At 43.1% G+C, this 206268-nt stretch overlaps 3 protein-coding genes and 1 long non-coding RNA gene across 7 annotated transcripts in view; 2 read left to right on the top strand and 2 right to left on the bottom strand.

Moving 5' to 3' along the window:
- Positions 1-4984: 4984 nt before the first annotated feature.
- Positions 4985-131449, top strand: LOC133503554 (adenylate cyclase type 1-like). Its single transcript, XM_061825265.1, has 21 exons — positions 4985-5004; positions 5091-5745; positions 9782-9931; positions 16170-16288; positions 29076-29187; positions 50930-51057; positions 56611-56769; positions 57437-57578; positions 66673-66828; positions 70361-70555; positions 78339-78436; positions 78551-78635; positions 79411-79500; positions 79750-80024; positions 85506-85632; positions 90518-90634; positions 102837-102983; positions 104469-104567; positions 104948-105062; positions 117637-117761; positions 127765-131449. The coding sequence occupies exons 1-21, from the start codon at positions 4985-4987 to the stop codon at positions 128092-128094; spliced, it is 3444 nt and encodes a 1147-aa protein (XP_061681249.1). The 3' UTR covers positions 128095-131449.
- On the bottom strand, positions 61844-65809 carry LOC133503129 (uncharacterized). 2 transcript variants are annotated; one of them, XR_009795664.1, is made up of 3 exons: positions 65117-65809; positions 63346-63974; positions 61844-62550 (listed from the first exon to the last, which is right to left on the bottom strand). It is a non-coding gene; the product is annotated as an uncharacterized LOC133503129 (long non-coding RNA). The 2 variants fall into 2 exon arrangements; XR_009795663.1 differs by having other exon boundaries at positions 63346-65809.
- Positions 131450-165963: 34514 nt separating the features above from the next.
- On the top strand, positions 165964-168048 carry igfbp1a (insulin-like growth factor binding protein 1a). The gene is made up of 4 exons (XM_061824796.1): positions 165964-166477; positions 166606-166775; positions 166988-167116; positions 167411-168048. Exons 1-4 carry the CDS (start codon positions 166099-166101, stop codon positions 167519-167521), a joined length of 789 nt encoding a protein of 262 aa, XP_061680780.1. The 5' UTR covers positions 165964-166098; the 3' UTR covers positions 167522-168048.
- A 9-nt stretch (positions 168049-168057) lies between these two features.
- The window catches only part of LOC133503301 (insulin-like growth factor-binding protein 3), a 49432-nt gene continuing 11221 nt past the window's right edge, over positions 168058-206268 (bottom strand). Inside the window, exons 2-4 of one of the 3 annotated variants that reach the window (XM_061824793.1) lie at positions 202245-202495; positions 191575-191694; positions 168058-173291 (exon numbers count right to left, since the gene is read on the bottom strand). In XM_061824793.1, the coding sequence (XP_061680777.1) occupies positions 173166-173291; positions 191575-191694; positions 202245-202495 (497 nt within the window). In that variant the 3' untranslated portion in view covers positions 168058-173165. Of the gene's footprint in view, positions 173292-179485; positions 179593-191574; positions 191695-202244; positions 202496-206268 lie in introns of those variants that run through there. The other 2 variants (XM_061824794.1, XM_061824795.1) reach the window with 2 other exon arrangements.

Genomic DNA, 206268 nt, shown 5'->3' with positions numbered 1-206268 from the left:
CTTCCTTGTGACCTGCGTCACCCATGTGTAACGATTATCCTCCATGCCATATTTTATTAGACTCAGATTTTTCTGATTTTGAGGAGGACCTTGACGGATTTGACCGCCTTCCTGATTCTGACTCTGATCTTGATTTTTATTTCCCTCTCTATTTTTAATACAAGTTAATGTGTGTTACCTCTCTCCATTTCTAGCCCCGTGTGCCTAAGCCCAAGTCCTCTTCCCCTAACCTGGGGGACCTTTTTGACCATTTATCCGGGATCCCCACATGGTGGGCAGCAGAGGGATCCAAGTAGAGCATTATGCCTCCCTCACTCCCCCCATGCCATGCCAAGCAAAACTCAACAGTAAGTCAACTCGTTCTGTATCACTCATGTTTTCCAGTTCACCTTCACGAGTCAGTGTGCACTCTGCCACTCTCGTATCCATGCCTACCAAACCTTGATGGCAGTAAGCTGAGGAGGCACCTGCTGTCCCCGAATCGCCTCTTGCTCATGTCTCGGCGGTGCCTGACCCCAAGCCGACTCTTGCTCATGCCTCGGTGGAGCCTGACCCCCAGTCACCTCTTGCTCATTCCTCGGTGGTGCACCAACAACAGTCGCCGCCTCTCGACCACACCTCAGCTGAGCTCGACCTTGACTCACCTCTTGCCCACACCTCAGCAGTGCTCAACCTCCAGCAGCACCAGCTGCTGCCTCTCGTCCTTGCCTTGGCGGTGGTCAACCAGCACCAGCAGCAGCTGCCGCCTCTCAACCATACCTCAGTGGTGCTTGACCAGCAGCAACAACCACCTCTCGACCACCCCTTGGCGCTGCTCAAGCAGCAGCAGCCGCCGCCTCTTGACCACGCCTCGGGAGTGCTTGACCAGCAGCAGCAGCTGCTACTTTTTGACCACGCCTTGCCGATGGTCGATCAGCAGCAACCACTGCCTCTCTTCTGTCCCTCAGCGGTGCTTCGTCCGCAGATGTCACATGCTCCTGTTTGGTTCCTAGTTTGCCATTGGGAACCTTTTCGTGGGCGTGTGCCTGAGGGGCCCCGTAGGGACCCTCATGCTAGGCGTCCTATCCAATCTCCTGAACTACTCAGCCAAGCTCCTCACTTTGGGTGTTCTGGACGGCCACCAGACAGATTGGGGTTGGGGTTTGTGCCCTCCTCCGGGGCCCGTTCCACCCACCCCTGGTCAGTATTGATCTGAGATCCATGCCTTGGGAGGTGGTTCATTCAGGGGCATGGCCAGGCCACTGCCCCTGTGCACGGCTGCCTCCTCACCTGCGGCACATTGTCACTTATTAGGCTGTTTATTCAAGCCTTGTGTGTGCTATTGTTAGCTGCCAGTTCGTCGCATCAGACTGCACTAGTCCGTATGAGTATATGAGTCTCTTGTGTATTCACCTCATTGTCATGCCCACCGTTCCTATATCACTATAGCAAGTCAAGTCTTGTTTTTTGCCCAGTAGTTATATCCAACCTCGTTTTCATGTATTTGAACCTTGCCTTTTACCATGTATTTTTGTGCCTTTGCATTTTTTGGATTGGTTACCTGTGTATGACCTCTGCTTGAAATAATAACCAACCTCAACATCATGTCACCAGTGTTCCATCTAAGGTGTGAAACTGGGCATTTGCCCACTTGTTGCACACTCTCAGCGCAGAGGAAAACAGATCCAACACAGCGAACTAAAGCCTGACGTCTTTTTTTTTTTTTTTTTTTTAACAAGGCAGCACACTACTTCTCACCAAGAGCTCCTGCTCGGCGACACACTCTACTTCCTAGTTTACCTGACACGCCCACCGTCTATTTTAAAGGGGCACACTCATAATTTAAAACACTGGGGTATGTGAATAATTTGGTGAAATGATGATGAAAGGATGATATTTTCTCTTTTTGAGTAAAAAAGGTCTGGTCTGAAGGCAAAGTAGAAAGTGCAGGATGAGATGGTGTGTAATGTTAAAATTCCACCTTGGCACAACCTGATTGAGGATGAAAGCACAGATGATACATTGCCCAAAAAGCTAATTCTGTATTTTAAATATAGGAGACAACATAACATTAACCGTACACCTGATTGGGAGCATCATTTAGTTTTCAACATGCATTGCAAAAGATATTCTGCAAGCAATAATTCAGTTTTACACCAAGAAAAACAGATGGTGATATCAGGGAGAAGCTAGAAAGGCACTGAACAGAATGACAAATGGAAAGACAGTTGTTCCCGATGACATACCAGTGGAGGTATGGAAGCAATTTGGTGAGGTGGCTGTGGAGTTTTTGAGCAACTTATTCAATAGAATACTAGCGGCAGAGAAGATACCAGAAGAATGGAGGAAAAGTGTGCTAGTCCCAATTTTTAAGAACAAAGGCGATGTTCAGAACTGTGAAAACTACAGAAGAACAAAGATGATGAGCCACACAATGAAGTTTATGGGAAAGTGCAGTGGAGGCTAGATTCAGGACAGAAATAAGTATCTGCGAGCAACAGTATGGTTTCATGCCTAGAAAGAGTACCACAGATGCACTATTTGCCTTGAGGGTGTTTGTGGAAAAGTACAGAGAAGGTCAGAAGAAGCTATATTGTATGTCAGTAGATCTAGAGAAAGCCTATGACAGAGTACCAAGAGAGGAATTGTGGTACTGCATGCGCGAGTCTGGTGTGGTGGAGAAATATGTTAGAATAGTACAGGACATGTATGAGGGCAGCAGAACAGTGGTGAGATGTGCCATTGGTGTGTCAGAAGAATTTAAGGTGGAGATGGGAATGCATCAGAGTTCTGCATCACAGCCCCTTCCTGTTTGCGGTAGTAATGGATAGGCTGACAGACGAAGTCAGACTGGATTCCCCTTGGACCATGATGTTCGCAGATGATATTGTGATCTGGAGTGAAAGCAGGGAACAAGCGGAGGAACACTTAGAAAAATGGAGCTACACACTGAAAAGGAGAGGAATGAAGATTAGCTGAAGTAAAACAGAACATATGTGCGTGAATGAGAGGGGCGGAGGGGGAAGAATGAAGCTCCAGGGAGAAGAGATAGTGAAAATGGATAACTTCAAATACTTGAGGTCAACAATACAGAGCATTGGAGAGTGTGGTGAGGAAGTGAAGAAATGTGTCCAAAAGGTATCTGGTGCTCTATTTAACAGAAGAATATCTGCCAGGATGAAGGACAAAGTTTATAAAACAGTGGTGAGGCTGTCTATGATGTACGGATTTGAGACGGTGGCTCTGAAGAAACAACAGGAAGGAGAACTGGAAGTAGCAGAAATGAAGATGCTGAGGTTGTCGCTTGGCGTGAACAGGTTGGATAGGATTAGAAATGAGCTCATAAGAGGGACAACCAAAGTTGGATTTTTTGGAGACAATGTTAGAGAGAGCAGACTTCGATGGTTTGGACATGTTGAGAGGCGAGAGAGTGAGTATGAAGGTTGAAGGGAGCTGAGGATGGAGCTGGCAGGGAAAAGAGCGAGAGGAAGACCAAAGAAAAGGTTGATGGATATTGTGATGGAAGATATGAGGACAGTGGGTGTTAGAGAGGAGGAGGCACGAGATAGGCTTGGATGGAAAAAGATGACACACTGTGGCGACCCCTAACGGGACAAGCCAAAAGAAAAAGAAGAAGTAACTAGAGAAGAGTTTTAGGGGGCAAACTGGTCACATCAGAATACTTAAAATGTAGTAGATATTTGATGTTAAACGTTTAAATTTTCAGTGTAAGTTTGTAAAAACACAAAAAACCCTTTAATGAGCCATGTAACTTCAATGGATGACACTGATCTGACCACAGTGCATACATCTGATGTTGCTCACAGTGATCAAAGGGAGCGCTCAAGGCCTTAGTGTGTTTGCTCAGACACGTAAAAAAAAATCGAGGGAATATTGCATGTCACTGCCTCGGAGTCCTGCATTTGGGTCCAGCCACTTGCTCGTGGCACTTTGTAGTGCATAATGCATTCAATTAAATATAGGTTGCATAGGATTTGCAAGTCATTGAATTCTGTTTTTATTTACACTTTACACAATGTCCCACCTGCAGAAGAATTGGAATTTGGAAAAAGAAAAATGAGAAAAAAAGATGTAGAAAAGTGCTAAACAAGAAATCCCTTGTGTCATTTTTCATTTATTTGGGAAAATCCAAGATCAACCTCCCAATACGTTGGTTACTGCTTTGCATTTTGGATTAAATTATGTCCCATTCAGATCCTGAGAGGCAAATGTATGCAGTGGGAGAATAAAATATGCAAATTTGCACAAAACATGCTCTAAACCATAACTACGGTTTATCGTATTTCCAAGACTCATGGCATCGCATGTCTTACCTATTTGGGAGGAAGCTATTTTTAAACTAAGCACATCAGGTGGTTTTTAAGGGACCCATGCAACATTAGAAACACAAAAATATGTACAGGAAGAACAAACAGAAAAGACTGCATTCTTGCCACGCTTGGTGCAGCTGCAGCTATTTTTAACTGGAAACTACATGTCTGTTGTGACTGCAGTTGCTGAGGGGATATCACCGGCACTGCCTTGCTGCTACCGTTATAGTATTGGAAAAGATGTGCCCCCGAGTCATACGGCTGTCTATCTATCTATCTATATATCTATCTATCTATCTATCTATCTATATCTATCTATCTATCTATCTATCTATCTATCTATTATCTATCTATCTATCTATCTATTATCTATCTATCTATCTATCTATCTATCTATCTATCTATCTATCATCTATCTATCTATCTATCTATCTATCTATCATCTATCTATCTATCTATCTATCTATCTATATCTATCTATCTATCTATCATCTATCTATCTATCTATCTATCTATCTATCTATCTGTCTGTCTGTCTGTCTGTCTGTCTGTCGTGCAGAGAGAGAGAGAGAGGAGAGAGAGAGAGAGAGAGAGAGAGAGAGAGAGAGAGAGAGAGAGAGGAGAGAGAGAGAGAGAGAGAGAGAGGTGTTGACTTTTGTGACGACACGCCAACTATGGTCAACCTGTGGATAAGGCGAGCACGCACACTTTCCACGGAGCCATAAAGTAGAGGGGGTGGAGGCGGGGGGAGGGGTATAATGCGAATTCCGACCGTGGCAGTGCAAGCATAAAGTTGAAGCGTTGTGCGCCATATCCCTGCTTCGTGAATGGCCCCGTTATGGAGATGTCATTTCAAAGAGTTAAGACCCGACGGAGGAAGGGTCACTGCCCGGCCGGTGTCCCCCTGGATGCCATCGTGTGCGAGGACGAGTTCAACAGCCAGGAGCTGGAGGCTCTCTTCCAGAACTACAACCTGAAACTGGAGCAGGCGGCCACGCTAAAGGCACTGGTGGTGCTCATTGTCGCCGCGTCATCTCTGTCTCTCGTGGAGCTGCTGTCCCACCCTCGTCTGACTCTCTCCAAAGGTTCCAACCCCGTGCACTGCGTGGTTTTCCTCTCGCTTTTCATCGTCACTAATGTCAAATACCTGCAAGTGACGCAACTGCAGCAAACGGCCAAACTCGCGCTGCTCTTCAGCTTCACCTTCGCACTGCTGTGCTGCCCGTTCCCGCTGGCACTGGGCCCGTCGGAGCCGGCGGTCGCCCCCGCACCCGATCAAGGCGTGTGGCAGCTCATGCTGGTCACCCTGGTGGCTTACATGCTGCTGCCAGTGCGGACTCTGCTGGCTGTGTTTTTCAGCGGTATGCTGGCTGGATCCCACTTTATTATCATGTCAACGTCGATTCCCAGGAAGTCACAGGAGCTGTGGAGACCGGTGGGTGTTGCACCGGTGGTCCACGCACTCGACCACCATCCACATTTTGCAATTCATTTAATTGTACAGTAACACTAGCAGAATTTCCTCTTCTTTGGAGATTTAACGCTGTGAGGCATAAACATGAAACAGATGAAAACGTGTTTGCGCTAGTTTTTTTTAACAACATAGTGTACACACCCACTAATGCTGAATAGTAGATACGTGTGATTTAACACAAAATTTCGCCATTATAAATGCTGTGCATTAAGTAGTATTGTCATGTAGGCATGGAGCTGTCCTGCTTGTAGTGCTGAATGGATGCAGGGACGTCTCACAGCATCGTTCCCCTCGCACAGCAATATGTTGCTACAGTTCTATAGCATCTCGAGGTCTGGGTAATGAGAATATACAGTATCTAGATAATACTTGTTTTGAATTAAACCTTGATTTTGTCAAGATTAGCATCTTGAGAATTTTTTTTTCATGAACTACGTGTCTAAGAAAAATGTCAATTAATCTTTCCAGGGTGAGTCAGTCTAAAATGCTTCAGCAATATCACAATAAGAATTTTAACTTTTCAGTGACACAACATGTTGATGATGAAGCTGACCATGATGCAATTTCCAGATAGAATAATTTCTTGAGGGAGTTTTGGCTTGCATTCATGAAGATGATAATCATGTGACCTTAATTTTCCATGTTTAAAGACATAAATATATTTACACAAGACGACAGTCTCCCTTGAATGCCCAATAGATGAAAGAAAGCATAGATTCTTCTTCCTTTCTTTTTGGCTTGTCCTGTTTGGGGACGCCACAGTGTGTCATCTTTTTCCGTGTAAGTCTATCCTCTCTAACAGCCAATGTCCTCATGTCCTCCTTCACAACATCCATCAACCTTTTCTTTGGTCTTCCTCTCGCTCTTTTGCCTGGAAGGTCCATCCTCTGCACCCTTCTACCAATATACTCACTCTCTCGCCTCTGAACATGTCCAAACCATCTAAGTCTGCTCTTTCTAACCTTGTCTTCAAAACATCCAACTTTGGCTGTCCCTCTAATGAGCTAATTTGTAATCGTATCCAACCTGCTCACTCCGAGCGAGAACCCCAACATCTTCATTTCTGCCACCTCCAGTTTTGCTTCCTGTTGTTTCTTCAGTGCCACCGTCTCTAATCCGTATATCATCATCATAACTTTGCCCATCATCCTAGCGGAGATTCTTCTGTCACATAGAACACCAGACACCTTTCACCAATTGTTCTACCCTACTTGGACCCGTTTCTTCACTTCCTTACCACACTCTCCACTGCTCTGTATTGTTGACCACAAGTATTCGAAGTCGTCCACCCTCGCTATCTCTTCTCCTTGGAGCTTCACTCTTCCTCCTCTGCCCCTCACATTCATGGAAATATATTCTCTTTTACTTCAGCTAATCTTCATTCCTCTCCTTTCCCTTGCGTGCCTCCATATTTCTAATTCTTCCTCCGCCTGATCCCTGCTTTCACTGCAGATCACAATATCATCTGCGAACATCATAGTCCAAGGGGATTCCAGTCTAATCCAGTCATTTGTCAGCCTATCCGTTACTACTGCAAACAGGAATAGGCTCAGCGCAGATCCCTGATGCAGTCCCGCCTCCACCTTAAATTCTTCTGACACACCTACGGCACATCTCACCGCTGTTCTTCTGCCCTCACACATGTCCTGTACTATTCTAACATATTTCTCCACCACACCAGACTTGCGCATACAGTACCACAGTTCCTCTCTTGCTACTCTGTCATGGGCTTTCTCTAGATCTACAGACATACAATATAGCTTCTTCTGACCTTCTCTGTACTTTTCCATGAGCATCCTCAAGGCAAATAATGCATCGGTGTTACTCTTTCTCGGCATGAAGCCATACTGTTGCTCACAGATACTTAGTTCTGTCCTGAGTCTAGCAGCCACTACTCTTTCCCATGACTTCATTGTGTGGCCCATCATGTTTATTCCTCTCTGGTTTCCACAGCAGAAAGAAAGCATAGATTGATATGACATAAGACAGCCAGTTAGTTTTAATGTGGAGTGTGGGAATAAGGACTTTAAAAAAAAGTGGTTTCAGGATACACTTGTTCGAGAAGCACACCATCAACTAAAAGTAGCAATTGGCATTAGTCCAATAATAAAAACAATATATACTGTAATATATAGATGTTCACAGATGGCACAGTGGAGCATCTGCCTTAATGCATGTACTGCAATTAATTTGTATTTATTTTCATCCATTCAGCGCCCTATTTACTGCAGAAACTTCTGCCTTTGGTTTTAGAATGTTGGAAGAAGAAAACTATTAGGAGTAAAGTGGTAGCTCCAAAGTTTACCGATATTCAATACACTTTTGCACCTAGACACCAAACTTTAAAAAATTGAAAATGTAATACTAATAGAGTAGTTATTTTCATTTGGCAGCACGGTATAGCAACTGGTGAGAGTGTTGGCCTCACAGTTTTGAGGACCTGGGGTTCAAATTTTGGCTCTGCCTATGTGGAGTTTGCATGTTCTCCCCATGGCTCCATGGGTTTTCTCTGGGTGCTCCGCTTTCCTCCCACATCCCAAAAACATGCATGGTAGATTGAGTGAAGCTGCTAAAGTGTAAAGTTGTTTGTTTACATGTGCCCTGCAATTGGCTGGCCTGGTCCCCATGGCTCCATGGGTTTTCTCTGGGTGCTCCGCTTTCCTCCCACATCCCAAAAACATGCATGGTAGATTGAGTGAAGCTGCTAAAGTGTAAAGTTGTTTGTTTACATGTGCCCTGCAATTGGCTGGCGACCAGTTGAGGGTGCAGTCCGCTTCTCGCCGAAAGATAACTGGAATAAGCTCCAGCACTCCCATGACCCTCGTGAGGAGAAGCGTCTCAGAAAATGGATGAAATGATGTGGATATTCACGGTCGGCATTTATGAATTCACCTATTCACAGATGTTTTTTGGAAACCCTTATTCCCGCAACACCCTACTTATTTGCATCCTTTTGGACCAGATCCCCATCTTGTTCTCTCGTTCTTTTTTGTTCATGACAATTATAATCACCGTCACAGTTTCAGCTATTCACAGATTTCCAGAAATAATTTTCAGGTCCAGTCTATATCCCCCCCTGTTTAAACTAAGTGAAATCTGCGCCATACTCAAACCCACCCGGGCAGTAGCCAGGAAATAGAATAGCATCGCCCCATAATCTAGTTGCTATTTATGCCTACAGCACATCTTGATCTTTGATCCCCTCAAAATCACAGACCAACTCAAAACAAATGAGGTACTGCTGGTGAATAATCCTAATGGATTTTATGAGCTATAAATTAAATTTCCCTCACCAACTAAACTGCGATATTTATATTGTTACTACTTTCACGCATAAACTAATTACCTGCACACAGAAAGGGCTTATTCTATTTATTATATATATATATATATATATATATATATATATATATAATAAGAGAATAAGGTCATGATTTACAGTGAGAACTGGGGACTAACAACAACAATACCAAGGCTACTACTACTACTAATGATACTATTAGTTAGGACACACACCGTTTATGAGGCACTTTGTATTCTGCTTGGTGTATAGTTGTGACCAATATTCTCTTTCACTTTTAATCCATGTTTAAAACATTGTTTCCAAAGATTCTTCCTTCATATGAGATTTTCTGCTGCAGAATCAATAGTTAGAACCTAAATAAATGATGTTCTTTGTCTGCCAGTTGTTTTACTATACAGCATTTGTTCTTCAAGCCACTTCATGTTATAATCTGCTGAGCTTCATGTCTGACATTGTGAAGCAAAAACATACACATGGACATTTGAGTTATCTGACTCTTCTCACGCAAAAAAAAATAAAAGGTTACAATAAGGTGGTACCCTTAAACATATGGCTGTTGCACTTTTGATTTTGAAAGACAGATTAATTCCCAAAGTAAATTTCTTTAGAAATAGTTTCCCCTTTTCTAGCTGTGAATATGTACACCTGACCTGTTTTGTTTGCCCTGTCTGCTCTCTTTTGTATGTACTGCAGTTGGCAGCCAATGCGGTGCTTTTCAGTAGCGCCAACCTGTTGGGGGTGTTTGTGAGAATTCTCACTGAGCGTACACAGAGGAAAGCCTTCCTTAAGGCCCACAGCTGCATTGAGGAGCGGCTCAGAATGGAGGACGAGAACGAGAAGCAAGTGAGATGTCCCCACAAACACGTTAAGAGCAGACTGAGTCCAAATCATGCCATGCTTGCAAAGATTGCACTTTATATTTAAGCATGCATGTTCCTGAAATCAGAGAATCAGCTGAATTTCATTTTTAATGCTGTCAGGTGAAAATGCATTCCAATAACCACCTGATATGAAGGCAGTAACTATGGCAGCAGCTATTTAAGGAAAGAACAATTACTGTGGCATATACACTGGTACTGAAAATTCCACACCCTCCTTGCACACCTACTGTACCTGAACAATTTGAAATCAGGAGCAGTCAACTATAGCAGAGGACACTGTTTTGTATGTCCCATTATCTTCACCCACCTTTTTTTCAAAAAACACCCACGCTATCTATTGATAATTAATTAGTGTATTTGTTTCATGATATACTACAACTTACACAACAAAAACAAGCACAAACAGCCATAGTATCTGTGCTGTAGAGCTGAGTTGATGATATGCTGTCTTTTCCCAAGCAGCAACAGGCTCGCTTCTGACAGATAATTACACAAACTGATTGCTTTGACGGCCTTCATACTTCAGTAAAGGTCACAGGTTATCTGGGTGAAAGAAAACACACAGAAATTGATTGAGATCCATCAACAGCAAGCCGACAAATACTGCTGCTCGGCTCACAAACAGGTTCCTTGGATTTGACTATCATCCATCAAACACACCTTTCACTAGGATTGTCATGTAATTTAATGTCCAAGTTTTTTTGGGGGTGATTTCAGATAAATACATGACCTGTATTAATACCTGAAAATGTGTTCCAAGTGTTTTAAAATTCAATTCATGACAATGAAAAAAAGCCGTGCTTTCTCTCATATCATATGAAGGTTTTTGGAACCTTTCCATTCATCTAATGATTTGTGTAGTACATATATTACATGTATTTAGTTCTTATACCTATTGAAAATAAATGCAATTCCAACCCAAACAATCATGATCAGATGGCCAAGTTTACTGAGTTGTCATGGAGATTGCTCTCTTGACTTTCAAGCATAGTGGTGGGTATAATTTATTTTGTGCAATATGGTTTTGTGGTAAATCAGACTACATAATGAAACAACCCACCTCTTTAGCTTGTTTCTACGAGGCAGTATGTCAAGGTTAGATACAGTAGTGCTATCGCATTCCAATTATCAAGGTTTTTTCAGTAAAAAGGAAATTGGATGTTAATTTAAGCCAGTGCAACCCAATAAAAATAAATTCAATGAAGTTGAGGTATTAAGCTTATATACACTCATCATGTACACAAATTTCATGATGCAGACCTATGGGGGCACAAGCCAGTACAATCTCCCAAGCCTGGATAAATCCAGAGGGTTGCGTCAGCAAAGGCAGTCGCCTTAAAACAAATACGAGCGTTCATCAAACGAATTCCATACTGGATTGGTCGTGGCCCAGATTAACAACGCCCGCCCCCGGCACCTGCAGGGCGGGACAAAGAAGAGGAGGAAATTGGATCCGTCGACAGAAGAAGAAGAAGAAGAGAAATGCACAGAGGCTATAAATGAGTGGAGAGACTTTGAATGTTTGTCACGAGCATACGATATGGAACTGGACCCAAATGCAGAACTCCGAGGCTGGGACGTGATCTTGAGGGTGGTTTTATTCTAGGCAGAGGTCATACACAGATAAGCAGTCTAAAATAGGCAAAGGCAGAAAAACACGTGGCAACAAACCTCCACCCCAGTCTGCTGACTGTCCAGGCCACCCAAAGTGTGGAGCTTGGCTGAGTAATTCAGGAGGTCAGTGAGGAAGCCAAGCACCAGGGTCCACATGGGGCAACTCATGCAGTCATCCACGAGGCGCAAAAGGGAAGGTCCAAAAACATGAAAATGAGGTCGGATTGCTACAATGCAAAAACGAGACTTGACTTACAGTGAAGAAAATAGGTACTTGAACACCCTGCTATCTTGCAAGTCGTCCCACTGAGAAATCATAGTAGCGTCTGAAATTTTCATCATAGGTGTCCACTATGACAGAGATAATCTAAAAAGAAAAATCCAGAAATCACCATGTATGTTTTTTTTTAACGATTTATTTGTGTGATACAGCTGCAAATAAGTATTTGAACACCTGAGAAAACCAATGTTAATATTTGGGTCATTGTCCCAAAAGACCCTGCCACAATCCATCTGCAATGCTATGACTGAGGGAAAGAGGTTGTTCCCCAGAATCTCACAATACATGGCCGCGGTCATCCTCTCCTTAATACAGTGCAGTCGTCCTGTCCAATGTGCAGAAAAACACTCCCAAAGCATAATCCTACCACCCCCATGCTTCACAGTAGGGATGGTGTTCTGACCAAAAAGTTCCATTTTGGTCTCATCTGACCATAACACTTTCTCGCATGACTCCTCATTGTCATTCAAATGGTCATCCGCAAACTTAAGACTGGCCTTGACATGTGCTGGTTTAAACAGGGGAAACTTCCATGCGACGCATGATTTCAAACCGTGTCTTATTGTATTATTAACAGTCACCTTGAAAACAGTGGTCCCAGCTCTTTTCGTGTCATTGACCAATAACTGTCATGTAGTCCTAGGCTGATTCCTCACCTTTCTCAGAATCATTGAGACTCCACCAGGTGATATCTTGCATGGGGCTACACTCTGATTGAGATTGACCATCATGTTTAGTTCTTGCATTTTCTAATGATTGGTCCAACAGTGGACCTTTTATCACCAAGCTACTTGACAATTTCTACGTAGCCCTTTCCAGCTGTGTGGAGGTGTACAATTGTGTCTCTGGTGTCTTTGGACAACCCTTTGGTCTTGGCCATGATACAAGTTTGAGTCTTACTGATTGTATGGGGTGGACAGGTGTCTTTATGCAGCTAATGACCTGACACAGGATAATACATGGAGTGGGGGTGGACATTTAAAGGCGGACTAACAGGGCTCTGTAGGTCATAATTCTAGCTGATAGACAGGTGTTCAAATACTTATTTGCAGCTATATGACACAAATAAATCATTAAAAAAAATCACACCTTGTGATATCTGGATTTTTCTTTTTGGATTATCTCTCTCCCAGCGGACATTCACCTACAAGGAAAATTTCAGACCCCTCCATGATTTCTCAGTGGGAGAACTTGCGATATAGCAGAGTATTCAAATACTTATTTTCTCCACTGTAGCTCTGGGGGCTCAGGAACGCTGCCCGTGACAATGAAGCAAATATATAACAAAAGTATCGTATACTCAATCAGACTACTGCAATCTCTCAAACAACGAACTGGCAAGTGAGAGTGACAAACTCAAGGCTGAGATGTCTGGCCTACTTAGTGTCGATACGGTGCAGGTGTGGGGCTGTTGCCGGAGGCATCTCCCCCAAGGGCAGTGGCTTGGCCATGCCCCTGACATTGTTGGGACTATAACAGGAAAAGCTCAGGAGTTGTTTGACATGATGATTAGGAGAAAGGTTGATTTGTTGAGCATCCAAGAGAGCATGTGTAAAGGTCGTAAGGCTAGAAGTTTATGAGCAGGGTTTAAATGATTTTACCATGGAGTAGATGGGAAGAGAAATTGAGTAGGGGTTATTTTAAAGGAAGAGCTGGCTAAGAATGCCTTAGAGGTGAAAAGAGTATCAGATAGAGTTATGAGGTTGACATTTGACATTGAGGGTGTCATGTATAATGTGATTAGTGGCTATGCACCACAGGTAGGATGTTACCTAGATTTTAAAGAGAAATTCTGGAAGTAACTCGATGAAGTAGTTCTGAGCATCCCAGACAAAGAGGCAGTTGTGATAGCTGAAGATTGTAATGGATATGTTGGTGAAGGATTCAGAAAAGTTAGGAACATAGGGTGACCTACAAGAGCGGAGGTACAAACATGCAGGTGGATTACATTTTGTGCAGTTGACATCATGTGACGGAGCTCACTAAATGTACAGTTGTGGTATGGGAGAGTGTAGCTCAACAGCATAGGATGGTGGTGTGTAGGATAACTCTAGTGGTGGGTAAGAAGATTAAGAAGACATGGGTAGAGCAGAGCACAATGTGGAAAAAGCTGAGAAAGGAAGAATGTTGTGCGGCCAGTAGTGTGCTAGCTAAATAGATGGAAAGAATACTTTGAGAAGTTGATAAATGAAGAAAATAATAGAGAAAGAAGAGTAGAAGAGGCAAGTGTGAAAGACCAGGAAGTGGCAATTATGAGTAATGGTGAAGTTAGAAAAGGATTAATGAGGATGAAAAATGGAAACACACTTGGTCCTGATGACATACCTGTGGAGGTATGTAAGGAATTTGCACAGGTGGATGTGGAGTTTTTGACCAACTTATACAACAGAATACCCGCTACTAATTCTAACTACCATACTCGGAATAAAGTTGATGAGCCACATGAAGTTATGGGAAAGAGTAGTGGAGGCTAGACTCAGGACAGAAGAAAGTGTCTGCGAGCAAAAGCATGGTTTCATGCCGAGAAAGAGTAACACGAATGCATTATATGCCTTGAGAATGCTAGTGGAAAAGTACAGAGAAGGTCAGAAGGAGCTACATTGTGTCTTTGTGGATCTAGAGAAAGCCTATGACAGAGTACCAAGAGAGGAACTGTGGTACTGCATGCGCAAGTCTGGTGTGGCGGAGAAATATGTTAGAATAGTAACTGACATGTATGAGGGCAGCAGAACAGTGATGGGGTGTGCCGTAGTTGTGACAGAGGAATTTAAGATGTAGGTGGGACTACATCAGGGATTAGCTCTGAGCCTCTTCCAGTTTGTTGTGGTAATGGCTAGGCAGGCAGATGAGCTTAGACTGGAATCTCCTGAGATCATGATGTTTGAAGATGACATTGTGATCTGTAGTGAAAGCAGGAAGTAGGTGGAGAAACAATTAGAAAGATGGAGGTATGTACTGGAAAGGAGAGAAATGAAGATTAGCCAAAGTAAAACAGAATGTATGTTCGTGAATGAGTGTGGTAGAGGGGAAAGAGTGAGGCTCCAGGGAGAAGAGATAGGGACGGTGGACAACTTCTTATACTTGGGGTTAACAATCCAGAGGAGTGGTGAGTATAATAAGGAAGTGAATAAACGGGTCCAAGCAGGTCGGGACATTTGCCAGAATATGTCTGATGTGTTAAGTAACAGAAAGGTCTTTGTTGGATGAAGGGCAAAGTTTATAAAACAGTGGTGAGTCCGGCCAATGTTGTATGGATTAGAGACGGTAGCACTGAAGAGACAACAGGAACCAGAACTAGAGGTGGCAGAAATGAAGATGTTGAGGTTATCTCTGGGAGTGAACAGGTTGGATCATATTTGAAATTAACTCATTAAAGGAGCAGCTAAAGTTGGATGTTTTGGAAACAATGTTTGAGAGAGCAGATTTGGATGGTTTGGACATGTCCAGAGGTAAGAGAGTGAGTATATTGGTAGAAGGGTGATGAGGATGGAGGTGTCAGGCAAAAAAGCTAGAGGAAGACCAAAGAGAAGGTTGATGGATGTTGTGAGGGAAGATATGCGGGAAGTTGGTGTTAGAGAGGAAGATGCAGGAGATAGGCTTACAAGGAAAAAGATGACAAGCCGAAAGGAAAAGAAGAAGATAGATAGAAGATAGAAGACCCACCCACAACGCACTTTGTTATTCTGTATAATGCAGCCTCTGTATGCAGATGTGTTGACTGTTTTTTCATCCCAGTAAGGACTATTAACCCTCAATCATGGTTCCAAAGAAGGCAAGTGGAAGTAGTAAGACTGCTGGTGCTGAACAAAGGAAAGGTGTCTGCAAATCTGTTGACTTTAAGAAAGAATTCATAGCCATATATGAATCTCCATGTTTCGGAGCTATTGAAGGAGTGTGGCATGGCAAAATCAACGATAAGCACCATTCTGGAATGCAAGAACGCCCTTAAAGCAAGTGATGTTGCTAAAGGAACAACCGTGTTGAGCAAGCCGAGGCCACAGATCTTGGAGGAAGTTGAAAAGTTACTTTTAATTTTCATAAACGAACAACAGTCATGCACTATACACTGTTTAATTATAACCATATACCAAATGTTCTGTGACCACATAATTACCCAGTACAGATATAATATGAGATTGTAATTAGATCGTTAAATATACTGTTTGAACTATGATTTTAAAACTATCAGCACATTTGTAGAGATTTTCCCATTTTTTTCATCACATCACTTTTAATAATTTAACAGAAATAATGTTTTTGATTTGTCTCAACATATTAACAGTATTTATATCTCCTCCCTTCTCAGGAACGCCTGCTCATGAGTCTCCTGCCCAGGAATGTTGCCATGGAGATGAAGGAGGACTTTCTGAAGCCCCCGGAGAGGATCTTTCATAAGATCTACATTCAACGTCATGACAATGTTAGGTATGAGGTGCCATGACAACTGTGGACCCAGGGACATAAAGTGGACTGGGAGTGTTTTGATACAGATGTTGCCTCCTGAGATGCAAAGTTCAAGAATAGAAGTAGACTTATTAAGATTTAAAAAAACAAAGTGGGTTTGGAGACAAAACAAGTGTTGTTCTTTGTCATAACCACAGGCTACACAGTATTACCCCAATTTTTACAAAACCATAGCTCCAGAAATGATCTAAAATATAATTAATTGCATGGTGACCTCGTGGTTAGAATGCCTGCCCCACAGTTCCAGGGTTCGAATGTTGGCCCAGGCCTACATGTATAGAGTTTGCACATTCTCCCTGTGGTTATGTGTTCTCTCCACGTACTCCACCTTCCACTCACATTACCAAGACTTCCATGTCGGATTGAATGAAGTCTCTAAATTGGCAATTTGTGTGAATGTGAGTATGAATGGCTGTCGGTTTATAACGCTATACAGTATGTGTGTTGTGATTGATCGGTAGCCAGTCCAGGATGTAGGCCACCTCTCGCACTCAGATAGGTTCTAGTTTAAATGGATTGCTATAATCATCTAGGTGGCACGGTGGAATTAGCTGTAAAGTGTTAGCCTCACTGTTCTGAAGACAAGGGTTTCAATCCTGGCCCTGGCTAAGTGGAATTTGCATGTTCTCCCCGTGCCTACATGGGTTTTGTCCGGGCATTGTGAGTATGACTGTTTTCTGTCTTCATGTGCTCTGCGATTGGCTGCCAACCAGTTTAGAGTGTACCCTGCCTCCTGTCCAATGACCACTGATATGGGCACCAGCACTCCCACGACCCTTGTGAGGATAAGCAGCTCGGAAAATGGATGGATGGATGTTTGGAGGCAGGAGGTAGAGAACTAAAGTTCAGGGAAGCAAGGAGGCGAAGCGGAAGTTTCAACAAAAAATGATTTTTTTTTTTACAAAAACACGCAATCAAGTCACTTGGAAAAACGGTAATGCAAACATAAATAAGTCCCAAAAATCAACAATCAACATGAGAAAGAAACAGAGTAAACTCAACAGAACAAAACTAGAGATATGATTTACTTCAACAGCAATCAACAATGAACCAACAAGGAGTGAAAGAAACCTCAAAAACCATATCCAAGAAAACTGATGAGATGAGGATCACCTGGAGAAGACACAGGTAGGTGAGGGAATTAATTGGTGGACATAAGAGACTTTCCCGATTAGAACAAGTGGATACATAATGTAAAATAAGACAACATGAAAAATGGGAAAACATGAAACAAAATTATATAATCTAAACTAAAACACAAACCGTGAGACGAATGCTAGTAGGATCTGGTGGAGGCTGCACAACATGCTTTCCTGGAGCAGAGTCGGGTGAAGGCCATACACCGTGCACTGCTGGAGCAGGTTTGGATGATGGTTGCACAGTGTGGATCACCGAAGCAGGGTTGGGAGACAGCCGCTGGATAAGGTCTGCCAGAGTAAGGTCGCGTGTCACGCACTGGACAAGTGCCACCAGTTTGGGGCTAGGTGGTGGCTGCTGGACAAGCACCACCAGAGCAGGATCGGCTGGCGCCTGCTGGATGAGCACCACTGGAGCAAGATCGAGGGGTGACCACATAGAATGTGCTGTCCTGCTGGACAAGCGCCACAAGAAGTGGGTTAGGTGGTGGCCACATAGTTTATGCTGTTGGAGCAGGGTTGGGTAACAATCGCTGGAAGAGCACGGTAGTGCAGGGTCAGGTTGTGCTCGCTCAGCATTTTCCACCGGGTCAGAAGTTTGTGACCACACAGTGTGCGCTGGAGAAGCATGCTGGAGGTCCAGAGTGAGAGACTGGTGTCTAGGGGCAGGCACAGGATATGCATTCTCCATTCCAGCCTGCCGCCAAATAAGTTGGGGAGCACTGGAAAATAGAAGAGCAGAGTGTGCAGGAACTAGATAAGGTGAACTCGGAAAGGTGGGTTGTACAAGATGAGGTGAAAAAGTTTGAACAGAATGACGTGACTTTGGGGCACATTTGGGAGAGTGTAACTGAGTTGGAGGCGTGACAAGATGGGCATTGACATTGGTGAAAGTGGCTCAGGGGCGGAACAATGGGAGGATAATTTACTTGAGGTTGTTATTTAAAAAGTGAAGTCCTGGATAGATGGCAAAAATAAGTGCCCAAATAAAGATCGGAGAGAAAAGAATCATACATTGATACACAGGGGCCTGAAAAGGGGAATGTGAGTCAAACTGAATAGGACAAGAAAAACAAGGAGTGGGAGGGGACAGGATCAAAATAAATATCGGAGTCAGAATCAGAATGGAGGTAAATTAAATTGGGGTCATCATCACAGTCAGAAAAATCTGTTGCAACTGTGGTCAAAGGTGGTCCAGAAAATGGATGGAAACAACATTAAAAAGTAGCCTAATGATGAACATTTTGGAAGAAAGGTACCTTAATCCTCCTCCTGGAAGCTGTCACATTCTGATGGTGGATGGGCGAGGATGTTTCCCGGTGATCCTGGGAGCTAAATTATCGGGGGCATCACGCCTCTGGTAGGGTTACCCAAGGAAAAAAGGTCCTAGGTGAGGGACCAGAGAAAGGATCCCAAAATATTCATGAATTGAGGTTTCCTTTGTCCGGACGTGGGTCACTGCTGGCTGCCCTCTGGACCCAGGCCTTGCAGGTGGGGCTGGAAGGTGAGCGCTTGGTGGCCGGGGTTGCACCTACTTGTACATAATTTTTGAACATTTGTCGAATAAGGAAAAAAGTCAGTGTTGTTGCTATTATTTTTAAGACATTATTTCAGTGTAAAGAAATTAGGCTGGGTAAGTTTAGGTCTCGAATATCCTACCCTATAACCCTTTTCTAGTTAAAGATGACCCAAAGGTTATTATTTTAATCATGCATAGACCTCCAAGATACAAAAGAAACTTAAAAGAGGATTTTTCAGAGCCGCTGTCATTTATTTGTACTGACTGAAACTCTTCTTCTTCTTTTCCTTTCGGCTTGTCCCGTTAGGGGTCGCCACAGCGTGTCATCTTTTGCCATCTTAGCCTATCTCACGCATCTTCCTCTAACCACAACTGCCCTCATGTCTTCCCTCACCATAACCATAAACCTTCTCTTTGGTCTTCCTCTCGCCCTTTTGCCTGGCAGCTCCATCCTCAGCACCCTACCACCAATATACTCACTCTCTCGCCTCTGAACATGTCCAAACCATCGAAGTCTGCTCTCTCGAACCTTGTCAGCAAAACATCCAACTTTGGCTGTCCCTTTAATGAGCTCATTTCTAATCCTACCCAACTTGCTCACTCCGAGCGACAACCTCAACATCTTCATTTCTGCCACCTCCAGTTCTGCTTCCTGTTGTTTCTTCAGTGCCACCGTCTCTAATCCGTACGGCCTCACCACTGTTTTGTAAACTTTGCCCTTCATTCTAGGAGAGACCTTTTGCCAGCTGTTTCAACCTGCTTCGACCCGTTTCTTCACTTCCTTACCACACTCACCATTGCTCTGGATTGTTGACCCTAAATATTTGAAGTCGTGCACCCTCGCTATCTCTTCTCCGTGTAGCCTCACTCTTCCCCCTCCACTTTTCTCATTCACGCGCATATATTCTGTTTTACTTCAGATAATCTTCATTCCTCTTCTTTCCAGTGCATGTCTCCATCTTTCTAATTGTTCCTCTGCATGCTCCCTGCTTTCACTGCATATCACAATATCATCTGCGAACATCATGGTCCAAGGGGATTCCAGTCTAACGTCATCTGTCAGCCTATCCATTACCACTGCAAACAGGAAGGGGCTCAGAGCTGATCCCTGATGCAGTCCCACCTCCACCTTAAATTCCTTTGTCACACCTAAGGCACACCTCACCATTGTTCTGCTTCCATCATACATGTCCTGTACTATTTTAACATATTTCTCTGCCACACCAGACTTACGCATGCAGTACCACAGTTCTTCTCTTGGTACTCTGTCATAGGCTTTCTCGAGATCCACAAAGACACAATGTAGCTCCTTCTGACCTTCTCTGTACTTTTCCAAGAGCATCCTCAAGGCAAATAATGCATCTGTGGTACTCTTTCTCGGCATGAAACCATACTGTTGCTCGCAGATACTTACTTCTGTCCTGAGTCTAGCCTCCACTACTATTTCCCATAACTTCATTCTGTGGCTCATCAACTTTATTCCTCTATAGTTCCCACAGGTCTGAACATCCCCTTTGTTCTTAAAAATGGGAACTATAACACTCTCCCTCCATTCTTCAGGCATCTTCTCACCCGCTAGTATTCTCTTGAATAAGTTGCTCAAAAACTCCACAGCCACCTCACCAAATTGTTTCCATACCTCCACTGGTATGTCATCGGGAACAACTGTCTTTCCATTTGTCATTCTGTTCAGTGCCTTTCTAGCTTCTCCCTGATATCACCATCTGTTTTTCTTGGTGTAAAACTGAATTATTGCTTGCAGAATATCTTTTGCAATGCATGTTGAAAACTAAATGATGCTCCCAAACAGGTGTACGGTTAATGTTATGTTGTCTCCTATATTTAAAATACAGAATTAGCTTTTTGGGCAATGTATCGTCTATGCTTTCATCCTCAATCAGGTTGTGCCAAGGTGGATTTTGAATTTGAATACATTGGTCAAAAACTCCACAGCCTTCTCTCCAAATTGCTTCCATACCTCCACTGGTATGTCATCAGGACCAACTGCCTTTCCGTTTTTCATCCTTTGTAGTGCCTTACTGACTTCCCCTTTACTAATCATTGCCACTTCCTGGTCCTTCACACTTGCCACTTCAACTCTTCCTTCTCTCTTATTTTCTTTTTTCATCAATTTCTCAATGTATTCTTTCCATCTATTTAGCACACTACTGGCACCAGTCAACACATTTCCATCTCCATCCTTAATCACCCTTACCTGCTGCAGATCCTTCCCATCTCTATCCCTCTTTCTGGCCAACCTGTAGAGATCCTTTTCTCCTTCTTTTGTGTCCAACCTGGTGTACATGTCTTCATATGCCTCTTGTTTAGCCTTTGCCACCTCTACCTTTGCCCTGCGTCGCATCTCGATGTACTCCTTTCGCCTCTCCTCAGTCCTCTCAGTATCCCCCTTCTTCTTCGCGAATCTCTTTCCTTGTATGACTCCCTGTATTTTGGGGTTCCACCACCAAGTCTCCTTCTCCCCTTTCCTACCAAAAGACACACCAAGTACTCTCCTGTCTGTCTCTCTGATTACCTTGGCAGTCGTTGTCCAGTGTTCCGGGAGCTTCTGCTGTCCATCGAGACCCTGTCTTACCTCTTTCCGAAAGGCCGCACAACATTCTTCCTTTCTCAGCTTGCACCACACGGTTCTCTGCTCTACCTTTGTCTTCTTAATCTTCCTACCCACCACCAGAGTCATCCTACACACTACCATCCTATGCTGTCGAGCTACACTCTCCCCTACCACTACTTTACAGTCAGTAACCTCCTTCAGATTACATCGTCTGCACAAAATATAATCCACCTGCATGCTTCTACCTCCGCTCTTGTAGGTCACTATATGTTCCTCCCTCTTCTGGAAATAAGTGTTCACTACAGCCATCTATATGCTTTTTGCAACGTCCACCACCATCTGTCCCTCTAAGTTCCTTTCCTGGATGACGTACTTACCCATCATTTCTTCATCGCCCCTGTTTCCTTTACCAATATGTCCATTACAATCTGCACCAATCACAACTCTCTCGCTGTCTGGGATGCTCAGAACTACTTCATGTAGTTCCTTCCAGAATTTCTCTTTCAACTCTCGGTCACATCCTACCTGTGGGGCATAGCCGCTAACCACATTATACAAAACACCCTCAATTTCAAATTTTAGTCTCATCACTCGATCTGATACTCTTTTCACCTCCAAAACATTCTTAGCCAGCTCTTCCTTTAAAATAACCCCCACTCCATTTCTCTTCCCATCTACTCCATGGTAGAATAATTTAAACCCTGCTCCTAAACTTCTAGCCTTACTACCTTTCCACCTGCTCTCTTGGATGCACAGAATATCAACCTTTCTCCTAATCATCATGTCAACCAACTCCTGGGCTTTTCCTGTCATAGTCCCAACATTCAAAGTCCCTACACTCAGTCGTAGGATCTGTGCATTCCTTTTTTTCTTATGACAACGGATCCGGTTTCCCCCTCTTCTTTGTCTTTGACCCACAGTAGCTGAATTTCCACCAACGCCCTGCAGGTTAGCAGTGCCGGGGGCGGGCGTTGTTAACCTGGGCCACGACCGATCCTGTATGGGATTCTTTAGATGAACGCTCATATTTGTTTGGCAGTTTTTACCCCGGATGCCCTTTCTGACGCAACCCTCTGCATTTATCCAGGCTTTGGACCGGCCTACAGATTGCACTGGTTTGTGCCCCCTTTGGGCTCCATTAAAAAAAAAAAAAAAAAACATGTTTGGATGTAAACATGTAACAATACAAAAACATGTATTAATTGGGGACTTTAAATTGCCCTTAGGTGGAATTGTGAGTGTGACTATTGTCTATGTCCATATGCCCTTGGATTGGCAGGCAACTAGTTTAGTTGTGTACCCTGCCTCCTGCTCGATGACAGTTGGGTTAGGTTCCAGCACTCCCACGAATCTTGTGAGGATAAACGGCTCAGAAAATTAATAAATGAGTAAGAGACTTTAACGTTCATGTTGACTTTGAAGGCCTTGTGCAGGACCACCTCAAGAGCGGTCAGGTCTCCAACTGGAGCCACTGCACTTTGCCTATTGAGCAAACAGATCTGCGGATGATGCTATCAACGTGGGTCTGCACATCATCCTTGAACATCTTGACAGTGAGGGTACCTATGCGAGGATTCTGTTCATGGACTTCAGCTCTGCATTTAACACAATCATCCCTGAACTCCTCTCCTTCAAACTTCTTCAGCTCAGCATCTCGCCTGCCTTCTCCCCCTGATCTACAACTTCCTGACGTGCAGGACACATCAGGTTAGGCTAGGGGACACCACCTCATCCATGCACACTATCAACACCGGGGCACCCCAAGGCTGTATCCTCTCCCCTCTGCTCTTCTCGCTCTACATGAACTACTGCACCTCGTGGCATCTGAATGTCAAACTCCTGAAGTTCACAGATAACGCCATGGTCATCGGCCTCATCAAAAAGGCGACGAGTCATTGTATCGAGAGGAAGTGGCGAGACTGAAGCTTTGGTGTGGTCAACACAACCTGGCGTTGAACACTCTAAAGCAGAGGTCTCAAACTCAATTTAACTGGGGGTGCCTGGAGGCAGTCTGGGTGAGGCTGGGCTGCATCAGGACTTCTACAAGAAAAGCGCTGATAAAAACATCCCAAATGTTCTCAAATATCTTTATTTTTTAACATAAAATAAGATGAAAATAAATAAGTAAGTACAAATAAACAGTTCTTTAACCTTTAACTTTCTGAACATGAATGGAACATTGAACATGAACTGTTATGAATATGGCTTCTCTTGCCTACTTCTTGCTGGTAGAAACCTGGCAGCACTTCTTCACACATAGCCGAACCACATTTGGCTTGAGGAAGGAAGCAGTTGAGAGCCTCAGTCGGGCTTGAAGATGTTGATCAGTAAGTCTGGGCCTGTATTTGAACTTATTGAAGTTCAAGGTGGAGAAGAGCTTTTTGCACAACTATGTGCTCCCAAAAAGGAAGTCAATTCTCTCAAAAATTGCCCAAGCTTGTCTGCTTCTTCACTCACCTCTCTGAACTCGGCTTTGAGTTCAGAGTTGCACTGAAGGTCAATGAGTTCCATTTGAAGCACAGGAGGGGAATGTTGGACATCAAAGGAGAAGGGATCTAAAAACAATTGAAATGTGACTCTGTGTGTCTTGAAGTCTGTAAATCTGTAATCAAATTCCTCCTGCAGCTTCAAAATGGCCTCAACATACCCCTCAGCACTGAATGGTGTGCCTGCATCCACGAGTGCCTTGCATGCTGGGAAATGGCAAAGGTTTGTCTGAGAGAGCTGGGCTTTCCATAAGACAAGTTTTGTGCAGAATGCCCTCACGCTGTCATAGGCAGCACTGACAAGTTTCTCCTCCTAGTTAAGGTGGTGGCTTGTGCACCTACGTCACCGAAATCATGTGACTGGCCATATTGCTACTCAAACAAAGCATTGTTCAATACTAAGTCCGTTGAGAGGAAATGAAAATATGTCTTATAGCACGATGCCCAGAGTTTTGTCCAATACCGTTAAACATTTAGAAGGTGATAATAAATGAAGGTAGGTGGAAAAAATTAGAAACATTTGGCAAAGAGGACCCATATCTAATGCAGAAGTCGATGTTTTCGCCGATAAGAAATTGGATATTGTTGGAGGACGCTATTTTTCCTCCACGTTAGTTTAATTTCGGGTAGTGAGAATTTTATAATAAAGGCTGGAGACGATGAACAGTTTCTTCGAAGAATTTAATTACAGAATATTCCGGGAATTTATGAGTTACAGACAATGGCTGTAGAGAGCAGATCACAAGTGTCAATGTACAGAGAAAGCACACATCCTTTATCTTGTCAGAAGGGCAGACCATGAGCCGTATCAAACCTGTGGCATGACATCAGGGGTTTCCACTTAGACAAAGGGTTTCTGTCTCAACCGGTTCTAGCTGGCAATGGATTATTACAAAGTTTCTAGTATATAATTCAGCAAAGTGAGCCTATGTGCAGAGATGCGGGATATCACTCAAGGACACAGCTAACTACAGAGCAGAGCCCCATTGAGGACATGAGGAAATTATGCAATCATGACTAAATATGGGCATAAGACATACTTCAATGTACACATGTATCTGGTGAGTAAGTCGTCGCGATATACATGGAAAAGTTTGAAAGCGTCTTAAAGTCTGGACGCATACAAATATTTCATTGCTGGATCTGTTCTCAATCAAGAAAAAATCCCACGTCGTGATGGACCCACTCGGATTTTTTTCAATAAAAATACCAATTTTTAAATAAATGACCCCTGGTTTTACACAAACCACATTCATTAACTATGATTGGAAGAAAAAAAAGAGGATGGGGAGTTGGCTCCTCCGTACACGGAAGCGTATTGCACCCACATGCACACACACACACTTCTAAACCTCCCTTCGGCAGATGTTTTTTTTTTTTTTTAATATGCATTGTTCTCAAATGAGCCAACTTGGCATTATAAATACTTCTTCATAATTTGAGATTGAAAATAATAATTCCTACCTGAAATGAAGTGATCGCTACACGTGTGTATTTGGTTGGGCACCAGCCATCACTTTTAATTGCCGAAATCCATCGATCTTTTCTGGTCTTTTCAGCTGGTATTCCATAGAATGATCTCTTTGAATATCTGTTTTGCCTGTTGTGACAACCAAAAGCACAACATCTCTCGGATATTGGAAATATTCTCCTCCGGTTCAATGTCTCCCACAATGTCGAGCAGCTCTGTTTGACTGGCAATATGGTGCTGTGAAAATGCTGATGTCACGTGCACGAGCTCGATTGGTCGTACTGAGCGTGCAAGTGATTGAAGTTGGTGAGGCATTGGACTTTTTAATTTTGATTGTGTCTCTCAGCTCTCGTCTAATGTCGCGAGTATCCAATAAGCTCGGCGAATGTCCCGCCCTCGAGAGCCATATTCCTTACAGTGATTGGTTCATTCAGCTCCGCATACAACAAGTTTCATTCATATTAAACTTGTGGGCCACACTAAAATTAATCTTTCATATTACGATATGGGTCTCAGTTGGCCCGGGGCCACAAGTCTGAGACCCCTGCTCTAAAGACAGTGGAGATGATTGTGGACTTCAGGAGGTATCCTCCACCACAGCTGCCCCTGTTGCTGTCCAACTGTCTTCTGTCAACCGTCGAGACTTTCAAGTTCTTGGGAATTAAAGGACCTCCAGTGGAGGACGAACATCAACTCCATCCTCAAAAAATCCCAGAAAAGGATATACTTCTTGCAGATTCTGAGGAAGCACGGACTGTCACAAGAGCTGCTGAGACAGTTCTACACAGCGATTGTCCAATCAGTACTGTGTACCTCCATCACAGTCTGGTTTGGACAGGACAAACTCAGACTGCAACGGACAATCACAACACGGATTGTCAGCACCATGTTACCCACAATCGAGAACTTGCACGCAACACGAAGTAGGTCCTGAGAAGGCTGGATCCTTTCGTACCGTCCACATCCTGGCCACCAGCTCTTCCAGCTCCTTCTGTTGGGAAAGCGCTACAGATCAATGAAAGTCAAAAGTAGCAGGCATTCGAACTGTTTTCCCCCCTGGGAATTAAGTCATTAAATTCTTGATCAGCGGACCTTGTATTTTTCTGCCTTGAGCCATGTTAGGACACTCACTCACACCCTGCTGGTCCAATCAGTACTAGTAATATATTTATATATAAATTTTTTATATTTACTTCTTTAAAATATTTTGTAGACCACACGATTCATCACTTTAAACTGCTCCCTTTGCACAATTGACCTTGTTAACACACATATCAATATAGATTTTACATCTTGCACATCTTATAAGGAATAGTTCCAATAAACAGAAATTTCTCTTGTTCTTGTTGCTATGTTGTTCCTTGTTTGTTCTGCATGTCGTATCAGGGTAGCACCGACTACCGGAGAAAAATTCTTTGTGTGTTTTTACACACTTGGCCATTAAAGCTGATTCTAGTTCTGATTCTGATTCTATCAACAACATGAAAAGAACAATCTAAAGAACTCTTTAGATACTAGACGCATTTGTCCTCTTTCAACATATTAAGACTCCAACCCCTACACAAGGCCACATCTTAGTTGTCTACAGATAAAGTTGATTTAATTTAGTTAGTCAGCATGAGACAGCAACAGTTTTCTGAAATAATCGGTAAGAACTTCAACAACACGCATACTCTGTGGTTGACAAGCTCACCCCACCACTCCGAGTCAGAACTCTTAACACTAGATAAATGCAATGAATTAGCTTTTTTTTACTGGAAAAAATACAACCCTCCCAGATAAATATCAGCAGAAATGAACAAAATGATAAAGGCTACTACATCTGAAGAATCCCAGGAAAAACTCAATTGTCATGTCAGAATTTGAAACAGTTGACCAAAAAAATTTAGAGAAATTGGTTCAACAGCTGAAACCATCAGTGATCTGTCTTAACTCAATAATATCTGACTTTTTTCAAAGCTATTGCAAAGTCTATGCTAGGTGATTTGCAGTAAACAATCAATTGCTCACTTCAGTCATTTCAGTTTCCGAAAGTTCTTAAAGCAACTGCCATTAAGTCAGTTCTAAAAAAAAAAATAATACAATGCTGGATGCTTCCATGTTAGGGAGGTATTGACCCTTCTCAAATCTCCCTATCATAGTCAAGAGTGAATACTGACTCAGGATAAGTGTCAGTTCTGGTCTTGTTAGACCTCAGTGCTATAAAGTTGAAGATTAAGAGGAACTTCATCTTTCAGTATGCCAATCATCCAAACCACACAAACAAACCAACAAAAGAACAGCTTCATCATAAATAGATTAAGGTTTTGGAATAACCCAGCCAGATTCCAGACCTGAATCCAATCAGAGATCTGTGCTGTGATCTAAAGATACTAGCTTAAGATAAAGAGATGCTCTTGCAATGTAAGTATAAATAATAACTAATAATAATAACTAACTAATATAAAAAAATTGAGTGCTGGAATAAAATCCCAAGGTGCTACAACAAAGTATTAATTTGACTTTTTTCCTTTTACAGATATTTTTCAATTGATTAGAGTAAGTTTTGCGTTTGTTAATCTTGGACATTTTTTTCAAATCAGAAAAACCTGCCATTTTAAGTAGGTTGTAGACCTTACATATCCACTGAATGAGTAAATTTCTGGCATCAACCTATTACTGTATCAGCTTGATAAGCAGCCAATTTCTTCTGTTCAAGACAGATGGGAGAACATAACATAATTTACATATACATATTACATAGATATGAACATAATTTTACTTTTCCTGTTAACATTTCCCCTCTTTTTTTTTTACATGCGTATCAATCTAGAGCTTGTTGAAAAGGATTTGTGAGACTATGAACCAGTATTTTCATGGTATTCCCAGCTGCCTTATGAGGCTCAATGAGCTATTGTTGTAAAAAAAATAATAATTATAATAAAAATAAAAAAAAAACAATTTCCATCAGCGTTAATTGGAGACCCTAAATTGCCCCTAGGTGTGATTGTGATCGCAACTGTTTTGTGTCTCCTTGTGCCCTGCGATTGGCTGATAACCAGTTCAGCGTTTAACCTGCTTCCTGCCCGATGACAGCTGGAATAGGCTCTAATACTCCCGTGACTCTTGTGTGCATAAGCGGCTGGATGGATGGATGGATTTCCATCAGCACAAAACAAGTATCACACAAAAATCCCAGTTTTTCACAAAAAATACTCAAGACACTACTTCTACTCCATCGAGAGGACTGTACATTAGTGCATAAGCGCCATGGTGATTTATTTTGTGACCATTTGGCCAATCTGTGAGGAAATTTGGACTAAAGAGCTTTCTTCATCTTTTTCTGTTTCACTCAATCAGGTAGCCAGCAAGCATTGTGTTAAAATCTGTAATTGATTAAGTGTAACTTAGCAATGTGACAACATTGTACATTCACTAAAGTTTTGGTTCAATCTGATCATCCACATTTTTTTTCCAGCAAAGGATTTTTTGTATCATCTTTTGTATGTTTGAAATGTGATGCAAAACATAGAAAAACTGGGTTTTCAGCTGGTGTTTTAACCTTTCTTTTTTCTGTCTTGACAGCATATTGTTCGCAGATATTGTGGGTTTCACCAGCATGGCTTCACAGTGTACTGCGCAGGAATTGGTCAAATTGCTGAATGAGCTCTTTGGGAAGTTTGATGAACTTGCTACAGTGAGTACATAGCTGTTTTTGTCTGCCATAATCAATTCAGTGAAATCATAACAAAAATGTGATGGATGAAGGAAATAATTTAAAGGCACTATTTAAAAGTATTTTGAGATGTGGCTCTTTTTATTAATTACGATTTGACTTAATTTTCATAAGGTCAGTCTGGACAGTTCTTTGCTTCCAGTCAAAAGCAAATTGTTTAGAGATGGCCATTTTTTTGTTCGAACACGGCACGCAAAGCAATATCCATAAGGACATCAATCCATCCATTTTCTTTGCCGTTTATCCTTACGAGGGTCATGGGGAGTGCTGGAGCCTATCCCAGCTGTCAACGGGCTGGAGGCAGGGTACACCCTAAACTGGTTCCCAGCCAATCGCAGGGCACATAGAGACAAACACTCATACTCACAAACACACTTAGGGGCAATTTAGAGTGTCCAATTAATGTTGCATGTTTTTTTTTATGTGGGAGGAAACCGGAGTGCCCAGAGAAAACCCACACAGGCACGGGGAGAACATGCAAACTCCACACAGGCGGGGCCGGGATTGAACCCGGGTCCTCTGAACTGTGAAGCCAACGCTTTACCAGCTGATCCACCGTGCCATAGTTGGATGAATTTAGCATGGAAGAAAATATAAAGCACTTGATATTAACCCCTTCTGTGTTTGGCTAAAATGGAGATAGCAAGCCATCCCCATCATGTCATCCATTGACCTCAAGAATGTTCTTCAGAATAAATAGTGAAAAATTCCCACAGACACAGCACAAAACCTCACACTAAGAACTCCCAGTCCAAAACCTCACACTAAGAACTCCAGCAATCCTGTGACCCTCGTGAGGATAAGCGGCTCAGAAAATGGATGGTGAAAGAAAGAAAATAAGCATACAAAAGTGAAATAAAACATAATGTGATACATTTAATGCATCCAGTGCGGATGACAGAGAGAGAGAGAGAGAGAGAGAAAGATAACAAAATTAAAATTTGGTCTGGACCTAGTAATTACCCTGCTATTATTTTGCACTGACACAGCAAACTCTGGCAAACACTTTCAGTCTACTCACGTACGTAGATCAGCTGGTCTCTGGGTGTGGTCTCTCTGCGCATGTCACAGAAGCACGGAGATGGGTTTGGTGGCAGTAGAAAATAAATGTTGGAAAACAAAACAACAGACAAGAGAACACATCCTTGGGCCAATGGTGCTTGTGGATGAGTTGGTGTTCCCAGCCTCACCTGGTGTGTCCTGCCTATCAGGAAGCTATAAATCCAATGGCAAATGGCTGGCAAAACAGTGAGCTGGAGAATCTTGGAGGAGAGTAGTTTGGGAATGACAGTGCTCCACCCAGAGCTTAAGTAAGATGGCAGCACGTACTAGTGCAGCGGCTTTTTATTCCTCAGTAGAGCAATTTTTTGTGTTTGCTTGCTTGTGTGCTTGAGTTTTGCCAAGCAGAGTTTATATATAGCTGACAGGGGCTCATAACTTATGGACTACAAGCCAAGGTAGATATTACGGATGATTTCCATAACATCCCTCCAGACATCATGAGACCCAAAGGCTCCTCGTAGATTGTTATCAGGAGTACCATGTGGCGCCGTCAGCAGAGAGGATTTAGAAGCTGGCCTGCCGGCCATGCCTGCTTGCCAAGTTGCGAAGACAGTCCCACAAACCACCGCTCCCAAGCATCTTTCTCTCAAACGCCAGATCCATTGTGAACAAAATGGACAATATGAAGCTCCTGCTTGTTGCAAATCACTCTGTTTGCTGTGGTCTCAAATTCACAGAGACATGGCTACAATGGGAAATCCCCAATGCTGCTGTCCAGCTAGTAGGGTGGTGACAGGAACGCAACAGAGGCTTCGGCAAGAGCAGAAGTGGAGGTCTATTTATGTCCATAATGACTCATGCTCACAGAGCCGAATTATTGACAGTTATTACTAACCGGATATAGAGTCTTTGTCAGTCTCACATAAACCCACTTACTTGCTAAGCTAGTTATCAGACTTGATTATTACAGCTCTCTACATCCCACCTGATGCTAAGACTAACATTGCTCTCAGCCACATGTATGACACTGTAAATAAACACTAGAGGGCTGACCCTGAGAGAGTACAGATCATTGCTGGAAAATTTAACCATGTCTGAGAACTTTTCATCCCAATTTCACCCAACATGTCAAATGTTCCACCAGAGGAGGGAATACACTTGACCTTGTGTATTCAAACATCAAGCAGGCCTGCAGAGCAGTACCCCTCCCTAATCTTGTACTGTCTGACCATATATCCCTGTTCATGGTCACAGCCTATGCCACTCTCGTGAGGAAAATAAACCCCACTACAAAATCTATTAACATCTGGGCTGCAGATGCTCTCCCTGAATTGCAGAACTGTTTGGATGAGAAAAGTCGGAGCTAATTTCAAAACTAGTGGCGCATTTTAAAGACAATTCAATGTGTGGCTTAGCATAAAGTGCTGGAGCCAGGGGAGAGAGTTGGTGCCACCCTATGTGTATCAGTAGTTGACATGTGGTTGCCATGGCCCCGCCAAATGAAGGAAACCCATTGTGTGATATTAGTTCTGTTTGTAGATATTCTGTCATAGTCAGCTTAGTGAAGGCGAGGAAGTCAAGGCAAAGATGCAGAGGACCCAAGTGCAGTCACGCAAGAATCAAGGTAGGAGTCCAAGAATCTCGAAAAATATTTAATTTGATAAACAGCAAACTAAACAGTCCAAAAACCAAGTAATCAAACTAACAAAGAAAACCTTATATAAATCTAAACTGCGAACAAAACAGATGTGGCATAGTGAGACAATGCCATGGGCATGAACTGACATGACTTCAACAACCAACCATTGGACCGACAAGAACTGAAAGAAACCAGGGAGTTAAATACACAAAGATAGAAGAGCCCACGAGGGTAACCTGGAAAAGACACGAGTGGCTGGACGGAGCTGATTGGTGAACATCAGGGAGGAGGTTAAACCTTATCAGTTGGACACAGCTAACAAAATGAGCACACGAGATATGGAACACAGGAAATATGAAACAAAACCAACCATACCAAAACATATACCGAATTTATTGTCTAGTCTAGGTATGTTGGAAAGGAATGGATGGAAGCAGTATTTTGTCTGGGTTATCTTTTAATTTAAATGATAGTCTGTACAACAGCCACTTTTCTGCGTCAGATTAAGCCCCATCTGCTTCTTCCTCTGTCATCTTACGCTGCTACACGAGTCCACTCCTTCGTAGGCTGCCGGGTCTTGCTGAGTAATGATCATAACTGCTCATAGTGAGTGTTGTAGTTACAAGCACAAAGTCACAGCATATTCATGATTTGCTGGTGCTTGTGATTAAATGCCAATTTACTTTTGTCCTGTAGGCAAAGAATTTTGGTGAAAATTCAAGGTATGAGCCCTCACCTTTTGTTTTGTGTGAATTAAGAATAAATCATCTTGGTCAAACCAGAAAAATACAAATAATATAAAAATACAAAGCAGTTGTATTGTGTTTAAGACAATATAATCACACACAATACAACACATAACAACAAACTAACACAAAAGTAGAAGTTATGTACAAAGACAGTTTCATCTAGCCAAACAATGCATCGTTGAACGAATGTTCCTAATAGGCGAATGTTCTTTCCAATGAATGTTCCAAGTATGTGAATGTTCCAGAAATGTCCAAAAGATTAAAGGCAGAAGGCAGTGTGGCGCCCATCTACAGTGAAGAAAATAAGCATTTGAACACCATCCTTAACTGCAAGTTCTCCCACTTAGAAATCATGGAGGGGTCAGAAATTTTCATCATAGGTGCATGTCCACTGTGAGAGAGATAATCTAAAAAGAAAAATCCAGAAATCACAATTTATGATTTTTTTTAATGATTTATTTGTGTGATACTGCTGCAAATAAGTATTTGAACAGCTGAGAAAACTTCTTGTTTTCCTTTCGGCTTGTCCCGTTAGGGGTCGCCACAGCGTGTCATCTTTTTCCATCTTAGCCTATCTTCTGCATCTTCCTCTCCAACCCCAACTGCCCTCATGTCTTCCCTCACCACATCCATAAACCTTCTCTTTGGTCTTCCTCTCGCTCTTTTGCCTGGCAGCTCCATCCTCAGCACCCTTCCACCAATATACTCACTCTCTCACCTCTGAACATGTCCAAATCATCGAAGTCTGCTCTCTCGAATCTTGTCTCCAAAACATCCAACTTTGGCTGTCCCTCTAATGATCTTATTTCTAATCCTATCCAACCTGCTCACTCCGAGCGAGAACCTCAACATCTTCATTTCTGCTACCTCCAGTTCTGCTTCCTGTTGTTTCTTCAGTGCCACCGTCTCTAATCCGTACATCATGGCCGGCCTCACCACTGTTTTGTAAACTCTGCCCTTCATCCTAGAAGAGACTCTTCTGTCACATAACACACCAGACACCTTCCACCAGCTGTTCCAACCTGCTTGGACCCGTTTCTTCACATCCTTACCACACTCACCATTGCTCTGGATTGTTGACCCTAAATATTTGAAGTCCTCCACCCTCGCTATCTCTTCTCCCTGCAGCCTCACTCTTCCACCTCCACCTTTCTCATTCACGCACATATATTCTGTTTTACTTCGGCTAATCTTCATTCCGCTCCTTTCCAGTGCATGTCTCCATCTTTCTAATTGTTCCTCTAAATGCTCCCTGCTTTCACTGCATATCACAATATCATCTGTGAACATCATGGTCCAAGTTGATTCCAGTCTAACCTCATCTGTCAGTCTATCCATTTCCACTGCAAACAGGAAGGGGCTCAGAGTTGATCCCTGGTGCAGTCCCACCTCCACCTTAAATTCTTCTGTCACACCTAGGGCACACCTCACAATTGTTCTGCTGCCATCATACATGTCCTGTACTATTTTAACATACTTCTCTGCCACATCAGACTTCCGCATGCAGTACCACAGTTCCTCTCTTGGTACTCTGTCATAGGCTTTCTCTAGATCCACAAAGACACAATGTAGCTCCTTCTGACCTTCTCTGTACTTTTCCACTAGCATCCTCAAGGCAAATAATGCATCTGTGGTACTCTTTCTAGGCATGAAACCATACTGTTGCTTGCAGATACTTACTTTTGTCCTGAGTCTAGCCTCCACTACTCTTTCCCATAAACTTCATTGTGTGGCTCATCAACTTTATTCTTCTATAATTCCCACAGCTCTGAACATCGCCTTTGTTCTTGAACAGCTGAGAAAACCACTGTGAATATTTGGTACAGTAGCCTTTGTTTGCAATTACAGAGGTCAAACATTTCCTGTAGTTGTTCACCAGGTTTGCACACACTGCAGGAGGGATTTTGGCCCACTCCTCCACACAGATATTCTCTAGATCAGATGGGTTTCTCGACTGCCGCTGAAAAACATGGAATTTCAGCTCCCTCCAAAGATTTTCTATTAAGTTTAGGTCTGGAGCGGGGGCGCTGTCGAGCAGCGAAACAAGATGGCAGCATACAATTGAGGCTCCGCTCAACTCCGCATAAAAACATTTTACTACCCGAATAAAAGTGTAAGAGTGACTTTGAAAAATGTCTGAGACCACATCAACGACCAGTGGTAAAAGCTCTGGCCGGACTCGTGGCACACAAAAGCCAAAATCTAATCAGCAGCACAGAGAAGAGCACGAGGAGGCCTGTGAAAGCGTGGCAGACATGGCGGCTGTGCTAACGGAGCCAAAAGCCCTACACTCGGATTTTGTTTCCAAGTTCGACAAAATAAACTGCCATTTCAAAGACATGAACAACTCTATCAACGCTTTGGAGCAAAGCATGGTAGAGGTCAGGAACAACGTAGCCTCCAACACAACGGATATAACTGAAGCCAAGGAGCGTATATCACCCCTGGAAGATGATTTGGAGGTGGATAAAGCGGAGCTAGCTACTGCTGCTAAACATCTTGCTCTTTTGGAAACCAAGGCGGATGATTTAGAGAACCGGGGGCGCCGCAAAAAACCTTAGTCTGTTTGGCCTACGTGAAAATGCTGAAATGAATCGGTCCTTGTTGGAGTTTGTGGAGCATGAGTTACCAACATGGTTGGAACTAGGAGGTGACAGGAGCTTCACTCTTGAGCGTGTACACCGGACTCTGGTGCAGCCAAAACCAGGGCAAAGTAGAGCTATGATCATTCGATTTCTAAAGTTTCAAGACAGAATTTGTTCTACGCACCGCTAGGCAGCTCAACATTACCCATGAAGAAAACAAGCTCACATTTGCACCAGATTTGTCGGTCGAAACCATGCGCCAACACAACGAGTTCAACGTGGTGAGAAAGAAGTTTGTGGAGAAAGGGCTTTACTGTGGATTCCAGATTTACCTCTGCAAGTTGCCAGTCCTACATGAAGGAAGAATACAGCTGTTTACCATGCCTAGAGAAGCTGAGGACTTTTATCAGACAATCACTTGAACGTTATGGTGAGATTCATGATACACTCTTATGTTAGACCTTAATAAGTTGTGCCCCTCTACCGATTTTTGGTTTAGTTTATATAGTTATTGCTCAGTGTGGGCTTGGTCAAAATTTATCATTTTTAGTTCATTTGACCTATTATTTTTTCTTTTGATTTTATTCATTTATTTATTTTTGTGGAGGGGGGAAAAGAGTAAGTTCCGGGTATGCTAGATTTGCTATCGTATTATTATTATTTTTTTTTAGTGGCGGGTTGGGTGGATGCCACCATTTATGTTTCTTTCCATTTTTCGTTTGCTTGAATAGTTTTCCCACTGCTCCTTAAGGTGGATTGGTGTTAGTCCCCATATCTGTTTTACTTAGAGTAAGGGATGGGGATGTTTTATAAATTTTTGTTTATAAAGGTTCATGTTATGTTGTTTAGTTTAAGTTGCACAGACATTATGTTAATCCAAGTCCCTGTTTTGATAAGATTGTATTATGTATGCTTATGGAAAGTACAAGTCATAAAATTTTTGATTTAAAGATTACAAGTTGGAATGTCAGGGGTCTTAAAAACCCTAATAAATTGAAACAGGTTATTAATAGAATTAAATTATTGAATGCTAAAATAGTACTCCTTCAGGAGAGTCATTTGACTGATTTAGAAATCAAAAAGGTTAGAAATAGGTGGAATGGAAATGTACTATATGCATACAATAATTATGCACTGTCACGACCCATCGGAACGGAGGTAGGACCCAAATGTAGGAGGACACGGGAGACGCAGAGGTAATTCGGGAAAAATGTTTATTAATCCAAGGTCGGGGATCGGGCAGGCAGAAGTCGGTACACGGGAGAACGATCAAGGAAGGCAGAAGTGTCAAAGGAGTCAGGCTTATGGGGTCGGTCGGAGAACAGGCGGAGGTCAGTGCACACAGGAATACGATCAGAGATACGGGGGTGCTCGAACGGGGCATGAACCTCAACGATCTACTGGAGGACCAGTCGTCACCGGGTCCTATAAGTACCGGGTGGAATCAGCCTAAACAAGGTGCAGGTGTGTGGCGACTAATTGGCTGGCCACGCCTAGCCTGGGCAGGATGCCAGGAGCATGACAGTACCCCCCCCCCAAGGCGCAGCTCCCAGATGTGCCTAAACAAAAGAAACAGAAAAAAATTAACAAATCCAGGGTCGGGTGGAAGGGGGTCCGGAGGCGGGCAAAACCCCAGTCAGCCCCCCCCCAACCCAGTCTGTTGGCCATCAAGGCCACCAAACGCGAGGCATCCGGGTGGACGGGTCAGGAGGACGACCCAGACGCCAAGCACCAGGATCCCCACGGGGCAATTCGGGTGGACGACCTCGGTAAGGAACCCAACGGCGAAGCAGGAACCACAACAAGGCATGCAACAGCTCCGGATGAAGGCCTCCCAACCTGTGGTAGCGAGGCGGCCAGGGATTGGTCGCTGCCTTGGCGAGGTCCGGAAGCGGCCGAAGCTCGGTGGTCAACGTGGCATGGGTCTCAGACGACCGTGGACCGGTCGCCATTGAAGCAGGAGAGAAAGTTGCCAGCCACCGAGACTGGGGTGCCAGGAGGCCGTATACCTGTCGCTGTTGAGACAGGAGCGTGGAGCGGCCTTGGGCCAGTCGCCGCTGGTACTCCTGGACCGGAACGTGAGGCGGCTGGGGAACCGTCGCTACCTCCCGGACAGCAACGTGAGGCGGCTGCGGCACCATCACCACCTCCTGGATGGCAACATGAGGCGACAGTCCTCCTGGATGGCAACGTGAGGTGGCGGCGACCTCACCCCCTCCTCCTGGACGGCAACGTGAGGCAGCGGCAGCATCACAACCTCCTCCTGGACAGCAACGTGAGGCAGCGGCGGCATCACCGCCCCCTCCTGGATGGCAACGTGAGGCGACGGTGGCACCATCGCCACCTCCTCCTGGACGGGAACGTGAAAAGGCAGCGGCGCTATCACCACCTCTGTGGGCTCGGCTGGGGGAGGAGTCGATGGATGCCGTGACATGAGAATCGGTCACCAGCGCATCTGTCAAAACCGCGAAGTGAGCAAGGCAAGGCGGCGGGTCTGTTCCCACTGTTACGTGAGCTTGCAGTGCATTCGTTGATACAGCAACGTGGCGTGGCACGGTGGCGGATCCATTTCCACGGCGACGTGAACGAGAGTAGACAGAGAGTCAGTTGAAACTGCCACGTGGGTGTGTCTCAGGAGCGGGTCAGTTCCAACTGCCGCGTGAGCATGAGTCAGAAATGAGTCCGTGGAAGCTGCGTGTGGGCATAAGTAATTAACGAGTCCGTCGAAACTGCAAAATGAGCATGTCTCTGCAGCAGATCCATTGCGACAGCGACATGAGCCTTGCTTGGTAGCGGATCCGTTGCCATTGCCGCGTGAGCAAAAGTCGGTGACGAGTCCGTCGCAGTTGCAACGTCAGCGTAGCTCGGCTGGTTCTTTAATCCTTGCCGGACCTAGGCTGTGAGAGCCGCCAATTCGGCGCTCTGCCGCTCTATCTCCACCCGCATTACGCGACAGAACACCTCTTGATTTGGCAGCCCCTCCTCCCTCTGAGCTGGAAACTTCGCCACCAGCTGCGGGTCTTCCGGTTTCACCGTTACCGGCGAGGAGTGGGAGGACAGTGTCTTAGTCGCCGTGCAGCGGGAGGCACAAGGGAGCGCCCTGCCTGGGCATCTCATCTGGCCGCCACGTGAAGGTCCCGGGTCGATGGCCCAGCGGGTTCCCCCAAAAGGATTGGGGAACTAATACAATTCAGGATCCAGCAGGACGGTATGTGATAGTCCAGGGTACTATTTTCTCTCTCGCATTAAATTTGGTATGTGTATATGATCCAAATGAGGACAATTCTAAATTTTTTGAAGACCTTTTTTTCACAATTTGTGCTCTACATGGGTCAGTTATAATTGGCGGTGACTTTAATTGCACATTAAATCCTGTGTTGGATCGTACTACAGGTTTAGATCCAAGTAAAGCAACAACAACGAAAATTTTAAAACAATATAGTCTTGATTTAAATTTAGTTGAAATTCGGAGATATTTTAATCCTTCTAAAATGGAATTTTCATGTTATTCAGGCTCCCAGAAATCTCGATCGCGCATTGATTACTTTTTTGTCTCTCAAAACCTTCTGTCATAGGTTAAAAACTGCTGGTATGACAGTATAGTGATTACCGACCATGCACCAATATCTATGAATATTCAAATAGACAAACTTTGTCACTGTCCCTGCAATTGACCCCTCCGTGGATATTGCGCAATCCGCGTCACTGACCAATCAGAGGCCAGAGATCTGCATAAACCAAAGCCCGTTTTTGCTCCCGCCATTTTCTCAGACAACATTGCATAGTCCAGTATAGGTTTTGTTAGCGTTTTATCGCGTATTTGGGTTATTTAACAAAAAATATGGTTAAGAGGTGTAGTCACGGACTTTGTAATAGTGACAGGTATCCTCAAAGGCTAGTTGGTGGAGTTCGATTCGTATCCTTTCCAAAACCGAAGACCCAGTACGAAAAATGCCTTCGATGGATCAAACTTTGTGGAAGACCGCATCATCAACTAAATCCATCTAATATCAACCGGAACAGATATGTTTGCACGAAGGTATGCCCTATATTTGATTTTCAATACATCTCTCGTATAAATGAATTCGAAGTTCTTCGCTAGCATAACACTGCTGCGTGTGATTGATTGACACACTTATTCTTTGTTGAGCGATATTTAGCGATGATCGGACTGCACAAACGTGTCGCTTTCTTGCCGGCTCGCGGCCGAAGCTTAAACAGACTGTGTTTGCACAAAGATATGCCCTAAATTTGATTTTTAATACACGTCTCGTATAAATGAATGAGACGTTCTTCGCTAGCATGACATTGCTACGTGTGAATGATTGAATGAAATCAGAAGCATGGCGTCTCTCTCAGTTAAGAATGTATTGTATTTAGAATCTATAATATATCGTTGATTTGAATGAAACCAGAAGCATGGAGTCTGTCTCAGTTCAGAATGTATTGTATTGTATTTGCCATTTTTACTGTTTGACTTACGTCAGCGTACGTGGCGTGACGTCACTTCAGGAGGCGTGGTTAAGTGCCCTGTACGGAGGGGTCAATATATGGCTGCAGAATAAGAACTTTGTTTCCTTCATAAAAAGTAAAATTGATTTATTTTTTGAAATTAATACAGATCAAACGGGAGCCTGTACAAGATGGGAAGCATTCAAAGCTTACATTCGAGGAGAAATTATTTGTTATACAAGTTCTAAATCCAAACAACAAAAGTAGAGATGTGTGATTTATAGAAGCAAATAAAGGAGTTAGAAAATGATTTAGATCAGGTAGATGATCCACTTAAACATAAAGAATTGCTATTTTTAAGAAGTTAACATAATAAATTATCTACAGATAAAGCGGCAAAAAGTTCATTATGGCTTAAGCAACGTTATTACGATCAAGGTGAAAAGCGGGTAAACTTTTGGCTTGGAGGATTAGAAAATTACAAACAGAACGGGCAATTAATAGCATAAGGACATCTAATGGAGATTTGACTGTTGACCCTCAAGAAATTAATAGTACTTTCAGGGATTTCTATGAACAATTGTATAAATCCGAGATACAACAGACTCCGTTTGAGTTGGATACATTTCTTGATTCACTTGTATTTCCAGTGCTATCAGAGGAGGCAAACCAAAAGTTAGATAACCATCTGACAGAAGAAGAAATTTCTGCTCCCATTCAAAGTATTAACACTAATTGTGCTCCTGGGCCCGATGGACTGACTATAGAATTTTATAAAGCATTTCAAAAACAATTATTGACTCAATAGATGGACATGTATAAAGAATCATACAATAAAGGAGACTCTTCCTCCTACATTGAGACTTGCGTTGATTACCCGGATCCTCAAACCTAATAAGCCTTCCACAGAATGTTCCTCGTATAGATCAATAAGCTTGATGGGATGCGATACAAAAATACTTTGCAAAGCCCTGGCAATAGCATTGGATCAGTATATTCCAAGTTTAATACATAATGATCAAAACAGTTTTGTTAAAAAACATCAAGGATTTCACAGTATTCGAAGAGTTTTGAATATATTACATGAAAAGGCAGAGTGTAAAGACACAGTACTGCTGTCGTTGGATGCATGTCAGGCCTTTGACAGAATTGAATGGTCATTTTTATTTAATGTTCTACCGCGGTTTGGATTTGGCAATAATTTTCTTAAATGGTTAAAAATTTTATATACAAACCCTACTGCTAATATTATAGCTAACAGTTAACACTATTATGTCTGTGCATAATGTGTTTTTTTTTTGTTTGTTTTTGTTTTACTGTTATTGAGTTGTTTTTGTAAAATTATATATGAAAAATCTAGTAAATATATTGTTTAAAAAAAAAAAACATCTAGGTCTGGAGATTTGATAGGCCACGCCAGAACCTTCATATGCCTCTTACAGAGCCACTCCTTGGTTTTCCTGGCTGTGTGCCTCGGGTCCTTGTCATGTTGAAAGACCCAGCCACGACCAATCTTCAATGCTCTGACTGTGGAAAGAGGTTGTTCCCCAAAATCTCACAACACATGGTTGCCGTCATCATCTCCTTAATATAGTGCAGTCGTCCTGTCCCATGTGCAGAAAAACACCCCAAACCATGATGCTACCAACCCCATGCATCACAGTAGGGATGGTGCTCTTGGGATGGAACTCATCATTTGTCTTCCTTCAAACACACTTAGTGGAATTATGACCAAAAAATTAAATTTTGGTCTCATTTGACCCCAAAACTTCCTCCGATGACTCCTCTGTATCATCCAAATGGTCATTGGCAAACTTAAGACGGGCTAGACATGTGTTGGTTTGAGCAGGGGAACCACTTCAATTGAGATTGACCGTCATGTTTAGCTTCTTCCATTTTCTAATGATTGGTCCAACAGTGGACCTTTTTTCACCAAGCTGATTGGCAATTTCTCTGTAGCCCTTTCCAGCCTTGTGGAGTTGTACAATTTTGTCTCTGGTGTCTTTGGACAGCTCTTTAGTCTTGTTCATGTTACAGGTTTGAGTCTTACTGATTGTATGGGGTGGACAGGTCTCTTTATGCCGCGAACGACCTCACACAGGTGCATCTGATTAAGGATAATACATGGAGTAGAAGTGGACTTTTAAAGGCGGACTTACAGGTCTTTGAGTGTCAGAATTGTAGCTGATAGACAGGTGTTCAAATACTTATTTGCAGCTGTATCACGCAAATAAGTCGTTAAAAAAATCATACATTGTGATTTCTGGATTTTTCTTTTTAGATTCTTTCTGTCACAGTGGATATGCACCTACGATGAAAATTTCAGACCCCTCCATGATTTTTAAGTGGGAGAACTTGCAATATAGCAGGGTGTTGAAATACTTATTATCTTCACTGTATCTCATGCATGTATATTATTATTGGTGAAATCTGTGGAGTATATATGGCTGATATACATAATACTGTAGCACGTGTAAATTTCGAGTCTACACAATATCCTACTCTAATGCTGTATGTGACTCTCTTGACCTCCATCTCTTGTGAGCCACGTGATCTGCACAACAGTTTAGACCTGATCTCTATGTTCAGACACATCCACAAAAGTCACATGATCACAAGGATTATCCCCCTTGACTTAAATCTACATCCTAGCAATCAGCCATGGTTTAATACAAGCAGAGACAGAGAGGGACAACTAACAAGACATGAGGTGATATGTGGTGAGCAATAAGTCCTTCAGCAGTCAATAATCTGTTACATGGTATAAGTGTGATGAGGTTTTATTGTCTTCATGTACTGGTCTGTATGGAACCTATAAAATATTTATAGCATCTCATTGTAGCGTATATAGGTTGAATGAAAACGTAATTTATTTGGGAAATAAATTAAAGTTAAACGCTTGCGTTCCATTTCCGATTTGGTGTAGTTTTAAATTTAAGCATTATAAATCTAGCTTTGTCTCAACAGGGCCCTGTGTCACTTTGTGTAGGTATAAAATGTAATAGAAATAAAGCAAAACAAAATAAGGCAAAGGGAGAGTTGCTGTCCCATTTGGATGTGGTCACAACTTTCCTTCCAAATTAACTGGTGGTTTGGCCTGGAATGCTGATGGAGGCTTGCTCCAGCTGCACCGACCGATCGTGGCTGGGAAAGGCGATCTGTATGGCTAGCTTCTACGACTGAAAAATGTAACCGGCTTAGCTTGTGGCGGGTGCTTACGCACATGGTGGTGCTGGATGTGCCATGGACAACAAACGAAAGGGAAGGGTTTTGGCCAAAGGCAGCTGGCTGGTGGGGTGCCAGCAGGACCAGACGAGAGAAGAAAACCCCAAGAAGCAAACCTGAGAGAAAAGAGAGTCAGCATATCCAGGGCATATCCAAAAGATGGAAGGGCAACTGACCTGATGGCTGATCAGTCTGGATATGGTGTAGAATTTGGACTATGCAGGTTTAAAATCATAAAGTAAATTTTTTCCAACGTTTCTTTCACGGGGGGCACAGTGGTGCAACTGGTTAGAATGTTGGCCTCACAGTTTTGGGGGCCGGGGTTCAAATCCTAGCCCAACCTATGTAGAGTTTGCATATTCTCCTTGTGCCTGCGTTGGTTTTCTCTGGGTATTCCAGTTTGGTCCCACATCTCCAAAACATGGATTAACTGGGAACTCTAAATTGCCATTAGGTGTGATTGTGAGTCTGACTATCTGACCCTATGTGCCCAGCAATTGTCTGTCAACCAGTTCAGGCTGGACCCCACCTCCTGCCTGTTGATAGCTGGGATAGGCTCCAGTACTCCCATGACTCTCGTGAGGATAAGCAGCTGAGAATATAAAAGTAAGTTTCTTTCGGCTTGTCCCTTTCGGGGAATATGAATGAATTAATATTTATTTCACGCAAAGTGTAATTGATTAACTTTGGCTGTGAGTGATTGGTTGATTACCGGTCAAAATCACATTTCTCGCTGCTCTAAGCCATAATTCAGCCAAACAATTCTGTAAAACTGATAGTTATTCAGAAAAAGTTCAAAAACAGAGATCAAGGCATACATTTGGAATGTTTTATTTTCAGTTGACACGGACCACAGGCGAGGTTGCAGTTCCTCACAACACTAGTGGGTGGTGCATTATGTCCATGTTCCATGAATCAAGAATTGACAGGAAGCTGCTAATTAGGTTAAGGTCCATTTAATGTATCTTCACCCTTTTTGTTGATCCGGATTGGTGGGACCTTTGGGAGTCCAGATTTCGAAGATAGATATTAATTAGTTTATGACACATGAAGACTGTCCAATACCATGGTAGCTTTGAAGAATGCACTTTATCAAAGTAGGGGTGTGGCGGGGGGTTGTTCTTGAACCTAGATCAGAGTCACTACATCATATGAGGTAGGGAGATATTTATTTTCAAATTGGATGTGTCAGAGCTGTTGGGGCACTTGGATACTGCATAAAAAAACTAAACTAAACTTGCTCAAAGAAAGATGGGCCATTGCTGCTGCTAACTTGCCTGGGTAACACTGTGTCACACTTCGATGAGGATCCATGATCCAAAATGTAAAAAAAAAAAACCAAAACATTATCTTACCGAAATAAATTCCATGCATTGTTCAGTTTCAAATAAGTTGGTACATTTTGAGGAACGTAAATAAAACCGAAAACAATGATTTGCAAATCTTTTCCTTCCTATGTTCATTTGAATACATGGCAAAGACAAGATAATGTTCAAACTGATGAGTTTTTTTTTTTTGTGTGTGTCCAAATGTTCACTCGTTTTGAATTTAATACCCGCAACACATGCCACAAAGCGAGGATAGGGGAATATCTACTGCTGTGTTACATCACAATTCCTTTTAATAACAATCAATAAGCATTTGGGAATTGAGGAACCTAATTGTAGAAGTTTGGTAAGTAGACTTTTTTTTTTCAGTTGTTGCTTAAAGTGCCACTGGCCCCAAAAACATTACATTTAGTATGTCAATAACCAAAAAAATTCAGCCGGATGGGACCCATCCGTTTGTTTACAGCATGTCAGAATGTTGCTGTGTATGGATTTTTTTCATCTCCCGCCATGAAAATTCTCTCGAGGCATTTGCGTTGAAGAACCAGGAAGGGACGTTTTTTGCAGACTCCTACAGCAGCAGTGTCAAGTGTCTTTACAAATTTTACCAGCTAGAAATTAGCTGTTTTTTCTGCATGTTAGCCAAAATGCCGGCTTGTTGTGTTGCTGGATTCTGCTCAAACACTCGAGAGGATGGATTCACTCGTCACCCGTTTCCAAAAGACCCGGTTCTACGTGAAAAATGGATTGCACAGGTGCAAAGGACAAGAGCTTCCGCACCAGATGGTAAGCGCTGCGCAAGTCCAGCTTGGTGAAGATCCAGCCTCCCTTATCACCTTGACTGTGATGTCGTTCAGTCCTCGGTAGTCGATGCAGGGTCGCAGCGTGGAGTCTTTCTTCTTGATAAAAAAAAAACCCGCAACGGCTGGTGAGGATGAGGGGCGAATGAGTCCGGCTGCCAGCGAGTTCTCGATGTAGTCCCCCATGGCTTGATGCTCTGGTCCTGTTAACGAGAACAGTTTCCCTCTGGGAGGAGAGGTGCCTGGCAGGAGTTCAATCGCGCAGTCGTATGACCGATGTGGCGGCAGAGACTTTGCCTTAGATTCAGAGAAGACCTCCCGGAGGTCATGGTAGCAGGAGGGCACCGCGGTCACCTCCGGGGCGGTACTAGGTTCTGTTAGCCGAACCGGCGCGACTTGGATCCCCTTGTTTTCCTGGACAGCGAAACAGCAACTGCGACAGTCCTCTCCTCAAGTCTTGATCTGACCCGTGGCCCAATCTATGTGCGGGTTATGTTCTTCGAGCCACGAGCTGTCCCAGGATGATGTCGCTTCTACGTGCGCTGAAGACATTAAAGCTAATACGCTCCGAGTGAGCGTCCGGAAAGCTCATACGGAGAGTCTCAGTGCGATGTGTAACCCGACAAAGGAACTTGCCGTTGGCAGCATAGGCGTTACGAAGCCCTTGCGTGGGGAAAGTTTCTGTACCCAGCTCCTCGACCACGCGGGGATTTATCAGGTTTGCGTCTGACCCGGAATCTATGAAAGCAGTCACAGTGCATGAACGGGAGTCTGTTCCCAAGGTGAGGTGAAGAAGTGACCTCCCTGACTCCGCCGCGATATACCGCACACTCACCGGAGTAGAGATCATGATGTCGGGGTGCTTTGGTCGAATCGGGCAGCGGGCAATCAAGTGTCCCAGATGCCCACAGTAAAAACAGCGACCCTCCCATCGCCGGCGCAGACGCTCCTCCGCTGGCCCGTCAAGACCCTCCACCTGAATGGGTTCAGCCGTGGATGACCCGGCAGCGGCCGGACTGGACCCCTCCCTCTGTCCCTCAGTCATCGTGGCTAGTTGACCCTGCATTACAAGTCGCTGGTCAACCTTGAGGGCCAACGCGATGAGCGCGTCCAGCGAAGGAGGGAGATCCACAGCGATGAGGAGACCGCGGATTTGGGAGGAAAGCCCCCTGGAAAAAGACGTCGTGCAGGGCGTCCTCGTTCCATCGACTCTCGGCGGTGCAGATCCGGAACTCGATCACGTAGTCTGAGACGTGATGACGGCCCCGGTGAAGCGTCAAGAGGCAGGCCGCCGCTTTACGCTCCGGCGCCGCATACTGGAACACCTGAGTGAGTGCGCAGATGAATGACGTCCAAGAACGACAAGTTACTGAGTTACGACTCCATTCAGCCGTTGCCCATGCCTCTGCCCTTCTCATCATGTGGGAAATGACAAACGCGATCCTGGAGCGGTCTGTGGGAAAGGCGGACGCCTGCAGTTCAAAATGGAGATCGCACTGAGCGAGGAAAGGCTTGACGTTCCTCGAGTCGCCTGAGAATCGTTCCGGTCGGGAGAGCGGGGTAACACTGCTACAGGGGAGCTCCGTGGCGAGTGGTGCGGGCGGAACCGGTGGTACCGGTGGAGTGGCCACCGTTGGCATGGCAACCACGCTTGCCTGGGAGGCTCGTCACGGCTCCAGCCGCGTGCAGATCTCATGGAGCTTCTTGTTGGTTACCTGGAGAGCAGACTCCTGCTCCACCAGGCGTCTGCCCTGGACTTGCGGGGAGCGACAGATAGCCTCTGAGTCGGCTGGGTCCATGTTTAGGCCAGATCGTTCTGTCATGAACGGGGCTCGAAAGTGGACCCATATGCACGACTCCAGAGACAAGCAGACAGTACAGAGGAAACCTTTATTCAGTCCAAGGTCAGGGATCAGGCAGACAGTCCAAACAAGCAGAAGTAACAGTGCGGCAGGCTTATGAGGGTGGTCAGTGGACAGGCGTGGGTTGGTACACAGAGAGCAGAAGTCAGGCAAACGGGAGTGCGGGAACGAGGCATCAAGGACGACGATCTGGCGGAGGAGAAGTCCTCCCCCGGGTCCTATATATACTGGGAGGTATCAGCCGGGACAAGGTGCAGGTGTGCGCTGACTAATTGGCTGGCCACGCCCAGCCTGGGCAGGAAGCCAGGAGCATGACACAAGTACTCCAATGTAATGGACACTCAGCTATAACGGATGACCCCCGGCCCCTATTAGTCCATTACATCAAAGTTCCACTGGAGTACCATGAAGCGCTAACCCCATTAACTTATAATGTACCGAGTCAAGGTCACCAGCAGACCGTTCCAGCTTTACAGTGTTGATGTTCCACTGCTTCCCCTCCTCTCCCTTCCTCACTGAACTATTATCACGCCTGAGTTTTTGCCTCAATATTTTGCTTGGCTTGGTAGTTCCCAGCAGCTGTCTCCAAAGCCCTCAGCCCCAAAAGGCCTGATAGGACTAATCATTCATCATCATGGAATGGATGTGGTAGAACATTGAAGTACCACGGTATCAATATCAACTTTGTTTTTAGATAGCTCTTAAAACATTGATTGGACCACACATGACCAATTAATCTCTCATGAGTCTTTTAAAATACTTTTGACCCATGATGTCCTGCATAAAACCAATTAAGTACAAAATAATTATAATTCCCAACGAGTAATCTCTTAAATTGGAAAATTTAAAGCTATGAACTCTATACTTCACACTTGGATTTTTTAAAATTCCCAGTTCATTGTAAGGAGAATAATAACGATGTGATGGGCCAAATACTTCTGGACTGAATATGCATAGCTGTTGTCACAACTCGGTTCTACGGTTCTTCTTGGTTTTGTTATGCCACTATATACTGTTCAATTTTAGTCTTACTCAGTAATGTTGAAATCCCATTATTTTAGCTACTGTTCTTTCCTTATTGATGTTTGAGCAAACATCTGTGTTGCATAGTCCCCACGTATTGTAACTTGTCTGCATGTGTATTTAGGTATTTATTCTCGAGTGCGTTACTTCGTGCATCTGGGTTTGTGCAAAATGTGCACCATGGCACATAGCTGCTCCATGTGGGAATGTGTTTATGGGATTCTACTTCAAGAGCATGTCGGCGCAATTACTACAAGCACATGCACAGTTGCACAAGCACACACTGATATTTATGAACACGGATGCTTTTATATGCTGTTTGTGTGCAGTGTCTCAGCTGTGAAATTTAATGTAGCTCGAGATAAAGTTAAATGTCATTACATACAGCGTGCAGTGAAATTTTCCCCACAGACTCACACTATCTTGAGTCGAAGTCACCAGCGCCCCATCTTCACTATACAGTGTTGCTTCCCACTCTGGAGATGCCGGATGATTGACCATAATTTCCTCAAAGTCGTCCAGAAGTCGTTCTCCATCGCCTCTTCAAACTCCTCCCATGCCCATGTTTTTGCCTCAGCGACCAACAAAGCTAAATTCTCCTTGGCCAGCCGGTGTCCATCAGCAGCCTCAGGAGTCTCACAGGCCAAAAAGGCCCTTACCACTGGCGTCTCCCAATGAGTTTGGGGATTGCCACCACAACAGGCATCGACTTATGGTCACAGCTCCAGTTGGCTGCCTTGGCAATAGAGGGGTGGAATATGGTCCACTCAGACTCAATGTCTCCCACCTCCTTCGGAATGTGGGTGAAGTTCATCCAGAGGTGTGACTTTCTTTCTGACAGATCCTCCAATACATCTGGGCCTGTTAGGTCAGACCTGCATCTTCCCCCACCATCGGAGGCAACTCACTAACAGGTGTTGATCAGTGGACAGCTCTGTCCCTCCCTTCATCCAAGTGTCCAAGACATGTAACTGCAAGGCCAATGATATGATCACAAAGTCTCTCATTGAGAGGTGACCTAGGGTGTCTTGGTGCATGTATGGACACCATTATGCTTGAACATGGTGTTTGTGGTGGACAATCCGTGGGAAGCACAGAAGGCCAATAACAGAACACCACTCGGGTTCTGATCGGGGGGCATTCCTCCCAATCACACCCTTCCAGGTCTCACTGTCATTGCGTACATGAGTAATGAAGTCCCCCTGAAAATTTATGGAGTCCCCAGCAGGAGTGATCTCCAGTACTACCTCCAAGGAGTTCAAAAAGGGTGGGTATTCTGAACATAGGTATATAGCATCAAACAACAGTCAGGACCCATCCCCCCACTTGAATGCAGAAGGAGGCTACCCTCTTGTCCACCAGGGAGGACCCCAATGTACAGGCGCTGAGCCGGGGGGCAACAAGTAAACTCACACCTGCCTGGTGCCTCTCACCAGCTCAACTCCAAAGTGGAAAAGTGTACTAACCCCCTCAAGAGGACTGGTACCAGAGCCCAAGCCGTGTGTGGAGGAAATCCTGACTATATCTAGTTGGAACCTCTCGACCTCGCACATCAGCTCTGGCTTCTTCCCTGTTAGAGAGGTGACATTCCACATCCCTTGAGACAGTTTCTGTAGACGGGGATCAGATCGCCAAGGTGCATGCTTTTGGCCTTACCCAGCTCACATGGCACCTGAATCTTCTGGGCGGTGAGCCCATGGGAAGGGGGAGACACGTTACCCTTTCGGGCTATGCCCGCCCAAGCCCCATGGTTGAAAGCCCGGCGACTGGGCACTCACATCCGAGTCCCACCTCCAGGCCTGGCTCCAGAGAGGACCCCGGTGATACGTGTCCAAGCAAAGTAAATCTAGATCCATTACTTTTACTCATCAAAGGGGTTTATGGAGTCATGCTTTGTCTAGTCCCTCAGCTGTTAGGTAACCCTGCAAGCCCCATCTTGAAGGCCCCAGACAACTTAGCTCCTAGCATCATTGGGACACACAAATCCCTCCCCCTCCACCCTAATAATGTCACAGCTCAAGGCGGGGGGTGATGCATCTGCATATTTAAAAGTGGGACATCTGCGATGTTTCTGCTGACTTCGATCCTGTCCAATTTAAGCATTGCCACTCATTCTGCTCAAATGTGGTACAAATAGTCTTATATGGAGAATTCTCCATATGCTCGAAGAGGTCGCTGAAATCCGTGTGTGACTTAAGCATTTACGAGTAACGTTCCCGTTCCCCAGAAAATGTGTTAATGAACTGATTTTGATTCAATTGATTGAATTGATTGATTGAATTACAGTAGTGGCATGATCACTCTTAAAATACATCTGTCATTGAACACCTCTGTGGAGCTTGCGTTTCTGTCTGCCTGCCTGTGCTCTGATCAAATTCACAAAAACCCTATTCGAACAGCTATTCCAAAATTTAAATGTGGTCTCATTAGGCATAAATTTAGATGACCTTTCTGACACTAAATTCTCATTCCACCAAGCATACCTCTAAGATCACAGACTCGCTGGCCCAGTATGCCGAGCACTGTTCAGACAGGTTTACCAAATTGGCAAACAAGCACATCACTTGTTCGAAAATCAAGATAAGTTTGTTATTTTCAACCAAACTTGCACCATTTATGAAAATATGTAATGTAAAAAAAGAACAAAGGTCGTGATATAATTAAATACCTGCTTCTTGCAACCCATGATATCCATCCATCCATTTTCTTAGGAACTTATCCTCATGAGGGTCGTGGGGCGTGCTGGAGCATCTCCCAGCCGTCAACAGGCAGGAGGCAGGGTACACCCTGAACTTGTTGCTAGGCAATCGCAGGGCACATACGGACAAACAACAGTCGCACTCACAGTCACACCTAAGGGCAATTTTGAGTCCCTAATTCATCCATATGTTGAAACCAGAGATCCCGGAGATAACCCATGCAGGCACAGGAAGAACATGGAAACTGAGGATTTAAACCCTGGTCCTCAGAACTGTGAACCCAATGCTTTACAGCTGCTCCACCATGATTATTGATGTGTCATTTCTTTATGTCAATAGGAAAATCACTGCAGGCGAATAAAGATTCTGGGGGACTGTTATTACTGTGTATCAGGGCTGACCCAACCAAAGGCTGACCATGCCCACTGCTGCGTGGAGATGGGCCTTGACATGATTGACACCATAGCGTGAGTCACACAAACATGTATGCTTCCTTTCCCACTTCGAATAACTTCATAATGTACTTGTGATCATACCTCTTGCTCTATCGATCCATTCATCCATACATACATACATCTGTCCAGCCATCCATCGATTCATTTTCTGTATTGCTTATGTTCACTGAGGTCACAGGTCGTACTTCTAACTCATCATTATTGATTAAACTAATTCATTTACGTAAGAATCCTACAAAATGATATACTTATGATGCTGTAAAGACTAGGGGATTACTCTTATGATGATAACTGACATTGTGGATCATTTTCATGTCTCTCATGAAAGACATTTTCAATTGATCAATGAGGGCTTGTTTTGAGGGCTTAATAAATTTGCTTCCTTGGATTTTAGAGGAGTACCAGTAATTTAGATACATATAATTAGTTGTAATCATCACTTGATGACAACACTTCTAATCTAGGCATATTGTTATTTTGTACCCAAAGGTGCCAGAAAAACATGAAAAATACGTGCATATTCCATCCACCAGTGGTCCAATGTCAATATATCAAACTGCAGAAATGAATGATTCATCATTTTTGAAAAAGATGAATACAATCTCTATATTTCTTTTTCACAAATCACACTGGTTTTATGACACAGAGTCCCTGATCGTTCCTTCAAAATTCATACAAATATTTTTTTCATGAATGCAAAACACGAATACTACAGATAACACATTTTACAATGTTAGTCACAAACTACTTGGAAAAAGTGTTAATGCTGATGATTCTAAAACATCTATTAAATTATGTCAGTGCCTTTGATTTATGGTTGCATCGTAAGCCTTTAACTAATTTTCTTGTGTGAGCCCTCACTTGTCATGTTCATTTGCTCCTCCTCTGTCTGATTGGAGCGATGCAGCAAGAAGATTTGTCACAGGAGACAGGGGGTGCCACATACATTTATCCTGTGTGTGAGTTCTGTCATTTGACGCCAATGAGGGGACCAGCACTACTCTCGAACAAAGCCTTAACATGTTCCCCCAACTGTCTGCGGACTTTCTATCCCACATCCCCCTTAAGAAGGGAAAAGCAAAATACACGCAGAAAAAGCTTTTTTCTGGGCGATGATGAAGCCCATGGCAGCTAAAATCATTGTCTCAGCTGCAGGCGGGCATTAGCCTAATTTGGCCGCCTATCATGTGCATGGCCAAGCCACTGCCCCGGGTGGTACCGTCTCTGGCTGCCTGCACACAGCTGTTTTCCATTTGATTCTAATTCGACCATGCCTTCCCAGTCTGCTACACTGTGTATGACCTTGATTTGGAATTAAACCACTCTTAATGCCATGCCCTCATCTTGGAGTCCTACATTTGGGTCCGCCCCCGTGCCACTGGTTCATGCCAGCCGCCACCTCATGACTCTTCATACGGTCCGCCTCACTGTCAAAACGGCCACGTCACTCGAAAGCTTCCTTGCAGTGGCATCAAGAACTAAGGCATCAGATGAGGTGTGGGAGGTATGCGCAGATTTGCCGTGTATTCAAGTGTGAACACAGCAAGCTGGTTCCGCTCAAGTGGCAGCCAGAAGATTGAAAGGAAACTGATTATTTTCAGTGGAAGTTCTGTGTAAGACTTTTTCCAGGAGCTTGCGACATGCCCGACAATGCCTGCTCAAGTCAGTCACGGAGCCATTGTGTCTGGGTCGGAACAGAGTCCAATCAGTCCATGTTTTTGCCATTCATTCCATTGCAGCGATCAATTCTGGGTTATACTTTCCAGGCAGGAGAGTACTTGGGTGTCTTCTGGTAGGAAAGAGGAGAAGGAGACTTGGTGGTGGAACCCCAAAATACAGGAAGATGGAGAAAAGGATCTCTACAGGTTGGCCAGACAGAGGGATAGAGATGGGAAGGATGTGCAGCAAGTAAAGGCGATTAAGGATAGCGATGGAAATATGTTGACTGGTGCAAGTAGTGTGCTAAGTAGATAGAAAGAGCACTTTGAGAAGTTAATGAATGAAGAAAATGGGAGAGAAGGTAGAGTAGAAGAGGCGAGCGTGAATGACCGGGAAGTGGCAATGATTAGTAAGGGAGAAGTTAAAAAGGCATTGAACAGAATGAAAAATGGAAAGACAGTTGGACCCGATTACATACCAGTGGAAGTATGGAAGCAATTTAGTGAGGTGGCTGTGGATTTTTGATCAACTTACTCAATAAATTATTTGTGGGAGAGAAGATGCCAGAAGAATGGAGGAAAAGTGTGCTAGTCACCATTTTAAGGACAAAGGTGATGTTCAGAACTGTGGAAACTACAGAGGAATAAAGATGATGAGCCATACAATGAAGTTAAGTTAAGAGTAGTGGAGGCTAGAGGATGCTTGTGGAAAAGTACAGGGAAGGTCAGAAGGAGCTATATTATATCTTTGTAGACCCAGAGAGAGCCTATGACAGAGTACCAAGAGAGGAACGGTGGTACTGTATGCGTAAGTCTGGTGTGGCGGAGAAATATGTTAGAATAGTACAGGACATGTATGAGGGCAGCAGAACAGTGGTGAGATGTGGAAGGTGTCTGAATGGAAAAAGATGACACGCTGTGGCGACCCCTAACGGGACAAGCCAAAAGAAAAAGAAGAAGAATAATAACCACCATGAACGAAGACAGGATTACCAAATTTTGAAATGATAATGCTAATGGCCCTGGGTAAAACTCAATTTAAATGAGCTGGGAATTCTCACCAAGTTGGGTTCTTGGACATACGAAGTTCTATGAATTGGGGAAATTGGTGGATAATGCACACTAGTCCCCTTCGTTTAGTGACAGATCGACTTGAATCTCACCATGAAATTGGGACATCCTCTTGTAAAAACGGGCCAGCTCATGGAGTCATCTACGTTTATGGAGGGAAGTTATCACCTCACAGACTGTGCCTGGAAGTTTACTGAGGTATACACTCAGTTACCTTTGTGTCATCTGTCTGACTCTGCAAATTAAGGGCGTGATCCTGGAAGACCCAGACCCTTCTCCTAATCACACATAATGTCCACAAACTCCACGCTTACCTAGAACATTCACAGCCTTCCACCGACAGAGAATTGAACCACTCACACCCCCCCCCGCCAAATTATTTTATTCAACTGCAGGTGAGAAGGGGGACTTTCACCATTTCCCCTCTCAACGTTCAGCTACTAGAACTGGGAAAACATCATGCTGAGCTTAGCGGAGCTTTCTCCTTAGTCAAAATGCATCTCTACCGGTACTTTACATTGTCTAGTGGCAAGGGGGAAATGGGGGTGACTGGTCCCAATGCCCTGGCCACCATGAATGATTGCATCGTTCCAGCTACTGGTTGAACAGCGGGGGGCTAGCGGTATTAGGGCTGATTATAACTTTCCATTCGTATGCCTGGCTCGCCTCCCTCACACCAACAGCTGCACCATGTTAAGAGAATATGCCCGGCTTCAAGAGCCAAGAATCCCCTCACTCAAACTTCCACATGGCTTTGGCCACTGGTACGGCAAAAGTATTGAACTTCAACAACCAAAATGAACCAACTAACCATATTTTAGGACATGATATATGGCTACACCACCAATATTACCGACACACACATAAACGATGTAACTGGCCAAGATTACTCGACTGCTCATGGCCTTGGAATTGGAACAGGGACACCTTGGTCAATTCCCGTAACTGCAGCTTGGATCAAATTGAGATCCCTCCCGAAGGTAAGTCCCAGAGGTCTTATTCCATACTGTATTTAGGAGTAATTTGGGGCCTGCCTCTGATCATTTTGTAATTTTTTTTTTTTTTTTGGGGGGGGGTGGGTGGTTGGCAGATCATGTAATACATGACGGTTCGGACAGCAGCCATTAGTTCAAAGGAGCCGCCTTGCCCCCTAAGAGCGAATCTGCGCATTTCAGATGGCCCACCCTGCCTGTGGCAGTGGGTCCATCATGAATGGTCAAATTGGGTGCGCCGCTGGGCACACATCACCAGCACACACTCACCTTGAGAGAGGCCGTATCGATCAAACTATCGTCTGAGAGCAAAGAGGATGCCATGCATTCCAGACCGCCATAGCTGTGGCCGTGCGTCTGTCATTGGTAGACGAGATGGACGTTCCACTGGGTGCACGTTGGCAATGGACAATTGCCATTGAGATCCCTCCTGAGGGTACATCCCAAGGGTCTCATTCCATATTTGGGTTAGGCTTGGTGTCTGCCTCTCATCATTTTGTATTTTTTTTTATTGGCAGATTGACATACAAATATTGGGTGGGACAGTGGACAGGACACACATATTCCAAAACGCCCGTCCTGCCTTTGATTGCGAGTCCATCATGGGTGGCCAAGTTGAGCGTGCTACTGTGCGCACTTCGACCGTAGTCCAATGCAGAACAGGCAGCTGTTCAAGATCAACTCAGTGCTTAAATATCCTCATTGTGGGTCCTAGGGAAGGCTCCTTGTCAAGAGTGTTTTGAGACCTTGGCTGTGCAATCCATTCATGAGACTGAAAAAAACATTAAATATGAGGCTGTGGCCACGTGAGCTCACTGCATCATTCTTCCCACCCACCTCCCATTCACCCATTTTGCATGGAGCGGGTAGGTTGTCCAGCTGTGGGCGAATGAGGTCTCCTAATACCCAGTCGACACATGCATTGCTATCGGTGTGCCCTGACCCTGTTTCCCCTGGGCAGGCACCCACCCATGACCCACCTTCAGATGTCTGTGCCAATGTTGGCAAACTACCTGAACCATCTTGAAACACGGACTGAGTAGTCAAATGCTCTTGCGAGTTGAAGGGTTGGCAGATGACACCCTGTGGTGCAATAAAAAGGAAGGGCCCAGAAACAAATGTTGGAATCCAGGTGCACCTCCAACCTACTCACCCACTGCCCAAGCCTACACTGTGGAAAGCAGGAGGGCTGCCACGGTGTGCACAAAAGTCACAAGTGTGTGCGCTGGTGGAGCTGCTGCAAGTTGCAGATCTTGGTAGTAGTTGGCGATATTGAAAAGAAAGAGCTTTGAAAGCTGAATTGTAGAAATAAATTCCATGTGAATAGCAGTTGAACAACACAGCTCTGATTTCTGAGTCAGGGCTTCATGCATAGCAGAGCATCTCTGTCACTGTGATCAAGGCCAAAGATCCTTAGCCACATCCATAGGCTTTGTGGAAATATGAGAATAATGCGGAAATCCATCTGAACTCAGGGATTCCCTGATTGTCACCATCTTCGCGAGAGGAGACGAGGCACTTTGGACCCATTAAAAAGGCATCTGAGTCTTATTTATAACGGGCAATGTACTGGCCCAAATAGTGGGCAACCATCAATTGCTGCTGTTAGAGATCTTCCTAGAGTCAAAGCTTCTGACTTCCCAAAGGAAGCTAAAACATGATTTTTTACAACTTGCTCACTGCAAGAGCAAAACAAAAATCACACTAGTTCTCTTACATAATGTTCATTGTAACTGCACGGATACTATCTGCAAAAGGTTAACAAGGATAAATATCAGGATCATAACTACAGAAGTAGGATTATGTCTTGACTGACCCTCTCAACACAATCATTTTTCTCATAGGTCAGTGGTAGAGGCAACCGAGGTGGACTTGAACATGCGTGTTGGCCTACACACAGGACGGGTGCTCTGCGGTGTGCTGGGGCTCAGGAAATGGCAGTATGATGTCTGGTCAAACGATGTCACTTTAGCGAATGTGATGGAGGCCGGAGGACTGCCTGGGTCAGTACTCAGTGCCACTACCATGATAACAAGATAAGAAATAGAGCAAATGCAACTAACCCATACTCAGAGATAGTACACATGTCTTCAATTGACATTATGTTTGTGAAAGCAGATATTTCAACAGTTAACTGAAACTCACTGGGGCCATAGAAGATAATGCTTGCTTTAGACACATTGGCAGCTGAGGTAATGATAGAGATACATCTCAAATGAGGTAGAAACATATTAATATTTCATTCAGTGATGCAGACAGTTCGCACAAGTCTTTCAATTTGACATGACCAAGTCTTGGTCACTTCCTAGAACAGCCAACATAGATGACCAAGACATGATGATATGATGTTTTCTTGCAAACATCTTCATGTTTTTTGAGCTATGAGCTTCATGTTTGCAAGCAAAACAACATTGCAAATTTTGTGCATCTTTGGTTGCTGTATTCATTTCCTGATTGTGGACAGAGCTACAGAACACCCCTAAAAATCATGTATGACAGTATTTTCGAGAAGGAATTTTGAAAAACAACAAAATTGACCTTCATGTGATTTTATAGGTGAGATCAGGCTCAATAAACATCATTGTACAATGGTTATTTGGCAGATGGGCTTTTAAAGGAATATTTAGTTTTGAAGTCCTATTTGATCTTTTCCCCTCCTTGTGCTCTCAGAAAGGTTCACATTACAAAGACCACCCTGGAGTGTTTGAATGGTGTCTATGAGGTGGAACCTGGCTTCGGTCACAAGAGACACGTCTTCCTTCAGAAACATCACATTGAGACGTTTTTCATCGTGCCGTCACACAGGCGGAAAGTACACTCAACTCATGTTTTCCTCATTTTCTATTTTCTCTTGCCAGTACATAGCCGGATAGGTAGAACATCTGTCTGTGGTGTAATAGTTAATCCTCTGGCACAGAAAGGGAGGCAGGCCGTGAGTTAAACTGGCACACACATTACTATCTCACTCCAATGGTACATGTGCACAGTACATGCACATTTGATAGATTTTAAAATTCTTCAGTTATAGTGAACATAATTTACAATAAAATTAGAACAGATTTCTGTGCATGAAGGAAATGCATCTATATACTCTAGGTGGTTTACATTTACTTTGTCACGGTGCAAATTCGGATGTGAATTGGATTGGACCGATAAGCAGACTGAGGCGGAGGGACTAGATCTAGAATGGTTTCTTGCTGACTCAGGGTAAGGATATCCAGGATGAGGTGGTGGACCCTTGGGAACAAGGAGCGAGTGAGTGGGAATTGGAGGAAGTGCGGCAGCTTTGCAGTGTGGTGGGTGTTGTCAGTGAGACAAGGAAGGCACGGAAGAAACACTGAAGATGGAGAAGAATACAATCCCGTGAGTGCAGATGCAGGTCCTGGGATAGTTACTTTCATACCACGAAACCTGGAAGTACTGAGAGTTTGCTGGTGAGTCACAAACAAGATTCAATAATCAGCTGAACACCGAAGGAGTTCACAGGTTTTAAATGCAGTCAGTAATGAGTGATGCTTGAAGACAAACGTGCGGCCCAGGAGATACTGATTCCAAGGGAAAGAGAGTGGGGGAGAAAGTGCAAAGTGCCAACCAAGCTCCAAAAGACGAACTGTGGGGCATGAATCATGATAGTCACCCCCTCTCAATGGACGCCTCCAGGCTCCCCACCAGTCTTCCAAGGATGTGTGTCAGAAAAGTCCTTAAAAGGGGAGTTGTCCAAAATTATCTTGCTCAAAATCCAGGATTGTTCCTCAGGACCATATGCTTTCCAGTCCACCAGGAAATGAAATCCTCTGCTCTGGTGCTGCACATCCAGGATGGCCATTGATGACACTGAGGGGTGGAGGGATTACGGCTGGCTGGCTAAGGGCACTGGTGGAGACAGGTTTAAACAGCGACACATGGAATGTAGAATGGATCTTGAAGGATTAGGGAAGTTTTAATTGAACAGAGGTGGCATTAATGAGCTTGGTGATTGGGAATTGAGCAATGTAGTGAGGAGCCAGTTTACAGTATTCTGTTTAGAGTGGGAGGTCACGAGAGGAGAGCCAAACAATCTGACCCACTTTGTATTGCAGAGTAGGAAATTGCCGCGTTAAAGCAGCCCTGACATCATTCCACAAAGATTGGACCTGTCAAATATGCTCCCTCACTGTGGGAAGCATCACTGTATGCTGTAAAAAGCTTTACCTCAGCCACAGACAGAGCAGGACAAGAAAAACGCTCAAGTGTCCTTTGTTAGGCTGGGCCAAGGGTCGGAAACCCCAAATGTCAAAAGAGCCATATTGGACAAAAATACCAAAAAAAATCTGTCTGGAGCCGCAAAAAAAAAATTTAAGACTGATGTAAGCCTTATGATGAAGGCAATACATGCTGTATGTCTATAACAGCTCACTATCCAAATGATATAATCAACATTCATGAGTCAATGTTTATTTTTCCTGCATCGCTTTCTGAAGAGAATGATGCACCATGAGACAACTCTGTTCTACGATGGTGTTTTAAGTTTAACTTCAATTATTGATGCTTTATGTGTTATTGCACTTGTAAAATTGTAGAAATTTAATAACGAATTATTAATGTCATTATTATTTTGAGGATTAAAAAAAAAGAAAATGGAACATGCCTCATGCAAATACAGCCTGCAATTAGAAAAAATAACATCAGCCTTTCAAGAAGGTCTGTCCATTAGCCTCCTTAGTTTTCATCAAATAGTAAATGAGTGGAAGGTAAAATGCAGGACGATCTCTTTTGTCATACATATTACGACACAACCATCCTCGGACCTGAGCAACAAAACAATAATATCAGTGTCATTCCAAATATATATTGAAATAAGAAACCACTGTATTAACACAGACACTATGCTGCTAAATATGTTCTTATGACAGAGTTGTATTCTTAGTCGATGAATGTCACTTATATTTATTGATGTCACTGGACAGCTTCTCAAACTTGGACATGGAAAATGTTAACTTTAATCTTGACACATGACTGCAAGCTCTTGCCTGTGAGGCGATTGCGGTACAGTAGATGACACCACAGTTATCAGCCTCATCAAAGAGGATGATCAGTCTGCATATTGACAGGAAGTGGCAAGACTGGAACTTTGGTGTGGCTAACACAACCTGGCGTTGAACATTAAAGACTGCGGAGGTGATTGTGGACTTCAGGAAGCATCCATTCACCACAGTTGGCACCGATGCCGTCCAACTGACTTGTCTCAATCGTCGAGATCTTCAAGTTCTTGAGAATTACAGTATCACTGGACCTGAAGTGGGAGACGAACATCAACTCCATCCTCAAAAAAGCCCAGCAATGGATGTACTTGCGGCTTCCGAAGGAGCATGGCCTGTAACAAGAGCTGCTGAGACAAATCTACACAGCGATAATCCAATCAGTACTGTGTACCTCCATCACAGTTTAGGTTTGGGGCTGCCGCATAAAAAGAACAAACTCTGACTGCAACTGACAATCAAAACCACTGAACGGATTGTTGGCACTACCATACCCTGCCTTGAAGAATGGAACGCCACTTGGACTAGGTCCAGAGCAGGCAGGATCCTTTTGGACCCTCCACATCCTGGTCACCAGCTATTCCAGCTCCCTGTGTCAGGTAAGCGCTACTGATCAATGCAAATCAAAACTAGCAGGCATTCAAACAGTTTTTTCCCTCTGGTAATTAAGTCATCAGAGAACATACTATTTTCTGCCTTGTGCCATTGTTGGGACACACCCTCACATCTTGCTGGTCCATTCAGTGCGTAATATATTCTGTAGACTATCTCACGATTCGTCACTTAAAACTGCTCCCTTTGCACAATTGTCATTGCACTAGTTTATTACGGGATCCGCGAACACGTAAGGGCACTCTGTACAAGCTTGACATCATGTGGGACGCTGACGCACTCTTACGTTGGCAGCGAAAGCAAATGATTCGGTCCAAGAACTGTTGAATCTGCTTTTCTCCTCAGCTATCGTTTTTCCCTTTGCAATCCATGGACCATCACACAAGCGCGGGTTTATTTTTTTTATTTCAAAGAAGCGCACGTCACAGGCCATGACGCAAATGTTTGTCGACAGAAATGTAGACATCTAATATTTATTCCACACATTTCTACACCAAAAGAAAATGTTAAGAATGTTTGTGTCATGTTTGGCCTCATTCAGAAATCACATTAAAAGAAAAAATATATTTTTCTCTGCTGTAAACTGTTGGCCTCACAGTTCTGAGGACCTGAGTTCAATCCCGGTGCGCCTGTGGGGAATTTGAAATTCTCCCTGTGCCTTCGCGGGTTTTCTCCAGGCACTCTGGTTTCCTCCCCCCCCCAAATAAAACATGCATTAATTGGACACTGTAATTGAACCTAGATGTGATTGTGTGTGCGACTGTTGTCTGTCTCCATGTGCCCTGCGATTGGCTGGCAACCAGTTTAGGGTGTTTCCTGCCTCATGCCCGTGAGCTGGGATTGGCTCCAACACTCCTGTAACCCTTGATATTTTTCTCCCCATTTTCATTCACTTTTTAAAAAGCTCCAGGGTGCTGCTAAGGCGGTGCTAAAGAACCACATGCGGCTTCAGTGCTGCAGGACTGGCGACCCCTGGGATAGCCCAACAGAACTGTTGCTGGATTCAATGGAAGGTGCGGTTAATGCTGGGATGACAGGCGAGCTTGGAGTTGTGGGCCCACTGAAGGATGTCAGAGCGTGCGGAATCGGGTAAAAATAGCCGTTTAGGAGGTCCGGTTTTGGGATCTGGGTCAGTCTTCTGAGCCTCTTTAATTACTCATTCAACCTTCCAAGTGGCTACTCCAATGGAGCATGAGGGAGCTAGAATAGGCTTTGGGCTGGGGAAGGTGGATACATACGGGAGAGCAAATCAGGTTTGCCATTGTGTGAACCAGTGTGGAAGGAGAGGCAAAAATGTAATTGACTGAGAAATAAAGCCCAGCGACCTTGGCAGGTATTAAGACGCTTGGCCCGACGGAGATAGGAGGTTTTTGTGACAGATTTGAGAAATAAAGACATTGAGAAAAACACTTACTGAGCAAGAAAAAGGTTGATAGTTAAATCATAATGTTTGTACAAGTTATTTATTTATTTTTTGACAATTGTGCAAAGGAGATGAAGAGTCCTCTAACAAATAGAGCAAATGGAAAGACTAACAAAGCAATAATCTGGTGCAATAACAATTGTGCAAAGGGTGCAGAGACTTCAGGAAATGCATGCAGTTTAAAATGACTATTATTGCGATAATCTGGGACAATCTCGACTGTGCAACTGTTGCAGATACTCCTCAGTCATGCAAGTGGTGCCAGATCCTACTCAGGGACATGAGCAGCCAGTGTTTGTAAACAAAAGCACGTGTAATGTACAGTATAGTTGGGTCGACAGAAATGTGACAACAAATTTAAGACAAAAATTGGAAGCATGTTGCAATGGAATTGTAAGTTAGCTGTTAATGAATTTAATGGCAAGAGGGAAGCAGCTCTTGTAATGGCTCCGCGTTTTAGTTTGCACTGATCGGTAACGCCTACCCAAGCTGCCTCCGCCTTGAGACGTTTGAATGTTCGTAATGTGGTAGGGGTCCAATGGAAAGGTGAGCTGGTGGGGGTGAGACTGGTGAGAGGGACGGCAATCTTAATATAGTCACAGATGAAACGTCAATAGAAATTGGCAAAACTTGGGAAACGAAGCTCCTTGTGGGTGGAGGAAATGGGCCATTTGATGACTGCTTGGATCTTTGCTTGGTCTGGTTGTAATGTCCTTTGGTGGTAATGTATGCTAAGAAAGGAACAGAGGAAAGGTTGAATTTACATTTTTTATGTTTCACAAAAAGACGGTTCCCAAGGAGGCTTTGGAATACATGGCAGACATGCTGGTGATTTTTTTCGGGAGTGCACGAGATGATGTGTCGTACGTCATCAAAATCAGCTTTAATAACCAGGTATGTATAACAACACAAAGAATTTGTCAGTGCCTCCCTGGGATGACATTTAGAGCAAAGAACAAACAAACAAGGACAAACAACAAGAAACATTTGGTTAAAAGGAACTGTTCCTTATAAGAGTTGCAGTTGAGCAAGATGCAAAGTCTTCTTCATTTGGAGCAGTTGAGAGTGTGTCAACGCCCCACAATAGGTTAACCTTGTAGAAAGTGTCCTTACCCGTTCTTGGTTCATTGTTATAAACCAGTGCAATGGCAATTGGGCATATGGAGCAGTTGGAAGTGACGAATCATGCTATAGTCTACAGTATATATTCTTCTTCTTCTTTTACTTTCAGTTTGACCCATTAATAGTAATACTGATTGGACAACCATGATGTGTCCCAACAACGGCAAGAGGCAGAAAATAGTAGGTTCGTTGAAGAATATAATGAGTCGAAGAATAGTGTCGTAGCTGTCTTTGATGAGGCTGATGAATGTGGTGTCATCTGCGAACTTCAGGAGTTTGACAGCCAGGTGCCTCGAGGTGCAGTCATTTGTGTAGAGCAAGAACAGCAGAGGGGAGAGGACACAACCTTGGGGTGCCCCGGTACTGATAGTGTGTATGGATGAAGTGGTTTTCCCCAGCCTCACCTTCTGTGTCCTGCCCGTCAGGAAGTTTTAGATCCAATTGGAGATAACAGGTGAGATGCTGAGCTGGAGACGTTTGGAGGAGAGGAGCTTGGGGATGATGGTAGAAAACGCAGAACTGAAGTCCACAAACAGGATCCTCTGATAGGTTGCCTTTCTGTCGAGATGTTGAAGGATGAAGTGCAGACCCATGTAGACGGCATCATCCGTAGACCTGTTAGCTCAAGAGGCAAACTACAGTGGATCCAGCTGGGGAAGTGTAATGCTCTTGAGGTTGTCCAGCACAAGATCGTTCAAAGGACTTCATGACCACAGCTGCCAAGGCAACTGGCCTGTAGTCATTAAGACCCGAGACTGCTGCTTTTTTGTGCCTGTTATGATGGTAGAGGTTGGTACTCACAGTTCCTGAGACCTGTTGAAGATCTTTGTGAAGACAGGCATAGAAGGAAGATGAATATGGAAAAACAGCTTGGCGCGCATGATTCCAAATCAGTCTGGCATGGATTGCAATCGCTCACTAATTACAAGTGATGCTCCCTCCTAGTAGAAAGCAATAGCTGACTAGCCGACGACCTCAATAGCTTTTACTGCAGATTTGAAAGGGCACTTTCACTCCACGCCACCAAGCCTTTCTTAATAGATGAAAACAAAGCAGTTCAGCATGTCACAAAGGACATCATTAATAAAGGTTTGAAAAACAGCAGGGGCATAGGTTAATCCAAACACCATGACCACATATTCAAAGTGTCCACGTAGGGTATTTAAAGCCATTTCCATTCATAACTCTCTAAGGTGGATGAGATGATATGCATTGCATAGATACAATTTCGTGAAAATCTGGGCATCACATAGGGGTTCAAAATAGGGGTTAATAAGGGGCAGCGATGCTTTGTTTATTACTGTGATATCATTGAGTCCTCAAAATCAATGCAGTGGTACAGAGTAGTATCTTTTTTTCCACGAAGAAAATGGCAGCTCTGCCATGCAAAAATAAGTGGGCTGGATGAGTCCAGAAGCCAGGGAGTCACGTATATAATTTCCCATAGAATCTTTTTTGGAATGGGAGAGATTAAAGAGAAGGTTGTAGGGGAAAGGGGGTCCCAGCAAGAGGTCAACGGTGCAATTATAGGGTTGGTGAGGGGATGGTGAGGAACACGAAATAAATATTTTAAAATGTAATACTTAACATATGTTAATAATAATAATTATTAGTAGTTATATTGGAGTTGCTTCCGGTCTTCAAACTGGTAGCAGCTTAAACAGAAAGCTCTGACCAGCCCAAACGTAATTCAATAAACCCTGCTGACTTTGGACTGAATGTTGTGAATACTCGACGTGGGACGCTCCTGGCGATGACTTCAGTGCTAAAGTCATCATCTGTGCAATCTCAGTACCCAAATTGGAGCCATATTGTTCACTGCTTAGTAAAAGTTAGCCTAGCTTAGACCGCTAACAACAAAAACTGGTCTGTTTTGTTATATTTACTGAAGAGGAAAACATCAAACACTAGTATCTACACGTCCTGCAAAATATACGTATCGTATACAACGAGGCTAGTGAGTACTCATAAGAAGTTGGGCGAGTGGAAATGTCAACTTAAACTTGCTTATCAGCCGAGTACTCCTTAGCTTAACTTGCTAACAGCGAGACGCGTTTGTGATCAATTTGTGGATGTTGAAGAAACATCAAACGTGAGTAACTTCATAACTTGTACGACAAGAGCTGTGAGGACTTATAGAAATTTAACAAGTCTTATCTTAGTACATCTTAGTACCCAAATTGGTGCCGTATGGATAGGTTTCCGATTACCCATCATGCCTTGCGACGGATGCCATACTGTGTGTCTTAAGAGTTCAGAGACCATAGGTGAATGGTGAAGCGTTAAGTTTTTTTCTATCGTTAATTTTTCCGTTTGGTTTAAAAGTTATGACATCGTTTAAAGCAAATGTAGTGGACAAAAACATGTTTGATGCTTTAAGCAGAGCCATATACTTGGAGAAATTGAAGGATATCGGCGGGAAAGATCCATATGAATTTCAAGCAAGCAACTGGAGTGACAATGTGGAAGGCTACCCTGACGTTACATATCCGATATCGTTAATTATTTCATGAATTCTGTGAGCGCACATACCCTTGATGAACTAAAGGCTTACAAGTCTCTTCAAGCCTACAATGACTTTGTAAGTGAGTTGATTCAAGATGTACGGCAACGGGTGATCGGTACTCAGTGTGTAATGGTGGCTCGAGCAAGACATTCTCAGAGGTCTTACCGGTCCACTACTACCTCCCTGGATCATATCCCAACAAGATGACTGCGTTCTCTCCGGTCATTGTACTTGTATGGTCGGTCTTGGAGAAGTCTGTTCACATGTGGCTGCCCCTTTTTGAAGTCGAGGCTTCAGTAAAATGACGGGATAGCAAGACAGTTATCGAAGAGAGGTCTTACTGGTTATGGCCCTCTCCATTTACAAATGTAAGTCGATTTTTTTCTTTAAATCTTTAAGTCTTTATAATAAAACATTCTCCGTCATACCTTTGTGTAGAACACATTTTATTCATTCCTTCTTTTCTCAAGAATTTAATTGAAAACGTTACGTGTTACGTAATTATCCGAGCAAACTTTACAATGTCTCTTTGTTGGATCAGGAAGAAATCCTGCTCAGTGGTAGACGCTTAGTTTTTCTTAACTGGTTGACAACGACCTTTGGAATATCAAAATACTACCTCTTTGTTTCAATGTGGGTAGTACAGCCCCAAATTAGGCATGTGTGGCCCATTATTATCGGACGAAACGGGCTTGCTTGCTTTGTTGACAGACGCTAACTTGCTTCAGACACTCAAAATGGCGGACAAGGGACTCCCGGGACTGTGGTGACATCATCGGAAACCTATCCATTGTTCGGGTTGAACCTGCTCCCACGTTAGCCTAGCACGCTAACAACATTACCTACGTAGAGTATACAACGAGGACCAAACATCAAATGTGGACTCAACCTTCAACTACTAGAGTGAGGGCCAATATGGTTTGAATCCCTTCCATCCATATATCCTTTAAATCGCCATATTCTTTATATTTTCACACAGGCTGTATGTGATGTATTTATTTATTATTAACATTATATTCACATTTTATTCTATTACTGTAGGCATGACAACACTCGTGATTCACAACAGTTGTATTAAAACACTAAATATTTACAACTGAAAATTTTAAAATATAATGCACAGGAAAGGTAAGAGTTGTTGAAGACAGTTACAGTGCCAAGCATGTGGGAACTTAAGTGAGATTTTGTGGAATTTTATATCTCTAACTGGGGTTTACTTTTGCAGATCTTTCCTGGTTTAATTTTGTCTGACATCAAACCAGCCAAGAGGATGAAGTTCAAGACTATATGCTACCTGCTTGTGCAACTAATGCACTGCAGGAAGATGTTCAAAGCGGAGATCCCTTTCTCAAATGTCATGACCTGTGAGGATGATGACAAGGTGAGTAAAATAAGGTTCATATCTAATGTTGTGCCTGCCTTTCACGCAAAGTTAACTGGGAAGGGCTAAAATCCCAGTTAGGCGCACAGATAGAACCGAGCAGTGTTATTCTGCTGAACACAACACTGTAGGAACGTCACTGATGGTGTAGTGGTACACACGGCTGACTTTGGTGTGGGCAGCGTGGGATCGATTCCCGCTCAGTGATGGTGTTATCTGCCCTGTGACTTACTGGCAACCAGTTCAGGGTGTAGTCCACCTTTCGCCCGAAGGTGCTTGGGGTAGGCTCTGGCTCTCCTGTGACCATTGTGAGGATAAGCGGCTTGGACAATGGATGGATGGGTGGACAACACTGTAGGAGCTTCTCACATTCCTTTTGCAGTAATATTTTAAAAAATACAACCTAATGGTGTGTTTTCTCAAAAATATGTTGAGGAAATATGAAAGCAAATTTCCATCCCTTGTTGATTCAAATTAAATGATATCTTATCAGAGTCTAGCTTGTATAACGAGCTTCATCAAGAATTAGCTTTGTTCAATCGTTCAGTTTTATTGCTACTGGACTTTACTTTTCTGAGAGGCATGGTCTGTCACAAGTCAAGTCATGACATGATACAATTTACCTCGGCTCAATCCTGTTTTTTCTGCCAACCTTTGTTCATCCTTGATAAATACCTTGTATGATGTGATATCCAGTTTAGAGCATTTTGCAGCAAATTTGATTTATTTTATTAATTTTTGTTTTTTACTGTCAAGTCCTGTTCATCCATACTGTTACATACACGTGTGTGTTAGTTTTTAATTTGTCTTTCTGGGCAGTGAGTTTGGTTTTCTATTATGAGGAAGTTGGTCTCAGGGAGGGAAATCCAGTTTGCATGCATAGGTATGCAGTGTATATTGACATTTGGGTAAATTATAATCAATCCATCCATCCATTTTCTTAGCCGCTTATCCCCACAAGGGTCGCAGGGAGTGCTGGAGCCTATCCCAGCTGTCAACGGGCTGAACTGGTTGCCAGCCAATGACAGGGCACATCGAGACAAACAGCCGCTCTCACAATCACACCTTGTCTTGAGCAAGGCTTGCCCACTGCCAAGAGGGGCGTGGCCAGGCCACTGCTCATGACACACCTAAGGGCAATTGACCCCTCCGTAGAAATTGCATCATCCGCGTCGCTGACCAATCAGAGGCCAGAGATCTGCATAAACCACGCCCCTATTTTGCACCCGCCGTTCCCTTTGACAATGTTGTATGGTCCAATATAGCTTTTGTTAGCATTTTATCGCGGATTTGGGTTCTTTAACAATAGATATGGTTAAGAGGTGTAGTCACGGACTTTATAACAGTGACGACAGGTATCCTGAAAGGCTAGTTGGTGGAGTTCAATTCGTACCCTTTCCAAAACCGAAGACACAGTACGAAAAATGTCTTTGATGGATAAAACTTTGTGGAAGACCGCATGATCAACTGAATCCATCAACCGGAACAGATATGTTTGCACGAAGGTAAGCCCTATATTTGATTGTCAATCCATGTCTCATAAATGAATTAGCAGTTATTCGCTTGCATAACATAGCTACGTGTGAATGATTGACACACTTGATCTGTGTTGAGCGATATTTTGCGATGATCTGACTGCACAAACGTGTCTCTTTGTTGGCGGTGAGGTAAGCTAAACCGGACTAGCGAGTCCTAAAAGCCTTCGACGTGCACCGAGACACCAAGACTGAAGGAAGGATGTTTGAGGACACAAAAGTAGTGATTGTCGTACTCGGTCGGGACTTACGTAGGTTCGGCACTAATTCAAGAATAATTATTGAGAGGAGCGCGTGACGTCACACAAAGAAAACGAGAGAAACAACTCGTAAATCAAGCCTTGCCTTCTTTTCCTTCATACGGCGGTTCACAAACGGCTATACAGATTCTGCACACAAGTAAGGTAGGTAACACGAAAATAGGAAACTGTCAATGACGAATTCGTCTTTGGGTTATAATATATTATGTGGCTTCTCGGTCTTCCTCTGACTCCGGAAAGATCTTGCGCTAATATCAATGGTTTCTCTGTCGATATGCATGTAAATACCATTGAAATACCCCTCGCTGAAATACTTGAAGCCCTGCTGTCTGCTTTTCAACGATATTTCACTGTTAGCTAAGAATGCGAGTGAGAAATCAGCTGGTAAATCGGACAGTTTCGCTCTAGTCTTTTCTTGCTGCACCGCCATTTTTGCTAATTGTTTGTCTGAGGTTGCTAACACGTGGGGTGACATAACTTCAGGAGGCATGGTTAAGTGCCCTGTACGGAGGGGTCAATTTAGAGTGTCCAATTAATGTTGCACGTTTTGGGGATGTGGGAGAAAACCGCAGTGCCCAGACAAAACCCATGCAGACACGGGGAGAACATGCAAACTCCACACAGGCGGGTCCGTGATTCAACCCGGAACCTCAGAACTGTGAGGCCAACACTTTCTGGCTTCTCCACCATGCCGCCCAAAATATAATTTATTTAAGAAATTAATTTTGTCTTGCAGAGGGCACCAGATCACTTTTTATATGTACTTTTTATATGTACAGTAGGGTTAGGGTTAGTAAATTCATCAGTCTCGTAACCTAAAGGTTGCTCTATTTTATGAAATACAAATTCTAAATTACTTGATTCCACAGCAAGATGTGGAATTATAATATATTTAATTACCTTTTCAAAGGGTCCATAAGGAAAGACAATCACTATTTACAAGAAAATAACACTAATAATGGTGAAAGAAAGAAAGAAAGCATACGAAAAGGAAATAGAACGCCATGTTCGTGGACTAAAGTTGAAAACGTGAGCTTTTAATGGATTCACTCTGAGCGAGAGAAAGAGAACGAGAGTGAGCAAGATAGAGAGTAAAGTTGACAATGTGTGTGAAGCTAGTTATCTCCCTAAAATCACGAGCACTAATATTGTACATTCTAGCAATGCTTGTTGTGCGGTACTCACAACCATGGATCAGTTGGTCAGTGGAGATGATCTTTCTAAGGAGATCTCAGGAAGAAAATGAAACAGGTTTAGTTGTAAAAAAAAATAAACAAAACAGGCGAAAGAAGAAAAAATGTTGTTTGGTTCGCTTTGATGGGAGGATAGGATCATCTCTCTATCCCTGCTGGTCTCCCTGAAAGTTGAAGGAAGTCACGGTTGGCTGGGAGCATATTTGGTTCCACAACCAAATCTAATGATTGCCACAAATGTGGTGTAAAACCATACCTTGTAATAAAAAAAAAAAACCTCCCAACTTTGTACTCCCATTCATAGATAAACCATATACAATGATTGTTTAAAATTTTGATTTGGCAAAATAGTTCAATCACAGTTCATGCTCTTTGGGCTTCAAATGAAGACAAACTGTGGTAAAAGTCTCGCACCTGTACCTGTAAAGTTGAAACACTGACACACAGACATCAAGGCATACATTCTGACTAAATGTAGGTATAACAAAACGTGTCGCAAGACCACTGCATTAGTGAGATTGTGCATTTGTGTGATGTGTGATAGCGGCGAGCCTTAAGGACTGCATCTGAGAAGTTAAGAAATCGGACATCTTTCTCAGCTGCCACCATCCAGCACTCACCAGGAACACGAGTCAACCGTTATATTGGACGCCTCATCGAAGCTCGGGACACTGAGTCAGGGACATCTAATCTCAATTACCTGACCTTGTTCTTTAGGAGCAGAGACAGAGAGCACAAGGTAAAACCACCCACACCCACTGAGTATGGAGAGAGAAAAAAATTGCATAAATATTACCACCCATTCACAATGCAGTGAAGATATACTAAACTTTCCTCATTCTATGTCTATGACATGTTTGTGACTGAACACTCCAATTTAAATGTCACATACAGACCCAATACAGCTGTAATTATTTTCCATTTTCTCCCTTGTACTCACGCTTGTAGTCGCTGATGATTTTGGTGTTAGTACATATGCATGTGTTTGAGTAATCCACCCAGGGGATTTATCAGGGATTGGGGGTGAGTAGATTAGGTAGTGATTTGGGAACGTCACAGGAGCACATATGAGCTTTCTCCTATGTGCACATGGGTAGAGCCCATAGAGCATTAAATGAAACACAGAACAGGCTTGTTTGTGTTACAAAATTCAAATGTTCTAATGATAAAAATGTAAATTGAAGCATGAATTATTGTTATTCGCACAACAGGTACTTGTTTAAAGTGTATGTAACATAAATTTCCAAACCCAAATTATCTTATCTAGACCAAAATATATGTTCAACTGTACCATAAAATGCATATCTTGTTCTATGGTTTTACTGAAAATAAAAGTATTTATGAATTGAAATCCACAAACTTTGACCTAGTTTCCCGTACCTGAAAACACCTCTATTCCTGTGCCTTAATTCTGACATCACAGCAAGGAGACATGCTGTTGTGGAACTATCTTATAGTTTCTTATTATCTGTTGATGGCAAAGAAAAACCCATTTGTTTTGAGAATTCATCAGTGATTGTAACCTAAAACCAATCCATTAAAATGGTGAAGACATGTGTGGTTCAGTTTTGTAGCAATTCGAATTATTCTCATCACATTTTAATTTATTATTATTATTATTATTATTATTAGACCCAAGCTGCAGAAGACAGTGGGTCAGGTTTGTACAAAGAAAGTGTGCTATATTTTCCAAACCCAGTCAGGAGTCTGTCATATGCAGTGAACATTTCAACCCGGACTTTTTTTACTGGTGGACTCATGTCTGAGATGGGTTTTAAATGTAAAAAACTGATAAAACCGTAAAATCAGTGCCCACCATACAGCCAGTTTTGATACCTGAACAGATCGGTGTTGCTGAAGGGTCCAAATGCGAACTTTGATCAGCCTCTGAACCAGGACACGGCTTGACAAGCTCAGCTCCCCCACTGAAAGTACCAAAACTGCAAAGAGCTTTTGTTAAAAGACAAGTTGTGGAGGTATGTTGCTCATCTTTTATTTCCTGAAAACTTTGAACACTTTTGACATTGTTGAATGAAAGCAACATATGTCGTTTTTAGCAAACAATATTTTATTACTGCAAATTGTTGGACCATTCTCAATTGGAAAAACAGGATAAGTTTGTGTCCATAAGGCGGCATGGTGGAGCGGCTGCAAAGCGTTGGCCTCACAGTGCTGAACACCCGTGTTCAATCCCAGCTCTCCCTGTGTGGCGTTTACATGTTTTCCACGTGCCTGCGTGGGTTTTCTCCGGGCACTCCGGTTTCTTCCCACATCCCAAAAACATGCAACATTAATTGGACACTCTAAATTGCCCTACGTTGTGATTGTGAGTGCAGCTGTTTGTCCCCATCTTCCCTGCGATTGGCTGGCGACCAGTTCAGGGTGTACCGTGCCTCCTGCCCCGTGACAGCTGGCATAGGCTCCAGGACTCCCGTGAACTTTGTGAGGATAAGCAGCTAAGAAAATGGATACAAACCTTTTATTTCTTTTTTTTATTTGTGCAGGATTTTTTATTTTAATAAACTACTACGTAGTATTAAAACAAGCAGCATTAGATACAAGTCACTCACAGAGTAGGAGAGCTGTTTTCAACTTATCAAAAATAATTTGTGCACCATGAAATAGAATGAAATAAACCTGTGCTTTATCCATACATTTTTCTTATTTTATAAACTTTGAACCTTATTTTTCCATATCAATTACAGATGTTGCAGGAAGCATCTTCTGCACAAGAGGTTGACATCGAACCAGCAGATACTGAATCTCCATCTTTCTTGGTACATTTCAAAAGTTGCCAGACTGATGAAGTGGCTTTTCATGAGAAAGGAACACACATCTTTCCGACAGCAGAGAGAATACTGCAAGATGTATTTCAACCTCAGGTGGCTTCAAGATACTCAAATTGACAGAGCAAATAAGCATTCAGTGAAACTGTTATGAGAGAAACGTACAGTATTTATACACAATGTAAGCATACAGTTTAATAAAAATGCAATGATTTTAGTTCTGTGGTGTATGTTTACATCATAAACAAGCATACAGATCAACATTTACAAAAGACAAAATGGAAAAATTCAGGATGTAGATCATTTAAATCCTGTGTACTCTTGGCCATCTGCCACAAATCTTAGACACACAGCAGGATGGAAGTGGCATGTGTTTTTTTGTACCTACAATTCCCCAACATCATCTCACAATCTGTCTATAAGCAGTATAGACTTGAAAATAAGAAAATATACTCATACGTTCAATTTTCCAGAATGGGACTTTGTTTGAAAAAGCATTGATTGGACAAACGCTGCTTTTTGTAGGAACAATAATAATGTAAACAATTCTTGTTAATGGCAAAAAGCTGGTCTGAGTTGGAGAAATATTAATATTAATAATTATTAAAATAGCTCTAACTCGTGTTGTGGAAAATGCAGTCACTGCCGATACTGTGGCCTGAATTGGAGATCGGCAACCACAAGTACTCATGAGTACAGTCAGCTGGCAATAAAAACTGGGTGCACTGCAGCGGATGGTTAATCTGCCATTTTCTGGTGATTATGTTGACTCTCATGGTAACAACAACTTTCTTCTGTTGTTTCCCTGGGCATGCAGCATTTACATGCATACCTTTGGGGGAAAAAAATATGTTCACATTCACAAGCTTCTACAGCTCAAAGACCCATATCAGTCCAGTGCACAGAACCACCCTCCCCATTTACATTTCTATTTTAAGCATTTACTGCAAACCTAACCACAAGATACCAGTTTACAGCTTTCACTCTCAAGTGTAACATTATTGCTCATAACATCTTGGGAAAATTGTGACTAAAATGGGGCTGGGTGGTTCTGGGTACTGTCTGGTTAAGCCAATCAGTTTAACACGTGAAATTATATTTATGGTGAAGCAAGTTATGACTAGCTATTGCTCTCAAATTAACATGACATAGTTTTAAATGGATTTCATTCATTAAAATCCTTATTTGTGAACACATACCATCTTAGACTAAATACACGGCATTTGAATAATTTTAAAACGAGACTGAAAACTTTGTATACACACATTGAAGCCATTACTATTTGTCAGTTCATGGCTAAATAAACAAAACAACAACTTCACAAATGTTTAACAGTCAGTGTTTCCAAGATGAGGCACGTCGTCCTCCCTGGGTCTGAGTGCTTGCTCAGCACCTTCATTGCCAGCTATTTCGTCTGCATTTGAACTTGTGTTCTGTCGAAGTGGTTTAAATTGATAACCTTTATCAAGCTTGTATTCTTCATCGTCTTCATGGGACCCTACAGAATCATGTTCAACACTTATCGGAAAATTCAGCGTTGTTCTTACAATGGAGTCAAATGGCCGTCATGAGGTTTATCTCAACTTCTGACGTCATGTCCCTTGGGTTTTTCTGTTGTGTGGTCATGTATTTCCGCTGAATCCAGCAATGTGCAATCAATTTTTGCCGATAATCAAAAAATAAAAATGTTTCTTTCATAACTGATTTCAGATTCGAATTCAGCATAAAAAAACTGAAAGCAAAAGGTGGATTGAAGACTTTACATACCCTAAGGACGTTCTGTGTTTAGCAACTTTCTATTAATTTTGGAGTACTGAATAATGAGGATGCATTTAGATTCATCTTAATTAATACCTTTGCCAAGTCAAATAACTTCGAGGAAAGGAAGAAGACAAGAGACTGAATGCCAATGCTTGAAAAGACATCAGACAGAAATGTTCTTGCAATCAAAACAGTATTCACAGCAGCTGCTTTAGAGGCAATGCCCCCACAAGTAGGATCTGAAGGACAGGTGAAGAGAAATTCTGGAAGCAGCTAGATTAAGTACTTCTGAGCATCCCAGACAAAGAGAGAGTTGTAATTGTAAGGGAAATGTTGGTGAAGGAAACAAGGGTGAGGAAGAAATGATGGATATGTTCGGCATCCAGGAAGGGAAAGTTTGCAAAAATAATGCAATGAAGACGATGAAGCAGAAACACAGGGTCACCCCCAAGAGTTGAAGTTGAAGGACCCAGGCAGATTACATGACCTGCAGATGTAATCTGATGCAGGTTACTGACTGTAAAGTCGGGGAGGAGTATTGCTAGGCAGCATAGAATGGTGCTGTGTAGGAAGATTAAGAAGAGACAAGAAGAGAAATGGTGGCTCAGTGGGGCAGCTGTAAAGCATTGGCCTCACAGTTCTGAGATCCATGGTTCATGGTTCCCACCTATGTGAATTTTGCATGTTTTCCACGTGCCTGCGTGGGTTTTCGCCAGGCAATGCTGCATCCCCGAAACACACATGAATTGCAGACTCTAAATTGCCCTAGGTGTGATTGTGAGTGCGACTGCAATTGGCTGGCAACCAGTTCAGGATGTACCCCGTCTCCCTGCACGTTGACAGCTGGGATAGGCTCCAGCACTCCTGCGACCCTTGTGAGGATAAGCAGCTAAGAAAATGGATGGATGGATGGATGGATGGACAGACAGACAGAAGTTAGCTGAGAAGAAGTGGGACACTTAGAGGACCTAGTAAAGGTCACAAGAATACATGGGAATATGATGTGGGGTGAAGGTAGCAGTGGTAAAAGCCAAACAAGAGGCATGGTTGGACACTACAGAAGTCTTAAACCAGGGGTGGACAAACCATGGCCGGCAGACCATTTCAATCTGGCCCGCCAAACATTGGTAGAGAATTGCCCAAATCATACCAATATCATGACTACATTCATTTGACCTTATCTGTAATGTTGAGTTGTTCCATCAGGTAGCATGGCAAATACAGAGCTACATTGATTGGATTTTGGGTGTCCTGTATAAACTAATGCAGCCCTATGGGGTCACAAGCCCGTGCAATCTGTACGCCTCTCCCAAGCCCGGATAAATGTAGAGGGTTGTGTCAGCAAGGGCATCCGGCGTAAAACTGTGCCAAACAAACATGAGCATTCATCTAAAGCAGGGGTGCTCAATGCATCGATCACAATTGACTGGTCGATCGCAAGGCAGTTTTGGTTGATCGCGACAGCGTGCCGGAAAAAATAAAAAAGACATCAGCTGTATTTTTAATTTTTTTTTACTTTAGCTCACCGCGCATGTGCAAACAACAGTGCAGGAAAACACGCTGTCAGGGAGTACCCCCCTATTTTAAGCTCTCGCTGAAGAAATCTGATCAAACATGAGTATGGATGCTTGAGAAGTACATCTTGGGGTAAAAACGTCTGGGCACCCCTGATCTAAAGAATACCATACCGGATCGGTCATGACCCAGGTTAACAACGTCTGCCCACGGCACCTTTAACCTGCAGGGCCTCGGTGGAAATTCAGCTACTGTGGATCGAAGACAGAGAAGAGGAAGAAAGCGGATTTGTTGGCAGAAGAAGAAAAGGAATGCACAGATCCTACAACTGAGTGTCAGGACATTGAATGTTGGGACTATGACAGGAAAAGCTCAGGAGTTGGTTGACATGATAATTAGGAGAAAGTTTAATACACTGTATTATCCTTCCAAGAGAGCAGGTGGAAAGATAGTAAGGCTAGAACTTTAGGAGCAGGCTAAACCAGAGGCATATAATGACATGTACACCAGGTTGGGCACGAAAAAAGGAGAAAAGGATCTCTACAGGTTGGCCAGAAAGAGGGATAAATATATAAATATATATAGAGAAGGCCTGGAGGAGGTACATTGTCTTTGCGGATCGAGAGAAAGTCGATGACAGAATACCAAGAGATTAACTGTGATACTGCATGCGTCAGTCTGGTGGGGCGGAGAATTACGTCAGAATAGTACAGGACATATACAAAAGCAGCAGAACAGTAATGAGATGAGCCGTAGGTGTGACAGAAGAATTCAAGGTGGAGGTCGGACTGCATCACAGCCCATTCCTGTTTGCGGTAGTAATGGATAGGCTGACCGTAGAAAAGTCTGGATGCATACAAATACTTCCTTGGACCATGATGTTCGCAGATGATATTGTGATCTGCAGTGAAAGCAGGGAGCAAGCGGAAGAAAAATTAGAAAGATGGAGGTATGCACTGGACTGCATCAGGGATCAGCTCTGAGCCCCTTCCTGTTTGGTGTGGTAATAGGCTGACAAATGAGGTGAGACTGGAATCCCCTTGGACCATGATTATCCTAATTGACATTGTGATCTGCAGAGATAGCAGGGGGAAGAACAGAAAGATGGAGGCATGAATTGGAAAACGGATGAATGAAGATTAGCCAAAGTAAAAAAGAATGTATTTGCTTGAATGAGAAGTGAGGAGGGGGAAGAGTGAGGCTCCATGAAGAAGAAATACCGAGGGTGGATGACTTCAAATACTTGGGGTCAACAATCCAGAGCAACGATGATTATGGTATGGAAGTGAAGAAACGGGTCCAAGCAGGTTGGAGCAGCTGGCGGAAGATGTCTCATTTGCTATGTGACAGAAGAGTCTCTGCTATGATTAAGGGCAAAGTTTATAAAACAGTGGTGAGGCCAGCCATGAAATACAGACTAGAGACGGTGGCACTGAAGAAACAACAGGAAGCAGAGCTGGAGGTAGCAGAAATGAAGATGTTGAGGTTCTCGCTCGGAGTGAGCAGGTTGGTTAGGATTACAAATGAGCTCATTAGAGGGACAAAGTTGGATGTTTTGGAGACAAGGTTCCAGAGAGCAGACTCAGATTGTCTGGACATGTTCAGAGGCGAGAGAGTGAGTATATTGGTGGTTGGGTGCTGAGGATGGAGCTGTTAGGCAAAAGAGTGAGAGGAAGACCAAAGAAAAGGTTGATGGATGGTGTGAGGGAGTACATGAGGACAATGGGTATTAGAGAAGAAGATGCAGGAGATAGGCTTTGATGGAAAAAGATGACACGCTGTGGCGAGCCCTAACGGGACAAGCCGAGAGAAAAAGAAGAATAAGAAGTGGTTGCCACCAGGCCTGCAATGTGTTAAAAAAAAAAAAAGTGAGCAATCATGAAAGAAATTTGAATTTAGTTTGTATATTTAGTTGTGGAGACAGCATTTCATGACCAAGTCACCAAATTAAATGTGAACTAGTGTACATAGAGAACATGCAGCAGACACATTGCCAAACTCAAACACCCTATTCCTGGATGTCAACAACTTACCTTACAATAATGTGACAAGCAAAACGTGAAGGGTAAGGCACAGTGTTTGGAGAAAATTAAAGATTTGAAATGACTCGGCCCATCTCACTGTACACCCCAGCTGCTGTAATCCATCCACCTTCTACATGTTGGATTGTTTACAAGGCTGCTCAAATGCTGAGTTGCACATTCTGACAAAAAAATACAATGGAAAACTTCTATGCATATATAGATCTTTAAATGACTCAATCTGTCATGAATTTGGGATTTGGGATGACACATTAGGTTGAAGTAAATTTCTTGAACATTGTTGTTTAAATAACCAGTCAAGAATAACCAATAGATAAACGTGCATATACCTTGGACATACTTGCACATGAACTGAAAAAAAAAAATGGATGAATAAACATTTCTTGACATCATCTCTCTCCTTGTGTCCTTTTCTCAGTACAACCAGATGAGTGATGATCATTTCATCGGCGCAGTGGTTGTCTCGCTGATCCTGGCTGCATTTTTTGGCCTTATCTATCTGTTAATGATCCCACAGTATGTTTTTTACTTGATACTCTTTTCACAGTCCAGTCAAAAATGCATTTGTTGTACTGGATAAAGTGGAAATGGCGCAAGTTCTTTTCACTTCAATGTTGCTTTCTCTCACAGGGGAATGCTGGTACTGCTTCTGTTGGTGGTATGTGTCTGTTTTCATGTGGCCTGTGTCATGTACCTGCATATTACGAGTGTTCAGGTAGGAACCTCTTGTAACTCTCCATCATATTGCCCCCTCCATATTTTTTAAACTTTCAGAAATGTCTTAATTTAAGGTTGGTGGTTTTTAATACTACAGTGCACTATATGGTTTGTCTTTTTTAAATTGATAATGTATAGTAAGTGTGTAATAATCCATGTGTTTAGTAGAAATGAAGAAATATAGTAATATAGTTAAAAAGTATAGAAACGTGTTGCGATAATTGTGCATAGAATTGTTCTTTCTCCAGATGGCAGCAGTATGTCATATTGGTCAGTGATGTGCAGATTATGTAAAGAAGATAGTTAAGACACACCTGCTAAACAGATAGATATGTTAAGAGTAGGGAACAATTGAGACCAATGTGACGCTGTCGTGTTTTTTGAAGAAAGATGATAAAAGTAGGGAAATAAAAGCAACTTGTGGATAGTACCCATTTTGTATTTAGAAACAACTATTTAACAAGTATCAATGAAAGCCATACATTAAATTATATATCTTTTAATGTCAAAATATTTTTTCATATACTCGATTTTTATTGAAACAATGAATATTAAGATCAAGTGTCGTTAATGTAGCCTCAATGGCTGAACTCTCATTTTAAATAATACCGCTCAATTAAGTCATTGTTAATTAATTACCCCCAAGGAATATCTGCTCTTAGATTTGCACAAGCAACAAAAAAATCACATTACACAATCATGTCAGCATCACTCTTTGGTTTAGATTTTTCAACATTATTCTCATCAAACCTTTTCTTTCTTTTGCTGTCAAGTGTCAACCGGGCTGCCTCACCATCCAGATCCAAACAGTTGTCTGTGTCTTCCTTGTTTTGCTCTCTTATTCTGTTGCACAAGCCTGCATGGTAAGTCCTAAATTCTCCTTGAGTTGATACAGAAGTTAAACGTCAGTTCAGTAGTCCTTTTATGGAAAGAATCCTTCATCTTCTACAAAATGTTTTGTATGACTAATGTCATCAAGCTTTAAATTCTAAAAAAAATCCATTACATTAACATAAACACAATAAATTGTAAAGAGGTGAACATTTTTGAGAATTTTGTGTTTCCTATATCTATTTTTCTGTTGTCCCTGATTTTTCCTTTCATTTTTATAGGTGGGATTTATTCCTTGGGGTCGAGCTATAATCAGATCAAACAACTCTGTGCAGCGTTCTCCTGCAGACATGTTTGGTGTAGAATCACCCAACAACACAGCTGCAGATAGAACTGGTCCGAACGTGGCGTATGCGCTGTTGTCCTGTTTAGCTGGTACGCTCACCATTGTTCCCTACCTCAGAGTGTCCTCATTCCCAAAGATCCTCCTGCTTCTCCTTCTGTCCGTCACCTACACAGTCATGATGGAGACCAGTGGGTATCGCCAAGCTGTCAGGTAAGACATGTTAGGACATATTTTTTTTCTTTTAATGCGGGACCTGTACATTGGCGTTTACCCCGGTGGATGAGAGTGTAGCCTCCCTCCGCCTTCGAATACGTGGACGGGTCTTGACTGTTGTTTGTGCTTATGAACCAAACAGCAGTTCAGATTACCCACCCTTTTTGGAGTCCTTAGAGGTAGTGCTGGAGAGCGCCCCATCAGGGGACTCCATCATTCTACTGCGGTACTTCAATGCCCATGTGGGCAATGACAGTGAGCGCCTGGAAGGGCGTGATTGGGAAGAATGTCCCACCTCCTGATCAGAACCAGAGTGGTGTTCGGTTACCGGACTTCTTTGCTCATCACGGATTGTCCATACCGAAATGAGCTCATGCACCTACATCATCAAATCACGTCACTGGCTGGAACTGCCGGTCAAACACACCATTCTTCAATGCTAAGTCGGTTGGAGACAATGAGAAAATGTCTTACAGCACGACGCCCAGAGTTTTGTCAGATACCGTTAATCATTTAGTAGGTGATAATAAACGAAGGGACATGGAAAAATGAGACACTTGTGTTACATGTGAATTTAGACTAAAAATCCGCTTGCTCAAACCAGCAAAATATGACAAAGCAGAAGTTAAGCCAATTTAATCACACACACAACAATACAACACAACACAAAAACGATAAAACAACTCACACAAAATAGAAGTTCAAAGACCAAGTAGTTGAATAGAGCTACGAATAGTCACCAGAGTTAAACAACCAGCCCAATGTTCTTTCCAGCGAATATTCTGAGTCAACAAATGTCCAGAAATGTCTAGAGATGAAAGGCAGAATGCAGTGTGGCGTGTACTTGTATACTTGTTCATAGAGTGGTGGTAAGAACCTCCATTGACAGTCCTTCTCAGTCTTCTCATATAGGCACTCCTCGGAACATTCCAGAATCCCGCATCACAAAAGAACCGCATCATAATCACATAAAAGTATGAAAGGAAAATAAAGAATAAAAATACACACGCACATAACACTTGGCATAGAAGACCCATATTTAATGCCGAAGTCGATGTTCTCGCCCATAAGAAATTGGACTATTAACCCCCTTCTGCTCATCTTGGACAACTGGATCTACACATGTATCTGCCGAGTAAGTCGTCAAGATTTACACGGAAGAGTTTGAAACCGTAGAAAAGTCTGGATGCATACAAATACTTCCTTGCTGGATCTGTTCTCAATTAGGAATAAATCCCACATGGTGATGAACCGACTCAAATTTTGGTCAGTTTTTTTCAATCCAAATACCAATATTTAAATAAATGACACCTGGTTTTACACAAACCCACATTCATTAACTAAAGTTGGAAGGAAAAAAATTACACCTCATCCGTACACGAAGCGTGTTGCGGCCACACGTGAAACTTTGGTAAATTTCTCCGTGACAGACATTTTTTTTTAAAATATGCATTTTTCTCAAATGAGTTCAATGCGTATTTAAAAAAAGAAAATAAACTGCTGGGATAGGCTTCAGCCCCCGTACACGGAAGCACTTTGCGGCCATACATTGAATTTCGGTCAACCTCTGTGTGACCGACGGTTTATTTTCTTTTTTGCAATTCGCATTGGACTCATTCGAGAACAATGAGAGGAGAGGGGAGAGGTTTACCGAAGATTAACGTGTGGCCACAACACGCTTTGTGTACTGGAGACGACTCCCTAAGTGCACTGTTCTCAAATGAGCCAACTTGGCATTGTAAATACTTTTTGGGAATTTGAGATTGAGAAGAATAGTTCTTATCTGAAGTGAAGTGATCGGTACACAGTCGTGTGTATTTGGTTAGGCACCAGCCATCATGTTTAATTGCCGAAATCCATCGATCTTTTCTTGTCTTTTCAGTTGGTATTCCATAGAATGAGCTCTTTGAATATCTGTCTCGTCTGTTGTAACAAACAAAAGCACAAGAGGTCTCGGGCATTGTTAATATTCTGCTCCAGTTCAATGTCCCCGACACTGTCGAGCCGCTCTTTTTGACCGGAAATATAGCGCAGTAAAAATGGTGACGTCGCGTGCACAAACTCTATACCATGTTCAGGCATAATGGTGTCCACATATGCACGTGGCACCAGAACACTTTAAATCGCAGTTCGATCATCGACTTTGAATACTTCGAAGACCTCCTCAACACCCAACTGTGAAATCTGTCATTATACACACAGGGGCCCTGGATGTTCTCAAGCAGCAATCAGAGGTACTGAAGCGAGATTTCATAGAGCTAACAAAAGTGCAAGGGATGGATGCTGAGGTTTTCATAAGCGGACCTTCCTCCACTTGTACGATCTGGAGATGAACATTTCTCGAGGCTCCGTCAATTGAATAGGTGTTAGGCAAGGTGTGCACTGCACTATTCGTGAGTTTCATTGGCAATTTCTGCCTTTGGGAGCGTAAAAATCTTTACAAAGTAGACAGTTTCTGTCTAAATAGACAAGGGGTAATGTTATAGCTGCCATCATTTTCCACTGTGTGCGTCATTCACCGCCCTGTGAAGAAATTTTTTCCAAAAACCAAGGACAAAAGGATCCAGTTGTTCCCAAACAATCAGAGGAACAAGAGATAAGGCGAGACAAGGTGCACACAGATTCATTTTTGTCATCCAAACAATCTGATGAGCAAATGACAAACTGAATGTTCCAGCACTTTAAATCTCCCTCACCTCTTCCTGCTCCATTGGAGCCATCCATACCTCAGAATCTCCCCTGTATGAATACAACAACCACACAATCTGCAGTAGATGTTGGCTCCCCCTCTTCCAGCCTGAATGCAATATTAGGTATGAGAGATAGGATAAAGACTATTGTCAATGATGGAGTCCAGCCCATACCACTCCAAGATCTTCCTCCCATCCCCACTCGCATGAAACCACCGTCCACGAAGCGAAAGATCCCTCCTCCACCCATGAAGACTATCTATAGATGTGACTGATATTTACCAGGTCTTTTCCAGAATAACTCAGACCCCTATGGAGATCAGGCATTTTTCATCCCTGTAATTACAAGGGATAAAAAAATTGGTCAAAGAGATATGTCACCAAAAAATTAGAACTTCCAATTTAGTGAGGATAAAATGTGAGTGTATCAAACCATTCTCTTCAGCCATCTAAGCCAAATAATCATTTTCTCACTTCAGTCTGGCAAGTTTCCTAAAGCTCTCAAAGTAGCTGCTGTTAAGCCTCTTCTAAAAAACAGAGCACTGGACGATTCCATGTTAGCAAGCTACAGATCAATCTCAAATCTTCTGTTCATAGCTAAGATTCTTAAGAAAGTTAATCAACTAAGCAATTTTTTGAATTTAAATGAACTTTGACAAATTTCAATCAGGTTTCCGAACTCATCACAGTACAGAATCTGCTCTTATCAAAGTGCTAAATGATATAAAGTTGAATACTGACACAAGAAAGGTGTCAATTTTGGTCTTGTTGGATCTCAGCGGTCTTTTGATATGGTATATCACAATACACTGCTAAACAGGTTGGAAACGTGGGTAGGACTAAATGGAACAGTCCTTAAATGGTTTAGGTCCTACCTGGAGGAAAGGAGCTATTTTGTGATCATTGGAAGTGCTCAGTCTCAGCGAATGGCAATGACCTATGGGGTCCCTCAAGGGTCAGTTCTTGGACCTCTCCTGTTCAGCCTGTATATGCTACCCTTGGCTCAAATTCTTCAAAACTTTAATTTTGATTACCATAGCTGTGCAGATGATACAGTTATATTTAGCAGTGTTTCCAGATGACTAGAGTTCAATTGAAGTATTGTCCCACTGTCTAAATCAGATAACTGGATGAGCCAAATTTTCTTCAACTAAATCAGAACAAAACTGAGACAATTGTTTTTGGCAATTACGAAAAGAGAATTGCTGTTAGTAAACACCTGGACTCTCTATCTTTGAAAACCAAAGACCACGTCCGAAACCTTGGCGTTCTGATTGGTTTCCTACCTGACTTTCAACAATCATATCAAATCAATCACAAAAGCTGGCTTCTACCATCTGAAAAACATATATTGAGTGAAGTCTTGTCTGGTCAAGCAGACCAGGAAAAGCTCATCCTTGGTTTTATCTCAAGTAGACTTGACTACTGTTTTGGTCTTCTGACTGGACTCCCCAAAAAGAGTATTAAACAGCTGCAGCTCGAGTTCTGACCAAAACAAAGCGGTCAGAGCATATAACTTCCATCCTAAAGTCCTTGCACTGGCTTCCAGTCAGCTTTAGAATACATTTTAACGTTCTGCTACTGGTCTATAAATCACTAAATGATTTAGGTCCTGAATACATAAAACAAATGCTTACGGAATACAAACCTAGTAGAGCTCTGAGATCGACTGACTCGGGTCAAATAGTGGTGCGCCGAGTCCAAAGCAAACATGGTGATCCAGTATTTAGCTGTTATGCTGCTCACAAATGAAACATGTTGCCAACGGAAGTGAGGTCAGCCCCAAGTGTGAAAGTTTTTAAATCCAGGTTGAAAAGTCTTATTTCTCATGCTTTTTAGAATATATTAACTTTTTGGTCATATTACTTGCACTGTATGCGGTTTTAATTCTTTTTTTTTTTAATATTGTGTTTGCCATTTTTATTATTTTTATCCCGTTTTAAATGTTTTATCTCTTTATTTTCAAATGCCTTCAATCATTTAAAGCACATTGAGTTACCTCATGTATGAAATGCGCTATACAAATAAATTTGATTTGCTTTGCTTACTGGGTTGAGGTCACCAAGGTGGTTAAAAAGCTCCTTTGGTGGCAGGGCTCCAGGGGTGGATGAGATTCGATGAGGTCCTAAAGGTGCTGGATTTTGTGGGGCTGTCCTGGTTGACACGCCTTTGCAACACCATGTGGACATTGGGAACAATGCCTCTGGATTGGCAGACTGGGGTGGTGGTCGCCATTTTTAAGAAGGTGGACCGGAGGGTGTGTTCCAACTCTAAGTGGATCACACTCCTCAGCCTCCCTGGTAAGGTCTATTCAGGGGTGCTGGAGAGGAGAGTCCGTCGGGAAATCGAATCTCGGATTCAGGAGGAGGAATGTGTTTTTCGTCCTGGCCATTGACCAGCTCTACCCCCTCGGCAGGGTCCTCGAGGGTGCATGGGAGTTCGCCCAACCAGTCTTCATGTGTTTTGTGAACTTGGAGGAGGTGTTTGACTGGGCCCCCGGGGAGTCTTGTGTGGGTTCTTCCAAGAGTATGGGGTACCGGACCCCTGATACGAGCTGTTCGGTCCCTGCATGACCACTGTCAGAGTTTGGGGGCCGGGAATTGAACGGCAATCCTCAGAACTATGAGGCCAATGCTCTACAGCTGCTCACCGTGCCTCAGACTTTAGATACTGTTTATTTTATTTAACACTGTAGCTGTTTCAACATCATGTGACATTTGAAGCATTTTACCCCTGGCAGATTAGATCCATATTTTATGAGAATTTGATGTTCTGCTTTGTCTTTCAGTGGTGGGTTTCTACACACTCGGGGATATGATCCTGTGTTGGCTGTCTTGCTGTTCTCTGGAGCTCTTGCTCTCCACTCAAGACAGCTCGACCGAAAGCTGCGACTTGACTACTTGTGGGCAACACAGGTATTGCTATCTGTTGAAGGACCTAGCTAATGATGACAAGATGGGTACTTATTCCATAGCTCTGGACTTATAAATGATGTCTACAGAAAAACTCAGTGGTATTTTTTCCATCTCGTTTTCTGATGAAATAGTTGATTTTGGCCTTCCCACATTTTCAGCCTGTCACAACTTGTCACATAATGAGCGGGAGGGGATGCAGTTTTCTCATTGAACTATTATGTTTTATCTGTGGTGCAATTTAGGCCTTTGTTGAAAGTCTGGATATCTATTTTAGACAACAACAAATAAAAGTAGTGATGGGGAAACATGTTGGAAGTCATTAAAAAAAATTCCATTTGTTGAAATGCCTCTTTGAGGAAATATTACAGCCATGTGATAGCACATAAAGGGATTGTTGCAGAAAAATTTCCACACATATAAATGGGTTTAGTTAGCTCTACTTTGTATTAATTGCATCACAAAGGCTTTTAAAATGTTTGAAAAAAGTTTCTCTGGATGACAAAGCCGTGTCTGTAGGGTTCATGTTAATATGTGACAAATGTGGACTTTGATTGGTGCTACTGGCTGTCTTAACAGGGTTTCCTGATCAAAAACTGCCTGGCTATTGTTGGAGGACGCTTTTTCCTCCGCGTGTTCGTTTAATTTCGGGTAGTGAGAATGTTGGTTATCCAAATACAGGCTGGAGACGAACAGTTTCTTCGAAGCTTTTACTTACAGAATATTCTGGGCACATTGTAGCCAAGTGCAGGTTGATTGCCTCTACCTCTCCATCCGGACGCTTGAGGTCGCTGTCTGCAAGCGTGGCCCCAATGACCAGGCCGTCCACAATTGAAGCACATCTCATGGCCACCAGGGGGCGCACCTTGACCAATGAATGAACCTGCTTAATACATCATGCACTCGGAACCAACAGAGGGAGATGAGATCACAGCATGAGTGGTTTCTTCCTGATTTTTTTCAGATATTCCAACTGCAACATAGCAAGTTCAAATGACACATTCAGGGAGGGGAAACAAAGCATCCAACGCTGTAAACAAGGTCAAATAATTTTCCCTGGTAAGAGTCCGATGATCGGGGAGAGAAGAAAAACCTGAATTTTGCATCAGAGTATTCAACTGTGAAAGCAGGCATGATTGTGTAAGAAGGACACTGATATCACCTGCTGTTAACATTTGTCCTGTAACCGCTCTCTGCACTGCTTGAAGCCACTTGATACTACCAGATTGCATTGGTGGAAGTTTCTGCATCAGCAAAGTCACATCAGTGGGAGAGAAAGGTAAAACATTGCAGAGTTACTAGAGCCTGTAAGAATTGGGAACGAGTCACAGGCCGATGAGGAGGAGAAGCTAGACCTCTGGATGATTCCTTCGGTCAAGAACACAGTGAGGGTGGGCACCAGCATAGACAGCAAATTCCTGTTCTTGTCTTCCGTCGGGCTGCTTCATGTTCAGTGCGGAGGGCATGTCAGGTGACGGTACACGTGGGTTATTTGGAGAAAATGCCGAAAGATGTTTCTCCTCCAAGTAAGGAGGCGGCGCGGAGGGCACTTTGGGCGTTGACGGTACCAGACCATTGCTCTCTTTATTAATGCCCCAAAACACGCAGTTGAAGACATTGGAGGAAACCGTCCATTCTCACAGTTTTTCCTCATCCATTCTTTCAATTGGTCTTTCTCATTCTCTCGTTCTTTTTCAGGCATGCTTTGATGCCACAATATGCCACGTATGCCATCAAAACTATATACAAAAGAAAACAAATACTCATTAAATTCATATTACACAAACACACATAACATACATTCCTCATGTGTTCACTTAGCACCACTTGTTCAGAATGGTTTGGTATTTGCTGCATATCGAACCTTTCACTTTCCCTATCAAACTCTCTCTGCATTTTGGTTTGGATCACCTTTTATCAAAAGTGCTCGAACCTCTTTATTTTCTCAAAAGTACTCGATACCACACAATCAAACCCTAATTTACCATAATCGCTTGACCCCCCCCCTTCAAAAGTCCTCTTAAAATCTTATTTTATTTGAGGAATTCTAGTTTCTAGGATTCTTGAAAGAACGAAACAACCTCTCCTAAAATAAAATTACAATTGCGCATTTCGCTGTTCATCCGGGTTTTTCTTCTCAACTTCTGTTCATCCGGGTTATTCTTCTCAACTTTTTATAGTGCACACTTCGTCCTTTGATTTTGGATGAGGAATTCTCGTCTCTAGGATTCTCTGAAAAGAACGAGACAACCTCTCGGTTCAGAAAGTTTTGGACTGGCTTCAACCCATTGGTCTGTCAGCCAGTCATGGGATTTACAACCTTTTTGTGTCGGCACAACCTCCGATCACAGGGCACTTCTAAACCCTTTTTAGAGTGGTACGCCCACACACTCTACGGCTTTCCAACCATTTAGGTGGGATGCGACGGAGTCCCACCAGGGCCTCTAACCCAGGACTATACCACCCACAATTTCCCCACTGTTCAACCAACCAGAAACTAATTTCACACTGTCACAAATTCAAACGTGACACGGACCTCAAAACCAGTTAACAAACAGAAGATCACTTTTGGAGGATAAATGTCCTCTCACCTTGTCAATTGTTGGCCGGCCGATGTTCTGTCTGTCAACCAACACCTCAGTCCGAAATCATGTCGGGTTTCACCAATTGTTGGAGGACGCTTTTTCCTCCGCGCGTTCGTTTAATTTTGTGTAGTGAGAATGTTTGTTATCCAAATACAGGCTGGAGACGAACAGTTTCTTCAAAGGTTTTACTTACAGAATATTCTGGGCACAAATGAGTGACAGACAATGGCTGTAGCAAATCACAAGTGCCAAGATACAGGACTTACAGCATTCCCCTACTATCAGCAGGGTCCGCATCACAAACGTATGAAAGGAAAATAAAGAGCATCACAAAGAGCATCACAAGAGAACCCCATCATAAAATAAGAGCATCACAAACTATCTTTATCCTAATGATTATGCTGGCACTAACTGGCACATTCCTTTCCCCTGGTCTCTCCAGTAAGGTTAACTGATGATTTGGCATGCGTGAGCAAAAGATACGCATCAATAAAGGGATACACATCAATAAAGATACACTTCAATACATATTGCTAAACTGTGATCAATCCTCAGCAAAAGTTGTGAAGGCATCGATATTTATGCCCACTTACACGTCTGATAATATCACAAAAATCTATATTTTTTTATTTTATGGATGCTAAGCAAGGCGACGGTGGAGCAGCTGTAAAGCGTTCACTCACAGTTATGAGGACCAGGGTTCAATCCCAGCCCTCCTTGTGTGGAGTTTGCATGTTCTCCCTGTGCCTGCGTGGGTTTTGTCCAGGCACTCCGGTTTCCTCCCACAACCCTAAAAACATGCATTAATTGGACACTTTAAATTGCCCCTTGGTGTGATTGTGAGTGTGGCTGTTTGTATCTATGTGCCCTACATATGACGGGCAACCAGTTGAGGGTGTACCCTGCCTCCTGCTTGATAACAGGAATTGCTTGCAGATTCATTAATGCACATAGAAAAGTGTTTTTTTTTCCCAGCTCAATTTTTTTTTTATTGATGGTAGCAAAAATCCCTCAGAGATTTTTTCAAGAGTTCCTGTGGATGACAATTTTTTTCTTTAATTGGCATTGCGTGTCAGACGTGGTCTTTGGCTGACTGTCCTTATGTGGGACAATAAAGCCAAAAGCTCAACATCCCTCAATGTCACTCAACCCTCATCAATCATCATTTATACGGCCTTACACCACTGAAAATATCAGAACAGTCTGCCCAATATTTTATATTTCATGGACGCTAAGCATTTTCCTCTCCAAAGATGCTCACTGGAGAATAATGAATACGCTTTACATCAACAAACTATTGGGCTAGTTAACTATTGGGGAGATCATTCTGATATTTTCAGTGGGCATACTGTAAGTAGAGATGGTCACATTAACTTTGGTGATAATTGATCACAGTCAGCAACAAATATATGCCCCTGCTTTTTGAGAATTTGTTGAAGGCATTCAATTCAAAATGATTGAATATTTTTAAAAATACAATAACATTTTTCAATCTGAACATTACGTTTGTTGTCTATTCAACTGAATACAGGTTGAAAATGATTTCCAAATCAGTTTTGTATTTTTATTTACAACTATAAAAATGATCCTTCATAATTAGACTTGCAGTTCAGCTATAATGTTGTCATTTTGGTCACTGTAATGTGAAAGTTTCATCCCGTTCACCTCTAATTGCTCTAATCAGAAATATTCATGAAATGTACCTGATCATTAATATTGGCGCAAGTCTTTATTTGTAGGAAAAGTTTCATGCTTGGTTATGTAATGTGATTATGTTCTGGAGCATGACATCAGATGTAGTGGAAATATTTTACATTTCAAATAATCCAAAAGATGTCAGATATATTCATTTAAAAACACATTAAAAAAACTTGTGTTTTACTTTATTTCCCACCCCTTCATATTGATATCAAAGATATATGCCGTTGACATTTTCAGTGGCATTTGTGAGGGGTGGATAGTTTGCCTAGTAAAATTGTTGTTTTCCAGTCATTTCTCATATTTTTTTTCAGTTTGTTAGAGAAAAATAAAACCTCATCCACACATTTATAAAAAGGCACTGTGCAATAATACAATGCTTTCTGTGTTCACATGCACAATTGTGTGATAAACTAAATGGATTTGTACAGTATTTGCATTTTTAGACTGTTTCAATGTGTACTTAAAAAGTCCTCATTATCTCCTCTTACTGAAACTACAACTGTATTACTACCTAAATTCAATTACAACCAACGAGACATGATTAAAAAAAAAGATTCACACCTCTTTTCTTGTGTCCTGTGTGATGGTTAACACTGCCTCAGGCAGAAGAAGAGAGAGACGACATGGAGAAAGTGAAACTGGACAACAAGAGGATCCTGTTCAACCTGCTGCCAGCACATGTGGCTCAACACTTCCTAATGTCGAACCCCAGAAACATGGTGAGCAGCCACAGATGTGTTCAGACAGGATCAATAGTCTGAAGCTGTTAACACCTTATTTACACTCACTAAAGGTTGCCTGATATAGAAGTGCAAAAATGTAGTGATTAAATAGTCACCAAAATAAAGACAGTAAGTGAATTTCATGTTAAGTAGTATACAACCACCATCTGACAATCCTGTGCACCTGTATCCATAGACTGATGAACAGAGATCCTTCAGGATAAGTACACAATATAGTACTTCATTTGCACTTGAATACTCACACATCAGGGGCCTCAAAAGGTACAAATAACCGTGGAAATGTGGGCTGCCTCACAACTCCATGGCTGGCGTACGCATGTTTCTACAGCATTTAGTGCTTTGGTGACACCTGAATGTGATGCTGGGAAACTTATATTAGATAAATGCCCAATGGACACACATGAACAATTAGCACAGATGAACAATTAAAAAAAACATGTCTTCAATTATGGATATAAAAGAATGCGCAAAGAGATGCTGAAATACCAGAAACGATGGCTGCTTTAGCTCGATTTGAAGAGAACGTCAGTTCAAAGACGGAAGATTTATGATCAAATGATAGCAGGTGGCTCATCAGTCCATTTAGGTTCCCAAGGGTGGTCCTTAATGACCACCAGCCCAGCACTTAGTCAGTTTTTGAGAGGACAATCAGCATGGTGAAGAGGCATTGTGCAGCCTGGACAAGACTGGAGGTATCCAGCTCTACAGTCCGGACAAGGTTTACTGGGTTATAATGCCGTGCAGCATCCTCCACAAATACAAGCCAGAAGATGGACCTCTCATTACAAATCCAACCAGGGAGTCCATTCAGACCCGGCAACATTTGATTTCAACAATTTAAAAGAAGCAAGGACTCAGAATTCACTTGTTAACAAGTGTACTTAATAAATCACTTATGTTTGAGAGGATACCTATTATGATTAAGGCGATCACTTATGCCACCTGTTTCCATCATAATCTGTTGTTATGACTCCAGAACAGCACGGGTGAAGACACGACCATTTGGGCGGGCAGCACGCTTAATCGGGCCAGATATGCCACTTATTGTGGCCCAATTATCCGCATCTGTGACACCAGAGAAGGAGAGGAATGCCCCGAACATGTAGCACCCAGCGAATGCGTGTCCTCTCCTGTATATTAAAGTAGTAAGTTTAGTAATTAAACATGAGTCACATCCGCTTTGATAGAATGACATGCTTTGATTTGAATTTGAAAGATTTATTACAAACCATATACCATACATAAAACATGTACGCATTAACCTTTATCTCATAGGGGTAAGGGTAGGTTACTGTATGAAAACATTTTTTGTGAGTAGTAAAAAAATAAATGGTATTTACCTTTGGGGTAATCAGAGTCACCCACATTCTACCCAAAACCCCCGAGAAAGGAGTGTCACCACAGCAGGTTGCAACTAGACCCTCTGTGCGGGTTCTTCCATCTGCTTTGTCGATGGGAAGTTGTCCTCCGTTTCACATCCACCTTCATGTCAGAGTACTTCTTTTTGACTTCAGCATGTTGGTACTCTTCCAAACTCAACCAATTAACAGCTGCGCACACGCTGTCCCATTCACTCCGCTTTCGCGTGTCGTTCACACCGGAGGACAACGTGCCAAACAATATTTCTTCCGTGCCTGCACTTCGTTTAACAGCATCTCCACGTCACAGTCAGAACATTTATTTTACTTCCCTCCCTTGCTCACTTTCTATTTCTCGTGATCATGCAGAGATGGGGATCGCAAGTGCTGGCTTAATTTGACTGATTTGCACATTTAAATATGGGCAAGGACAGCGAGTAGTCACCTATTCCAACGTGTGCTCAAACCCACATTGATTGGGATGTATGAAGAAAACGTGCTTGGATTTATGGGTACCCACAGAAACATATGTCTGCATATGAGCAGCACGTGAAATATCCGACAAGGGCATATAACACCCTAGGCCATTGTTACAGTTTCATAAAAAACGCGTAATTCCTCGCGCTCCAATTGGCTCCTCTGATCACTGGTTGTTGTACTTAATACCGGCATACAGGCAAGCACTTAAATGTGTGAAGCCTTTAGTAAAATCAGTTAAAAAGTGGACCAACAACGACAAATTAAAGCGTCAAGGCTGCTTCGAGTGTACAGACTGGAGTGTCTTTGAAAATTAAATGCGAAGCCTCGATAAATACACGGATATTGTTACCGATTATGTCAGTTTCTGTGAGGAGGAGTGTGTTGCAACAAAATCCTTTCGCATGTTCACTAACAACAAGCCAAGGTTTTCAGCCAGACTGAGGCAACTCCGCCAGGCTGAAGAGATTGCATAACGCAGTGGGGACAGGGCCCTCTACAATCACACTAGAAATCAGCTGACTAATGAAATTAACATTCCAAAGAAGGACTCTGCAGTTAAACTGGAAAAATATCTTGGCGCTAATGACCCCAAATCAGTTTGGCACGGATTAGAATCGCTCACTCATTAAAAGCAACGTTCACCTCCGGTAGAAAACAAGAGCGGGCTAGCCGACGATCTAAATAGCCTTTACTGCAGATTTGAAATAAACACTTCCACACTATGCAGACACCAAGCCGCATCACAAGCTGCACCACCTTCCACTCCACTTTCCACCGTTTAGCATCCATGAAGGGGACGTTAGACAGATCTTCAAACAACAAAAGATTACAAAGCACTGAGCCCAGACCTTGTCTCCCCATCCTGCCTGTGCATACCAACTTGCTCCTGTCTTTGCAAAGAACTTCAACAGGTCTCTAGAACTGTGTGAAGTGCCAGCCTGCTTCAAATGCTCCACCATTATACCGGTCCCCAAAAAAGCAGCAGTCTCAGGTCTTAATGACTAAAGGCCTGTTGCCTTGACATCTGTGGTCATGAAGTCCTTTGAACGCCTTGTGCTGGACCACCTCAAGAGCAAGAGTCTGCACTTCATCCTTGACTATCTCGACAGCAAGGGTACCGATGCAAGGATCCTGTTCGTGGACGTCAGCTCTGCGTTCAACACCATCATCCCTGAACTCCTCTCCTCCAAACTTCTCCAGCTTGGCGTCTCGCCTGCCATCTCCCGGTGGATCTACAACTTCCTGACGGATAGGGCACAACAGGTGAGGCTGGGGGACACCACCTCATCAACACGGACCATCAGCACCAGAGCACCCCAAAGATGTGTTCTCTCACCTCTGCTCTTCTCGCTCTACATTAACAACTGCACCGCGTGGCATCCGACTGTCAAACTCCTGAAGTTTGCAGATGACACCACGGTCATCGGCCTTATCAAAAATGGCGATGAGTCTGCATATCGACGGGAAGTGGCAAGACTGGAGCTTTACTGTGGCCAACACAACCAGGTGTTAAACACGCTAAAACCTGTAGAGAGATGAACATCAACTCCATCTTCAAAAAAGCCCAGCAAAGGATGCACTTCTTGCAGCTTCTGAGGAAGCACGGTCTGTCACGCAAGCTGATGAGTCAGTTTTGCACAGTGGTCATCCAATCAGTACTGTGTACCTCCATCACAGTCTGGTTTGGGGCCGCCACAATAAAAGAACAAATTCCGACTGCAACGGACAATCAAAACAGCTGAACAAATTATCAGCACCACTCTACCCACTATTGAGGACTTGCACTCAACGCGAACTCGGTCCAGAGCAGCCACATCCTCCACAGCCTGGCCATCAGCTCTTCCAGCTCCTTCCGTCGGGAAAACGCTACAGATCAATGAAAGTCAAAGTAGCAGGGATTTGAACTGTTTTTTCCCTCTGGCAATTAAGTCATTCAATTCTTGATCAGCGAACCTACTATTTTTCTGCCTTGTGCTATGTTAGGACACTCACTCACATCCTGCTGGTCCATTCAGTATGAGTAATATTTTTTCATTATGTTTTGTAGACCGCACAATTCGTCACTTTAAACTGCTCCCTTTGCACAATTGACATTAACACACGTCATATAAGGAATAGTTCCTATAAACAGAAATGTCTCTTGTTCTTTGATCTTGTTGTGATGTTGTTCCTTGTTCTTTGTTCTGTATGCTGTACCAGGGCAGCATCAACTACCGGAAAAAAAAAACCTTGTTTTTACACACTTGTCCATTAAAGCTGATTCTGATTCGGATATTTTTGTGCTTATCAGGTTTTCAGGATTTTAGCATAAACCATGTTTCAGTAAGAAATTCATGTAACTCTTTGTACACGCAGGGTAAATAACTGCAGTATACATATTAACATTATATCATATTTTGACCGAATACAGCTGACAGCCGCTTTATCCACTACACTTTCACAATCTTATGAAATCATATAGAAGAGCTGGATTAAAAATTCGATCTTTACAAATGTATAGTGTACTGTATAGTGCCCAATTTTGACTGGTACTATCACAGAAGTGTTCATTTACCGTTTTATATTTGTGGCTGCTGTTTCAGTTGATAAATGAACACCTCTGCGAAAATCTACTTAAATTCAAGATGAAAATCAAATTAATCTTATATATATATATATATGTGTGTGTAAATATATATATATATATATATATATATATATATAATATATATATACGTACGTATGTATGTATGTATGTATACGTACGTATGTATGTATGTATGTATGTAAGGTTGAGGTTTAAAATGCAACTCTTGTATTGTCTCTATATTTGTTGCTATATTTTAAATATAACAGCAGCAGGTGCGGGCCAACATGGTGGCCCAGACAGCCATTCAACTGGTATGCCATGGAGCAAAGAATCCGCTAGAGCTCAATGCTGACCAACGACTCATATAAAAAGCTGTGTAGGAAGTATGCTATCCTGTGCACTATGCAGTACGTAATTCGACTCATGTTACCTAAATACTGCATCCTTAACTACAATTCAAACTCAACTCACCTTTCTACAAAAGATAATCATTGTGTGGAATCCGACTGAGTCTGTTTTTAAGTTTAGGGACAGTTACACGAAAACTACAGCACACTTAAAAGTAAAACACTACAATCATGAGGATCAGGACTGAGACAAAAAAGTTCAAAGTAATGCTTGCCAGAACCAAGACAACTAATTCCAATAGTGAACCAGCATGCAGTTTCATCTGTGGAGACCCCTAGGACAGAAAATAGTTTACTTCTGTAGGAGATTCAAGACCCTAAAAGCTGAAGGGAAAAGGTAGGCAGTGAGGTACCTACACAACATGTCTCGAACTCCAAGAAGGTGAACACTCCAGCAAGAAAACCTACCTGTGTAAATACACATAACCCGTATTAGAACCTCTATCCACGTTCTGAAACCCAAACCTGCCCCAAAGAGCATCGAAGAATGGACAAGGTAGAGCCAAGAGGTCAAAACTCCCACCAGGAATTTCTATCTTGACTTTCATCCGAATTTCCACATTCAAAAGTTGAAATGCTCTAAAAAATAAGAGTTTTTAAACTGGAAGGATGAACATTCCAATACTGAATGTTTTACCAATCGCTCTCAGATCAATCACATGAGAGCACCCGAAGTCTCATCAAATAGTGGGCTTGGCCAAGACAAGATTGCAGGGATCTAAAAAGCATGCTTCAGCCAACCAACTACAGAAAATCTTAATGAACATTCCTCTCCAAGAATAGCAAAACAGAATTGAGCCCTTCCTGGCAACCAGTCCAGGGTGTACCCCACTTCCTCTCCGTTGACAGCTAGGATAGGCTCCAGCACTCCCCGCGACCCTTGTGAGGATAAGCGGAAAATAGATGAATGGATGAATTCAGCCCTTCTTTAGTCACAAACAAGGGGGAGTAAGGAACGCAGAAAGTCCACTCTGTTGGTGATCTGGGCTCTGAAATGGACCCTACAGAGAGATTGTTTGAAGCAGTCACTCAGATCTGTTTAAGGTACTTACCTTAACAACCCTATGTCAAAACTATCCAGCCATTTTTTGAGCCGCTCATCCTTACAAGGGGCGTGGGAGTTCCAGAGCCTATCCCAGCTATCATGGGGCCGGAGGCGGGATTATGCCTGAACTGGTTGCCAGCCGATCGCAGGGCGCATAGAGACAGACAACAGTTGCACTCACGATCACACATAAGAGGAATTTAGAGTGCCCGGAAGACCTAATAAAAAACTGGGTGAGAGTCAGCTTTATGATGGATCATTTCACTCACAGAACCTCAATATTGAAATACTGCTGACTGCCTCCCTCCGCTTGCAGGTTAGGTGGGCGGGTCCTTACTGTTGTTTGTCCTTATGCACCAAACAAACCTACCCTTTTTAGTCCTTAGAGGGAGTGCTGGAGAGTGCCCCCTCTAGCGACTCCATCTTTCTGCTGGGAGACTTCAATGCCCGCGTGGGCAATGACAGTGAGACCTGGAAGGGCGTGATTCGGAAGAACGGCCCCCCTGATCAGAACCAGAGTGGTGTTCTGTTACTGGACTTCTGTGCTCATCACAGATTGTCCACAACAAACATAATGTTCAGGCATAAGGGTGTTCACATGTCCACCTGGCACCAGGACACCCTAGGTCGCAGTTCGATGATCAACTTTGTGGTCATGTCATCGGACGTAGAATCGTATGTCTTGGACACGCGGGTGAAGAGAGGGGCACAGCTGTCAACTGATCACCACCTGCTGGTAAGTTAGCTCCAATCGTGGGGAAGATGCCAGTCCAATGTGGCAGGCCCAAACGTATTGTTAGGGTCTGTAGGGAACGGCTGGCAGATTCCCGTGTCGGAAGGAATTTCCACTCCCACCTCCGAAAAAACTTTGCTCACATCCCGGAGGAGGCGGGGGACATTGAGTCCGAGTGGACGATGTTCTGTGTCTCCATTGCTTCGAGCAAATTCTGGTCCACAGTCCGGCGTCTCAGGAGGGCGAAGCAGTGCACCGTCAGCACTGTATATAGTGGGGACAGGGCGCTGTTAACCTCAACTTAGGATTTTGTGAGTTCGTGGGGAGAATACTTCAAAGACCTCCTCAATTCCACAAACTCTCCTTTCCCCGAGGAAGTTGAGTCTGGGAGCTCTGGTCTCTCTTCTATCTCTCAGGTTGAGGTCACTGAAGTGGTTAAAAAGTTCCTTGGTAGCAGGGCCCCAGGGGTGGATGAGATTTGGCCGGAGTTCCTAAAGGCTCTGGATGTTGTGGGGCTGTCCTGGTTGACACGCCTCTGCAACGTCGCGTGAACATCGGGGACAGTGCCTCTGGATTGGCAGACTTTTCAAGAAGGGTGACCAGAGGTTGTGTTACAACTATAGCGTTATAACTCCTCAGCCTCCCTGGTAAGGTTTACTCAGGGGTACTGGAGAGGAGGGTCTGTCGGGAAGTCGGGTCTCGAATTCAGGAGGAGCAATGGGGTTTTCGTCCTGCCCATTGAACAGTGGACCAGCTCTACACCCACACTTCGGCAGGATGCTCGAGGGTGTATGGGAGTTCGCCCAACTAGCCTACATGTGTTAAGTGGACTTGGAGAAGGCATTCGACTGTGTGCCTCGGGGAGTCCTGTGGGGAGTCCTATGGGGGGTTCTTCCGGAGTATTGGGTACCCAATCCCCTGATACGAGTTGTTCGACATCTGTCAGAGTATGGTCCGCATTGCCGGCAATAATTCAGACTCGTTTCCGGCAAGAGTTGGACTCCGCCAAGGCTGCTTTTTGACACTGATTTTGTAACTTTTATGAACAGAACCAGAACAACCAAAAAATACGTACATACGTAAACAAACAAGATGAGAGAGGACTGAAAAGAACAGGCCAGAATGTGGGAAATGGTCTTGCTGCTGATGAGTGGTGTACGCAGTACGCGATGAACACTATCAAGAAATTGTTGGCTGGGCGATGCGCACATCGACACATTTCATATGCGGATCTTTTGTTACGTTATGAGAGAGACAGATTACGTGGTCCGCCCCAAACAATTTTTTTTTTTTTTTTTGGAGCTGTATGCGCACATCAACACATTTCATACACGGATCTTTTGATACGTTATGAGAGAGACTGATTGCGTGGTCCGCCCCAAACTATTTTTTTTTTTTTTTTTTTTTTTGGAGCTGTATAAACACCTACCTGTTATTTGGAACCCACGAAGCTCTTGTCCTCTGCACCCGTGCAATCCATTTTTCATAACGAACAGGGTCTCTTTCAAACTTATGAAGGGTAATTCCATTCTCCCGAGTGTTCAAGCAATGTCCAGCAATGCAACGAGCCGGCATTTTGGCTAACACGAAGGAACAACGAGCTACCTTCCCGGAGACCAAACTAATGAAAACAAACGAGTACACGAGGGGGCGCCACTGTCCTTTACGACACTTCCTGCTTTTTCTCGAAAACAAATCACTGAGAAGATTTTCATGGCGGGAGTTACAAAAAGCTGTATATGTCAAAATCATGTTTTGTGGTGAAAAAACACATGGCACCATATTGGCTGTGGGTTTTTCATTAATAATATACCAAAAATCATCCGTTTGATGACACTTGACCTTTAAGTGCAGCATTTTTTTGGTGTGTGTGTAACCTGGGCAGGTCTGTGCTGTGCCACAAATTTGTCTCTGAGCTTTTCTGGTAGTTTCTTTGACCAAAAGATACTAATTTGCTCTGACATGTACTGTGAGCTATATGGTCTTATTTTGACTGCTGTGTGGCTTTCCTAAGAAAGTCCAATCAATATAATCAAACACAGCTGTAATCCAATGAAGGTGAAAAACCATCTGTACTATATATCAGGCTGGCCATGATGTACGGATTAGAGATGGCGGCTCCGAAGAAACAACAGGAACCAGAACTTAAGGTAGCAGAAATGAAGAACAGGTGTGAACAGGTTGGATAGGATTAGAAATGAGCTAATTAGAGGGTCAGCCAAAGTTAAATGTTTTGGAGACAAGGTGAGAGAGAGCAGACTTCCATGCTTTGGATATGTTCAGAGTTAAAAAAGTGATTATGTTGGTAGAAGGGTGCTGAGGATGGAGCTGGCAGGGAAAAGAGCGAGAGGAAGACAAAAGAAAAGGTTGATGGATGTTGTGAGGGAGGACATGGGGACAGTGGGTGTTAGAGAGGAGGATGCACGAGATAGGCTTAGATGGAAAAGATGACACACTGTGGCGACCCCTAACGGGACAAGCAGAAAAAAAAGAAGTGTCACAGCAAAGGGTGTGAATACTTATGGCAGTGTGTTCTTTCAGTTTTTGTTTTTTAATAAACGTGAAAACATTTCAACATTTATTTTTTTTGTCAATATGGGATGCTGTGTGTAGATTTATGAGGAAAAGATTAACTTAAATGATTCTAGCAAATGGCTGTAATTTAACAAGTGAAAAACTCGAGAGATTCTGAATACTTTCTGTACCCACTGTATGATGCATCAAAACTGCGGGACTGGCAAGGGGGGCGACCAGACCACAGACAAGCACAGACTTCCAACTATCCAGCCCGAGTACACTACATCATGCCTCATGCCAGCCCCCCAGGGGAATCTGAATCTGAATCACAATCAGAATCAGCTTTGTTGGCCAAGTATGTGAACAGCACACAAGTAAAATGTGAAAAATCAAAGAAAAAGTGGTAAAACTGAATGAGATTTTCTCTTTTTTGAGTGAGAAAGGTCTGGTCAGAAGCCAAAGTAGAAAGTGCAGGAGGAGATGGTGTCTAATGTCAAAATTCCACTTTGGCACAGGCTGATCCAGGATGAAAGCACAGACAATAAAGTGCACAAAAAGCTAATTCTGTATTTAAATTTTTTTTTATAGGAGGCAACGTAACATGAACCTTAAATCTGTTTGTTAGCATCATTCAGCTCCCCGCCGTCGGTACCTTGCGAGAGGCTGGCTGCCTAAAAAGTAGATCTCGGGGTAACAAAGGTCTGGACACCCCTCCCGTAAGGGGACACGAGGCGGAATGCAAGTTAAACTCTACAGATAGACGGTCCCATCAATTCATCTTGCAATTTTAGGCTTCCCTCCCAACTAAATGGATGAACTTTATCCTCTGAAAAAGAACTGCAAAGACTTGGGATGTTCTGCCCCCCTTAGATTCACGCAGACTTGACTTTGTAGAGACATTCCCGACAGAGCCATAATGCTACCTTGCTTTCACCTTTGCTGGTCAAGATCCGGTGGGATATGTTTCTATATCAATGAGAAATAGTGCACGGACATGCTTTTGGAGTTTCTGTTCTTGAACTGTAAGCCATTTTACTCTCCGTGTAAGTTTCCTTCTTTCATCCTTGCCGGTGTCTATATTCTGCTCCAAGATAGCATAAACGCAGCATTGCTAACACTCGCCAAACAAATAAACAAGAAAACACCCAGATTCGCCCGTCATTATCCGAGGGTAAAACTAAACTCCATGAACTCCCTAAATACAAGCAGCATGTAGAATGCCTGACGATTGAAAATAAAAGTTTGGATCACTGCTATACCACCATAATAAATGCATATTGTGGTAAAATCAGTGAAAAAGTGAACCAACTAGGCAAAATTGGAACTTCAAAGCTCTATCAGATGACTGGAGACAAACTGGAGTGTCTTTGAAAATTCAGCGAGCAGCCTAGATGAATACATGGATATTGTTACAGCGTATGTCAGTTTCTATGAGGAGGTGTGTCCACCAACAAAAACATTTTGCATGTTCAATAGCAACGAGCCAAAGTCTACAGCCAGATTTATGGAACTCCTCCAGGCTAAAGAGGTTGCATATCGTAGCGAGGATAGGATTCTGTACAGTCACATGAAAAACAAAGCTAATGACTGTAAATCAGTCTGGCATAGATTACAATCGTTAACTCATTACAAGCGATCATCCCCTCTGAGCAGACAAAAATTGTGGGCTAGCTGATGACCTGAACAGCCTTTAATGCAGATTTGAAAGGACACATTGACTTCAGGTCTCTAGAACTGTATGAAGCACCAACCTGCTTCAAACGCTCCACCATCATCCCAGTCCCCAAGAAACCAGCAATATCGGGTCTAAATTATTACAGGTGTGTTACCTTAACATCTGTGGTCATGAAGTCCCTTGAACGTCTTGAGCTGGACCACCTCAATAGTCCAGTTCGCCAGCTGGACCCACTGCAGCTTGCCTACCACACTAACAGGTCTGAGGATAATGCAGTCAACATGAGTCTTTATTTAATTCTTTAACACCTCGAAAGGGGGCGAACCTATGCGAGGACCCTGTTCGTGAACTTCAACTTTGAGTTCCACACAATCATCCCCGGAATCCTCTCCTCCAAACTTCTCCAGCTCAGCTTCTCGCCTGCCATCTCCCAGTGGATCTTCAACTTCCTGATGGGCCGGACACAACAGGTGAGGCTGGGGGACATCACCTCATCCACATGTATAATCATCACCGTGGCACCCAAAGGTTGTGTCCACTTCCCGCTGCTCTTTTCTCTTGACATGAACGACTACACCTCAAGGTAATCCATTGTCAAACTCCTGAAGTTTGCAGATGACACACGGTCATTGGGCTCATCAAAGATGGAGACGAGTCTGTGTATTGACAGAAAATGGAGAGGCTGGAGATTTAGTTTGGCCAGCACAACCTGGAGTTGAACAAACTAAAACTGTAGAGATGTTTGCAGACGTCAGGAGGCTCGTCCAGCTCCTTCCATTTGGTAGAGGCTATCAATCAATGGAAATCAAAACTAGCAGGCATTCCATCATCTTCTTCCCTCTTAAACAATGCAGTTATTAAATTCTTGAACAGCTAACCTAAAATTCCACAGCAACATGCTGCCAGATTTCTGCCATGATTAGTCGTTGTCACGACCTGCTTGGCCCATCAGTATTTGTATTATATATGATAAACTATCACATGACTCATCATCTTAAACTGCATACACTCCTTGACACCCTTTTCATTGCACTGGACTATCACTCTAATTGGCGCTGTAAATGGTCTAAATGCCAGAAGACTCTGCTTTCCCTGCACAACTTTGGACAACTGTGAGTTCCCTGTCATTTGACTGTATTGTTCTTCGTACTTAACAAGTATGTCTTACTACCAGAGGCAAATTCTTTGTGTGTTGTTTCATATTTGGCCAATAAATATGATTCAGATCTACAGTAAATTATGTCTGTCACAAAATTAAAATGTAATGTCACACACCAAATGTGTAAAATCGGGCATTGGTTTCTCAATTTTTTCTTTTTTCTTTTCTGACTACGTTAAATATCTGACCATATCACAAGCACAAAAATCACTCTCCTAATCCTTGTCCCCATCAGGACTTATACTACCAGTCCTATGCTCAGGTTGGTGTCCTCTTTGCTTCAATTGCCAACTTCAATGACTTCTACATCGAGTTGGATGGAAATAACATGGGTGTCGAGTGTCTGAGGCTGCTCAATGAGATCATTGCTGACTTTGATGAGGTGAAAGCATTAATTTAACTTTGATTAATGTTGTTAATCAAATTCAGAGTTGTAAAAAAAGCATTTTCAATGACTTACTTTTATGTGATACATTTTGTTCCATAAAACTGTTTAGATGTACGTTTCTGTCACAGCATCTCATAAACAATGGTTGAATTAATAATTAAGAAAGTACGTTTGTGCCTGTGTGCATATGTGCATATGTACATTATGTATGTTGACCTGTTTTGCCTGCTGGTGCATGTTGCAAACTTCTTGTTCACAGTAAAATATTTTGCAAATAGCATATATCAATTTAGGCGGTTGTCTGCTGAGCACATCTGCCTCGCAGTTATGAGGACCCTAGTTCAAATTCAGCCTGGCTGTGTGGAGTTTACATGTTGTCCCCATGCCTGCGTTGTTTTTTGTTTTTTTGGGTTTTTTTCAGACACCGGTTTCCTCCCACAATTCAAAAACATGCATGGTAGGTTAATCGGACAACTGTACATAAGTGTAAATGTGTGCGCAAATGTTTGTCTATTTGTGCCCTGCGAATGACTGGCAACTAGTTCATGGTGTATCACGCCTCCCACGCGCAGTTTAGCTTGGTTGGGCGCCAGCAGACCCATAACCTTAGTGAGGATAAGCGTTCCAGAGATCGGTTGCATGTCTGGAGTCATGTCAGTCTACATAACATACTATAGGAGTGTCATGTTCTTCCGCCTCCAAAAATGATCACAACAGTGCTACTAGCGCAAAAGAGCCCTGATACATGTGACCGTATCAAATAGTAAGTAAGTAAGTAATTAGTAATAAAGTAATAAATACAAATATTTATAGTTATATCACTTTACCCTAAAATCTGAAACCTGAGGAAAATAGATCAGGTGACATGGCAGGTATAATACCTGTAAACAAGAGTACCCAGAGAAAACCCACGCAGGCACAAGAAGGACATCCAAGCTCCACATAGTCAAAGACGAGACTGAAACTTGGTTCTCATAACTGTGAGGTATATGTGCTAAGCAGTCATCCACAATGCCACCCAGATGAGTTTTCACTTCCATCATATTATTCCATCCATCCTTTTTCTGAACTGCTTATCCTCACAAAGTTTACAAGATTGCTGGACTATCCCATTTTACTTTGGCCAGGAGGCGGGGTTCACTCTGAACTGGTTGCCAGGCAATCACAGGCCACAGAGAGAGACAGTCACACTCACAATCACACCTAAGGGCAATTTGGAGTCAATAATTAATGCATGTTTTTGGGATGTGGCAAGAAACCGGAGGGCCCGAAGAAAACCTACGCAGGCATGGGGAAAATATGCAAACTACACATAGGTGGGACCGGGATTTTAACCCCGGTCCACAGAACTGTGAGGCCAGTTGCCCCACCGTTCCCCTAACATATTATTGTAAAAAATAAAAACTGACATTTTTAATTTTAATATGATGCATATTTTGTCTTAGAGTGCCATCAATTATTCCCCATCTTTGTTTCTAGCTGATGGATAAAGAATGCTACCGGGATATTGAGAAAATCAAGACTATTGGCAGTACATACATGGCTGCTGTGGGGCTTGTTCCTACAACTGGCTCAAAGGTACACATTCTGAATTCATGTTTTAATCTTGAAATGTCATAAAAGTATATTTAGGGTTGTTGTGTTCTTTTTGTTCTATATTTATATGTTTCACTCCACAAATCCTGTGTTGGGGATTACTGGTCTTTGTAGCATCAGTTCCTTCTCCATTCAAGTCCTGCAGGGTTGACAAACAAACAAACGAAAACCCATCCCCCCACAAAGCAGTAGATATTAAAATATATCCCCACAACAGCAGTTATGCTGGATTTAACTGACCAACCCCTTGTAATGTTAATTCGCGTAATTATTCATGTTCATAGCAGACATGTTTGTGTTAAGTGTGGGTTTTATGTGTGACCTTGTGTGTGTTTCCTATTTGTGCATATCATGTTTTTCAGGCAAAGAATTCCCTCACTTCACATCTATGCACAGTAGCAGATTTTGCTATTGAGATGTTTGATGTCCTGGATGCAATTAACTACCAGTCTTATAATGACTTTGTCCTTAGAGTTGGTGAGTGAAATATACTGAAACACTCTGTACAATTTTATTGGACACTATTGACACCAACTACTAGTGGGTTTGCTAGGAAATGCATCAGAGAGAGAGTGTTCCATCCAGGAAACTCATCATAATAAGACCTGTGGTTCTGGATTCCATTGTGCTGAGTATCCTGTGCGTGGCTTGCGATAGGGTTCTTGTTCAGTCACAGCATAGTACGGTGTACACAGTGCCATCCTGTTTCCAGACTATACAGCTCCTGTAGAGAGACCTTGTGTGTGTGAACCTACTTTGCAGAAACACATTATTGTTTGCTGTTTTTGTTTTTCGCGGATGACTGGATTTCCTGAACATACAGAAAAACACATTTTAGAATTGCCAAGGTAAAAATTAGGCTGAAGCCAACTAGACCAAAATATACCACCAGAGATCCAGAGCAGGAATCAGAAACCTGCAATGCAAAAGTGCAGCTTGCACACAGGAAGATAAGTATGTTTTTAGCGCTATAATGGCATGTGTAGAAAACTAATCTCATCCTACAGGCATACAGTTAGACCGAGAGTCTGTGGTTTTAATACTGCTTGCAATGTCTCGTATTTCTATTTCCATTTTTAACAGACTCATACAGTCAAGAAAAGTATTTGAACACCCTGCTATATTGCAAGTTCTCCAATTTAGAAATCATAGAGGGGTCTGAAATTTTCATCGTAGGTGCATGTCCGCTGCGAGAGAGATAATCTAAAAAGAAAAATCCAGAAATCACAATGTATGAATTTTTAATTATTTATTTGTGTGATACAGCTGCAAATAAGTATTTGAACACCTGTTTATCAGATAGAATTCTGACCTTCAAAGACGTGTTAGTCCATCATTAAAAGTCCACCTCCACTCCATGTATTATCCTGAATCAGATGGACCTGTGTGGGGTCGTTAGCTGCATAAAGACACCTGTAAAAACCTGTAACAAATATTAACATTGTTTTTCTCAGGTGTTGAAATACTTATTTGCAGATGTATTAATTGTTAAAAAAAATCATACATTGTGATTTCTGGATTTTTCTTTTTAGATTATCTCTCACACAGCGGACATGCTCCTACGATGACAATTTCAGACCCCTCCATGATTTCTAAGTGGGAGAACTTGCAATATAGCAGTGTGTTCAAATACTTATTTTCTTCACTGTATTTGACACAGGGTGACTAGTCAAATCAATGCCTTGTCAATCTAATTAATTCAATTATTTAAATGGAGGGCGGTAGGGTGGCCCAGCTGGAAAGTGTTGGCCTCACAATTCTGAGAACCCGGGTTCAATCCCGGCCCTGCCTATGTGGAGTTTGCATGTTCTCCCCGTTCCTGCATGTTTTTTTTTCCGGGGACTCCGGTTTCCTCACAAATCCCAAAAACATGCAACATTAACTGGACACTCTAAATTGCCCTTAGGTGTGATTGTGAGTACGGCGGTCGTCTGTCTCGATGTGCCCTGCGATTGACTGGCAACCAGTTCAGGGTGTACCCCGCCTCCTAGCCGTTGACAGTTGGGATAGACTCCAGCACTCCACGTGACCCTTGTGAGGATAAGCAGATAAGAAAATGGATGTATGGATGGATGGATGGATGGATGTATGGATGGATGGACTTGTGCCTATATCACAGCATAGTTAGTAAGTAAGTAAGTAAGTTTCTTTCAGCTTGTCCCTTTAGGGGTCGTCACACCGTAACATCTCAGATGAACACGCATATTTGTTTGGCACAGTTTTTACGCCGGATGCCCTTCGTGATGCAACCCCTCTTTGGGATATCACAGCATAGTTACTGAGCGCTATTTACACCATTCTCCCATTAACTGAAACCACTGAAGTCAATTTCTTGAAGTGTTGCAGTTGAATAGACTTGAATTGTTTCATCCAACTTATTCCCAGCCTTGTTTTCAGTCTTTTGCCATCTTCCTTAACACACAGCCAAGCTTTTCAAAACCCGTTGGTGATAGTAGACTTCTTGACACTGCACCGTCAGGGTCCACTGTTAGACTTCAGCAAAAGGTGTTCTTTGGAGTCGAACACTTTTTGTGAATGATTTCTCAGAGCTCGTCATCTAAGGCAGCTTGCTACTCAACATGGAGTGCCACTTTAAATAAATGATTTACACTGATGCAGAATGGCTGTAAATACTTTGTTTTGCCCCGAGGAATCACAGCTGGAATCGAGATTGTCCTATTGATGGTTGCTTTCATGGAATTACTTACATAGACACTCATGCTATTGCTTTACATGGTAGAGTTTTAACTGTGTGAAGTTGACAATTATCTGAAGTATTCCTGGGCAATATCTTATAGAGTAATATACTTTACACAAGGATGGCAGTATTTAATGCAGTGACATATCTGAAGGTGTTAAGGCCTAGTTGCAGAAATTTCATCAGATTTTCTTAATCCTTTAATGACATTTTGGACTGTAAATTATGAAATCCCTGCATTCCTTGCACTTGTGTGTTGATAAATGATGTTCAACAGTTGGACCATTTATTATTCCAGTTGTTCAAAAAGTGGTTAACCTCACCAGATCCTTGCTCGTGAACAATTGAGACATTTGGGGGTGCTCGTTCTAAACCAGTTATGTAAAACATCAGGCCCATTGGATGATTTAATCCGGCCCGGCATAAATATCTGAGTATGTAAAAAAAAATAAATAAATAAAAATAAAATAAAATAAAATAGAAAAAAAAAGAAGCAAATCTCTAGCTCATTTCTATCAAAAGTTGTGATTGTTTAATATAAATACAAAATAAATGCTCCCTCTGGCCGCTAGAAGACAGTAAATGTGTAAAAGGACTCACATCAGGCATGCGGCACTGAGTTAGTCACAGGAAATAAACATTTGCAACGTAATTTGTCCAAGTAAAAATAAACTGGCAATCTGGCTTCACTACACACCACTACCAAAGTTATCGTTTGAGATACTTTTCCCTGAGTGCAGAGATGTCCAGGAAAAATGAACTGAGCAGTATTTATTCACAGAAGTGAATGCAAAATCAGTGTGCTTGGTATGTAATCAGCAAGTTGCAGTGTTCAAAGAGTTCAATATTTGGTGCCACTATGAGACTCAACATAAAGCAAAGTATGACCACTTGAAAGGACAAAAAAGGAAAGACAAGATAAACAAATTCGTCGCTGATCTGAAGAAACAGCAGTCTATTTTTACGCGCAGCCGCGATATGGATAGATTTCCAATGACGTTACTACAGTCCTTAGACCAATTGACCCCTCCGTACAGGACACTTAACCACGCCTCCTGAAGTGACGTCACGCCACATGCACCTACGTCAGACAAACAATTAGCAAAAAGGGCGGCGCAGCAAGAAAAGAATAGAGCGAAACTGTCCGATTTACCGGCTGATTTGTCACTCGCATTCTTAGCTAACAGTGAAATATCGTTGAAAAGCAGACAGCAGGGCTTCAAGTATTTCAGTGAGGGGTATTTCAATGGTATTTACATGCATATCGACGGAGAAACCATTGATATTAGCGTGAGATCTTTCCAGAGTCAGAGGAAGACCGAGAAGCCACATAATATATTATAACCCAAAGACGAATTCGTCATTGACAGTTTCCTATTTTCGTGTTACATATCACACTTGTGTGCAGAATCAGTATATAATCTGTATAGCCGTTTGTGAACCGCCGTGTGAAGGAAAAGAAGGCGAGGCTTGATTTACGAGTTGTTTCTCTCGTTTTCTTTGTGTAACGTCACGCGCTCCCCTCAATAATTATTCTTGAATTAGTGCCGAGCCTTTGTAAGTTCCGACCGAGTACGACAATCACTACTTGAGTGTCCTCAAACATCCTTCCTTCAGTCTTGGTGTCTCGGTGCACGTCGAAGGCTTTTAGAACTGCTAATCCGGTTTAGCTTAGCTCACCGCCGAACAGAGACACGTTTGTGCAGTCAGAGCATCACAAAATATCGCTCAACACAGATCAAGTGTGTCAATCATTCACACGTAGCTATATTATGCAGGCAAAGAACTGCTAATTCATTTATATGAGACATGAATTGAAAATCAAATATAGGGCATACCTTCGTGCTAACAAAGTCCGGTTTAGCTTAGCTTGGGAGCCGCCCAACACAGACACTTTATTTTGCATCAGCAGGCGTTATGTTGCAAAACACTGCAAATGGACCATGTTATGAGGTGGAGTACTCAAGCACTTCTTTGAGCTACGAGGGGAAATTGGACAGTTTATGGAGAAGAAGAAACGCCCAGCAAAGGAACTTAAATGCAAGGAATGGGTGCAGGATCTTTTGTTTATGGTTGATATTACACAGACAGACAGAGTTGTCACTCAATATTAAAACATCATAAGTGCGATCAAGACGAAACTGTCACTGTGGGAGTCGTAGTTATCCAACGATGACACCGCGCATTTCTCTTGTCTCACAGCTGTGCGTACAAAGGCATAAAAAGACAATATAACAGATTTGCTGCAAGAGTTTGAGCAGAGGTTTCAAGTATTCAGTGAACTTGAGAACAAATTTGGCTTTTTTTCACTTGTCATTTACAGTGATGCCTTCTGATATGCCAGCTGACGTTCAACTCGCTTGTTGACTCGCAGTGCGATTCCGCTATGAAGGATGAATTTGGATCAGTGGGATTGGATACGTTTCATCAATACCTCGTGCCAGGTTACTCCAAATTAACACCCATGGCTGCAAAGGGGCTATCCATGTTTGTGACAATTTATCTTTGAGAACAGGTGTTCTCCGTAATGAACAATGATAAAACAAAGCAGCGCTCAAGGTTAACAAATAAACATTTGAATGACATTGTTAAATGTGCTGCTACTCAGGATTTCACACCTAATATCGATACACTTGTGAAGGTAGAAAGATGCCAAGTTTCAGGAGCCAGTATCAGCAAGTAGACTGCAGGAGTTGCAATGAGAGAGAATGTGATGACACGAAATTTGTTTGCACTCATGAATACAGATCATTAAAAATAAAATTAATCTGGTTTCATATTAAGGATAATTATTATTGTTCAGTATATTCTCAGCTTCAGTAGGCCCAGCCTAGTAGTTTGTTTGATGTAGTCTAATCTTATTGCCCATGCACTGCTATAACTTTATTTTATTTATTTTATTTTGTATTTCTTTATTTATTTCAAAGCAGTATGACAATTAAGGTGAAAATATTTTTTTCATAGCTCCCACTTGAGTTTATTTAGTGTGGTGAGTTGGTTCAGGTGTAAAACTGCATTCACTCAACTGTTAAAATAAACCAGTTGTAAACATATTCACCGCCAAACATGAAAATCATTTTCTTCCATTGTTTGTGAATAAATATGTTGTGCTTAGAAATGATCCCTTGTCATACGTGATTATAATATGTATGGTAGGCTACAAATGTAGACTGAATGATGAAGCATAGTACTAAAAGAACAACGCTAAATATTTGGAGTTGACGTTCTTTTACTGATCCGGCCCACCTGAGAACAGAAAGTCTGGATCTGGCCCCACAGCTCAACTGAGTTTGACATGCCTGTTCTAAACCCAATCATACCCTTACTTTACCCACCTTTTTCCGTTAACCCATTCTCCTGTGGAATGTTCCAAATAGATGTTTGGGTTTTTTTGTATTTCTTAACTTTTCCAGTCTTTTGTTGCACCTGTCCCAGCTTTTTTTGCAACATGTCCAATGCGCTTTACATAATTAAAAGCATTTGAATACAAAGAAATAAAACATTTAAAATGGGGAAGAAATAATAAAATACATTTTAAAAAATGAAAACAAAAGTACAATTTAAAGAGCATACAGTGCAAGAAATATAATTAAAAAGTGGAAATACTTTAAAAAGCATGAGAAAAATAAGTTTTCAACCTGGATTTAAAAACATTCACAATTGGGTCTGACGACACCTCTGTTGGAATTTTATACCATGTGTGGGCAGCATAATCGCTAAATGCTGCTTCACCATGTTTACTTTGGACTCTACGCTTCATTGTTTGACCTCAGTGTGTCAATCTGAGAATGCTACTGAGTTTGTAGTCCATCAGCATTTCTTTCATGTATTCAGGACCTAAACCATTTAGTGATTTATAGACCAGTAGCAGAACTTTAAAATATATTCTAGAGCTAACTGGAAACTGACTTTAGAATTGAAGTTACATGCTCTGACCTCTTTGTTCTGGTCAGAACCTGTGATACAGCATGCTGAATGACCGCCAGGTGTTTAATGCTCCCTTTGTGGAATCCAATCAAAAGATCATGATTACAATAGTCAAGACTATTTGAGATCGAAGCATGGATGAGCTTTTCCTGGTCTGCTTGACACATACACATACATTCTGTTCTTCCGATGGTAAAAGGCAATGTTTTGTGATTGATTTGATAGCACTGTTGAATGTCAGGTCAGAATCCATCAGAACACCATAGTCAAAATTAAAGTTCTGAACAATTTGATCCAAGGGTAGCATATACAGGCTGAACAGGAGGGGTCCAATAACTTACCCTTGTGGGAACCCATAAGTCAATGCCATTTGTTGAGATTCAGCACTTCCAATGGTTACAAGGTAGCTACTTTCCTCCAAGTTGGAGCTGAACCATATAAGGGCTGTTCCATTTAGTCCTACCTACGTTTCAAACCTGTTTAGCAGTATATTATCATCTACTGTACTAAATGCTGCACTGACATCCAACAAGACCTTTCCTGACTCAGTATTCAACCTTACGTATATCATTTAGCATTTTTATAAGAGCAGCTTCTGTAATGTGAATCTGAAACCTTCTCTAAATTTGTCAAAAAGTCCATTTTAATTCAGGAAATTGCTAAATTGATTAAAAGTAACTTTCTCAACAATCTTGGATATGAAAGGGAGATTCGAGATGGGTCTATAGCTCGTTAACATGTAATCGTTTAGTGCTGTGTTTTCTAGAAGAGGCTTAACTGCGGCTACTTTAAGAGGTTGAGGAAACTCACCAGGCAGAAGTGAATAATTGATTTGCTACAAATCAGCTAGCCCTGACTTCACAATAGTTCTGAATTAGACATGATATTGAGTCAAGAAAACTCGTTGATGGTTTGAACTGCTGAACAGTATTCTCAACAGTTTTTTGGTCAACTGTATCAAATTCTGACATGGTAATAGTGTTTTCGCTGGGTGGCTTCAGATGTACATACTATCATTTTGTCATTTTGTTGATTTGTGCTGACATTTGAACTGATGGATTATATTCTTTCACCAAAATAACAGGCAAACTCAGCTTACTGCGATTCAGGGCCGTTGTGAGCTTGGCAACCACAGCAAACAGACTCCCAGTATTGCTGAGGTTCTTACTGATGATTTCAGAAAAGTGTTGCTCTCCAGCCCTGATTAATTTCTGGTTAAAATTACAAAGAGGCTGTCTGTAGAGAGTCATTTGGGAGTTTAGTATTTCTCCACAAACGCTTGGCTTTTATACACTTTTATTAAGAGGTGTTAACCATAATTGTGTTCCTCCACGGTGTTATAGGTCACCTCAAGATGGTCTTTGTTTCAACAGGAGCGACAGCATTCAAGGCATTTGAGATTTTTGAGGTGAAAATGTCCAAAAGGTCATCAACTGTCCAGCATTCACAGTTAGAATCAGAATCAGCTTTTTGGGCCAAGTGTATAAAAACACACAAGGAAATTTTCTCTGGCAGTCAGTGCTGCCCTGGTACCACATTCAGAACAAAGAACAACAGGTTAACAAGAACAAAGAACTAGAGACATTCTGTTCATAGGAACTATTCCTTATAAGAGTCACAGATGCAAAGTCTTCTTCATTTAGAACAGGTAAGAGATAAGAGTATGTCAAAACCACACATTGTGTTAAGCTTGTACAGCAGGTTAAAGGCACAGCTACATTCTCAATAAACTTAGTGGCAGTACTTTCATTTGTCTACCTTTTCTTAATAGATGTAGAGCTTGTCAGAACTTTTGGAAGAATCTGTAATTCGAAAAATACACAAAAATGGTTAGAAATAGCCATATCCTTATTGATAGAATTTCAACATCCTGAGAGATGAGCAGGTCTATGATGTGACCTTGTGTGTAAGTTGGACTCATAGTATGTTGAGAGATGTCTAGTACGGCAGAGTCTTTGGATGTTTTTTCTATGTTATTGTCAACATGAATGTTAAAGCCTCCAATTACAACAAAATGGTTGTAGTAAGTACAAAAAAGACAGAAGTTGTGAAAAATCTTCCATAAATCTTTTTTTGTGTACAGACATTTATTAAAACAATAACCATTGGGTAACCTTTAACTTAAAAAAAGAGATATTCAAAAGAACTAAACTCACTAAGTATAATTCCTTTAAACTGAAATCATGACTTAAAAATAACAGCAATACAACTCCATTTTCCCCTATTTGACACTTGTTCATAAAATTAAAATTTGCTGGTGTTGCCTCATTTAAAATCCCATTTAGTTTCATTCAATAACAAAAAATCCAGATCATAGGTTGTAACGATGTCATTAATCAACATTGATTTATTACCCAGTGACCTAATATTAAAAAAACCTAGTCTTGCAGAGATAACTGAAGATAATGGTTTAATGGATTTACATTTTATCCTCGCTAAATTGGTAGTTCTACGTTTTTTTTTATGTCATATCTCTTTGACTTACTTGCGGTCTCTTGTAATTACAGGGAGGAAAAAATGCCTGATCTCCATAGGCGTCTTGAGTTATTCTGGAAAAGACCCATCAGATAGCAGTCAGATTTACAGAAAAGATTCTTCATGGGTGGAGTAGGGGCCTTTCACATCTTAGTGGACGGTGGTTTCAGGCGAAGAGGGATCAGAGGAAGATCTTGGCATGGTGCAGGCTGGACTCCAACATTAACAATTGTCTTCATTCTATTCGTCAGACCTACTAATGCATTTAGGTTGGTAGAGAGTGAATTTCCATTTGGGTTTGGCTCCAATGGGGCAGAGGAGGTGTAAGCGAATCCAAGTGCTGGCTCATCTCATTTGTCATTTGCTCCTCCGATTATTTGGATGACCCATATGAGTCCGTCTGCACCTTGTGTCACCTTATCTCTTGTTCCTCCAACAGTTTGGGAACAACTACATACTTCCGTCCTTCACCCGTGCACAGTTTTCTTTTCAGGATGGTGCATGACGTGCACAAAAAAGATATTGTCAGCCAACATCTTACTTTGTCCATTTTAGACAAACCATCTATCTTGTAAAGATGTCTGCGCTCACAAAAAAAAAAAAGAAATTTTCAATGTAACTCACGGATAATGCTGTCCTCACTTTGCTTCACCGCTTATTTATTTTACAAAGCTTCGAGGAATGTTCATCTCCAAATTGTACAAGTGGGAGAGGTCTGCTTACATAAACCTCAGCATCTGAACATTGCACTTTTGTTAGGAAATCAATTAAATTTTGCTTCAGTACCTCTGATTGCTGCTTGAGAAGACCCAGGGACTCTGTGTGTATGATGACAGATTTCACAATTGGGTGCTGATTAGTGATCTCCAGGATTTTTTCTTACAGATATCAGTCATGGTGTCATTAGTAAGACACAGTAGTTTGGTTGTGCTTCTCACTGCAAAAGTGTTTCACATTCTTGATGGCGTAATCACCAACTATTAACATTTGGGGTCACAATTTTTTTTAAAATTGTGATTTAATTTCACATCGTTCAGTAGTTTTGGGGAATGAGTATTCTTGGCCAGGTTATTGTAAAAGTGGCTCAAATCTATTTCTAAGTCTGATGTCAGTGTTTTGCATTGACTCATGTTCTATTTTTTTTGCTCTTCACGATAGCTACTGTCCCTGGGCGAGTCCATGGACAAGGCAGCTCGCAATGCAGGCCATCCAGAATCCTCGATCATCTGTTGGTGTTGTGTCCTCCCTTTTAGATGTTTCATATCTTCGGTTTTGCTCCCAGTAAATTCCACATAATTGCTGTAGGATCCGTGATGGTTTCCACAGTCCACACACTGTCCACATTATTGAACTAAGTGGCTGTCTGTTAGCACACTTCTGCTCACCATTTTGAGACATCGGTAGATTGGTTTCATCCACGCCTGACAATAAACATCCACATACACTTCAAGAGGACGGGTTTTTATTTCCAGGATTGACATCTTCTTCAGTAGTCCGTGATAGTCCTCAGTGGAAAAGGGAGGCATCTTGAGGGGTGGTCTTGTTGCTAACACCTGGCTTGTGCTAATTAGTAGGCAACACTCACGTAATGATGAGAGGGTATAAGAAAATATTGGAACAATGCAACAACTGACTATCCACTAAAAAGAAAAGTACAGTCCACTAGGTTTAAAAGTATCCAGTATGTTTCTAATTTTTCTACAAGAAAAAGAAGTTTATCAGGAAGAAATCAGAAATAAGAAGAGCAAGGGTGTGTGTCTGTGGCTGTGGAGTTTTTGACCAACTTATTAAACAGAATACTAGCGGGCGAAAAGATGACTGAAGAATGGAGGAAAAGTTTTCTAGTTCCCATTTTTAAGAACAAAGGTGATGTTCAGAGCTGTGGGAATTATAGAGGAATAAAGTTGATGAGCCACACAATGAAGTTATGGGAAAGAGTAGTGGAGGCAAGACTCAGGACAGAAGTAAGTATCTGGGTGCAACAGTATGGTTTAATGCTTAGAAAGAGTACCACAGATGCATTATTTGCCTTGAGGATGCTAGTGGAAAACTACAGAGAAGGGCAGAAGGAGCTACATTGTGTCTTTGTGGATCTAGAGAAAGCCTATGACAGAGTACCAAGGGAGGAACTGTGGTACTGCAAGTCTGGTGTGGCAGAGAAGTATATTAAAATAGTACAGAACATGTATGATGGCAGCAGAACAATGGTGAGGTGTGCCTTAGGTGTGACAGAAAAATTTAAGGTGGAGGTGGGACTGCATCAGGGATCAGCTCTGAGCCCCTTCCTGTTTGCAGTGGTAATCGATAGGCTGACAGATGAGGTTAGACTGGAATCCCCTTGCACCATGATGTTCACAGATGATATTGTGATATGCAGTGAAAGCAGGGAGCATGCAGAGGAACAATTACAAAGATGGAGACATGGACTGGAAAGGAGAGGGATGAAGATTAGCCGAGGTAAAACAGAATATATGTGCCTGAATGAGAAAGGTGGAGGGGGAAGAGTGAGGCTACGCGGAGAAGAGATAGCGAGGGTGGAGGACTTCAAATATTTAGGGTCAACAATCCAGAGCAATGGTGAATGTGGTAAGGAAGTGAAGAAACGGGTCCAAGCAGGTTGGAACAGCTGGCGGAAGGTGTCTGGTGTGTTATGTGACAGAACAGTCTCTGCTAGGATGAAGGGCAAAGTTTACAAAACAGTGGTGAGCCCGGCCACGATGTACGGATTAGAGACGGTGGCACTGAAGAAACAACAGGAAGCAGAACTGGAGGTAGCAGAAATGAAGATGTTGAGGTTCTCGCTCGGAGTGAGCTGGTTGGATAGGATTAGAAATGAGCTCATTAGAGGGACAGCCAAAGTTGGATGTTTTGGAGACAAGATTCGAGAGAGCAGACTTCAATGGTTTGGACATGTTCAGAGGCAAGAGAGTGAGTATATTGGTAGAAGTGTGCTGAGGAGGAGCTGCCAGGCAAAAGAGCGAGAGGAAGACCAAAGAGAAGGTTTATGGATGTGGTGAGAGAAGACATGAGAGCAGTTGGGGTTGGAGAGGAAGATGCAGGAGATAGGCTAAGATGGAAAAAGATGACACGCTGTGGCGACCCCTAACGGGACAAGCCGAAAGGAAAAGAAGAAGAATAAGATAAATACATATTACATAATCTTAATATAACAATATATACATATATATCATCATATATTCACAAACTATCGTCAGGCATAAACTATGCAATTCAATCTAAAGTTATGAGTTTGTCTGCAAAATAGAGGTCTGACTTTTACTTGACTTTTGCGATCTGATTAATCTAATTTAATAGACTTGCTTTTCTGTTTTTTAACCAAGGTTGAAATGAAAAGAGTGGCGGCCTGGTATAGCAACTAGTTATAGCTTTAGCCTCACAGTTCTGAGGACCAGGGTTCAAATTCCAGCCCTGACTGTTTTGCAGATTGCATGTTCTCCCTGTGCCTGCATTTTTCTCCGGGCACTCCGGTTTCCTCCCACATTCCAAAAACATACATTAATTGGAGACTCCAAATTGGCCTACGGTGTGATTGTGAGTGCGACTGTGGTCTGTCTCCATGTGGTCTATGATTGGCTGGCAATCCCGCAACCCTTGTGAGGATAAGCGACTAAGAAAATGGATGGATGGATGGATGGATGGATGGATGGATGGATGGATGGATGGATGGATGGGTGGATGAATGGAATAATTGTTTCATTGACTTTAATGTTTTTCTAAATTAAATTTTTGACCAAGATTTCAAATTCCGCCCCCAAAAATGAATGGCAATAAGTAAAATCTGAAATACAACTACTTCTTCTTCATCATTTTGTGGTTGAACACATGAACACTCTGATTTGTAAATGCGTTTTAATTCTGATTTGGTTTCTGTAAACGTTAGCTTAGAGAGGGAAATTCATTACATATTGGTGGTTTTTCATTTATACTCAGGAATCAATGTGGGCCCAGTGGTAGCAGGAGTCATAGGGGCCAGAAGGCCTCAATATGACATATGGGGAAACACAGTGAATGTAGCAAGCCGAATGGACAGTACTGGAGTACAAGGGAAAATACAGGTATGTGTTGCACGCAATCTCTACATCATTTCTTTCTTTGTTCTACACCATCATTATACATATTTAGACTATTTTGGAAAATGCAATACATTTTATAATTTTGGTAAACTGAGTATTGTCCACAAGACTGTAGGGGTGGCCAAGAAGTCAAAGATCAAGAGCCACATTTTTACTGGGTTACGGCAAAGAGCCACATCATACATATGAAAGAGCCAAAGAGCCATATCATACACATGAGCATCATTTCCTCCTCTCACACATACCTTTGCTAAGACAGATTTATCGTAAATTTCACACACCAACATGATAACAAGAAAAATCGACTTTAACGTAGTACAAAGACGACAAGACAGTAATTTATATAAAAAAATAAAATAGGTTTGCTCTTCACACAGACAAATTACCAGTTAAACCAAGTCTTGTCTTGTCACAGCTCTCATCTAATGCAACACTAAAACGCCCACATCATTTGAGGTATGAATGCAACTGTGAAACAGTAATGATATTGAGTGTCTATGTCATGATGACAGTTGACATGTCATGGGACAGTTGAAGGGCTGATAACATTGGTTTAAGATTTTTGTTTTAGGACACAAGATTTCAGTGACTTCGCTGAGACATTTTTTAATAAATTACCCTTCACTGTATGGCTTTTGGCGCCACGGGGGAGCAACTTGTTAGAGCATTGGCCTCACAGTTCTGAGGACCGGTGTACAAATCCCGGTGCCACCAGTGTGGAATTTGCATTTTCTTTCCCTGCCTGTGGGTTTTCTCAGAGCACTCCAGTTTCCTCTCACATCATACAAACGTGCATTAATTGGAGACATTAACATTGCCCCTAGGTGTTATTGTGAGTGCGACTATTGTCTGTTTCTGTGTGCCATGTGACTGGCTAGCAACCAGTTCAGGGTGTACAGTACCTTGCCTACTGCTTGACGATAGCTGGGATAGACTCCCACGATTTTTGTGAGGATAAGCCCTAACATTCCCCTCATTCTAGCAATGGCTTGTGCCCTCCGACTGACTGGCGACCACTTCTGGGTGTCGTCCGCCTTTCGCCCCAATGTTGGCTGGGATGGGCTCCAGCGGACTACGGCCCAGAACAGGATAAGCGATGTTGAAAATAGATGGATAGCAGAGACTCATCTGTTACATAACACACCTGACACTTTGTACCACCCATTGCAAGCTGCTTGGACCCATTTCCTAACTTCCTGACAACACTCATCATTGCTCTGGACTGTTGACCCCAAGTATTTAAAGTCATCCACACACACTAGTTCTTCTCCCTGTGTTCCCCTTCCACCACTCTAATTCTATCTATTAATTCTATCTAAATGTATTCCTTTCACCCCTCCTCAGTCCGCTCATTGTCCCACTTCTTCTGAGCTAATCTCTTTCCTTGTATGATTTCCTGTAATGTGAGATTCCACACCAAGTCTCCTTTTCTTTCTTGCCAGAAAATATATCAAGTACACTCCTGCATGTCTCTGATTACCTTGGCTTTATTGGTTCAGTCTTCTGGAAGATCCTCCTGTCTCCCCTCTTCCCGAAAAGCTGCACAACATTCTTCCTGTCTGTTTCCACCATATGGTTTGCTTCTCTGGCTTTGTCTTCTTAATCCTCGTCCCACACCACAATCCTATGTTCTCTAGATACACTCTGACCTACTACTCCCTTATAGTCTGTAACTTTCAGATTACATTGTCTACACAAAATGTAATCCACCTGCATGATTCTCCCAGTGCTCCTGTAGGTCACCCTATGTTCCTGCCTCTTCTGAGAAAAAAAGTGTTCACTACCGCTATTTCCATCCTTTTTCCAAACTCTAGGCTGTGAGATTTGGACCTCTCCTTCGTCTTTGACCTCCAGTAACTGAATTCCCACCGGTGTGGGTGGGCGGACGTTGTTAGCCTGGGCCACGACTGATCCAGTACAGAATTCTTTCGATGAGTACTCATACTTGTTTAGCACAGTTTTAAGACGGATGCCCTTCCTGATGCAAGCCTCTCCATTTTTGCGGACTTGGGAGTGGTCAACAGTTTTCACTAGCTTGTGCTCAACATAAGGCGGCAAATAAATGCAGAATGCAAATAAAGTTTTTAAACACAAGCTCAACCATCATAATTCGTGCGAGCTTTGATAAATCACATTGCATTTTCTAAATTAATCTACAGTGTATATGAACACCGCTGGAGTCTGGGAGAAACCTCGCATTTCAAAAACCATCTAGTTTCAGGAAACATGGCATGTTTTTTGAGCAATTACATTGCATCATCAAAGAGACCCTTTTTTGGTCAATAATTTGTAAGGGGCGGCACGATGGATTAGCTGGTAAAGCATCAGCCTCACAGTTCTGAGCACCCGGGTTCGATCCCGGACGCACCTGTGTGGAGTTTGCATGTTTTCCTCGTGCCTGTATGGGTTTTCAACAGGCACTCAGGTTTCCTCTCACATCCCAAAAACATGCAACATTAATTGGCCACTTTAAATTTGTCAGGTTCAAACAAAAAGGAAGCAAAGACACCAGTTCAAGTCTCGTGAGGAGAGAGGAGAGGAACTGTCTCGTACAATTCACTACTGCACTCTCTGATTATCCTCTCCTCAGCACCTCTATTTATTTAGTTTTAAGACGCCCCTTATTTACATGGATGTTACAAAAAGGAGACGGCATGCAAAATAGTTGGAAACAAAGTGTACTTGTTTGTTCATGTGTGTGTGCATGTGTGTGGAAGATTGCTGACTACATGTGTGGTCATCATTTCTTTGACAGGCAACAGTTCTAACAGTTCTGATAATTAGATGTTTTTGTTCTTGCTATCTCCTGCTAGGTGGCTGCCACGTTATCTAAAGCAGAGCAAAATTTCTTTCCAGGAAGCAGATGTATGATAATTATATTCACAATTATTCCTATAAAATTGCGCCTAGTGTCATGATCCTGGATTCCAGCCAGGGCTGGGCGTGGCCGTCTAATCGGAAGGGTCACCCCTGCGCCTCATGACCTCCGATTAGACCCAGTACATATAGGACCCGGGGGACGACAGAGACTCTGCTAGATCGTTGCCTCTCATGCCTCGTTCCTGCACTACCGTACTCCTGACGTCTACCTCCCGTGTACCGACCAACGCCTGTCTCCCGACCTACCCCGTAAGCCTGCCGTTACTGATCTTGCTGCTTGTTTGGACTGACTCCCTGGTAACCGACATTGGAACGAATAAAGGCTTATTCCGCACTGCTGACCTCTCACCTGAGTCGTGCATTTGGGTCCACCCCCGAGTCTCGTCCGTGACACCTAGGTGTGATTGTGAGTGCGACTGTTGTCTGTCTCCTTGTCCCCTGAGATTGGCTGGCAACCAATTCAGGGTGTACCGTGCATCTTGCCCATTGACAGCACTCCCGCGATCCTCGTGAGGATAAGCGGCAAAGAAAATGGATGGATGGCTGATTTGTAAGGTTTCTCCCCAATGGCAGCGAAATACGGGCTTCGTCTGCGCGCTCACCCAGGTGTTCCAGTATGCGGCCAGGGGCGTTGCCGCGTGTCCGACTACGCCATTGAGTTCCGGATTCGGGCTGCCGAGAGCCGCTGGAATGAGGAAGCCCTCCATGACGCGTTTTACGAGGGACTGTCCCCACAGATCCGTGGTCACCTCGTGGCCATGGATCTTCCGCCTTCACTCAACTCCCTCATCGCATTGGCCCTCAAGGTGGACCAGCGCCTCACCGTGCAGAGACAGATGGAGGGCCTGAGGGAGGAGGAGAGGGAGAGTTGCAGTCCGGTTGTTTCCGCTTCCCGGCCACCCGTGTTGTCAGCTTCACCGGAAGCCATGCAAGTGGAGGGGCTTGGCCGCTCAGCGGAGGAGCGCTTACGTCGGCGACGAGAGGGACGCTGTTTTTACTGCGGGCGTTTGGGACACTTGATCGCCCGTTGCCCGACTCGACCAGGGCATTCTGACATCAGGATCGCTACTCCGGTGAGGGTGCGGTACACCGCGACGGGGTCAGGGAGGTCCCTTCTTCACCTCACCTTGGGAACGGACTCCCGATCATGCTCTGTGACGGCTTTCATAGATTCTTCAGACGCTACGTATGAGCTTTCCGGACGCTCACTTGGAGCGAATTAGCTTTCATGTCTTCGACGCACGTAGTAGCGACATCATCTTGGGCAGTCCGTGGCTCAAAGAACATAATCCGCACATAGATTGGACCACGGGTCAGATCAAGACTTGGTATGAGGACTGTCTCAGTCGTTGTTTCGCTGTCCGGAGAGACAGGGGTATTCAAGTCGCGCCGGTTCGGCTAACAGAACCTGGTACCGCCCTGGACATGACCGCAGTGCCCTCCTGCTATCATGACCTACGGGAGGTCTTCTCTGAATCTAAGGCAAAGTCTCTACCGCCACATCGGTCATACGACTGCGCGATTGAACTCCTGCCAGGCACCTTTCCTACCAGAGGGAAACTGTTCTCTTTAACAGGACCAGAGCATCAAGCCATGAGGGACTACATCGAGGACTCGCTGGCAGCCGGACTCATTCGCCCCTCATCTTCAACAGCCGGTGCGGGGTTTTTTTTTTGTCAAGAAGAAGGACTCCACGCTGCGACCCTGCATCGACTACCGAGGACTGAACGACATCACAGTCAAGAACAGGTACCCTTTGTCGCTTATCTCTACAGCATTCGAACTCCTCCAGGGAGCCCGGATCTTCACCAAGCTCGACTTGCGCAGCGCTTACCATCTGGTGCGGATTCGGGAAGGGGATGAGTGGAAGACGGCGTTCAACACCCCCACAGGGCACTATGAGTATCTTGTGATGCCCTTTGGACTGACAAACGCTCCGGCCGTCTTTCAGAACTTCATTAACGACGTGCTCCGGGAGTTCCTGAACAGATCTGTCTTTGTTTACCTGGATGACATTCTCATCTTTTCAGCAGACCTAGCCTCTCACATTCAACAAGTCCGAGAGGTGCTCCGGCGTCTGCAGCAGCACCAATTATACGTGAATATGGATAAGTGTGCGTTCCATCAGGCATCCGTGTCCTTCCTGGGCTTCGTCCTGGCTGAGGGAGAGATACGGATGGACCCCGGGAAGGTCGACGCGGTGCTGCGGTGGCCTACCCCCACCAACAGGAGGGACGTGCAGAGGTTCTTGGGATTTGCCAATTTCTATAGGAAATTCATAAGGAACTTCAGTTCCGTGGCCGCTCCTCTGCATTCGCTCACTTCGCCAAATACCACCTTCGACTGGTCCGGGACCTGCCAGGAGGCCTTCGGCAGGCTCAAGGCAAGTTTCACGACTGCGCCCGTTCTCATTATTCCGGATCCCGATAACCAGTTTGTGGTGGAGGTGGATGCATCGAATTCAGGAATCGGAGCAGTCTTGTCGCAGAGGAGTCCCAGGGATGGAAGGATTCACCCGTGCGCGTTCCTGTCTAGAAAGTTGACCCCGGCAAAGAGGAACTACGACGTGGGAGATAAGGAACTGCTGGCGGTCAAGAGCGCGTTGGAGGAGTGGCGGCACTGGCTGGAGGGCTCGCAAGTACCGTTCGTTGTCTTCACGGACCATAAGAACCTTGAATACTTGAAGTCCGCGAAGAGGTTGAACGCCCGACAGGCCAGGTGGGCTCTATTTTTCACCCGCTTCCACTTTAAGGTGTTTTACCGCCCAGGCTCCAAAAACGGCAAGCCGGATGCACTCTCGCGGATCCACGAGGGAGGGCGCACTGATTCAGACGCCGCTACTATCCTGCCAGCGGGGTGCTTTGTGTCCGGGTTCACCTGGTCCATCGAGTCGCGGGTGAAGGAGGCCCTGGAAGAGACACCGCCACCCGCGGATTGTCCGTCGGGCCTTCTTTTCGTCATCCCATCTCTGCGGGGAGACGTCATCAACTGGGCCCATACCAACAAGACGGTCTGCCACCCGGGTATGGCGAAGACACGGTCAGTGGTCGAACAAAGGTTCAGGTGGCCTAACCTCAGGAAGGATGTAAGGGAGTTCGTCAACGCCTGCCCGGTGTGTGCTGCCAATAAAACTTCCCGCCTACGGGCCCGTTGGTGAGTTGCAACCCCTGTCCATCCCCTTTCGTCCGTGGTCACACATCGCGATGGACTTCGTTACCGGCCTGCCGCCTTCACAAGGGAACACAGTGGTGCTGTCCATAGTGGACCGTTTCTCCAAGATGGTCCACTTCGTGCCGCTCCCGAAGATCCCGTCGGCCAAGCAGACAGCCCAGTTGGTATTAGACGAGGTCGTCCTTTACCACAGTCTACCCCAGGACATCGTTTCGGACAGGGGTCCGCAATTCAGCGCCCGTTTCTGGAAGGAGTTCTGCAACCTCATCGGCGCTTCAGCAAGTCGGACATCGGGTCATCACCCAGAGTCTAATGGCCAAACTGAGAGGATTAACCAGGAATTAGAGACCGGTCTTCGATGTCTGGTATCCAGGGACCAGAGCACGTGGAGCCAGCACATCAAGTGGGTGGAGTATGCCCACAATTCCCTACCCTCCGCTTCAACAGGTATGGCTCCACTCCATGTCGTGCATGGGTATCCTCCGTCCCTGTTTCCTCCACTGGTCACAGAATCCACAGTTCCGTCGGCCCTGGCCGTGGTGCGACGCTGCAAACGGACCTGGGAAGCAGCTCGGAGGACACTGCTGCGCATGAGCAGCGCCTACAAGGCCGCAGCAGACCGCAAGAGGAGGGCCGCACCAGAGCTCAGAGTGTGACAGCGAGTGTGGCTCTCCACCAAAGATCTCCCGCTGCGGACGGAATCCCGCAAACTTGCTCCCAGGTTCGTTGGCCCGTTCCCTGTTTCCAAGGTTATTAACCCGGTCGCCGTCTCGTTGAAACTGCCCAGGTCGATGAGGGTGCACCCTACGTTCCACGTCAGCAGACTTCGCCCGAATCGCACGTCGTCGCTGGCTCCTCCGCTCAAGTCCCCCCCGCCCCCCCGCATGGTCGACGGTGGGTTGGTGTACACCGTGCGCCAGTTGCTGTCTTCCCGCCGCAGAGGGAGGGGGGTCCAGTACCTGGTGGACTGGGAGGGATATGGCCCGGAGGAGCGCTCTTGGATCCCCTCCCGCTTCGTCGTGGACCGCTCCCTCATCAGGGACTTTCACGCGGCTCACCCTGATGTGCCTGGGCCATCCAGAGCCGGCCGTTGGGGGGGGGGGTACTGTCATGATCCTGGATTCCAGCCAGGGTTGGGCGTGGCCGTCTAATCGGAAGGGTCACCCCTGCGCCTCATGACCTCCGATTAGACCCAGTACATATAGGACCCGGGGGACGACAGAGACTCTGCTAGATCGTTGCCTCGTTCCCGCACTACCGTACTCCTGACGTCTACCTCCCGTGTACCGACCAACGCCTGTCTCCCGAGCTACCCCGTAAGCCTGCCGTTACTGATCTTGCTGCTTGTTTGGACTGGCTCCCTGGTAACCGACATTGGAACGAATAAAGGCTTATTCCGCACTGCTGACCTCTCACCTGAGTCGTGCATTTGGGTCCACCCCCGAGTCTCGTCCGTGACACCTAGGTGTGATTGTGAGTGCGACTGTTGTCTGTCTCCTTGTCCCCTGAGATTGGCTGGCAACCAATTCAGGGTGTACCGTGCATCTTGCCCATTGACAGCACTCCCGCGATCCTCGTGAGGATAAGCGGCAAAGAAAATGGATGGATGGCTGATTTGTAAGGTTTCTCCCCAACGGCAGCGAAATACAGTGTTCCCTTGTTTAACACGGGGGTTACGGGCCTCAGAAAACCCGCTTAAGTGAAATCTGTGGAGTAAAAATACTTTTTTTTTTCTTTTTTTTTCATTCATTATTGATTTCTTTCATTTACAGTGCATATTTTGCACTGAAGAGGAAGTAGTGGACACAAGTATTGAGAAAGAGGAGAAGGATGCATTAACACTTGACAACCATGGCCAAAGAACTTCAGCTAACAGCAGGTGCGGTCTCTGGCACCGGGCTTTAAGGGTCGCCGTGGGATCGCTCATCTTAAGTACCGGGAATGCCACCACGTCACAACGTGGGCACAACCCATTGCGGCTCAACTGAGACAGCGTGGGGCCCAGCGACAGTCCCCGCGGTAGTAGTCCTGGTACTTAGGGCAGTCTTCTCTACAGTCCCTTAGCCAATAGGGACACAGAACTCAATGTGGGGAGAGGGGTTCCCTGAGCAAATCCTGATACAGAACATAAAGCGCATTCATACGCCGTAAAAAAGAAAAAAAAATAGCCTGCTCCATTGTGAAAAATTACACGCACACATTCGCCAAAAAAAATCTGTGTAATAGCAAAGTAAAGTAAACTATGTTGTGGCGAGAGGGGCACATCAACTTTTAAAGTTTGGCAGGCACAATCCTAGGTGCAACCAGTTGGTAGATCAGCTTCCCCTCTGTCATGACCAGAACACGAAGCTGAACCCTATATGCATGACTCACAAGACCAGGTACAGTTTGGGGAGCGTATTTATTCAGTCCAATGACGCTACGCAGCCAGGCAGTCCAAACAGGAAGCAGTGTCAGAATCACGAGGCGGAGAGGCAAGGTCATCAACAAGGCAGGGTTCGGTACACAGAGCATCAAGGACAAGGACATGGAGTTGCGGGAACGGGACATGAAAGTACAACGATCTGATGAAGGACCAGACCGCATGCATGGCAAGATATCTAGTCTGTAATCAGTGCAACAAGAAGCAGGTGTGCGCATCTGCTCACCGGAGAAGGTGCGCACTGGGTCGAGGAAGGACATGCCCATGACACACGCATGAGCATGTATGCATGAGCAATCTAGTTTGAGCTCATTTTTTGCATGCAAAAACATATTTATAGTAAAGTAAGTACAAAGTGTGTTATTCTAACATTTTGAAAGTCTGTATATAACGATTTTGACGCCAAGGTGTTATGGCACGGGACAGTGGTTCAGCTGGTAAAGCGTTGGCCTCATAGTTCTGAGGTCCTGGGTTCAATCCTGGACCCGCCTGTGTGGAGTTTACATGTTCTCCCCGTGCCTGCATGGGTTTCTTCCGGGCACTCCGGTTTCCTCCCACATTCCAAAAACATGCAACATTAATTGGACACTCTAATTGCCCCTAGATATGATTGTGAGTGCGACTGTTTGTCTCGATGTGCACTCCGATTGGCTGGCAACCAGTTCAGGGTGTACCACGGCTCCTGCCTGTTAACAGCTGGGGTGTCCTCCAGCGTTCTCCGCGACCCTCGTGAGGATAAGTGGAGAATAAAATGGATGGATGGATGGATGGATGCATATATTATTAATACGTGACATTGAGTGTCATCTAAGAGTGGTGACTGTCAAATTTGTCAGCGTAAGACTTAAATCTGTTGACCTCAAAGACAGAAATGACATTTCATCATATTATCCATCCATTTTTTTCTTTTAATCCTGCTTCTCCTCATCGGGGTTCCAGGTGATCTGGAGCCTATTTCAGCTGATTTAGGGGATAATGGGCATGTACTCAACACTCTAGACTGGTTGTAAATTAAAAAAAAATAAAATTGCATGTTATCCACGAATTTCGTGGATAACAAAACACAAGCAGCTGTCATTTGAACTTTGGACATTGACTGAAAGGCAAACTCTTATGTTTTCCATCATTGATGGTCAAATAGATGGTGTTATAAAAAAATGTCTGGCACTTCTGAAAATATTTCATTTTTGTGAGTGACCCATTCCATCAAAAAATCTCTGATCTTGTTGATGTTTCTTCATTGACTTTTTTTCCTCAGGTTTTCCTTGTGATGCTGACTTGTTTTTTTCTTTTTTATGAAGATTATGGTTCTAAGACAAGCTTCCAAATTAAAGTACCCTGAGATAACTTTTGATGTGAATTACAATTTTGAAAGGAAAGTAAAAGTAATTTTACTCCATCTTTCAGATTTCTTGCATAACCTCTTTAATCACCTCTATCAGATACACTATGTGAAAGCTTTGAAAGACCACTTTAAGAAAAATCTGCATTATCCTGTATTTTTTTTTTCAGGTGACAGAAGATGTCTATCGTGTGATTGCAAACCAGTATAAATTTGTTTGTCGGGGACAAGTCAGTGTAAAGGGCAAAGGCCAGATGCTCACTTACTTCCTGGAAGAGCCGAGGCTAAGCTGTAGTCTATCTCACTCCCTTCAGCAGCCCCGCAATTCGGAGCAGCGCTTAAGCGCCTTTGACCAAGCAAGTGTTTGCACCAGGTTAAGCCCAGCCCCTACAGTGACCACCTATCCTACAGTGAGGACCCCAATCCCATCCTTTGCTAAACCAATGCTTTCCACCAGCACCACTAGGTACCTGCCATCTGTCCCAACAGAACTAGTTTGATGTCCACTCTCTCCGAAGTAGTAGTTTAAAAAATGGTTGAAAAAAAAAAAAAAGAAAAAAAGATGGCAGCAACAACAAAGCACAAAGAAGCAGGGAAGGATGTTATCTGACTTATTGATAGCTATCCAGTGGGTATTCTGGATTTGGCACTCAAGTGCATCCACAACGGATCATATGTGGCCTCAATCAGAGTCTCCCACCACACTCGAACACTGTTTGTTGTTTGACGCTAAGGGCGTCATGAGCAGGATACAGGATGCTATGGTCTCTTTGCTCTGTAGTCAAAAGCCAAGGATGTGTCCAGGATTTCAGAGCAAACTCCTGGCTGTATCCGCAACTATAATAAACAAAGTCAGCCAAACAACATCCACAGTCAATAGTGTAGCACGCAAAACTCTTTCCAAGAAACGGAACATTCCTTTAACTACATTAGACGACCCCTTTTTTTACAGAATCCAAACAAATCCGTGCTATTGCCTTGACTTCTCAGAATGAGCAGAATGAGTTCATCGCTACTTTATTTGGGCTTTTACGATGTTATTGATATTACACAGCAGATGAATTTATTACTGGTGCATTGTTGACAATGACATATTTATTTAAAAGTAGATGGAGCCAAATGTATAATTATGCTATTAACTTGCCAAAATACAACAAGGCATGGCCTTTAATCATTGTTGCGTCAGTGTACGCTTAAGGCCTCATCATCGTAAACCTCTGACGGCAAGTGAGGTCGACTTATTTTTTTTTGGACCAAGCTGCCCAGATAAGTGCATGAAGCCACTGCTGCATTTCAGTCATGTTGCTATTTGTTTGCCTGCAATGCTTGACTTTCAGATTGTTCCTTGTCGAAGTGTAGCAATAAAAGAGTTTGTATCCTACCACAGCATAATCACCTTTGCATGCTAAAGCCTGCTGGACCTTTGTTCGATCTGATGGTTGATTTCGCGATTAGAATGTGCATAGTTAACTACACAAATCTGTATCTCTGTGAAGTTGAAGAATGACCTAGAAAGCCTATTTTCTACATCTCGTGAGTGTAACTCGTTCCAAACGGAATTGCAGCAAAAAGGAGAGAAAAAAAATCCATTTACTTATTGAGTAATGTTTTTATTGTTAAAATGGTCTAATAGTCTACTATTTTTACTACCTAAAATATGCTTTCATTTGTCAAATAAAACTGCCGTTTCTGAGGAGTCACAAAAACCTGTATGTCTTCCTCAAGTAAAAAATCTATTTAATGGTATAGCATGCTACACACTAACAGTTAACTGTCCTCAAATCCAATGGAGCATGCAGTACTTGGAAGCCGCTGGCTATCACATACATGCAATGATGGAACCTGAAAACAACTTGGGCGGCAGACAAAACTGGTTCTATATAGTATGCATGTGTGTATGCATATACCAGTGCTTTCTTGACCTGTCTTCTTCAAAAGCTTGGTGTACAAACCTTTTGACAATATTTCAGGATAGTTGGACATTAAAGGCGCTATTCTCCCATTTGTGTATGTTTTTTTAAAATAAATTTGATTGTTTCTATGACATCACTGCCCCATAATAACAACTGAGCACCTAATGTGTGCGTAAACACCAATAAGTCATGGCTTGTTGAAGTCTGAGGATGGTTGTGATTGCAGGAAGATGGAGTTTATTATGAGACTTGTCGACGCCATACAAATACATTTGGAAAATAATGGACACTTTAAATTCGAAATTACCTTCTTTAGCAGAAATATCATTGCCTTTGAGACGCTTGCACCCCTAGTCTAACGGGCTACTTTAAAAAAGCACGGTATTCTGTATTGATGTAAATTGAGTAAAAATCGTGTAATTCGAATATTCTCCTAATAATGTTTGAAGGTCATTCAATTAAAAAAGTGGGTGTACTTGCTGCTCTATGCAACAGTACTTTCCATACCAGTGCCGTTGCTGGGCCTGTTTAAGGGAGGGCTACAGTTCAGTTGTTAATGGTGAAGGTAAATTGTCTTACCTCCCCTGAAACCGCTTTCCAGCCACCCAAAAAATATTGGTCTCTAGCTGCTTGCCTTTTTTAAATACTCTGACATAAACGGAACAATATGACCATTAAGTCTTGGGGTTCCTCTCACTTCTTCCTGCCGTTGTTGGCGATCAATAGGTTACAAATGTGCCAATATATTTTTATAAACAAACTTTTTGTGTTACACCGTAGCAAAATTAATGTGTGACTGGAGGAAAACTGGATTTTCTTTGTTGAATGCCTGAATTTCTCTTCTTTCAACTGTTACTGAGCATTGTTTTTGTATTGTCCCAAATGGGGAAAATGTTGGTACTTGTTTGGAAATATTACCGGAGTGAAAAGATGCTATACAACTTATGGTATTAAAATTATTTGACTGGCTACATTATAGCTCATATCCTTGCTTTATGTTTCTAAACATGGATCATACTTGATGCAATTGTTGTATGTAGCTATTTCTCACTATTGTACATTGTAGTTTTTTTTCCCCCAGAACTATATAATTTATTTTTTTCTTCTTTTTTGTTGAAAATGTATCGTATTGAGATGTTTTATGTGAATTGAAAGAGAATACAGTATTTTTACAAGTGTTTGCACTCATCTGATATTGACATATTGTTAATATGAAAATAAAGTAAGAGGGGATTGTGTCACCGGGGGAACTCTAATTTCTCTACCAAACATGAACTACCAAGTTGTATAACAGGAGGAAAAAAAAGTAGCTGAACTATGGCACAACACTTAGTGTCAGTAAGATTCCAGCAGTGTTTTTCAGAAGTAGTCATTCTTCTCTCATTGCAAAACATGACCACTGAGAGGGTAAATGCAGACTACACACATATTGTACACGCACACCCATCCGCACGAACATGGATTTCAAGCATTTCCTCAGAAAGTGCATTTGACAAGTTTAATTTGTGTGTGTATGTGTGTTGAACAAGCAAAATACAATTGTCAGCAAATGCATGATGTAAAAATGTAGTATCAGGCTATTTTTTGTTGACAGTACATGAAAATGAGTATTTTCTGAGCCGCTTATCCTCACAAAGGTCGTGAGAGTGCCGGAGGCTGTCCCAGCGGTCATGGGGCAGGAGGCGGGTTGCACCCTGACTGTCTCCCAGCCAATCGCAGACCACATAGTCACAGACAACAGATGCACTCACAATCATACCTATTGTTAACTTGGAAGGGCCGGGATTCGATACCTGGTCCTCAGAACTGTGAGCCCAATGCTGCTCCAGTTCCAGCTCCAGTTGCCTCACCGTGCCGCCAGATGAAAATAACCACAGCACTACACTTCCATTATTTAATCTTTGGTGTCAAGCTGGAAAAGTGTCTTGAATATTGGAAAACCTTGGAGCTACTGCATTACTTCTAATAGTCTATTATTAATATATATACTATATATATATAGTATATAATACTATATACCATTCTAAACCCAAAAGCAGAAGATTCTACTGGAAAAAGGGAGCTGCAGGGATAAAAATGAATACAAATTGATACATGCATTAAGGCATTGTACAGTTCTTATTGTATAGTTGAATGTTTTTGACAGCATAAAACATTTTTAATCTCTACAAATATTCATCTACTTTTTGTGTTATGACCCAAATAGATAAATAAAACCGAACACAAATCACACAGTGTGACACATCTAAACAAATTGTGTTTTAGAAAAAGAAGGAAAGCCAGACAATGATTGTGTACTTATGTGTTAAGATGAGTACAAGTCCCCCCCACCAAGTCCTGTCACAGGAATGCCCAGCTTCCAAACATTCATCAGTGTTTGTGTGTGTGTGCGCACCCATTTGTGTGAGCTGAAAGTGAAAATGACATGCGGAACATCCTGAGTGTGTGACATGTCCTGGCAACAAAAGATAAGTCATGATGCTAAGGGAACAAGCTTATGTTTTTCAATAAATAAGTGACAAATCAAACACACGCATATGAAAACTTTGTGGATTTAATTTGTTTAATTTTTTTCACCATCTTCTTGTTCTTTTCCTTTCGGCTCGTCCTGTTATTAGTCTCCACAGCGTGTCATCTTTTCCCATCAAAGCCTATCGTGCATCTCTCTCTCTAACATGCCTCCCCTCACAACATCCATCAAGCTTCTCTTTGGACTTCCTCGCTCTCTTTGGCCTGGTAGCTCCATCCTCAGCACGCTTCTACCAATATACTCACTCTCAAGGGCAGAGCACAGGATAGGATGCAAATTTCAAGACTCCAACAACAAGGGGCAGTTGAAGAAGTTTCATTTCAACCAGCGATCCATATATGGGTAGGCAGTCCAATAAGAGAGATACACCCACCCAGAGATACCCACCAGGGTCAGTCTGTTTAGACCACCCAAAGTGAGGTGCTCGATTTTGCACTTCAGGAGAATGGCAAGGACACAGAGCACCAGAGTCTTACCGGGCCAATACGGTCGGATGTCCGTGAAGACAAAACCAAAGGAAAAGCAAAAGCCGGGCAACAGGGATAGGTGGTGGCTGTTGGTCTCGCACCATCGGAGTAGGAGTAAGATGTGGCTGTTGCAGACCGAGCATTGCCAGTGCAGGAGCCACGTGGTGGATGCCGCCGGTACAGGAGCAAGCATGGGGGCCTGCCACAGCTGAGGAGAAGAATTTTAATATCTTTAATATCATGATAACAGGTGGGCACTCGAAACAAGTCAGGATTCACTGATGGGGTTTACGGAATCTCCTTAGCGACACATCTATTGATAATATGTACAGTTCTGAGCATAGTTGCCTCCATAAGCCCAGAGGACCAGTCAATATGGGGTTTATGTAATCTCAACTAAGGGTTTCCCAAAATCAAGCCATAATTCATTGCGTCAAAAACGTGAAAACTAATACAGTCCGAGTAGGAATCAGGAAGTATTAGTGTGAGTGGTTGGGTGCAATGAGTAATTCCCCCCCCCCCCCCAAAAAAAAATCGTCTGCAGCATAGACATTGCGATAACATTTGATCTCAAAGGTTCTAAAACAGATTCGCCTAACAAGGAGTGATTCGTAAGACAGCATCAGAACTAGAGTCGATAAAAACTGCCATATGAATTTCTTGGGCCGGAGAGGATAACACAACTTGAGGAAAAGCACAGATAGTATCTTTCTGATTGGGATTCAGACTCACCATTGTTATGTTAAGGGTACTGGTAGCTTTGACATGACAGTTACTCATGGAATGACACACGGATCTTTTGTTATGTTTTGAGAGAAGGGCTCTATTACGTCATCGGACATGGTTTTCTAGAATGTTTCTATAAGGATGAGGATGTATCGACAGAGCTTTTTATTAATACTGCTACTTTCGGACAAGTACACAAAGACACGGATGCCACACTGCTTTCCGTCTTCAATCACATTTCTGGAACATTCGCTGGAAATAACATTCGCCTATTTGGAACATTTGTTCAACTCTGGTGACTATACGTTTGGCTAGTTGGCTGATGTTACACGGTACTAAACTGTCTTTGTACTTCAATTTTGTTATTATTTTGTGTTGTATTGTATTGTATTGTGTGTGATTAAATTGTCTTAAATGCAATACAAGCGCTTTGTTATATTTTGCTGGTTTGACCAAGGAGATTTATTCTAAATTCACACGTAACATGTTTTATAAACTGCGAGACAAATTAGTTCCCCCACCCGTTTATTTTTTTTCCATACCTCTATACACATCTACCATTTGGAACCCCCAGAGCTCTTGTCCTTTGCACCTGTGCAATTCATTTTTCACAACAAATCGTGTCTTTTGGAAACATGTGAAGAGTGAATCCATCCTCCAAAGTGTTCGAGCAAAATCCAGCAATACAATGAGCCACCATTTAAGCAAAAACGCAGTAGAAAACAGTTAATTTCTCACCTGTACAAATAGTAAATACACTTGATCCTGCAGCTGAAGTTGTTTGCAAAATATGTCACGTCCAGCTTCTTCTTCAACCTCACACAGTCCACATAATTTTCATGCCGCGAGAATAAAAAATCATTATCGAGCAACAATTCTGACGTGCTTTGAGCAAACAGATGATTCCATGTTTTTGGTGTCATTGGGACTTTCAGGTTTTTGTTTTCAGGACACAAGATTCCAGCAACCTCACGAAAGCATTTTTTTATGTGTATGGATGCTTGCCCTTTCAATGTTCCAAGCCACTTGATTTAATGCAAGCATTTGTCTCTGGATGCCTCTTTAAATTTTATTTGTTTTAAATGCATTATGCTTTTCCATGTGATTTTTCAATGTGACTAACTTGTGATTGGGAAGTTTAATCCCTTTTGGAAATTCCAAGTCGATGTTAGCATGGTCTGAGCTGAAGTGAAGATTTGAAGCTGTGAAATGCGATAGACTTCTGATACAAAAGGCAGAGAGTGGGTTGGTGTTGCGGTGTAGGAAAAAAAAACAGCTCTCCTGGTCTGGTAAAATCGTCCTGTATTCATCCACATATTTTCATTTAACTGTGTATTTTTCCTGGCATTTTGTGAGCGAAATTGACAATTTATTTTCTATAAGTTTACCATCTAGCTGGGAAAGTTCAAGATATTTCATTCAATGCAAAAGCCAGTTTTGTGAAAATAGAGTGCTCACCTTTCCTGCTGCGGTCAGGTGACCGTGGTTGGGAGACGCGGTAGAGAAGTCTTCACCATGCCAAGGTCGTCTTGCTTGGGGTTAACTCATTCCTCTCTCGTTGCTTAGCTGAGCTGGTTGGCGGGAAGAATAAAGTCACTCTTCCCCAGTTGCCATCACACTTTTTTTTCCTTCTCATCCTCCCGCTCCACACACTGCGGAGTCCCGTCTGTTGGACAACAATAATGAACTCAAGCAAAGCATGCGCCCATGGGCACACACATAAACAGAACTATGATAAGCTTTCGTGCCTTCTCGAGATCCACACATAAGGAGGCAAAGAGCACAGCTCAAGACCCCCGTGTTGCCCACCCCTGGTGTAGGCCTTTATTCCAAGCATAGCCTCAGGTCAGGCCAGGTGAGTGGATTTAGGACTTGTTTGTCCATAACTACGGATTAAAGACAAATCCTGGATGCCGTTGTTGATGCTCCACAAACACATCCATTGCCTAAAAATTCATAACATACCTGACAGTACCACTAACCAGCAAAACGTAAACAATGTAAGTCATGATTGTTGTATGTATACTTTCATTTTTTTTAAACTCTTAACAAGTTAACAAAAAGACACTGGATGCAATCAGGAATTAACTACAGTGACAGAATGTCATGGGCATGAACCAATTTTCTGATACTATATGTAAAATTAACATGCACAAAAGACGTGTACCGTGATTTAGTTTTCTTCATGTCCCTTTCAGGTCCCCATTATAAATTAAATGTTACATAATTTGTTTATTAGATTTGTTTATCTAGGTTAAATGTTATGACAATTAATCAATCGTAGTTAGTCCGAGAGAAAGAGATGTTTTGTTGTTTGGCAATAGTTTACAGTTTACTCATCTGTAAGCGTCACTTATTTGTGTCAGTTTTAACATGGACTGATTTTTTTTTTTTTTTTACCATTTTGAACAGGAATTACTCTTTAAATGAACAGATATTTTTAATACCCAAATTTGACTCTTACTTGGCTTCTCTGAGAATTTAGAAATTAATCAAACACAACAGTAAACCATTAAACGTGATTATTTTACTTTGAAAAATGCAAGTAAGTTATCCAGCCATCCATTTACTTAGCTGCTTATCCTCACAAGGGTCACGGGGAGTGCTGGAGCCTATCCCAGCTGTCAACGGGCAGGAGGCGGGGTACACCCTGAACTGGTTGCCGGCCAATCGCAGGGCACATAGAGACAAACAGCACCACAGCCAATCATAGCCAGGAGTAATTGAGAGTGTGCAATTAATGTTGCATGTTGTTGGAATGTGAGAGGAAACCGGAGTGCCCGGTGAAAACCCACGCAGGCATGGGAAGAACATGCAAACTCCACACAGGCGGGTCCGGGATTGACCTCAGAACTGTGAGGCCAATGCTGTCCAGCTGAGCCACCGTGCCGCCGCAAGTAAATTATGTGACATCTTAATCCAAAAATAATAGCATGCTTTACTATTTTTTTTTTCGTGTGTGTGTGTTTTGCTATGTATGGACTGTTTACCCCCTACTAGATTTTGCGAAAATCATACACAGGCATGGAAACATAAATATAAAGGACTTTGAAATGGGCTCTTCAGGTCTCATGTACAGCTATGCAGGAGTGAGCAGCTTCTGCATCAGACGTGAAAGCTGTTGTGTGTGACCAGGATACTGTGCAGGGTAAATGACAGTCATACTACTTCCACTCTTCCCTCCCGCCGTTTTCCCAATGCACCTCCTGTGTCATAACATCCTTTACTGGAATTGATACTGGAATTTGGACATAAAGTGTGGGAGGGAAAACAAGTGCCCACAGAGTGCTGACGTCTTTTCAAACTGTTGCTTGTTTTACGTTACCGATATTTTACAACATAGTGCGTGTTTTTACACTTTTACAGCATTATGTCAATATAATAAAATGTTTGCAATACAGTGTCTAGTTACACTAAATTACTGATGGTAGTTATATGTTTGTAAAAATGTGAATTCCAAAAGGTTTAGCTTTTGTACTTAGTGTACCTTAGTTGTTCTCAGATTTTCATGTACCAGTAATAAAAATATTTTTTTCTTTACGCAATGTCTCTGTGGCTGACTAGACTGAATGCTGACTCACAATGTCAGGGGTCACCCAATACTTTTGAAATTGACGGAAACTTCTTGGCTAAAGATTAATACAAAGAGCCACCAGTTTGTTTCAAATTACCTTTAGTTATGATAGGAGTTTATAAGAACTTAATTTTGATTCCAATATCAATACTACATATCAATCAGATTCTTTATCGACTCACATTGAGGGAATGAAACAATAAGAATCAAATAAGATATTACTGAATTCCTTTTTATTATTATAATAATCATAATGGGAAAACGACAGGAAAAATGTGTTGATCACAGTAACTGATATTGATTTAATACTTTCTACAAAAGCCTTTGTTTCCAAGGTACAGGTGCCTTTGCCCATTGGCGGTTCACCTTGCGCAGCCCCGCATATTCGATGATTTTTATCTCCAATAGTTTTTTTTTCCATTTACCATATTTTCACAATCATAAAGGTCTTAAATTCTCTTCTAAATAGATGAGGTGCTACATGAGACATGGCACCTTACAATGTGGTGCTTTTTATGTGCACACTGAGTGCCAACATTTGCAAATGTTGTTGTATGACTTGTCCAACAAAATACACTTAAAAACACTGGTTACACTGTTAGCATGTATGCAAAGTGTTTTAGCGTGTATATAACCTACTATATGATGGCGCTCACGAGCCGAGCAGTTCCTCAAAGCATGCTGGGAAGAGGGAAATAGTGATTAAAGTGCATGTTTTGTGTCAATTATTTCTGACTCATTCTTTTATTTATTTTATTGTTTGCTAGTTATGCTACTTTGTGTGCTGTGGTGTGATAGTTTAAGTTTCGATGTAACACCATGAGTGTGTACAACAACATCAATAATGTCCTGCATACAAATATGAAATGCAATTGTTCTTCATTGCTATCATGTGAAAGCTTACATACATGCTAAAACACATTCTAGCATGAATGCTGTCAGTGTAAGTCGTGTGTTTCAATACTGCACCCATAACTTGAAAAATTTTGTAATTTTGGGGGGGTTTAAGGAACTTAAATGCCATACGCATTTCTTTGGGCGTCTTCTGTGGACATTGATTTTCAGTTCTTTCCATAGATTTTCGATAGCCATTCTAGGCACTTTATTTATTTATTTGTTTATTTTTGTTTGAAAACTGTTTTTTTGTTGGCAGTCTGTTTTGGATCATTATCCTGCTGAACTATCCATCCTTGTTTCATTTTCATAATCCTCAAAGATTTTTTTCAAGAATGTCTTCAATTACCAACACCATTTGTTCAAAGGCAGCCCCATACCTTCATGATCCAACCGCCAAATTTTGATGTTGGTATGCTGTTTTTAGGGGGATGTACAGTACCATTTCTCCTTCAAATGTGGTTTCCATTATGGGATCCAAGCAGTTCAGATCTGTTATCATCTGACCAGACAATATTCTCCCAGAATTATCTTCTTCTTTTCCTTTCGGCTTGTCCCGTTAGGGGTCGCGACAGTGTGACATCTTTTTCCATCTAAACCTATCTTATGCATCTTCCTCTCTAACACCCGCAGTCATCATATCTTCCCTCACAACATCCATCAATCTTTTCTTTGGTCTTCCTGTCGCTCGTTTGCCTGGCAGCTCCATCCTCAGCACACTTCTACCAATATTCTCACTCTCTTGCCTCTGGACAGGTCCAAACCTTTGAAGTCTGCTCTCTTGAACCTTGTCTCCCAAACATCCAATTTTGGATGTCCCTCTAATTAGCTAATTTCTAATCCTATCCAACCTGCTCACTCCGAGCGAGAACCTCAACATCTTCATTTAAGCCACCTCCAGTTCTGCTTCCTCTTGTCTCTTCAGTGCCACCTTCTCTAATCCGTACATCATCACCAATGTTTTATAAACTTTGCCCTTCATCCTAACAGAGATTCACACTCATCATTGCTCTGTTGACCCCAAGTATTTGAAGTCGTCCATCGTATCTCTTCTCCCTGTCGCCTCACTGTTCCCCCTCCACCCCTCTCATTCATGCACATATATTCAGTTTTACTCCAGCTAATCTTCAATCCTCTCCTTTCCAGTGCATGCCTCTATCTTTCTCATTGTTCCTCCACCTGATCCCTGCTTTCACTACATATGACAATATCATGTGCGAAGATCATGGTTCAAGGAGATTCCAATCAAACCTCATCTGTCAGCCTAAACACACAGCGAACAGGGAGGGGCTCAGACCTGATCCCTGATTCAATCCCACCTTCACCTTAAATTCTTCTGTTATGCCTACGGCACACCTTACCACTGTTCTGCTGCCCTCATACATGTCCTGTACTATTATAATATATTTCTCCGCCACTCCAGACTTCCGCATCCAGTACCACAGTTCCTCTCTTGGTACTCTGTAATAGGCTTTCTCTAGATCGACAAAGACACAATGTAGCTCCTTCTGACCTGTGGTACTCTTTCTAGGTATGAAACCATACTGTTGCTCGCAGATATTGACTTCTGACCTTAGTCTACCCTACACTATTTTTCCCCATAGCTTCATTGTGTGGCTCATCAACTTTATTCCTCTATAATTGCCACAGCTCTACAAGTCCCTTTTGTTCTTAAAAATGGGAACTAGCACACTTTTCCTCCATACTTCAAGCATCACCCGCTAGTATTCTGTTGAATAAGTTGTTCAAAAACTCCACAGACACCTCTCCAAATTGCTTCCATACCTTCACCGGGATGTCATTAGGACCAACTGCCTTTCCATTTTTCATCCTTTGTAGTGCCTTTCGAACTTTGCTAATCATTGCCACTTCCCTTTTTTACTCTTCCTTTTCTCTCATTCTCTGCATTCATCAACTTCTCAAAATATTCTTTCCATCTATTCAGCCCATTACTACTATCTTTAATCAGCCTTATCTGCTGCACATGCTTCCCATCTCTATCCCTCTGTGTGGCCAACCTGTGGAGATCGTTTTCTCTTTCTTTCATGTCCAACTTGGTGTACATGTCGTCATATGCCTCTTGTTTAGCCTTCGCCACATCTATCTTTGCCCTACGTTGCATCTCGACGTATTCCTTTCGCCTCTCCTCAGTCCTCTCACTGTTCCCACTTCTTCTTTGCTAATTTCTTTCCTTGTATGATTTCCTGTATTTTGGGGTTCCACCACCAAGTCTCCTTCTCCCCTTTCCTACCAGAAGAGTACTCTCCTGCCTGTCTCTCCGATCACCTCGGGTTTAGTAGTCCAGTCTTCCAGGAGCTCCTCCTGTCCATTGAGAGCCTGTCTCACCTCTTCTCCGGAAGGCCGCACAGCATTCTTCCTTTCTCAGCTTCCACCACCTGGTTCTCTGCTCTGCCTTTGTTTTCTTTATTTTCCTACCCACCACCAGAGTTGTCCTACACACCACCATCCTGTGTTGTCAAGCTACACTCTCTTCTACCACTAATTTGCAGTCTGTGCAGCCTGCACAGAACATAATCCACCTGCGTGCTTCTACCTCTGATCTTGTTGGTCACTCTATGTTCCTGCCTCTTCTGGAAAAAAAATGTTTACTACTGCCATTGCCATCCTTTTTGCAAAGTCCACTACCATCTGTCCCTCAAAGTTCCTTTCCTGGATGCCGTGCTCATCACTTCTTCATTGCCCCTGTTTCCTTCACCAACATGTCCATTACAATCTGCACCAATCACAACTCTCTCGCTGTCTGAGATGCTCAGAACTACTTCATCTAGTTCCTTCCAGAATTTCTCTTTCAACTCTAGGTCACATCCTACCTGTGGGGCATAGCCGCTAATCACACGATACATAACACCCTCAATTTCAATTTTCAGTCTCATCACTCTATCTGATACTCTTTTCACCTCCAAGACATTCTTAGCCAGTTCCTCCTTTAAAATGAGTTCCTGCCACAATCCTCTGCAGTTATCCGCGCTTGGGATCAGCCTACAGATTGTACTGGCTTGTGCCACACATAGGGCTGCAGATAGTCAAATAAAGACAATCAAATAATTCTCCCAGTATTTAATTGCCTTGTCCAAATGTTGTTCAGCAAACTTCAAACAAGCTTAGACATGTCCCCCTGACTCCCGAAATTATTCTTTGCAATCCTTGGTAAGACATCTTCTGAGGTGCACCTGATCAAGGCAAATTTATGGTTTATGATTGGCTTTCCACTTCCATATTATGGCCCCAGCCAAGAGGAAGGTCAGAAGGAACTAAATTGTGTCTTTGTGCATCTAGAGAAAGCAAATGGTAGAGTACTAAGAGAGGAACTGTGGAACTGCATGTGTTAGTTTGGTGTGGCAGAGATTTGTGTTAGAATAGTCCAGGTCACGTCTGAGGACAGCAGAACAGTGGTGACGTGCCATAGGTGAGACTGAAGAATTTAAGGCGGAGGTGGGACTGCATCAGGGATCATCTCTGAGCCCCATCCTATTTACAGTGGTAATGGATAGGCTAACAGATGAGGTTAGATTGGAATCCCCTTGGACCATGATGTTCACAGACGACATTGTGATCTGCTGTGAAAGCAGGGAGCAGGTGGAGGAAGAATTAGAAAGATGGAGGCATGCGCTGTCAAAGAGAGGAATGAAAACTAGCCCAAGTAAAACAGATGTGTGTGAATGAGAGGGGGTGGAGGGGGAAGAGAGCGCCTCCAGGGATAAGAGATAGCGAGGGTGGACGACTTCAAATGCTTGGGATCAACAATCCAGAACAATGGTGAGTGCGGTCTGGAAGTGAATGAATGGGTCTAATAACCCCGTCACACCATGACGTTCTGGTCAGCGTTCTATAGCGTTTGAGGAAACCTTGGTAGTCGCCAATGGTCGTCGGGATAGCTCCAGAAGAGCGTTGTTTGAATGCTAGTGAACGTCAATGATGGCTGGGAATCGGCAGAGAACGCCGGTCCGGAAAAAAAAGTTTTGAACATGCACAAAAGTTCTCACCGAGACCAGCGTTCATCAACGTTTAATTTTAAACGCTGCAGAACGTTCAAGAACGTCCGTGGAACGTTTTACTAAGGTTCGCCGAGCGTTCCACGTGTTTGTCTATCGTTAGTCAGTCGTAACTCTAGCTTTACTTGGTTGTTACTTAATCATTTGCTTTGCAGTGAACGACTCACTGGCAACCGGTCAACGACCACTGAACACTCCCCTAGCGCACACAGCATGTAACCAAAGTGAAACAAACATCGTTTGGCGTCCATTGAGCGTCATTCCAGCGTTTCCCGAACTTCCATGCATATGAGTATATAAACTGATGGTTTATAAGCAGGGTCCATTTAATGTTAAGCTACAGTAGAGAGCCCTACTATGGAAGATCCAGAGAGCAGCAGTTCGTTTTCGCGGAAAAACTCCACCAGACTATCTTCAACAGCCCGGTCCAGGATCCTGCAATCCTTTTTCTGCTTCTTTCGTCTCTTTGTCGGACCATCCTCACTGGGGTTTGCAAGGTGTTTTGGGTCCCCAGGGGGTGTCACATGATGCGTGACTTCACCGCCGTGCTCTTCCTCCTGCTGTTGTTTTTCCTCCAAACACATTGCTCGTGATGAAAGAGGCTTAGCTTTCTCACTAGCAGAGCTAGTTGCTGATGTCCGCGGCTTAACTTTTTTTTCTTCTCGGCGGCATGATGCTCACTGTTCTAACTCACGTAAAAATTACACGCCAGCAAAACGCTTTTCTGTCGTTATTCACCCATTGGTCACACGCTCAACACGCTCGTCTTGCGTTGACAAATCGCTCGTCGCGCCCCAATGACACGTTTGCACACGCTAATGGTTTTTAGGGGTATCTTATTTGGTCACTCTTACACGCTTTTCGTGCGTTAGACACGCTTTTCGTGCGTTAGACACACGTTAAGTCATGCGTTAGACACACGTTAATCACACGGCAGATGTGTCTGTTGTAAATTGGGTAAAATTCAACGCAATATTAGATAGTGCCTGTGTGGTTGCGCTAATTGGGAGGCACACACCTGCGTCTCATGCAGGCTGCTTATCTTATCTCCTGTGTATATATAGGACTCCGATGACGACTGCTCTCGGCCAGATCGTTGTGGTTCATGCCCTGTTCGAGCACTCCCGTATCCCTGATCGTCAACCCGTGTGTAACGACCTTTGTCTGTTCTCCGACGGACCCCATAAGCCTGACTCCCTTGATACTCCTGCCTGCTTTGATCGTTCTCCCATGGACCGACTTCTGCCTGCCCGCTAACCTGCTCTCTACGCCAGACGTCCCAACTACCGCCGCTGCACCTGACTGCCTGCCCGATCCTTGACTATTGAATAATAAACGTTTTTCCCGAATTACCTCTGTGTCTCCCGACTCCTGCATTTGGGTCCTACCTTTGTTCTGATGGGTCGTGAGAGAATGATCTGCCCAAAACAGGATCCAGCAGGAAAGACCGACTGCTGGAGGACCAAGCCTATCTGATCCGGGTAGGCTCCACGATGTCCTTCGCTTCCGTGTCACACACTCCCCTGGCAAGCTATGATTACGTCCCGACAACGACCCCTCCAGCACGGCATATTCTTCTGGACTCTGATTTTTCGGACTATGAGGAGGACCTTGATTTGTATGACCGGCTGCCTGAGACCGTCTCAGATTATTTCGATTATGAATCTCCTCGCCCGATATTTCATCCCAGTCAGTTCGGTTCACCTCGCATCTTCACCCGGTAGGTCTGAGTACACCAATCCGTTTGTGGGAACCCGGGACCTCCGCGTGGTGGCCAGAGGAGATGCCCAGGCCGGGCGCTCCCTTGTGCCCAAAATATAACGCCAAATCTACAATGGAATGGTTCACAAATAAACGTATCCAGATGTTAGAATGGCCAAGTCAAACACCGGACCTGAATCCAATCAAGAATCTGTGGGCAGAGCTGAAGACTGGTGTACGCAAACACTCTTCATCCAACCTCACTGAGCTCGAGCTGTTTTGCATGGAAGAATGGGCTACAATTCTCTCTCCTTGTGCAAAACTGATCGAGACATACCCCAAGTGACTTGCAGCTGTAATTGCAGCAAAAGGTGGCACAACAAAGTATTAATGCAAGGGGGCCAAATAATATTGCACACCCCACTTTTTAGATTTTTATTTGTTAAAAAAGTTTAAAATATCCAATAAATTTCGTTCCACTTTACGATTGTGTCCCACTTGTTCTTGATTTTTGACAAAAAAAAAATAATTGGATATCTTTATCTTTGAAGTCTGAAATGTGGCAAAAGGTTGAGAATCTGAAGGGGGTCGAATACTTTCACAAGGCACTAGATAGATAGATAGATAGATAGATAGATAGATAGATAGATAGATAGATAGATAGATAGATAGATAGATAGATAGATAGATAGATAGATAGATATAGATAGATAGATAGATAGATAGATAGATAGATAGATAGATAGATAGATAGATAGATAGATAGATAGATAGATAGATAGATAGATAGATAGATAGATAGATAGATAGATAGATAGAGAACGGTACGGTGTCGCAGCTCAAGTGTTGGCCTCACAGTTCTGAGGACCAAATCATTTGCATTTTCTCCCCGTGCCTGCGTCATTTTCCTCCAGCCACTCTGGTCTCCTCCCACATCCTAAAAAACAGGGTGAACCCTGCCTCCTGCTCGATGATGGCTAGTATTGGCTCCAACATTTGTGAGGATAAGCGGCTCAGAAAATAGATGGATGGATAGAGCACCTGCGATGAACATTGTAAAATTGAATCTACATGCTAATTTTAAAACACACAGTACTGCCTAGAAATTGTTTCGGGATCAAAATTTGTAGAGCTTGAATATGTATGGAAAAAACAAACGCTGGTTCTTTGATTAGCAGAGAAAAACATCCTGCTCCTAAATGGTTTCTAATCAAGGATTTCCCCAGTGCGGGCCTGTTGTTCTCTGTGCTATATGTTGTTTTCCCTGCAAGCCTATCAGCGCAAAACATTAGGTCAATGAACTCTGTTGTGTAAGAACATAGCTGAGTGTTTTCTTCTCCTGCATGTTTGGCCTCTTCAGAATGTCCTCACAGATGCAATTTGACATGCTTATCAAAACATCATAAAGCACATAAAAAATGTTGTAATACTTTTCAATGCAGAGCAGACCAATATTACTCGTGGACGTATGAAAAATAAAACCAAAACAACAACAGCACTACTCGACTGACCGCATCACCACATAAACACAGCAGAGGTCAATCTTGCATGTTCCATTCTGCTGCTGTTGTGTCATCTTGATGTAAACAATATTTGGACCGCAGTATTGGGAAACTTGGTTATTACACAGCTTGACAAAAGGAACACAACTACTGCAACGATCATAAGTAACATTTGTGGACCAATAGGGAATCAGACAGCCAAAACACTTTGGAAGGAATAGTTTCGCAGGCTGTGGCCTCTGACTGTCCTCTTCGTTTCTAGCTGATTTTATAGTTCCATCACCACACATAAAGCAGCCCACAGAATTTGTGTAGGTAGTCCATTTCATCATGGGTGTCATTCTGGAGGATCCACAGGCATTGGGGCCAGAAGTTTCGTTCCATTTCCCAAGACACTTTCAAGGAGAGTCACATTGATATTCATGTGGCTTCAGTTTGATGAGATCGTTATTCCCATTATAAGATGATATTCTCCTGCAGTGGGTCCCGCAAGACAATGCCCTGTGTTCTGTGGCTGCAATGTCAGGCATCAATGCATTGTTGTCTGGTCCTCCCATTTCCCAGACCTTAATCCAATCGACCAACTTTTGCACGTCATGCTTCATTACATTAAGCACTATAACATCACACCACCAATTACCCGGAAACTGGCTCATGCACTGACCAACAGGATAACATTCGTCATCTCAATGGTGCATTCTCAGACATTGCAGAGGGTCACATGGAAGCAAATCACACTACTTAGCCACATTAGGAGTTGTCTTTAGGATATTCACATCGGACATATCAGTCTGTCTATCATTCCTCTTTTTTTCCATGAATTTGATTTCACTCTTCAATGATAAGGGTTTTGATGATTCTTGTGCTATCTATATATTTATGACTTATACCAGGTAGGTAATCAAGAAGAATTTTCAACTAAAATATTCATTTGATCAACTCCTGAGAATGGATTAAGTGTTATTTTTATTTTTCAAATGTTGGTGGGGGAGCAAGTGAAGAAAACCACAATTATCAGGTTGAGCAAGAATCACGCAAACACCTCAGCACACCTTTTGTGGCAATCTTTTATTGACTTAGTGTACTTTACTGATGTACTGTGAACACATCTTTTCTGACTCACTCATGAAAATCCAGTTGAATTTTTCCAAATGCAACCGTCTGGCACAGACTTCCTCTCACTTCTCATTAGAGACACTTTGAGAGAAGGAAACACTGCAATCTAAACATAAAGTCCCTCAAATAAAGACTGAGTGAAGGAAGCAAAACACAATGGATCCTGGCACATGGGAGCGCTGATTTCCTGGGTTTCCCACACAAAGGTGTGCAATCACACACTCACAAACACATGGATATATATATATATATATAGTTTAACCACTCACGTACACAGCCGCACAAACACACGTCCACGCAGGCACATCTGCACACATGGACACACGCATGCACACAAACACACACACATATATATAAATACACATCTTGGGGGAAGATGCTAACACGTTAGATGACCTCTTTCATGAATGAATGCCATTTATTGTCATTGTGCAACTACAACATAATTGGAGAGCCTTTCCTGAGACACTGCATACATAAAAGTAATATAAAACTACCGGTAATAATAAAATTACAAATAAATAAAATGCATGTGTAAAACAGAATGCATAAAAAGTATTGCTCAAGATTTCAAAATTAAGTATGCGTTTGCTTTAATAGCGCAACGAGAGAAAAGATAAGAGTTTGGGGTGGTAATTGCGCCCAGAAAAAAAAACGGTTGGTCCTTGCTTTTGTGCATCTGTACCACCTTCCAGATGGCAGGAGCTCAAACAGTTGATAACCAGGTCTGTCGTGTCCTTAATAATGTTCTGAGCTCTACTGAGGCACTAAGAGAAATAAGAGTCAGCCATGGTGGGGAGAGAGCAGCCAACAATCTGCGCTGTTTTGATTGTTCTCTGTAGCTAATACTGCAAACACCGTCAGATCATCCATATTTCTTAACTTAAAAATGTCTTTGGGTGAAAAAAACAACCCCGCCACAATCCCCTCCTCTCAAAACATTCTGTTATTTTAGATTTTTATTATGAAATTTTGGTCAGCCCACAATTAAGGCAAAACCTGCCAAAGTGACACATCAGAATGCCGAAATCAGCTAAAGAATGACCATCCATCCATATTGTGCACCGCTGATCCTCACTAGGTTCATGGGTATGCTGCAGGCTAAGCCCAGCTAACTGCAGATGAGAGGAGGGGTATACGCTGGTCGCCAGCCAATCGCAGGCCACATATAAACAATCATTCAAACCTTGGGACAATTTAAAGACTTCAGTTAACCTACCATGCATGTTTTTGGGATGTGGGAGGAAACTGGGGAAGACACACACAGGCACGCACTGACATGTATTGTATACACAAAAACAGCATCTATTGACTAATAGTTGTCAAGGCAAAACAATGAGGATCCTTGGTGAGTAAAGACAATTTTTGGAGTCATCCATAGTGAGAGGTTCCACACAGCCTGCAACAGGAGAAAAACTTAAGGATTATGAAAGATAAATGTCATGTCATGTCATTATCCAAGCCACTTATTCTCACAAGGGTTGCAGGAAAGCTGGAGCCTAACTCAGCTAGCTTCGGGCGAAAGACAGGCTACACGCTGAACTGCTTGTCAGTCAGTCGCGGGGCAGAAAGAGACCATCACTGAGCGGGAATCGACCCCACGTTGCCCGCACCAAAGGCTGGCGTGTGTACCACTACACTATCAGTGGGTCCATAAGATAAATTAATAGATACAATTATTAACATAAAATCTTAATGGGAAACTCAACTAAACAAACCAAACAGGTGAGTCCTCTGCCTCCTTTTAAAAGCCTCAGCAGTCTCTCCATTTCTGATGCACTCTGACACGCTGTTCCAGAGATACAGGACATAAAGACCCCTTTCCGCAGGTTTTTGGAATAATTAAAAGAGAAGCGCCAGAGGATGTCAGGACCAGCGAGGCACTTTTTGATAAAGGGATATCAGATGGCCCAACATTTAAAAACTAGTCAAACAATCTTAATGTCACAAGCATAGGACATGGGGTAGGACCCAAAAGCAGGACTCCGAGACAGTGACATCATTTTTGAGGGAGGTTTAATACCAAGCAGAGGTCGTATACAAATATGTAGTCCAACAAGGCAAAGTCACAAAACACGTGGCAAAAGGCAAGGTCCAAAAACATGAAAAAAAAAAAAGGTTGGATAACTACGAGGCAAAAACATGGAAAAACAAGACTTGACTAGAAAAGAATGCTGGGATGTGGTAACGAGGCAAATACACCAACAAGAAGCTCGTATACTCATGCAACGAATTGGCCACAAGTGACACCACACACAAGGCTTAAATACATGGCATGATTAGTACTAATGAGGGACAGGTTAGAAGCTACTGCCAAAAGCAGCCTATCCCCAACCCAGTCAGTCTGGTGGCCTTCCCTGCCACTCAAAGCGAGGTACTTGGCTGTGGAGTTCAGGAGGTCACCTAGGACATGAAGCACCAGAGTCCTTATGGGGTCACTCGGGCGTACATCCGTGAGGAGGATCACAATGGCAAAGTAGGATCCAAACAACAGAAACAGATGATGGCCACACATTGAGTGCAACCTCAGGAGCACGAGCGAGAAGATGCGGCCGCAGTAGAAGCATCACCTCAGGACCATGAGCATGAAGATGCAGCCTCAGTTGAAGCAATGCCAGGACAGGAGCAAGAGGCAGCTGCTGCTGGCTGAGCACCACGGAGGCAGGGGTGATATGTGGCCACTTCAAGCTGAGAAGTGGCTGCTGCAGGTCCAAGGCAAGAGCAAGAGGTTGCTGCTGCGGTCTCCGTAGGAGCAAGCACATGAGAAGGAGGCTGCTCCCAGAGTGCACAAGTGAGAGGTAGTCACTGCGGGCCGGGCGCTGACAAGACAGGTGCACGTGGTGGATACTGGGTGCCAGGTCCCAATGAAACAGAAGGACACTGTTGACACCGCAGGGCGGGCGCCGACGAAACAGGAACATGAGGCATAACCCATGGACCGAGTTCAGACGAAACAAAGACATGGTGGAGGCCGATGAGACAGGAGCACATTCCGGAAGCCGCGGGCCGGGCACCAATGGGACAGGAGCATGAGGCGGATGCCACAGACTGGACACAGATGAGATGTGAACATAAGGCAGACGCCTTGGACTGGGCACTGACAAGACAGGAATATGAGGTGGACACCATGGGCTGGGAGCCGCGGGAACATTAGCCGCAGTCGGACGCTCTGGGTCGACTGATCCCCTCCTACAGGACGGAGTGGAACACTTCTCATACCACATCAAAAAATAATGTCCTTCTCCGGCAGAAGGTGGTGAAAGAGATCAGCAAGAAACTGTCTGATGGCTTTATTCTCTGGGTCAGAGTCCGCTGCGTTCATGTCTGGCCAATTCGTTCTGTCACGAGCACGAGACATGAGGTAGGACCCAAATACAGGACTCCAAGGTAGAAACATGGTTTTAACGTGAGGTTTAATACCAGGCAGAGGTTATACAAAAGTAAGCAGTCCAACACGGGCAAAGGCACAAAAACACCTGGCAGAAGGCAAGGTCCAAAAACATGAAAACAAGATTCGATGACTACAAGGCAAAAACATGTAAAAAACAAGACTTCACAAGACATGTCCATGGTAGCAGAGGAATGGTGGGACGTGGTAACGAGGAAAACACACCAAGAAGCTTGTATACTCACGCAATGATCAGGCCATTAGGGATACCACACACAAGGCTTAAATACATGGCATAATTAGTACCAATGAGGCGCAGGTGAGGAGCTGCTGTCAGAGGCAGTGGCAGTGGCATGACCTTGCACCTGACACTCAAACTCTATAACTGGTATTAGTATGTGTTCTTGGTTGCCCCATAAAGTGATACTATTCATCTGTCCTCTCTTTTTTTTACTTTTACACCAATTAAAAGTGGTGAAAATAGCTTCATAACAAATCTATTAATGTTCTTGAAATATAATATATATATATTTATATATATAATAGTCCAGGGAGTGTTGTACAACATCTATTTTCTCATTCTGCATAAGCAAGCCTGGTGGCAAATTGTCACCTACAGTGAAAATCTGGCCATTTTTTAAAAGACAATATTAAGTTTACAAACATTTCGATTGACTTGCTTTGTCAAATATCAATTGATGTAATGCTTTGTTTCAGAAAGAAGAACCCCACAAAAGGTAAGTTTCTGCTGATTCATTTCTGCCGATATACAGGGGCTTAGTTAGGTCATTGCTGTATCGTTGCATTGCTCATGGTTCGAAAAAGAGTTTGCGAATATGATGTAACACAGGTGTTTGTTTTTATGACGTAAAAGTCTTTTTGTACGGTCGGTGACGTTGTGTGACCATGGTGGACTTTGAGGCGGACAGCATGTCAACATGGCAGACACTAGCAAGCACGGCACCGTGTTCGTGCTGTTTTAACTATTTATTTATTTTCTGAGCCACTTAACCTCACGCGGGTCGATGAGACTAAAATAGTGAATGATTTTGTAGCATAGTGTATTAACGCTAGTATATAATTTTAGGGTGCTATTGGTTTGTGGCAACAAGGTGGTGAGAATGGTTAAAACGTCTGCGTCACTGTTCTGAGGACCGGGTTCAAATCCAGGCCTCTCCTGTGTGAAGTTTACATGTTCTCCCCGTGCCTGCGCGGGTTTTCTCCAGGCACTCTGGATTCCTCCCACATCCCGAAAATGCATTAAATGGATATTTCAAATTGCCCTCAGGTGTGATGGTGAGTGCAAATGATTATTTGTTTCTGTGTGCCCTGGGATTGCCTGGCAACTAGTTCAGGCTGTACTCTGACAACTGGAATTGACTCCAGCACTCCTGCGACCATTGTTAGGATAAGCAGCTCTGATAATGGCTGGATGGTTGGATGTTGGGTTGTTGGGTGTGTGCAGTGGTATGTGGCAGCAATATAAGGTATTATCCCACTTTGAACAGAGTTTGGAAATTCAAGCAAGATGTTGCTTCCTTAAATGTCGTTTTTGAAGTGAAGTGATTCCCCCTGACAGCAACAATATATAAAATATGAGTAAAATGGCAAAACGGCAAGACCCCTGGAACCTTTTCAGGGGAAGGACAGTGTGTGGGGGCCCTGATCTCTGGGCCAGGAAAGCAACAGTCCTCGGAGAAGTAGGTCCTAGATCATCATCCAGAGAGACCAATAAAACCAGAATAATCTATGAACAGTTGCATGATTTACAATGTTACTATGTTGTTGACATTTATTTTGGGTAAAGGCGCTGGTTATTTGTTAACATTAATATAGTATTCTTGTTTAAAAAAGCTAAGGCTTAATAATTATTTTGATTTAATATTGGTGATTTTTGAGTGTTACACAAGTATATTAGGATTCATGGAATTGCTGAAGTTTGTAAAGTTGAGGTTTATGTTATACCCTCCTGTTTAGAAGGGGTATGTGGTGATAAGTACAGTGGTACCTCGACTTATGAAATGAATTTGTTCCAGAAGTAATTTCGTAATGTGAAATTTTCGTAAATAAGAGCACTTTTTAAATGTATAGAGCCTAATCCATTCCAAGCCCCCCGAAACTCCCCACCCCACCTCAACCCAAAATAAGCATTCAAACCACAGAATATAAAAAATAATAAAAATTATGTTCATTTACCTTTGCCCTTGGTCGGCTACGTGGAGAGAAGGATGAGTGACAAGCAAAAGGCATCGTGGGGGACAGAGGAGGAGGCAAACATTTGACTACTGAGAGACTTCTCCAGCTCATCATCTCACCTGCCATCTCACGGTGGATCTACAAGTTCCTGACGGGCAGGACACTGCAGCTGAGGCTGGGGGATGCCACGTCATCCACGGTGGCACCCCAAGGTTGTGTCATCTCCCCTCTGGTCTTCTTGCTCTACACGAACCAATTGCACCTTTTCGCATTCGACTGTCAAACTCCTGCAGTTGGCAGATGACACCACAGTCATCGGCGTCATCAAAGACGGCGACGAGTCTGGTATCCACAGGAAGTGGCAAGAATGGAGCTTTGGTGTGGTCTACACAACCTGGCGTTGAACATTCTAAAGACTGTAAAGATGATTGTGGACTTCAGGAGGCATCCTTCGCCACAGCTGCCCCTGATCCTGTCCAACTGTATTGTGTCAACCGTCAACACCACTTGAACTTGATTCTTGGGAATTACAGTCTTAGGGGAACTGAAATGGGAGACAAACATCACCTCCACCCTCAAAAAAGCCCAGCAAAGGATGTACTTCCTGCGGCTTCTGAGGAAGCACGGCCTGTCACAAGAGCTGCTGAGACAATTTTACACAGCGGGCATCCAATCAGTTGTGTACCTTCATCATAATCTGGTTTGGGGCTGCCACAAAAAAAGACAAACTCCGACTGTAACGGACACTCAAAACCGCTGAACAGATTGTCGGTACCACTCTACAAACTAGTGAAGACTTGCATGCAACGCGAACTAGGTCCAGAATGGGCAGGATCCTTTCGGACCCTCCACATCCTGGCCACCAGCTCTTCCAGCTCCTTCCGTCAGGAAAGAGCTACAGGTGTATTATGTAGGACTAGATGTTAATATCCCTATATTCATGCATATTTCGACTCCAATGAGGCTCTGTGGGATGTCCAAATAAGTGATCCCTTCCGTCCTCAAGTGTTTCGCTGATAGGCCCACGGCACTCTCAAGAGGGTTCAGCAGTGAATCCCAGTATCCCAGGTTCACCGCCTAGGTGCCATCAATTCTCCTGAAGGCCCAATTGGGGCCACTAGCTGGCCTTTTCCACCACCCTGGAGAGATCTCTGACTGCCTGCCGATGGGCCTTCCCTCAGACTCCCAACTCTCTGAGGAGACTGGATGTTGAGGAGGCTATAAACCCTCTCCAGCCAACTTCCACCAGGCGTACCTCTGGTCTCCACCCTTGCTGTTGCACTTCGGCCATAAGTCCTGCATAGCTCAGCCGCTTCTGCTCATACGCCTCCTCGACTGCCCCCTCCCAGGGCACTGTGAGTTTGATAAAGTTGACGAGGTTAAGTGAGGCAGACCAAAGCAATAGATCTGGTCATAGTTTGGTAGTTGCAATCTCAGATGGAAAGCAGAGCTTCTTGTCCAGGTCTGCCAGCAGCTTCCAGTCTCGTGCACTGCCCTGGTGTCCGTTGTCTGGTGGCTTGTTGGTGTGGCTGGTTTGACTCCCCCTCACAAACAAACAGCCTTGGTTGCCAGTTGGCTGACAAGGGTAGGAGGGCGTTCACCCTCATCCGGTGGTTTTCCAGAACATCAGCGATACACTTTGGCACTTGGTTGTGCCGCCAGGTGTAACGGTCTTGAGTAAGGCTGGTCTTGCAATGAACCAGGATTTGCATCAGTGTTGCAGGACTTGGGCAAAACAGGTACTTGGGATCTTTTGCATACCACTGCTTTAGGTTCGTGGGAGAAGGCAAGACGTCATACACAGCTCTGATGGTAAAGTTTGCCCTGAATGCCTCCATCTCCTAAAGCTCTTTCCAGGTGATCTTCCTTGCCTCCACTCCTTCCCAGGCCAACCCTTGTCCTTGCTTGGCCTTGGACCAATACCTTGCGTCGCTTAGCAGTAGTGGCCTTGCTCCACACTAGTCTACTGGCCCCGAGCCCAAGGCCACTCCTCCCCTCCTGCACTCGGCCAATGATGTCCTTGTGTCTGAACGCTGCCTTTGCCTGTTCAGTTGCGGCCAGCGGTGTCCACTTCCTCCAAGTGGCCAGAATGGGGGCAGTCTGGGCTACCAACGGATCACTGGAATCCAGTAGCATCATTTCCAGTCTTTGGTGCACTTATACTCCTTTACAGGCTGGAGATGGGCAGGTGTAACATCCCTTTACCGTAGAGCACAATGCCGCTGAGGCACTTGGGAAGGCCAAGCCACTTCCTCACAAACGAGCTGATCAGTCTCTCCATCTTTTCTACCTTTGAGAGTGGGATCTCATAGAGCGTTAGTAGCCAAAGGAGTCGAGGAAGTAACCCATATTGCAAGCACCAAGCCACCGGCCACCTCCTTTCTGAGCTTCTCTACTTGCTCTTTGTCTTTATTTGATCAAAGCAAGTTAAAACTAGCAGGCGTTTGAACAGTTTTTTCCCTCTGACAATAAAGTAATTACATTTTTGGTCAGCGAACTTACTATTTTCTGCCAAGTGCCATTGTTGGGACACACACTCACATCCTGCTGGTCTAATCAGTATTAGTAAGATATTTTGCGGACTATTGCATCATTTGTCTCTTTGAACTGCTCCCTTTGCACTGTTGTCACTGCGCTGGTCTAGGGAACCGTGAAGACAAATTCCTTGTGTGTTGTTACCCACTTGGCCAATAATGTTGTTTCACACTTGGCCAATAAAGCTGATTCTGGTTCTGATACAGGATGTTTACGTTTGGTGGATTTTGGAAAATCCAGCACCTATTGTTTCCTTTTATATCCTGAATTTTCCTTGTGTGTTGTTACCCACTTGGCCAATAATGTTGTTGCACACTTGGCCAATAAAGCTGATTCTGGTTCTGATACAGGATGTTTACGTTTGGTGGATTTTGGAAAATCCAGCACCTATTGTTTCCTTTTATATCCTGAATTTTCCTTGATATCTAGAGACAGTATTTTTCAGAGGAGGCATTTTGTAACCTGAGTTTTTTGTTATTAAAAATGTTTGTAAGTAGAGGTAACACTGTATCATAGAAAGGAACCACCACACGGGGACAGTGTGACAATTTACAGAGTGTGATGTAATTGTGAGGAAATAAAGTAAAGAAGCTTAGCACGGCACGAGAGCTGATCAAATGGAAATAGAGTTGTCTTATGCTACCCAAGTTCAGTCAATGTTCTTAATGATCAAACCAGAATATTAGAAATACTGCTGCCGCTGCCTGGTATTTACAAGTGAAAGGGACCAGGCCGGAGCTTGAATACCAAAAATCTGTGAATAAGTGACTCCCATTATAATTGGGAAATAAAACGAGAATTTTAAATTTAAAACAATTCCTGATTAAGTGGGGATAAACCACTGATAAGTGTTTTTGACGTTGGTCCACCCTGCCCCCCAAAAAATAAAAAAATGCTGAAAAAGAAAGTAGAAAAGGAAAAAAATACAATGTAATTTATGCCGAACCATGAAAATGTGTGGGTCTACTAAAGTACCCAGCTTTGTTCGCACACAAACTGCGTAGCAAATTTACTACTTCTGTCGCTGCTGTCACATCAAGAATTGGTGGTGTATCGTTTTTGGTGACATAAAAGTTCCCACAGCAACTGTTTGTTTACCGATTCCTCCAAAATTAATTGATAAATTATATTGCCAAAAGTATTCGCTGACCTCCCTTGACTCACTTGTGATTTTAAGCGGTATCCTGTTCTAAATCAATATGGTTTAATACAGAGTTGGTCTACCCTTTGCAGCAAGAACAGCTTCGTCTCTTATGGGAAAATTTCAAACAAGGTTTAGGAATGCCTTCATGGGAAATTTTACCCATTCAAACAGAAGCGTAATTGTGAGGTCACATACTGATGTTGGACGAAAAGGTCTGGCTCACTGTCCGCTCGAAATTAACCGAAAGGTGTTGTATCAGGTTGAGGGGAGAACTCAGTGTAGGCCAGTCAAGCTTATCAATACCAAATTTGCAGCCATGTCTTGATGGACCTTGCTTTGTGTACTGGTGCACAGACATGGTGGAACAAACTCATCCCTGACGCGCAGAGGGGACGCCACCCTTTTGGGACTGAGGACCGTGGTATCAGATTTTTAAGTGCTGATTCTTATCCCAGCCACTTCACACTCAGCTGTGAACCGCTCCAGTGAGCGTTGGAGATCACGGCTTCATTAAGCCAAAAGAATCACATCATCTCCAAAGAGCAGAGATGCAATGCTGAGGGCACTAAAATGGAAACCCTCTATGCCTCGACTGTAACTCGAAATTCTATCCATTAAAGTTGTGAACAAAATCAGTGACAAAGGGCAGCCTTGGCTGAGTCCAACTCTCACTGGAAACGAGTCTGACCAACTGCTGGCAAGGTGGACCAAACTCTGACACCGGTCGTACAGAGACCGAACACCCCGTATCAGATGGTTCCCCTGTACAGGTTCCCCCGTACTCTTGAAGAAACCCACATGGGACTCCCCAAGCGACACTGTCGAACACCTTCTCCAAGACCACAAAACACATGTAGACTGGTTGGGCAAACTCCCATGCTCCTTCAAGGATCCTGCCGAGTGTGTAGAGCTGGTCCACTATTCTACAGCCAGGGTGAAAACCACATTGCTCCTCTTGAATTTGAGATTCAACATCCCGATGGACCCTTCTCTCCAGCACTTCTGAATGGCCCTTACCAGGGAGGCTGAGGAGTGTGATCCCCCTGTAGTTGGACCAACCCCTTTGGTCCCCCTTCTTAAAAAGGGGGTCCATGACCCCAGACTGAAAATCTAGAAGCACTGACCCCAATTTCCACGCGATGTTGCAGAGTCGTGTCAACCAGGACAGCTCCACAACATTCAGAGCCTTTAGGAACTCCAGCCGAAATACCCGATCAGACTCCTTCTTCAGCTTGACAACATACCTCACTGTTGGTGTCCACCAACACGGTCGGGTTGCAGCCACTACAGGCACCGACCACCTTACAAATACAGCTCCAGTCAGCCCCCTCAGCAATGGAAGTGCGGAACATCATCTACTCGAACTCAATGTCCCCCGCCGCCCCCGGAACATGAACAAAGTTCTTTCGGAGGTGGGAGCTGAAATCCCTTCTGACAGGGGATTCTGCCAGCCCAGTAACCATCACAATATGTTTGGCCCTGCCACGTCATACTAGCATCTTCCCAAACCAACTCACCACTCCAGGTGGTGATCAGCTGACAGCTCCACCCCTCTCTTCATCTGAGTATCCAAGACATGCTGTCGCAAGTCCGATGACACGACCACAAAGTCAATCATCAAACTGCAACCTAGGATGTTCTGGTGCCAAGTGCAAATGTGGACACCCTTATGCCTGAACATGTTCTTCATTATGGACATTCGTGCAAATGTGGACACCCTTATGCCTGAACATGTTCTTCATTATGGACATTCTGTGATGACCACGGAAGTCCAGTAACAGAACACCTTTCGGGTTCTGATCGGGGGTTGGTTCTTCCCTATCACGCCCTTCTTAGTCTCACTGTCATTGCCAACATGGGCATTGAAATTCCCCAGCAGAATGATGGAGTCTCCAGAGGGAGTGCTCTCCCCTGTCAAGGGCATGGCCAAGCCTCTGTCCTGGGTGGAGCATCCTCTGGCAGTAGCTCCACACCTGCGCCTAATGGACGCTAATTAGACCAGGCATTTTAGCCTTGAGTTTTTCTCTTGCATTTGCCAGTTCGGTGTGTTATCTTTGTGTTTGACTACATCATCGTGTGTGAGTACGCAATCATTTTGTCGTGCTTCCCTTTGTGACAGCGTTTCTGTGCCATCCTAGTCAAGTCTTGGTTTTGTTCATGTTTCTAAGTTTTGCCTCATAGTCATCGGACCACGTTTCAGGTTTTTGGATCTTGTCCGTAGCCTTGCGTTTTTGTGCTTCCACCTTTTTTGGACTGCTTAATTGTGTATGACCTTAGCCTAGAATAAAACCACCATAAACATAATGTCCTTTCCTCTGAGTCCTGCATTTGGGTCCAGTCCCTTGCTGCGTGCCCATGGCACTCCCTCTAAGGACTCCAAAAAGGGTGGGCAATTTGAACTGTTGTTTGGTGCATAAGCACAAACAACAGTCAGGAATCATCCCCCGACCCGAAGGTGGAGGGAGGCTACCTTCTCATTCACCGTGGTAGACCCCAACGTACAGGCGCCAAGCCGTGGTGGAATAAGTATACCCACACCTGCTCGGTGCCTCTCGCTATGGGCAACTCCAGAATGGAACAGAGTCCAACCCCTCTCAAGAGGACTGGTACCAGAGCCCAAATGGTGCATTGATGCGAGTTATATCTCGTTGGAACATCTCAACATCACACACGGGCTCCTTCCCTTCCCTTGATTTACTATATGTCTCTAAAAATTTTGTTGTCAGGCGACTGGTTAGACTGTCTGCTTCACAGTTCTGAGAACCACGTGTGTGGAGCTTGCATATACTCCCCGTTTCTGCGTGGGTTTTCTCCAGGCACTCCGGTTTCCTCCCACATCCCAAAAACATACATTAAATGGAGACTCTGAATTACCCTTATATGTGACTGTCAGTGCAAATGGTTGTTTGTTTCTATTTGTATTCTGTGATTGGCTGACAACCAGTTTAGGATATACTTCTCCTGCCCAAAGATAGCTGGAATAGGCTCCAACACTCCCGTGACCCTCGTGAGAATAAGTGGATCAGAAAATGGATTGATAGATGTTACACCAGGAGTACATCAATCATTAGCATGAAAAGGATTCTAGTCTACTGCGATTGTGTGTGTGGCTTCACAATTAAAGCCATCTACTTTATTGTTCTTGTTAGGGGACAGAAATTGCATTTTTCCCCTTCCTTTCCTTCTTAAATGTTGAACAAGAACTGACCAATACTGAAACATATTTTAGTTTCCAATTTAATTATATATAGGGTCAAATTAAATAAAACTAAAATAAAGAGTTGGTGAACACTTGCAAATTAGACAACAATAGTGTCTCCACTGTTGCCATAGAAACCTATGTTGGACAAGGCTCGGCACCAAATACTATTAGTTTACTGTAAGGCGTGAAGCTACATACATGTACTTAAATGGGCAAATGATGTTTAATGGCATTAAGCTTTAAGGGCATCCAGGTTTGTTCCATTTCATTACAGTACTTACATTCACTGTAGTTTCTGTTTGTATTGTCAAATATATGAATATTCGGTCCAACTTTCCATATTTTGTCTTCAAAGATGGTAATAACTTTAGTTATAAAGTGACAAAATGAACATATCCAGAGTTTCTGTGTGAGCTCAAGTGGTATGATTAAATCCTCCAGAATATGCACTGGAAGCACTTTATGGTTAAACATGAAAAGAAGGCTTTGATCCATTCAAATTCCATATATATTTCTTACATTCTCTTTTCCATGAAATAAGCCCCCAATAATTATATTTCTTACAATGAACATGTCATTCAGAATAGAACCATCACACGTTAACCTTAAAAACAAAGTGTCATCCCTATAAACATTCTAAAATAGATATTGTAATGAAAAATACAATAACATTATTCACTTCAATGTCTATACGAAAAAATAAATATGAGCGGAGACCGCATCATCCATGCGAAAAGTTGCGGAAGTGTCATTCGCCATCCAAGTGGACAACGTATTGGCTGTATCTACTGCCCGTGACGTCACCCCGGACATTCGCCATTGAAAACACGCAGTGGCCCCTACTATGGGAGATGAACACGCCCCTTCTGACACGGAAGCTCTTTTCGAAGAAGAGAACATCTCACAACCGAGTGAAGTGACCGGGGCAATAATGCCCTATCGTTTCGAGCCATATTTAGATCATATGCGGATCACGGTCAAACCACCTCTCACCTCCACGTGGCAGGGATAAAAACTACGCCGCCCGCGAGCGACGATGACGCCGCGGCCAAACCCCCTCGCCGTCCAGTCCACTTCCGCGGCGGAGATGAGCCACCACGGCCCGGTGGTGCGACAAGCCACCCCGCCCGAAGCCGTGTTGACCAGGCCGGCGGCCGGCTCGGCCTTGTTGACAAGGCCGGTGACGATTCACAAGGCCGACTTGCCCTAGTCGACAAGGCCGGTGGCGAGCCACAAGGCCTGCGGAGGCCGTCCTTCAGATGCTGCTGCAGGGAAGATATATTTTATATTTACCACCCCTGATTTACGGATTATGCCGCCCCCAACTATTGTGCTTTTTTTTTTAATGGCTGTACACACACCTACCTGTCATTTGGAACCCACGAAGCGCTCGTCCTTTGGACCAGTGCAATCCATTTTTCACGACGAACTGGATCTTTTGGAAAAGTATGAAGAGCGAATCCATCCTCCCGAGTGTTCCAGCAATATCCAGCAACATAACAAGCTGGCATTTAGGCTAACACGAGGGAACAACGAGCTACCTTCCAGCAGGTAAAACTAGTATAAACAGATGAGAATGCTTGAGTGCGCTACTGCCCTGTACATCACTTCCTGCTTTTCATGGCGGGAGTTACAAAGTCATATACGTCAAAATCATGTTTTGTGGTGAAAAAAACAGCTGGATCCATACCGGCTGCCGTGTTTTTTATTCAGAACAAACTAAAAATCATGCATTTCATGACAGTGTACCTTGAAAGAGCTGGCTTGTGTAGTATTCATGCAGGTGTGCATTTTTTCTTTGGGTGTGAGTTCAAACAACTGTGTTTTTCTGAGCTCATACGTCATAGACACCCGCTTTGGACACACAGCAAAGCCCAAGGTCTGAATCCCTGTGAATGCAATTGAGAGGTGTGCGTCAGTGTGTGTATGTACTCAGATGTGAGGAGCTCCTGAGACAACAAAGACTGTTTCCAGGTGCTCTTGACGAAAGTAAACATTCCAGTCATGGGATGTTTAATGCCAAATGGTGTGTGATCAACCACATGATGCATGTAACATGTGGAAGCACTGGAAACATCTCTCATCATTGTGTTCCCCGGCATACAGCCTGCAGCAACGATACACAGGCTTGACTTTGTGGTTTCGGTTGGGCGTGGATCCAACACTGTACATAAAAAGGAGGTCTGTCCCTGACCTGTGATTACTAAACTTTGCATAACTATTCTTTCTTCCTTGTCTGACAGCACAGAAAAAAGCAAACATGAAAATGCTTCCAATATGATGAAGTTATAATCCCTAAGCCCCCAGTAAGGTCTGAATTCAATGCTGTTTTAAAGTCATCTGGCTGGAAAAAGCCATATCAAACAGCCCAAGTTTTACAAATGGTGAGTCAAGCACAAGCTTGTTTGAGAACTTTTAAGTTTGGTCACTGTGCATGTATGCATGCATCCATCATCTAGTTCATGTACCAGCACCCAGCAGCGCATAAACTCACACAAAGCATACTGGAGAGGGAGGAGCATCCTATAATCACAGGTCATCTGAGGACGGACTGAAAAAAATATTCCATTGATAGAAGAAAGGACACAAATTCAAGGTCTTTAACATAATGTATGTGTGTGAACCTAAATACAGTGAAGAAAATAAGTATTTGAACACCCTGCTGTATTGCAAGTTCTCCCACTTTGAAATCATGGAGTGGTCTGAAATTTTCATCGTAGGTGCATGTCCACTGTGAGAGAGATAATCTAAAAAGAAAAATCCAGAAATCACAATGTATGATTTTTTTTTATGATTTATTTGTATTATACAGCTGCAAAATACGTATTTGAACACCTGAGAAAACCAATGTAAATATTTGGTACAGTAGCCTTTGTTTGCAATAGCAGATGTCAAACGTTTCCTGTAGTTGTTCACCAGGTTTGCACACACTGGAGGAGGGATTTTGGCCGACTCCTCCACACAGATTTTCTCTAGATCAGACAGGTTTAGGGGCTGTTGCTGAGAAACACTGAGTTTCAGCTCCCTCCAAAGATTTTGTATTTGGTTTAGGTCTGGAGACTGGCTAGGCCACGCCAGAACCTTGATATGTTTTCTTATGGAACCACTCCTTGGTTTTCCTGTCCGTGTGCTTCGAGTCATTGTCATGTTGAAAGACCCAGCCATGACCCATCTTCATTGTTCTGACTGAGAGGTTGTTCCCTAAAATCTCACAATACATGGCTGGGGTCATCTTCTGCTTAATACAGTGCAGTCGTCCTGTCCAGAAATACACCCCTAAAGCATGATGGTACCACCCCCATGCTTCACAGTAGGGATGGTTTTCTTGGGATGGAACTCATCATTCGTCTTCCTCCAGACACGGTTAGTCAAATTATGACCAAAAAGTTTGATTTCCGTCACATCTGACCACAAAACTTTCTCCCACAACTCCTCTGTATCATCCCAATGGTCATTGGCAAACATAAGACGGTCCTTGACGTGCTGATTTAAGCAGGGGAACCTTCCGTGCCATGCATGATTTCAAACCACGACGTGTTAGTGTATTACCAACAGTCATCTTGGAAACGGTGGTCCCAGCTCTTTTTAGGTCATTGACCAAGTCCTGTCGGGTAGGCCTGGGCTGATTCCTCACCTTTCTAAGGATCATTAAGACTCCACAAGGTGATATCTTGCATGGGGCTCCACTCCGATTGAGATTGGCCGTCATGTTTAGCTGGACAATGATGCAAAACGTAAAGCCAAATCTACAATGGAATGGTTCACAAATAAACGTATCCAGATGTTAGAATGGCCAAATCAAAGTCCAGACGTGAATCCAATTGAGAATCTGTGGACAAAGCTGAAGACTGCTGTTCTCAAACACTCTTCATCCAACCTCACTGACCTCGAGCTGGTTTGCAAGGAAGAATGGGCAAGAATTTCAGTCTCTCGATGTGAAAAACTGATAGAGACATATCCCAAGCAACTTGAAGCTGTAATTGCAGCAAAACGTGGCACTACAAAGTATTAATGAAGGCGGCCAAATAAAATTAAACGCTGCACTTTTCAAGTTTTTATTTGTTAAAAAAGTTTAAAATATCCAATAAATTCCATTCCACTTCACGAATGTGTCCCACTTGTTGATTCTTGACAAAAAAAAAATACATTTTATATCTTTATCTTTGAAGCCTGAAATGTGCCAAAAGGTTGAAAAGTTCAAGGTGGCTGAATACATTCACAAGGCTTTATATGTATCCACCCATTTTCTTAGCCGCTCATCCTCACAAGGGTCGCAGGAGTGCTGGAGCGTATCCCAGCTACCAACAGGGAGGAGGTGGGGTACATCCCGAACTGGTTGCCAGCCAATCGCAGGGCACATGGAGAAAGACAACAGTCACACTGACAATGACACCACGGGTCAATTTTGAGTTCTAATTAATGCATGTTTTTGGGTTGTGGGAGGAAACCGGAGTGCTCGCAGAAAACCCACGCAAGCATGGGACAACATGCAAACTCGACACATGGGATTGAACCCTAGTCCTCAGAACTGTGAGGCCAACGCTTTACAGCCATGCCGTCATGGACATAGAGCCAAACAACAGTCACAATTTAGAGAGAGAGAGAAAGAGAAAGAGAAAGAGAGAGAGAGAGAGAGATTTTTGTGTTTTGTTGAGACACATTTCGCAAATCTGATGGTCAAGAAGTGAGCCACCCCCTGCCCAGATAAGATTATTTCATTGAAAAATACGAAATTTACATGCGGGTCCTCGGTTGTCAGCAGCACCATGTTATGACATTTGGAACTTACAACCAGCACGCGGTATTAGAAAGGTTATCACTTCCTCCTGTACTTACTGTTTTTCTGTTTGAATGTTTTAGATTTTTGGACTATAAGTATTGTTTTTATATACAATTTGGTTTGTGTTATAAGTTTACTACTGTGATGTGTTTCATATGTTAATTAAAAACTTTTGTGTCTCCTGACTTCCATACAAGTTACGTTCCCAATGTTGCAATGGACCTCTGTTGTAAATCGAGAACCTCTTTTCAGTACTAGTTCCTCTTTGCAAAGGCAGAGTGGTGCAACGCAATGCAGTCATTTTTCTAATATAGTCCTACTTAAACTTAAAGTGACCCTACTTATGACTTTTTTTAAATTATAATCAATCGCTAAGATGACTTATTTTCCTTTGTGATGTGAGACAAAATCCAAGTTACAAGCAGCTTCAGGCTATGCCCCCGTTCAAGTGTAGTGAGGGGGGAAAAAGCAGAGCCACAATGCTTCTTTTGCTTTGTGATATGAGACAAAATCCGAGTTACAAGCAGTTTCTGGGTATGCCCCCGTTCAAGTGTAGTGGGGTGGGGGGGGGCAGAGCCACGATGCACTTTTAGCCATTTCTTGAACAATACATAAACATATCAAATTTAAAAACTCACAATAAAAAGGTAAATGCTCAATCTGACTGTTGCAGCTCCTGGCATCGCTTACTTTGCCACACCTCTTAAAGGCACACATCAACATGGCTTGATTAAAGTCGGCTCTCAGATATTGTCACCTTACTGTTAGATTTCTGTTATTTTTTTCTGTTTTTTTAATTCAACAATATTTGGGGTTCTTTTTTTTTTTTAATGCATTTCTAACAACCAGCAATTGTTTACGTCCAAGTGCAACGGTGGAACAGATGTAAAGCGGGGGCCTCACAGTCCTGAGGACCGGGGTTCAAATCCTGGCCCCGCCTGTGTGGAGTTTGCGTGTTCTCCCCATGCCTGTGTGGGTTTTCTCCAGGCACTCGGGTTTCCTCCCACATCCCCAAAACATGCATCAATTGGATACTCTAAATTGCCCCTAGGTGAGATTGTGTGTGTGACTGTTGTCTGTCTCCATGTGCCCTGCGATTGGCTGGCATCCAGTTCGGGGTGAACTATGCCTCCTGCCCGTTGACAACTGGGATTGGCTCCAGCACGTGTGACCCTTGTGAGGATAAGCAGCTCAGAAAATACATATCTATATATCCATCCATCATCTTCACGAGGGTCGAGGGGAGTGCAGGAGCCTATTCCAGCTGTCAATGGGCAGGACGCGGGGTACACCCTGAACTGGTTGCCAGCCAATCGCAGGGCACATTGAGACAAACAGCCGCACTCACAATCACACCAAGGGGCAATTTAGAGTGCCCAATTAATGTTGCATGTTTGTGGGGATGTGGGAGGAAACCGGAGCGCCCAGAGGAAACCCCACACAAGCGGATCTATCTATCTATCTATCTATCTATCTATCTATCTATCTATCTATCTATCTATCTATCTATCTATCTATCTATCTATTATCTATCTATCTATCTATCTATCTATCTATCTATCTATCTATCTATCTATCTATCTATCTATCTATCTATCTATCTATCTATCTATCTATCTATCTATCTATCTATCTATCTATCTATCTATCTAAATAATATGAACTATAAAATGAATTAAATGTTAAATGATGCAACATATTTCGGGATTTCAGATAAAATGAGTAAAAGGCGGTTGTCATCAAAAGGTAAAGGGGCGTGTCATAAGATTTTCACAAGCGGTACTGGGTGTGAAATGTCTTAGTCCCTCTTGGGATTTGGGGGACTTGGAAATTTTATTTATCCGGGGAGAACCAACTTGTGAGCTCACATGAGCACGACCGTTCGCAGCATTTGACAGATGATGCAATACCATAAAGCAGTTGCATGGGCAGGCTCGTTCCATCAGAAGTCACCATGAAAAAGCCCATTTATAGTATAATGCGCTTGCATTGATTAGACAGAAGAATGACGATGACATTACGAGCAGGAAGTTGTAGAAACGCGATTCGCTGTGGGAGTGAGAAGAGCGGTGAAGTACGTGTCTCTGGACACGTCAGGTCTGAGCGGCCCGGCCCTGGTCCAAGCTCTTTTCTATTAATAAGGAACTGGTTAGTTGAACGGGACGTATCTTGATGTGAGCAAATTTCCGATCTGTTCTTTCCATTGTGAGCTGACGTCCACGACCTCATTATTGTAGCGAGTTTCCCAAAGTTTGTGGTGCACAAAATGAATGGGGGGAGCTGAAACAAAGGAGGCTCATTCATCCGTGCACAGAAAGGACTCACGCCGCATTTTCTAAGGGATGAAATCAATGATGAATCTGCATGTGAATAAATTGCAAAAAAAAAAAAAAGAGAAACACAAAGGATCGCTAAAATGCCGAAGTATTTAATTGTCGTGGGAGATTTGGAAAAGATGTCTGATGTTTGAGAAAATGGTGTGTCTTGATTGTTACTTGCAATATCGAGGACAAAACGTGCAAGTAGGGCCTGTTGCAAAATCAACGTTGAAGTGACTGTTATATTCAAATGAGCCGCGGAGCCGGACGCTGACGGGCCAATGAGAGCCCGGCCTATCAGTACACCTTCTTTTCTGAAATCATTCATAACGACGATGCGTCAAACACACACATACACGAGGCGGCTATAAATAGGGCTCCGCGCAACACACACTTCCACATTTTTACAAAATCAAAGGAAACAACTGCGCAAGATACCGTGGCTCACTTTTGAATATTCACACTATCTTGCAGTAATTGTGCACTGGAGTGTCAAGGCTTGAATATGGCTTTGGGTGGATTTTACGTCCAACATGTCGTGGTGGCGGTGGTGTGCACAGTGCTGGCCACGGGGACGCTGGGCTCCCCGCTCTTGGTGCCGGAGCCCATTCGATGCTCGCCGTGCACTCCGGAGAGGGTTAGCCAGTGTCCGCCGGTGGATCCCGGGTGCGCCGAGGTACTGCGGGAGCCCGGCTGCGGATGCTGTCCCGCCTGCGCCCTGGCGGCCGACCAGCTGTGCGGCATCTACACCGCGCCTTGCGGTTCTGGACTCAGTTGCACCCCGAAAACCGGGGACCCCAGACCACTGCACTCGCTCACCCGGGGACAAGCTGTCTGCACGCAGATCTCCAAACCTCAAGCGACTCCGGAGCCTCAGACACAAGGTAGCCCCCCCCCCTTTTTATTTTTTTTGTACTCCAGCAGCCACAATATGGGATTCGTCCCGGTGACCGTTTCCCTCTGCGTCGCTCGATGCGGAGGACATTACATTCAACGTCTTTCCTTCCTCCAGATCAGGGCGAGCTCGAGGCCGAGATGGAGAACGTCGCCGTGGTCTCGGACCCCGGCTTCAGCTACTACCTCCCCGGCCAGATCAAGCCGTACGACCCGAGGGCGGCTTCCGACGCCCAGGAGAGCATGAAAGCCAAATTGGTCGCTATCCGCAAGAAATTAGTCGAGCAGGTGAGGGGAACACTCTTTAGTCAAAGCAAATACCACTGGCGATTCATCAATTGGAATTATGTTGCGAAAAGTTTCAGAGGCTATTTGGCACAATGACTTGGAAGCCACTAGGGGGAGCCCGCATACTATTCGCACAACGTCCCATGCGCAGCCTCAAATGGGAAAAGGCTTTTATTGAACCCTGTGGTCACCTGCTTGCTCCATCCACGCAGGGGCCTTGTCATATCGAGCTGCAAAGAGCCTTGGAGAAGATTGCCAAATCCCAACAGAAACTGGGAGACAGATTGACCAGATTTTACATCCCCAATTGTGACAAACATGGACTTTACAAACCCAAGCAGGTTGGTACCACTATGTGTGTGTGTGTGAATATCACCCTGGATTGTTTTTTTAATGATCCTGTGTACCAGTGTAGGCCAATGAAGTTTTTCCAATCATCTCTTATCTTAGCAGCACTTTTCAGTAGTTACACTTTTTGACTGATTCAGTGACTGCAGTGTGAATGGGGTTAGCAGTGATGTAAAACCTTAGAGCTTCATAGTGAGAGGTGCTACTAAATTTATAAAGGTGGTTTTTAATACAAGAAACGCTGTCAATACGAAAAAAGAGGTGAAAAATGAACTACTTGTCTGCAGTGTGAATCATCGCTGGATGGCCAAAGGGGACAATGCTGGTGTGTCAACTGCTGGAACGGCAAGCGGATTTTAGGTTTCACTGATCTGACGGCAGATTCCGAGTGCTCTTAAAAAAGAAGCGTATCTCCCAAAGAAAAAGAAGCAAGCCACTGACTTTCCATTTTGATAGCTGTTTATTTATTGACCTGGTCTTTGGTGGTGTTTTAATCAGGTACACTGTCATTATGGGACTGCCATCACCCCATTCCGTCTTAAATGTGTCCCAAAGAGAAGAGGAAAATGATCTATTTTTGTTTTTCTGAATAGATTTTAATACTGATGCATTTACTTTTCACTCTATTTATTTCACTTGGGTTCATTTTTGTTGTCTTTGTTGTGTGTAATTATTATTATTGGTATTTATATTATTTTCACATTACTGTTTTTTTCATGTGTTTAATGTATATATTTATCTTGGCCCTGACTTACTCCATTGGTGAGTTGAGTTCACTCTACTGTTCAAGTGGTCTGGAGGTTTGGTTTCTGACAAACAAAGCGAGAATGAAAGCACTGAGTGTCCAAAAGTCAATTATTGGTAATTTTTTTCTTTTATATCCTTTTTTTACATTGCTGCCATGTAAATGTCTGTCATTACCTGATGTGAATCACCATCAGCTCGTTTGAGTGACTGCAAAACTGTCAGATTTGAACGACGACATAATCTCAGAAAAAAAAAAACATGGTTTGATGTGGTGCAGAGTAGGGTGTCCTGTAATGCACCTCCACTCAGACGGGTATTTCAACATTTACCTACCTCCAGTGTTTATGTGTCTTCTCAATTGTTTCTGTGTGTCAACAATACTTGCTATTCTACCTTGTAGCTTGCTGTTCTCTCTGATGAAGAACACATGACCACATGGAAGGAGTCTCACAGATGAACCATGACTTGGTTCACAAGTGGCGCCTCTGTTCTGATCTACATGCTGCTGTTGGAGAGTATTGTTTTTATCCATTCCAAAGAGACTAACTGCTTGCTCACTTTTGTAATTGAGATGTAATGTAAGAAAAAGGTGATATATTTAATAAAAACATTACTTAACCCCAGTTTCTATTTTGAGTGCGTTTTTATGTAGTGTTATCGGGTGAGATCTTGAGTGGAGGTCCTAACTTTAGAAAGCTTGCCAAGGACATTCAGGTACATGCTACCTTTTGACCTGCTCTGTTTGCCTTGGTCGGGCACAGGAATTTGCTTCGAGCTCTTGTGCCCACTGCCAGCCAGCCTGGCACCAACAGATTTATTTTTATTCTTTACAAATTGAACCCTTGCTTTATCCTTATTGACACATTCTGAGACTGAGGGGTGCCTGATTGCATTCACAGAAAATAGCAGCAGATTTGTTCCTTGGTTGCCTATAGATTTTAAGGTGCTGTGCAAATGAAAAAGAAAAAAAACACACACTGGAGTGGAGACATGAAAAAATATTACAAATGGCATCTTAAAATATGTTCATTTTTATTAAAAAAAAAAACATTAAATAGAATTTATATTTCAAAGCAAACCAGTTCGTTTCTTGGATTATGTGATACCTGTGAGCTTTCTGGTTTTGTATCATGAAATGTTTGAACCCCCTCAAAAAATAAAATAAACTCTGCACAGAGATTCTTAGCATGGCTAGTGGGCAAAAAAATTGCCAAAATAAAAAAAAGTGAGTGAGGAGAAACTTGAATCTGGCTTTGAGGCTAGACTGCATGGTCAGAAGTGACACACTTAAAAAGCAGTAAAGATCATGAGTAACAGAAGAAATTGCAGATTACAAATACAACATTAAATAGTGATTATATTCCCCAAAATACATAGACTGTTTCCGCTTCTCTGTGCAATTGGTGAGTCACAGACATTATCACGGGAAATCTAGTTTGGATCATCTTATAATTCTGTTTGAGATAAATAATTCATATTTGTCATTACTGTACATGAAGTGGCCAACAAATATATGCATATAAAAACACACACACATAATGGACAGGAAACAACCTAATCAGTTGGTTTTTTTCTTTTTAATTCCTTTCCCTCCCTTACATCAAGGCTTTGAATAGATGGGACATAGCACCAACAGGCTGGGTGTAAGTTGCTGCTTTGTCTGTTCGAGGGAGTGTTCAGCCAAGATTGTGCTCCCAATCTACTGGGTACCATTCTTTATCGGCAGGCTGTCTACTGTTCTTCAAGTCTTTACACAGAATGGAGGAGGGCATCGGGACGGAAGTGCTTTAGAGATGATCAGGCCTCCTCCCTCAGACCCCCAACCACTTGTATCAATGGAAGAATATTTGGTGCTGTGTCCACCTTAATACAGATCTGGTGGCATATGATCATCCAAGCTTTTTATCAAAGGAAGAAAACCAACAATCAAAATGAATAGTTGCATTGAACTAAATATTTCCGAGGGACCTTCACTGAGTTCACTGAAGTTCTGCTGTGTCCTTCTTTTATACCCCCACCCCACCCAGGGTTCTTACTTACAGTACAATATAATTGCACTGATTTACCTTATACTACATAGAAAGGAGAAGTTTGCAGATGCAAAAAGGCCCAATTTTCTTTTGCACAGGTGCAGCTAAAGTGCTTTAAGTGCTTGTGCTTGTGGCATAGAGGCATCTGGCACCAGGGGTGGGGCAACCCAGTCACACCAGGCTCGCACAGTTAAATAAGCCTCTACCAGGTTAACTTTTTCACTGAGAGGAAGAAAAGAAGGTGGTGTAAAAATCAAGTCCTACATTGTGGAACAGGATGGGAACAGGATTAGGCATAAATACAGTACAAGGTCCGTGTAGGATGGCACTCTTTAGACACGAGGGACATCAGAACCGCGCGAGTATGACGGACAAGGAAAAGAAGCCTTGTGAGCTTGGATAAACAGGTGGGAAGGATCATGGACGGAATGGAACAGGTGGTGGCAACAAACAACAGGAGGGGATACTGAACCCTTTAACTACAGTGTGGCCTGAAGATCATTTTGAACAGACTGCCCATGATAAAATCCGGTAATGGAATTAGCGATCTATCTACTTTAACAATGGTCAGACAAAGTATATAGAACAAAGTCCATTTCATTTTTTTTTTTGGTTGCCACCAATGATCACACTATTCCACTGTTAATGTTTAGTTGTAGTACAATCATTAACTCCAAGATCAGAAGGTCTCATGCAATTCACCAATACTAATGAAAAAAAAAAATGTTGTGTAAAGATGCAACAAAGTAATCTAATCTAATTTTGATGAACTGACAACAACTCAATTGTTGAATTACTTGATAACTATTTTAATAATCAGTCATTCAGACCTTGTTTGATTTAAAATGTACAAATACTGGGGATTTCAGCCTCTCAACAGTAAATATTCAATTTCTACAGTCCTGCATGAAATCCGCCTGATTATCTTGGTGCTGAATCAAAATAAGACATTTGCAAACAGTAGTTTTCCCTTTGTGAAACAAAGATCAGGATTTTTACCTCATTTCCGACACTAAACCAAGAATGGAATCACATTTTATTTTTGTGGATTGCACAGCCAATTTGAAATAAAGTCCTGTTCTTGAATGAAGGGAAAATTTAAATCTAATGTATCGGAAAAAAAATCTTTGACTGATGAATTGATTATAATACAGTGGTGCTTTGGTTCTCGAACACAATCCGTTCCAGAAGGCTGGTTAAAAATCAAAACATTCAAAAACCGAAGCATTTTTACTCATTACAATGAATGGAAAATGAAATAATGCGTTCCAAGCCTAAAAAATAGTTTAAGTGCTTTTTTTTTTAGCTTTTCCTGAAATAAACTGCATAGTAGAGATACATATACAGTTTAAAATACTTCATAAAATTAAATAATTTAAGAAATATATTTATTTGATGCTTAAAATGTAGCCTAGTAGAGTATGCTAGGCTGGGAGTGCATTGCCGTATTTGTAGCGAATCGGCCCCCAGCCTTGTAAACTTTTTTTTTTATTAACAAAAATGCAGAATAACTTTAAACAAGCAATAATCAGGGGGAAAAAATCAACTTGTTTTTTTATTTGCACAGAAAGTACGTAACGTAAAAAAAAATATACTTGCAGCCAGAGGTAGGGTTCATGGAACAAAAAAAAAAAAAGCAATCCAAAACATCAGTTTCAGGTGTCTCCGGTGGAAGCGACTCGCCTCTTTTTCACAAAGAACGAATCTAATTTTTGTTTCTGCTGTCTTTTAAGCACTTTTCTGAAGTGGCTCACAACAACATCATTAAAGTTTTGCAGTGCTCTGCAACATTCAGCTTTATTCAGGTGTTGAAGTTCTACAAAATTATCGATGTCCTTCCATTTAGCGCAGATAGCTTTAATATCGGCACTTGAGACATCCTTCCTACCTTCAGCCTCATCAGACATCTCCTCCCTTCCTCGCCAACACTATCCCCAGCTAACTGCTGCTCGTTCACGAAAATAAGAAGCAACTTTTCGACTTTCTCCAAGATCTGTAGCCTCTGCTTGGTCAACACGGTTGCTCCTTTAGCAAAATCTCTTGCTTTGAGGGCATCCTTGTGTTTCAGGATGGCGATGATTGTCGATTTCGCCATGCCATACTTCTTTGATAGCTCATAAACATGGACACCAGATTCATGCTTGGCTATCAAATCCTTCTTGAAGCCGACAGTTTTACGCACCACTTTCCTTTTTTCAGCACCAGCAGTTCCACTTGCCTTCCTTGAAGCCATGAGTAAGGGTTAATGTTGCTCACTTTGAAGAAAACAAGTCACTGTACTGTACTGGGAAACGTCCACGAAGAGAGGAGTTGTGTGAGTCAACTGGTTACGTGTTTTCCGTTTTTTTCGGGGGTGCGTTCGAAAGCACAACAACAAGTCATCGTGCGTCAGCTGGTCGGGTTGTTTGAATACCGATTTTCGTTCAAAAACTGAAGCAAAAAACAATCTCGGAATTTTCATTCTAAAACCGTTTTGTACCAAAACCAAGACGTTCGAAAACCAAGGTACCACTGTAATTGTTATTTACAACCCCAATATTGACCCAACGGTACTTTTACTTAAAGAAACACATTTTCTTGTTGTTGTTGCGAATTACATCTGCTGTCTGTTTTGAAGGTGCAAGCTGTGTACATATAAACAACGTGAGGAGTGTATTTGATACTCGATTGCTAGATATAATATGGAGGGTGCCTGGCCAGGGAGCGTGCCAGCATGTAAAGGGCAGGTGTAAGGCACTGTAACTGCATGGTTTGCATCTGTTCCTTTACTGGTACAAGCTAGACTCAGTGATGAAATCCAATGTGCTAAATATCAAGACAAAGCCCTGCTTTGCCATCATCATTCTCTTCTAAAAGGACCCTGAGACAGTTTTGTTGTATTGTTGAATGGTACAGGGCCTGAGTTTGGTTGCTCTTACCTTAATGATGCACTTTTGTGTTTACAGAAAACACTTTTTGGGAAAACAAACTCTCACACCTCTTGCACAAACATGCAGCTGTGCTCACATACATGTAATGCAAGACATCACACTTCAAGACAAGAGCTGACACACTCACGGTGCCAGCCACGTTCACAGACAGACACACATTGATATAGAGGCGCTTGCATTTTTGGGGTCACAGTCACAAAGAAGTTCTTTAAAAGTGAGTGGAAAATTCCCTCCTTTCTCTCTCTCCCTAGCAAAATAGTGCAGATGATATATTTCTCGCTATTCCAAGTTTTCATAGCTTGAACCTTTTCTCGAACACAAACAGTTCTGTCCTCTCACTGGCTTTCACGGTTGTGACACTGTTTCTCATTGCGATCATTGCCGTCATAGCCAGGAAGCGCCTGTCCGTATTTGTCCACACACCAGCAGTATCCCCGCCTTCTGCCTTTGGATGGACGGCACTGCAAAGAGATGTGGTAGAGGTTCAATCTTTGTCATGTCATCAATGACCACAGGAAACAAAGTCTTGCATGTGGCTACCTTATTAACACAGCCAGCACTTACTTTCATCTTTAGTCTAGGCAGGGTGGCCAACTAGTCAGAGACTAAGAGCCACTTTTTTTCTGTTACTGCAAAGAGCCACATCATACACATGGGTACACATGAACATCATCTTTTAATCATGCATGCACGCATACCAGATCCATAATCCACTCGAGGTCAGAGAGCTCGGGATAGTCCTTGTACTTCTCTTCCATGAACGGTTTCACAGCATCCAAAAGCTCAAAGAAGCGAGAGAGTACCTTGCTTTTTGACAGCCACCTCACATTGCAGTGCAGTGGCAGGTCACCTGGAACCCTTGGTCCAGCTCAGCGATGAGATTCCTGAATTGCTTGTGGTTAAGCGCATGTGTGCGGATGTAGTTGACGATTTCCATCACAGGCTTCATGACATTGTCTAAATTCAATGATTTAGACACGAGTTGTTCCCTGTGGATGATGCAGTGGAAATTCCAAAAGTCGGGAACTGTTTGATCAGCTTTGCACAGGCCCACAAGTCCGTTCATGGATTCGATCATGGCTGGCGCTCCATCCGTGGCTATTGCAGTTAGTTTCGATATGGACAGATTTGCTTTTGCAAACGCAGCCATCATTGCTTCTTTCATATCTATGCCACAGGTTCTTTTAATGGCACAATATCAAGGAGTTCTTCTTTGATCATACATTCATTTGACACAGACCGTGCAAATATTGACAACTGAGGCTTGTCTTGTATGTCACAACGCTCATCCAATGCCACACTAAAATACTCACATGCTTGAAGGTCAGAGTGCAACTGTGATTCAACAGCTGTATTAATATTCAATAATCTGTGTTCAACACTATGGCGGGACAGTTGAACATCTGATACGCTCCGTTTTAGTTTGTCGTCTCCAGGAGCCAAGATTTCAAAGGCGTTAATGATGCATTTTTTCATGAAGTCCCCTTCGTTGTATGGATTTTTAGCCCGTGCTATGTTCCAAGCCAGCTGATATGATGCAAGCGTTACGGTCTCCAAGTGTTTCGTAAATTTTTGGAAAAACTGCACGTGCTTTTCTGCCTGGCTTTTCAAAGCGGCCAACTTCTTCTTGCGAAGTTCAGTCCCTTTTGGAAATTCCTGTTCGATGTTAGGGTGGAGTGAGCTGAAGTGACGCTGAAGATTTGAAGCTTTGAAATGCGCTAATACTGCATGACATATAAGGCAGATCGGCTTGCCATTACGTTCAACAAAAAAATATAAACTCTCCCAGTCTGGCAAAAACGTCTTGTGTTCTTTCTTGTTCATATTTTCGATTGGCTGTGCTTTTCCCCCCTGCCATTTCAAGAGGTAACTTGACAGAAATTGTTTACAACACAAATGATGTCACACCAAAGATTCTCCCGTTGTTCGTTTGAGGTCACACAAACAGGCTTACATGGTCAGTGTGCCATCTAGCTGTAGGGGAGTGAATGAAAGCTCCTGAAGAACCACATGAAACTAGTTAAAGAGCCGCATGAGGGTCGCGACCCACGGGTTGGCCAGGCCAAGTTAGAGAAAGGAAGTATTTCGGGAAATATTTTTAAAACAGATTGGTGTTTCCACAGTGAGGAATTACTAGGCTAGTACAGATATCAATCTTAAAATGTGGATAGGTGCATTCTAAAAAAGATTTCAATACACCTCTTTGGACAGGACATATGTAGACATTTTTGTGGGAAGGCGCTCAAGCCTAAAAATCTGGACCCATCCATTGGCAAAATTATTCACATTAACAAAAAAAAAAAACCCAAAACACTATACAATGTGGTGTGTGGTTTGTTTCCACTTACGTTGTGCTTTCCTACACTTTGATTTAGAGGTATTTGCCAACATTGTGCTCCTCCACACTGTTCTAGGTCACATAAAGATTGTCATAGTTTTAGTTTTAGTTTAGGAGCGACAGCATTCATGTTATTTGAGATTTTACAAGTGAACTTGTCTAAACATTCAACCGTATCAGCATTCACAGTTTGTGGCACAGCTATGGTCTCTATAAACTTAGTGGTTGTACTCTCATTGATGTACCTTTTCTTAGTAGAGACAGGTTTTCGGAAGAAAACATAAAAATGGTCGGAGATGGAAAAGAATACACATTCTTAATGTCAGTTGAAAGAATTTCAACATCCTGACCAGGATGACCAGGTCTCTAAGTTTATGTGACCTCGAGTGTGCTTAGAATTCTTTATATCTTGGGAGAGGTCAATGTGTCCAGTATACAGAGAGTTTGTTAGATTTTAGAAATGCACAAATCTCATAAGAATTTATATAAATACCTCTCAAACACGAAATACTTTGGGTGGAAAGGATGAGATTTTCATTAATGTTTTTTTTAGGATTGAAGAAGGAAAAAAATTGTGCAACTGGAAGCTGAATGAGTAAGATTCGGGAGGCTAATAGATAAAGTGAACACGAACTAATGAATTAATTACTTGACTAAGTGCTAAAGCCCAAGACTTTTGCTCAGGTAGAGCAAATGGACATTTGAAAGTAATGCAGCTGTTGGCTTGTGAAATATGACGTGTATAAAGCTCATAGTGACAGTATCCAACTCGGGGCTTTACCAACATGAGCAACATGCAAATCTCTTTTGATATTTTTTACATTGAGGAATGACAAATTCCCTGGGGGCGAAAGAGCGAAGGAGTGTGAAGGTAAACACAGCGTAACTAAAATATTTGCCAAGGCCAGTTGTAATGATGTAGGCAAACCAATGATGCTATTCTGGGAGTCCGGCAGACACTCAAAATCATCTGAAAATTATTATGGCCTGAAAGTGCACAAGGGCGTGTGCATGTGCGCCTCTAAACAACAAAAAACATGTTGCACAAAAGTTCCATATACAGCAAGTACGCACGCATCATTTGATTGCACAGAAATAGTTTTGGTGCTGTCATTAACAACATTACAAACACTTATTTCTTATAAGATCAAATCATAATCTGAACATAGTTTTGTTGAACAATTCAAATGCTAAATCTTATCAAAATATAATGCTCACTAAGAAATAGGTCTTCCAGAAACTAGATGACCACGTTTCATCCCACCGGGCATCCTGCATTTCCTGTAATTTGAGGAACATGAATGCAAATGGACACATGCCATATAGTCTATACAGATTGTACTATACTATAATGCATTTGTACAAACAAAAGACAAGCACATGCTTATGCACCTTGGGAAGAATGTAAAATGGCCCATGTAGACCCAGAGTTTGTGGTGTGGCAACTTTATGAACTCAGTATGATGTCCAAAGGGATTTACACAATTATTTGGGCCTGGCTAAACTCCATCCATCCATCCATCCATCCATCTTCTTAACCGGTTATCCTCACAGGGGTTACGGAAGTGCTGGAGCCTATCCCAGCTGTCAATGGGCAGGAGCCAGGGTACACCCTGGACTGGTGACCAGCTAGTCGCAGGGCACACGGAAACAGTCACACTTAGAATCGCACCTTGGGGTAATTCGGAGTATCCAAATAATGTTGCAAGTTTTTTGGATGTGGGTGGAAAACAGAGTGCCCGTGCCTGCCCGGGGAGAACATGCAAACTCAACACGGACGGGGCCGGCATTGAACCCGAGTTGTCAGAACTGTGAGGCCAATGCTCTACAGCTGCACCACCGTGCCGCCTCACTATAATCCTTGTGGTCAATAGCTGCCATAAATTAGTGACAGCTGAGGACCATCTGTTTATCCCTCTTTAAACTGTAAAACATGAAAACAATGACTAATGTGGGCAATTATGGCATAAAAAAGGAAAAAAAAAATCAAACATTTATGATTTGGCAAATCGTTTTTTTTCTTTCTTTCTTCAATGTGAGCATATAGAGTTATTTTAAAACTCTTTGAAAACAAATACGAGAATAGATTTTCTGAACGTAGGGTTCCTGGGAGAGTTCATTGAGCATCCCAGAGTGCACAACCTTGTTGTACACTTTTATGCACACATTAAAGCAGCAGACAAGCAAGCACAACGCCAATGTCCCTGTAAAACACCTGGACCAGTAGCAATGAAAACGGCACTCAACGCAAACCTCGACAAGGTCTCCCAGAGAAATAAGGTTTCAGTGCAGTCAAAAGTCTTTTCTAAAGAACCCATCACACCCTGATGTTCTGGTCAGCGCTCTATCGCGTTTGAGGAAACGTTAGTAGTCGCCCATGGTCGCCGGGATAGCGCCAGAAGAGCGTTGTTTGAACGCTAGGTCCGGAAAAAGTTTTGAACATGCACAAAAGTTCTCACCGAGACCAGCATTCATCAACGTTTAATTTTAAATGCTGCAGAACGTTCAAGAACGTCCATGGAACGTTTTACTAAGGTGCGCCGAGCGTTGCACGCGTTTGGCTATCGTTAGTCAGTCGTAACTCGAGCTTTACTTAGTTGTTACTTAATGGTTAGCTTTGGAGTGAACGACTCACTGGCGACCTGTCAACGACCACTGAACAATCCCCTAGCGCACACAGCGTGTAACTAAAGTGAAACGAATGTCCTGAGGCATCTATTGAGCGTCATTTGTGTGTTTCCCGAACGTCCGTGCATATGGGTATATAAATCGATGTTTTGCATTCTTACTTGCAGTGCTACTTGAAGTCCGCACCCCAACTTTTTTTCGTCGAGGCGGCATGATGCTGACTGTTCAAACTCACGAGAACAACTGAAGTGAGTATGAAATTTCCGACGTTTTCGTTCCTGTTCCACTGTAAAAATTACACGCCTGCAAAACGCTATTCCGTCATTATTCACCCGTGAGTCACACACTCAACACGCTCATCTAACATTGACAAATCGCTCGTCGCGCGCCAGTGACACGTTAGCACACGCTAATGGTTTTTAGGGGTATCTTATTTGGTCGCTGTTACATGCTTCTCGTGCGTTAGACACGCGTTAGTCATGCGTTAGACACACGTTAATCACACGCCAGATGTGTTATCCTCATTTGAGAACGCTGAAAAATAGAACGATTGAAATGTTCAGAGAACGTTGACCAGAACGTCATGGTGTGACGGAGGCTTTAATCTAATCCAATATAGCCAGCGTTCTAAACCACTGAACAGGAAACTTCCAAAACAGCTCAAATTAGGTAGTTTTCCACCATTGACCTGCTCAACACACAGTACCCGTATGATCTCAGCGGACGACTTTCACCACAGCTACTCTCTAGGAGATGCCCAAGGATTTAGAAAGGATCTTGAAGCCGTACAATGCAGGATGCCATTTTAAACAAAATGTTCTCTTGCAATGTCCCTTTTTTTGGGGGAAGAGTGTGTTGACAGCTCTCCTGCAGGACCGTGGCAGTCAACCAGTGGACACTTTCTTGTGCTTGTATATTGTAGAGCTGTAAAATCAGTGTTTGATTAGTGTTAATTAATGGATCCTGAAGTTGAGTGGCAGAAAATTGTTAGGGGTAAAAAACATCAGGAAAGAACAGTGAAATTCAAACCTTTCTTACATTTGACTTGATTTAAGTAGCTCCAAATCACTGCAATTTGGTAGTTGCCTTGAAAAGTTGGCATGCGTGTGTGACGAGATGTTGCTGTTGTCAGAGCAGTTACTTTCACCCTCACTGCTCTGTGACACTGTAGCTACTCCTGTATTAGGCTTGGTAGCTTTTACCACAATCTTGAGTTTAATTCCTTCTTTGCTCAGGCTAAGGATTCTCCATAGAGTCTTTCTCTGTTCCATTTTGCCACCTGGCATCTTAGCTGTAATATCCCAATTAAACATGCATGTGCTTCACGTGTTCCTGTCTCACCTTACAGGCCCCTCTGCATTAGCTGTCGTATTAACAATATAAACAACACGATTATGACTTTGACTGTCCTCATTAGCCTCAACTACCATTTCTATAGGTGCCTAACCTTTTTCCTCTCCCTTCTCTCCACACCCCTCACCACTCAGCTGTGCATGATCATGCCCTCCAGTGACCGCCAAAGCTTGCCGCTTCGCTTTTGGGTTGGCAAATTGGAAGATGAAATTAATGGAATCGGATCAACACCAATAAAATCTTCTACTTCACTGGAGCCAAAGCACAAAATATTAGCAGAGGCTACAAATAAACTATAATCAAACCCATCAACCCTAGGTCGCGGTTATTAAGTATCATAAGCAGCAGTCTCCGGTACGAGATGACTTGCATCAATAGGGGAGACTTCCACCTTGAAGGAATTTTTGGGGATTCTTGACAAATTCTTGTGTCTGGACTGTTCCCTGCAAAAAAAAAAATAATCTATGTTGAACTGAGGGATATTGGACAAAGTAATCCTTGAAGCTAACTGAGTCACTGACACCACCTGCAAAAAATATCATTTAGGGAGATATCTGTCTCATCCATATTCTATATGATTGATTTAATTTAGCTTAATCTATCATAATCTTTGAAAACGGTTTTAGGGATTCAGAAACTATCAGATGCAGACAAGACCCCCAAATCAAACCTAAATCATTTTTCACACATCTTACTTTCTATGTCAATTCCGTCTCAGTTTTTACAGTACTTTTTGGAAACACGGTAAATGGCTGTGCAGGCACATTGAGTCACAGTCAAGCTTTAGTGTGACCAGGTGTCTGTTTCCTGTGTAGTCAGCATGCACATGCAGACTAAGTGCACGATCAAAGGCATCTTTATAGACACAGCCCTATTAAAGTACCTAACCAACAACTACCGCAGCAGTCTGTAGGCAAGTACGCAGCTCAACGTGTCCTATTCTCATACACTAACATTGTTAAGGATTTTTGTTTAGGTTAACTCAGTTTACAGCCACGTTCGGTGTTTATTCCTTTTCTCTCGAACTATTTTTTCTGCTCCCATCCCCTTTCTCTATAACCTCTCGAGGTGCCCTCAACTCTGTGGCCAGATCCTATTTTAAACCTGACCCAGCAGATAAGAGGATCTTAAAATTGCATTCCTCTGCTTTTGGTTAATGATGACACTCAGTGTGTGTGGTTGTGTGCCTGGGTGGGTGGGTGTCATTCAGTTTGTGTGTGTCAGACAAAGAGAGACAGAAGGGAGAGAAAGCACAGTATGTGTGTGTGTGTCCCTGTTGCTTGGCTACCTTTGAATTTCCACTCAAGCTCCCTTTCATCTGTGGACTTTTAGCAGTCATCACAAGCAATCCGTTTCATTTGGGCTTCAGTCAAGAACTTGTACATAGGTATTAATACAAATTCTAATACGGACAACCAAGAGGTGCACTTGATGGATCATCTGATATTGTTGAGTAGGATCGTGTTGAGCTTGCAAATTCCTTAATTACATTCCACGAGTACAACATTTAATCAATGGTCACGTAATGATTTCAGGTGTGAATCTTTAAACCTTTCCAAATGCTACTAGCCTTCCAGAGTGTTAACATCAGTGCTCGCACAACTTGTTAAGCAATGCCTCCGAATAATTGACATTGTGAGCCAACTGAATTTGTATGTATGACTATGGCCGGTGAATAACATTTGACTAACGTACATTTTCAAATACAGGCATGGTAAGGAAAAGGTGCAACGTGTTTATGGGTCCTTATATAATTTGATTAATACCGATAAATACATATCTCCCTAAATTTACTTTTGAAAATCAATTACTTTCATTTACTACCATGAATATTTCAATTGTTGGTAGATGTTATCATTCACATGGTAATAAATGCTTCTAAGACGAAAAATATTCCAAAGCACGACATTAGTCCGCACAAACGCCATCAGCCAAATATGGATTCAATTCCATGAGCAGTGTCTTCTTATTTGTAGTATCGCGCATGCATTGTACTAGTAACTGTTACTCCTTATTTTGGAAACTCTGTTTGTCCCCGCGACCTGACCTCAGATAAACGGTAGAAGATGAATGAGTGAATGTGTTGTTGTTGAGTGAGTGAAAATGCATTGCCAAAAGAACTTGTAGTTATGTTCCCACAACTCTGACTGCAAAAAGCGACAGTGACTGGCAAACAAAGACAAAATGAACAACGACGGATCTCTTATTTAATGGCAGTCAATGACGTCTACAGCAATATTTTTACAATTCTTATGGAGTGAGTTATCATTAACATTGTCAACATTACACTAGTGTTTATTTGAAGTTGTGTTGAAGATAAAAATGTTCCTCATGGTTATTACAACGCAAATCTAACTACAGAAATGTTATTTGGTCACCTGTGGCTCAGTCGGTAAAGCAGGTCATGTTCAAATCCTGGCTCCAGTTTCTCTCTGTCTTTACCATTACGCAGTGTGTCACCAGCCTTTGCTCTGTCAATAAGGATTGCCTTTACTATTTAAAGTAAGAAATAACATTTTGAATGTAGGATTTTGAACCTAGAGACTGTTTCAGTGTTAAAGCATGGAAGACATTTTCCCATAAAAAAACAATGTGTTGTGGAAAAAAAATGCTCACAGCAATTTATTTCACCGTCCAAGGCACATGGAATATCCTCTTGACATTGCAACACTGAATTGAACCACTGAATATTAAATAACAAAAATAACCAAATTTAAATTCCCATTTGTATATTATATTCTCAAAAATGTTAGTATTGTTTGCTGAACTCATGAATGTTACATGATAGTACACCAAATAAACAGCCAATATAGTCCAGTGATAGGGAACAAGGGCTTAATTAAAAACCTAGGCATGCAATAGAGCATGTGAGAGAGACCACATAAAAATACTGTAGCCTAAAAGGTTGAGGAATTATAAAGCTATTGTGGTTGGTACATACATTTGGACACATCCGTCTGAGTCAATAAGTCAGCCCTGGCGAAACTCAGGAGAGAAAAGGGAAGGATGATTATGGATACACAAGCACCTGGCTGCTGCTCAAGCCACTGCCTCTTCCTCCTCCTCTTAACACACACATATGAACTCTGAAAGAGTGCACAGAGTCGCACAAATTGTGGTCCCATTCACAATCCCCTGTAGGCTGATTGCAGGCCAAAAAAGTAAAGGAAATGCAGGTGGGCGGAAGGGCTGGATGAGCAGAATAATGGAATGGACTCACAAAACCAGGGAAAACTGGCAAACTCCATGCAGGCGGGGCCAGGATTTAAACTGTGGTCCTCAGAATGCGCGACAGCTGCACCACGGTGCCCCCATGATCTCAAATTATCCATCCATCCAGGTTCTACCGTTTCTACAGGTCAGGTTGCGGGGGCAAAAGCTTTAGCAGGGATACCCAGACTGCCCTTTTCCCAGCCACTTCATCCAGCCCGAGGCGTTCCCAGGCCAGCCGAGAGACATAATCTTTCCAGTGTGTCCAAGGTCATCCCTGGAGTCTCTTCAGTGTGACATACCCGGAACACCTCACCAGGGAGGCATCTGGATCAGATACCCCAGTCACCTCATTTGGCTCCTCTCAATGTGGAGGAGCAGCGGCATGACACTGAGCTCTTCCCCAATGACCGAATTTCTCACCCTATCTCTAACGGACAGCACGGACACCCTGCGGAGGAAACTCATTTCACCTGCTTGTATCCATGATATTTTTCTCTCAGTCACGACAACACAGCTCGTGACCATAGGGGAGGGTAGGAATGTAGAGCGACTGCTAAATTGAGAGGTTTGCCTTTCGACTTGGCTCCCTCTTTACCACAATTGAACCGATACAAAGTCCGCATCAGTGCAGATGCTGCAGCGATTCGCCTGTCGATCTCCCACTCCATTCTTCCCTCACTCCCACTCACCTGCCCCAACTCCTCCACTTGGGGGAGGATTTATCCCTGACTCGCAGAGGGCACGCCACCCTTGTCCGACTGAGGACCATGATCTCAGATTTGTAGTCTCAACCCAGCCTCTTCACATATGGCTGCGAACCACTCCAGTGAGCGTGGAGTTCACAGGTTGATGAAGCCAACAGAACCACATCATCTGCAAAGAGCAGAGATGCAAAGCTGAGGCCACTAAACCAGATGCCCTCTACGCCTCGGCTGCGCCCAGAAATTTTGGCCAAAATCGGTGACTCACACTGAAAACGAGTCCGACCTATTGCCAGCAATGCAGACTAAACTCTGAGACCAGTCGTACAGTCACCGAACAGCCTGTATCAGGGGGTTTAGTATCCCATACTCTTGAAGACACCCCCCCCCCCCCAGGACTACCCAAAGGGACACGGTTGAACGCCTTCCCCAAGTCCACAAAACGCACCTTCGAGGATTCTTCCGTGGGTGTAGAGCTGGTCCACTGTTCCACGCCCAGGAGGGAAAACCACATTGTTTTCCTGAATCTGACATTCGACTACCCAACGAACCCTTATGTCCAGCACCCCTGAATAGACCTTACCAGGGAGGCTGAAGTGTGTGATCCCCCTGTGGTTGTAGGTCTGCCAATCCAGAGGCACTGTCCCCAATGTCCATGTGATTTTGCAGACAGAGGCATGTCAACCAGGACAGGTCCACAACATCCAGAGCCTTTAGGAACTCTGGGCGAATCTCATCCACCCCCGGAGCCCTGCCACCGAGGAGCTTTTTAAACACCTCAGTAACCTCAACCCCAGAGATAGAAAAGCCCACCTCAGAAAATTCAGACTCTGTTTCTTCATGGGAAGCCATGTCAGTGGAATTGAGGAGGTCTTCGATGTATTCTCCCTACCAACTCACAATATCCCGAGTTAAGGTCAGCAGCGCGCCACCCTCACTATACACAGTGTTGACAGTGCATTGCTTCCTCCTCCTGAGAGAATGGACAGTGGATCAGAATTTCCTCGAAGTCGTCTTGAAGTCGTTTTCCATGGCCTCAATGAACTCCGCCCATGCCTGGGTTTTTATCTCAGCAACCACTGAAGCTGCATTCCGTTTGCCCGCTTGTACCAATCAGCTGCCCCAGGAGTTCCACAGGCCAAAAGTGGCATCCCTCACTGTTGTTTGGGGGTTGCCGACACAACAGGCAACGACCACCTTACGGCCATAGCTCTAGTCGGCAGCCTCAGCATCGGAGGCGCGAAACATGGAAAAGTTCAGAGGTCGGAGTTGTGATTCCTTCTGACAGAGGGACTCTGCCAGCCGTTCCCAGCAGACCCTTACAATACCTTTGGGCCTGCCATGTCAGACTGGCATTGAAGTCCCCCAGCAGAATGAATGAATCCCCAGAGGGACCGCTCTCCAGCACTCCTTCTAAGGACTTCAAAAAGGGTGGGTGAACTGTTGTTTGGTTTATCGGCACAAACATCCCCCACCTGAAGGCGGAGGGAGGCTACCCTCTCATCACCAGGGTAAACCCCAACGTACAAGCGCCGAGCCAGGCGGCAAAAAGTACAGTGAAAAAAAATACTGTTAAGTGAACTTATATATACTATATCATATAATTTAACTATACAACTTATATTTACTATATATAATACTTATTTTCTTCATTATACGTCTTTGAACACCCTGCTATATTGCAAGTTCTCCCACTTAGAAATCATGGAGGGATGTAAAATTTTCATCGTAGGTGCATGTCCACTGTGTGAAAGATAATCTAAAAAGAAAAATACAGAAATTACAATGTATGATTTTTTTAAATTTATTTGTGTGATACTGTTGCAAATAAGTATTTAGATTGTCAGTCTTTATGTTATCTTCTGCATCACTGTCTGGTGTTTCCACTGCACCCAATGTAACTTCACTGCATCACATTGTTTAAGCATAGCAAGTAGCAAGTTTCCATGGCACCCAATAAGCCTCTTGATTGCATCGCATCATGTAAGCAATGAAGCATTAAAAACAACCAAGAGAGCGAATTTGAGATAACTTTATATCCAATTAATCCAACAAAGATGTCATGGTTTGAAATCATGCATGGCACAGTCGGTTCCCCTGCTCAAACCAGCAAATGTCGGGGCCCGTCTTAAGTTTTCCAATGACAATTTGGATGATACAGAGGAGTCATAGGAGAAAGTTTTGTGGTCAGTTGAGACCAAAATGGAACTTTCTGGTCATAATTCCACTAACCATGTTTGGAGGAAGACGAATGATGAGTTACATTCCAAGAACACCATCCCTACTGTAAAGCATGGGGGTGGTAGCATCATGCTTTGGGGTTGTTTTTCTGCACATGGGACAGGACGACTGCACTGTAAATAGGAGAGGATGACCACGGCCATGCATTGGGAGATTTTGGGGAACAACCTTTTTGCCTCTGTCAGAGCATTGAAGATGGGTCGTGGCTGGGTCTTTCAACATGACAATGACCCGAAGCACAGAGCTAGGAAAACCAAGGAGTGGCTCTGTACGAAGCATATCAAGGTTCTGGCGTGGCCTAGCCACTCTCCAGACCTAAACCCAAAAATCAAAATCTTTGGAGGGAGCTGAATCTTCGTGTTTCTCAGCGGCAGCTGAGAAACCCAAGCCTGTCTGATCTAGAGAAGATCTGTTTGGAGGAGTAGTCCAAAATCCCTCTTGCAGAGTGTGGAAACCTGGTGAACAATGACAGGAAACGTTTGACCTCTGTAATTGCAAACAAATGCTACTGTACCAAATATTATCATTGGTTTTCTCAGGTTTTCAAATACTTATTTGCAGCTGTATCACACAAATATATTGTTTAAAAAAAATCATACATTGTCATTTCTGGATTTTTCTTTTTAGATTATCTCTCTCACAGTGGACATGCACCTACGATTAAAATTTTAGACCCATCCATGATTTCTAAGTGGAAGACCTTGCAAGCAGGGTTTTCAAATATTTAGCTTCTTTACTGTATACCCACACCTGCTTGGCGTGTCTAACCATGGTAACTCCAGAGTGGAATACAGTCCACCCCCTCTCAAGAGGACTGGTACCAGAGCCCAAGTGGTGCGTAGAGGCTAGTTTATGTAGCTGGGGATCAGATCGGCAAGGTCCCCACCTTTGGCTACTGCCCAGCTCACATTGCACCTGACCCCGATGGCCACTCTCACAAGTGGTGAGCTCATGGGAAGGGGGACCTATGTCCCCCTTTCAGGCTGTGCCTGACCGAGCCTCATGGGGACAGGCCCGACCACCAGGGGCTCGCCCCTGAGCCCCACCTCCAGTCTTGGCTCCAGAGGGGGGTTTCTTTGACCCACGTCCAGGCAAGGGAAACCTGAATCCACTATTCTTATTCATCATAGGGGTTTATGGAGACGTAGTTTGTCTGGTCATTAACCTAAAACCTGTTTGCCACGGGTGACCCGACCAGGGGTGTGAATCCTCAAACAACTAAGCTCCTTGGATCATTGGGACACACAAACCCCAATTAAGTTGACGGCTTGAGGAGGGGCGGATCAATTTTCGTCACTCAAAATATGTGTCACCGTCTACGAGGAGCTGACATGCCTCACAGACGGCAGCTTACAGTGCGACCTAAAAATGAAAGTGACTTCCTACACCAATGATTTGCAGACGTTGTGCACAGAGGTTCTTGAGCAGAAGTCCTACTAACCAGGTAAAATAAAAATTCAAGCAACTGTTTTGCAAATATCTATTGTCATTGTTCAGTGAAATAGTGATCTTTTTTTAAATTCTAATACCGTCTTCAATGAGGAACAGGAGTCATGGCTGGATTTTTTAGTTGCGTTTTTAATTAACACTCAAGCACCATACCGAAATCTCCAACAGCCACAAGTTCCTCCGTTAGACTCACTCTCCCCCTCGTCTACCTTACTCCGCCTCCCTCCACTCTTAAAGGGGTACACCCATAATTACAGAACTTGCAGTATTTATTTTTAAATTCACGTCAAGGCTCCGCTACATGCTACGATAGCCCAAAGGATTATGGCTCATGCCATTTTTGTTTGCTATAGCGTTAACTTCAGCTTTTTAATGCATTTGAAAGGAACCTTCAACTCTGTAAATTTTATTTGTTGTTGTAAGAGTTCAAAATGTGTTCATTTAAAGGAAAAAAATATTTTTCTTTAATGTGAACGGACTGCATGGGTTTCATAAACACACAAAATTTATGTATACATGAATTCTTTAGAGGGTCTGCGGGCACCAAAAAATAACTAACATCTTTATTTTAGATGTCAAAAAGTGTTTGGGCTCCCAGTATTGTCTTATCTGTGGAAACTGGGTCGAAATGGCTCTTTGTGTGTTAAAGGTTGCTGACCCCTGAACTGAACCAAAGAATAGTGGATAAGTATAAGAAGCAAAGCAGACCGGCACAATGGTGACTCTGTAGAATCATTACTAGTAGAGAGAAAGTGTGTGTGGAAGTCACGGGAAGAGAGAAAGTTAGAGAATAATGGGTGTAATATACGGATCAGAAACACACTGACAGCAAACTAAAACCTTTAACCAAAAAGCATGTTACTCTCTCTCTCTTTCTAAGTGTATATACAAGTAAATATATATATAGTCTACATATAGTGGCACAGGTGTAGACCGTTGGCCACACAGTTCTTAGGACAGGGGTTCAAATCCTGCCCCACCTGTGTGAAATTTGCCTGTTCTCCCCATGCCTTAGTGGGTTTTCTTCGGGCATTCCGGTTTTGTCCCACATCCCAAATACATGTATTACTTGGAGACGCTAAATTGTCCCTATGTGTGATCGTGAGTATGACTTTTGTCTGTCTCCATGTGCGCTGTGATTGGCTGGCAACCAGTTCAGGGTGTACCCTGCCTCCAGCCCGTGAGACCAATGCTCTAATCAGCTACATGGTTGCGCAGCTGTAGAGCGTTGGCGTTAGAGTTCTGAGGATCGGGGTTCAAATTGGGGCCCTGCCTGCGTGGAGTTTGCATGTTCTCCCCTGCCTGCATGGGTTTTTTCCGGGCACTCCGGTTTCTCTGGTGTGTGTGCGTGTGCATGTCTGTAAATACTGTATGTAGGATGTGTGTTTGTATATAACAGGGGTCGGCAACCCGCGGTTCCACAGCCGCTGTGTATCATGTCTTCTTATTAAGTTAAAGTTTTTAACTGGTTCCTTCAAACCTTGGGCAATTTCAGGCCATCCAGGCCACCAAAACGCAAGGCGTCCGGGTGGACAGGTCAGGAGGACGACCCGGACGCCAAGCACCAGGATCCCCACTGGGCGATTCGGGTGGACGGGCTCGGTGAGGAACCCAACAGCGAAGCAGGAACCAGACCAAGGCATGCAACTGCTCCGGACGAGGACTTCCCACGCCGTGGATGCAAGACGACCAGGGATTGGTCACCGCCAAGGCTTGGCCAGGAAGCAGCTGTAGACTGGTCATCAACGAGGCCAGGTCACGAAGTGGCTGGGAGCCATCAGGAGTGAAGAGAATGACGGAGAGAAGGACCAATGCCATGACCGCCACCATCACTATCACAGTCATCCCGAAGCCTTTCCAGTTCTGGGGTGGCCCATCAGAACTCCCCAGCTCGGTGGCCGACGAAGCAGGAGCATTGACCGGACTCCTGGACAGGAAGGTGAGGTGGCGGCGCCATCGCCACCTTCTGGATGGGAATGTGAGGCAGCGGCGATGTTATCGCCACCTTCTGGACGGGAACGTGAGGCGGCGGCGGTGCCATTGCCACCTCCTGGACAGGAACGTGAGGCAGCGCCATCACCACTTCCTGGACAGCAACGTGAGGCCGCTGAAAAGCCATCCCCACCTCCTGGACGGGAACGTGTGGGCGTGCCAGTCGCTGACGAAGCAGGAGCGTGGAGGCCGCGGACCGGTCGCAACCGGTACTCCTGGACGCGGACGAGAAGCGGCTGCGGTGACGTCGGCACCTACTGGACAGCAAAGTGAGGCGGCGGCGGATCAGTCTCCACTGCCACGTGAGCTCTGCTCGGCAGTGGATCAGTGGCCACCGCCGCGCGAGCCTGCAGTGAAACAGCCAAAACGACGACGTGGGCATGGCGAGGTAGCAGATCCGTTCCCACTGCAACGTGCGCTTGGCTTGGTAGCGGATCAATTGCCACTGCCGCGTGAGCATAAGTCAGCAACAAGTCCGTTGAAACTGCAACGTGGGCGTGTATCGATAGTAGATCCGTTTCGCCAGCGACATGAACCTTGCTTGGTAGCGGGTCTGTTGCTACTGCGATGTCAGCATTACTCGGCGGGTTCTCTAATCCTTGCCGGAGCTGGGCCGTGAGGACCACCAGTTCAGCGCTCTGCCGCTCTATCTCCGCCCGCAGTTTGCGGTAGTACACCTCGTGATTTAGCGGCCCCTCCTCCCTCTGGGCTGGAAGGTTCGCCACCAGCTGTGGGTTTGCTGGTTTAACCGTTGCCTGTGAGGAGTGGGTGGACGAAGACTGCGTCTTTGTTGCCGTGTAGCGGGAGGCACAAGGGAGCGCCCGACCTGGGCGTCTAATCTGGCTGCCACGCGGAGGTCCCGGGTAGATGGGCAAGCGGGTTCCCACATACAGATTGGGGAACTTGGACCTACCGGGCTAAGAAACTCGTGAGCTGGAGACGGGGGAGGTGAAACAAACTGACTGGAATTAACGATCGGGCGAAGAGATTCATAATCGAAATAATCTGAGTCGTAGTTAGGCAGCTGGTCATATAAATCAAGGTCCTCCTCATAGTCCGAAAAATCAGACTCCAAAAGAATATGATGTGCTGGACGGGTCGTGGTCGGGACGTATTCATAGCTCACCGGCGGAGCGTGTGACATGGAAGCACAAGACGTCATAGAGCCTACCCGGATCGGACAGGCTTGGTCCTCCGGCAGTCGGTCTACCTTGCGTGGGACCCGGTGACGCTGGGTCTTTCCTGCTGGGTCCTGTTTTGCCCAGATCATTCTGTCACAACCCATCGAAACGGAGGTAGCACCCAAAGGCAGTCGGGAGACGCAGAGGTAATTCGGGAAAAACGTTTATTATTCCAAGGTCGGGGATCGGGCAGGCAGTCAGGTGTAGCAGCAGTAGTCAGGACGTCGGGCGTGGAGTGCAGGTCCACGGGCAGGCAGGAGTCAGTACACGGGAGGTCGATCAAAGCAGGCTCAAAGGAGTCAGGCTTACGGGGTCGGTCGGAGAACAGGTGGAGGTCGGTACACACGGGTTGACAATCAGGGATACGGGAGTGCTGGAACGGGGCATGAGTTGCAACGATCTGGCGCAGGACCAGTCGTCACCATGGTCCTATATACACCGGCGCCAATCAGCCAGCTTGAGGCGCAGGTGTGCGCCTTCCAATCAGTGTGACCGCGCGGGCACCCGCATGGCCAGGGCTGGACCGGCAGGATCATGACAACCACTGAAAACTGGAAACAATAGACCACAAACTACAACTTGGAACTTCAGTTTAGACAAGCAACTGGCTTAACATCCGTCCATCCATTTTTCAACCGCTTATGTAGCCCAAAAATATAATAGATAATAGACAGCACTGAAATTACAACAGAAGCCAGCCCACTACCATCTATTTTTTTCTATTTTGCAGCTAACAATGGTGATTGTAGTGTAAATATATACTCAATGCATATACTGTAGATAACGCAGCCACAAAACTCAAAATATGTGAATGTATCACTTGAAAAATCTTCCTTTTATCCTTTTTTTCCTTCCATTCAGTGTCTACCAGGCAACTTCAAGCTGTGAATCGTGTGAGACTTAGGAAGGTTAAAATGTAACTTGAAACATGTTTAAGTTGGCAATATTTTATCTGCAGTATCAAATTACAACAACTTGGAAGTAGATCAGCATCACAGAATGGACTCTTTGACTTTGGAGGTTCGACTACAAATGTAGATGTAGGCTGCATTTTGCAGGCACCGGCAGGTTCTCTTTGAACAAACAGCATTGGGAGCCCGCTTAAATTGTACAATTTGTGTATAAAAGAGGTCTCTGCCAACATGTTTTAGTGTCCTTGTTTTCTTCCCACTACCTTACAAATGGGTTGACTTTGGGTCGCCCAAGTCTATACCACAGACAAGAAAATTTAAACCACCATTTGTTTTTTGCCTCACCGAGAGAACCCAACACCTCCCTACACCGAAACTACCACCATCGAACAAGCGCCATCCATACATTCCGTTGTCGCCACAGCTATCATGCCACACACACTCCCAAACCACATTCTTACATCCCTACCCCCCACATTCTCCCACACCACACACCTGACCAACCTCATTTCCTGTGAGGCGTGAGTCAGACGGCTGCAGTGACTGGAGTAATACATGGTTGTAGTCACTCGGATAATATAGTGTTGATGTGGCTGTCAAGGCAACCAGAGTTGCAAAAAAAGGGGATTGTGCATGTGTGGGTTGGTGAGAATAATTAATGAGGATTCTTTAGAAGTGTTCAGGTATGTGGTGGGTCTCTTTATATGTCTTCGTTTATGAATGGGATCATGAGTCACCTGTCTTTTCTTATAGAAGCCTCTTCTATCACAGTTGGGTATGCGGAAGCCTCTTGGGTTGAGCTCATTGCTGATTTTAAAACTATTTAGGATACTTTCCATCTCCCGTCGACATGGGCCCTAGAGACATGAAAAAAATGTATCCCCCTGACATTAGTAATGAACACACATACTGTAAACATTGTACTATAACATTATGCTAACTTGCCGATATCTACCCGACACTTGTTTTAAAAATCCCATGCCATAATTTTTTTTTTAATGTCCTTTCAATGCGTTTGCAAGATAATTTGGGTTGGAAATGCTCTTGTGCCATTTTTTTAAGATATTATAGTTGATCCAAAATGTCTGGAAATTGAGACGGATGGGTGTCTTATTAATATTTGGCATGCGCCGTAAATAAGCTTTGCTGTAATTGCATTGGCGTGATTATTACTTTAAAAATGGAAAAGAGCTTTGCTCTGATTGGTCCTTGGTGATATGACTGCATGTGATCTTTAAGAAATGAAAACTACGCAGATAAATCCCGCTCCTTGATGACACGTACTTGTCATCATAGCTGATTGACAACGGGATACTGCAACTTGCAGTCACTCACGTTTGAAAAATTTACAGGTGTGGTCAGTCATGCTCGTAGACAACGTTGCGGGTGTGATTAGGGATGGAATCTCAAGACCTTAAAATAACTTACTGAATTGTTATACCCGTCCATGTATGTAGTTGTTACCTAATACCATAATCATAATTTATTGACATGGCACTGATACCGACATTTTTAAAGCGGTCAATAGAGATTCAATTTCAAAACGAAATATTCATATAATCAAATCATTATATTTCATCACGATGTATTGTTATAATTTATCGTAATTTACGGCGGTATCTCTTTTCAATCCATTGATGAAAACTAGCAGTAGATGATCTATCTCTTCCTAAAGCATGGAGAGGGGAAAAGTTTTCAACTTCAAGATAGCGCGGTACCACGGGAGAAAATGACCATTCGCATTTAGGTATATGGACAGACTAGTCTAATGTTAGAACTTAGATCAAGTCAAAGTAAATCACAATCTCATATTTATTTTAGTTAGATACTGAAACATTCTCGGTGTTATATCCCAGAATGTCTTTAAGCAATCCATGTTGAAGGCTGAATGATGCTACCTAACAGTTTTAAGGTTGTTATGTTGCCTCCTACATTTAAAATACAGAATTAGCTTTTTGTGCAATGTATTGTCTGTGCTTTCATCGTTGATCAAGCTGTGCCAAGGTGGAATTTTAACATTATACACAATCTCATCCTGTACTTTCTACTTTGGCTTCAGACCAGACATTTTTTACTAAAAAATTAGAAAATCTCATCAAGTTTCGCCACTTTTTCTTCTGTTATTTACATACCCCGAGATTCATTAAAGCAACAGCACTTCTTATTTTCTTTTTTTACTTTTACAATTATTATTGAGAGAAACCACAAGCAGCATGTCTCTCTTTGCTCTATGATGCCGAGACTGTGGGTGGACGGTGTTTATAATTATGAGTGTACCTCTTTAAGAGTCGAAGGGGGGCGGAGTCAGGTAAACTAGCAGGAGACAGTGTTCTTCCGTGTTGGAAAAAAAAAAAAAAAAAAAAAAGAGTCAGGCTGTGGTTCACCCTGCTGGATTGATTTTCATGTGCGCTGAGAATGTCCATATATTTCTACTCGTGACATGTTCAAACTATCAAAATCGGCTCTCTCTAACCTTGTCTCCAAAACATCCAACTTTGGCTGTCCCTCTAATGAGCTCATTTCTAATCTTATCCAACCTGCTCACTCCGAGTGAGAACCTCAACATATTCATTTCTGTCACCTCCAGCTCTGCTTCCCGAAGTCTCTTCAGTGTCACCGTCTCTAATCCGTACATCATGGTTGGCCTCACCACTGTCTTTGAAACTTTGCCCTACTTCCAAGCAGAGCTTCTTCTGTCAAAAAACACACGTGATGCCTCCCGCCAGCCGCTACAACCTGCTTCGACTTGTTTCTTCACTTCCTTACCAAACTCACCATTGCGCTGTACCTTTGAGCCCACATATTTGAAGTTGTCCACTCATTATCTCTTCTCCATGTAGACTCACCGTTCCCCCTCCAACCCTCTCAACTCATGCACATATTGTGCCTTACTTGACCTAATCTTCATTACACTTCTGTACAGTCCCTGCCTCCAACTTTCCACTTCCTCCCTGTTTTAACTGCAGATCAAATTTGTCATCCGCAAACATCATGGTTCAAGGGGATTCTAGCAAATCCAATGCTGCGGCAAATAGGAAGGGGCTCAGATAGGCTCATGAGCCCTGATGCAGTCCCACCTCCACCTTAAATTCTTCTGTCAAATATACGCCACACCTCACCACTGTTCTGCTGCCCTCATACATGTCCTGCACAATTGTAACATACTTCTCTGCCACACCAAACTAACAAATGCAGGACCACAGTTCCTCTCCTGCTACTCTATCAAAAAAAAAAAAAAAAAAAATAGGCATTCTCTGGTTCTACAAAGACACAATATAGTTCCTTCTGACCTTCTCTGTACTTATCCATTAGCATCCTCAAGGCAAATAATTCATCTGTGGTACTCTTTCTAGACATGAAAACATAATGTTGAATACTTACTTCTGTCCTAAGTCCAGAGGCTCCACAACTCTTTCCCACAACTTCATTGTGAGGCTCATCACCTTTATTCCTCTATAGTTCCCAGAGGTCTACACATTGCGTTTCTTCTTAACAATAGGAGCGAGCACACTTTTTCTTCATTCTTCAGGCATCTTCTCCCTTGCTAGTATTCTGTTGAACAATAAGTTGGACAAAAACTCCAAAGCCACCTCTCCTAATTGCTTCCACACTTCCACAGGTACGTCATCAGGACCAACTGCCTTTCCATTTTTCATCCTCTTTAGTACCCTTCCAATTTCCTTACTCATCATAGCGTCCTTGTCCACCACACTTGCCTCTTCCCCTTTTCCTTTGCTCTCCTTTTCTTCATTCATGAACTTCTCAACTGATTCTTTCCATCTATTTAGCACACGACTGACACCAGTCAACACATTTTATCCTTAATCACCCTAACCGGCTGCACACCCTTTCCATCTCTATCCTTCTGTCTGGCCAATTTTTTTTCTCCAACCTGGTGTATAAATCATCATATGCCTCTTGTTTAGCCTTCACCACCTCTACCATTGCCCTACGTCACATCTCAGAGTAATCCTTTCGCCTCTCTTTAGTCTTCTCAGTGTCCCACTTTGTCTTCACTAACCTTTTTCCTTCTATGACTTCCTGTAAACTGCGACCTTCTCTCACCTCTTTCCAAAAGGCCGCACAACACTCTTCCGTTCTCAACTTCCACCACATGGTTCTCTGCTCTACCTTTGTGTTCTTAATCTTCCTCCCCACCAACAGAGTCATCCTACACACCACCGTCCAATGCTGTCGAGCTACACAGTAACCTACCTCTACCTTAGAGTAAATAGCCTCCTTCATATTACATTGTGTGAACAAAATGTAACCTGTGTAGTTCTACTTCCACTCTTGTTGGTCACCCTACATTCCTGCGTCTTCTGAAAAAAATGTGTTCGCTACTGCCATTTCCATCTTTTTTACTAAGTGTACCATCATCTGTCCCTCAAAGTTCCTTTCCTAGATGCCGTACTTACCCATCACTTCTTCATCACCCCTATTTCCTTCACATACACAGAGATCACAACCTGCACCAAACACAACTTTCTCTGTATGGAATGCTCAGAACTACTTAATCTAGTTCCTTTCAGAATTTCTCTTTCAGCTATAGGTCACATCCTACCAGTGGGGCATAGCCACAAATCACATTAGATTTAAGCGGTCTCAACATAAAACGTTTCAACTTTACGGAGCCGACCATACCATTTCCATAGTGTTTCTGCTTAGCTCATGCATATTTCTTCTCTGTGTTTGTGCGCTGGGAGAAGACAGTGAAGAAAATGAGTATTTGAACTGCTATATTACAAGTTCTCCCACTTGGAAATCCTGAAGGGGTCTGAAATTTTCATTGTAGGTGCATGTCCACTGTGAGAGGAAAAATAAAAACCTAGAAATCACAATGTCAGATTTTTTTTAACGATTTATTTGTGTGATCAAGCTGCAAATAAGTATTTGAACACCTGTCTATCAGCTATAATTCTGAACCTCAAAGACCTGTTAGTCCACCTATAAAAGTCCACCTTCACTCCATGTATTATCTTGAATCAAATGCATCTGTGTGACGTCGTTAGGGGCATAAAGACACCTGTCCACCCCATACAATCAGTAAGACTCAAACTTATAACGTGGCCAAGACCAAATAGCTGTCCAAAGACACCAGAGACAAAATTGTACAACTCCACAAGGCTGGAAAGGGCTACAGACAAATTGCCAAGCAGCTTGATGAGAAAAGGTCCACTTTTGGAGCGTTCATTAGAAAATGGAAGATGCTAAACATGGCGGTCAATCTCAATCAGAGTGGAGCCCCATGCAAGATATCACCTCGTGGGGTCTCAATGATCCTTAGAAAGGTGAGGAATCAGCCCAGGACTACATGACAGGACTTGGTCAATGACCTGAAAAGAGCTGGTACCACCGTTTCCAAGGTGACTGTTTGTAATACACTAAGAAGTCATGGTTTGAAATCATGCATGGCACGGAAGGTTCCCCTGCTTAAACCAGCACATGTCAAGGCCCGTCTTAAGTTTGCCAATGACCATTTGGATGACACAGAGGAGTCATGGGATAAAGTTATGTGGTCACATTAGACCAAAAGGGAACTTTCTGGTCATAATTCCACCAACTGTGTTTGGAGGAAAACGAGTGATGAGTTCCATCCCAAGAACATCATCCCTACTGTGAAGCATGGGGGTGGTAGCATCATGCTTGGGGGGTGTTTTTGTGCACATGGGACAGGACGACTGCACTGTATGAAGGAGAGGATGACCACGTCCATGTATTGTGAGATTTTGGGTAACAACCTCTGTCACTCAGTCAGAGCATTGAAGATGGGTCGTGGCTGGGTCTTTCAACATGACAATGACCCGAAGCACATAGCCAGAAAAACCAAGGAGTGGCTCCGTATGAAGCATATCAAGGTTCTGGGGTGGCCTAGGCAGTCTCCAGACCTAAACCCAATAGAAAATCTTTGGAGGGAGCTGAAACTTCGTGTTTCTCAGCGACAGCCCAGAAAGATCTGTGTGGAAGAGTGGGCCAAAAGCTCTCCTGCAGTGTGTGCAAACCTGTTGAACAACTACAGGAAACATTTGACCTCTGTAATTGCAAACAAAGGCGACTGTACCAAATATTAACATTGGTTTTCTCAGGTGTTAAAATATTTATTTGCAGCTTTATCACACAAATAAATCATTAAAAAAAAAATCATACATTGTGATTTCTGGATTTTTCTTTGTAGATTATCTCTCTCACAGTGGACCTGCACCTACGATGAAAATTTCAGACCCCTCCATGATTTCTAAGTGGGAAAACTTGCAATATCAGAGGGTGTTCAAATACTTATTTTCTTCACTGTATATGCCTTTTTCGCCCGCCTTTTCACACATTATGGCCCAAAAGAAGAAAGCTGCATTGCTGGTCCAGACAAAAGAAAAGCAATTACCATGGAAGCTTACGTCATAAAAAAAATCAGAGAAAGGGGTAACACCATCTTCTTCTTCCTATTCTTTTCCTTTCAGCTTGTCCCGTTAGGGGGCCACCACAATGTGTCATCTTTTTCCATCTTTCCTTCCATCTTGTGCATCTTCCTTTCTAACATCCACTGTCCTCATCTCTTCCATCACAATATCCATCAACCTTTTCTTTGGTCTTCCTCATGCTCATTTGCCTGGCAGCTCCATCTTCAGCACCCTTCTACCCATATACTCACTCTCTCGCCTCTGGTGATGTCCAAACCATCAAAGTCTTCACTCTCGAACCTTGTCTCCCAAACATTCAACTTTGGCTATCCCTCAAATGAGCTCATTTGTAATCCTATCCAACCTGCTCACTCTGAGCGAGAACCTCAACATCTTCATTTCTGCCACCTCCAGTTCTGCTTCCTGTTGTCGTCTCTAATCCGTACATCATGGCCGGCCTCACCACTGATTTATAAACTTTACCCTTCATCCTCCCAGAGATTCCTCTGTCACATAACAAACCAGACATCTTCCGCCAGCTGTTCCAACCTGCTTGGACCCGTTTCTTCACTTCCTTACCACACTGACCATTGCTCTGGATTATTGACCCCAAGAATTTGAAGTCGTTCACCCTCGCTTTCCCTTTTCCATGTAGCCTCATTCTTCCCCCTCCACCCCGCTCATTCACACACATATATTCTGTTTTATCTTCATTGCTCTCCTTTCCAGTGCATGCCTCCATCTTTCTAATTGTTCCTCCGTCTGCTCCCTGTTTTCACTGCATATAACAATATCATCTGCGAACATCATGGTCTGAGGGGTTCCAGTCTAACTTCATCTGTCAGCCTATCCATTACCACAGTGAACAAGAAGGGGCTCACAGATGATCCCTGATGTAGTCCCACCTTCACCTTAAATTCTTCTGTTACGCTTATGGCATACCTCACCACTGTTCTGGTTCCCACATACATGTCCTGTACTATTCTAACATATTTCTGCGCCACACTGGACTTCTGCATTCAGTACCACAGTTCCTCTCTTGGTACTCTCTCATAGGCTTTCTCTAGATCCACAAAGACACAATCTCCTTTTGACCTTTTCTGTACTTTTCAATTAGGATCCTCAAGGCAAATATTGCATCTGAGGTACTTTTTCTAGACATGAAACAACACTGTTGCTCGCAGATACTGACTTCTGACCCGAGTCTACCCTCCAATACTCTTTCCCATAACTTTATTTTGTGGCTCATCAACTTCATTCCTCTACAGTTGTCACAGCTCTTTTCCTCCTTTCTTCAGGCATCATCTCTCGCTAGTATTCTGTTGAATAAGTTGGTCAAAAACTTCACAGCCACCTCTCCAAAATGCTTCCATAACTCCACCTGTATGTGACTGGCTGCCTTTCCATTTTTCATCCTTTGTAGTGTCTTTCAAACTCCCCCCTTGCTAATCATTGCCACTTCCTGGTCCTTCACACTTGCCTCCTCTACTCTTCCTTCTCTCATATTCTTCATTCATCAACTTCTCAAAGTATTATTTCCATCTATTCAGCACACTACTGGCACCAGTCAACACATTTCCATCTCAATCCTTAATCACCCTTACCTGCTGCACATCCTTCCCATCTTTATCCCTCCATCTGGCCAACCTGTAGAGATCCTTTTCTCCTTCTTTTCTGTCCAAACTTGTGTACACGTTGTCATATGCCTCTTGTAAAACCGACAAACATCGTGAATGACTTGAGTATCAGTCAGTCCACCATGGTGACTATTATTAAGAACAAAACCCATATTTTAGCGCACGTGAAGGGTTTCACTTCTATTCACTATGCAGTGAACATGAAGCAAGTTTTTTCGTGAAGGAAAAAAAACAAAGCAACATTCTTCGACCGTTGCAGAGATGGATAGATTACTCATGTTTTGGATTGAGGATCAGAATCAACGGAGGCTTTTATCAGCTTAATGTTCAGGGAAAACGCACGACATATTTTTCCTAATTTTGAAAGTGCAGAAAAGGGAAGGACGCTGAGGAGGAATTTATCGCTAGCAAGGGTAACCTGCAAATTCTTCCTTAGTAATAGCTGAGCACAGCCCCTCTTCATTCTTCGTCATCCACCTCTCGCAGCAATAATAAGTATAGCATCTTATGGTTTTTTGCTTGAATGTATTTTAGTTTTTCATAAAAAGTAACAATACCCACTCATTTTCTGAGCTGCATATACTCACGAGGGTCGTGGCAGTGCTGGAGCCAATCACAGCTGTCGTCGTAAATTTTGACTTTAACTGAGGAATTTATGCTGAAATTCTGGTGATGTCACTAGTGTAGGAACAGATCTCGATCGTAGACAAAGAACTCTGGTCGATCGCGGGGCACTTTTGGTTGATCGCGCGACGGTGTGTCCCAAAAAAAAAAAAAAAGACATTTGGCTGTCTATGTAACTTTCTCTAGCAACGACCTACTGCATGGCCACACACTCTTCTTAGTTTAGCTTACCTTGCACCTCCCCCCTCCTCTTAAAGGGTTATCCTCATAGTTACAAATGTTACAGTCCTTACGCACCCTATCAATGTGGTTTATAATAACAGCGTGGCAGGGTTTGTATGAATCAAAATTCCATGAATTTTCGATGACTTTCCAGCTCATCAATACAAAATTCCATGACTAATATTGGATTGACTGGTTGTTGCAGATAGCAATATTTCAGCTCTATGATCGTAATCTTAAATAATAAGCGCCAAACCTTAACAATGTAGTAGGTGCATCATAATGACTATAAAAGTATTGTTGATAAGAAACTCATTGGATTTGCGTGTCATCAGCAGGGATATGGGCATGCTTTTACAAATCCTATCACTACAACATGGCAGTAAAGCATGCTCGTAAGTGGTTTCTTATCTGCTGTGTTCTAAGGTAAGAGTAGTCTTCAGTTACGACGGCTTTATGCAAGCAAGCCTTGGGCTTCAAACTTGCCTACAACCTATGTTCCCTCTAATTTTTTACGTTTGAGCAAACACAATAAGGCCATGAGCGCCCCCCCTTAGACCATGAGCAACATCAGACGTATACACTGTGGTCAGATCAGTCTCATCCATTGAAGTTACATGCCTCATTCAACGATTCAGATTACAGCATCCAATTACATTCCCATCAGAACATTTTTAAGAACAATTTTGGTTTTTTTTTTTTGGAAAACTTACAGTGAAAATGTCAACAAACAAAAAAATACATTGCTAACCAAACCAAGCCAACTATGAACTGTAAATTTGAAATGTTGCATCCAACTTTGTTTCATTTTTTTCGAACCCACAATGATATCCACGTCTGTTTTTCTTGGTGTAAAACTGAATTATTGCTTGCAGAATATCTTTAGCAATGCATGTTAAAAGCCGAATGATGCTACCAACCAGTTTTAAGGTTAACGTGATGAGGTCTCCTATATTTAAAATTCAGAATTAGCTTTTTGTGCACTCTATTGTCTACGCTTTCATCCTCTATCAGGCTGTGCCAAGGTGGAATTTTAACATTATACACCATCTCATCCTGTACTTTCTACTTTGGCTTCAGACCAGGCCTTTTTTCCTCAAAAATGAGAAAATGTCAACCAATTTCACCACTTTTTGTTCTATTATTCAAATACCCCGACATTCATTAAAAGAAACAGCACTACTTTTTTTTTACTTTTACTATTATTATCGATAATAAACATAAGCAGCATGCTTAATGGTGTTTGTAATTATGAGTGTACCCCTTTGAGAGCCAAAGGGGGGCAGGGTCAGGTAAACTATCAGGAAACCATGTGCTTCGGTGTTGGAAAAAAAAAGGCTGTGGTTCACTGCGCTGGATTGGTTTTCTTGTGCGCGGAGAATGTCTCTGTATTTCTACTCGTAACAAATTTTACACGCGAGATTTTTTGTGCTCGACTGTGCAGATTTGCGAGTACGATCGCGCTCGTCAGGTCACAGTGACTAAAAAAATCCCATGACATTCCCTGACCCAAGCCAAATATTTATTTATTTACTGGACTTTCCAAGACCTGGAAAAGGCAACATTTCTTCCCATGATATTTCAGAAAATCCCTGACCCGTACGAACCCTGGCGTGCTAATGCGCCGCCCACCACCGGAATTTTTTTTACATTTTTTTACATATACAATGACTCTGTCGGCAAGCATTGTTGGCGAGTGCACATAAGTGGGGAGAAATGAAAAAAATTAAACCTGCAGACCAGCTGATTGTGAAAACGTGGAACACATTTCCTGTCACAAACCACACACTGCGGCGCGTGAGTATCATTGTACTGACAGTGTTTGACTCTACCTATGCATATTAAAAGTCTTTCTCACATTTAAAAAAAAAAAAACATTAAGACCAACCTACATTCACGATTAATGGATGGAAGTCTCAAAAGTTTAATTTAATGACGTATGAAACATGACAAAGCCATCAGCAAAGAAGTCGCATTAATGGTAAGAAGTACTTTTGTCATAATTGTTTAGCAACAGCATAATGTTGTTTAAAAGAATTTAGAGACTTATTGTACTCTTAAAGTGTTGGTCTTACATAAAAGGCACAAATACACTTGCATTTAGTTTTAAAAATATTGTACGGCTCTTTTGGAATTATATTTTAAAATATTTGCGGTTTATGGCTCTCTCAGCGTCAAAGGTTCCCGACCCCTGGTGTATGGGATTCTTTAGATTAACGCTTATATTTGTTTGGCAAAGTTTTAACCTGGATGCCCTTCTTGACGCAAACCTCCGTATTCATCCAGGCTTGGGACCAGCTGACATTGCACTGGCTTTTGCCCCCATAGGGCTGTATTACTTTGTTTTCAGATGTATTACTTTGAAAACATAACAAGAACATGGTTGTATACTATGCTGTCAAAAGAGAAAATGTGTTACTAAATTAGATAAACAAATATTGGAACATGACAACTTCAAAAATAACCAAAAGTGTACAAGCGCATCTCCATTTGCTCATTTTTTTCAGCGATATCATTGGTTTGACTTACATACTCAGTCTCCCTTTTGTTTTCCAGGGAGACGTTTGGCGTATCCATATTGGCTCCCTCTGACATCGAGTCCATCTTGTAGCTCTGAGTCTTCCAGTTGTGATCTTTCTTTATCAACTTGTTGTGTAATGAAGGCCTGGTGTCCATCACATCTCCACTCTGCCCCCCTTTTACAGTTGATACACTGGGCAATGTGGTAATTTTAGCCATCTTGTTGGCAAGGTCTTCCTCTACCTGATTTCGTCCATTGTCTGCATGAGTAAAAATAAAAATGGGTTATCAGAATATGTCAAAGATAAACATTTGTCAATAAAATACTATTGCAGAGTACTGAATGCAAGTTTTGAATCGAATATGAAATGTTGCTTCAATTTAGCATGCTTAAATTTCTTTGTTACTTTGACTATATGTTAATTATGTTCTTCAGGCATCTTCTCACCCGCTAGTATTCAATTGATTAAGTTGGTCAAAAACTCCACAGCCACGTCTCCAAATTGCTTTCATACCTTCATGCTCAGAACTACTTCATCTAGCTCCTTCCACAATTTCTCTTTCATCTCTAGGTCACATCGTACGTGTGGAGCATACCATAGAGTGCTGGAGCTTATTCTAGCTATCTTTGGGCAGGAGGTGTGGAACACCACACTAACATTAACATCTACAGGCAATTTAGAGTCCTGAATAAACCTACCGTGTATGCTTCTGGGATGTAGGAGGAAACGGAAGTGTCCAGAGAAAACCCACGCAGGTAGAGAGAGAACATGCAAACTTGAAATTTGAACCCCAGTCCTCAGAACTGTGAGGCAGATGCTCTAAGCAATCGTCCACCATCCCATCAAGTCATTATTATTCATAAAGCATCAATTCAAATCATAAGTGATGTCAGGGCACTTTACATATTGAGCAGGTCTTGAATCATGCTCCTTAAGGAAAACCAACTGCATCTCATATCACCCAGGGCTTTGGTATGAAAGAAAGGAAAAACACCCGCCAATGAAAAAAATTAATTAGCCATGGTGTGTGGGAGCTGTGTGTCTCTCATTTTTAAGTCGAGATGGTGAGGAACAGAAAGGGCAGAAACGCAAAGGTCAGAAAGAGAGAGAAGCAAAACAATGAACAATATATATCAAGATAATTGTATTCTCTATAATAATGCAATTGTGATGAGCAGAAATTATGGTGTTAGTGTGATCACAACTATAGAATTTTAATATCCATTAACTAAAACTTAAACAATTATAGCAGGTGTACACTGTAATCCAATTACTGTTGGCTGACTCACTGGAAGCAGGAGCTCATACTACAAGGTAAATGGAGAAAGAAGGGCATAGAAGACCCATATTTAATGCCAAAGTCGATGTTTTGTTAAGAAAGTGGACAGTTAACCCGCTTGTCTTGGACATGTATCTGGTGAGTAAGTCGTCGAGATTTACACAGAAGAGTTGCTGGATCTGTTATCAATCAAGAATAAATCCCACATAGTGATGGAGGCGCATTTTTTTAAAGAAATAATATTTAAATAAATGACCCCTGTTTTTACATAAACTCGCATTCATTAAATATGATTGGGGGTTAAAAAAGTACACAGAAGCATATCACTGCCACACGTAAACCTTCTTTGCAACAGACGGTTTATTTTCTTTTATTAAATACGCATTATTCTGAAACGAGTCAATTTGGCTTTATAAATACATCTTGGCAGGTAGAGATTGAGAAGAATAACTCCTACCTGAAATGAAATGATCGCTACACAGGCATGTGTATTTGGTTGGGCACCATCCATCACGTTTAATTGCCAAAATTCATCAATCTTTTTGGTCTTTTCAGGTGGTATTCCATACAAATACCAATATTTAAATAAAAAACATCTCGTTTTACACAAACTCACATTCATTAACTATAATTGGAATAAAAAAAAAGAGGACAGCGAGTCGGCTCCTCTGTACACGGAAGCATATCGATGCCACACGTAAACCTCTCTGCGACAAACAGTTTGTTTTCTTTTTTTTAAATACGCACTGTTCTCAAGTGAGTCACCTTGGCATTATAGATACTAATTGGTAATTTGAGATTAAAAATAATTACTACCTGAAATGAAGTGATTGCTATACAGGCGTCTTAGGTTGGGCACCAGCATTCACATTTAATTGCCAGAATTCATCGATCTTTTCTGGTCTGGTATACTGGTATACTATCGAATGATCTCTTTGAATATCTGCCTCGTCTGTTGTGACAAATCAACAGCACAACAGATCTCGGGTATTGTAAATGTTCTCCTCCGGTTCAATGTCTCCCACAATGTCGAGCAGCTCTGTTTGACCAGAAATACGGCACAGTGAAAATGATGACGTCACGTGCACGAGCTCGATACCCAATCACGGCACTCCCCTGTCCCTAATTAGCCTGTTCACCTTTGGGATGCTCCAAACAGGTGTTTAATGAGCATTCATTAATTTTCTCAGGGTTTTTTTTGACGTGTCACAACTTTATGGGAATATGTTGTAGCCATAAAATTCTAATTTAATGCATATTTGCTAAAACAAACTTTATCAGTTTTTACATTAAATACCTTGTCTTTGTAGTGTATTCAATTAAATATAGGTTGAACATGATTTGTAAATCTTTGTATTCTGTTTTTGTTCATTTAACACAATGTCCCAACTTGGGTTTGTACATAGACAGTTTACTTTACGCCGATTTGATCACTGAGTCCGGTATTGGTCGATCATAAACATTTTATGCTGAACTGGTTGATCGGTTCTATTCTCTGATCAATAACATCATTGATTGGCCCTGCAAAAGAGGTTTAGTCCGCACTGCCATCATGCCCAGTATATGTGAATACAAAAGGATATTTATTCTTAGCATTCTCTTTGAAGTAGAACTGTCAATATTTGACGCCCAGTAAAGTTGTGTGTAAAAATGCTGCCATTCTGTTGAACACAATGATTTAACTGGAGCAGTGAATTGCAACCTTTTTGGAGCCGAGGCACATAGTTTATAATTGAAAATCTCACAGCACCCCACCAAACAAAAATGTAATAAAAAGTAAATAGATTAATTACTGTATGTACTTACTGACATCTAATAGAAGACCCTTAAATTGTTGTGTCACTATACCTCACTGGCATAATTTGATGAACAAAGATACAATATTTATTGTAGTTAAATATTTTTTGAGCAATTAAGTATACAAATACACACTTAAATAGACTCATTGCTCCATCATGTGTGCTCCATCTGGTGATCGTATCAGTGATTGGTTATCGTTTTTTTTTTTAAACTTGCTGATTGGTGATCGGCCCTAAAACTCTTGATCATGTAAAGCCTAATAGACAGAATATGAATGTCAACTGGTTGATATAGAGAGCTATAGAAAAGAGTTTGGGTGTCGAGGAGATCTCATTGCAGGCTAGACCCATACCAGCTAAACTAGCGGATCATGCAGAACATGCCTAAGTCTACCCTGACTACAACAACAAAAATCCTGAGCAGGGTTGCCTAGACATGTTTACTCCAAGATCTACTTTTCAAGCAGCCAATCTACCGACCAGGGTTGTGGGGTAGGGTGGGGGTACCCGCGCATCGCCGCGACTGCCGTGAAGAAAGCTTTGGCTTGGTGACCGTAATAGGAGGCCACCTTGTGCAAGAGATCGACGTATTGGCTACACCTGAATCAAGCGACGAGATGGATGATAGGCTAACGTCTTTTTTTTTTTTTTGGGTACGCCGTCACACGATTGACCAAACTGCCTCGTCGATCGGCTTGTTGATCGCAATCAACACATTGAGCACCCCTGCAGTGAAGTAATGCAGTTTGTGTTTGTCTACCCAATAGGTTAGTTGGTTTTCTAATTTTTAGAGAATGTTGTATGAAAAACAAAATTGTCTTCATGGTAAAAAATGTTACACTTCGTAGTGTACATATTCACACATTTTGAGCCCTGCATTTAAAAATATCACATTTAATGACGGCAGTGGTGGCGTTTGAATCCGCAAGGACGGTGACGGCAAAACTGCTTTA

Source organism: Syngnathoides biaculeatus, chromosome 7, assembly GCF_019802595.1.
Source record: "Syngnathoides biaculeatus isolate LvHL_M chromosome 7, ASM1980259v1, whole genome shotgun sequence".
Lineage (NCBI taxonomy): Eukaryota > Metazoa > Chordata > Actinopteri > Syngnathiformes > Syngnathidae > Syngnathoides > Syngnathoides biaculeatus.
The sequence above is the reverse complement of the archived record's forward strand: the minus strand, read 5'-3'. Positions and strand labels throughout refer to the sequence as shown.

What these genes read in the sequence shown, in the direction of transcription:
- igfbp1a (XM_061824796.1), top strand. Translation starts at nt 166,099, where the DNA reads ATGGCTTTGGGTGGATTTTACGTCCAACATGTCGTGGTGGCGGTGGTG. An exon ending in GCAAGAAATTAGTCGAGCAG is followed by an intron (nt 166,776 to 166,987) that starts GTGAGGGGAACA and finishes CCATCCACGCAG; the next exon opens with GGGCCTTGTCATATCGAGCT. An exon ending in GACTTTACAAACCCAAGCAG is followed by an intron (nt 167,117 to 167,410) that starts GTTGGTACCACT and finishes ACTTGTCTGCAG; the next exon opens with TGTGAATCATCGCTGGATGG.
- LOC133503554 (XM_061825265.1), top strand. Translation starts at nt 4,985, where the DNA reads ATGGTCAACCTGTGGATAAG. An exon ending in GACATGATTGACACCATAGC is followed by an intron (nt 51,058 to 56,610) that starts GTGAGTCACACA and finishes TTTTTCTCATAG; the next exon opens with GTCAGTGGTAGAGGCAACCG. An exon ending in TGACTTTGTCCTTAGAGTTG is followed by an intron (nt 105,063 to 117,636) that starts GTGAGTGAAATA and finishes ATTTATACTCAG; the next exon opens with GAATCAATGTGGGCCCAGTG.